The sequence below is a fragment of the Coloeus monedula genome, assembly GCF_965178545.1.
Source record: "Coloeus monedula genome assembly, chromosome: 4".
Taxonomy (NCBI): domain Eukaryota; kingdom Metazoa; phylum Chordata; class Aves; order Passeriformes; family Corvidae; genus Coloeus; species Coloeus monedula.
This window is the reverse complement of record NC_138784.1, coordinates 19,388,374-19,612,180: the sequence shown is the minus strand read 5'-3', so window position 1 is coordinate 19,612,180 and position 223,807 is coordinate 19,388,374. Positions and strand designations below refer to the sequence as shown.

The window sequence follows — 223,807 nt, the reverse complement described above, 5'->3', positions numbered from 1 at the left end:
TTAAATATGTCATCACAGAGGCGTTACCAACCTCTCTAATTGGCCCAGCCTTGGCCAGCAGCATGTCCACCTTCAGAGCCATCAGAGACTGGCTATGCTGGACATGGTGGAAACTTCCAGGAGCTTCTCACAGGAGCCCCCTCTGTGGCCCTCCTGCTACCAAAAACCAGGCCGTGCAAAACCAATACGTTTGCCACAGAAGAAAAACTTCCTAGAAGCTGAGAAGAAAGACAAAACGCACTCCTTAGGGTGAAAGAGATGGTTAAAGATGGCTTTTCTCAGTGTCAGCCTAAAAAGTGTACTAAATCTAAAGCAGGACTGTTCCAAGTAATTCCCGCACAGTCCAGGAGAGAGAGAAACCCCATGCATTGAGGTGTCAGTAGTCAAAAAAGATAGCAAAACTGAACTCTAGTCCAGGATACCTCCCATTATTTCACCAGCTGTTTTAAGAGACTATCTTTTATTACTCATGCTTTTTATGGGGATCCCTTTTTTTTTTTAGAAGCCTTGTTGAGCGCATGTTTGCTTTCAAAATGCTGAAGGCTGTTTTTGAAATGGCTGCTCTAAATTGTCTAAGGCAGAACAGAATATAGCTGCCTTCTGTTGGAGGGGTGAGCAGCTTTAAGAGGCTCATATTTCTCTTAATGCAGCTGGACAGGCTTTCTTTCAGCAGAAACAGACTTTAAAAAGTGTTTGCTGCTATATCATCTCATTTTATACTCAGAGATTGCTTCCCAAAAAGTATAAAGCAGTAGGCTTTATAATCTAGAAGGAAAAGGCTAAAACTCCGGGGTGTAAAAGCATTTAACACCAATACTGAGTGTTTGGGAGGTTTCCCTTTGGCATGCTCAAATGAAAGGATGAGAAGCAATGGGCACAAACTGAAATATAGGAAATTCCAGTGAAACATAAGAAAAAGCTTTTTTACCACAATAGCAGCCAGACACTTGAACAGGATGCCCAGGCTTGTGGAGTCTCCATCCTTGGAGATATTCAAAACCTCACTAGAAATGGCCCTTTGCAGCCTGCTTCAGGACTGGAGACTTCCAGAGGTGCCTTCACACCCCTTGGTGGTCCTGCAGTGCTGGGGTGACAAAGGTCAGCCTGGCCCCAGGCAGCCAGATGTCCCAGACTCACTCTCAGGGAATTTTATGAGGCATTGACAGACATCAGCCTTTTCAGAACATTCCTGTGACAGATGCTAGACAAAGGCTGAAACCAAAGTTAGCCCCAGGACAGCATGCTATGTAACACCTTGTGTAGGTCTTTGATGCAGCTGTTTTGGCTCGTTTAATTCCACCTTCAAGATGAGTCAAAGCTGGAAGTTTGGATGAATTCTAGACTAGGATGTCTCTGAAGACCAAAAGAAAATGCTGAATGCTTTATGATCTCCTTCTGTCAGCCAGTAGAGGGAGGAAAGAGAGAGAAAATGGAAAGTCGTTTTTGATTCTCTGAGGCTGAACAGCAATTCTCTTATCATAGAGGCACCAGGACTTCACAGCCCCAGGGCCACACTTCTTCCGTCAGAGCTACTGTAATGGCTAAAACCACATGGTATTTAGTTATTCTTTTAGATATTGGAACCACACTGAGCATCCTGCGATGCAGCTGATGTCAAGGACTGAATCCAGCTGTAATCTGTCCTGGCAGCTGACTATCACCCTGGAAAACTGGACTCGGCACAGTTTTCTATACACCCAGAGCTGCATTTGTTGTATTGAAGTCTGTGTTTTGTTTAAAGCTTTTTCCCCCTAACAAGAGTGTAAAATGATCAAGTGTGCCCCAGCCATTCACAAGGATTTTCTCTGACACAAAGAGAGAGAAAGCACACTCAGGTGTTTACTTCCAGCAACTACCCCTGGACTGAAAGGGGAGAAGATCAGCCCCTCACCCCAAATTTTCATTGCTTTCAACATTTGATGGCAGAGGGAAGGAATACTGTTCTGAAAGCCCTACCACTCGGCAAAGTGAGGACCTCATGAGTGGTTTGCTCATGTGCGACACTGAAACAACTTAACCTCACAAAAGCTAAGTTTGCAGGGCCTGCTCCAGCATAATGCATCACTTCTAACACCGTTGCATCTGTTTGCTGCTTTTTTTATGTAACAGTGGACTACAGATGATTCATTCAGTGCTGAAAATTATTGATGGACAAATACAGGACATTAAGTTATAGTCCAATCTAAAATTAGATCATCCTTGTCTGTGTCCAGTTTCAAACACAGTTATCCACTTGGCCCTGGCCTGAGTAAGCCCCAAGGTGAACAGGATCCAGGCTGCACTGCTGCTCCAAAGCTGCTGTGTCATGAAAATGGCACAAACTGCACCAGGCATCTCCAATAGTCCCTCCTCCACTCCAGAACTCCATCTTGGTAGTTTTAATAGAGTTCTGCTCAAAATAATATTTCCAGAAGTGCCTAAATGGTGTTGCATCCCAAGTGCAATTTTCAGAGCTGAATGTATGGCACATAAAAGCTACTGCATCAGCCCTCAGTGACACAGAGTCTTCTACAAGTAACTGCCTCAGGAACAGCCCTTTGGAAAAATTTTTCTAAGGCTTGAGCCTGGCTTTTGATTGAGATGCCTGTGGAACTTCTGTCTGAGGTCTGTAACTTGCCGTGCGCACTTAGTTACTTCTACATAACCTTTTCTAGATGTGAAAAAGGTACACCTTCTCCAAGTCTTTCGGTAGAAGAATGGGAAAGAAAAACATGATAGAGGTTCTCTCTCCTTATTTCTTTATTTTAACGTGTTCCCATTGCTGAATTTCATGGCAAAGCAATAAACATGTGCGCAGTTAAGAAACTGCAGCACAATCAAGGATGGAGGGTGTTCTTCTCAGAGTCATACAAATCCTTAAAGGAACACCGGGAGGTGTCCACGTGGTGGCAGCAGAGGAGGAAAATTAGTAAACAGCTACGGGAAGCCCAAAGACAAACATAAATAACCCGAGCTGAACCATTTCGTAGTTAAGGGCACACCTAAAAGCATGCACCTTCAAAATTAGGGCTGTGATCCAATGTGCCGAGCATCTGTGGCTGCCCAAACCCAGCCGGAAGACTGAGGCCTAACACCACTGCAATAAACAAGCACATCTTCACCGGGCACTACTTCGGAGGGAAGCTGCCCTAAAGAAGGAAAGCAGATGCCTAAGTCTGCAGAACACCATGTCACCAGCCATAAAAACACATTTACTGAGAGGGTGGTGAGGCACTGGAACAGGCTGCCCAGGGAAGCTGTGGATGCCCCATCCCTGGAAGCGTTCAAGGCCAGGTTGGATGGGGTTTTGAGCAACCTGGTCTAGTGTGAGAGAAAGGACGCGTGCTGAAGTCTCCACTCACGGTCGGGTGCGGGCAGAGAAATCGCCGTCCCCTCAGGGACTCTGCCTTTTATTCCCCAAGAGGCACCACCCTCTTACACCCCAGGCCCTCCCACCATCCACAGCCCGATTGGCTTGTCAGGATGTCATCTCTAGGGGACAGGTTCTCGTCACTGGGGTGATTCGCTGGTCTCGGTTTTATCAGGAGGTGGTATTTATTCCCTTATGCTAAGGAGACACGACTGGCACAGACCCTCTTCTAGACCTTTTCCTCGTTACCAAGTTGCATACCCCCCCAACATCCTAACACTGATACAGAAAATGCTCCTAACACTACTTCCCCTTAGCAATTGTTAATCAACGAATTTCCTAACAATTAACAATCAGCTGACAAAACCATTAATAACCCATAAGTGGTTAACTAATTAACAATTAACAGGAAACCCTTAACCATTCTCTCAGCTACGAAAACCAACTCAAGTCAGTTCAATTATAACATAGTGGAAGGTGTCCCTGCCCATGGCAGAGGGTGTGGAACAAGATGGAGTTTTAAGGTTCCCTCCCAAACCGTTCTATGACTGATTTTCCTTCCTGTGCCTCACAGATCCTCCCGACACCCAGCAGCACCTGGAAGTGGGGCACAAATTTCAGCTGGAAACTGAGCAGCAAGAGCAGGCAAAGGGCAGCAAGGACTGCCAGGATTTCCTTCTGTACCCAGAGGTGCAGACACAGTGAGATGTGCAGCCTGCCCCATACATTAGCAGTGTGGCATTTGCCCCTAAGGAGTCTCTGCTATTGCTTGTAACTCTGGGAAATAAAAATCTCAACTTTAGGAAAACCTGCAGCTCACTTGCCTTTGGTCAAGTGGGTTGGAAGAGCGGATGGGAAAATAAATGTGCAGGGACCTGCTTGGGTTCACAGCCTTGTGTGGAGACCACAAGACAAGGGTGGTCCAGGTTGAACCCAAACCGTCCAGCATCCTCCACACAACAAGCTGGCACAACAGCTATTCCCCAGCTCCTCACCACATGCATGCACACACTCATCTTCTCTCTCCCAGGAAAACTCTTTCAGCTGTCACAGGTCAGGAATAAAGAAAAATGAGCTTAATAAAAATGGAGGTGGACAAGAAAAACCCTCAAGCAAGTAAATCATGGTTTTCTAGACAGAGAAATATGTGGTATAATTGAGTCTGTTGTATCTTTTAAAAAGTTATCATCCCTGCTTTCCCTCTTGCAAGCTGGGTGAGTGTATTCTTCCTTCTGCTTCACCACTCAGAAAAGCCCCAGCAGACAAACCAGGCCTCCAGCAGTCCCCAGATTTCTAACTGGTGCTGGGCCAGGTGGATATTTCCAGCCAGGTCACCTGCGAGCAGATCTCCCAAGGAGTTACAAGGGAGGAGCAGCATACAGCATATACTTCTGCTAACTTCTTGGGGGAAAAGAATGTACTGAATTCCATCTGAGCTAGAGAAGGGAGTGATAGAGTAAGGAGCTCCTCAGGCTTTTCACAGGAGCTGTATTTCCTGAGCAACTGCTGGGAGAGGAGAGGGACATTTACAAAGGAATTCAGGCTGGGAGCCTGCCATTATGATTTGCTGTGGTGAGCAGACACCTACCCACAACACAGTGATTTCCAGACTCAAACTCAAAGTGCTTAAATCTGGCACAATTCCACCTGGCTGGTCAGAGGCAGCAGCAAGGGTGACCCATCACCCTTGTACATAAGTGGGGGTGATACAGGGTTATAGCATTTCTGTAAGATGCCTTAGGGCAAGGAAATGAAAAGAGCTGGAGCTTCAATCTATCTGTGCTTTGGAACCACCTGGGAGAAGCACAACAAGGCTGGACATAGCTTAGGACAGGATAAGTCCATTAACATCCATATCACTAAGCGCTCTGAATTTTAAAAAGCATTTTGAATGGAAGAGAAGCCTGTTCCTCCCAGCTCTGCTGAAGCCCCAGCTGATTTCTACCTTATATAATCACCCTTTTCAATAGACTGGATGTAAGTTAGTATTTACTAAGCCAGAAACCACTATTGTCTCCAAAACTGCACACTGAAATTATTTATGCTTCCCTTGATATGCATGAATTTCAGGACCTGCTAGTCAGCAATAGATTTTTGCTGGGTTTTTTACAGAAATATAGCATTTAATAGGTCCATTCAGGACTAGCAGCCAAGCAACAGTGAGTTTCTCTTGAGCAGGCAGGCCCAGCTAATTTTGAAATTGATTGCTCTGTGAAGGAAGCATAGCACTTCCCAGATCACAGAAATGGTTTACTGGCCCAAGTCTCATATAAAATAGTCTCTTGGTGAGAAGCTGAACAGTTTTAAAAGGTGTCAGAGAAACCATTAGGTGATAAAAATTCACAGAGCAATTTTGCCAGAGAAAAAGCATAACTAAAAAGGGTATAGTTTCTCTCCCAGACCTTCTCGTGAGTCAGCTGCATTCAAAGAGATGTGCCACAGCTAGAGACGAGCTAAAGGCAATTAAAAAGTTTGGCTGCCTGTGTCAAACCTTCAGCTTGTACTCATGCACTTAAATCAGAAAAGCAGCAATTACATAAACAGTGCCACTAAATTAAAGGAGAGCCAGCAGAGATCAAACCCTGTATGGGTCTTGAGAAGGAAATAGCAACTGATCCTTGTTGGTGTGTGAGTGCATTCATTCTGCATCCAAAAAAAACCATACATACAAAACTGGCTCTTGCAAGGAAATGTAGATGCTAAAACACAGCTTCCAGCCAGCACAGGCTATTCTGCTTCAAGGATATGCTGATATGCTGATCTGCTTTTGAGTTTGTAAGGTTTTAGTTATGCCAAATGTTACAGATTCTTCTTGGAGACCTCTCAGCCCATATACAAATGTGACAGGCTACTTAGAGCGTGAAAAGGAAGAAATCTGAGCCCCAACATTAAGCATAAGCTATTCTGGGGAAAAAAGTAATCAGAATTTTGTGCCACTCAATCCAGCACTAGCTAGAATTTAAAAAAACCCTGCTTATAAAACCAGTAGCTTGTAGTTTCTTGCTAAGCTACTTTGAAGCAAAGAGAAAGAAGGCCACCAAGAGAGAAAAATGAATCAGGAGAACATCTCCACTGCAATTAAGCAGCACATCCCTCATTGTTAGGACAATCAACTTCATGCAGCAACTGCAAAGAGAAGGACATTTCTGGCAGCATCAGGACAGCTATTGAGAAATTATGATGAGAAGTCTATTTGGGATTTCATAGTCCCATTTCTTGTGCCATAAAAAAGTCACATGCAGCATTCAAGCAAATCTAACTGATGCCAGGCAGAAGCCCTTCTTCTCTCTCACAACTTTAGTATACAACCTCCAGAGCCCATGGACCCAGAAAGCCAGATGAGCTTGAACTGCAGCTTGGGCTGGTGCAGGATTTGGGGGTCAGGAGAACCTTCTCCTGATTTTGAATCCCTGTGTTGACACTGCAGTCACATGGCATACAAGAGGTACAGCTGGTGCAGTAAACACAAACACTTCCTGTGCCCTCTTTAAGCCAAAAAACATCAGTGCTGTGGGACTTGTGCGTGAGGGATTTCTGAAGGGATGAATGAGGAATAACACTGGTGTGTGGTAGAGCTGCTGTCCTACAGTGAAGAGCTATTCTAGGGAAAAAAAAAAAGAAAAGAAGAAAAAAAAGGAGTAATGCTGTGTAGATTAATGTATGATCTACCCTTGCTTCAAACAAGTCTAGAACTAGAGAAAAGAGCTCATTAGAGTCCACACTTATGGGAATTACTTGATGGGGATAGGAGAAAGAAGGGTTTCTTTTAAGCAACAAGGACACTAGTATGTGGTACGTCTAATAAATCAAAAGTTACCCACATGATCTCTTAATTATTGCACCAGAGTGACCTGGTGTAAGGGCAGGCTGCAGTTCTTCAGCCATTCAGCAGCAGATGGTTGCCAGTATGCACCTCTCCTTCCCCCCAACATACATACCTCCTTCTTCAGTATTGCAGTGCCTCTTCCTTCAAAAGATGTAAATAATTCTTGGTTCTGCTGTTCCCTTTCCCTCAGGGGTATATTTAGAATATAAGAGCCAGACTCACTTGTTAAAAGGTGGAGAGGGAAAACTGCTCTGCACAAAGTGCTGCACCTCACCCTGGATTGTGTGGGATTCTTCTCTTACCAAATGCCTCTGTATCAAACAGATGGCCCAAAAGGGGACCACGCAACAGATCTTCAGGGACAAAATAAAACAGCAGATACCCTACATGCATTTCAATTCTAGCTCTGCACTGGAAGTCCAAATTATTTGTTGTGATGACACTTTCCTTGTCAGGTCAGTAGTTACACCCCTTGTACCTGGCTGCCCATTTCTAGGTGAGAAAAGAAAAAATGTTCGGAGGAGTACTAATTGCTGTCCTTCAGCTTTGCCAGAAGCTTTCCTAATGCTCTTCCTCCAGTGAAATTTAAGGTATAAAGTCCCCTGTGGATGGCCAGGGGATTCTGTTACCACCACAAGCACGATCAGGAGCCTGGTTTCACCCTGCAGCTCTGTCCATCTCCCAAGGCACGCACAGGACCATGTCTAGGATGAGGCTGTCACTTCACTGGGCAGCACATCCTCTTTCCAGATGTAAGAAGTGGTGACTGGCCCACCAGGAGCCCTGAGAACGGGTTTCCTTCTGCCTAGCTCCTTGCCACCAGGAGCAGGCATGGCAACCCATCCTGCCCCCACTTTCTGGAAGGTTTCAGTCAGGATGTTATTCCCCTAATGCCACACACATTTTCACAACAGGAGCCCTCCCTGGTCTGTGATACAGCACTAAATTACAAACACTAAGCTGCTCTTATTTGCACAGCTGAAGACACACTGGGGAGATCACATCTTTAAGCCAAAACCCCAACACATTTGTTGTCATGATGGCAGAGCAGTTTTTTAAAGTTGGTTATATCACGACAAGTCAGTCATCAGCAACAGCAGCCTGACAAAATACTGCAATTTACAGCCCTGCTGGTTCAGGGGAACTATTATTTTTGTAAGGATTGACTGATGTTTTCTGAATTGTGCTAGAATATGAGGTTTTCTTTCCAAAAGCAGCGTAAGATGGGGATAGGGGAAAGAAGGGTTTCTTTTAAGCAACAAAGACACTAGTATTTGGTACGTCTAATAAATCAGAAGTTACCCACATGATCTCTTAATTATTGCACCAGAGTGCCCTGGTGTAAGGGCAGGCTTCAGTTCTTCAGCCATTCAGCAGCAGATAGTTGCCAGGTTCACTTGGTTACGTGACATCGCATTGCTTCATCACATACACTCCTATGTTTATATTTAAATATTTAAGTGGACTATGATAAGCAGCACAGGGATGGAAAAGAGCTTGCTATCTTCTGTTTAAAGAATGGATGTGTATGTAGTGAAATTGAAACCAAAGGAGATGGTGCAGGCAGAGGTTTCCTGGCTTGCAATTTGTTGACACATGCTGATAGGGCTGGGCATTAAAATCCTTCACAAATACACTTCACTTCCAGGTCTTGCTTTTAGCTACCAGTTCACAGGAATCTTTAAGTCAGACACCACCCTCCCCTAAGAAGGTAAATCTAAACCCTTCCACATAAAACAGAAAAAACAACCTTTTGGCAACTGGAATCATGTCAGTATGGCCTCCCTAATGCGGGAGACAAGACTAAGCGCTTGGCATAGATAAACCTCTCTGAAACCTGAAGGCATATTTACAATGGATAAGCCATCACACCAAGTTCCAGATCACTTCCTTTCCAGCAAGATAACACTGCAGCAGAGCAGTCCATCTTAGCTCCCCATGCTGCTGCAGCAGCTACCTCCCCTCTGGTAAATCAGGTTAGCCCAGAGGAACAGGGCTACCAATTCTGCTTTGACAGATCAGCACCACTTGTGTACAGGACTTGACACTAGCCATGCACCCAGATGCTGAAGGACAGTATTTCCTGGGCACCTTTCAGGAACTGAAGAGATATCAGCACTAAAGCACCACAAGGTTTACTGCAGTAAAAAGATGATCTCTGAAACAGGGTGCTCAAGTCTGGACTTCCAAAGAGGGAGGGTATGGAGGGAAGTGGCCTGATTCACAAACCTTTACCCAGTACTCATGACCACCTCTGTATTAAGGGAAAATGCGCAAAAGCCCCAGACCGCAATACTTGCCATGCCTGTCAAACAAACAGATGTGTGGCCACCAAGAGTCTCCCTGAATAAGGAAAAGAAGGCCAGAGTTTGGCACAGGGGCTGGTCAGACAGGACAGAGACCAGGTCTGTGCCAGCTGCACTCAGACATGTACATCCCACATCTCCTGGCAGAAGGTCAGGGTGGTACAGCTCTCTTCAATTTGCAGATGGAGGGAGAAGTTTCTCCTCCCCAGACACTGAGGTGTCCCAAGGAGACACTGGCACCCTGAGGTATCTGACCATGCTGCTGAGCAGCAGGGGTGGCATGGGCCAGAGGCCCTGGGCATTGAGATATCATGAGAGTGATCTCATCTCCCTTGAGTTCATTGCCCGTTGCGTAGCCTCCACCTTGGCTTTGCCTGTACCAAACTTTCCCAGCTTCCCAACAGAAGAGACAGCCTGGCTCCCAGGTGAAAAACGTTTCACACACTGCAGGCAACATTTAGGGAGCAGGAGAAATCTCTCTTGGCAGTGCTCCCAATGTGATCTGTCACTGACCTCAATCAGTCACAGGTGCTCTTCTGTGTCAGAGCAACCCATACTTACTGCCAGCTCCTGTCTCTCGCCATCCTGTTAAGCATCTCACAGCAATGTTTGCTTCCTCCCCACCACCTGCAAGCAGGTTGTTGCCACAGGATGGCCTATGTTGGAAAGCAAATTCCCTTCAACCCCAGGTACAGCTTTCCTGCTCTTACTTCTGTCAGCCCGCTGCTTTTCTTGCTTCTTAGCTCACTTCCTCATCTCTCCATCCCACCAAATATCCCACATCAACACAGCAGAACAGATGAGACAGAGCTTTAATAATGTATACATTCCCTTGCTGTACTTGCTGGATGCCTGAGAGCACTGTTTTAATGAGTCAGAACAGGCTTTCTCCGAATACCACTGTTTGGGACCACAGCACCGTCAAACTGAACATATTTTGAAGGCTTTTTCGAAGAAGATGAGAGATGAGACCCTCCAAAGAGACATGGATATGGGGACTTGGGGGAAGACACTTTCCTCAGGCAAGTTTGACCCAGGACTTCACCCTTTCGGTGCAGAAGCCTCCTATCAGTGCATGCAGTTAGACAGTTCTTTGAAGAACTGTGGAATTTTCCAGGAGGACATGGTAAAATCCATGTGCTTTACAGCCCCCTTATTCACGTGCTCTGTGCTCATGCACTGGCTCTGTTTAGATCACATTTCCCCACTGCTTAATGTTTGTCTTCAGTTCTCCTTTCCTTCCTCCAAGTCTTGCCCCAAGTTGTGCACAGAAAACTGGAAAGAGTAACTTCTCTCAGCTCTGTCCAACCTTTGCACCATATATATATATGTATATATATTATATGCTGCAGCAAAATATTCCTCTAACAGGAATATCCTGGGGTTTAGACAAAGGGTACGGGCAACTTAAAAGCTTTCTTTTAAATTTCAGCTCCTGCCATCTCAGACATTAATTTACTCCCAGCACGGAGGCGCATATTATGTTAGTGATGTGCATACCAGTCTTTATGGAGAAAAAAAAAAAAAAAAGAACAGCTCTCTTGGGACATGTCTGCTTATTTCTGGCTCATTAACTTTAATGGTCACAGTACAGCTCTGACAGCTTGGGAAGACAGGTATAGGTGATCTTTGCTGCTCTCTAGATCATGTCTAGCCTACACTTGTACCTTAAAGTCACATTCCTAACCCTCACATTGTGTTTTAACCAGATAATAGGAAGCAAGCCTGCCCAAAGGCTTGCTGTTCATTTCACTCAGCATCACACACAAGCACCAGGCCCCTTGTCTGACTGTTATTATGATCATTAACCCTGGCGCAGCTGAATGTGGTGGCACTTCAAATGGTACCTGGTACAATGAGTTTCTGCAGCTTCAGGGGTGCCGGGCCACCTCCAGGAGGAAACCCACCCAAACCAGTGTGTGCACACAGCTTTCACAAGCAGGGGGGTGACATCCTTCACATTTGACAATAAGTACTTTTTTCCCCAGAACTGTTCTGTCTGACACTGGGCAAGGAAGAAGGAAAACAGATACATTTTCTTCTCTCTAAACACCCCCATAATTCAGACAACAGGAAGAGTCAACATTTCACTTTTAACATCTGCTGCCAAACAACACTCATGCTTCAACACTTACAACGTGACATCGCAGGGGCACTTTTGGGAATACCAGTGAGGTCCCAGTGCTCTTTGTGCTGTGCTGACAGAGAGCATTGTGCTTTAAAGTTTTGCTGCTGTTACGATCAGCACAGGAAGTCCTGAGGCAAGTCAGTCACTCACCTTCTCGGGCAGCAGACCCCAGCATAGGTGGAGCCTACATCAAATCTACAGATCCTGATGAAGCATTCTAGACCTATGCCACCACCACTGGGGTATCCCATAAAACACAGATGAAGGGTCAAGAGAAGCATATGCTACCTCAGCCTAATATTATTAACCAGGTACACATCAAAGTTCATACTCCATCTCTGCTGCCACCACTGCCAGCAGCACAGGATGCTACACAGGAAGGTTTAAGCTGCCAGAGGGCAGCTCTGGATGATGTAGGCCTGTGGGAAACAGTAAGCCCATCTGTTTGCCAGGGTTGGCAAGATGGCTTAGAAATGTCCCTTGTCTGGAGGCTAGCAGGATGTGTACAGGCTGGCAACATGTCCTGGGTAAACAGCTCTTCACAGATTCTTCAGGGAGCCACGTTCTGCAGGTAAGAATAACTTCCTGACTCTTTCCAGTCAAAATGGTATTTATAAAGTGTTTCCATTACAATAAATCTTCATTTTCCAAAATTAGTTTGCCAAAGCGTTTCCAACCATCTCAAGTAACAACAGCAAATTAAACAGCACATAAAAATCCTGTATCCCACACCCACCAGCTTTCACTGATCACAAGAGGCACAAGAAAGGAAAGGAACAAAACTGGAAGCGAAGAATGTTTACTCTCCTCAGAAACTAGTAAAGAAGAGGATGAATCTGGGAGGGAAATAAAGTTTAACAAAATAAATCCACTAAAATCTTATCATTGGTAGAGCTGGTTCAGAGAAATATACTGAGAATATTAAGGGCTGAGGTACAACACGTGCCCCTACTTCCCCTCTTTTGGTGGCACTCTGGGTTGTGTCATGGGAACTGACCTTTTTATAATGGGCTCCCTCTACCCCTTCTGTGTGCCCCAGGAAAAGGCACAATCATCTAATAAGCCAAGCTCTCAAGCAAAAGTTAGCACAGATGGCTTAAGCCATTTATTTTTCTGCTTCCCATTTAGAGTGTCAGGTTCCAGACAGTGGTTATTAATTAATCAGAGGTCAGTTCCATGCTGAGACCAATCGTCCCTCCCAATAAGCACCTGTTTTAAACAAACGCAAGCCAACCCCAAAACAACTTTAAATAATCAGTTATTCCTCAGGGATGTTTCTGTACTTGATTTGGTGGCAGTGCAAACTGCAGAGATATGAGGACTACCACCTATGTGGAGTGCCTGGAGTGAGCACTGAATTAACTCGCTGCAGTTTTGGATACATCAGAGCATGGAAGAGTATCTTGAAATTATCTCAGACAGTAGCTTAAGGCAAAGCACAGTCAGCAAACAAACATTTTTATAACAGCAGCACTGCTTTGTGGCTGTCATGGTGTAACCCCAGCTGGCCACCAAGCCCCACACAGACGCTCGCTCACTGCCCCACCAGCAGGATCAGGGACAGAATTGGAGGAGTAAAAGTGAGAAAACTTGTGGGTTGAGATAAAGACAGTTTAATGGGTAAAACAAATGCCATGCACATAGGCAAAGCGAAACAGGGAATTAATTCACCATTTCTCATGGGCAGGCAGGTGTTCAGTTATCCCAGGGCAGCAGGGCTCCATCCTGGGTAACAGCTACTTGGGAAGACAAACATCACCACTTCAAACATTCTCTCCACTTCCTCCTCCTTTCCACAGCTTTATATGCTGAGCATGATGCCATAAGGTATGGGATATCCCTTGGGTCAGTTAGGATCAGCTGTCCTGGCTGTGTCCCCTCACAACTCCTTGTGCTCCTCCAGCCTCCCCACAGGCAGGGAGGTGTGAGAAGCAGAAAAGGCCTTGGCTCTGGGCAAGCCCTGCTCAGCAGTAACAAAACCATCTCTATTACCAACACCCTTTCCAGCACAAATCCAAAACACAGCCCCTTACTAGCTACTGAGAAGAAAATTAACTCCTCCCCAACCAAAAGAAGCACAGTGGCATATGTGAATGGAGAAGGTCCCTCCAAATTTTCAGAGCTAGGAAATGTGCATGTGCACGTGAAAAAGCAAACAGATCTCTGCTGGTAGCGCTGCAAGTCTGATGCATTTTAATAGGAGAAATGTAATTGCTGCACTTTACTTCTGAAGCCCAAAACAGTTGCCCAAGCAGATGTGCTCCTTCACACAGCAGTGAGGAGCACAGGTAAGACAGAAGAAAAGGGGATGGGGGGAGATTAGCCGTGGCTCAAATTGCTAGAAAGGCAAGTTTGCTTCCACAAAACAGAAGAGACAGACTGGACACATCTTTCCAAGCTCCAGCTTTCTCTGAGGGATCAAAGTACTGATTTGCTTAGTAGTGCCAGGGCAGCTCTGCTTTTCACAGAGAAAGCTGTCCACCCGTGTCACCAGCTGTGCCCCTGCCTGGGAAACAGGAGAGTGAGGGAGGTTTCCTTTAGTCTTTAAACTCTGAGCCCAATTAACTGTGTGGGTCCCTGGCTGTGTGGCAGAGGTGGAGGCTGGGGAGGTGAGCAGCAGTAACAGCAGCACCTGGCAGTGTTATTGCCTAACTAGGGGAAGAAACAGAGGTGAGCTTATAGAAGCAATAACAGACTGAGCATGGGGACAGGGGATTCTGGTTTTGTAGAGCAGAATGCAAAGGGGCAGATAGAGAAACAGAGCTAAGACAGTATCTCATTTTTACAGGTTTGTACTGGGAAATGAGTACAGTAATTAGATCACTGCTTATGCATTCAATCATCAACACTCAAGATCTCAAACAGATCTCTTCTATTAATGGCCATTTCTCTTCAGAACAGATGCATTTAATTCTGTAATAGAACAGCCACACTTTAGGCTCTACTTCTCCATCTTCACCCTAAAATTGTAACAGACTTACCAGATGATGTTTTCTGAATAGAACAAGTTGAGAGAAAACCTTTCATGGCTGCTGCAGCCCTGTGAAGGAAGGTCACTGTCACTGCTGAACCTCAAGGTTTTATGGCACAGACAGGAGTGTCACCACAGAAGTTGCCTGCAAAAAAGACCAGAATGGGATGTGAACCTTTTCTCTTGAGGGATGTAAGGCACAGTCTTTCAAAGTGCAGTGTCAGAAAATATTTCCCTCTTTAAAAACCTTTTAACACAAAATCCTTATGTCATTCAGCTTTGAGCTCATGCATTAGGCTGCAGACATGGCCAGAAGAGAACTGGCTGTATTGTTACCAGAAGGGTGGCTTTCCTCAAACAGACAAATAGTTACAGACACCCACTCTAACCACTACAAGTCACTAGTGGCAAATGCCCCCTGCCTGGACTACTCTGGTCAGAAGAAATCCCTGCCCTGACGGGCAGCCCCTCCCTCAGACTCCATTGTGCAAGACACCATGCAATGCTCACAAGACTGCAGGACATCCACATCCTCTGCAGAATAAGTCACTTGGAGCGTCTCACATAACTGAGAACTGGCACTGAAGAACCTTCTATTCATAAGTGCTTTAACAGTTTTAATTCCCAGTCTGTGCTTTTTCTTCTCTGTGTAGAGGATACTTGCACAGCTTCACTTTCCCCACCATATGCTACATCATCAAGCCAACAGTTCTTTAGTCAGGTAGGTACCTCCTCACACTCAGCAGAGCTGTAGGAAAAGCTTCCCCCCTCCCTGGCCCCCTCTCTTTGACATGCTGCCTTGTCTTTGGCACACAGCTTTGGACACACGCTGCAATTTGTCCTCCTGCAAGTTAAAGTCTGGGAAAGAGCATCCTACACACACTCACATAGTTCCAAGACACAGCCATGCCCCGATTAGGACCTTATATCCAACAAGTTTGATTGCAAAAGTATTTCTAGGAAGGGAGGGTATTAGGCTAGCTGACATAACTCCAAGTGTTATCAGAAATCCCTCCCGGAGCATGGAAGTGTGCCATGTAAAAATCCCTTGTCTGTCAGCAAAAACTACTTGGTTAAGCGCCTCCATTCCTCTCGCCCCAGCCTTAATGTGAGATATCTCTCACCTAGTAACTCTTTGGTTAGTCCAAATCCTTTATGCACCATCAGTTGGCCATGACAATTAGACAGATTTCCGTCAGTCCAGAAAGTTCACAACTTCAAGGTGAACAGTGGATTTTAATGGGGCTATAAGTCTCCGGTGGCAGCTGCAGCACAAAGCAAAGAACAAAGTCACAATGCTGCATATTTAACAATTGGTTCTTACTTCCTAGGGATAGCTATCAAAATGTGAGCTAAGGCAAAAAGGATCGTAATGCCCTTTAAAGAGAAAAGAAAAAAAAAAAATCAAAGACGGGATGCTGGTCCAAATCTATTTTGGTCATATTATTCATTATTTCTGAAGTTAACCTTTCATATGGTTTAGAAGTCTATGGTATTGCCACATGAATGAAAATTTATCTCTTACCCTAACTAGGCGCGATAAGGGAGGAAGAAAGGGAAACGGATGAAAGCGGCAGAAGATTTTTAGTGACATAGTTTAGCATTGCTATTGTTAGCCCCTCCGTTCTGCCATGCTCAGGCCTCTGATGTGCTCTGTGGTGAGAGCTTTGCCCAGATGTGCCAGGTTTGTCTGCTGTTTGCTGGGAGCAGCATACTGGCACCCACCAGCTTTCCTAACTCTCTTTGAGGAGCTTGCCCAGTGTTCTAACATGCACTGAAGCACCCATGGGTTCATTAAAAGCCATGCCACAGATGTTTGCAGAGTTTCACAGGGGAGTTACAAGAGCCAGAAGAACTTGAGTGCTCACCTTGTGGCATTTGTGTCTCTCAGGGGTATCCCAGTGGCTGCATGATTCCTTCCCAAGCTGGAAGGATAACATCCATGTCAAGCTCATCTCCTCAGGAATTTTTGGGGCATTGATAGGTTTTGTCCTGGGAAGAATAAGAATGTAAAGCATTAAATTCAGTTTTAATATTAAGTTTCAAAACGACTTTCACCAGGTACTAGAACAATTCCTATATATGACCCTAATGGAATCACACGGATCATTAAGACAGTCTAAAGAGCAAAACCTTAAAATACTCATTTAAAAAGTTCGTCTGGGGGGGAAAAAAAAAAAAAAGTGTTCAATTAGATAGCAAATCAATTAGAAAAATGATCACAATCCTATGCTACCAGGCCAGGCCTTGTTCATTATAATCCTACAAAACTCAAACTCACTTTAGCCTTGTTTCCAGCTTCAGCATTGTGCCATTACTGCATCTCCACTGATAGGTACTTCCCCTGTTATGCACACTAAATTGTTTTCTGGTTACTTTCTGACTCTGAATTTTCCAGGCTCTTTCTACCTTGTCATAACGTCATTCTAAAGTTCTATCTCATTCTGATACTAAAGCCTAATTCTATGTTTTCGTTTCTGGAAAAAGTAATTAAATTTAGAGACAGGCACCCACAAACTTCTGTTATTCACCAGCTCTAGAGAAGGAGGGAGGAAATAAAGGAGAAAACAGGCTGTTTCAATATGTTGGCACATAAATAGACATTGGAATCTAGTTTAATATACTCAGCCTTGAAAAAGTGCCAGCCATAACAAATGCTATTACATAGCAGTGAGTCTGTGTGCTGGAAGATGCTCCAGGGAGCTGTCTGTGAGACTCCTGTTCAGGCAAAACTTTGACTGATGGCCCCATTTCTGATAGTATTTTCCTCTGTACTGCATGTAAATAGTTATGATAGCTAAACTGCTATTCTCAAGCTGTAATAGATATACTTCTAGAGTTTTTTGTGTGCTTTTACAAATAAGCTCTTGGAGGAAGATAGTTGTGTCGTGCTCCAAGAGCTCCTTAGCATATCCTCTATCTTTCCCCTCTCCTGTCCTTTCACTCCCAAATCAGTTAATTGACATGCTAAACTGTAGATTTGGTGGGTGTTTTCTTACTGAAAAAAATATTCCTAGCATGTTCCATTACCCTAATAGTCTTCAGCAGGAAGCATTACTACTGCATTCGGTAACAAAAGAGTGTTCTTGTCCAAGTGTCAGGGAAAAACCAGCTTCTTCCCCTTATCTGAGAGCTACAATGAACACGCACGTAGCCCTCAACTACACCCAGACAGAAGAGCCTCTTCTCTAGAGCAGTAGCCATCAGCACTGCTGATGTTAACAGGATGAGGATCTACACAGAATACTTGCTATCCAAAAACCCTCTCCAGAGGCATCACAGGTTTGAAAGTTTTTGGAGAAACACATACACTAAAATTCACCTGCAGTACTCGCAAAGGCTGGTGGTGGATTTCTCCACCACATTTTGTCTACCAGAAAATCAGCGTGGAGACCTGCAGAGATGAAGTTCTTCTGCATAACATCTGCAAACACAATAAATTAAACCCACACAGAGGAAGAATAAAGAGGGATGAGGGAAGGGAAGGAAAAAAACCCACAGTGAAATGCTGGGAGGAGATGCTGGGAGAAGGAACACCTTCAGCATACCCAAGAAAACCTCTGCAAGATCAAGTTTCTGGAGTTTTTCCCCGCTCTTTTCTTGTTACTTCCCCCTTCCCCATTTACCTTTTGCACCAACAAGTTCCAGTTAATTCCCTTTGTTTCCAGTTGCTGCTTGACACAGCACTTTTTTCCCCTTTCTCCTTTCCCCCTACACTGTGAACAGACTCTTTAAAACAGGAAACAAAAAGCATTTCCTCCACGTATTTTGAAATGGACTTACTTTGATGTGCTCCTGCTCCCTGCCTCACTGCGTTTCCAACAAGATTTTACTTAACTGCACAGCATCCTGTACACATGCAGACAGAGAGGCCCCCAGAAACTTTCACTTTCCAGCAAGCAGCATTCAAGTTCTCACTTTCTTTTTAATTTAGCTTTCTTTTAATCTGTGGATTGCATTTATAGACCACTGTCTCAGTGATGGGATTGCACCTCAGCAGGGTCAAGATGAGGAAAATGCAGCCTTCTGCGTGGTAGTTAGTACATTTTCTGGCATAAAGATTCACACTCAGATCCCTCAGTGCCTCAGAGTCACCCATTCCACCCCCAAGAGGCAAATCATGTACCACCATTGTCTCAGAGGATATGGAAGATGCAGGCTCACCTTTGAAAATGAAGCTGACAATACAGAAAGTCACAAGTCACTTCTACAGACAAGTGTCCCTCAGGGGGTGCCGAGACATCACAGCTTATTTCTCTGTAGTCTCTTTTACTGTTCTCTGAGGCCCTAAGGGGCTCTTCTCCTGCTGGATCAATGCAGCACACTGACACAGGGATTAAGGTCTTCAGCCAAGCTTACAGCCTGGGCTCTGCAGCTTGGCTTAAGGCTGCCAACACATCAGAGCCGTGCAGCTGGGGCTTTCTGAAACTGGCCCGAGTGAAAGGGGGAAATTTCTAGGACTGAGTGTGCTCAGCTGGATCATTTGTTGTTACCTCGATCTTTTCTTCCTTTCTGACTCTCTTCATAAATCCCAAGAAACTCCTCTTGGCAGTTCAGTGATGATGTTATTGATGGATACTTTACAACAGTATTTGCCATGCCCTTCAGAGACAGAGTATCCAAGAGCAGTCTGTGCTTCCCATGTAACGTGATGAGGAAGGAATAGATATAAATCCCTGGGGCTCTTCTAACTCCACTTCTGATGGACATTCTGTGGATAAATGTGCACTGCAGTGATAAAAGCATTAAGACAAGACAGTAAGAGCTTTCCACAGAACCTGGCAGTTCTGCCCATGATTGAAGAGAATCTAGCAGGTCAATAAAGCTGGTGACAAATGGTTTTCCAATATTTAGTTTACTTTTCTTATTTTTTAAACCCATTGCTCCCCTGCCCCAGTATTTACTGGACCTGGTAGAAGCCTGAAGATCCTGATGTCACTAGCAAGAGCACAGTTATTCACTGGAAAGGCCAAAATGGTAAAAAGCTTAACCTACACAGGTCATCTCTCTCTCTATATATATAAATATTTAAAACCTGTTCCCATCAGCTGGATCATTTCTTAGGGTTCAGCGTTCAAGCTGGTACAAGCCTGCAGGAGCTCTCAAAGTGTACATGATCACAAGGCAGCCCTGTTGCTTTAACCTCGGAGACCCAGGCAGAGTCACAGGCTATAAGCACAAAGGGGTGAGCCTTAGAGGAAAGTAGATTTGCTTGAAATTTGCTCTGAGCTGTGCTTTAAATCAATGCCTGGAAAAGAGACAAACAGATACCAAGCTGGTCACATACCTGAGCTAAAAGACCCACCAAACTCAAACACTCACTCACTCACTGAGGGAGAAATGTAATTTTTTTTTTCTAATTGACCTTGTGACCAGCTCTTGAGAAGAGTTATGAAATATTACACTTTTGTCTATGAAGTCCCTGATTCTCCAGAAACACAGGAGAGCAGGCCTAGCCTATAGCTTCATGTACACACAGTGCACTCAGATTCAGCACTCGTTAAATAAGAGACCAAATCAACAGGGAAATATTTGGAAGCATCTGAGTGGTTATAACAGAGCAGGAGGAGAGAAAACAAGATCACTAATGAGAACTGAGTGTCCCTTTAGTACCAAGCATAATAGGGTTGTTTGCCTCCCAAGGCAGCAATTTTTAAAGTCATACCCTCTGCAGAGCAGCTTAAATTCTGTGTAAGTGTGCTCCCCCCCGCACCAAGGTTTTATGAGCTCTCTGCTCAGATGGGATGCTGACACCATGCCGTGTCTCTGTGTACTGCACGGGATACCGAGAGTGCAGGGAGGGAAGGGCTCAGCCCTCCTGCCGGGTAGAAATGCTTCCAGTCCAGAAGGAAGATGAGGAACATTTGCTTCCTGCGGAAGGTGCTGCGGCGTGAACAGCTCTGCACAGCAGCACCTGTGAGAGGGAACACAGGGTACGTGCCTTAACCCTCAGTGGAAGACAGCTCAGCCCGGCTGAGTTACAGGGAGGGTGCCCTTCCTCATGGAGAGTTGCCTTCAAAAGCATCCAGAGCTCTTCCACCACAGTCTAAGTTAAAAGCAATGAGTCAATCACAGTTTTGCACAAGGGCTCCTGCACACACCCAACACTGCTGGAGGACGTGGTCCCTGTGCTGGCATCAGGGGACAGCAGGGAACACCAGTGTAGCGTGGGTGCTGCAGTCTGGAAGATGATACAGCCCAACAGGCTGAGCCACAAGGGCTCATCTCTAGATCCATTTTAAGAGTTGTTTTTGCATTCAGGTTACTGAGCTTGCCATGGCTTTGAGCTCACCCAAAGATGTGCAGATCAGCTGAGAAAAGCCTGCTTCAGGGCAAGCAAGAGCCTTTTGCATGGTTCCAGCCTCTGCTAACCAGCCCTGGAGCTGCTGTGCTAATGATGTCCCCACAGTTGTTGGCTGTGCTGCACTTCCCTGTGGAGAGAAATCATCCCCACCTCCTGTTGCTTACCACTTTGGGGGGCCTATTTTTATCTCAGTGGTGTGGTGTTGTGGAGCACCAGCATGGATGCCAGTGGGAAGAGGAGGAAAGCACACAGTGCCTGCTAAGCAGCTTGGCTACTGCACAAGGCTGTGAGCAGCGCCGGTAGCACATCCCTCCTGAACACATTGCTTTTTCAATTCCTGAGCAACTGCGGTCTCCAATTTGTTGCCAAAGCTCATGTCAGCCAGCAACTCAGGGGTACTTCAGCCTTTTCATCATCCTTCCTCCTACACAGTATTGGATATGGAGAAACATTTAGATGCTTAATAGGCAGGAGGAGGCACGTTAGTAGGACAAGGCTGATTGCTGTGTTTCAGAAGCGGCAGCAAGCTGACAGTGTCTCATCCAAAACCACAGCTCTGTTTAAGCGAAATACGTGCATAAGAGATTAAGTAATTCTCTCTGCTCTGAGAGAGTCAGCCCCAAACATGGAAGATAAAAAAGCAGTACCTTATTTCAAGAATGGTAAGGGGGAGAGAGAGAGAGAAAGAGTGCACTTATTAAGCAACACAACCAAGTGCATTCTGCAAGGGAATTCTGCAGCATCCGTGGTAACAGATCCCTGCTCCTCTACTTCCAGCAACAGGAAGACAATCATATAAAGGTCAGATAAAGGAGCCAAGTACCTGTATACTGCAACTTTGAGTCAGTATCTCACTCAAAGAACCCTCAGGGCTTTGAACCTTTTGTATGAAGGCGTATGTGAGAGCTGTGTGCACTGCCACAGCCTCCCCCTCTGAGGAAGATTTACACTACAGAGCTGAGCAATTCCCTGCATCAGCTGCCTGGCCAGAGAGCCATTCCTGCCTTCAGAGTCAGTGGTCAGCAGCCAGTTGTGTCAGATCCAAGGGGATGTCCAGCCAGCTCCCAGCTTATCTGTGGGGATGGCCTGGCTACCATACAAATGATGACTTGTTGACTGGTTTTAGCTTAGGAGAACGTTCTCCCATAGTCAGCATCTGTACTAACACTGCTGTTAGGTCAGTGTGGGACTAAGGAAGATGCCACAAGGAAGAAAGACAGGCAACTGCAGCACAAAGCAGGAGAGTTCAAGTGCTCATCTGACCTGTGAGAGGATCCACAGCATGCTCTTTTCTTTAATATATACTTTAATTTCCTGCTCCTAACTGCGGCATATTTTATTCAGCATGCAGGGGAAAAAAAGATGAAATTTATTAATATCAGCAGAATATTCCATTTTCTGCTGGCAGCAATAGGATAAAACGTAGGATGGGCAGAAACACAAACACTCAGTCCAGGATTAGGTTTTTCCTGTTAAGATGCAACGTGGGACAATCGCGCCTATTTATTAACATGCTTGGCTGTATGTGTGCACATGCAGGGAAGGAGGAGGGATAAAGCTCTGGAATACAAAGGTTTTGCATCAGCAGTTTCCTAGTGCAACTACTTTGAGCCAAAGTGAAACATTTCTCTAGAATGACAAATTAGTTTCTTTAACATGTAAAACAAGAGACTTGAAGCTATCTAGAACCTTTCTGAAATCTCTCAAATCCCTTCCGATTACCCAAGATGAAGTGGTGGATTTCTCCATTTGCCAATGAAACTATAAAGCCAAATTCACCTTGACCTGAGTAGCCTCAGCAGGAAAGACACTTCTGGGGAAGAAGAGAGTGAGCTGGTGCAGGGAAGCAGTATGACAACGCTGGGTTCACGTGGAGTACTTCAAACAGGTTTTTTGCCCCCATTTCTCTGTATGAGAGTCCTTCAGTTTAAGAACAGGGGCCTCTTCTTTTTGTAAGATGCCATCACTTTCATGCAATCAGTGCTTATTCACTAGCATATCCTACTCTTTCTCTGGCAAAATTTATCCTGCAGACTTCTGAATGTGGTGCTAATTAGATCTAGATACATGAATGCACAAGATCAGTTTAGAGCATTTTCCCAAACTCTCCTGCCCATCAAAGCATGGGGCTGGTAGGTATTTTCACAAGCAGCTGCTTTTTACTGAGAAAAGTATCTGTCCAAAGATTATATTCAATTTCAGAGTCAGAAGTGTAGAACACAAGTCTTATGCTTCTGAAACTCCCATTCTAATTTCCAGTAAGCTTTGTTTAGGGGAAAGGTATGAGGAAAAGGAGGAAGTGGATGCTTGCTGGAGGAAATGACCTGGATTTTTTTTTTTACTTTTGTCTTAAGTTGCCTTAAAAAGTCAAAAAGAAAAAACCCCAATGCACTTGGGATATTTTATACACAGGCATTATATTCCGGACTCATCTCAGATAAAGACAACTCATGTTTCTTTAGCAGTCCCATCCAGTCCAGGAAAATCCTCACCCTTAAACAGACGCCTGATTTCTTTGGGCTGTCATAGCCAACACTGCATCTGACAATGCTATAAAGTGTAAATGGTCCATTTCCCATGTTGCAGACCCAAAGGGCCACCAGAACCATCCTAGCAATTGAGAGAGGACTCACAGTGATCTCATTTGGCCTCTGCACTGCTGCAGGTAAGAAGAGAACTGCTGGGATCAGATTTGCCCAGAAAAGGCCTCCTGCAGGAACTGGGAACAGAGCTAGTGGTGCGACTCAGTGGCAGCCTGCAATGAAGAGACTGATTTAAATGCTGGGTTATCAGTGAGTGAAGACTGAGCACAGGCTGCAGACAAAATATGATTAAAGTGTGCTCTTTAGTACTAGACAATTTATTAGTCCACCGTAAGACTGCAGTATTGAGCAGAACTCACATTTTAGCTTGACAATGCCTCAGTCAGAACTGCTTTGCCTTTTATTTACTCAGCTGCTCTTACCCCCTTGCCTTGTGATTTTGGAGAGACTAGTCAGTTCTTCAACAGTGCTCTGAATACAAGAATTTTATAAAAGCAATACCAGTCATAGTTTATCTTGACAAAAGAGTGCTGTGAAAAAGAGTTCCAAGCAAGCTACAATGGGAAGTGTTTCACTGGGATCATAGATGGGCCTTGGCAAGTGCAAGTTCTCTCCAGTCCCTTTCCCTCAGTGATCCATAGACATCTGTCCATATGCAGACACTTCTAAGAGTGCTCACCTCTAATTTTACTTCACCTGACAAGAGACCTGGCCTCCCACAGAAACAAAGCCAGCACAAAGCATCCTGGCAGGGATCCCTCCAGGGTAACTGAAGTATTAATTTATCTCACAGACTTCATTCTCAAGTACAGGTGCTCATGTCTGCTGCAACTGCCTAGCTCAGCTCCCATCTGGTCGGGAAATAAATTTGAGGTTAGGTCTGGGCAGAAGAAGAAAATACTTCTGACAGAAATGTAATTTCAGCAGCATCAGAGAAATGTTGAAGTCATAGCTCAGCATGCCAAAGGGGGGATGCACTACAGTAGTCTTCACCTGTCTCATCTGTGACTGGGGCAGAGAGGAACAAGCTGCCTTTTAAGTGCAGCCTGAAAGGACACTTGTAAAGGAAGAGGGGAAAACAATCCCACAAATTATGACCAACCTCAAAAGAGGCCATGAAAAGAAATTTTAAAAAGGTGGAAGGACTTTGAAAAACAAATTCCCTACCTCTCCACTCAGTTGAGATTACTGGGACAGATTACATGGACCTCCTGAGACTAAAGTGAAGGCTTCACTGTGCAAATATAAGCCACTAAGGTTTTGCAGAAGCCTAGCGTGAGTCACTTGAGCTTCTTTCCCACATATATTTATTCCTCTGCCCCATTAGGAAGAAGGAGTCAGCAAGGTTTTATAGACAGATATATTGCTTGGCACTAAGGGAGTAAGATGTTGAGGATACACAGTTGTCTCTATTAGATTTTAAGGCTTTTTACTGCCAGTAGTAAGAACCAGGTATAAAACACACTTCCTTACACTGCAAGTTAGCTGAATGAAACCAGAGTGACTGGATTTCATTTCTCGTTCTTCAACCTGTGCTACTTATCAGTCATTTTGCCTTGCTGCCAACACTTTTATCTGTACATATAGATCTGTTTTGAGAAATATTACAGGGTCAAATATGCCAAAGTCAGCATTTTGAATGGTATTGCTTTGGTTTTACCTGTTCTGTTGACTCTTTTAGAACTCTACAATGGTCTCCTGCTGTCACAGCCCAGTGCACGGGTTTATTGGACCTGTATGATAAAAGTAAACATATTGGAGCCAGCCATAGAACTTCCTAATTCAGCAGTCACACACCCCTTCTGGCTCTTCTCTAATTAGTCACTTATTCCCAGGACTGCTGAGCAAGAGCTTCTCACTGTGACAACTGTGTTGCATCAGTTCTGGCTCTGATAGCAGATAGTCCAATTAACTTTAATGGATCTCCTACAAGGAAGACCAAACTGTTCCCGTCTCGAAAATCAGTGCTCGCGGAGGAAGGGCAGAAGAAAGGGCTTGCAGAGGACAAAACAGCGTGAATATAATTTATAGCCGTGCCCCCAGCCTGGAGGAGCAGGGGAGTGCACAGCATGGGGAGAAAGGCTGAGGGGCCTGGGAACATGCTGGTCACACAGACAGCCACACACAGTGAGCAGGTTGGTGACAGCCCTGTCACACTGGCAGTCTCCAAGTAGCTTCCGGGCAGCAGTGAGGACAGCCTCCTCAGCCCCACTAACGTGTCTGAACAGTCACTGTACTAGTTTGAAAACAAACTAGTGGGAGACACCAAGTCAGAATAACAATTTAATAGGGAAATAAAAGGAGGGGGAAAGAAAAACAAAAAAACCCAATAGAAGCGGATAACACTGGGTTAAACTGACAGAGTTAAGATACAACCTGGCACCCTGTTAGTCAGGGTGGTGGTGGTGGTCTGGTAGAATGGTGGCTGCAGTCCTCCCGAAGTGGCAATCCTGTAGGAAAAGGAAGGGTCTGCTCCTCCTCAGAAGGTCCAATGGTGACTGTGTAGCTCCTGTCCTCTGGAAATCCAGTGGAAAGGTCTCCTCTCTGGTTTTCAACCTCAGCTTATATCCACGCTGGGATGCTTGGTTCCTCCCTCTGGGTGGAGCATCTCACAATGGGGTAATGAGTCATAAGGCCAGGTGTTGATTGGGCTCATTAACAGATGATAGTCCAGAGGGAGTTATCTATGAGTCATGCGGCAGGACAATGATGGGCCATTAACAGCAAGATAGTCTGGGGGAAGGAGGCAAGGAAACACTGCCCCACCTGATTTCAACGGCTGATGGGGATGGTAATAGAATACACTGCAACCCAGGACATTATCCACCCCTTATTCTATTACCATCTACATCATCCCAAATCAATACCTTCTTTAAACTCTACACACACATATGTATATATATATATATACACACAATGAAACCCTACGCACCGTTCTCACCTAAGATTAGGTCTCCTTGCGGTACACAATGGGTTTCCCCATCTTTTTGCATTACCCACCAAGTGCAACCAGGTCCTTGAGCAAAGACAATCCCACGGATGGGTTTGCCTTTGCCTGAGGTGGGATTGATCCAAACAGTCTTTCCTAAAATACCCCTCAGGTGTACCGCAGGGACTCTATCTCCATCCACTGTGTGCAAGGGTTCAGACTCGGCGGGACCAGCTCGATTGATGGACCCTCGGGTATTGACCATCCAGGTGGCCTTTGCTAAGTTCACTTCCCAATTTTTGAAGGTCCCCCCACCAAGTGCCTTTAGGGTGGTTTTAAGTAGTCCATTGCAGCGTTCAACTTTTCCGGCAGCTGGTGCATGATAAGGAATATGATATATCCATTCAATACCGTGTTCTCTGGCCCAGGTGTTGATGAGGCTGTTCTTAAAATGAGTCCCGTTGTCCGACTCGATCCTGTCAGGGGTGCCATGTCTCCACAGGACTTGCTTTTCCAGGCCCAGGACGGTGTTCCGGGCTGTAGCATGAGGCACAGGGTAGGTCTCCAGCCATCCAGTTGTCGCTTCAACCATGGTCAACACGTAGCGCTTGCCTTGGCGGGTTTGGGGAAGGGTGATGTAATCAACCTGCCAGGCTTCCCCATACCTGTACTTTGACCATCGTCCACCGTACCACAGAGGCTTCACCCGCTTGGCCTGTTTGATTGCAGCACAGGTCTCACAACTGTGGATGACCTGTGAGATGCTGTCCATGGAAAGGTCCACCCCTCGGTCACGGGCCCATCGGTATGTTGCATCTCTCCCCTGATGACCAGAGGCATCATGGGCCCAACGAGCTAGGAATAATTCTCCCTTGTGCTGCCAGTCCAGATCCACCTGAGATACTTTCACCTTAGCAGCTCGGTCCACCTGCTCGTTGTTGCGATGCTCTTCATTAGCCCGACTCTTGGGTACGTGCGCATCCACGTGTCGAACCTTCACGGTCAGCTTCTCTACTCGGGTGGCGATGTCCTGCCAAATCTCAGCGGCCCAGATGGGTTTCCCTCTGCGCTGCCAGTTGGCCTTTCTCCAGCGATCCAGCCATCCCCACAGAGCATTAGCTACCATCCACGAGTCGGTGTAGAGATAGAGCCTCGGCCACTTCTCTCGTTCAGCAATATCCAAAGCCAGCTGGACGGCTTTAAGCTCTGCAACCTGACTCGATCCACCTTGTCCCTCGGTAGCTTGTGCAACTCGTCGTGTGGGGCTCCATACTGCAGCTTTCCACTTTCGGTTAGCGCCTACAATTCGGCAGGAACCATCAGTGAAGAGGGCATAACGTCTTTCAGTCTCCGGTAGCTCATTATATGGTGGGGCTTCCTCAGCACGAGTCACTTGCTCTTCCTCTTCTTCAGAAGATAATCCAAAAGTCTCACCTTCAGGCCAGTTTGTTATAATTTCTAGAATCCCAGGGCGATTCGGGTTTCCAATACGGGCACGCTGTGTGATGAGGGCGATCCATTTGCTCCATGTGGTGTCGGTGGCGTGATGCGTGGAAGGAACCTTTCCCTTGAACATCCAACCCAGCACCGGTAGTCGGGGTGCCAGAAGCAACTGTGCTTCAGTGCCAATTACCTCAGAGGCAGCTTGGACTCCTTCATAGGCTGCCAAGATTTCCTTCTCTGTGGGAGTGTAGTTGGCTTCAGACCCTCTGTAGCTTCGGCTCCAGAATCCCAGTGGTCGGCCACGAGTCTCACCAGGCACCTTCTGCCAGAGGCTCCAGGACAGACCATTGTTCCCGGCTGCAGAGTAGAGCACGTTCTTCACCTCTGGTCCTGTTCTGACTGGGCCAAGGGCTACCGCATGAGCGATTTCCTGCTTGATCTGGGCGAAGGCTTGCTGCTGTTCAGGGCCCCAGTGGAAATCGTTCTTCTTGCGGGTAACCAGGTAGAGAGGACTCACGATCTGGCTGTACTCGGGAATGTGCATCCTCCAGAAACCTATGGCGCCTAGGAAAGCTTGTGTTTCCTTCTTGTTGGTCGGTGGAGACATCGCTGTGATCTTATTGATGACCTCAGTGGGAATCTGACGCCGTCCATCTTGCCACTTTACTCCCAGGAACTGGATCTCTTGAGCAGGTCCCTTGACTTTGCTCCTTTTGATGGCAAAGCCAGCTTCCAGGAGAATCTGGATGATTTTCTCTCCTTTCTCAAACACTTCCTTTGCTGTGTTTCCCCACACAATGATGTCATCGATGTATTGCAGATGTTCTGGAGCCTCACCCTTTTCCAATGCAGTCTGGATCAGTCCGTGGCAAATGGTGGGACTGTGCTTCCACCCCTGGGGCAGTCGATTCCAGGTGTATTGCACACCCTTCCAGGTAAAAGCAAACTGGGGCCTGCATTCTGCTGCCAAAGGAATGGAGAAGAAGGCATTGGCAATGTCAATAGTAGAGTACCACTTCGCTGCTTTGGACTCCAGCTCGTACTGAAGTTCCAACATGTCCGGCACAGCGGCGCTCAATGGTGGCGTGACCTCATTCAGGCCACGGTAGTCCACCGTCAGCCTCCATTCTCCACTGGACTTACGCACTGGCCATATAGGGCTGTTGAAAGGTGAATGGGCCTTGCTGACCACCCCTTGGCTCTCCAGTTTGCGAATCATCTCATGGATGGGAACCACAGAGTCTCTGTCGGTGCGGTATTGCCGACGGTGCACTGTTGCTGTGGCGATTGGCACCTGTTGTTCTTCAACTCTCAGCAGTCCCACAGCAGAGGGGTCATCTGAGAGGCCAGGCAGTGTACTCAGTTGTCTGATATCTTCTGTCTCCACAGCGGCTATCCCAAAAGCCCAACGATGTCCTTTTGGGTCCTTGAAATACCCATTTCTGAGATAGTCTATGCCAAGAATGCACGGGGCCTCCGGGCCAGTCACGATGGGGTGTTTCTGCCACTCGTTCCCAGTTAAACTCACTTCAGCTTCCAGTACAGTCAGCTGCTGGGATCCTCCTGTCACTCCGGAAATAGAAATGGGTTCTGCTCCCACATACCTTGATGGCATCAGAGTACATTGAGCACCGGTGTCAACCAAAGCCGTGTATTTTTGTGGGTCAGATGTGCCAGGCCATCGGACCCACACAGTCCAAAAGACCCGATTCTCCCTTTCCTCTACCTGGCTAGAGGCAGGGCCCCTCTATTCCTGGTCGTGTTGCATGTTGCTCCCTTCCGGTGAATACGTTCCTGAGGTCCCTTCAAGAGGATCGGTCATATTATCATTCCGGTACCGTCTGGAGTTCTGTGTGCGAGAGACCGGAGCAATATTGACTCTAGATGCGCTTCTTGTGGTAGTTGTCCCTCTTTTTAGTTCACGTACCCGAGCTGCTAAGGAGGAGGTGGGTTTTCCATCCCACTTACTCATGTCTTCTCCATGTTCCTGAAGGAAAAACCAGAGGTTACCTCGTGGGGTGTATCCTCTCTCCCTGGTTGGGGGACGCCGGCTCCTAATGGCAGAGACTCTTGTTGGTTCTGGCGAGATCGGGTAAATCTCTTCCTTAAGTTCCTTTTTCAGTTTCTGATGGCCTTCTTCGATCAAGCTCCGGACTTGCTCAGCCAGCCTTGTTTCCACAGATGAGACATGAGTGCGAAATGGGGCTGTGACGGTGTCCTCGTAAATCCTCAGTTTGTTCACCAAGACGCCCACCCTGTCCTCGCCTTCCCTCCATTGCAGCGTTGCCAGGTAACGGGAGTATATCTCTGGTCCAAGGCGTGCGAACCTCAACCACATCTGTGATGTGCACTGGACACCATCTGGGCTCTTCGGAAATCTCTCATCTTCTGAGAAAATTATCTCCAGCACAGCCAATTCCCTCAGGCACCGGATACCTTGTTCCATTGTGCTCCATTTCCCTTGGTGCACCTGGAGGTCTTCTTTACAAAGGTACCTGTCCCTTACACTTGTAAGCAGTCGCCGCCAGAGGCTGAGAGTTTCTTGGGTTCTCCCGATCCCCTGGTCAATGACCACATCCGGGACAGAGATCCCAGCTGCCTGGCCTCACTTCCGTCCAGAATGGTGTCATTGGCTGCAGCATCCCAGATGCGGAGCAGCCAGGTCAGGATAGACTCGTTTGTCTGGCGGGTGAATTCCCTCCGCAGGTCTCGCAGCTCACCCAGGGATAGCGACCGAGTGATGATCTCTGGCTCTGCCTCTTCTGCTGGGTGCGAAGGTCCTGCTGCATCCTCGTCAGTCACTATGCGGACTGATTTGCTTTTTGATTTCTTCTTCTGAACGGGGGCAACTGCAATCGGTTTAGGCTGTTCTGGTTCAGTAACAGTTTGTGTGGAGATGCTGACAGCGCCTTTGGTTTTTTCCTCCTCTGCGTCAGTCTGCGTGGACATAGACGCTGCAGTCTTGCGTCTGGGTTCTTTCTCCTCTGCATCAGTCTGCGTGGACATGGACGCTGTGGTCTTGTGTCTGGGTTCTTTCTCCTCTGCGTCAGTCTGCGTAGACATGGATGCTGCAGTCTTGCGTCTGGGTTCTTTCTCCTCTGCGTCAGTCTGCGTAGGGATGGATGCTGTCACTATGCTTTTGGTTCCTTTCTTCTTTGCGACAATCTGTGTAGACATTGTGCTTGTTGCTCGGCTCTTTTTTTTCCTCTCATCCTGGGGATGCTGTGCCATAGCTCTGATCCTAAGCATGGTGTACACAGTGCAGGTCATAGAGAAAAAAGAGAAGAGAACTGACAAGAAGATTATGCCATCCTTAACATCCACAGGGAACTCAATATTTTCAAAAACTGCTGTGTCCGGTCTGAAAGGCTGGAAAAAAGCATTCTTTAATCCTCCCCCCAGGGGCTGGGTATGATTGTTGAAGCCCCAGATGTAGCAGCCTAAAGTAGGACAAGCAGATAAAGTTGAGTATATATTCCGAATTATGTTCATTGTCTCGGAGGTTATCATGCAGTAGGCATAATAGACTAATAAAGCAAATTTTATACCATACCCTGGTCTACACAGGAGCATTGCAATCGGCAGATAGCTCCCCATGTGCGGAAAAATATAGAGAGCCAGGTACAAGACCCATGTAAGAATGTTGAACATCATAGTGAGTAGGTGGCTTCTACAATACGAAATTGTAATTCTGACTTTTCTCAGCAGCCAGCCCCACGTTGGGCGCCAAATTATGTACTAGTTTGAAAACAAACTAGTGGGAGACACCAAGTCAGAATAACAATTTAATAGGGAAATAAAAGGAGGGGGAAAGAAAAACAAAAAAACCCAATAGAAGCGGATAACACTGGGTTAAACTGACAGAGTTAAGATACAACCTGGCACCCTGTTAGTCAGGGTGGTGGTGGTGGTCTGGTAGAATGGTGGCTGCAGTCCTCCCGAAGTGGCAATCCTGTAGGAAAAGGAAGGGTCTGCTCCTCCTCAGAAGGTCCAATGGTGACTGTGTAGCTCCTGTCCTCTGGAAATCCAGTGGAAAGGTCTCCTCTCTGGTTTTCAACCTCAGCTTATATCCACGCTGGGATGCTTGGTTCCTCCCTCTGGGTGGAGCATCTCACAATGGGGTAATGAGTCATAAGGCCAGGTGTTGATTGGGCTCATTAACAGATGATAGTCCAGAGGGAGTTATCTATGAGTCATGCGGCAGGACAATGATGGGCCATTAACAGCAAGATAGTCTGGGGGAAGGAGGCAAGGAAACACTGCCCCACCTGATTTCAACGGCTGATGGGGATGGTAATAGAATACACTGCAACCCAGGACAGTCACTGAGGAGCAACTGGGGAAAATACACAGGTGCCTGCAAGAGAGACAGAAAACTCTCTATACTTTCACAGGCAAATTTTTTGTTTTCCTAAAAAACCTCACACCATGGATGCAGCAAGGCCAAAGATGCAGGAGAGAGAAAATTTGTCTGCTCTGTCTGGAGGTAGTGGGGGTAGGAAAAAGCAGTGCATGAAAACTTGAATCCTAAGGAGGAGCTCCTTCAGGCAGGAAGTGAGGCTCGGGTACTGAAAGAGGATCTCTCCCATACTCTACCCCATGTCCTTGCTCCCAGTAGGAAGTGCAGGCAACCGGAATGGAGAGGATGTCCCCCAGGTATGGATAATGAGTGATGGAGCACCTGTGTGTCACTTTTCACCCACACAAGTGCACGAAAGGTGACTTGAGGTCAGAAGGCATCTGTCTCAGTGCATAATCCTCTTATATGTTAAAGGAAAGAGCCTCAGACCAAATCAACTGAGCCGAATTTAATTTCTTTACCTAAGGGGACATCCTTCGGATGCAACATCGGTGCAGTTAATCCTGAACCTTCTCTTCCTGCCTCCTCTGTAAGAGAAAGGAAGTAAGAGTTAGCTCTGACTGGGTCAATAACTCTGGCTTGTCCCCTCAAACCAAGTCCCCATTCTGGAAGGGAAGAGTTGCTCATCTCCTCAAGCAGCAGTGGGCACACACTCACGAAAGTAGAAAGCAACAATAGCAGACTGGTCCCCAGGTTCAAGGCTCTCCTCTGTAGTGGGGTTTTCAAGGGACTATCAGAGTGACAGAATTAACAAGACTGCTTGTTTCAGCTTGCAGATGTTAGTCATCTCATTTCTCAGTGAGAATAAGAAAAGAAGCACTTGATTCACCTCCCTTACTCAGCAAAGGGAGCTCTGCGACAAGTAATTATTCTGTTTTAAAGTTACCTTGACAGAATGCAGCAGGATTAGCCTGAAAAATTAGCTCAGGTATCAAAGAATAGCTGCAGATGATGTGGAAATCGTTAGACACAGCAAGCACCTCTCTACTAACAAATGAATGAAAGCAAGCCAGGCTCTAAACCCTCTGAAGCCTTTCTCCCCATCATTTTGAAAATGTACCAGAATGGTATTCCCTGAATTCAGCACTGGTTTGGGAGCTGAGAATTCACAGAGATTATCTGCAGGAATGAACAAGAAACTGTATTTTTAAGATGAGGAATGTCATCCTGTAAGCACCTGTGGCTTTAGCTAATATAGATTTCTGAAAAAAACCCCAAACCACAGAGACTTGGTGACTTTCTGATTAGAAAGCAAGAGTAGCCAGAATTAATCTACTATAGTTATGCTACTTGTACATAAAAGCAATCCTAATTTTCTTACAGAGGAATTACAAGTAATCTTCAACACACAGTGTGAATGCCGCTCATTGTGCAGAACAGAACTCCAAACCAACAAACCACACTCGAGAATTGAATTTGTCACCATGGCAAGCAAAATCTCTCTAGAAGAGTCTACATGTCCAAGTCAAGGACCTAGAAAGCAGCTGCTAGACTTTTCTTCCTACTGAGAGCATTCAGTTTGCACAACATCTGAAAGCCCCATAATTGCAGCTGGATAGGAAGCTTGCACTTTATTCCAGAGGAGCTTTCCTGTTGGAATCTGAATTTCTGATGGCAAAGCTGTGCTGGAAAGCATCAAGGGAAATGCTCCAGGATGCTGAAAGCTCTCCCATGAAAAATTCCTGATCCAAAATTGTCAGTCTTGTTACCCCAACTTAAATAGTCCTTTCCACTGGAAACCAGATTTGGTTTTGGAACTGTAGTGCTAATAGTCATGCAGCATTTGGTAAACACATGCAACTAAATTACCACCTCAAAATAGCTTCACACAGACCAAATGAAAAATAGAAGGAGGGAAAAATAGAACCCTTTGCCAAAGACCACGTGTCAATGGCAAACTCAAGACAGTTCAAGCCTCTTACCCAGCTTATTTGGTAAAAAGGAAAGAGCACCAGCCCCTGATCACTCTGCTCTGATTTTTGGTTGACATAGAGGTCTGTGAAGAGGTAACCAGAATTCAGTCCAAATATCTTCACTTCTGAGCACAAGATTGCTTTTCACATCAAGAATAAATATCAAGCTCTGCAAAAGTGAGCGTGGTGCCTGGAAGCTGTTTTTTGAAAAAAGACAGGCTATTACAACATGCTTTCTTTTCATCCAAGGAGGAAGAACATCTGGAAATAGAGAAATTGAAAAAAAAAAAAGAAAGTGAAGAACACTTCTTTCACTGAAGATTTTTATATTGATAAAACTGAAGCAGATTTAAAGTGAGGAATTAAAAAATATTTCCTTCTGAAAGTCTGGGAAAGAAAGGCCAGCAGTTTTTCATTAATGAATTTCCAGCAGAATTAGTTCAATTTATTAAGAATCCATTTCAGTAGGATTAAACTCCCATCAACAACCATCCTTTCACTCTGCCTTTCTTTGAACAGTTGTCTATTTCAGTGACACTTAGAGCAAGGTTGTCTCGTTGTCTCCTGGGAGAGAGCGATGCAGAGCTGAGGCCAGATGCAGCAGCACACACTTGTGCACTGCACTGGCTCTGCAGCAGAACATGAGCCATGCTCCCATATGCAGCCCTGCAACAGCAGCAGACTATTTATGGGAAAGCAGGACCTTGGATCAGGATGTGGGATCTCCTCTGCCAATGGCACACTTGGCCATCATGACGGGCAAGACAAAAGGACAAAGCCTCAAGGCTGCTGCAGAAACCGTTCCAGGGGTACAGAGTACCATGTTACCAGACAGCATATTTGGGTGATAAAGCATGCCTGTTTCCACAGGATTTCTAATTTAAGTCTGAAACAATTAGTGCTCACACAGCTGGTTTTCTTCTTCCTCACAACAAACAGTAACTGCATCATAAATGCAGCCCAGGCTAAGTTCCACGGCAAAGTCTTCAAGCTGCAGCTGCAAAGTGGACAAGAAAGAGGGAATTGTCAAGACTGAAACACTTAAACTTCTTAAATGTGGGCTGGGGAAAAGCTAGAGTTTGGAAGAATTTAGGCAAGACTTCCCTTGGTGAGTATGTCACATTTTTCATTGAAACAGTCTGTTGGCAATCTTGGTCTGATTGCTCCTTCCTTGTGCAGGACTGCAGACAGGTCTGCAGGGGATGCAGCTGGCCTAAGCTTTGTCTTAAGGCATTTTAGTTGTCATCTTTACTGCAGCACTCAATGCCTTGTACTTCTGAAAGGTCAATGCCCCGAATGAAGTGCCCTTCCAAGAGCTCTTCCTTCAAGCACAGAAAGTGTGTGATCTCTCATTCGTTGATTTTGGTTTTTCTCCAGACTGCAGGTTCTCACAGCAACAGAGCAGCAGCAAACCAAAGAAAAGGTCTCCATATCCTCAAGCATCCCTTGGTTTAACACCGTGTCACGATTTAACCAAAGTAGGCAATTAAGCACCACACAGCCACTCACATACCACCATCTCTCCCCACCTCTGTTGGGATGGGGGAGGGAATTGGGGAAAAATAAAGGGAAAACCTGTGAGTCTGAAATGAGAACAGTTGAAATAAAAATTTATAATAATAATATTAATAATTGTAATGCAATTGGAGACAGCAAAAAGACAGAGAGAGAGGAATAAACCCCCAGACAGACAAGTGATGCAAAATGCAATTGCTCACCACCACTGACCAATGCTCATCCTGTCCCCCAGCAGTGATCAGCAGCTCCCAGCCAGCTCCCCCCAGTTTATATACTGGGTTGATATTCCATAGTATGGAATATCCCTTTGGCCAGTTCAGGTCAGCTGCCCTGGCCACTCTCCCTCCCAGTTTCTGGTGCCTCTCCTTAGTGACAGAGCATGAGACACTGAAAAGTCCTTGATTCAGAGTTAAGCACTACTTAGCAACAACTAAAACAACAGTGTGTTATCAATGCTATTCTCATTCTAAATCCAAAACACAGAACCGTACTGGGAAGAAAATTAACTCTAGATGAATCCTAGATGAAAACAAGACACAGTTTTCCACCTCTGCTTTCTCCCAGCAGGGGAGGAAAGATGCTCCTGCTTTGCATGATGTAAACGGCAACAGGGCTCACCCCGAGCTTGGTGGGTTGCTTGCTGAACACAGGCTGTACTGCCTGGTGCAACAGACAGTAAGAATTAAGAGATGCTGGTACTAGGAGTGGGAACTAGTATCAGACAGCCCATGCACAGTGAGAAGCAGACACTTTGGTATGCAATAAGGAGGAGTTTGTGGGGGGTTGATACTGCCTTGAGAAAAAGCCTGATTCTATTGTTTGCAACATGCTCTCCCCTTTCCCTTCACCCTCAAACCTGTGCTGGACTTCAAGAAAAAGCTGTCCTGAGATGAGACTGGTGGCTACAGGTTTCAAGCACTTACAACAGTCACAACCCCCCATACAGGAGTTCAAAGGCAATGCCTAATTGACAAAATACGCCCTGCAAAGAATTGTGACCTGGAAACTCTACAATTTACAGTCCTGTGCGTCACAGATGTTTCTGGTAGGATTTTATTGAATTGCTCCCCTGAACAGTTCTTAGCGCAAAGGTTTAAGTGCAGCTTCTCCTTTTATTACCTTTATGACATCCTCTGCTGGACCTTCAATGAGCCAGTGGCACTTCATGTCCCTGGGATACAAGCCAAGCTAATTAGCAGTATCAATCTTCCCCTCTTCCGCTAACACTGCGGCACTGCCACTGGCCGAGCCCTCAACACTCAGACAGCAAGGGACACAATTTAACACATGGTACTTGCAATAAACACAAATCAACAACTTGATTTTTGAGGAAGCCAGGCACACTAAGGAGAGTTGTTATTTTAAGGGGGTCAGGAAGGAGAGGAAGAGAGTTTCTACAGCATCAGCAGGGTCACTTGCTTCAGAGTCCTTATGGATGGCCCTGAAGGTGAGCTACAGCCACAGCCAGCACTGCTTCCGTCAGAAACAAGCTGTGGTCTAGTCTGACTCTGCCGGCAGAGGGGCTGGGAGGACATCCCTGCAAGATTTACCTGCGGGGGACAAGGAGTTAGTGTAAGAGTGGGCTGAACACACATTTATCCAGGCAGATCTCCCAGTGGTTCACCAGGCTAGATCCCATAGGGAAGGTCTTGCCTCAGATCAAGAGGAGAGACTATTTGACTTTTATTACCTGTAAAATATTTAGAGGCGGTACAAAGAAATTGAGGAGATGGGATTTCACCCAAAAGTTCAACCACACGAACAACCAAATATTCCCAGAGGATGAATTGCATGACTAAGGATCAACAATATAACCAACACATCACCGTTACTAAGTTAAAGAGCAGAGGCAGTCAATATGCCCAGGAAATATTTATTACCACTTCAGAGGGACGACAGGCCACATTTCTTTGTCTCATCTGCAGTTACCCAGTAACCTGTATGCTTGTTGTGGCATATGGCCAGTTTTGAACCCAGAGCCAGCCTTTGAGCTGTGTCTCCAGCACATTACTGGCTGTGCTAACACGAGAAGCTGATCTGGACAGACCCCAGCTAAACACTCAGTTTCTTCTGCTACTCTGTAGGAGTAAAACATATACTGGAGACAAAGCAGACAGGGCACATAATCATGCACAGTTGAAAGACATTTTTGAGACACCCATCCCACTGCACTGCATACCAGCACAAATATGAACGTGACCCTCAGTCCCTGCCCTGCTCATTTTGGGTGTTTTCTCCAGCTCTTTAGACTCCTACCGAAAAACACAAAATGCTTTCAAGGGCCAGATAGATTTGCTGTTTTTCATGACAATGAATTACATGAAACTATACCCAGAAACCCTCACACCTCCAAGGCACCCGGACTTACTAATTAGCTCTCTTCCATTCAAATAGAGGGACACGTATTTAGGGTCACATCCAAGCTAGTACTCTACATCTAATTTAGTGAAGAGTCTCGAGGTGATTTTGTCCTCTAGCACTGTTCTGTTCCAGGTGCACAGGCTAGAAGCAAGCAATAGTAAAGGTGTGTTTCTGCATGGCTGAGCCTTGCCCTTGTCAGTCCCACCACGAGTTGGGAATGTCATGCACCAGAAGCTGATAACTGATGTCACTGGCTCCACCTGATAAATTTTATCATCTTCCCCCTTGGCATCAGGTGGCTGGGGAGGGAGCTGCCAGTAGCAGAGGACTGCCATGAATTTGCTCAGCACTAGTGGGGCCTTTATGCTTCCTTACAGTGATAGCTTTGTGCTGTGGCACTGACATACCTCCAGCCCTGTCCTTCTCATTCCCCTGCCTCCTGTAGCTGAAAGCTTCGTTGTGTGAGCTGACACTGATATGTCCAGACCAAAGGATAAAGGGTACAACAGATCTCCAGCCGCAGTGTGGCTTGTACAGAATCTGTATTACAAATAGACTTTGTGTCTTGCTGCCTTCCCACGCAGCATTATCCTGCCCAGCAAGCAGAACGGGGGATCTGCACTGCAGGGAGCACACAGCCACTGTCACCCAGGTGCTGCTGAGAGTGGTGCCTGGTCTGGAAGGGGCTGGGGCTTCTGAGCCCTGGGAAACACTTTGGGGGTGCCATGAGGAAAAATCATTGTTTGGCTACTACAGCCAAACTACAGTCACCTGCTCTGAGGGGCATTATACTCCAAAGCCAGGGGGTACAGAACGAGACCACCTTCTCCAAAGAGCAGGATGCCTTGGGAACCTCACTCTGCTGGTGCAGGGAGAGGGCTTGGCACATAAACCAGGGAGAGAAAAAGGTTATATGGGGTATTGCAGTACAGGCACAACTGGCCAAGGCACAGGCTAAGATACTGCAGCTATTTCAAACACAAACGGCTTATCATGCAGCTGAGAGTCACCTCGGAGGAGAACATGCAATTTCCTTCCCAAAGTCCTACTTAAAAATCCCAAAACTTTCAGGAGTTGTCCCACCAGCTGTCCCACAGTGAGCTCACATTCATTCAGCCTCCTAAGAGCTGACATGGCTACTCCAAGCTCATTTCTAATGAAGCATCACTTTTACATCAAGCTTCCCTTCCTCTCCTATGGGCATTTGGTGTGTGCGGATCCGGATAGCTCTGCTTTGCAAATGGTAACACCCACTTTGGAGCCACGTGGCTTCTGCTCCTTTATTGCTCCCAATTAAGAGGCACCTTCCTGGCTGCAGATAGTGCCCCTTTGAAAGCATAATCATTAAGGACTCCTAGGAAAGCCATAATAGGTTAGGTATTAGTTAATACCAACACCTCAGCTTTGATGGCTATGACAGAAATAACACCATCTCTTTAATAACTTGCATCAGCCCTGTAATTATCTGTGCAGACAAATACATGTGGCCAGTGGGGAGTCGCTAAACCTGTGCCCAGCTATAAAAGGCACTTCCAATAAGCCACGAGAGCTGCAGCACTTAATATCATGCCCCTCTTCCCTTTCATGTTCAAAGTTGTATTTGATGAGGAGATAACCCCTGATCAATCCTGCACGCTGCTTCAGGAGCACAACAGCAGTTCAGATTTCTAGCTGGCAAGTGTTCAAAGCAGACTTTTAATAGAGCAGGGCTGATATGCAGCACTCAAGGGGCACCTCACCAAACTGGAAGGGCTGCATTCAGCCAGAAGAAGGGCAGCTTGAGGGGACTTCTGCTTCTCCTTCAGGGGATGCAAGGGTCAGATTTGCTATTACAGCATGGTTTCTGAAGGGGGACTTACGTGCTTAAACCTTTGGTTTTGCCATCCCAGATTAAAGATACTACACCTGCTGCTGTTTCAGGGTCTGGAAATTGAACAGAACTGCTGTGGGTGGAAAGGAGGGAGGCAGCAATAGCAGGGCAATTTGGATCCCTATAGTCTAAACAGTGGAAAAAACCTCCCAGTACTCATACCTGCCCTGGGCAAGGAAGTCATGAATGCAGCCACATGTGAGAAGATGCCTGGTGAGCTCCAGGCCACGGTGCTTCTCACAGGAGCATCCCATCCCCTGGCACAACTGACCCCCACGACACCACACCAGTGTTCAGGTGCCACCAGTCCTCTGACACACAAAGGGGCCTCCAGAGTCACCCTGTCCAAATTCCATTAGGCAGGAAAGGTGACATTTATTCCTGCTCCCAACCTTTAATGCTCTTCCATGACACGCCAGCTTTTCTGCCAACACAACCTTGCTTGCTTGCTTCTCCCTGTCACGGGAACCTGGCACCAGCCCTGCTCATTCAGCTGTTACCATTTAACCTAAATCCCACAAATCTAAGTCCTGTTGTTACATTCCCCTGATCTGACTTGTAGTTTGGCAGCCTGCCCTTTCCCATACACAAGCCCCTCTTTTTCCATGAAGAATGTAAAAATGAAAGCCATTTTGCTAACATCAGCTGCAGCACTGATTTGAAAATATTCATTCAAGGTGTGACAGGGAGCAGGGAGCTACCCAAGCTATTGCTTGGTTGAAAAAAAGAAACATTCATGCAAGTACAAGTGACAAGGAGACAAGTGACATCCTGACCAGCAGCCTGCCCTAGGGCAGGGCAAGTCTGGCTCTGTTCATGTTGTTAGGACCACCAGAGAAGAGTTTGGCACTCAGCAAACTCCTTTGCTGCAGCCCATTGCCCTGTGGGACTGTCTGAGAGCAGGTATCAAAAGGCTTGAGTGTCTGCAAGGGGACATCAAGGAGGAGGTGGGAACTGCCTTCTTTCCAGCCTCCTGGCAGCACTGCCCATGCCAGGGTCCCTTGCCCACTGCCTGAAGTCTGACCACTGAAGGTCCTCCCGGGTTTCAGCAAAGGTGGTGGCACCTGCAGAGATGGAGGTGCTGCTGTTGGAAATGCCCAGGGCAGGTCTGGGGAAGAGCCAACCACGCGTCAGTCTCCTGGTCACATCCACACTCCCACCTGTGAAAGACAGCTCCTGTTTGCGTTATCCCGAAGCTCCTTGTAAAGCCCTTGCTCAGCAAAGTGCTGGCAGCACTCTCAGTGCTGTTGCTTCCCTCTCTCCCCAGGAGAGGAGGAGGCTTGCAGGTGGACAGGATAAAGCTGCTGTCCAGAGGAGCCAGGGCAGGCGAGCTGTCACCTTGCACACCACACACAGCACGGAGCCCCGCACCGGGGCAGGTCCTTGCCACTCAGATCTGGCTGGCGATGAGGGGCAGCTCCACCTCCTGCAGGACAGGAGCAGTGCCCCCACCCTGTGGGGATGGCTCCGCTCATGACAGGCGCCAATACGCGCACATGAATATGCACAGCGGCAAAGCGCAACCTTCCCTAGCGTGCTCCAAGGTCCCGTGCTGCAGCAAAATGCTGATCTGCACATCCCTACAGGGGCTGCTCCTCTGACAAGCAGAGGAGACCTGATGAGCAAAGGGGTGTTTGAATATTCCATCTGGCAGGAGTCACCTTCTCTTGCATTTCTGTTTGTGAAAGTCTCCTTTCCTGTATCCATTACTCTCTTCCTGTAGCTGTGGCCAGGACACCCTGCCATTTGACTCACCCTCGGACACCTTGTCCCAGCCACTGGCCACACACAGTGTGCCAGCCTAGAAGTTTCCATCCCTGTGGGGAAGGCAGATGGGCTGAACCCCATCCCCTGCAGAGGAAAGGGTGCACAAATGAGTGCATGAACAATATGCTTCCAGCGACATATCTGATTTACAGGCACAAACTTCCTTCAAGTCATACTGTTCCAATAATTCCCTTCCCAAAACATCACAGTCACACGTGGGCTTTTATAAAATGAGAATACAAATTGAAGTTAGTCACATGCAGGTTAATGTATATGTGCCAAATTGAGAGGCAGAGATCAGGAAGACTGAATGTTAATGTAAGCAGGAGGATACTTGGGAAGAGGACAAAAGAGGTGGAAGAACCTAGCAGAGACAAGGACACTGGACTGCCTCTATCACTCTCCTTGGAATGGCTTGGTGCTTGTGAGAAACTCTTCACATGTTTGTCCCCAAAGACCTGGACTGATCAGATCAAAGGAGTTGTGTAGATCATGCAAAACTCAAGATTCAGCTCGGTTCAATCCAGAGTCATATTGGTTTGCTTTTCCTCGATATCAGGAGAAAAATGGATCACAGTTCTCCTTGGAAGCTTTGATGGCACCCTGGCAGTGCCCAGCCTTCAGGGGAGCAAAGCAGGGATCCCTGTAGCTTCCACAGATGCTGTCAAGCCTAGTCCATGCCTAGCGACACCTCTATTTAGCCACAGAGCACAGGCACACAGGCAGCCCCTCAGGCAGCCTTCCTCACACTGCCTAGCAGGATGTCTGAGCCCTGAAGTGAACATTTCTCTGGTCTTACTTCCCTTGCTCCTCCCATTATGGCCAAACTGTTAGGCCATCACCATCTCAGCCAGTGTTTTGGGACATGACAGTGACAGATTGTTACTTGATGTTGCCTGATCTGCCATCTCATGGCCACAGGCAGTCATGGCCGGTTGGCTGCAACCCATCTTATCTCTCTATATGATACAGGGGATGCCTTTGAAAAGATTAGGAAGTTAGAGACTTGTGCCACATCCAATGCTGAAACCCTGAAGTTGCTTCCTTAGGCTCTTCCTTTGCCTGCAGAAGTACTGGAAGCAGGAGTTAATCCAGTTTGCTCCTTGGTGGGCAACACCCTTGCAGCCCATAGCTAGCTAATAGCCCAGGGCTATGGCCACAGGGAAGCCAGGGGCTTTCCAGCAGCTACCTGAGGAGGAAACAGCACCCTTGTATGAGGGGAACACAAGGACATGCAGGAATCTCACAAAGCAAGCACAGGTGGAGCCAGAGCACAGACACTGAGGGATAAACTTCTGGGACAATTAATCAAAACCTAGGACAGGAATTAACCCAACTGTGCTATTAAATAAGAACTGAGGCATAACTGAGGAAACACTGAGTCTGCAACCCTTCAGTGTGGTCCTGCCCTGGATCTGGGGCTGGTTTTCAGTACCAGGACTTTCAGCCAGGCTGGTTTCACATTAGCAACGCAGAGGATTCCCTGACCTCCAGCTGCAAAGACTGGATGTTCTCATCTGCTATCCATCAAGCCACTGTTCATACCTGGGAAGCACAGAGCTGCCAGGAGATGTGCCAGCAAATTTCATTGCTGCCAGCTCCGTAGAGGGAAAAGGATAGTTTATCCTTCACCTTGGGCCTCACAGAGCCTCCATGCCATTTTGGACCTTGAAACATCAAGCTCAGCTTTGGTTACCTGCAGTCTGGGATCCTAAAAGACATGTGAGAAGCTTTAAAAGCAATGGGAACTGATTGCCAGATATTTTTGGCCCCGTAAATCCTCCTAATTTTGTTATCGGTGCATTTAAGGAGATAAGCAGAGGCCTACATCCAAGATCTTTATGATTATTTTAGGCAGCTACATGGAGCTTAAATTAACACTAGGCAAGTGTATGCCCATTAGGGTTTTTCTGCATATTTTATAAGCAATATAATGTCACAGTTAAACTCAGTGCAATCAGCTCCAGCAGAGTTTCCATTCAGCATTTCTTTTAGCAATTTAGTAGATAGACCCACTATCAGGGCAGTTACCCAATAAACAGATGAACAGTAGATCCCATCTTCAGCAGACCAGATCTTTAGTGAAGGTGTTTACCCTCCTCTAGGGATGCAGCAAGTGCTCTACTGCAGGGTGGGACAAAAAAAGTCCAGCTGCTGAATTACTGTTTAATTATTGAATTACCACCACTCTATTTCACCCATGCAGCCTCTGGAGATGGCAAGTCCAGGCAGCCTGGCAGGCACACACTTTGCTGTGGCTGCCTGCCCCTGAAGCGTGGCCTCAAGCATTTTGAATCAAGGTATCCAGGGTTCACCATGAGCCTTTGCCTCAGTGCTTTCGAGTAAATTAAGATTTATTTTTTTTCCAGCTCAGGGAAAACCTTACTTTCATTTTCTAATCACTTCCAGCCATAAGTAACAGACCCAGTAATGGCACAGCTCAGCCTTAATCCCAGGAGGCTATTTACTGGAAATGGAAAGTTCCCATGCTTCCCAGCAAAGTCTGACACCAGGATTGCCCGGCAATGCAAATGCTGCAGTAATGGGAACACAGGGACAGCACTGACATGACAGTGGAGAGTAAAAGCACTGACTGGTTTTGCCTGGAATGAAGAAACGAGGAGGTGCCTCATTGCGAAGGTTAATCTTGCACATTTAAATTTTTATACCACAGCAACTTTCTCATTATTCAGCATTAGTCCTCAAAAAGGATCCTCAAGTTGGGCAAGAAACAGATGTGAAGATGACTGGTCTGCAATTAAAATATAATGGATTATAAAAGGGGCCCCTTATATCATTGTCCCTGCCCATTAAGAAGTCTTTAGCAAGGCCTGTGAAGCTGGTCTTGCATTTAAAGTAGAGAAGCCAACATGACTACTAAGAATGATGGGACAGTTGCCAGGAATCACCAGTGCTTCTCCTCCTGCCTCAGAAATGCTCCTCTGGATGCCTGCTTAAGTGAGCAGGGTCTTTTAAAGACAAAACCATTTCTAATTAGTGGCTGAGACACTTAAAAGAACCACGGTAGCATGGAGATTTCCACACCCTGGACCAGACTTGGAAAGCTGTGCAAAAAGGACTTTCCTCTCCTGAGTGACCAGCATTCAGTGATTTGAGGATGAAAAAGAGATGTGGTCTGCCTCTCCTCCCCTTTGCCAGAGAGGAGGGCAGCACACTGCAACACAGACCTGCCAGGGCTGCCCTCCAGGCTCCAACTGTCTGCCAACAATTAATCTCAGCTGCAGAGCCTCCTCTGGGCTCTCCGGGTCAGTGGGACAAACACTTCAGGCTACATCGGAGACACGAGAAAAGAATGTTTTTCAGTGAGACAAGACCCCACATGCTCAAATGCATTACCTCAGGCTCTTCTGGCAGGTAGGGAATTAATGAGACAAATCCCAGGTGCCACAGCTTTCCTGACTCCATTCTGAGCTCCAAGCTGAAGGCAATTATATGGAGATAAATGAAAACGCAGAGAAATTGCAATTCTTTATAAGAAGCTGATGTGTGCAAAGCTGAGGTCTCCTGTGAGGTACTTTCATGATGTGTGTGCACAGCCATAAAAAAAACAAATTTAGATTTCATGCAGTAGCCTAATTATTCTTAATGAAATGCTACTGGGACTTACAAAATTAAGTTAAGAAGTGCAACAGGTTGTAATGACCTCACCAGACTACTCAAAGTTTCCTTTTAAAAGCTTCCATGCCTTAAGTGCCCTGAGGTACTTAACCTGTGCCAGTAAAGTCATCATGAAAGATGTTGTCTCTGAACTGAGCTGGCCCAGCCCCCAGTCTTGGCTTTGGTCTGAAACACACCCCAAGGAGACACAGCTTTCTTACATCGCTTTTGGCACCAGCCGTGCCTTAGTAATATGGACAGTGAGCATGGGGACAGTTTGACTTGGGGACAGCTGGCTCTGATTAAGGCTTAGATGCTTCACTGAACTGCAGTTTGAGATAAATCCGTGGCAATGCCCAATTTACGTTTTCTAGGGAAAATGCCTCCAGTCCTCACCCAGCAGGGACTGATGGGCACAGTGACAGGCCTGGCAGACCCCACACAGGGTGGGGGAGCAAGGGGAGTGCTGCTCTCCTGGGCCAGCCCAGAACTCAACCATCACAGCCAGGATCACACAGAAAAAAGTGATCTCAAATACCTGGGACACAACGAAAAAAGACAAGAACTGCGACTTCTCCTACCAGCCAGAGGTTTGCTTCTCCAGGCTGGGGGCTCTGGGACAGGGGTTGTATCAGGCCTCTGGCTGTTTTGCTGAGAAGAGGACAGCAGCTCTTCCTCCTTTCCTTTCAGCTGGCCTGTATCTGCACCAGCTAAAAATCGCTGTGTTAATCACTGCTGTCTGATGTATTCCTCATGCCAATAGCAGGGGTCCCCTGCCTCTCCCAAGCCAAGGCTGGGATAAGATCTCAGTTCCCAGCCGTGCAAACATAAGCAATACAATGCTCACGGTTTAGGAGGTACTCACACTGTGTTTGCTCTGGTGAGAGCCTGGAATAATTCACTTGAGTCACCACAAGACTGAATCCAAAATGACACCACTCCAGCCCTCCTTAACTTTGGAGCTCATACCCTTTGTGTAGGTTTGAAGGTGATGCTATTTGATTAAGGTTGACAGGCAATAGAAAGCTCACCAGTTTCTCACACCACCATATCAGAGTGCCAGTGCACCGAGGAGCCCACATCATCCTCCTCTACCCAGACCACCAAGCACTCCATGACCTCAGCAGTAACCAGTGGGACTCACCCCACAAGGTTGTGGGGAACCTTGCACAACTCCTCCAACACTCCAGGCTCAGGGGCTCAGCTGCCCTGTTCAGACCAACCTCTCAAAGCACTTGACCACTGCAAAACTCAGGCACAATTTTCTAAGCCACTGACCTGGACCAAACTCTCCCTATATCCCTTGGTGCTGACTGGCTTTTCCAGTAAGAGACTGTGGTGATTATTGCTATGGCAGCAAGTCCACTAGTGAAGCAGAAAATAAACAGACTTTATCAAGGTGGTAAATGATGGAGAAAACACCGTTCCCTTAGGTGGTGAGAGAAATGACATTAGCAGCAGCAGAAGGACCAGCATCATACTGGAGCAGGGTGGGAGGAATGGCAGCTAGCTGGTTACCCCATCTCTTGACTCAGCAGGACAGATGTTTCGAGCTCCTTATTCATTACCAGAGCAAATTACTCTGAACATAATCATTCTCCTGCCTGGCTTGAACCACTTCACAACCTGTCTAGTGCTTATTTCCCTCTCTTGCCTAAAAGCATCCCTAGGACATACATTTTCACATGGGTGTAGGAACAGGCCAGACAGGGAGTTATGAATACATTAGCCACTGCAGCAGGATGTACAAGAAGGGTTTGATCTGGTGCCCTAGGGAGAACAGTTATCAAATCAGCAGGACCAAGCTGTTTGTCTTTCTTGAACAGCCAGGGGATGACTGGGCAGCCTGCACAGGGAATGGGTCACTTGCCACAGCAGCCGAGGAGGGCTGTGGTGAGCAGCACCCACACAGAGAAGGTATAAAAGGCTTCCAGTCCCAGCACAGCTACAGCAAGGGCAGCCTAAAAATCACTCACCAGGGCAAGCACACCAAGCCCTGGCACAATCTGTGGTAACTGACTGGCTACTTTCACTTGTTTGGTACCTCAGGAGAGCAGATGACCGCGATGCTCGCTGCTGTAGCCCCCACAGACCACGCACAGGACTCACCACACAGATGAAGAAGGGCCACAAGCAGAGAGAAGGCCTGCTCCCACCACAGCCTGGGAAAAGTAACCACTGCTGGAGCCCAGACTATACTCTGCATCTCACAGGAGGAACAACTTACCTCCCACCTAACCAGCCCCCTTAATCAGCCCCAATCAGTTTCAGGAGCTGAGGCTGCAGAGCTGCAACACAGGAGGGCTTGGAGACTCCAATCATGTCTCACTGGGAGTTCCTGCCTCCCTGGGCTCTCTTGTTTGTAGTTTGCTGCCTGTTTTCATGGTCAAGCAGCAGGATCTAATGTCCCCCCTCATCACTGCCAGCGGACCTGAGGTGCCTCAGGCCTTGCAGGGACCTAGGTGGGCACTGGGTAGAAGATTCATTGTTGGGATCTGGGAGAACGTCAGGGTGTACAGCCTGACTTCAGAGTGTGCAATTCCCCTTCATGCTACAGAGCCTTTTGCACACACCAGGATGGCAGCAAACACCATGGCATGTGTTCAGGGCTTTTGATTCTCTTTCAGGTCCATTTTCAACAGAGGTGTTTATCACCATCACTGTCCCCTGAGTGAACTCAAACCCTAGAAACATGCAGGAGCGTCTAGGAATGTGTGTCAGGAAGAAGGGATTTACAACAAAATTAGTTTCTTTTTAACCTCTATTTTTTTCTCTTTGCACTCTGTGGACTTGTTTGATGCATTCCTGACAAGAGGCATAAAGCCTGACAGGAAGAGCTTATGTCAGTTTAATATGTCCAGTCATCAAGACTGTATGAGCACCACATCACCAGCCCACATCTTTTCTCATGCTCAGGCTCCAAAAAATGCCTGTTTGAATATTTTTATATGTCCAGACTCAAGCACATATGCTGCATAGTTGCTCCTACATGACCAATAACCTGGACTTCAGGGGAAGTAAAATAAAATGTAAGTCAAGTGGAGTAAGAAACTTTGGCCCTTCCACCTCCAGAAGAACTTGTTCATGGCTGGTCCTAAAGGAAGAGAACAAAACCAGGCACAGCACTTACTTTTCTTACTTTTTATATAAAATAGACATTTACATACATTTTCTTCTGCAAAGATTTCGAGCATAACTCCTTTATGTGAAATCTAGCCATAAATCCCACAGTGAAAAAAGCAAAGACTTTGCAAACTCCTTCATCACTGACATACATCCAGCTGCTGCTAAGAATGAATTTATTTTTAAAATATTTCTAATCCACGGGCTGTTTCCTCGTGGGTTTGTTTTTGTTTGGTTTTTTTCTTTTTTAAAAAGATATGCACAGCAAATTTTAAAAAAGTAGGTACAGAAATAAGAACTATGTGAACAACAGGCAATGCAAACAACTCCTGCATGAGAGGAACAAGCAGCGTGACATCCACTTCAGGCAGAAATTTCTACTGTAATACAGCTGTAGAAACCATAACTTTTACAGAGGATACCACTGGGGGTATTTTCTAGAAGAAAAAATTTTCAGCAAGTCAGTACAAACATGGCAATGAACTTTTGCACAAAGTTATCAAGGTTACCTGAAGCAACTTTGCCACATTAAAACACCAGTGAATGCCAAGCGCTGTTTTTTTTCTTTTTCTTGTCTTTTCTTTTTTTTTTTTCTTTTTCTTTTGCTGCTGGGTTTAAATGTACATGAAAGCAAAATGGTGCATTTTGAAATTGCTTCAAGAGACTGAAGCTTGGGCAAAAAGCCTTCTAAGGGCTAATTTTTTCAAAATCTTGTGCATAATTGCATATATGAAAGATAGAAATTGAGCACTTGGTCAACTTAATCACATAAAGATTGAAGAGACTTAAGCATACACCAGCTTCAGTTTCACTGAGCTGGAGGACAGGTGGGGCAAAAGACCATATAAGGTTATTCTAAATTGCTGAATTAATAAATTAGACTGACAATTATCTTCTTTCACCAAATATTGTACACCATATCTGGCCAGATACATACACAGTTTATTTAACTATGGAGAAGTTTTCATAGTTTTTAGATCATTTTAGGGGTGTCCAGCCTCCCCTGCAAGTTAGGCTCTTTCTTTTGGATTTTTTTTACTTACATTTCTTTCTACCCACATGCATGCATGGACAGCCCCCTGTCCTCCTCAAGATCTCTGGAATGAAGGCCATTTGCACTGCTGCATTCAATTCCTGTTTGGCCAAAACAAATTGCCTGCACATTTGTAGGAAAATCTAGTCCAAGGAGTCCGTGAGAGAAAGAAAATGTCCCCCACTGCATCATTTATCCTGGGGGGTAGAAAAGGGATGGAAGCAAAGAATGCTGGGATTTAAATAAGCAACAAAATAAAATCCATCAGCTGCAAATATTATTCATGGGGAAAGGAGAAAGCAGCACAATTATTATGTTTCTCATTTAGGATTAAAATGCACAGTGATTACATGAGAGTCCTAACCAGCTTTCCATTAATTCTCTGCTTTAATATTAGTGAGCACTGAGGTTGAGCCAATGCAACTTGCAGAGAGCATGAACTCTCCCCCACCAAACGGATCTTCAGCCATTTATTAATTTGCAATCTCTGCTAACCATGCTGAGCACTGGAGTTGGCAGAAAACAATGTATTTATAACTCATTATTTTAGAAGCTGCGCAATGCTAGAGGAAGAGAACATTTCCTATGATTAATTAAGATAATATAAAGTTATCCCAAGGTAAGTTGCTCGATTTATCTTTCACAATAGCATTTCATTTTGGTGGAGGTAACCCATTTCACATCACACTCCATTCTATTTTGCCTGCAGTAAACCTTTGACATGATTTATGCCCTGAACAAACACAGGGTTTCAGCATGGGTGCCAACAGAACAGGGAGTCAGCTCAGAACTTCACAAGGGTTTAACTGCCTTGGTAGCCCATGGTCTGAGCCATACTCCAAATCTGCTGCCAGTTTGCAGACTGTCATCCTGCATAGATGGGGTATAAAGTGCTGGTTCAGGAATGTGGGGCTCATTATTGAGCTCTCCTCTCTCCAAAACTACCATAAACCCAGCTCTAAAATGTGGAGAGCTGGCCTTTTAGCCTAGAAATGTAAACTGGTTCAACTGGCATTAAAATCCCTGGATATGCTGTCTGCCCAATTCAGGCAAGTGGATATGCCTTGCCTTCCAACCAAACCCCCTCCCTTACTGGGAGCATGGTCTCATCTTCCTCCATTTTCTGCAAGTGAGACAGTGTTGCACAAATGGTAATCAGTCCTTCTCCAGGATCTGGGAGGGAGGCATCCAAAGCTGTATTATACTTCTACACATACACCAATTTTAGGAGGTCAAGATGGCTTTGATCAGGTTTTAGGACAAGGAGGAGACAATAATTTCTACCAGGTCTCTCAGGAAAGACGAACTAAGATTTAAGCTGAAGTTAAAAAACATAAAACTAAGTCTTCCCCCTCATGAAGCATTGCTATAAAAAATACAACTTCTGTATTTGAAAAAATAGGTTCCATTGGCCACAATTTTAAGCCACACACTGCAGTGAGGCCTGTAGAATATATAGTATTTATTTAATATATCTTTATGAGGCAGTTTATCGTTGATACACATTTTTAAAGGAGGCATATCTCTCCCCACACTACTCCCCAAGCTTCAGCTGGCTGTTAGAGCACTCTGCAGATGCCTCCTCCCTGGGGGGCTTTGCACGGTACCACTGTCAGGGCTGGCTGCACCAAACTCTGCTCTGCCAGCCCCCAAATGCACTGCACCACAGCCAGCCTGGGCACATGGGGCTTTGGAGAAGCTGCCCCAAAGGGAGGCTCACCTTGGGGACAGGCAGAGAGCTTTCTGGCCCAGGTACCTCTGAACATCCCAGTAAGGAACCATCTATAACCTTGCAGTGCATGACAGGGAACTGACTGCTGTCAGAGGCCATTGCAACTTTGGTTTCCCCATCCCATGGGACTGTGCTGGTATGATCCCACCTCCATCTCCTGGCCAGCCCAGAGCCCTGCAAAGCTACTCTGTGCATGGTGTCCAGCAGAGCACCTGCACTGGAGACCTGCAGAAATGTCAGTTCAGCCAGTCCACAGCCACAACAGTCGTGTGGAAAAAAAAGAGAGGGTTGCTGACCAGCCCCAGGAGCTCAAACCTGCCCCCAGCCCCGTAAAGTAAAGTAAGCTGCTTGGGCTGGGGGCAGAAAATTCACCAGCAAAACTTGCTTATTCTGATCCCAGTGCTCCCCTGGGAAGCTGGATTGGAGGGAGAGAGCTCAAACACCTGTGGTGCCACCTCTTCCCCCCCCAGCAGTCTCTCCCTCCCACCTCTGCCCAGCTGTAGGCACTGGCCGGTGTCCTTGACCAGTGGGGACCAGTCCTGTCTGGTCTCAGTGGGTGCACAGCCATGGCTCTGGCATTAGCCCTGGCAGGGCAACGACTGCACCTGCACTCCAAACACAGCTGGAGTCACATCAATAATTCCTCAGCAATTTGACCACCACCAGCAGCAAGACACCAGGCTTTTCAAACGAAACCAGCAATCCACCAGAACATGGCTGAACCATCCCACTGAGAGAACCTGGAGTGTGCTGAGGTGCCATGGCCAGCTAAATCTGGGCAGCACAGGGGTGCCTGCCACACAGGCTTTTCCTGACAGATGTGTTTTAAGGCATTGCACACCTAACCTAAACTGTCCTTTACTAATAATGCCAAACCCTGGGATGCTCTTCTGCAGGGTCTGACCACACTCAAGCTCAAACAAAAGAACTTTTCCAGCAGTTTACTGCTGCAGGAGGAAGAAACTGATGACCTACCCTGATGTCCAAACCCAAAGGCACGAAGCAGGATCCCAGTAACGCTCCCTGTGAACTGGTGCAAACCCCAGTGGAAGCAGCAGAAGTGCTGCTATTGCATGGCCAGTGTGGCCCCATGTGCTCTGCAGCCACTTGCCTTAGAATCACTAGAGGGAATTATTCCAGCACGCCTTGTTGGTACTCCCTTTTTCTAACTTCAGACAATATGAGTCACAACGCCCAGCCATGTGGCCAGCTGTGAAGGATACTGCCCAATTCATATAAAACAGAGAAAATATATTAATTATTTGATTATTATAAGTTAAATAAATAAAGTTCAAAAATAAAAGCCCCAGTTCTGAAGAGAATTTGTTTTCCCACCTCAGTATTTAAAAATATAGATTTATGACTGATCAGGTATAGGTCATTTTCTGTATCTCTTAGGGGAGTGGTGAGAACACTTAGACCAAGTATTTTGTCAGTGTTATCACCATGATAAATGGGCTTTGTCCCTGCACACCCATAAAAGAGCCTCCTTCATACCTTTCCAGGCTAGGAAATGTTCCCTAATCTGTCTGTGGCTTTACTTTACCTCCTATATTGATTAAATAGGTTGTTTGTTTTCCATACTGGGGGCTGAGCTGGAGGACAAGTAATCCTAGAGCTTCCCATTGCCTTTGGATGCTTCAACTTTTTTCAGAGTAATAATTATTTGGCCTGGAGGGAGAGGGCAAAGGGTAAACCCATATGATATTTGACAAAAGTGACATCATGAACCTGAATTACTACAAAATTACTGTCTAATGAGTAAAACATTCAGGCTAGGTTTTCCCTCAAAGGATCATCTGTCCTACTTGTAGAATCATCCTTCCAGGGTGATATTTAAATAGTTTCCCCTTTCTTTAGAATAACTTTCAAGTCACATTTAGAGCTGTAAAAGTGGCCACCATTTCCTCAGCATCAACCCCTTGGAACCTTTTTTATGTGACCATTATGACCATCTTTCCTGTCTGCAGCACTTGCAATGAAGCCCATCAGTGGTGCTCTACATGGATGAGGTCAGCCTGTGTGGAGTAACAGGAGGTGCTACTTCACCCCTGCTGCAATGGATGAGTGCTTTGCCTCCATGTTTTCCCTGGTGACAACCAAGATATTGAAGGTACATGTCCCACCCACACTCCCGGTGTGACTAAAATGGGTTGAGCCTAGACATAAATCTTGATTAAAGGAAGGTTTTCATTCATGCTCCAGCATGTCCCACAGGAGCCGAGCGTCTCCTGTAACTTTGGTCGAACCTAAGCACGCATTCAAAGTTTGCCTTCCATAATTCTGAATCCTATCAAAGTTCTTTCAGCATCAGTTTGAGCAACAGGCTTCCACCACACTCTTCTCCAAGGGGCATGAGTGTCTTTCCGCTGGTGACTGATTGCTATGTCTGGTCTTTCTCCTGGGCTTCTTGGAACCGTTTCTCCAAGCGATCCAGTTTGGCCAGATTCTCCTTCAGCAGCTTGCTGTTTGGAACCAGTTGTAAGGCTTTCTCATAGTAGTCACGGGCAGTGATGTAGCTCCCCTACAAAGTAAATGAATGGTAGATCTCATTCACATTCCACACACAAAGTCCATTCTGAGGGTAAGGTGAGAAGCATAATACAGGGGAAACAGAGTTTAAAAAACTTGACATTGTTGGCTTACAAAAGTAATACTTCTTTATTAAATAGATCACCAAGTGCTGTTAGCCTAAATTTGATGAAACTCACACGGCAAGAAATAGATTTACATTTTTCTGTTATGTTGCAGCAGAAGAGTTAATTACTCGGCAGCAGGATAGCTTAAGGACATCACACAATGTGACTCCTTAAGACCCAAATCGTAATGATATGCTAAAGTATTCAAAAGAATAAGCAACCACAGGGTAGGCTGTCTATTTCCATAATTTCATGCCAGTATTCTGCATTAGACATCTTTATTAAATTAATTAGGTAGAGAAGAACCTTAAAAGTCGACTCACGGTGACATTTTTCTAAGGTAGGTCAACAACTGAAGCAGAAAAGCTTTAGAGAGGAGCAGGTTGTTCCTTGCAGCCTGCACTCTTAAAATATGAGATTTGCTTTACCAAGCAACCTGGTTAGGAATTCTAGCTGGGGTGGAGAGACTTCCCTCCTTTTTGGATAAAATATGTCAAGGGCACTTGCTGTTCACAAACATGCAGCTCTTGGCAATCTGAAACCAATTTAGCTTTTTGTCCTGAGTAGTAGGCTCTGCACCTGGCTGCTTAGGAAAACCAAACCTGTCGTACCTTGATGTGCTCGATGCCTCCCATATTCATCCAGGCCTGTGCTTGGTCTGGGTTGAGCTCCACTGCCCGTTTATAGCTCTACAGAAACATGACACATTTCTAGGTTAAGAGTCTGACTCTTCAAACAAAACCAATGCTGGAGGGGAAAGAGAAACGCAGTTTCCTCTCCTGAAGCCATTCAGAATGTAATTCAAATTCCTCTTACATACAATGCACAAAGTGAATTTCAGTTTCTCTGCAGCAGAGGCATATAATGTACTGCTTCACGGCTCAGTTCATCTCCCAGCTTTTCCCTGCCAATGTGTGTTTTTCCTGTACGCGAAAGGAGCCACACCTGCAACCCTGTCCCTGCCCCCTGCACCACTGGGGTCTCCTGCACATCAGGGTCATTTCCTTAGGCAGTGCCAAACACAGTGCCTGCCAACTACAAGCCACGTGGTTGCTCTTTATCTGCAAGGCTTTAATTTGGAGCTGGCGACAGACTGTGGTAGAGCCACTTGTGTGGAGGTTTCACAAGGACCTGAGGGCAGTGCTTTCCCTCCCCACTGACACTGAGTGTGTGAGAAGAAGCAATAAGGACCTTCTGGGCTCTGCCAAACAGCACTTTTTTTACATTGTCACAACAGGAAAGGATTTTCAAATCAGGATTAAACATCTCTAGGGACATTGAGAATATTCAGAGCAGCCAAAATAATATTTTCTGAATCAGAGAATAATGGAATGGTTTGGGTTGGGAGGGACTTTAAAGATTATCTAGTTCCAGCTCCTCTCCTATAGGCAGTGACACCTTCCACTAGACCAGGTTGCTTCTGTACTATTATTAATACTAACAAAATTTCTGAGCTATCAAGCATCCTGCTCCACAGGACAAGCCAACCTCTCAGTTATTGGCTTCCGAGGCGAGATATAACAACATGGTGAGCCCTCACAGGTCCCCAAGCTTCCAGCTGAGCCACCTGGAGCTGGTCACTGACAGCAAGAGTGGCTGGGGCTGGATGGAGCAAAGGTCAATCCCACCACAATTCTGTACTTAACTTCTCAGAGCAGGGAGCGGTATTTCCATACAGGAATGAGGAGAAAAGTTGCAATTAGGTCTGGTAAAGTTAGCTGCCTCATAGCTTTTTCTGTACCAGTGATGCACTCTGAGCTCCTAAGGCCAACAGCCAGGGTGTATGCACCAGGGACTTTCACACACAATGAGCAAACTCGATCTTTTAGCCTATAAAACCACTGGTAGGTCTTAGAGCAATCATACCTCGAAAGCCTTGTCAAGGAGATTCTGTTCTCGTAGCTGGTTTCCTTTAGTGAAAAAGAGCTCTGATATGACTTTTGGATCCTTTGGTTTTAGCTGAAGCGCTTTTTCTATAGCTTCAAGTGCCTGTGAAAAAGCAAGAGGACATTATGTGCCTTCCATTCAGTACCTTCCCAGTTCTCATTCTTTCCTCACCACTATGGACTCTCAGCATAAGAGTTGTCTTCCTCCTTCCCTTGTTTGCCCCACGTTATTAACACACAGGGAAATGAGAGTTTTAAATGCCTGGGGCTGACAGGCAGTGGGCCTGACAGCAGCAGGAGGTGTAAGTGATAAGAAAACCGCACTGCTTCTCTTCAGTCTTAGTATGTAGATAAACTGAAGGTTTTAGTGAAGAAATAATCTACTGGATGTGCACTGAGGCACGTGACATGTCCCCAGAGAGATGGACTGTAAAATTCAACCTGACCTCTGTGTGTGAGCCCTTGGGACAAGGGTATCCCATGCCATGGTACCTTGGCATAGAGCTCCTGCTTGCTGTAGATGGCTGACAGAAGGCGGTAGCACTCCAGACACTCTGCATCCTCATTAAGGATGTGGTTCGTCATCTTTTCGGCTTCCTTCGTCCGCCCCATCATCGCCAAAACCTGAGCCTGGAACAGAGCCACGTAATAAAGAGTTATGATCTTGAAAAGCTCAGCCCTCTGTCATACACTGGGCTGCACCCAGTGGCTGCTGCTCCTGTGTCGTGGCCCTGCCCTGGCCCCAGGCTCACCAGTGCCAGTCGGATGTCCTTGTTGGAAGGCTGCAGCGCTGCCGCTTCCCGGTAAACCTGCAGCGCTTCTTCGTATCGCCCCGTGTTGTAATACAGAGCCCCCAGTGGGGACAGGATCTCAGCCTTCCGGGATACCTTCAGAGCCCTGGAGTTTGGGAAAAAGGGATGCTTCAAGGTGGTGAACAAAGTGGAAGAGCGAGGTGGGCTTGTCCTGGGATGGAGAACCAAAGCTCTGCACCATCCCAACCCGGGAAGCATGAATTTCAAGTCCTGGGGAGGGATGAGTGTGCCCACAGCAGCAATCCTTCCGGCCACCTGACCTGAGAAAGGGGAAGAGACACCTCCAAAGTGCTCATAAACCTGCAGCAGGCATGGGGATAGTTGACAGTGATGAAACCTGGGGAGTGTGAGCACAAATCTATATGCCAAAAAGAAGGCAAAAGTACCCCCACCCAGTCCATCCTGCTGCGTACCAAGAGTCAGGGCCTGCCTGTTGGCACATTGCTGGGAAGGGCCAGAGTTCCTAATGGTGCCAAGGCTTTGGTGCTGAGCTGTGCAGCAGTTATGGCTGTTACTGGTGCAGCAACCACAGAGCAGCTTCAGGCGGGGTAGGAGTTGTGGTAATACAACCTGCCCATGCTACCAAGAAACCTCTGACTATCTTCAGAGCACTCCCCAGCCAAAAGCAGCTGTGTCCATCCTGGGGGCTTGGGAATAGTCCAGGGAAATCAACACTGCCTGAGCTCATGCTGCCTTTCCAAGCATTCCCCAAAAATAGCCAAATCTAGTTTCAAACAGATGAAGAATGAAGGGAGGAAACCCCATGCATTCAGTGACACATCCGTGTATCAGAAGCTCTTTAGCAGAGACAAGCCATACAGGGGTAGGAGAAAACCCTCTGTCTCCCACCCCAAATCCTCACCTCTTGTACCACACTTCAGCCTCTTTGTTCTGCCCCAGAGAGCGGTGAAGCCTGCCCAGGTTCACCATGGCCACGTGGTGAGCGGGGCTCAGGAGGATGGCCTGTCTGTAGTGGGACATGGCTTGCTCGGGAGACCCTGGAGAGGAGAACAGCCATTAAACTGGTGCATCAGAAAAGCCCTGTCTCAAACTCAGCATCCAGTAACGTTCTGGTTTTCTTTCACCTACTGCTGTATGCATGGGAAACATTTTGAGAAAGAAATCCTGACTCAGCCTTTTGAATGTAAGCGTAAGAGAAACTGCTGTCCAAACTAAGATTTAGGCCTCAATATTCAGACAATCCTGAGAAATAGATTTTCTAGGGGTGGGTTTTTGCAAGTTGAGGATACAGTCACAAGAAGATGACTCCTGACTGAAAGCACCCTCTGATCTTGCAGCAGTGGGGACAAAACCCCTGTGCTAAGGACAGAGCCCACCTCAGAGAAGGGGCTGGGGCACATGTGCCATCTCCTGGTGGAGCATCCTTTCACCCTGGCCCACTGGAGAAATGGACAATGAAGAATGGAGAACAAGCCACCCAGTATTCCCCACACCACCACCAGAACCGCAAATAGTTTCAGCTCTCTCCAAACAGAGACTACTCTCTCCTCCTCTGCTGTGTTGCTCTGAGCTCCAGCTCAGTCTCTGTGTATTGCTCAACAGGACTGGGAGTAGCTGCCAGGGACCAGCTAATTCCCACTCAGGGCAATAAATCCCAGAGCAGAGGTGTGCAGATGGTGCACGTAGGCACCATCTCTGTGCTGCACAGGAGCCATTGGGTGGCACTGCTTCGCTGTGTGAAAATGTGCAAGGTCCTGCAGCCCATGACATCACCAAGCACCACAACAAAATACAAGCAAAAAGAGAGGTGCAAGATCACCACCCCAATGCCTAAAGTTCCACTTTCAATACCATATTTTTATTTAGCTAAATAATGGTAAAAGTATAAAGTTCCAGCATTTCAGCAGTGCAAATATTGCGGTTTTAATCCCAGGGCTCGTTTAATTGGTTTGCAAACTCCAGACCAGATAATCTCCTGATGAAAACCAATATTCAAACAGCTTTGTCCACCAACAAAGCTTTTCAGTGTTGGCATTTTTTAAACCGATTCGCTTCACAATGTATTTAATTCCATTTTGAGCTGGAAAACAGATCTCGAAAACAGATCTCGAAAACAGCCAGTGCATGTTGGGGGGGCATTGAACATGCTGCTGTGGGAATTTTCTTTCCACAGTTTTTCAGATCTAGTTCACTTTTTCTGAGACCATCTATGCAACTTAAAAGTTACACGGACACATCTCAGCGTGTCCATTACAGGAGAGAAGAGGAACATCTGTGGAGAGATTTAGAAGTGTTTAAGATTCACCCAAAGCTGAGGACATGTTGTTCAAGGTACAACTTTTTCAAAACATCCAGCAGCAGCCTCGATCTTTCCCCACCACTGAGCAGGCAGATGTTTTTCAAAATTGTATCTACAAAACACCCTGGGAAGCAGCTGGGCACACACCTCAGTCCCTCAGCCAGCCGCGCTTCCCCTGCTCAGCACACAGGGGTAATGTGCATCGTTAAGGGTGACACAGAGTGTCTGTGACCACTGCAGAGCTGTCTGGAGTTGTGGCTCCCCAGAGCCAACACTTGCTGGAGGCTTGTTGCACAAAACCCTGCAAGTTAATTGGCGTGGTGCTTCACAGCATCTCCCTGTGCCACCGGCAAAGAGCGCAGCCTGTGACAGGCTCACCACCAGCCGCTTCCTCCACGCCTTGTCATGTCTCTAGGAGGGTTATTGACACATCATGCCCCAAGTATCAAAAGTCAGTGGGTATTTTCCAGTTGTTTGTGTGTAGGGAAGCATTCCCTAGGTAAGCCAGGAAACGATAGTTTTGACTTTGGCAGGGTACACAAGTGCAAAAACCAGAAAGTGCTCTGCACTACATTTGAACCACAAATTTTGGCAGGAATAGGACAGTTTATCTGGGTTGGCAAGCAAAGATGAGTACAACATCAGAGGGAAATTACGCAGGAATTTTTATTATTTGCAAGCTTGAATTTTGCCAGGGCACAAATTCAGAACCTCAACCTCTTTTGCTAATGCCATGACACCTCTTTTGACTATGAATACTGATTTTGGTTTTGTATTTGTTTCACACTGGTACTACAGGAGAGTGATGGCCAAGTGTCAGCTCAGAGGCAGAACAGCCAGTTGCAGACTGACAGACACCATCATCCCTTCCTCCCAAGCACCACTGGGGCTGGGCACACGTGATAGGGAAAGAATGGGTGGCAAGCACACACTTTAAGCCTACGCTATTTCATCACTGAGTCTCGGCTCTGATCTGTAGGGACAACAGTGAGACAACCAACAGTCATTTGTCAAACTGAGCCTTGCTCATAAAGCTGTCAATAAAAGGTGGCAATTAAAGTGACGTTTCTGTTGTTATGTGAATGCCAGAAAGCGCCAAGGAAGTTGGATGGGAACCAGGAGCCCAGAAAATAAAGGATGCCATTACAGAGCTCCTGAAAAATCAATTCACCCCACAGTGTATAAGGTTTTGCTTTCACAGATGATTGTGGTTTAAAAGCCATGTTCCTTTCTATAGTGGTGGCACTTAACCCTTACAGTCAAAGAGCTGCTTTGTCACAAAGTAGGGCTGCACATGCTCCAGAGACCATAACGATCCATTTGTGTGCCTGTGATTTGGTTTGATGTTGCCATGCCTTGCTGGAAAAAAGGCAGTACTGTCAGGGTGCTGCCCAGCTCACACTGAAGAGGGCAACTGTCTGTGTGAAGATGGTGAGAAACACTGAAGGGAACAGCAGGGCTGAACGCTCCTGCTGCACAGTGCCTGCACTGATTACGAATTCCAGTGCGCTGTGCCCCCTCAGCAGCATGGGGATATTTATTTCCAAGCTACCGTGGAGGAACATCTATTGCCTTGGAAGCTTTTGACACCCTTTTAGATGTGTACTGCTGAATAAAATAAATCAAAGCAAAGAAGGCAGAGAGGGAAAACTCCCTTGGTCCTCTCACTTACCAGTATCAACCAAGAAAACGCCGTAGTTGTTATGCAGATCGGAGCTCTCTGGACAATTCTCTATGCCAGCCTTATAGACCTCCTCAGCCTCCTGAAGCCGTTCCTTAAAAGAGAAGGAGATTTCTTAGCAATGGCAGGAAGGTTGTCAGCACCATTTGCTGCACACCTGCATTCTGTGACAGCTCCCTCGCTGCACAGGGAGCTCAGGGCACCTGCAGCCACCCCACCTTCCAGGCCAAAATTTTACCCCAGGGCATGGATGTAATATAGCTGCCAGCTAGTGTCCCAGAACAATTCAGACAGCTTTCCCCCGTGCCTTTCCAAAGGTAGCTACCTGTGAAACACCTGGAAAAGGTGGTGCCTGTGCAATACCAGTGAGACCCCAGCTGGGCACACGCCCAGCCAGGAAAAACACAGCAATAGGGATTGTGTGGGTTCTGTTGAGAAATATCTATCTTCTGGGAGCTGATATATTCTAATTTATTTGTTTAATGAGCATCTCACTGGCTAACATTCCCCCTCTGGAGCTGTGCTGTTCATTCCCTAAGCAGTGAGGAAAATACAAGAATGAAAGCTTGCTGTGTGCGATGGCTAGGGAGCAAGTGCAGGGGGATAAAGGAAGCTGGAGAAAGATGGAGGGTGGTGAAAGAGTGGGGGAAATCGGAAAAGATTCAGATTAAAGCCAGGTGTTGTCAATGTGTGAGGTGTAGTTCACTGGGATTGATGGGACACGCCATCATGCTGATTCTCCAGCTGCACTGAGCCCTCATTTTGCATAGATTTCAAGGAGGTTTGTTGATGCTGAACATTTCTAGAAAATACAGATCTTTTCTTTGGGAACACCCTGCATACAGAAAGCATCTGACTGGCTGGGTTCTGTCTAGCCTGAGCTACGGGCAGCCCAGTCCTGAAACAATGACCACGTTTCTCTTTTGGATCAAAGAGCAACTTAGAAAGGTTTCCACTTCCCTCAGTCAGACCATGTGTGTCCACTGCCTGCATGCTCACCAGCATGGGTTCCTTCCTTCCCCCCACTCTCAGAGCTCGGCTGTCAGGTGTGTTTGTGGAAGGAGGCTGTGAACAGAACAGACAGGCACGGTGCAGAGGGGTGGTAGGCAAGCCTCCAGCACCAAAGATGCTTTCCTCAATTCTTCCCCTTCCACTGAGCAGCACAGCCCTACAGCGACAAACTCCACAGCCTCCCGACGATGCTCCCAAGCAAAATCAGCCAACAGACTCTTCACTGAGGAGGGCCTGAAGCTCCCAGGGCAGATCCATGCTCGGGAATGAATCCACACTGAAATAAAAGGTTGGTCCACTCCCTGCTGTGGACTCTCCTCAAGGCCTGCAAATGGCAGAACTCCCTGGGCTTGCCCTGGATTTAAAATCTGTACCTGACAGCAGCTTTTGCTCCACAGTTGCACAATGTGAGGACTCTTTTCTCACTTCCTATTTCAGAACTGGAGAGCTGAAATGAACTGCACTGAAAGAGTATGACATGATCACACAATCACACGGTTTGCCACTGTTAAGTCCCTTCACATTTACATGATAAAGGTCAGCCAGCAAAAAGGATAAGTGTGCAATGAAGCACAGAAACACGTTTTTAAAAAGTGCTTAACTTTGGAAATTTTGGATAATTTGATGTGAATTTGACAACATTATCCTGCAGAGTCAGGAAAACTGTAGTGATCATCAGAACTGACTAAAATGAAAAGCAATTTTTCGTGCATATTTTCCAAGATTCATGTATTATTTTCTTTTCCTCTGCTTTTAATTTTCAGCCAATGAATGCAGCTTTGTATGCACGTATGTCAGCTTATTTTATTTACTGATCACAAACCTGATTTTTAAAGCAAGGAAGAGCTGTGTTAAACTGGATTAGTGTTCCATACTGGATTAGAGTGTTCAAAACATTTACCAATATTGAGCACTTTTAGCACTTTTATCGTGGTTGCATTGTTTTTTTGGCACCTAACATCCTGACCCTGCATGCCTCAGGCTCATTGCCCAATCTAACAAAGTGTTTGCATTAAGCACGGTCAGAAAGTGGCAAGGGTGGAACCTGCTATTCCTGCCAGAGCTTTCTCTCCTCACAGCCTCTCCTCTTCTTAGCAGAAATAGAGCTCTAACTTCATCAAGGCTTGCTTCTCATTAACACTTAATAATGCCACTCCCAGGTCTTCATGAAACATTCATCAACCTCACAAAACTCAGAAGACTGGCTTAAAAAATGTATGAGATTTTTATGATATTAAAAAAATTATGCATATGAGTATCTTTCAGTTGAACTCCAGGCTTTTAAGTCTGTTTTTCATAAGGCTCGGTTTTCCAGTTTGGTTATGACTGAGTAGGCTCTCCTCTGCAGCAAGGGGGGTTAAATAGTTTTGTTTTCTAAGGAACACACATACAAAACCAGTTGAAACTAGGGCCTGAAAAGAGCCACCAAGTAGCACACAATGATGGATGAAACTGAAGCTGGGAAGAAAGGAAACTGTGGGGAATTGGTGTTAGAATGTTGTGAAAACAGGCAGCGAAAATGTTTGATTTCTGTTACCAGTGATCATGGAAATCAAGGAAAACTGCAGTACAGTGCAACTGAGTTACAATTGCAAGCAGAAAGAGCACTCAGAAAGGCAAGCATTTATAAAAGGCACAAACAAGCCAAACTGTTCTGTACAATGCAGCAGTGGTGTTTCCCATGTCAGCTCTGGCTTCAGAATCAGCTGTCAAGGAGAGAAAAGGGCAATTACATCAAGTTATGGGTTAATTCCCTGGCACCTGAGACATTCCTCTTAGCAGCACTTTTTCCAGGCGTAGAAGGGAAGGAACCATAAGGCCTGTTTCAGATTCATCCCCTTTAATACAGGGGGAACATGCCATGCAGGACTGACCAAAGCAATCCTGGCACTATTTCACTGTGTCCACACGTTTCCCTTTCAGCCTTAGAGCAAAGCTGGAGAAGCAGAAGTTGTCATGGGCACGGTCACCTCATGCAAGTTATTTTAACCTGGCACTTCAGCCCCTTTCTATCACATCCCAGCGAGAGGGACCCGATGGTCCCTTCCCCAAAGCTCCACAGTGATGCCATCCTGCCTGGCCTCACAGATACCCCTACAGCTGTGACACAGCTCCAGGCCACAACGAGACAAAAAACCAATTTTTGTAACTTTTAGTCGTTTTCAACACTATTGCTCAGACAAAGAGGAAAACCCAAAACTGAAAAAATGGGCTCCTGTCATCATCCTTTGGGCTGAAGATGCCAAAACTTCTGCCTGTACCCCTGGAGGGTGTGACTGTGCAGCTCCCAGCCATGGGCAGCAGCAGGTATTGCAGGACAGACCCTACTGGGGTCACTAGGATGGGTGTGTGAGGCAGGAGGTGCACAATCAAGTAGTCATACTGTGGCTGAACATGAGAAAGTGTTAAAAGTCTGCAGAAAAATCACTGTTTTCTGAGAAAATTGTACTAACTATCTTTTTTCCCTACCACTTACTCAAGTCACAAGAGGATGAACAATCCATATGTAAGAGAGATGAATTATTGCTGGATTTACTAATGGCATTTGCTTTGGGCAGAAGGTCTCGGGACTCCATAATGGTTTTACTGCTCTGCTGACCTTGCAATCGATTGTTCTAATTAATAATTTCAATTAATATTAAAACCAGGTATTACTGCAGAGAAGTCACTTCCTGTACTTGCAGGAGACTCTTCATTGATGGGCTTATTCAAAGCAGAGTTCCCATTCAACAAGGCTCGTCTTTAAATTCATACACTATATTTTGAGATCCCTGCAGATAATATTGATAATATTTTAAATACTCTTAAAAAGGAAAATAAAATAGAACATCTTTCAGTAATTCACATACATCATAGGTGAGTTTTGCAGAGTGCCTACATCATTAAAGAAGATTAAACAAGACCTCTGCCTATATTTTTGCTGAAATGTATCCCCTTCCCTTACAGAGAGAAGATTTCACTAACCAGAATAATGGAGAACAGCAAATGATACCATTTTGATTTGTCTGTATTTATATTCAGCAACCTTTAAAGAAAGCTTCAGCACCCCATCCTATGGAACATTTAGATCTGAAAACTGAAGGAGAAAAAAAATCAGTTTTCAAAAGGTTTGCAGAGGTGTGCTGGAGCTGTGCAGTTACAGGGACCTTATCATCCACCCCCACAGCCCCAGAGAGGGACCACAGCACAAAGCACAGCATCCCTCATCTGCTGCTGCAGGTGTGGAGGAAAGGAGGGCTTGGTGGTCTCAGTGTGGGCACTCACACCTCATGGCTCCTTCTGAACTCAAGGATTTTGTGCCTCAAGTTCTCTTTTCCTCTGTGGGGACGATATTTCACCTCACAGTGATGTTGTAGAAATAAATTACCTAACTACAGAGAGTAGGGAGAGCCTGAGTAATGAGCATGGGGAACAGGCCTGAGAGGAAATGAGTCATCCTGCCTCCAGAGCACAGCCTGGGCCACGCACAGTAAATAAGGCCTGGAGGCACATGAACAATGAGGTTAAACAAAATATTGAACAGCCACTCATTAAGAGCAACATAAAGCCAGGGAGCCTTCTCAGTCCCTGCTCGTGGTCATCTACCACGGTAATCAGGGGCTGTATCCCTGTGTGTGCATGCAAGAGGCAGGATCTGGCTGCAGAGGACACCTGGCTTCTGACAATTCCTACTTTTGGGATGATTTATAATGCAATCTCAAGGTTATCTGTGTAGGCGTGTGTGTGTGTGTGTGTGTGTGTGTGAGGGGAAGCACTCACCTCTCCTGCTGTCACAACATTCAAGGTGCAATGGATTAAGACTTCTCCATAGATGCAGGGAGCCGCAGAGAGGGGATTTACTCACAACTTCAGCAGTAATTTAATTCAGAGCCACACCATGTGGGTGTAATTACTCACTGTGAATGAGTTGCCTCCCATCCTGGAAAAGCCATCTGTAGAGCAGCCTGAGAGCTCTGTGCAGACAGCGTGGACCCACGCCTGCCGCCACGTGTGAGCGAGGCGAGGGTGGGAGGTGCAGGAGGTGCTGTGGCTGTGGCAGCAGTGCATGCACACGAAGGCAGAGGACCCCAGCCATCCCCGTTACCTGTTCAGCCAACAGTGAGGCCAGGCTTGAGTAAGCATCTGCAAACTCTGGGCCGTACTTAATGGAGTCCCGCAGCAAGATTACAGCTTCCTCCTTCTTCCCTTGGGACCTGCAGGGAGGAGGGAAAAAAACCAGAAAGAAATATTCCTGTAAGTACATGTTTAGGTTATTCCACTGATTAACTACTTTAAAGAGACGTGGAAGTCCCCGGCTTGACCTTTTCAACAAAGACTAAATGATTCATTCACGCCTCCTCTCCACACTGTGAGCACCCAGCATTTCCTCAGCCCATCGCTGTCTCCAGCAGCTGGGAGGATAGAGGCTTTAATGACTCTATGCAGTTAGGTATCTGAAAGGAGGGTGCTGAGAGGATGGAGGCACTGTGATCTGGGAACAGGGCATTCACTTTCACTTCAGTAGGCTGGAGGCACTGTAACACTTCATTTCCTCTACTAAAACCTTGAGGAGTCTCTGCATGTTCCTAGACAAGTGCTCTTACAGATCTACTTGGAACTCCATTATTTTGAAATGAAAATATCTGCCTAGGATTGCTAAATAATTCCTTAGCATGTCGATCATTAGGCTGGAGGAGTTCTGTTCTTCAGATCCTAAGGATTATGAACAGAGATAGCTGAGAGGTGGCTATGCTGATGAACTAGTTTTTTTCCCCAGCATTGCTCTGTGTTAATGGCTATGGAAAATGGAAAAGGTTTCCTAACAAAAATCTTGGGATGTTTATTTATTTGAGCTACAGTTTCTCCAGTATCGCTCTGTATTTCTCTCCTTTGAAAAATGAGAAGGTTTCCTGAACAAATATCTAAGGATGTTTAGCTGGGCTGAAACAACATTTTCCTTGTGCTGGGTGTACAAAGAATATGAATAGTGGGGCTTAGAAAAAGAAACAAAGGGCTCTGAGGAAACAGAAAGTACGTGAACACCTTGCTGCTTTGGCCTTAGATTCCATCTGAGTGGCATGGTCAAGTAACCAGATCTTGTTTATAAGGTGCAAATTTCAGCTGATAATATATGTGGCTTTGCAGATTTTTTCCCTTTCTAGTTGTGTAACTGGAAGAATATTTTGCCTGTGCATTAAGCTAAGTAAAACCAGTTGTGCTGGTCTTTTACTTCTTCCAGTGGTGTTCCATATAAATTACACAAATGAAGCAAAAACAAATAAAGAACCACTTTTCCCCTACACTAATTAAAGTCTAGCTAGCTCGTCAATTTATGAAACTTTGGGATCCCTTGGCTGGAGTTTCACGACACATTTTTATAAATCAAAACCAGATGACGGCTTTATAAAGGTATTGATGTTTGGCAAAAAATGTAGGAAATGCCCGCTACAGAAATAAAAGGATTAAGTGATCCACTCAGCAGCAGTAAAAGTTCCCATTAACCACAAGCATTCCCTCTGAAAATGGGGCAGCCCTCTTAATCACACTTTTATTCCAAAATGGCCTCTTTTTTTCTCCATTTGATCCAAGAACAATGTTTGTCTCCTGAAAGTGGGGGTAAAGAGGGAAAGATTATGGCATCGTTTTATGTGACAGACTGAATTACATTAAAAAAAGCAGATCCAGTAGTTTCTCAGAGGCCTTAGGCCTGCAAGATACCAAGTGCTCTGGCCAAGCACTTAAATGTGTACTTAACTTTTATGTATGCAAGTTGAAAATTAATTACTGGTTGAAGTGCTTTCCTGGCTCAAGGCCAACACTTTGCAGGATCAAGGCCATCTCTTACATAAATCTCCTACAATTTGGGAGAGCACAAAGCATTGAAAGAACAGTCCAATACGCTAATTTACCATAAACTGGGGATCTGGAGCAGGAATAGTTAGGTAATGTGTATCTTCACTGTGACAGAGAGAAGAACAAATTCAACTGACATGAGCAATCTGTGACCACTTACTCCAATTTTTACCCAAATTACCCTGTTTTATAATAGCCTCTCTTGACTCCCTCTCCCACCTGAGCTCACAGCCTTGCCTCTACAATCAGCATGCTCAAGCTGAAAGCAAGGAACAGCTCTTTCCACCGAGAGCATCTCTTACATATTTTTGCAAGTGCCCCGCAGTTGGAGAAGCACCAGGTTAAACCACCCTGCCAAAGTCTGGTGATGCACAGGGCTGTTTGCACTGGAGCCAATTTCACGTGCAACAGAGAGCAGCCTAGGAATTAGTGCTCTAAAGGACTTTGTAACTTTCAGATTTTATTTTGTGAAGTTATTTAGACTGTATTAAAGCCAGAAACACAGAACTCGACAAAGGCTCCACAACTCTTCTGAACAAATTTTTACAAGGATACAGAGAAGCCAGAGCCAAACTCTTCTCAGAGGTGCACAGTGACAGGACAAGAGGCAACAGATGCCAGAGTAGGAACGCTGGACATCCTGATCAGATATAAGGAAAAATATTTTTGATTAGATATAAGGAAAAATATTTTTCGCCGCAAAGGTGGTCAAACACTGGAACAGGTCGCACGGAGAGATTGTGGCATCTCTGTCTTTGGAGGCGTCCAAGATTCAGCTGGACACAGCCCTAAGCAATCTGATCCAATCAGGCTTGCTCTGAGCAGCTGGCTTGATCTCCAGATGATCTCCAGAGACCCTAAGTTATAACAGGAACCTAAGTTATCTTTTCAATCTGCTGCAAAAATTAGACTGCCAGAGTTTGGGGGAGGTGTTTAACCACAGTCTCCAATGTGTATGTGATACTGAGGGACACCTACAGCCCTTCATGAGGCACAGAGTATCCTGCAGAGACCATTCAGAAAGCCAGATGCAGTATCACTGAACGTCGCCACTCAGTTTGCTTCTGAATGAAAGGAGGGAACGTTTCACTAGCTAAAAGGTCTTAAATCTCCACACATGGAATCTCTAGCTGATGTTCTTCAGCATCTCCAGGCAGTTCCACAAGCCTGTGTCAGCACACTCACATACATGCAGAAGCCTGTATCAGAGAGGGCAGACAGGCCTTCCTCTTCTGAATAGATGGGTTTCCTAAATAGATGGGACTAAACCACAACAACAAACACTCGGGCCATGTTGTATGTTGCTCTACATCTAGAAGAGAATCAGTCCTTTGAGTGAACTCAAGATTCAGGGGAGATAGTTTCTAGGCATTTCACTTTCCCCTTGAAAACGAAGCTGTGACACCCTCAAAGCACAGGAGAGTTCTGAGGTTTTTCTTCATAAGGAGCAGTGCACTGAATATTGCAGTGCTTTAGGTGTGGATTGATACAGCACCACAAAAAAGAAGTTCTTATCCATTCTTCCTGCAACAGAAAGCTGAGATTGATATTTATTTCAAACGTTCACAATATTTTATTTCTTGTCTCTTTACAGAACAACCCACAGGCTATAAATTTGTGAGGTATTCTGAATGATATTTATCTGTATCTCAGTGAACCTGAATTTATACAGAGGCAACAAATACTCAAAACACAAGAAAGCAGCATCAGGCTGCTCTGTGTCACTGATCACAGACCATGAAAGCAGAGAGATTTCTCACTTTCAGGTAGGCCATCTTTTGGGTCTATTTTAAGTAAGAAATCTGTTGGCATTGTTTAATTATCTACTCTCCAATATTTATATTAGGCACAAAAATGATGACATACAACTTTATTTTAGGATATGTAAACAAAACCAGAGGCTTATGCAGCCATTACCCTGCAATACTTCCTGAGAACATTCATCTTCTGGCACATAGCTGTCTTCTTTATGTGCAAACAGAAAATAGAAACATCATTTTTCATCTATGGCTTCCACAGAAAACAACTTAAAAATTCCAGCCTGTGTCCTCAAAACAGTTTTTTACTCAAGTTTAAATCACATGCAATGGACACTTAAATAGCTTATTTGCATGGAATAGCAAAAGGCAGATTCCCACATGGGAATGCCAGACCCATCCTTCCAAAATCCTGGACTTCCCTTTTCTCAGTACTCCAGAGGAGATGAAATCTAATATCCACCATCAGATTTGCACACTATGAGCAGGGATGGGTACAACGAAATCAGCAGAATTCAACTGGGAATTCCCCATGCCAGACAATTTCATTACATGTCCCAGTACAAGCAGTGCTGTTACTGGACATGCCTGAAGTGTTGCAGGTCTGTCTCTTCCTGATCTGCACCATGCTCTGAAGCCTTTATAAAGAGGACAGAAAATGCATTTATTGCTTGACCATTTATCTTCTCTCTGACATATGTTTAAAAATCAAAACACTCTTCATAATGTCTCACAACACAGCCAGAAAGTAGTATCTGCCTGTAATGTTCTGCAAATTTCCATTTTATTTCATTTATTACCCATATTACACTAGCATTTAGTGTCTGCAGAATACTGGCTGCCATATATACACATTTATATATCTATATGAAAGGATAATTTGGAGACATGGGTAGAAAATATAAATAAAGACATTATTTATATTTTGCTAAGCTGCTGGATCATCCAGGAAAGGTGCTGGCCAAAGGGTTTGGGATACCATTTTAGGGGAGACATTCATCTAGGATCTGCCCATGCAGCATCTGCTCTGTGTATGTGCTAATTCCTCCACCGTGAACTCCACCTATTTTTTACCAGGTTTTTTAAAGCTGAACAGGGAGATGAGGGCACCCAGATTCCAATACATCTGGATAATACTACTGCTGTGTCCAGATGCGCTACACTGTTTTGGAAGCCCAAAGAAAGTTTAGAAAATGGGAGCGAATGGATGTGGGAAAAGGGCAGGTGGATCCTGAGTGCTTCCTTTTGACAAGTTTAGCACAAGCATGACACAAATTTAACATACTGCAAAATGTGGCACCACAGAAGGATGCAGAGCACTTACAATCCAACAGGACACACACTATCTTAAGTATCACATTGTGAAAAACATGACATATTGCACAGAAAACAAACAGCAGTTCTACGAAATTTTCCCCACATGTCTCCTTTGTGCTTTTCCAGTGCAACAAATCCAGTTTTTATCCATCTGCTGGGTCATAAGAGCCCACTGACAGGCCAGATTTAAGCATAATTGACGTGGGATGTCCTGGTGCTCCTTCTGACTTACATCCTTTCATATTAATATTTTATATTAAGAAAGGAAAAAACAAAACATAGCAGAGAATAATAACTAAGGCACACATTATGGATTTAAAAGGCAATATGTATTTTTAAACACCATTGCCACCTAAAATAATTTTCAATCAACCAAATTTGATTAATAATACAAAGATCTTTCATTTCTCTTGCAATAAGACTGTACCATTTTCCTACCTTGTGAGTATATCCAGTAAAGCACTTACCTACTTTCTATTTAAGATTACTCATTTCCCATATTCTAACCTCAAATTACAAGTAAACCTCAAGGTTTACTTGTAATATTATTCTGATAATTTCTCCGCTATTGAGCGGACCAGGTAGAACTTTGGCAGCGCACTTAATATCCTTTATACAAATCCACACTCAAAGTTACATTTCAGGACCAGAAAGATCAAGTTTTAATGACCCAGTGCCACTTTAAAACCAGTCCCACACTAAGGCTGTCATGGTATAACCAGCACAAAGCCCAGTCTGCTCTAAAAGATTTACTGAGACCCATTATCAGCAAAACAAGGGCAGTTCATATCAGCAAAAATGTACTTTCACTGCTGTAGTTTATGCAGTTCTGTCAGCAAATACCACAATATCCTCACAAAAACAAGGACCTTTCTGCTGGTGCTAAATGGAGATTTTTTTTTTTTTTTTTTTTTTTAATTGAACCCTTTGCAGATCTTATCATACTGGCTTCTTGTACAGATCTAAGTTTAGTCTTTAGATGTGGTTAGTCAAATTAATTTGCATGATTATGATTGTCTGCTATTCTCCTTGCTAAAGGCTGACACTAAATAACAATGAGTGAAATAATGAGCTCATCAACTTGTTTTTAACCATACAGGGATGTGAACCAGCCTTTCCCTCAAATCCAGACCTACCTGCTCTGCAAGGGAATGAACCCTCTGCTGCTCTGAGCATCTCAGCATAAGGTGCTTATGCCTAAACTACACAACAACTTTCCATACAGCTAATGAGGAGAAGTGGGAACTTGCAGAGAGGGAATTTTTTGATTATCTGATGCCCGCCTTTGAACAATACATCTTCCTCCCCTAGAAAGGTTTACACATCTCCAAGATCTCAGGTGACTATCTGGGTTTAGGCAACTCATTTCTGATGCCTGTTTTGGAACAAGTAAATTTCCTACAACTGAAACACACTTGCAAACAGCACCTGGAGTGATGTGGCAGACAGCACAAGGATATCCAAACTAAGCCTCACCTTTGTGCCGGCACTTTTGGATAGCACTAAGAAATAACACCATTTCTTCACCAGCTGGCAGAAAAAAAACACTTTGGTGATGTATGTACAGGCAATGTGAATTTTCTTGGTGCCAGACCTGCATTCAACTTACTTGAGCAGGTTGCCAAGGTTGAAGAGAGCTCGGTTGTGCTGAGGGTTGAGCTGAAGGGCCCGTCTGTAGTAGTCCTTTGCCTCCACCACGTCTTTGGTCAACGTCCCCAAGTTGTTGAGAGCACTTGCGTGACGAGGGTACAGCCTGGGAAAAATGAAATACCAACTTACAGATGCTCATTAATTGACAAATAAAGCTGAATTGAGTAAAAGTATCCAAAGCTGACTGCCACCAACGCTGTTTGGCCCTCAATAAAGGGATGAATGTCAACTAAAAAACCCTGTTTTCCCTTCATTTGCTGCAGGTCAGATGCAATCCTGAAGACCCTTTTCAACTCCCAAACAGATTGCAAATCAAATCTTCTCCTATGGTTCCTATATACCTCCAGGGCAAAGTGGAACACTGAATAGCTTTGAAAACCTATCTTACCCTTCAAGCAACAGGCATAGTGACTAAAGCAGCCTGACTGTTTTTATTCACAATGCTTTTGCAACAAGCAAGAACTACCTTGTCAAAATATGTTTCCAAGGGAAATATGCTTTGATATATAGAGAATCCAACACTACATCATTTAAAATTATTTGTTGGGGTTTTAAAATCTTTTTTTTTTCACAATAAAAGTGATAATAAAGTGCAAAAGGAAACCTGAAATCAGCTGTTGAACAACGCTTTCAGGACCAAGCAAAATGATATAAGAATCTGAAACCAGACTGCTTAACAGTATGAATTCTCTAAGCTTCTTGTAGCATTTGGTTCAGTACAGTTCTCCTTTTATCTGACCCGTTGATCTTTATATCTGCCTGTTTCAGTTACCAGATTACATATTCAGCCCAGTGCATCTCTGTTAAAATTCTCCACGAATTAAGCAGCAGGTCATAGTCCATTCAGCAGTTTAAATTCTCAAAGTTGTGCTCCTACATTAATATTTTAGTTTGTAGGTTATCCTGGGTTGCAGTGTATTCTATTACCATCCTCATGAGCTGCTGAGATCAGGTGGGGCAGTGTTTCCTTGCCTCCTCCCCCCAGACTATCTTGCTGTTAATGGCCCATCATTGTCCTGCCACCTGACTCATAGATAACTCCCTCTGGACTATCATCTGTTAATGAGCCCAATCAACACCTGGCCTCATGACTCATTACCCCATTGTGAGATGCTCCACCCAGAGGGAGGAACCAAGCATCCCATCCTGGATATAATCTGAAGATTCTGAACACCAGAGACAACCTTTCCAATAGATTTCCAGAGGACAGGAACTACACAGCCACCACTGGACCTTCTGAGGAAGAGCAGATCCTTTCCACTGGATCACTGCTTCGACAGAACCACATCCACCATTTTATCGGACTACTGCCGCCACCCTGACTAACAGGGTGTCAGGTTATATCCTGACTCTGTCAGTTTAACCCAGTGTTTTCTGCCTTTTTTTAAAAATTTCCCTATTAAATTGTTACTCTGACTTGGTGCCTCCCACTGGTTTGTTTTCAAACTAGTACATAGGTCCTTCACCAGAAAACTCCAGACGTGGAAGCGATCCAGGACAAGATTCAAGTATCCAGGACCCTTTGTGCGGTAAGTAGGTGAGAACTGAGGGTCATTATGATAAGGAAATAAATTTCTGACAGACGCCCACAGAGGTCCCTGGTGACCAGCTGTGTGAGAAGTTCTGATGCTCTGAGGACAAGTCATCTGACAGTTCTTTGCCTTAGGTCCCTGATCATGGGAAAGTGATGTGGATAATGACATTAAAAGTAGTTGGCTATGAAAGCACAGGGTACAGCATGGGAAGGGGCATTTAAAGGAAGAAGGGATTAAGACTCTATAGTATAGCCTGACTAAAGTTTGCAACTGTTTATAATCCAAGACTTTCCATGGTGGGTTTTTTTTTTTTTCTTTGCCTGGAGTTTTTTACCATGTCAGTTCAGCCCTGGGATTTTCTGTGCTTAAGTACCATGAATAATTTAGCATTTTATACACTGCTGCAACATTTGTATCAGTCACATTTTCACTCCACAGCTCATAAATGATTTTGGCAAGGTCTTATTTGGGGGTGAAGCTGGAAACAGTCAAGGGAACTCTGGGAGAAATGGGTGTGCACCACTAACAAAACCAGGATGTTTCTTACCATTAAGTAAGAGAAAAGCCCCAAGTCCTTTTTCCACCTAGCAAACAACCACTGCAAAGCCACATATTTGAGGAGAAATTGTTCAGGGATGCAGCCATGTGTGTTTTTAAAAAAGTGGCCTGTTATAATAGCAAAAGATGTATGTAGTGACCATCATTCATAGCAAATAAAGACTACAGAGTGCCAGCATCCCTCCCACACAGATGAACATCCCATCTCGCAGAGGTCACCACTTCTGCTGCAAGCCCTCAGGTGCACTGCCCAGTGTCCACACTCACCCTTGCCACCTGTATTCGCTGCTCAAGTGACTTAGGAAGAGACCCCTACCTGAACTTGTCACAGAGTAGCAAAAAGTAGGAAATCTGTAGTGAGAACTGAGTTGACATAGAAATAGCACCACTTTCCATCACTGAACCTCCCCAGTGAGCCTGATGCATTTTGGGATGTGAGAGGCTTCCTGTGCTTGGAGAAGTACCAGCAAAAGACAAGATGATGATGAGGGTGTAGTGTGGAGTCTTGACCTTGGCCCTCAAATCCATCTGTCATCTAGTCTAAGTCTTTCCAGGGTGGGAGAAATGTGTTCCAGAGCAACAGCAGGGGAGGAAAGAAAAGGGCCAAGCTTGCTTGTTCTTCAGCACTTGGAATGCAGCTCTGTGTAACACCTTGACCAGACTCTTGAGCAAAGAACATCTCACAGCAAATGACCAAGGGCTCGGTCTTGTTTCCCATTTTCTCCATGGGATTTTGACATCGTTTTGGACCAAGAAAAAGCTCTGGCAGTTGCATTTTTTGAGCTTTTTTTACCAGAAAGCTATGATAAAAGCATGAGCTACTTCTGTCAGTACTCACACATAAACCAGCTCTAATATTTGACATGAAGTCACTTGAGTTATGAGCCGGCAAAAGGATTTCAGACAATTCTTGGGCAAGTCAGAAACAGATTAACATTTTACAGCCCTAAACCTGATGGTTTTTCTCTCAAATTTTCAGAAATTAATTCTGTTCTTGGCCTTTAGTGCTCCTATGGCATTTTAGGCCCAGGAGATTTGCTTGCACCAATTTGGAGTGAATGAAAACTCAAGATTAAAGAAGGGAACTGATTTCACCTTTAAAGTGCACAGTTCTGACCAGCAGCTCCATAAATACACTTCCGAGCTCAGTGCTAAAACCTCTCAACAGCAAATCACAGCAAGTCTCCCTTGTATCCTGGGCTCTATTTCTTGTCTTTTACATTTATTCATTACATCTTGTTGCCCTTTCCAAGAAATGTAAGTGAAAACCCAGAACCTCAGCAAGCACAAATTGTCTGCTTAAACCCACTTAGCATCTGGCCTGAAGAACTTAGGCCATCTGCAATTTTACATATCTGAACAAAAGTTAAGAGAAATTCTGACCCCAGCGAGCTAAGGCAGTGGCTTTGGGCTTTGCCGCTAGGGTTCAGCGCTTTTATTTCTCTCCAAGTATTTCATTTGGAATATTGCTTTATTATGGTGGTAGAGCAGGCTGCCACTCAACTGAGTTCAGCAGAACAACCAAGTCTAAGAGAGAATCACCTCTGGTAAAGTAACCAGAGCCAGAGTCTGAGCCCATAACCATCCATGCCATTACAGAATCACTGAATGACAGAATGTTTTGGGATGTAAAGGACCTTAAAGACCATCTTTTCCAATGCCCATCCACTATGGGCAGGGGCACCTTCCACTAGACCAGGTTTTTCAAAGCCCCATCCAACCTGGCCTTGGACACTTCCAGGAATGGGGCATCCACAGCTTCTATGAACAATGTGTTCCAGTGCCTCAACATTCTCACAGTAAATAATTTCTTCCTAATATCCCATCCAAACTTGCCCTCTTTCAGTTTATGCTGCTTTCACACCACCCTCAAATCGTTCCCAAGAATGGTCCAGGCCTGAGCCCACATCAGAGTTTGGTCCCAAAAGCCAAGGTGGACTTGGCCACTGTCTCTCAGAGATACAAACATTTACTGAATACTTCCACATCAATTTATGCCAGTTGACCTCCAGGCTAGAGAATGTGGACCAGATCATTTTTTTATTCATTAACATGGATGTTGAATAAAGGACTAGCAGCCCTATTTAAACTACCCTCTGTTCAGGCACACCCACTGCTGTCAATAACAGCTCCCTGGGAATAAAAACAGAGCACAACAAAGTCTTGTGGCAGGATTTATGCAAGAGCATAAACCTTGACCACAAGTTACCAACTGAACCAACTCAAGAACTTGCTTTTGCTGTAGGTGGCTTGTTGTAATGGAGGGAGACACATGTACTTCTCCCATTTTGAAGTTATCAGGAGGTTTGTGATGTTTATCAAGACTTCTGGAATTGGTCTCAATGAATCCTAATATTCAGCATTAGCTTATTTTGATCATAAGCTCTCTAATGCAAACATTGTCTCTTCTCCATTCTTCATTGATACGAAGAATGTGTTTATTTCTTAGAAGGGTTAGAAACACATTACCAGGACAAGGAGGTCTCCAGTTAACCTGGAGTCTCTTCATGCCACAATAACGACAATACTCAGAATCCAGACTTTGTTTTATAAACCATCACTCTGAGGACACTGAGATGCAGGAGATCAATTATTAGAACATATCTAGCTTGTTTTGCAGCTTCTCTTATGAAACAAAGCTTTCTACGTGGACATATATAGAGCTGTATTTTCCTTGCCACCACCACTGATAATGGTAACAGTCTGCAGGCAATACCCTTCTCGCTATGCATCTGATTAGGCAGAAATTCCTCTAGGCTTCACCTAATCAAATGCAAGTGCTGCATTATTTATGAAACAAAGCTGAATTTCATTAAACTTATTCTACAAGTAGCAGTTCATGTAAAAAATCAGTTTATCCTTTCCTTTAGAAATCAGAATAATTTTCTTTAAAATCTACATTCAAGGATAATTATAATAGAAGTCTTGGAATAGCAAAATTATGGGAAAGCAACCCATGAAAGTACATTTTAAAACAGACTGAGATTTCATTTCTTAAGAGAAGACAAGTGGGATGTTTCCTTGTTGCAGAATGAATAATTCAAATGGTTCCTCCAATGCTGTATCTGCAATTGTCAGAATAAATTTCAGCAGCCTTCCCTTTAACTATTACAGGTATAGACTGCACAAGAACTCCTGTTAGTAATTATCCCCACTTCTTTTAGGTTAGCAAAATTCCCTCTAATTCCACTGAACAAAAGCCCTATTGACTTGCACAGTCAAGAGATTTCCAGTTTCCCAAGACGATGCCAGGTATAAAACAGATACAGTCATCAAAACGCTGATGACCATTTATTCTGCTTTTTCATTTAATGCCACTATTATCTGAAATGGTAGGGGTATTTAAAAAAAATTTGAAGGGCTTTGTTTGGCTCCTATCTGAATTACAAGACAATTACAGAAAGAAGAGAAAGGGAGGAAATTTGTTGTCATGACTGCAACCTATGATCCTCTAAGAATTTTAATTCTTTTAATTCAGATCGAGAGAGACCACTTAAACAACTGGCAAGCTCTGCTCACAGTCCTGCCTTTAAACATCCCCTGGTTTGGTGCCAGGGATATTCAGGGGAGGAAGGCATTAGTGCGACAACTACCCAGCGTTATGTGGGTTTTGCACAGGCATTGCTGTGTGGGTAGCAAGCAGCAGGGGATGGGGCCAGACCAACATGCAAGTAGCCTGGAAAACTACCATGGACAGCATGGAAAAGGCTGTAATGTCATATTTCAGGGGTCTGGGCAGCCCCCCACAGGCACTGCATGATAGAAGAGGTTACTGAAAGCAGCCCAGAGACACTTCTCAGAACTGGGACAGTCCTGAGATGTCACATGAGGGTGACTCTTCCTGATGCTCCAGCCCAGTGACCAGCCCTTCACCACTCTCCAAGGGCTGACAAAAAGCCTGTTGAAAGCACGCTCCCAGTGACTTATGAGTTCTTATAACCATTATAAAACTCGTAAGCAACCCCGATCATCATTAACCCAGCAGCCATGACATGGCAGCAGCAGAAAGAAAAATCTGCCTGCATCATCTCCATAATATTCAAAGGAGCTCCAAGCATACTATTTTCTTCTATAAATAAATAATAAAATAATAAATGAAAAATAATTTAAAAATAAGTGATTCAGTTGGGGAGATCTAGTGTGCCTGTTTTTTGTTAATGCATCTTTTGATTAAATAATGCATTTAAACTCAGCACTCACAGGGACCCCACCACCTTTGAGGCAGCTGCGATAACTCAGCCCCCTGTGCTGCCCTGACAAAACAGGCTGTGTCACCCCCCTGTGGCAAGAGGAGAGCTTGAAGAGCCCTGGGTCAGACCTCTCACCACTCCTCCATACAACAGGACACTTCCCTGACAGCTACTCTTGGCTCTCCTGATGCCTGTCCAACCCTACCACAAAGCTCAGCATCCATGGGGCTCCCTGCAGCCACATCAGGCACATGGACTCCGGCCTTAATTACCCAGGCCCAATTACTTGCTGGCAGGATGGCAACTTGCTTTTAAGGCATGTTTGCCCCATTCCAATATATACTGTAATTAGTGGCATTGTTTTGCCAACGAAAGTAAGAATGTTATATGAATAATGTCTCCATCTGTGCCAAGTTTTAATACTGCCCATTTTGTATTTACTCCAGTATACCATTTCAAGCCAATTTTCCAATTTTAATATTACATCACACTCATTTTCATGTATTTATGTGAGTTCTCAATAAAGCTCTATGTCAGGCTGAATTAAAGCACGATTTGATGTAATTCCGAGACCAGTCATCCTTTGGGGAACAAACCTGCACTGGCAACAATTCAGGTCATGGCCTCATGACAGTGTGGCACCTTGTTCCAAGAGCGGCTCTACATGATGTGTAGGTCATGAAGGCAGATCCTATGTCTTCCTCAAAAAGGTTTTCAACTTGCAACATTTGAATTTCTTTCATAGAAGGAGAGGTGATCCTGCAATATCAAGCAGCAGCTGGCTGTCTCTTGAAGAGTTCTAGTAGTTGCATCAATATTTCCTCAAAGGTAACACCCTTCAGCTTGGCAGAAGGTTGCAGCAGGCTGGGGTTTTTGTATTTAAAAAAGCACCTAGAAATCCTGCTGAAAGTTGGGCAAGTGAGAGATCTAATGCTTTTAGGTTCCTTTGAAAGCTTCAGGCATAATCTTCTTCGGTGAAAGCGTGACAAAGCAGCAAGATTCCTGGCTGTACACAGCACAGCCTGGAGCTGGGTATTACATCACACCCTTTTCCATGCACTCAGCTGCAAGGGGGTCCTGACACAACACCAGGAGTAAGACAGGGAGTGATCCCATCCCAGTCTGATTCTTGGGGCTCAAAGAGCATCCCTGAGCAGCACTGTGGGTCCCATGAGGATCCTCATTGCTGTTACATGGGCCAGCTCAGATCCTGAGGGAGGTCCTGCTCACAAGTCAGCGCGGGGTCATGCCTGATCAGCAGCATCTAGAGCAGGATCTTGATCTAACCTGGGATCTCCAGAGGCTGACTGGGTATAAATAGCAAGTGCTGAATCACAGCCAGGGATCAGTGGAAGGAAGTAAGGTCCTGGTTTTATGGCTTCTCCCCCTGCCCATCAGCCCAGCAGGCAGGAACAGCAGCCCACAGGCGCCCTGCCACCAGCAAACCCTCTCAGCAGGGTGAGCCTCCAAGGCTGAAGGGCAGAGCACCCTGATATTGAGGGAAACCTCTCCAGGACAGAAATGCCAAAAAAAACCCCAAAAAACAAAAACAAAAACAAGAAAAAAAAACACCAAACAAAAAAAAAAAACCAAAAAAAAAAAAAAACCCAAAAAAAACCAAACCAGAGACTCTCAGTAGATTTAATCTGTAAATTGACAAAAACCTCGTTAATTCTTTGAGCTTGACATCCATTAAGGAAAAATACCCCCAACCCACAACAATATCTGAAAGCATGCCATTCAAATAACCAATCTGTAGCACACTAAACAATATTACAATTTATAAATTTTCATTACATTTTCAAACTTGGGCAGGCATAGAAGCCTGAGAGTTAGAGCTGAGTCAAACAAAGTTTAAGTCAAACAATATCACAGCTAAATATAAATAAATAAAATCCTTCCTGCTAAACTTGCATGTTCCCTGAAGTGTGGAAGGCAACATGAGGTTATCAAATGGGGCTGTCTGCTTATTCTCTCACATAAAGAATTTATGCAGGATCCACGCAAGTCTTGAAAATCCCAGAAACCTCAACACTCCTGAAGCCCAGCAAAGGACTAATAATTCACAACATGCCTGACTTGTAGACAGTGTGAACAATGCAGGCACCTCCACAGAGCCCAAAGAATCTTGAGGGACCCCACAGCAAACGAGACCATCAGGTGAGCCCTTCAATCAAATGTGACATGAGGGGATAAAATACCAACATACTCTCACCGAAGCAGATGGGGGTGAAATCACGCCTGCCATCTCCCGAGGCTCCCAGGTGCCAGGGGAAGCTGTACAGCCCCATACTGTACAGTTTTCATAAAAACAAGGACAGCAGGCTAAGAAAAAAGCAGTGGCTGTGGGAATGAGTAACTAACCCTTGCATTTGAGGTTATCACTAGCCAAAAGTGAAAGGTAGACTTAAACATGTGCAAAATAGAGCCGTAAGTTTCTCTCTGCATAACCCACATAAAAATCAAAATAGATGCCTTGTCCTAATAAGAAAACACCTTTCCATCAGAAAAGCATTTTTCTTTCCCCATATTATCAGTCTCCAATACATAAGTAGGCAGAGCTTTGATGCAGTATCTGAGAAAGGCTATGGAGTTGTCATCCTCAGAGCTGATGGGGGCTTTTCCCTAAGAAGATGTATTTGAAAAGCCAGCAAGTCCCTGAAGGGCAGCATTGAAGGACCTGTACCCACAACAGACACCATGGTATAGGAAGGGACCCCACCTGTAACCACCAGTGTCCAGGGCTGAGTTACACATCCATCTGTCCATCCCAGCAGGCACACCCAGCTTCTACAGCTCTAAATGCACACATACTGTCTCTGCATTGGGGCTCATGGTTGCACTTAATACCAGTTCAGTTTTTAAGTAAATAAAAGCCTGTGCCTTGATTGATTGTTATTTTATCACTAAAAAGCAGAAAAACTGAGCAGAGGGGTAACAGCCCTCAAAACAGGCAGGGATTAGAACTTTATATAGAGAACAGGTTCAAAAATAAATCACACTGGCTGAAGTAATTTGGCCACCATCCCATGCAATGTGTTGTAAAGGCCATGAAGTCTCTGATTCGAATTATCAAGCAGCCCTTTCAGCCATCAATTACCATTAAAATACTCAACAATTCTATCCAGCTTCAGGACAGCCACCACACACCTACACAATACTCCTTAAGCCTATTGTCAAAGCTCAAATCAGACCACCACACAAAGTTGCTCCCAACCACTTGGACATGATCCACCTCCAGCCCGTAACATCCACTAACGCAGAGTATTACATGAAATCTCTATGAAGATGTTCCAGGCTTGATCCAAGGGCCTGATCTAAGTAATATCAGAATGTCAGAAGGGCACTCACGGTTCCGGGAGCAAATGCAGCCACGGCAGCCACAGCAAAGCAGCACTGCACATTTTTTACTCACTAAAAACAGGCTAACAAATGGTGCTCATATTTTAATTCTTCCCAGAAATAAATCACAGATGGTATCCAAGGCCACCTGCAGTCCATGCTGAGAGGCATTTTCAAGGCAAATACACTGACACACACACATAAAGGGCTGGAAGAATACAATTTTTTTACTGCATGGAGAGTGCAATTTAACTGAATTTAAACAACCCCAGATACCGATGATTTAAGATATATAAAACCCCAGCAGGAAGGTGTGTGAGAAAGCTTAAGAAGAAACCCGAGCCTCCCTTACAGCATTAGGGCTTTATTTCTAAAATGTAGTGAGTTGAAAGAACAGCCTTGCTTTTTTTCTTTCCTACCCATTTTCATGATGCTATGAACCAATTTTGTTCCCTCAAATGAGGGATACGGACAAGCTACTTACACTGTTTTCCCTTCTCCATCTAGCCTGTGTTTGAGTACTAAGGATACATAACCACGATTTCATGACCCTTACTGATGCCCCAAACCAGCATTCCCAGTTCCCACGCTGTAAGCAATGCCCTAAGATGTATTATTTGCAAGCTCCTCTGCAAGAGCTAGACCACACAAATTACAGCACCACGTGTTTTCATACTGGTTTCTCTGCCTCCTGGCCCACTCTCTCCTCTCTCTGAAGGCTGAACAGCAGAACAGCTCCCTGAACTGCAAAGAAAAGCAGGCCAAGAGTTCTTACTTGCTGTCCAGAGGCTCCCTCCTCCAGAAGATGCCACAAGCGGGAATGAAGGTTTCTGCGTGGCAGGCTGGTCCCCTTCCCGCTCTGTTTGGTCAGCAGCATTTGGCAGGGAAAGCCTAAGGGGAGTTTGTGGCTAGGAACCTGCTGATGGACATGTACACACACAGAGGTAACGCTGCAGAAATGTGTGCATTCTCAGGTACACACACCAGTGCATTTATGTACATAAATTCACAGGATCACACTACACGAGGTGGATGCCTCCTGCAGGACTCTGTGCTGTCAGGTATGTTTTAACATCCAGAAGGCAAACATGAATTTTTAGATGATGACCTTTTTTCAGACACAGAAATGTTGCTTGGATAGCCCAGAACTATTATTAGTGTGTTTGTCCACCCAAGGATTTATTTAGTGTGTTTATCCAGCCAGGAACCCAGCAACCTCCTTCAGCCCCACCCACTGATGCTCACATCGATCTGCCCTCCATGGGAAACACTGCCCTGGCAACAAACATGGAGAGGGATGGTAAGACAGAACTGCTTTGGGAATTAAAACGTTGAATGAGTGCAATTGTAGGAGGGAAGACAAATTATTTTTCTTCCCTCCACTGTTAAAAGGAGATTGATTTAATTGATAACAAATGTTCACCGAATGGGTTTTAAGGCTCAGGCGTTTTTCTCTCTCTGCACGTCAGCCCATGTGCTTTCCTGAGGAGCAATAAAACAGTCTCAACAGTAACATCAAGCACACAAGGCTGGGGAGAAGCAGGACGAAAGCTTGGTAACTATCAACAACAGCAAAAACATCTTCATTAGTACATCAGAGTTGTTCTTCATATTGGAGTGAGGTTGCACCACCTCATATTCTCACTCACAAATGGGAGACAAGTGGTGAGATACATTTCAGGTAAGATCAGCACTGTTTGATCTCCAGGAGCAGAGGTTCTCCAGAATTCCTAACAACAGCCACAAACCTGCAGCAGAAGCAGGAAGAATGTTAAGGCCATCTTTCAGAATAGTCGTGGTCAATTCACATCTCAGTTGGAGTATTTCCAGCCTTTACTTTCTGCAGGAAAAAACCCCAAAAAACCCCCAGGATCTCCTGGGGTCACTACCATATGTCAGGTAAACCAGTGAAGCAGTCTAATCCAGCGGTGTGTTTTTCTTGTTTTACTGCAGGTAAGATGAAAGGTTTATAACCCACTCGACAATTGCTGAATGCCAGCTGTTTGTCGGGCCTGTTTTATGGGTAACTCATCTGGCATCTCTGAAGGGCTCCATTTCCATTCCCCTTTTACAAACTACATATAGGAAGAGCTTTTCCTACATACAAAGAATTTTTGTTCTTTTCATTCTCTCCATCTCCAATTCCAGCGTCATCCTCCATTTGTGCACTTCATTTCAGTTTTCACTTCTTGGAGAGCATAATTAGATTGCACTGATTACCCAAGCCTGGCTAGGTCAGGGTGTTGTGTCACTGGCCTCTGGGCTGGGCTGAGGAACGAGTTATCTGATGGGCCACCTGCAATGGCACCAACAGGTGGTTGTTGGGACTGATTGCCAAGTTTGCCTTGGAAACCTCCCCTGCAGTTTCACTGTCAGAGAAAACGCATTATGCTCCTCCACCACTTTTCTGCCCTGAAGCTAACAGAGGTGAGCCAACATTTGCCAGCAGGGAATCCCACCTGTGTCTGAAAGCAGGAAAGGGAGCAGTTAAAGCATTGGGGATCACTTTTCCAGGATTTAGTACCAATTGCTAGGATTTCACTAGGTGACTTGTGTGCACTTCAACATCTTTTCCCACAGCTACAACTTCACAGGAGCAATGTGTTGCTTTGCCAAGCAGAGCCATGGCAGCCAGCACTTCTGGCAGAGCAGGAGTGCATGGAAGCACATCCTTACATTGGTGGAGTTGGTGGAACGGCAATTGCTCGCAGTTCAAGCAGCACAGTGCAGACTGACAACATCACTTTTGTTTACTGAACAATTAAACTCATTCACCAGAGATCAAGCAGACCTGCACTGTCATTTGGCACAAAGCTGTAATAGTGGATGAGCCATCACACACTGAGGCACTGCAGCTCTCCCTTTCCTGTCTCCCAGGAGCTCCCAGGCAGCAAGCCGTGTCCTTATCGACTCCATTTCCTTATTAATTCCCTATTGATCTGCTCACTGAGCACTAGGCAGAAATAATATTTTTATCTTCTGTACTCTTGGCTGTGCTGCCATTGGATTGTGAAGCCTCCTGAGTACCTTGGGTTTTCTGTAACATGGGGAGGGATGGATCCACCCACACTTGCTGGGAGATCAGGCACTCAGTGAGGGGTACCTGTGGGAAATCATGAAAGCTTGTTGTGTGAATACCTCAGCTGCTGGTCTGCCTACTCCCTGTTATGGAAATCTACAGAGTGGTAATTCATCTTTCCAGGTCAAGCCAGTGGCCAAAAATATCCTGAACCATCAAAATCTGCTCAGGATATTACAGCTACTACCTCCTTCTCTCTAATTGTGGAGATTGGTCTACAATCAGAGCAGTCTGTGAGGAGCTGGTGTCTGTAAGGATGGATAAACAGCTGTTTTTTGTGATACCTGTGTAGGGTCTGCCACTGTATCTGCCTGAGGCTGCCTGTCCCACACCCAGCAGCTTCTCCACTGCTTCAACACAGCCATCAAATGTAGGCACTCAGCAGCTGCTGCAGGGCTCACACACAGCCCCTGGCACTGCAGAAAGGGTCTGTCTGTCTGTCTGAGGGGAAAACACAGACATTACAGAATGTACTCCTCAACAAGAGAACACACTACACTTTTTACTTACACTGTTCTATTGCTTATTACACATACCCCAAATAATTTCCTTGTGACAGAGGTGGGAAGAAGTAAAAATAAGGAAAATATAAGCGCAGAGAATACAATGTGACGGGAACAAGTAGTGCAGCTTCCCAGTGATGGAGACTTCCAACTCCTGGCCTGCACCTTTGGGTCAGAAAGAGAATGTGCAAGGCGAGTTTCACTTTTCCAAACTGCCAGTTAATCCTGAAATTACTGAAGCAAGTGGGCACTAGTACCAGTGCCACGAGACACCAAGCACCTAGAGAAGAGCACAGTTGGTTCTGTGGGGCTCCAAGCCCCAGCAAGGCTTCAGATGCTCTATAAACAACACCATCAGTATAAACAGTGCTATGTAATACAGCTGAGAAAATGTTTGCAACCAGTTCTTAAAACAGACTCTTTATAATTGAAATACTGCAGAGCAGAAAACAGCATTATAATTACAATAAATGCGTGCTGCTGAGTTAGAGAAGATCTTTTGTCTGCAAATCCCATTTACACAAGCAGAGGCAATGCTGGTAGGAGCAGTTACATTACTCTGTGCACTCCACCTCAGGGCTTGGATAATTTTTGTCAGTCCCTCTTCTTTTTAACTTGCAATGGGCTTTTCTAGTAAATTGGAGAAATTTCAGAGACTAGATACAGGAACAACTGGAGGACTGCAAAACCTTGTAATGCTGAAAAAACCAGCACCTATCAAGCAGCAGGTTAAGGCAGGAGTTGATCACTCTATGGAAAATGGACTTTTGGTTATGGGATCTTCAGTGTGGCATTAAAAGGTGTAAACAAATTCAATGACTGGAAGCTGGTGTTAAACAAATCAGTCTAAAAATAAGGGAGGACATTTTCAGCAGCCAATGTAATTAACCTTCAGTACAGTTTACTGGTGGTTGTGCTAGATTTTCCATTGCTGGAAACATAGGAGGTTTTTCTAAATGACTTCCTAAATGCCCAGCATGGTCAAACAGAACAGGATGTTGCTCAAAAAAGCTAAAAATCACCTTCACCCAGGTTCAGTCCCTCCTCAGTGACAATGAACTCCTGTCCTCACAGGTCAACCTGGGTGTGTTAGGAGCCCTTGGAGAGCTTTTATCATAACCCTTCAGCTGGCCAAAAGACAAAACATACATGTAATTTCTGGAGTTTTCTGTCACAACACATGTCAGGAAAGAACATTTCTTCCACCTCCTGACATGCCCTATGGAGCTGAGCTCTGCACTTGCTGTCCATCAGAGCCACTCTTCACCTTGTCTGTCCTTCCCAAACATGCTTCTACTCCTGAAAACACTATCTGCACACTCTGTGCTTGCTTTCCCTTGCCACCATGCCATCCCCCCAGCCCTGTTCCTTGCATTCATTTCCCAGAGGGGCTTTCTTCCAAGTCCCAAGGACCAGAGGGGAGAGGTTTGGGGAACTGGGGTGACCTGTTTGGTGCACTGAGCACTGCCTGGGGAGCAGCTGAGCTGCGTGAACAGCACTGGCAGGAGCAGCAAGTGGAGGAAGCTGCTCACAGGGAGTGACCCCATCTGTGTGTGAAGGAAGGGTCTTTCACACATACCACAGGACATGTCCTGTATCACAGCCCAGCCCTGGGGCCTGGTTTACTGTTCATCTATAGGCAAGGCAATTCATCCTCCTGCTTCGGCTTCCCCCTGTACAGAACCTCAGCAATGATATTTGCCCTGCTACTGCAAAGGAGCATTTTCAGGATCAATTAATTTAGCATTCATGCAAAGCTCTGTGGACAGAAGCCTCAATACAAGCAGTAAGTACCATTATTGTTACTGCACTTCAGATGGCTACCGCACTGACATTTTCCAGGCATGCACCATTAACAATTTACTAAGATAAATGGCCCAGGAACCTGAAAACGCATTTAGGACAACTACCTCCTGCTTACCAGCATACATTCAGCTGTGTAAATGACACCTCATCGCTCAACGTGTAGCTATGGCAACATTTCTATCTCATATACTGAAGTGCACACACACACACACACACATGTGGAACTGGAGGGAAGCCAGGCTACCTCTTTTCATGACACACAAACACGGAGCCAGGGAACTTTCCCAGGCTCTGAAAGCCAAGCTGCTCCCAGGAGCCAGGGATGAGGAGCAGCCAACTTGCCCCATGCCTGTCAGGAAGGAGATGGGTTAACAGCATGAGCCCCACCAGGTCCCCAAGGGACTTACTTGAGAGCAGTTTTGTAGTGGTAGATTGCTTCAATGTTACGGCCCTGGTCTTTCAGAAAATTGGCATAGTTGTAGTGCACCTTGGCGTTGTGGGGCAGGGTCTTCACTCCTGAGCTGTAAAGAGGAACAGAAGCAGGACACAATTAGCAGCCAGGTTACCCCATCTTCCCCTAGGTCCACCTTCTTCTCGCACTCCCTTCTCCTGAAAAGCTTGCTCGTAATTTGAGCACCTTGTCACCTCCTGTGCATTTGTGCCAACACAACTCATGTTCTAACTCCGAGCTTGTCCCATGTGCCAAGTGCCCCGGGCAGACATAAATGTGTGGCAGCAATTCAACTCATCCTGGTCACTGCCACCGCAGGCACTTCCAGCACCAACACTGCAACACTCCTGGTGGCCAGATGCTATTGTATTTTAGAATCTGAATTACTAAATTGAAAGACCAAAACAAAAATGGCTAATATTTAGAGGGAAAGCATGTAGTACTTTCTAAAAACCGAGTCCTGCTTAAACTTGAGTGTCATGAAGCACCTTATGAAAATCTTGATTTAAGCCTGGCACTGCAGATACCACAAAGAGGGTATCTTTTCCATGTGCATCAGCACTAGATGGGATGCCTGGCATACTCCAAGTACCAGCACATGTGCACTGCTTAAGGCTGAGCAGAGTATGGCCAGGATGTGAGGGCTAATGGGACTCTAACCCTTAGGTGGCAAAATAACGCTCTGGCATTATAAAACATGACTGAGGATATCTGGCTGCACAGCCACCCCATCCCTCCCCTTCGTCTCCCCTGCTATGTGTAGACTGAACTCAACATTTGGAATTAATAATGAGGGCACAAAGCAAGCATATGCCTATTTGCTTAATTGAGAGCACAGAAAGCAAGGTACACCTTGCACAGCCAGAAGAAATGCTGTTTCAAGGTTAAAGAGAGAAAGAAATCACAGGAGCACGTACACCATGGAAACATTTCCCTGCAAGGATCCAGAGAAGTCAGCATTCTGTTTAATGGGGAAATTCTTTCCAGCACATAAATAGGGGCTCTCTGAGGTAACGGGAAAAAAGGATGGATGAATCTGTTCACGGAAAAGCAGACAAAGTCCTGTTTCTTGCTCACAAGCAGATTCCTGCCAGCTGCTCTCTTTTCTACTCCCAGCATCTCTAACCCTGCTACCTCAGGTAGGAAAACCAAGGATTAGAGAATTCCCAAGTCTTGTTGCTTTGCCTTGTCTGTCTCTCCTGCTTAACTTTGGTGAGCATGGAAGTTAATCATAATGAGACAGGCTCACACACAGCCCCTGCAGTGGGGTGCACATTCTCTTGCATGGGAAGAATGCACCCAGAGCTGCAAAAACCCTTTGAGGGGGATTTCATTGCAAAACAGCACTGAGGAATTGCAGCGGCAAATGTGGTATCCTTTTGGTTATCTGCAGCCAGTGGCATCCAGCATCGCTGACACCTACTTGTGAGAGCTTCCAAAGCTTCACCCACAACTGCCTTGCACAGTTCAGCTCAACAGAGCCACGGTTTGCCTACTAAAATTAAAAGTACACCTTGCATTTGGCTTCCTAATCATCAGGTATTTCCAAATTACTTACTGGGAGCACTACAGGAATAAGACATTTTGTGACTAATCGCTGAATTAAATCAGTTAATTGATGCTATTCTTAAGAGAATGATTTTCTGTATTAGTTTTCACGAAGATATACTGCACCAGCAGCAAGTAATGTGTGACTGCTATGGCTGTGTTAATTTCCATTGGCCTTGGGAGCTATTAACTACACACTTACAACCTCTGGGCATTACTGGAATATTAATTCTTATACAGAGAGGGTTTCATTACATCAGCATCAGTGTTACAGGCAGAGACAAGGCACTCAAAACTGCTGCTCTCCCAGAGCTATGTGCGAGGAGCTGCTCTGCTACAGCCTCTGCTGAAACAGAGCAGACTGAGCTAACAGTGAGGAGTACATTACACATGCACAAGCACTTCAGTTCCAATGAGATACAGTCTTAATAGCAAGATGCATATGTTTAAATACTTTAATTCTGAACTGTTTTCCTTTAAGTAGAATTTATCACTAAATCTGCTGGTCCCATTTATTAAAACATCACTAATAAAGCTTCTTGCATCTGTGTGCTTCTGCTGGTGGCGGGGGTGACGCAGGAAAGGCAGAAATGGGTCTGGATTCTTAAGATGCTCTCTTCTGCATCACACTGTTCACACTGACCTATTTATTCTCCTCACACGGGCGGGGAGGGGGATGTTTCATTTTGTAAATGCACATAGCAGTGACTGAGGCTGCTTGGAGCCTCTGCGCTGGGAGAGGCAGCAGCAAACACAGCACTGGATGCAGAGGAGAATTTTTGGGAGTGTTTAGGCAAACACTCCTGGCTAACTGATCCTTGACCAGTCGAGAACGCTGTTTGCTCGTTGACAGAGGAAACAATGATGTCCACAGTGAAAGCCAAGAAGGAAAGGGTGGAGTATAAATAACAAAGCAGAACACAATGTTTTTCCATTTGTGCTTCCCACAAGCTCCCAGTCTCTCACAATTTCAATATAACTTTCCAATATGCTTTTCCAAACTCTCCCATTTCCCTATTCCCCAGCCCAGCAGACACGCACTCTTCTGAAAACCTACAGCACCGATCTGGCTCCAGTCAGAAATTAGCCCACTGACCCTGGATGTCACTTCTCCAAAGGACTTCCTTCCCTTCTAACCTCTACGACAGCAGTAAGCAACATAAATGGAAAACAAACAATAGGTAAACCTTTTGATGTAACACTTCCTCCCTGTGGAAAAACAAAAAGCCTATTCGCCATAAATCAGAGAAATAAAATACCGCTGGTATTTTCCAACCTCAAATACCAGCATCATCCAAATTCCACTTCAGCTGGGAAAAATGCCCTGTGATACCCCCTCTTGTTTTCCCAAGTGCATGTTCTGCTCTACAGGGTGACTGGGTGCAGGGCTGAGGCTTCACTGATTTTCTGTGATATCTGTATGAAAAGTGCTCAGTTCAGAAGAATGAGACCAGTCCTGCCTCAGCAGGAACCCTGGGAAACTGATGCTGTCTCCTCTGCTTTGGGAATCATTATCATCAACAAAGGTTCTCTACAGCAAATTATTCTCTGGATGACACAAACAACCACCTCCCTTGGCCTCCTCCCCTCATACTGATTTCACAGATATCTGTGTTGGGCCATATTAAACTGTCCTATAGAACATGCCTGAAATGCAATGGGACTTGCTCTCCTCAGCTGAGCCAGCTTTTAGAATTAACAAAATAACACAGCAGTACGTGCCACACATTTGGGGCTGAAGCAGTTTTTGCAAATTCCTGAAGTCAGCAGACCTGGCTTGGGAAGGAGAGCTGCTAAGAGGGCATCATTTTTGTACAGTTCCTTTTCTGGTTACTGCTGCGTTTCCAGGCACTGTCACAAATGTGGGCAGCGCGTGCGGACGCTTTCCAGGAGCAACAGGAAACGTGGCAGCTTGACAAGCCTTGGAAAGGTCAGTACAGCGGATGCAGAGGTCAGCCCACAGCTCTCCCCTCCCTCTCCCTGGCTTTGGACATTAACACTGACCGCAGTTCAAATCTGACCTTCTGGCCTGTGCATTCACTCCAGAGGGCAGTTCCTTAAATAATTAACAAGTCAGTCCTCCCTGATCACCTGCCAACACAGTAAGACAAACTGCTTGGGGCTTCTAGAGATGTCTTGGAATAATATGCCACAAATATCTCTCTACGTATTTGGCCATGTCTTATACTTGTGGTTTATTTGCTTCTCATTTAGTCCTTGCACACATGCTTGTGCATCTGCCTGGAGATGCCTCATTTCCTCAGAGAGCAGCATCCTCCCTGACACTGCTGGTTCAGCCAGGACCTGGCAGGATTTCTGCATCCAGAAAACTTGGCCCCTGGGCTGAAGACTGAGTGGCAACAGTGACCCAGAGATGGCAACGGTGCTGCCACACAACATCAAAATAGGGTAAGTCTTGAGAAAGGGACAGAATGGGGCACAAGCACAAAACTAGGAACACTCTGAGTATACAAACATCTCCTGGACCAGCATAGAAAAATCGTATTTGACAGACTAAGCCTCAGCCACGGGAATCAAGAAAGATCAACCCTGCAGAAACACATCCAAGCAAAGGATGGAACAAAAAGTAGAGGTGAAAGGAAAAAAAAAAAAAAAAAACTAAGAGGAGGGAAGAAGCAGTAATTAATTAAAGCAGCAACTGGAGAAAGAGGAATGAACTAGGATTGTGAGTAAAGATTCTCCCAGCATATACTTCTTGAAGAAAATTCAACACACACAGAGACTACCAAGCAGGTTGATTTATGTCTCCTTTCCCTCATCTATAGATTTGCTCTGTATCCTCCTCCCATTCTGTCCATTAAAATTTATTGGTTTTTTCACATACCTCCGTCCACTTCTTCCTCCTCTCCTCATCAGCATCCTCCTGCCCCAAAGAGGAGATCTCTCCTTCCTGGGATGACTTTATCTTCTTGCTATACTACTCTTTTGCATTTTCTTCCCATCAACAAGAAGGGTCCTACCACGTTACAGACTTGTGAGAGATGTGTAACACCTATCAAAGAAGATCTTAAAAGGACAACAAAAAGGCCAATAAGGGTAAACAGCACAGTGAAGACAGCTATGAGAAATGAAAGCCACTCTAAAAAGGAACAGCTACAGAAGGAAAAAAGAAAAGAGCATAAACGTCAGCCAGTTAAACATAAACCATAATTAGGCAGACCAAAAGAGATTTAAAGAAAAACTTGCTAAAGCTATCAAAGCTAATAATGGAATACATCAGACAGAGGAAACCTGCCAAAGATCCCCTAAGGCAAATAGATGATGGAGGTCTAAAAGTAGTGCTTGAAGAAGAAAAGACCACAGCAGAAAAGCTAAATGGATTCTCTACACCAGTGCTCACTGCAGGGAAACTGAAGGAGTTGCCACACAGGAGCTTTTCCTCACAGGGGCAAGACTGAAGCACTGTCTCTGACTGAAATGGCAGTAACAGAGGCTTTAAAACAAATCAGCACCCAGAACAGTTATGAATCCATTGGGCTTGGTAGAATACATCCAAAGGAAGCCAAACATACAGCTATTAGCTGCGGTAGGTAGCCTATAATTTAAATGAGACTGGCACTACGGGAATGGAAGTTGATGAACATGACCTCATATGGCTCCAGGGAAGGGATCTTGAGGGGGAAACAGACCAGGAAGTCTGATTTTCACTTCAGGTAATTTTGGGAAAACCATAATAAAGCCTCATTCCAGCACACTTCTAGATAACTACAGTCCAACAAAGAATTTGCCTTGTATATTGCAGAAAGAAGTTATTTGGGAAGCTCTGTTGTGTTTTTATAGATTCAACAGGTCTATACATGTTACAATACATGTTATTGAAACTATGGAAAGCTTTTACAAATATCCAAATATAGCCCAGGCAACCAAAATCACATACACCAATGTTGAGCACTTAAATGTCCAAAGGGATTTTTTTTGATAAAATCCCTCACTGAAGACTTCCAATTTCTTCAAGGTGTCATGGAGTAAGAGGGGAAAATCCTCTCATGAATCAGTACTCAGTTGAAAGACAGCAAGCAAAGAGCATTAATATTTGAACAGTTTTTACAGCTGGAGAAGAGTGCAAGCAGGGTTCCCAGGAGACATGCAATGGCACCTGAGCTACTTCAGGTGTTCACAAAGGATCTTGAAAGGGGAGCAAACGGGGAGGGGACACGTTTGCTGATGTGTTCACCAATGTGAATCACACTGCAGGAATTAAAGCTGAGTACACTTTGTTGCAGAAGGATCTCACAGTATTGAAGACTGGGCAAGAAGATGGCACAACAAATGCAGTGTTGGTACAGACACAAGCAACAGAGAGTGTGTACACACACTCCCTAAATCTGCATAAATCGCCACACAGATTGATGTCTAAAACCCAGTTATTTCCAATCACAGTAGGTGTCTTGTAATTTGCATTGGGAGTGCTGTGAAATTATCACTCACTGCTTAGGAGAGGTCGGTCATAAAAGGCAAGCAGAAGATTAGGAATTAGTAGGAGAAGAGAAGCAAATCCAGAAAGCAGTCCTATGTTACCGTGCTGCACATACCTCTTGAAAGGTAATTCTGGCCTCTTTCTCAAAAGGATGGATTAGAGTATGAAAGTATCCAGAGAAGACTGACTAGAGGAATCAGAAATGCAGAACAGCTTCCATCTGAGTGGAGTACAAAACCAGCTGACTTCAGTGGGGAAAAAGAGACAGCCTTAGGTGAAGGCATGGGGGTTCAAGGCATGGAAGTGCCTTTATTCTAAGTGGCAAGCTGATGGTTACTCACTACTCATTCAGCACACCAGAAGTAGGGGACACCAAACCAGATAATCAGGCAGAAGGCTCAGAGCACACAGAGGGAAATCTTAGTGTGCATGCTCTGTAATTTAACCATGGAGCCCAGCACACAGGATGCTGTTGAAGCCAAAACTATAAATAGGTTTGAAAAAGCAGAGACATTATGGAAGAAAAGTCCATCAGTGACTGTTAAAAGCAAAAATAGCAAGTAACTCCTGACTCAGGAAGTCTTTAAACTGCAGATTACTGCAAGCTGGGAAAGAACTGGAGAGAAGCATTATTGTTGCTGGCCCTGTTCTTACAGTGCTTTTTTCAGCAGCTGCTGCTGATTGCTCTCAGGGGCAGGACACAATATGAGGTGACCCAGCAGGAACACAGAGTTCTGCCATCCCCTCAAAAGCCTGGGGCAGACCTCTCTCCTGGTACTGTCCCCAAAACTCCTGAGCTGAAGAGGGAAACAGCTCAGCCCAAGGCACTGAGCCCTGAGTACTGCCCTGAGCTACTCCACTTCCCTCCCTTGAGGTAAAGGTGTATTAGCTCCAGCTGACAGCTGCACTGCAGCAGTGCCACGGCCTCAGAACTGGAGCTGGCAGTAAATAGTCACCCTGCTTTGAATGGAGGCTGGAAGGACAGAACTCCATTTGTATCCAACTAAGCAGACATAACCTTATCTCTCTCTTCTGCAAGAGACCCCATAGCAGTCCATATTGTCCCAAGAATGCTCCTTAGTAGAAGGAAATGTCCTCCTGTCATTTGCTACAGTTTGACTTCATGGTTTTTAAACATGGGTAACCACAGCTGTGCACAACACAACACCGTATGAATGCCTGAAACTCTGCAAATGGAATTGTCCTATTGCCACCTCCCCCTTCAGTAAGAGAGTTGTCCAACTTGGGAATCCTCCTACTTTCCTCCAAGTGGCCAGGTTTGGACTGGAGGAAGTGGATTGTTGTGTGAGTCCAGGCCAGTCACCGTGGCTGCTGTTGTTTGAACAGCAAACAGTGTTTGAGGGAGACAGGCAGAGAACTGAGATTGGCTCAGGTGGTCAGAGCTGAGTTCAAAGAGTGCCAAGGCTGTGGGTTTGATCCCCATCCCTGTTTGGGCCATTCACTTAAGAGCTGGATGCGATGATCCTTGTGGGTCCCTTCCAACTCAGAATATTCCATGAATCATGCAGGGGGAAGAAACCCCAATTCCAGATTTTTTTAAAAAACAGCCCCACTAAGAGAGCTCCAACCACTGCAGTAGTGTTTCCTGAAGACCAAAGGGTGCACATAAAAAACAATTTCATACTTTTAGTGCTGCATAAATTAAACTTTGCTCTGGCCAATAAGTTAGGAAATAAAGATCAACCCATGTGCAGATCACCTGCGTTTCTGCAATTACTTCACAATTAGACAACTGCTGAAAGCAGCTGGAGGCAAATGCAATACATTTTCTAGCAAAACACAAAATGAAACAGACTGTTTCAATGCAAGAAAATACATAAATGAGGTTGTTAAGAGAGCTGTTTGGCAAAGAGTAATCAAATAAAATGAAATATGGTACATTAAGTTTGGCACTTCGTGGCATTTTATTTTTGTCATTAGAACATTGCTGAAGAAATTTCAATATATTCAGTAGCGTTACTATGGCATTCTGGAGTGTTGCAAAAAATTTTTGCTATGTCTTTAGAAGCAAAAGCATTACACTATCATTAGATCTACAGAATCGAAGTTATTTAAAAACAGCATGTCTTAAAAATGTGCTTGTCAGAGCCCAAGTTTGTACATAAGCATATAAAGTGCTGACACCAGTTTTTGCCCAGGTATCAGACAACAGAAAGTAAGTGTTATTTTATGATAATAAAAATGTTAATTAGATCAATGCATCAATAGCACAACTTTTTCTAAAGAAAACTATTCCATGTAACAAACTTATTTTCAACAACATAAAAATGCAAGTATTCTCTTGTGGTCACTCCTACCTGAACAGGGATTCTCGTGACAGCCAGATTTCATTCTGTTTCACGGTCTTCCAAGAGAAGAGCAGCAGCAGCAAAGCAAAGAGGGTCAGAACAGTAATTCTCCATTTATTTAGCCACGTAGACAGCTTTTTTAGACCATGGACAAAAAGGATGCAGTACCCCATGCTGGGGGGAAAAAAAAAAGGAAAGGGAAAATGTACCAAAAGTTATATTTCAAGTGTCTGGTTTATATGCAAAACCATCCAGTATTGCATTTATTACACAATTACTGGGGGTTTTGGACTAATTATATTTTCTGGGCTAACAAACTTTAATTCAACAGCAGTTTTCCTCAAGTCACTACACAATTTCCAAATTAATCTAAATGATAGACCCGGATGCCAAAAGTACAGTCGCATACATAATACCACCCAGCATAATGGTAGCTTCCACCAGCCACAGAAGGCAGCTGCTTTTCTGAACAGCAAGCTAAGAAAGCACCATGTAATAACAGTAATACTGAGCACTACTGGAGCAGTGTGGAAATGAAAGGCATTTTAACAGGGGGAAGTCTCTAAACAATCCCAGTGGTGGCTGCTATTAATTCTGGTTTACAAATTGTGAAGCTGAGGCAGGAGAGTGACTGCAGGAGCAGGTGATGGAGACCACCAAAAAGCAGGAGAACCTGTCTGGGTCTTGCACTTCTACATCAGGGCCAGCCTGTCCCTTCTAGTGGCCAGCCCAGAATAGCTGAGATGTGCTGTCAGATCTTCCTTGCTGCCCTTCCATGAACTGACACACGGTCATCTCCAGCCCCCAGCCCTTCTACGGCTCACCATTAATAATTACTGTGGCATTTGCACAAGCCAATTTGGACTGAAGTCTTACACCTGAATAAATTTAAGTCAATTCAGTAATTATTTACCTTAATTCAAGGGTTGTGTTATTTCCTCCAATGATGTCCCTCTGAGCTGGAAATTCAGTGCTTTCAGCTGCTGTACTTAATAGTTGCTTATTCTACTTGTAATTTTTAGAAGGAATTTAAATTTCTATTGCTCAACAAATTTTATTAGCTTATCTAAAACTCTTCAGGTTACTTAGCACCTGATTTAGTGTTAGACTTAAAACCTATCTTAGTCCAGGCAGCTCTCCCTAATGAAAACAGGGAGCAGAAGGCTCTCGAATAACACTTGAGGATGATCAATAAACCGAGCCAGAAGCACAGCCCTTCCCTAACACTGGCAGACCTTGAACCCCAGCTGAATCCCACACTTAAAAGCAGGCAGGCTGGAGGTATAGAGATCATTGCACCTGCCCACACTCTGGCCAGAGATTTAGAGGCTTTCCTGGTCTGTACAGAGAGGTTCAACCAACTTCCCAGTGAGAATGCTATGAGTTAAGAAAAACTAAGAACAAAATCCCACTGTCAGAGGTGACCTTGCAGGCAAACATGCAATATGGTGGAAGTCAATGTGGAAATCAGAAAAAGGAAAATGTTCCACATTCGAGGAGCTCTGTGTGTGCTTCTTGGCATGGTTTCTCTGCCCTCTTGGAGGGCTGGACGCATTGCTATTGCTTAGGCTTCCTAAGGTTGGAGAGAGACAAGAATTCTTCCTTTCACTGAGGAAAAAACCTGCCTCTGTTGTATGCACTGATTAGCACCACGGTGTTGTCTCTGGCACAGTACAGGGGCCTTACAGAACACTGAGAGAAGTACAGAAGTATGGGGCAAACCCAGAGACAACATCAGATCTGGTGATCATTCAGAACCCCTTCATGGTTGTTTTTGAGTTCTCCCATTTTTCAGAAGTGGTTACCTATATATTTAAATCACTCAGTTATGCTTGCACTTTCCTGTAACACATTTCTTGTTGTACATGCACTGGTTTTTTCCATTAACTATTTTGCACATAAATATTTGTTGCACCTACATTAACTGCAAGCAGACATTTAGAACTACAGAGATGCTGGTGCCAAACAATCCAGCCTTTACAGTTATTGAACCCTACTTTAAAACCTCTGAAAAGCTAATCTTAATAATAATCCCTCCCTTTCCATCAAGAAATGCCTCAAAAGTCTGCAGACAGTTTTTACTTTGTTATTTTGCCTTTCCTCAATTTTATCCTTCCCTTGGAATTAATTATTTGATGTATATATTACTTAATTGCTTTAGCACGAGGCCACTTTCAAAGTAATTTCCCTACACCTTCATGTATTCAAGAACAGACCCTTTCTACAGAATCATGAACGGGTCCAGAAAACAAAAAATGCAAACATCAATGTCTTGGCATTTATATCAAATCCTGTCCCAGCGGTTGGGAATTTCTGCCTCATCAGCAGTCCTCAGTCTGAGGCACAGTCAGCATCACATTACACCTTCACAGCCACTGGGAAAGGTGCTGCTTCCAGGGGTTGTTCTCCAGCACCTGCAGTGCACCACCACCATAGTTTCAGAGAGATGCTGGGTGCCACAGAGAAGCAGGAGCTCAGCCCAGATGGCAGCTCCCATCCCAGCCACACGGGCAATGGCACCGTGCAGGTACACAGCAGCACCCAGCTCCACAAGGCACTTCCCACCTGGGGGCTCCTAAAGCACTTTGTAAGGGAGGTCTGCTGCAGTCTTCCTCTTACAGGAACCTGAAACATGGCCATCAAGTGATTTTTTTCTGCTAACAGGGGACTGTAAACACAGCAGTGAAGCCGCAGTCCAGGACTCTACCCGCAACACGGGGAGTATGCAATGGAAACCAAGATACCTTTCTCAATAGCACACAGGACTGCCCAAGAGATAAACTGGGAAATAACCCAAAAGCGGGGTCCACACTCAGCAAGGTAATGAGACTATAGGATTCAGCAGCAAGTCCGAATACAGATAGGAATGGGTTCCCAAACAGTTGCTGGATGGGCCTTGAGTAGCTCATGAGGTACCAGCATCCCAAACTGCAAAGCTGCCAAGGGTGAGGTTAAATAAAGGGCAGGATTGAAGCATGACTTACAATTTAGTAAGATGGAGAAAACTTTGACAATATTAGGACTGAGTTGTAGTTGTACCACATTAGAGTCTAACTAGCCTACAGTCGATGTACCTGCACTGCAAAGTGCACGGGAACCCAAAAGAAAGGAGAAGAAGGGAAAGGATCAGATAGCATGAAGTAGGTGAATACTTTTATTTTCAGAACCTGGTGAGCTTGGCTTACAAATTCAGACTATTTCCTGCCACAGAACATCGAGGAAAGGGTGGGGACAGCAAACCTGTAGTAGGACCTTTCAGTGCAGTGTCACGTGGAGCCCTATCTTTTTGCATGGCTATTTTTATTACATGGTCATTTTGAGCCCATCCCTTGGCTGAGGACAGCTATTACATTCCTGGCTGCAGGTCTTTTGCAGGCCAGGGAGTTCCAGAAGCACAGAAAGCACTCACATGTTGTTTACTGCCAGGAAAGCATGTGTGTTTGTGATTCCATGCCACAACTAGTTTGCAAAATAATTCCTTGCAACATCCCCAAAGCTATTATCCTTAGTAATTTTTGCATCTCTCTTCACATTTCTGCCTTAAGGCCAAATAACTGTGGTGAAATCAGGGCAAATCCAGACCCCTCCTCCAGATCCCGTGATCTGCTCTAAACAAAACAGAATGTCCGCACCAATGTATTAAAGCATCCATCAAAAAAACATAATTATGTTACTATTGTTACTATTGTTTCCTAGTTCCAAAACCACATAATCTGTCATACCTTACTTCACTTGTTTCACACTAGAGCCAACAGTCCCAGTACAGAAATATCCTTCATCACAGAGACCGTAACGTTTCGAACCAGTGAAGCACCGAGCTTGCAAAGATGGAGCTGCTGCAGCAGCAACCTGCCCTGACAGCCACTGGACCTGGTGAGCCCCCCCACCCTGCCACAGTTCAACCCCCAGATGCAAGTTCATCCCATTTCCCTTGATCCTGACCTCACCAGGCTTCACAGGAGCCCTTTGAAGCAGCTCTGAGTTTTATCAAGCCAACAGCAGCCCAAGCAGTGGTACCCTGGTAGAAAGGGCCCATACAGGTGAGGCTGCACTCAGATGATAAAGGTAACTTGCCAGCTAATGCTTCCTATGTGGTTAATTCTGCTGTGACCCTGCCACCACCTACAAACACAGAGAACATTTCAAATTGATTTGCTTTTCTTCTCAGAGTGATGGGGGACTTGACTCCATATCAAACCTTACCACTGGCTTGCCAGGAAATCAGGTTTTATTCACACACACAGGAAAAAAAAAGAAAATTGTCTCAAAAGGACCTTTCATCAAAGATTTGTTTGCCACTTGAAAACCTTACCCTTAAGTACTACATTCCAGACATCTCCATAGCTATCTGCATATGTAGTGAGGCTGCAGGGCTGTGGGTTTGGGGGTTATTTGGTTTTTTAGTTAACTCTAGCATTTCCTAGGGAGGCAAGCATTTCTCCACAAGCACTTTTCTGAAATACTTTGTAGCAAAACCAAAACAATGGGAAACAAGCAAAATCCCCAACCCACTTTTCTAAGTCCATTTTCCACGGGATTATTGTAAAACTGCTCAGATTTTTTTTGGCTTCTGTAGGATAAGCAACAGCCTGCTACAGCAGTGAAAAGTCCATGACAGCTTGGTCCCCAGGGTCCTGAGAAACAGCCCACCCAGGTAACATGGCAGTAGATTTCATGTGGGCTCACAATGAGCATGCATTAAAGGAGAACCTGTAACTTCAGTAATTCCATGATGCAACAGAAAAGCAAAAATGGACCAACAGGCCAACAGTTTTACAATTCCTCAGGGTTTCAGACTCCTGCAGTACTAAAGTGGTACCTTAGGCAGGCCCTGAATTGCAGCGAGGGCCGAGGGCCAGGCAGCCCGGCAGGGAAACCCTCTGTGCTACTGCCATGTGATTCTGGAAGACTGCACACAGGGAGCTGGGTAATGACAGATTTTTGTCTATAATTCCTGTGGGTTGTTAATACTGTTCCACCTGTAAGGAAGCAAAGTGATAGGAGGCACAAGCAGATGGGAATGTGGTGGCATATAGACCTTATTTCCCATGGTGCTCTATATGTATTGCCCTATTAAAGCTAGAGCCAAAACAGCATATACTTAATATTTGCAAACACATCTTGGGTAATTAGATTGCAAATTCAACCTTTCCTTTGGCCATTAGGGCTCCTTTCCCAAGGCGAGGCTGTTACTGACGATGCTTGCACACACCTCTCTATGGATCAGGTTTTTCACTTTTTAGTAAAAGTCAGGAATGGTTTCACTGCATTTAACTCTTGTGGTGATGGCACCTAATCAAAGCCACATGTGCCACAGCCCAGGATTAACAGGATGCTCTGCTACAGCAATCTGCCTGCATCAGAAACCATCTTACCTCCTCCAGAAATTGTCTGGAGACCTACTGGTGTGGAAAGCTCCTGAAGAACAAGACATGTTCTAGTCATGCATTCTACTGCATTTTACAAGTTGTGACTTTGCACAGAGCTCAGTCAGAGCAGGCTGAGAGCTGAAGCTCTGAGAGAACCAAGCCTGGACACCAGCAGTTGCAGTCCCAGCCTCTTCTAACTCACCCAGGCAGGGCAGTAAAAAGGAGTTAAAAAAGGGTGGGAGAAACTATGCAAAAAAGATGCTTTCCTCATGCTTTTTAATGGTAATTTTGTGGATGTCGAATCTTGTGAAGTAGTTGTTCAGGGTTTTCTAAAAACTGATTTAATCTCAACTACACTAACGTAAATTTGGAGTAAATCCACTGATTTCATCAAAGCAGTTACTCCAGATTTCATAGCTCAGCCTAGATAAGAACCCAGATGCATACATGCACTCATATCAGTTTGGGAAAGAGTTGCCTGTAAGCAGCCTGTGGAAACATGGAAGAAACACAGCCGTATTCAGGGGCTGCTAATGCAACAAAAGGGATTACATCAAAAGTGTACTGAGACCAGAAAATGCACTTGGCTTCAGCATTTCACCCGGGAGGCTCCTTCTAGGCTGCAAAACTCATTCTTGATTTCCAGCACTTATTTAAGATGACTCCCTTTCCCTCCATAAAAATCAACCCTCGCTTTTACGCTGCTCTGAAGCCAGTTTAACCCTTGTGTTCATGACTAAATGCATGCTCTGCTGCTGCCCTTCAGAGAGCAGCAAGCACAGCCCTTCAGAAAGACTGCTGCCAGGTCTAAATGCTGAACACAAACATTTGGATTCCCTCTGTTTTACAGTTCCCCACAAGCTTCTTAGCCTCAGTACCACACATATATTACGTGGCAAGACACGCTTTACATGCTCCTAGTCCTAGCTACTCCAGCTCTGCAGCCTGAGCAGAGGAAAGGCACTTAAGAGGAAAAGCCAAAGCAGCTGAAATGCAGCTTGCAGGCAGGGCTGTTGCTGCAGGGGAAAAGGCAGTTCATCCCTGTTAAACTCATCGGCTCTGCTCACGCTTCTCTAATGGAGAGTAATTGATTGCAAAAAGCACGCTCCGCATGCCCTGTGGGCTGCTCCTGCCTCACTACAGCAGTAGATGTGGAAAGGAGCGCTGGCAAAAAAAAGCATAGCCAGGGTGGTTCTTTCTGCCCCAAAAAGCACTCTCAGACATGCAGCTCCAGTGATGAGCTGCGCTGGCAGAGTAGCAAAGATGCTGTTTTTTGAAAAATGTCAAGTTTTTCAAGGCTGGAGCTGTTTGGGCCAGAATGAAATCTGGCCTTTGAAAAAGAATGTTTCCATCTGGAAATAGAGTGTATTTGTATGTGCATGCTAGGTTGCACTTGGGTCATAAAACCATAGAAACATTTAGGTTGGAAAAGACCTTCAAGATCAAGCCCAACCTTCGACCAAAAAAAACCCCTTTCCTCAGTCACCCAAAAGAGCCAGAAACTCAGAAGCTGGGGCACTTCCTGCAAACTGGATCACCTGGATTGAAACCACTGTGCCAGGTCAGGCTCAGACCTGGGGGTGCAGTGGGTGCACATGTAGAGTTTAGAGTCCCCAAAATTCCCCAGCCGTGAAAGCCCATGTGCTGATCTGGAATAACCACACTGCACCGGCTCAGCTTTTCCAGAAATTTTGAGAAGTTTACCTTGCACTGCCAAGTTTACTGCTGGATTGAGACTTTGCCTCGCAGCTGGTACAAGGATAGCCTAAATTCAGCAAGTTACAGGCTAGGTAATTTAACAAAAGTGTAAGCATGGGCCTAGATCAGGTCCAGATCAAACTGCCACCACCGAGTGCTCCAGCAGGGTATAAATCAGGACTAATTATCCTGAAAAGATGCTAGTGTGGGGCAGATAAACCTTAATGTCCCAACTCCCAGATGAGCATCCCCTTCTAAAGGAGCAGTTCTGGCTGCTCTTCCCAACTGTCCTTTCTGTTGTCCATCTCCTTTTGACTGTAAACTTCATCTTGGCTTGGAGAAGTCTTTTGTTTCTAACCTTTTTGTCTAAAGTTCAACTACAGTCAGCACACCTTGGCAAAAAGTTTTGGGTTAACTAAAACTTGGTATTTTTCATAGGAAGATGTTGTACCAAAGCTTTCTCAACCAGATGGTACCACAAGGGAAAAACCTGTTGTAACAGTCATGTTTGGGAATAAATGTCCCAAGGCAAGGAGGATGTGGGATGTGTCTCTGTCCCACAGAATCAGCCAACACCATTCACTGGTACTGAGTTGCAGGACAATGGCAAAAGTGTTGTTTAAACTCCCTGTCTCTTAGTAAGGATGATATGGGATTTATATACTTTTTCTTGATTACTAGAGGTTTTAAAAGACTTCAGGAAGACCATCAAGACACAGTATTTAACATACAAAAGAAATCCCACTGGAAAAGGACAATCCTGACAGCTCAGAAGTATCAGTGTGACAACCAAGAACTTAACCTGCTACTGAGTCTGCTGCAAAAAATGTCAAATTTGCACTGGAATTAAGCAGGCTTTTCCGAGGATAAAGTCTGCAGGTCATAACACAAAGACATAGCAAACTATAAACACTGGAAGAATATATCTAACTTGAAAAAGTACCTTCTGAGTTAGTGCTAAGACTTTGTCACTGGCTCTAAATTAAAAGCTATGTAGGCCTGAATTAAAGATACTTAGACATGATCAGCTAAGTAATCAAAATGATTTACCTCCACTAGCAATGTGATCCTCTAGGCAGAACGTGATGTAATTAGAGAAAATGCAGGAACTTTTCGTTATTAGAGAGAAAATACGGACTAGAAATGAATTATTTCACTAACCCTTGAATGGCTGTTCAACATTTGGACACATTTCCCCCTCCTTCCAAAAAGCCATGTGATAAACAAACCCCCTTCATTAGAGTCTTTGAGTCCAAGATTTCACATCCAACAGATTTCTATCTGAAATATTTACAGGTAACACAGAAACCTTTCAGGTTTTTGATGACTGTATGAATTATGGAAAGAAAACATTTTATAAATGAAAAATCCGATATAATTCCATTGGGATTCCACAGAAATTTCCCTAGATCTTATATACCTCAGTAGGGATGGGTCTGTATGCTACAGTTTCAATTTAAGTACTGTCATAACACCTGGAATTCTGTAGTATGAAATAATTTCCCATTCAGTTCCATCACAAGTCTCCAAAAACTCCACGTAAGACTATTATCTATTAAATTTCACAAGGCATCTTCTTAAGGCCAATGTATTACCTTGTAAATAAGAATTCTGCTTTTAATCAACATGACCAAGTAGATTACTTCCGCGAGATGACATTAACTTATTATTTTTAAAGCCAATATCTTTACCTATCTCTCATTTTCAAGAGCAGAATAAATGCATTTGAAGGTTTTCCCTTAGGTTAATCTACCACAACAAAACCAGAAATCTTTCCAGTATAGACATTAATGCCCATAACTCCACAAAATTTTAGCTTTTTCCTGGACATGCCCAAAACACATTTCTCAAAAGCATGTTTTAAATTTAGTTAAAGTAACACAATACTGCAGTCTAGACCAAACACGCCATGAGCTCATCTTGTTCAGCTTTGCAGAATCATTTCAGTTTTTATTCCTATGTCTTTACTGCCTTCTGTCAAAATATATGGCACTGGCATCTCAGCATTTTTTGCCTGCATTAACAGAAGATGGCTGCTTCGATTTCTCCTTGAAGTGTTTAATAGGACAGGGCAAGCCTGCAAAGGTAGGAGCTTAAGTTTGGAAATGCTTCTATAAGGTAGCTGCTCTCAGCATTTAGCCCTCCTACAAGCCTTCTCATTCATTAATGAGAACTCTCTCTGGTCCCTTCTGAAGGGCAGAGTGGGGTTATTATCCCTACTTCGCAGGTGGGGAAGCAGAACTGGGGTCACTTGCCTCAGCGGAAGTCCCAACCACCTCGCCTCCAGCCACGAGCCAGTTTTGCAGACTGCTGCTCAAACTGACACCCTGAAGCAGGGACAGGCATCCCTCACAGAAAAGAGGGACTCAGCTGGGGCTGGGGTCTGGCCTATTGCCATCACATAATGCTCTCCCATTTCTCTCCCAGTGCCCTCAGGTCTGCACCTGAATTACAGGGAATATAATCCAGTTCAGTTCATTTGAACTTTGGCAGCCCCATGGCCCCCGCGAGAACGGCAGCAACAGAATACGCAATGAAATCATGTCTGTTTCGAGTAAATGGAACAGGTGTAATTTGGATTCCATATACAAAGCCCAAATGACTTGTGGACTCAACTTGAAAACTGGCAAAATGCTTAATTGTGTTGTTGAATTGAGATCAGGGAGAAGATAAACCGGCTCCACGGAGCCAACAGGACTTTCACTGCTGACTTCGCTGGGTCAGTGTTTGACTCCACATGAAAAGAGAAGCTTCTTCTGTAAATCAGATGATCCTTTACAGGATCTGATCTCATACTGAAAGAATTCTGAAAGGCAAACAGAAATTCAGCTCCCTGTGAACTTGTAGCTTCAAATAACGATGAAGAAAGGAGTGGCATAAGAAACTGAAACCCCATTGCACAACTGCTCTTTAAGAAAATGAAGGTAACATGGAGTACATAACACACTCCCAGAAAAGAGAAGCACCCAGTAAGTCCTGTCCTCAAGTGGCTGCCTTCTAAGCAATGGGCACTTCTGCTCAGAAATTATCAGGTTCACAAAAGTTACAGATGATTCCACCACCTACTAGGTTCTTTTCTTTGCCCTCCAATTACAAAAGTTAATAATGTTTGGGATTACACTAGTTGGAACAAATGCATTAGCACAAAGAATTAAAAACATGCTCTATGCAAAGGCAAAAATTCATATGGTCCTTGCTTTGCATGAGGAAAACTTTACCATGATGTGTTAATTTCTTGAAAAATACAAATGTGCTTTTTTCTGGATTTTAAGATAGATGGTGAAGCAAATGCCATCCTGTATATAGCAGTGATCTTCTCTCCTAGTATTGTCAATTAGGGTTGCAACATCAACTCTTGATATAGTGAGGAGCTGGCGAAAAAATCCTGACAGCAACCTGTAATTGCCTGTGCTGGGAAAGAGTAAGTATCCATCCTGCAACCCACTCACTGCAATCTCCACCACGAATGAGTTGCCATAAAAATGGGGCAGGTACCACAGGATTGCCTATTGCTCTCAGCAAATTGGAAAGAACCCACGGAGCGATGTTTTGGTTGATTTGTAGGCTCATATGAGGCTGTGAAAACAGCTTAAGTTGTCCAGCTACAACACGGCAGCTCAGCCAGGAGCCAGGGCTACCAAGGTAGCAGTGAAAGATGAGGAAAACACTGAAATTGCTCTGGTAGGAAAGGTCTGGTCCAATGAGGTGAGGGGAACCCCAGCTCTGCTGCAGTGTCAGTAGGGCAGGGAGCTCCTGGACAGCCCCAGAGTTGGCACTGCTGCTCCTGTTTCTGCACGGTGAAGGGCTACACAGAGGAAGAGCTGCTGCTCCTGTGTAAGCACAGATAAATTGCTCACAACTCAGAACAACTGCCTGCACTCAGCTGTTCTGCATTTTCAAACAATTACACTGTCTGTGGGGTTCTGAGCAGTGTTAGCATCAACACTTTGAAGAGGGGAAAAAACTGTAATTTAAGCCTTTCACTGATTCAGCTATTTAAGTGATGCCACTTTGAAAAACTGGCCTAGAGAGCTGTATCCTATCCAGCACTCCCTAGGTAAGTATTTCACACCATTTGACCTCCTGAAAACAAGTTTTCCCCTCTTATGGACAGGAAAAAAAGAGCAAAAAAAACCCAAAAAAACCCCAAACTAACAAAAAAATTACAAGTTAAAAGATAATAAATTGTTTTCCAATGAAATTTTTCAAGCTGAAGTAATACATTATTAAAAATTCCTAATTTAAACAAGTAAGTTCTTGTAACCTTCAAATGAAAAATAAATACAAGAAATATTTTCTCCAAATATTTCTGTTTAGCTGAACACAATTAAAGAAAATATTCCACCATTTTGACATAGTTTGTATGCTTCTCCCCCGAGGCAGACTGCAGACAGAAGAGAAATTGTTCCAAATACCCATCAATCCCCAGAAGGCAAGGCCCAGCCATATAATTAGACATTGAGCAAAAGGCTTATTTCTTTCTTCTTTCTATTTTTAATATCTTTTACATAAATCCTTGAGTCCTTACTTAACTTCTATTGAAAAGAAAATGCTTGACATTTTCCCCAGGTACCTACTGAGCAACGCTGAATTAGGACTTCAGGCTGTGACACACATACACCACTGTCCCATCCATAAATATGCACGTGTCACATGCATAAATACCAATAAAAGGCTATTGCTTGAAACAGAGATAGAAAAGTGCCTTCCAGCATAAGCCCAAAACCATAGATCACTGAATCCTCTCCACCACTTTGAGGACTTTTGTCTAAATAAATCTGCACAGCAACCTCTGACTTGCTAACTGAGTTTTAGAGCCGGAACAGCAAAGGATAGGAAAGCCCCTTTTCAAGATGTAACATGAGAAAACTGCTAAAGGCTGTTCTAAATAAGAACACGAGTGCTTCCTAAAGCCATCGTTACTAAACTGCCTTTTACCTCCCAAGGGAAAGAACAAAACAAAACAAAATCACATTATTTCTGGGCTGCCATCGTCATGAATGTTTGCCAAAGTTCCCCTCACCACCCCTGCAATTTTGGACCTAGAGGATGCAAGAGATGCTCAGCTCTCTCCAGATGATTCGGCATGAAAGTGCCCACCTTTCCCATGCACTGCCAGGGCTTGCCTTCCCTTTTCATGCCAGCTACCTGCCAGCATGGGCTAGGAGCAAAAACTAAATGTCACAAAGCAGGACAGAAGTGATTGAGTGAAGTATCAGATCCAGGGACTCTGACACAGACTTACTCCAGAGTAATCATTTAATCCTTCTGCCTCAGTCTTTCTAACTGAAAGAAAAAAAAAAAGTAGCAACTATCAATTACCTACTTCGTAGGTCATATTTGCAAAGCCCTCAGGGAGATGAAAAGCATTATACAAACTATATGCACACATGTTAACGCTGATTAATTTTCTCTGTGCAAACATACCCTTTTTTCTTCTTCATTGCCCCTCCTCTCATTATATCAGCAGTCTCATCTGGAGGAGAACGAGGAACTGCTGACAGCTGAAGTATTTTCCGCAGTTGTTCTTTTGAGATTCAGAAATGCAACCACCCAACACAGCCCTGCGTTCAGCTGACTGTTTCCTTAATAGTTTTGCTCTTTCATGTGTTTCCTCATTTTCTGTTACATGAATTTAAAGCAATCTGATTTCCAAGTTAATTTGAAATGATGCAGGATCCATTAGTTGAGGGTAGCATTTGCAAAATAACTCTGAGAGACAACTTCCACTCACTATACTTTCAGGTACACCCTCCTCAAACAAAGGCAGGGCTAGTGATGTGAATAAAGTCAGCAGAATTTGACCTAAAAAGCTTGTCGGTATACAGAGGCACACGGATACAGCCTAACTGCATAAGAGCCTTGTGACACATGCAATAGCTCCTCCACAGCCTGAGGTTTACACCAATGAGCAGCCTTTTTGTGACAGTGCTTACACCCATGCCAATCAGAATATGTACAGCTTTTCAAAATACTATCTGTAAGCATTTTTCTTAGGATGTTTGGATGCACAGTTTCTGAAGAATACAGTCTAAATGTTTTGTGGAATAAAACTTCTGTTTCAGTTGTCACAAACTAACCCAGGGTGAAACTGAGGACTTCTGCTTTGTCAGCAGCTCAGCAGTTCCTATTAGATATAACCGAGGCTGGCCCTCTGCACCCAAGGGTAGAATTGGGATTTCTGACTTGCAGCATCCAAGATGCAGGATCCACTTATGCTCATGCATGGAACAAACTGCACTGGCATAAGTTTCCCAGAGATGCTGTGGAATCTCCCTCTTTGGACATATTCAAAAGCTGTTTGTACCTAGCCCCAGGCAACTGGCTCTGCTTGCGCAGGGAATTTGGACCAGATCACCTCCCAAGGTCCTTTCCAGCCTCAAGCAGCCTGTGTTTCCCTGAAACAGGCAATGCTCTGGTGCATCTTGGATGAATGGCCTCTGACTGCCAGTGCAGCCTCTGCTCTGGATACTGTGGAGATGTCACAAGTAACGCCTCAAAGTTGTCCATGCGTAAATGCAATGGGAAGCACCCAGACTGCTGAAGTGACAATTGTTAGAGGCTGGAAGCTGAGGGGAATTTCAGGGCATTGGCTGAGGGATGGAGAAGTGACTGGATTTTCCTCCTCCTGTTCAACAACTGCAAATCTCCACTCTTAGATGTGCATGCAATCAGTAGTTCACAGGCAGGAGCCCATGCACATATTCCACAACTGAAGCCAGGAGCCTCTTGAGACAGCAAAAGTCTCCTTTGTATTCACTGACCACCTAATGGAGTGGGAAAGCTGAACAAGAACCCAATAAAAACATGACAGGCTAACTTCCTAGCTGCTATCCTTAAGATAAAATCATTGAGGAACTGAATTTGGTACTGCTACCAAGAAAGAGTCTTGGAGGACAATCCTCAGGAAACAACACCTCACCTCTGTATTGAGCTGTGTCAAGCACACCAAAAAATCTGTGTTTAAAAAAAAAGCAAGGATTTTGAGTAGCTTTGCTCCTGCCAAGCAATCTGCTCTCAGCTGACTATAAAATCTCTCATGCTATAACACCAAAACTCCCAGGCAGAGAACACACTGACTAGCAATATAATGTTTGAAGTACTTAAAAGGGAAGAAGCAATCATGCCTGCTTTCAGAAAAGGAGATGGTGGTCTCATTAGCAAAAAAATTCAATTGCAATAGTTACCTCGGCATGTAAAGGACTCGCTCTGCCACCACAAATCCCACCCTGAAGAAGAGGTTGCTGGCTGGGATGAATGGGAAAACCAGGAACAACAAGCCAACCAAAACTTCTTTGTGTTCCAGTTTCTGTAATAATACAAAATTAAACAAGTATCAACTAAAAAAATCCAACTTAATTCACCTCTAACTTTCCCCTTTCCTTTGAGGGTCTTAAAAAAAGCAACTCAGATCAACATTTGGTATGTTTTTGCATTTAAAAGAAATTTTTGCAAGACACTAATCTTTGATATTTATGCTGGTGCATCTAATATACCCAGAAAGTGCACAAACACTACCCACTGTGTCTATTATTACCCTTGGAATCTTTTCCAAGGTCAGCTCTACCATATGCATGGCACAGCTATCACCTAAGCTATAACTCATGTTGGTAATATGTAAGTATAGAGTAGTGTGAATGTATACATTAGCATGTCTACGACTGTGTGACTGTATGTAAATACACAAATGCATATCACATACACACAGACTGCTGTGTTCAGCCCTAAATGTTTGTAACAGAGAAAAAACTGTTCAATCAGTCATATTTTGTGTAAAGAAAACTAGCCCCAAGTGACACATTAATGCAGTCATTTTATCCCTTTCAGGGAAAATATCTACACTTGAAATGATACTTTTGCACACAAGGTCTCCATATTCATACAAAGTCAGAAATTTGAGACATGCTGTATGCTGAAATTAATGATTTTCACTTGAGCTCAGTTAATGTCCTTCACTTGCACTCACTTTAATGTCAGCTTGCTCTTTGAGGAGAAATGGAATTACCACATGCAATTCAAACCAACTGTGACCCGTGGAGCCAACACAGGCGTCTGGGGATGCTGTGACCAGCAGTGGCCACTCATCCTGCCGTGGACAGACCCAAGTGGCCTGAGCAAGCTGAGTTTCAGGTTTCGCTCCATCCCAAGAGGGTAAATCAGCTCTTGCTTCTCAAAGAATGACACCAGGATAGAAATGTAGCTTTAGGTGTGTTCAATCACCCAGACAGACAGCTGTGCTTTCCCGCCCCAGATACTGCTCCTCACTGGCTGCAGACATCGTGAGAAGCTTTGTCATGCTTAGAAACAGATGCAACCAGAATCACTTAATGGTTGAAACACTTTCTAATTGTTGTGGGCAATTTCTCAGTTTTGGAGAGCAAATTGAATTCTCTTTGCCGGAGGGAGCTACATTTAGAAACGTTGAACAAGATTTTTGAGTAGAGAAATGGAGCCCAATCAATGATGCGGGGCCAAGCAGTACAAGCTGTCTTGCTTTTGCACAGCTGCAGACTGCAACAGCAGTTACCCCTGGTCTAGACAGTGGCTGAAATTCAGAAGTCCTCCTACTAAAATATATTCATCCTATTCTATGGGAAAGACAACAAGCATTTCCTATGGGTACCAAAAGCAAGGGTACAAGTCAGGAGGCTCTGATGTCACTTTAGAGGAGCTGAACCACAGGATGACAAAAAAGTGCACTGATTTCTCCTGGCTCAGAGAGGAATCATGAGGCAGAGAGAGGAGTAGAATTCACGTCTCCAGATTTCTTTATTAATATATGTTTTAAATAGCACCACAGTTATCTATGGTGCTTCTATCATCCACTTTCTCTGTATCCTGGATTCACAGTCACTAGTGCCTACATATAGTCACAACAGCATCTAAAGTACATTATTCTCAGAGCTGAAGGAGACATCAATCCATAAAGATGATGAGCAGAGGTGCCTGGTAATTACAGCAGAAAATTGAATAGGAAAAAAAAACTATTAAAAATTTCTTCTCAACTCTGAATTAAAATTACCAGTTCTAGCTTGACTTCAGCTTCCCTCCCCACCCAGAGCTGGAAATATACTCCATTTTTCTCTTGCGATTTGACTCTCCTTTCCCACCTTGTCTGACCTAATTTTGGTGCTCATCTTCTGCCACCACTCTACCCCAGGGCTTTGACACTAAAGACCTGGAGGCACAAGAAGGTATGTTGGCCCAAAGGGAGTGCACTGCTGGCACATAAAATGTTCTCTGTCCCCAAGATACACACTTGCTCTCAAACAAACCAGCTATCAAATATTTCTCCAGTTGTCGATCATTAAATCAATAATTGGGAAAACAACCTCTAGTTAAACATCTCCAGGAAGGACACGGTGTTATTCAAGGCTGCAGCACTGCAGATAAGCAAAGGAAACTGAATGCTAGAGAAAGACAAATAAAACTTGTACATCGAATGGGAAAGAGGAAAATGTGGGAATTAGCTCAGCTGAAGGATCAAATGATTCTGCATGCCCTTTTTCTCCCCAGAACAAGTCAAAACTTCATGCTAGTGCCATTGAGGGCTGCCAGCTCAGTCCCTTGGGCAGGGCTCAGAGACAGGAGTCCAGCAGGCACAAACCAGCTTCACGGAGCAGCAGAACCCTCCACAGTGCTCCTTATATCTGGAAAAAAAACTACCTGGCAGTGCCCTTTTTAAAGCATTCCATGAAGGCAGAGGCTTTTGGGGAGAGCTGGCCCCTAAAGGCCAGGCTTCAGCTGGTTTTGTGCTATGCACAGTCATGCCTGTGAGCCAGTCGTAGGGCTGCAGGAACAGTGGGCAGCTGGATCTCCCCTTCAACACAAGCCATAGGAAATTCCCTCCACGTGTTTTTCTAAATAAAACAAACCCAACCTATACGTAGCCTGTTACATCTTCCAGGCAAAGAAATAAAAGAAATATTAGGGCCATTTATTTGGTTTAGCCACTTTGGTCATATGATCCCACTTCAGATAGCTGAGCTAAGGGTGTCAGAATCAGCATCTTCCAGGTGCCCAGAGCAGTAGTAAAAGCTTTTAGAGAGTAATAGGCAATTTTGTTTGTCTTCCTTTCTCCTTAAAATAAAATAGCTAGGACTAGAAATTATAGATCACTACATTCTTTTTCCAGAGAGACAATTCCTTTCCTCTTAAAGACAGTGCTTTCTTTTGGAAATACAAAGCTTGTCTTTCTGTCACAGAAGTCTCTGCTGGGGGAGAAACAACAAACATGTTTGAATTAACCTTAAAATGATTTCTCTTGTCAAAGACAAGCTGATTTCAAATCAAAATAGCATTTATTATAGTAAATAGCTTGGCGGGAGGGATTTTTCAAATTCACATGAGCCCTTCATTATGTTGTAACAAAAAAAACCCATCAATAAAACAACAAACCAAACCAAAAACCAATTAAAAGAAAAAACTTTTTAACTTACTTTTCATAGACTTATCAAAGAACCTAAGAAAACTATTTCTCCCAGGGGCAATACAAAAAGTGTCCCACTGTCTCAAACAAAATATCAAAGAATCACTCCAAGGTCAAACATGATCAATACAGCAATAAACCTCAAAAATTGCTTCCTTGGCACTTTGAGGGGAAAGGAAGAAACTCTAGAATTTCCAACTGAAAGAGGTCTTTCCGTGTTACATATAAGCCATATTCCTGAGCCATAAATATTTGCTGACTACCACTAAAGCACAAGTCTTCAACAAGGCAGAGCCCTCAAAGTGTGAGTGGAGGAGGTGCACAGATTACTTCAGCACATCTGTCATAACTATGGACTTGCACAAACCCAGCACAAATTCCTTATTTTTCCCCATGAGAAAGCATGGTCTGAGGTGCCAGATCCATGAAGCCCACACTGTGCTGACAGGACTGATGCTCACATCGCCTGGCACCTCCAAGGGCCGAGGTGTTGGAAAGCAGAGCTGTGAGGACAGCACTCCTCCTGGCTGGACTAAGCTGCACCTCAGGGAAGACAGCAGCTGGGCAAACAAATTCAAGCTGATTCCATTCTGTTCTACCTCTGGATGTTTCCAAAGGTGTTTATACGTGCTTGTCTGTTTGATGGGAAGGTGGCAATCAAATGGGTTTAATTCCCTCCTCTAACAATTTATTTTGAGAATGAGGGAAGTGTCACCTCTCCACCATTCACAGCTCCATGGAGGAAAGACCTCATTCCTAGCAAAGGCATCAAACTCTCTGACAGTGAGCTCTGGATGGCCCATTGCAGCCAGTGAGATGCTATGCTTGGAACACCTGACTGCATGTGCAGAAAAGCTGCATCCAGGAAAGTTGGTAGTGCATGGCTGTATAAAAGCAATGATTGCTATTACACATTTCCAAACATTTGCAGGCCTAGGATTTAAGTGCATTATCCATCATAAGAGACAAAGAGACTGAGAGAAGCTGCATGACTCTCTGCAGAACACAGAGGATGACGCTTCTTCAGTATATTCCTAAGATCCATTTGTACAAACCCTTAGTGAAGACTGCACACAACCCTACTCCATCTATTCCTGCTGTACCACTCTCTCATGAAGCCACAAGTAGCTCAGCAATGTGACTCCTCACCAGCCTGCATCAAAGCACTGGCAGCATCTCACCTGGCAAGAGGTCAGCCTCTGCAAACACCCACTCTTGCACTTTCCACATATGCAGCAATCAAGATAAAAGGGATGGTGTAGAAGCATGTCAAATTCACTCTCCATTCATGCATAAGGTGATAAAAAGAAAGCATTAAGCTAATCAGGAATTAACCCTAGGGACTGATTCCTTCAAAGAAAAAAAGTCTCTGTGGTTGTAAAGCTCACGGAAGCACTGGGTGTTCCCAAGTCCCACCTCACTGGTGGGCATGCACAGATGGGCCGTGGCAGAGCTGTATCGTGCTCCATGTACCATCAGCATGGTCTCCTTTAGGTCACCACAGAAATCTGGATGGGACACACACATCTTTATCTACCGTGACCAAACAGGAGGGCACCGCGGAGCTGTGGTTATTTCACTCTGCTGCCTGTGCAACTGCTTCCAAGAAAATGATGCCAAAAGTCGGGTGCTAACAGATGGTCCAAAAAACTCAAGCATTTGGTAAGCAAAAGGTAACTTCCCCACTTCAAAACTGGCTCAGACACCTGTCTTAATCAGCCGGCTCCTAGAAAAAGAGCCACAAATTCTGTAATCACTATACTTCATTAGGAGTTTTATTTTTTCATCTCATTAAAAAAAAAAAAAATTAAAAATCAGCATCTTCGGTAGCACCAGCTACTTGAATGCCAGGCTTAGTAACTTGCTCATTTCCTAAAATAACTAAGTTTTTCTTGGTGATCATCTAGTTTTGATAGGAATAGTCATGGATTTCTAATGCTATTTTGATAACCACTGCTGACTGCTTATTTACTACACGACACACTGATACTATTCCAAGTATTTGGCAACAACAGAAATTACTTTCCAGTTCACCAGCAGCAGCACCTATTCAGGAACTGGTGCACAGGCAAACATACACCAGTCAGAATGTGAAATCAAAACCCTTGAAAGGAGCACCGGCTTCCTAACCCAGGGTTATCTGAAGAGAGATCCTTGGCACACATCTCAGACCACACTAATAAGATAATTCCCTCTCTGTTTCCAGAGGGAATAAAGTCCTGGTCTGTGCCACCAGGTAAAACAGCACGTTTTTCAGAAATGCTGAAAATGCCTAAAAGCTTTACATGCATGAGAACTGTGGATGCTCAACAGCTCTGGAAATCAGGCTTTTAATTATGGAATAAAAGCAGAAAGTAGTCCTTTTCCATTCCCATAATAGGGCACAGAAATATATCCTATAATATTTCACTTTTTATATTAGTATCCTAAAGTAAAATTTTGGTATCTACTATTTTCTTTTTCCCTGCAGAAGTCAGCTATCTATCCATTCAGCTGTGTGTTTATGGTCTTTCTCACCCAGCTTTCTAAAATTCCCTTAAGATATAAGCTCATTTTCCCAATCCTTAATCTCTGCAACCTCTAATTCCACTTGACAAGCCAATGTGAGTAGGAGCACACAAATCTTTGAAAGAGAAGTGGAACATTCCAAAAGGAAATAGGAAATCAACAAATTGCTCCAGGAATTAGAACAATCCTTTTGACCTTGTGGCTGCTTTTCCCTCTTCCCTTTCATTCTGCGACTGCAGGCTGCTTGACTAGGTGGGGAAAACAAAACAAAACAGGTAAAATTCAGTGCATACATTTGCAGTACATGAAAGCATGATCTTTGGAAAAGCAACTCAGTTCACGGTGAGTTTGCTCTTGAGAAGGTAACACGGAACAAGAGGAGCCTAACAAAAAACAAAACCCCCACAATAGCTTGGCATCACAATATTTAACTAAGGCCAAGAAGCCATGATGAACAATTATTACCTCCCCCAGCTGTAAATTTCTTGCTCCTCATTTCACCTACACTCTCCTGCTCACCCCTACAACTGTGCCATTTCAAAACCTTTCAGCTCTGAGTAAGCTTTGAAATACTAACTCAAATCAGAAGAAGAAAATTGCAGAATAAAAAGAGTAATTCAACGTTAATATGCTGAAAATGGCAGAACTACCTACCCCCACGATAATTACCTCCACCACGCTGCAGGCAGTAAGAGCCCATTTGGTGAGATGCTGAATATATTCATGGTGAGCCAAATCAGAACTACTTCAGCTCTGGTTATATTTACTCAGAGTACCACGCTCCAAACCTGTTATTTTAAACCAAGCAAAAGAAAATCTGATGCAAAAGGTACTTTGACAGTTCTTGTGTTTGCTTTTTAAATCCAGAACAGCAGTCACATACAGACTAAGGCAGCTTTTCCCTTAGCTTGAGTCTGTCAGCTGGCACAGTGAGCTGCCTGGGAAGGCTTCCCTGCTCCTTCCAGCCCCACCAGGGACCCGCACGCAGCTGATCCGGTTGCAGCACTTGACAGAGCAGAAACGCGGCCGGCGAGCTCGGGGTGCCTGCAAGGGGCTCCCCCCCTTCCTCCAGATTTCACTAAACAGAGTCTTTCTGGCTTATTACTCTCTCCCTGCAGCAAATATTAACAACAGAAGCAGCATAGAAAAAACTCACTGCTAAGGATTAAGAACAACAGTCCTGACCTTCTCTCTATGTGGAAGGAATTCAAGTGGCCCTCAGGAAAATGAAAGCAGGATTTATTTTAAATGGACCTTTTATGGAAATGACTGTGGTTTCCAGCTTGTCAGATAGACTCCATCAATAAATAGCCTTATTCACCTTGCTGTGCCTTTGAAGCAGGTATTGTTCTGGAAGTGTTGTGGAATATAAATTTTGCTAGGCATACTTCCTAACTATGCTGGTACTACTGTAGAATATTATAAAAGGCAATTGTTCCCCAGAAAGGTCCATAAGCTGTGATTTATTAATGAAATGCCAAACCTGGGAAATGAGGCAAAGGTCTCAGGAGTGCAGGGTAAAGTAAATAGCATGACAGAATACACATAGTGAGTGCTAGCAAAAACAACAGAAACATGCACACAAAGAGAAGATGCAAATGCATTCCTCTCCTGGATGGTATTGAACGTTGTCAGCTAAGAAATTTAGTCTGAAAGTTGCTGAAGAATATGCTCACATGATATCCATACATATAATTTACCAGATAAATGGCATTATGATGCCAATTACAGCACGAATTAAAGCCATCACAATATGGTATAAAATGCCTTGTCTTGGCTAAGAAGCACCATGCAGGGAAATTTAAAGAAGCAGCATCACCTTTAAAATTAGATCTGAAATAAAAAACCACCAACTGTAGCATATGAAAGATCAGGATAATACATATGTCAGTCACATGCAGTGAATATAACCTGAAAGTCATCACACACAGAATGTAGCCACATCACACGGAACAGCCAAGCACATTCTTTAAGAAAGTTCTATCCTAGAGCACACTAGATGTATTTTTTTAATTGATGTAAAATGTTCATAGCATTCCCTCCTCGGACATGGGCAAACTGGAACACATCATTATGTGCTCCTGCTGAACAAGTAGGACCAGTGTAGGTGTGAACCACCATTAGGCAGGTCCACAGTGCTGGTCACGAGTACAAATGAGTGAGGGCCATCAGTACGAGGTGCAATGCACTCCCCCAGCCTGGCCATCCGCAAAAATCACTGTTTCAAGTTAGTTTCCCAGATCACCCGGCTGAATTAGCCCACCACACACACAAGTTTTCCCTCTATCAGCCCTCCATATATCAGGTACCATAGAGAGAGTGGAATGCTATCCATCATGTGCTCTGTACGCATACATTCGCAGCTACAACTACAGGACAAGCTGCATTTTAATCGCGCTGCATTTTAATTAAGCAGCGACCTAAAAATGCCATGCAGAGTGGTGCTTCAAACATCTGAAGGGTCTTCCTTTCATGCTCATTGAATTATTATGACATGTCAAAGAAATAACAGTCGTCCTGATGATAATGCCAAGAATTGTCCTCCCTCCAGTCCGCCAGGTGCTCCCCATATCTTCCAGCAAAGAAAGGCAGTGCCATGGGCCCTTGGTTACCCCAGTGGCCATCTGAAGCACCAGATTATTTTTCTTACCTTGTGACTGGAATGCTTGATGAAGAATGAGAATTCCCAGTGAGAGAATACCTCATCCATTTCCTGGTACCTCTGTAATCCACCAGGAAGTCACACTACATCCACTCCTTGTAGCCAAGGCTGTCTTTGAAAATGAACAATAAATAAATGCCATCCTCTTTTCCCAACTATTAAAATTTCACTGGAATGCAGGCATTTTCAATAGCACCCCCAGCCTTTGTCACATCCCCAGCACACTGCCTGTGGGAGGATGTTCACTGCAAAGAGTTGAGCAGAACCAGAGGATTCTGAGACACGCCAGTGACTCCTGGTGCCTTGGCCAAAACAGCTCCAGAGAGGCTAATTTCCAGAGTATGCTGGGCATCCGAATGGTGAAAAATCAAGTCCCAAAATGTTTCAGAGAGATGCTTAATGGACTGCAACTTTGTTGCATTAGTTACTATGGAAAAATCTTGGCCAGAGACAGCAGCAAGGTCCTTTTCCTCCTGAGTGGGAGATGCAACAAGGAGCTTGCCTTTTCTTTACTCCTCTCAGACCTCCTGAAAACAGGCATTAATTGTGACATGTGATAGATAGGGATGGCTACAGCAAGACACAAGGGTAGCTGTGCACCTCAGCACTATGCAGAGAAACAAGTCTTACTTGGGAAGCTGTTCACAGGGAGCTCTCCAGCTGATAAGCAACAGGGATTCGCACTACGCAGAAGAAACAACCCAGGGAATGGAAGTTATACACAGGGAATTAACAAAGCAACTTTTCCAATGACCTCCTCATTAAGTAAAGAGGAGGACAACAGTGAAGGTGCCCGAGCAGGATGAGAAGGGAGGCTTCTCACTCCAAACAAACTGGAGAGCTGCTTTCAGCAGTTTTCAGCATTAAATCCCCATCTAGTAACAGACGTGTTCCAAGGAAAGCACCCATGGGTAGAAATCTTCCAGTGTTTCTTCTCTTCCTGAGGTATAACAACGTCCACAAAATGAAACAAGAAAGCTTTGTGCCTTAGATGTCCTTTATCAGCACCACACATACATGCCCAACAGAGTTATTACCCTAATCACAAACGTCAACAAATTAGCCCTGCTTAAAATTCAACGACAACAAAGGCAGAAATCCAACCCATGCATTCTCTAATTACAGTCCACACAAAATATTCTGTGAGTCTCCTGTGAGTTTGTGCTGCAGATGCACACACATCACCTCTCGCCACTGAAAATCAGCTCAATGTTCACTGGACCAATGTCTTCACTGCTGCCAAAACAATTCCTAGCATTTCCATTCTCCATGCTGCAGAAAGGAAAGCAATGGTGCCACTGAGAAGGAATATGAGGCTTTGTTCTCTCTTACCCCTGCACACCTACACTCTAAAGAGAAAGGCACAGACATTGCATGCTTGTTCATCTACAATCATCCCTTAGTAAATTGCAAGCTGTCTCTTCCAGGTTAGACCTTGCAACGAAAAAGGAGAGAAAAATGGCTGCTAAGACTGCTCTGTGTGTTTGCATCAAAAAGAAAGCAGAACATCTTACACTTTATGAAATGTGAGAAATCAACTGATATATCTCGTGCTGCCTCTAAGCTGTAAAACACAGAGAAACAGCTTGGCTGGGACTTGACTGAAGGATGGTCCTTCTTGGGGGGAGCAATGCCCTATAAAAAGCCACCCCTGTTGCATTTAGAAATATGCTTTCTTAGGACCTAATGCAACCAATTGTGCCTGCAGTCCATGTGCCCCGAACTTTCCTCTCCGTGTTATAAAAGGGACCGTTTGAAGTCAAATGGCATAATGTATTTCCAGGAAAAGTACTGCTTCCTGTTTGCTTTCCTCGATAATTCATACTGCTCGGCCCAACATGATCATCTTGATACCACTGAATGGCAGTACCACGATTTGGAGATTGTGTGAGTTGGTAAAAATAAAATAGAAAATACCTTCAGAAATGTAGAACTTCCTGAAAAGCAATATATTTCCAATTATACCTCTAATGACATACATACATATGCTCCATCCCTTACAGTGTTCAAGGCCAGATTGGAAGGGGTTCTGAGCAACCTGGTTTAGTGAAAGGTGTCCCTGCCCATGGCAGGGAGGTTGGAACTGGATGATCTTTAAGGTCCCTTCCAACCAAACCCTTCTGTGATTCTATACCTAGGGCTGAGGGAAGCATGTCCAAACTGATCCCCAGGAACTGTCACCAGTTCCATGTTCACAGTGGGTTTGCTGGAGGATCCAAGTGCCCATGAGAGCATTTGGTCAAGATGGTTCTAGTTTTACTGGATTAGATACAAAAGCAGGTCACTTCAGATCCAATTTATTCAGTGTTTGGGGTGTTTCAAGGATAAACACAAAGGAATCTTTAAGATAAATTTCAAAGCACCTGGTAAGTAAATGCCCAAAGAGTAAAATTCATTTTGTTTAACATTAACAGTGGTCAAAGAGCAAAAACTGAATTTCTCACAAAAAAACTACAACTTGCAGTTTCAAACCAAACAGTGGTATTTGTAAATCCAGAGTAAATTGTTTTATTTTTTATGAAAAAGAAGAAATAAAAATATAAAGTAAAATCTTTTTCAAGCAAACTAACAGTATTAATCCAACACATAGTTGAAATTCTGACAGCGGGAGAAGAAATAAAAAGCAAACAAAACTTCAAAGAACATAGAATAAGATTTTTTCAGAAGTCTTCAGTACTGGGCTAATGAGAATTTTATCATTAACTTTCCTGAGAACAGGATTAGGTCTAATACAAACACTTCTGAATATCCTTAGCAGTGAGTAATGGAAGCAGGAGGAATATGAGATGATATACAACCTGCAGGTAGAACTGGTGAATACCTAATAGGGTGTTTTCCCATATTTCCCATACAGCATCTGTCAATGTATTATCTAAATTAATGAGTCTGCAGTCTCAAACTGTTTGGTTCATTTTCTGTCTCTTATCAGGAGCACAGGGAAGACTGCCAGGGTAGACTGAAAATGTACATGACCTGCACATTTTAGCATAACACAGGTATTAAAAACCTGACACTCTTCAACTATGCTTTTCAGTGATACATACATTTAAGGAAGAGAAACTTTTGTACTATTTCCAGAGTGACTACCCACACCTTTCCTAAAGAAGCTTCCACAAAACAACTGAAAGAGGAACAGCCTGTAACTCCCTATGATCCACAAAAAAAACCCATTCCATGGAAGTGCATATCTGACTTGCGACAAGGCTTGCACAACCTCACTTTGATTTCTGCAATATGATTAATGGTACCTCTGAAATGCTGAATTGGGAAGTATGGCTTACCAACAGCATTATTTACGCCAAAGAACAATTTCCAGATCATTTCCGATTTCCCACATTCCATTACTCTGCTGACAAAAAAAACCTTCTCATCAAGATGTATCCAATGTTTAGGTTTTAGAAGCATAGCAAAAGTGCAAGTAGAGGAATAGATTTTATTTTCAAAGAGCCCTGCAGATGACAATTCCCAGTCCTGTTTGAAGTAAGTGACAAACAGCCTAATGACTATGGGAGAGGCAGAGATGCTTAACAACTTCAGTGGGGTTGGGATCATTAACAGTAATTGAATGTGGGAGTCCAGGCCAAGTTCTGCCCTCAAATCAGACCAATTAGACACTGAGACATTCAACTAGAGAGACATTTTCATCAGTTGAGCTTGCCTGCATTAGTTATTACTGGTATGGTTTTTCACCTCACTCCAGTGCATTCCAGAGGAAAACATGCGCTTACCAACCATTTCAGCTGAAGATTAGGAGACAAAAGATTTTCTTTTCTTTTTATGTTGTATTGCACGGCTTTTGGGGTTACCTTGAATGCAGCAATGCAGTGTAGGCTGAGTAATGTCATCACCAGCACCAGGAACACCGTGGCTAAGTTCCTCACATCCCAGATGGACTCGACCAAAGGAATGCTGCCGACCTGCCAGTCGTAGCACAGGGTGATTGGTGCCAGCAGGAGCCACGCATTGAAGGCCAGAAGGTAGGAATAAGTTAAAAACCTGCAAATGAGAACAGGTAATGTAATACATGGAATGACTGCCAGCACAGGAAACATTTTCCTCTGGCATTTACCACATACTACACAGGAGGAGGAAACAACAAAAAAAAAACTGATCAACAACACTGCACACACAGGCAGCACCACACCTCTCTGTCAAGAAAGAGATGCTACCGTAGGTGAGGGGCACTTCAACAGGTCATTTGAAGAAATAACATAAGATCAGTAATATTTACATGGTTTCTATGCACCAGCCTTTGGAAAACTTACAGAACTTCAACTCCCATTTAAATGTTACACTTTTGAAGTGACTTTCTGCTGGCTTAAACAATAAATGAATAACTAAGCAGGTACATACATATACACTGAACTTTTTCACAGTTCACTGCATCACTGCTGCAATACAAAATATCCCTCTAGCTGGGTTAAACTTACAATTTAGGATTTCTTCTATCTGGACAACATGGAGCAATTAAAGTCAGACCCTTCTCTCTTTTCTCTTTGCAAACCAAAGCACAAGGAGAAAATACAGAAGAAAGGAGGGAGGGGGTGACTCTTAGCTGATCACATCGCAGCTTATTAGGGCTGGGGCCAGATTGCATGAGATGTGCCACAGAAGTGATGAGGAAGTAGGGGGCCTTTCAAATTGTTGTAATCTTCAATAATTGTTATTCTCAATAGAGAGGAAATTAATGGGGAATGGAATTGGGGAGCCTGCTGCCCTCTGGGAAGTATGCAGGGCTTTCAAAGGACTGAAAAAGAACAGCATGTGTCCAACTGGCTTAAAGAAAACAAGAAAAAAGTCAAATCAAACCAACATCCCTCTCTGCCTCAGGCTTTTGCTTCTTGGCATGCATTTGCCAAAAAGTGCATCTAAAGTTGAAATACTTTTAAGTGCAAGAGACTGCAGATTATTCCAGCAATCATGAAGTCAACCAAGTAAAATTGTGACAAGGCTTCAAACAGACAAAACCCTCCTTGGCTTGCAAATGGAAAAATTCACATTGAACACAGCACCAAAAATGGCAAATACTCAAAAAAAGGAAAAAATTACATTCTATCCTGCATAGGATTTCTTCCATCTGAGCCTGCTTTGGCAGCTGTTATCACACCCAGTTGCCATGGTACCTTGGCAGGTTTATTAAAATGGTAACAAAGGACGGCAGAAATGTCAAGCCATATAAACAGAGGACTGTCTCACTTGCCACTTAGAAACATACCCCTTTGTGGTCAAAATGCAGCCCCTTACAACATTATATTTGTGGCAGAATGGTAAGACACCAAAGCTAAGTGTGACTCCCGGCAGGAAGTTCCCAGATGGGTGTTGGGCCCTAAATTTCTGTGAAAACATACTTGAATAACTACAAAGTTAGGATATCAGTTTCTTTTCTCATCCAAAAAACAAACATCTCCAGCAGCACAGTGACCCAAAACAAGGAGGCTTACTGAGCTGGAATGTTTCAATGTAAACAGTCACAGAGGCTCATTCTCATTTTCCCACATATCTTTCTAAGTTCTCAAATCTGGAAATTGGAATATTCTCACATTTTTAAGGTTTTCAGTCATTTGGTACACTTCTCTTCCATATCTCCCATTTTCCTCACCTTCCCCACCCTAAGGTACTAAACAAAAGGGAAAGAGACAAAATCCATCTTCTCTTAACAGAGACAGCGATTAAAAAGCCAGTTCCTATTTAAGAGAGCATCCCTCAAAAACATAACCTTATTTTGCTCAAACGATTCTTAATTTTGATTGTTCTCTCTTTCTAAAGAAACAAATGTATCTTCTAGTCACCAACCCAATCTCTTCTGGCCCACATTACAGAGAAACATAGCAACACAAACTCTGGTGGGACTTAATCACACCAAGGCACTCACTCGTGACATTATGTGTGGCCTGACCTACCTCTGCTCAGCCACAATAAAACAGACTTCTCCATCAGCCTCAACACATCAGCTCAGAAAAGGCTGCCAGCATTTATTTACAGCTACTTACTTCAAAGCCAAACTGAGATCCATTTCTAGCTTTATTGTCAAAACAAAAGCACGTCCATTTAGATGAATCTGAATAATGTCACGGCATATGGTATTGTTACTACAATTGTGTATATCAGACAGGATTTCCAGAAGCACTGAGTTGGTTTTGCCCTTGATCCTTTAGGAGAGCCCCGTTTTTGGAGGGAGTGTCCTTTTATGCCCTGGCATATTAATATTTTCAATAAGCATGACAATATTCATGAAAGTTTGTATGCAAACCACAACACACACCAGAAAACCCTCCCCCTGTTTACTCAGGCTGTTGGGTAGGAAGGAACAAGATGACATTTGGGATCTTGGCAAACTGCAGCATTGCAGCTAAGGACAGACTAGTTGCTTTTCTGCATCTTCACTGATAAGGCAGGAGCTGATATGTCCCTACACAGCACAGAATAAATAAACACAGTCTGCTGCCATAACAAATTGAGTCAGCTGAATAACATAAGTAGAGGTATTCAGAGTAGCCAGATCAGTGTGAGTTAATGCACTTCTGTTGGAAAGGTAGGACAAGCTCCTGTTGAAGATGGGAAGACAACTCCAGGACACTCACTGATCAGGAATGGTTTGTAAACATGTGCCTATTTCCAAGTGCTTGTGAGGCTTCAGTCTTCCTTGGGAGCCATGTGCAACTTGCTGCCAGAGGCGGGTCCCAAAGGAGATGGACAATCGCTCCATTCCACTATGGCAGTAATTAGTCTTTAAATACCCTGTTCCAACAGCAGTGAAATATTTTACAGCCTGTGACAGTCATTACCACTGTAAGTGTACAGTTAATTGGTTGGCCTCTGCAGACACCCTACTGGAGAACCCTTGGCCTCATCTCCTGGGTGATCTCCCAAGTACCCTCACTGAACGTGCATGTCCCATTAGCAGGCACGCTACCAAGATCCATGAAGGCACTGCCTGACTTTTGGAGGCATTTGCAAGCTGCAAGAAAGCCTTGAGCGGGCTCTGAGTCAAGTAGAAGTTTGGATATGCTTTCAGCATTGGTAAGCTGTCCTTGAACACGATGGATGGCTGCATAAAACAAAGCACTATAAACTATCGCTATTCTAGGTTCTAGGAAAAAATAACGGGATGCTAATAATAGTTACTGACAATCCAGTGCTGCTTTTTATTTCTGGCTCTCGAAAGCACATGATAATTCCTTCACGTCTATGTGGCTCTCGTACCACAAGCCTAAGGGGAAAGCTAAACACAGGAGAAAGTTTGGAAGAAACCTCTGACCAAAGCTGACACCTCAAGGAACTAATTTGCAAATTTTGAAAAGACTTGAAGATTCTGAAATCACTCCAGGAGCTAATTACATTTCAGCAACCTACCTGCAAATGGCAACAAGAGTATTTTCTTTTAATTAGTTGACTAAGTGAATGACATTTTAAATTAATGATCTTCTCTGTATTGCTTCTGGTGTCTACTGGAATTCCAAAGGAGAAAAATCCCTGCCTGTAGCATCTCCCACTCTCCCAGTTAATCCCATGAAAATCAGAGTATTACTGGTGAGGTGACTGGAAGATTTTGCCTCTTAACTGGTAAACAGTTTTCCCCCAGGCCAGGTAACAGCATTTGCATTGCAGTAAATTTTTTATTTGCAAATTGAACATGCAAATCCAAGTTTCAGCAGGTATCAAGTGTTCTTTTCACTTCTCGTCATCGCTGGCATGCTCAGAAAAACACAGTTCCTCCTGTTGGTAACCAGTGTTGCCATGGCAATCCAGTTTGTTTAGTTTCAAATTTTTTTAGTTTCAGTGTTCTGTTGCATGCTTTGAGATAAATACAGGATGACTCACATCTAGAACTTGTTGCAGAAAACAACTATCAGAACTGATTGTTTCTGCTGCAAAAATGAACACAAAGGGTACTACTCAAAGCCATAAACAATATGACAGGAAAATACTTGCGGAATTGTCTGTTACCCTTTGCTGTAACAGAGACCAACAAGCTTGGAAAAGCTCTCATCTCAGCTCTGCCAAACCCAGGCAATCAGAGAGCAAAAGGAATGTGAAACTAGGTTAAAAAATTACAAGATTTATAGACATTTATGAGGCATTTCCTTTCTCTTCTGATTTTGGAGCAGTTTAAGCTTTCTCCCCACAGCAGCCAGGGACTGAGATTATAGATTTCTTTCTAAAACTGTGCTACAAGAGTGATCACAAAGCTCTGACCGTGTCCCACCAAACCTACATGGAGAAGTGGGGGCCAGTGATCCTATTTTTTCTAAGTGCATATTGTGCTGCAACCTACCAGCCACCCAGTTCTGGGACAAGCCAGACAGACAACCCTACCCACAAAGAGCCAGCAGGGTACCCACCTGCAAGTGAAACATCTCCCAACTGGGGATTTTAGCAAAGCAAAGGCAAACCATTCTCCTGGTTGGGAAAAAATGGACCTATCTAGAAGACAGGTGATAAGTGCACTTAACTAGTACTTGGGGAAAAAAGAAGGGCAGTTATGAAGCAGGTAGGGATCTGAAACAGAAGCAGGAATACAGTTTTTGCCCTTTCAGAAGTCACAGACCCTGGCTATGCTCTTCTGACACAACCTCCACACTGCTAGGCACTCAGGAAGGTTTCAGTTCACGACAAGGGTAAGAAGAGCTTTTTTATTAGAGAAAAGAGCTTCTCATTTGTATTAACAGGTGAACTGATTTTGGCTCAAGGCTCTCTTCATCCTCTTACAAAGCACTAAACCCAAGTGAGTTTGACAAGTCACTTCAGAGTAATGTCCTCCTAGGACACACGTGGCTGCGATTATAACCAGGTAGTGGTATCTAGGATATTGTCTTCAAATTGTATATATTTGCACTTTTCCTGGGGACTCCCAGCCCAGTCATACCTTCCCACACGAGTTTATTTTCCTGCTCTGTATATTGTCAGCCCAAACATTTTCTTTTCAGAGCCTTAGAAGAAAAAAATTCCCACTCTGTCTATCCAGCTCATTCAGGGATAGTGGAGTAAACGACACAAACAAGCAGCAGACAGACTAATTCCATTTAACACCCAAATGTGAGTATAAGTTAGACAGAAAATACTTGTAACTGGAAAAGTACCTGTGTATTCCCTTTCATCAAACCTTCTGCATTTAGGGAAAAGAGCTGCCAATCAGTAGAGGACAGGAGTAGGAAAGACAAAGATGGGGATCAACAGAGAGTTGCAGTGTGATGAATTACAAGGTAACTCCTCTGGAAGGTGGGCTTGTGTGCAGCATGGACACGGGGGGAAAAGCGGACTGTGTTGTCCTCTATAGCTACACAGCCTGAAGAGCTTTAATCTGGTGAATAGGCTCTTTCTCAGTTGTTTAAACTCTGTGGCTAAGAATCTGAAAAATACTGAATTCTTGAAGAGTAAAGACTTTCAAAGAGCCTGTGAATTTCCAGTGAAACCCAAGCCTGCTGTCAGAACCTCAGTGCTGGAAAGCCTGGGATTAATCTCGCACTGCAAACCTCCATGTGCTGTGGGTTAGGACATGCCTTGTGATCACACCTGATCTTCAACTCCTCACCAACAGCAGCACATTCCAGAGCCATGCAGCCCAAATTCCCCAGCAGTGCCCAGCAGTGGGCAACTGCTTCAGAAGAGGCTCATTGAGGCAGCAGCAGATGGAGGGTTCTGTGGACAGCCACTGAGATCCTCAAGAAATTAAAAACCAGACCACGTTTCTGGAAATGGCCTGTTGTATCCCAGAGCATTACTCACCCCATGCTGGTGGGAGCCAAAGGGATGTTCTGGGCACATCTGTGTGGAAGTATTTTGGAAAGCAAAACGCATGGCCTGTAGCAGTCAATGGTGTCTGCTTTGGCTGCAGCCTCTCTACTCCATATGCAGGCTCTGGCAGGAAAGGCTTGTTGCGTAACAAGCACTTGCAGCAAGCACCACAACCCATTAAAATGCCTACCAAATCCCGGAGCAGCACTACCAGGGTCTATTCATCACACCAAGAACACCTGAATGAGAGAGATGCTGAAATCTTTCATGTGGCTCTGAGAGTGCCACCTTCCCTGCAGGGTGGGCTTTGCTTTGGAGCAGCATCTTCCAGCCAGACCTTAACCCAATTCCCAACATCCCTTGAAATAAAGACTACTCTTTACACTTAATGTATGGACTGTCTGGCCCCTGGGTAGGCATGAGAGCAATTTTTACCAACATTGTTGTTCTCCCTTCTCTTAGAGTGTTAGAAGTGTTGGAAATGATCCCTGAATGGGATCCCTGAAAGTGATCCCCTGCAGGGATTACATGCAGGGCCAAACTTAAGCACCTCTAGGCACACAATAGAAAGCACTGACAAGCCTGGCAGAACTTCACCACTCAGGGAACATGTGCAAGCCTGGCTGATTAAGAGTTGACATGTCACAGGGGTCTATTTTAATGCTAGTTTCTAGCCTAAGGTCCATGAAAACTCCATACCAAAGTAGTTGCTACACTTGACTTCTACTTCCTTGGCAGAACTGGCTGGCACAGGGACCCATTTTCCCAGCACAGGTCTCTGGTTTGCCTCTTGGTAGTTCATTCCCTTTGAAGTTACAACTGGGATGATTAAATGCATTGCTCAGAAAACAGTCATAAATCTCTGTGAAAAGGATTATGTGCCAGTTTTTATGTATAAGCACTTCTTCAGCTTTCTGCAGCACTGAATTCTCATTTACCTGATTGAAACAGCAAAGGAATACAGAAAGCCAGCTTACAGAGAGAGCAGTTCAACCATAGGACAATGTTATCTCAAGGCAGTCCAAGTAGAAATGCATTAACTATTTAAGGAAGCACCACAAATAACCTGCTTCATGCCCAGAGTGATCAGCCACCAGAGATCACAAGGCAAGTGCCAGAAGAAATTAATATGACTTGACTCCCAAAGACATCGTTTTTTTAAAAACCAGACTTTTAGTTACAAATTACAGGTAAGATTTAATCTGTTTCACACAGTTTGAGACATGCTGCACAATGGATTTTTCCCTTGTCTTGCCACAGTGTTGGTATATCCAGAGGCCTCCTAATTCTTTCCCCTCAAGAATGGAAGAAGAAAGAAGCATTGTGCAACATGTCTGGAGCATGTCAGCCCTCCACTCAACACCCCCCTAACTCCGGAGCTGCACTTTCGGTACACTGCTTACACAAAGCTGCATAGCCCTCAAAACCTTTCTAATTGCATTCTCCCTCAAATTCTGCCTAATACAAGCAAGAATGCTTGAACAGAGGTTTGGGATTGGGTTTTCTATCTCAAATATCGCTTACCCGTAGCAGATTTTGAGATCAAAGTCTGTGTTCTTTAAGGTAAGGCCACAGGAGACAGTACATCCCTCCTGCAGTGCACAACAGCCTGATGGACAGGCTTTCATGGCAGGGCTTAGGAATAGCAGGATTCCAAACACCTTCATTTCTGCCTCCACTGGGAAAGGGAATGATGGACACATCTCATCTTCTCAGACCACCTTTGCCAAGCAACACAATGAAGGGCAATGAAATGTAACTTTCATTTATGTCACTAAGCTTTGAAGTATTTGGGAATATGGCTTCTCATTTTAACAACAGTAATTTAGTGAGCATGCTGAACAGATGACTGTTTTTAAAGACTTAAAAACTGTCATTATTTCAGCATATTTAGCCTTTCAATTGTTAAATAAATCATTATCTGTCTACTTTAATTTGTGTTGTCCAAGAATGGAGACAGGTTACACAGAACATACAGGCATTTTCTAAGGCCAAACTGAGCCACATCAAAGGTCTATCCAGCAATGACCAAAAGTCAGTGCCAAGTAAAGCATGTAAGATGATAATTTTTCCCCAGTTCCTAGCTGGGGAGTTGGATGAGTTGGAGTTTCTGAGTTGGATGTGCTTTCTGCATATTTAGTAGCCTGGATTTCTTATTTCAACTTGGCAAATCTCTCTTGGAGCCTGCATAAACATCCAGCACACTCCTGGTATCTTGCAGGAAGAAGCTCTCCAGCTCAACTACCTGCTGCAAGCCACTTCCTTGCCTTGCTTGGAACCTGTCTCCTCTCAGATTCATTTGATACACCCCAAGTTCTACGTGCCCCCCTCCTCCACACAATCATGGATGCACAGACCTCTCACACCCCCAGTCTTGTAATTTACACCGTATCAGCTCTAAGGGATGACAAATTCTGACCTCATGAGTCACTACTTTTTCAACCCCCTAACTTACACCTGCCCCTAATGTTGGCCCCAATAAACCCTGAAAAAGTTACAACGCTCCATTGGGTTCATCCCGTGTCAGCTGAGACCCCAGCTTCACATCTAACTTCATGAATTTCACAAAGACTGCCACACATCTCCAAACGACTGTTTTTCTTTTTTATTCCACTGTTATCAGCCTTCCTTCTAGTCCCACAGAGCTGGCCAAGTCTTACAATAAGTTTCAACTTTGTTGAAAACCATAACATTTACCCTGGCGAGACGTGCACAAAAACCACATTTCCAGCTCAAATAAGGACAACTCTTTGAAAACAGAAACTCCCATTTGTGACCTAAATGATCTTCAGAGTTACAAAACAACTTGCCCACTGCCTGAGACTAACCCTTGCTTCAACCACAGTGACAGTGTTAGCAATCACTTCAAGAACACTACCCAAAACTGATCTTCCTTTTAATTTCTCGTCTTGACAGCAAACTTGGCTCTTCCGCTGCCTTCTTCCCAACTCAACCCAAATTGCAATTAACATCTTAGCTTCAGTGCTGTATCCTAATTCCTGTCTTCAAAACCTTGTTGAAAACTTCCCACACCAGCTCTTCACATGCTGCTGCACTGTAGCTGTCCACAGTTGAGGAACATACACTGCTTAGGAGCTTCTCTGAGGCTGGACCATACACACAAGCACTCCTGCGGCCCTCCTCAGGACTCACTCCAACAGGTCCATATATTTCCTGTGCCAAGGACCACAGAGCTGGATCCAGTGTGCCAGGAGAGGTCTCACAAGAGCAGAATCACCTTCCTCGACCTTCCTGGAAACCACACCTGTGCCACTTCAACCTTGCTATCTCCAGCTGACATCCCAGTCCTGCACTTGGGATGACTGGCACAATGCCAGTTCAGCAGCAATAGCTTCAGCTCTGACCAGGGCAAGATAAAGTCTCAGGTTACAGTTATAGCCTGAGTCTGAAAGGGGAGGAAGTTTTGGAAAGATTGTTGCCAAGATAAGAGCTGTGGTCAGAGGGTGCATCATGGGCTGTCAGTTCAGAGACAGTCACTGGGTCTTTGTACCTGCAGGACTGACACTGAGACCTGCTGAAGGGTTGGGTTTCCTGAATGGAAGATAAAGGTTTCTGGGTAAATTGACTAAAATGAGGATTAAGATCAAGCTCAGCAGAAGTGGAAGAACTGGGATAAATAAAGGGTTTTAGAATCCCTTCATAACAGTAACACTGCTTTTTACTGCGGTGGATTTCCTTAATTACATTTGGAGTGGGTAGGCGTTGCTGGACTGCAGGTGAAGCTGGGGCTGCTGCTGGGCCCAAGGGAGGACCTCAGCCAGCAGCACTCTGGCTTCTTTTTCCTAAGCCTGCTAATAAAATCCACAGTGCCAGTGGTAAAAATAGTCACTGTTTCATACTCTGAGAATGACTCAGATTTTGGGTTTAGAAAACCCTCCCCTGTCATTAGAATAGGCAAAGAGACAAACACACAAAAGAACATGCACAGAAGAGGTAACTGAAATTAGGCCAGGATCATTTGTGACTTGGTGACCCCCATCTCAGGATAAACATCTCAAAAAGGGACAGCAGCAAATCCTTCACGCTGTGCTGCACCGAGTCTGGCATTAATAACTCCACCGGAAACAATCACATCAGAGCTTTCCAAACAAGACAATGTGCTTCCTGGAAGCACTTTTAGCCTTGATGGTAATAGGAGCTGTTGCCACATTATCATAAAGGTTCCCCAAATGAGATCCAGTCCAGTTCTGCAGCAGATGTTGGATAAGGATTGCTTGATCGTAACCTGTGTCTCAGCTGCAATTCCACTGTTGGAATGAGGAGCCAGCAAGGCCAGAACATGACACACAGGAAGACTCCTCCCATTTTCATTTGAGACATCGGGAAATTCCTGCAGAAGCCTCAAAATTGTCTTTCAGTAGCTAAACAGACCAAACACTCGTGCACATGGCCCCTCCACCTTCACTGCTCAGTCACTGATACTACACCAAGAGGCATGGTGTAGTATATTTTTATACAAACTTCAGCTGAAGCCAGAACTCTGAATGCTTCCACCACCCCACATCTCAGGAGCAGCCAGTTTTAAGATTTAGAATTATGCCTCAGTTACTGGGCTTTCCAGTCCTGCGCTCAGGCAACTAAACCTTATTCTTTGGGCTTTGCATAAAAATAAGCACACATTTTTCAGTAAGAAAACACCTGTAATACAACCCTACAGGACCTGCAATGTGCTTTGGAGTTCAAATAATTCTGGTTGCTTTCTATTCTAGACAGAGCAACACAGAGAAGTAATTAAGTTAAGACAACAAAACACGTTTTTTTCATTCTCATCTGCAAACCATTTTAGTGTAGGAAAATGTAACATCAAGACCACGCTTTTGAAAACTTTTGTTTGACTGCTGTCATCGTACCTCGTCAGTAAATACGGTGAGAATGAGGCTGGATTGTCCTGCTCTGAAAACATCGGCATGGAACCTCCCATTATCCAGAGGCGGAAATACAACACGAGGATCACCTTCAAAGAGAAACATCTCCGTTAGCAATGCACTTCTACGAAGAACTAAGTCCTCCAGCAAATGCCTTGTTGTGATAGCTCTCCGTGCTGTGCAAAGCCAGTCAGCTCAGCAGCTTAGGCACAATTCAAGTTGGCCACCTTACACAGGGTGACAAACCTGCCAGCCCCCAGCACAGACAGCACACTGTGGCACTGTGTGTCCCTCTGCCGTGCCTGCATTACTGACAGCAACTGGCACATCTCAGTACCCACCACAAAGGCAGCATTCTGAAGGACAAATCCATCACTCTGCTGCAGTGTAGACTGCAGAATTTTGCTACTGACTGCTACCTAAATGCAGAGGGAAAAATCACGGCTGATGTTTTAAAAGTTCTTATCATTTATCCATGCTGGCACAGGTGTAAGGACAAGCTCCATCGGTGCTTCTCATGCTGTGCAATCCTAATTCCTGGAAGAATTTCTGCAAGCTGCCACTCCTTCACCTTTCTGGTAACCACTTGTCAGGGGACAAGCAAGGGAATCTGGCTCCTGGAGCAGCACACCCAGAACATTCCCATGGAAGTGCTTGTTTTCTCCTCTGCAACATGTTGAGTCTTGCTTGGAGTGCATCAAGCAGCAGTTTTTCTTATGACTTACTGAGCCCTGCATTGGCATTAACAGCATGTCACTGACCAAGCAGCCCAGTGCCACCGAGTGCCCTGTATTTAGGGCAGGAAATACCTGCAGATGATTACACAGTTGCAAGGGCAACCACTGTAAATCTAAAGGTTTGAGCTGAAAATACAGTAATATTCTTGTTTCTGCCCAGCTGAAACTTTCTAGACTAATTTTCAAGCCTAACTTTGTATTAAGATCTCCCATCTGAGCTTTCAGAGTCTTTTGGGATACTACTATGCATTGCTCATTCTCATCAAATACACAGAAATACATGGTCAAGTCCATTCCTACTTACGTAGCTTATCACCAAAGCAGCTCTCTTCAAAAAAGGCCTTGCAGTATACAAGAAATTCTGGTTGTTATTTGCAGTCAGGTAGCTGAAATATAAGGAAACAAATGTTTGTTGAAGTACTTTGGAACACTAACTCATTTTTCAAATGGAGAAAAATGGGTACATTGATTTAACCACCCTAAATGCAGTAGTAATGACATCACTCCCACTCTTCAAAGATCTTTCCACGTAAGTAAAATACTGAGACTAGTTCAAGTAATACACACTGTAATACATTGCAGTTTTGCCATCAAAATATGGTTTTGGTGTGTTTGTTAGTTTGTTGGGTTTTTTTTTTAATCTTCAATTAACTCCTTAATCCTCAGAAAAATCCCATGTGGGTCTCAGTGAGATTGCTGTCTTCAGACTCCCAGATGACTACACGGAGACACATTTTTAAAAGGTCACCCAAACAGAGCAATTCAATTTTAGACCGTGATTAAAATGCAAAAACTCCTTGTTCCCAGCTCTCTGCTCAGTCTCTAGAGAGAAGAACAACTATCTAGCAGAACTGACTCTAAGCATTTATTTTGGAGCGCATTTTGCACGTTTAAGTTTCATCACAAGTCTGCTGACAAAGTGCTGTGACAATTAATTGCACAGACACAAACACACAGGTGGCTTACTGTTGTAGGAATGTTCATAAAACCCTTCCTGTTTCTCAATGAGTAAAATTAAACTGTACTGGGAGCCAAAACTATGCATTTATTTTAATACAGAGTAGAAGCACTTGCCAAAGCCTAAGGAACTTTCTTAATATAACAAATAGTGCCATATCCATGATATTAATTTCATGATAATTCCATTTCTATTGAACCTTACAGATGCTCCATCATTGTAATAAAGAAATGACAAAAAGAAATACAGAAGAGACAACAGGAATACTTTAAGCATATAGGAGGTAAAACTACTGAAAAAAGACAACTTATTTTAAGAAGTTATATATATCAAGGAAACAAAATAAATTCAGAAGGAAAACATTTGCAGGTTCTTCTGTGTAACATACAATCAGTATCAGGATACTCTATTTAAATGATTTACAAAACCTGCAGTTTGTATTACAACACCTTCAAGCAAGTTACCTTTCCAAGCATGAAATCCTCATATGTTTCTCCTGTGAACATCGAGCATATAAAACACATCTTATTTCCTCTCCAAATTCCTTAAGACATACTATCGCCTGATTGCTTCCACCCTTCAAGTCTTTGAAAAAACAAGACTGAAGCACTTCCTAATGCAGCCAAGAGTCTTTAATATCTGGGGTTTTGTTCAAATTTTCTATAGTAGGAAGTTCGCAAGCCTGGTCACCATGGCGAGATGAAGAAAAGATTATACTGCAGAAAAAAGCACCAGGGCAAAGCCAGCAAGAAACAGAGGCAGCATTTACCAAGATGAAAGAAGTACATCTGGATGTTCTGTACAAAAGAACTGCTCTTCAGAAAACTTTCCCTAAGTGCCATGCCTAAAACTAGGGAACTAAACCACACAGTGTAAAGCAAGCCAGATGACTTTCAGTCTTTGGTGTCTACTTATTGTCAAATGTTGACATTTAAGCACCAAACCTGACTTAAATGTCAGACTAGTCTTCAAGGGCTGAACGCCTCAAAGTGCAAAGTTTCTTGAGTTCCCACTGATTTTAATCAGGCTCCAGCAAGTACAAGAGAGATGAAACTAAGCCTTCAGCTTTTTCTCCCCATGAAAGGTCAGGTTGGCCTTCAAGGGCTCACCATGGCCTGGCTCCAAAGCCCACCGGAACCAAAGGGAAAGCCTCTCACTGACTTTAACAGCATTTGGACCAAACCCCAGGCTTTTGTCCCCTACTGGAGCCCTTTATGAAACTCAATCCCCTCGTGATTTGCAGCAGGAAGTGTTTGGTTGCACTTTGTTTACATTTTTATGTGTGGAGAGAGGAGAGCCCTCTATTCATCACACTGTCTGACTCTTTTCAAGAACTTGTTTTCACTTCCTTTTAACTCTCTGCAACACTTTAGACAGGAATTTTCCATTACAAGTATTTGCTTTAGGTGGAATTATTCTGGGAAAAGATGAACTAGAACAGTTCAGCTCTTTCTCCAAGGCTTCAGCTACAGACAGAAGAGCACTTTTATCAGCGTCAAGAAGTCTGCCAACTTCATCCTTGAGAAACAGCATCGCCTTGCATCAGTGTCCTAAAACTTGTGGGGTGGCCATCATCTCCAGGCCGTGCGTTTGCTCTCTACCCATGGTGAGGCAATGAATAGTTCAATTAAGAAGTGAAACTTTTCCATTTTGAGAAAGCTGCTGTCCTGAAGTCTGTGTGGAAACCGCAAAAGATACCATGGTTCATTGCTCAGCAATCCTGCTCTCCACCCATCAGATCAACCTGTGGGAGTGGTATAAATGGACAGGTCACACTCAATGCCTCAAAGATTTACAAGAACCACGTGGTTTTACAGAACACCTCACTGGGCTACCACCTGTGCCAGGGAAGGCAACTAGTAAAACATCTCCCATCTAGTGCAGGTGAAAGAACAACACACAGTTTGTGTATCAAAACCAAATGAACTTCAAGCAGGACCTGGATGAGGAAATTGGATACATGTCAGTGACAGACAGCACATAAAATGCAGTAGCTTTTTCCATGTAAAATCTCAGCTTGCAAACACATCTAAGGTTACACTGAACTTTGCTCAGGCAACCTTAAGATCAGCCAAAGCTCTTAATTTTTCTTTAACCAGAAGAAGCAAAGAAATTACTATTTTAACAGTTAAACTGTTTTATACCCCTTTTTAACAGCTGTCTTGTAAAAAGTCATTTACAGGTCAGATTTCCCTGCATTTGCCAACCTCTCCAGGCTGCCAAACATCCCTCTATTCATGGGAACCACTCCCTATCACCTGCTCCACCCCAACCAGCACAATTGTGGTGCCAAGAACATGTCAAAACACACACACACATTCGCTCCCACATGAGACCGGGCGTGGGACGTAGTTAGGCAAAGTGTGTTGATGGTAGCACCACACAGCAATACGCTACCTCCGGAGTATGTGAACATTTCAAGGTGTGGATCTTCCAGATTTTCCTAAGAAAATTATAAAATTAGAGGAGAAAATCCAGATCATCAGGTTCACTAAACAAGTGCGAAAAGAGCCCATTTGGGCAGGGGTTCCACTTCTGCTTCATGCCAGCTTTCCCACAAAGCAACCCAGCATGTAATTACCTGCTTGCTATCTTTTAAAAGCCTTTCAGGAATACTTCCCAAAGCAACCAGAATCACAACAAATAATAAATCCAAGAAAAGCTTAATAATGCAGGGACTTCTCTCACACAGTTCAAGCAGAGGCCAAGACAGATATTTGGCAGTCTCAGCTTCCTGAAAAGCATCCTGGAATCAGTTACATCATCAGGGCACTCCGAGGTTCTATAATTGAGCAGGGTAGGTGGCCCAGTAAAATTCAGTATGGTGCAGTTTACAGGAACATACACTTCACTGGTACCAGATGGACTCTGGGTTAATCAAAACAAACTTCTCTAAGAAGCAGGCAGCTTTTTTAATTTGCCTGTGCCATTGGAGGCACCTCGAGCTTACAGAACAGTGTGGGGCAGCTCCTTGGCTGCTGGCCATTGCCACAGCTCTGTGAGCTATTGGACCACAATTGGAAAGAGGTTTACCCCACACTGCAGCTGACTCAGCTTTGGCATTAAACATGAGCTTGCTCTGTGCTGTCTTTGAAGGCTTTCTCAAGGGAAGCAAATAAACAACTGAGATCTATGATGGACTCTCCACCAGGAATGTCTCAAAGACCAAGGTAAGTATGGATAAGTGTTGCTATATCAAGAGATTGTTTTGGCCAGGTCCCTTCACTCTGCGAGGATCATTGCTCTCATTTATATTCTTCTTAGGAAGCAGGTCCAACTCCCAGCAACCACCAGAGTTTTGAACTGGCACTTTCAAACTCCTAACACTACAGGAAGCTATTGGGAAGATGAATATAAAAGCAAGGCTGTTCCCTTATTCTTAATTATTGGTAACAGTAAGACACCTCTAATCAAGAACCTTTTTAAACTTAGAAGGGGCTATTTTAAGTGCATGCCAAAGCTTTAGGTCATTGATAGATGCACAAACTAATTCCAAACCAGCTTGACAGAGTCCCCTGCTGAGAATAAGCAAGTTTTACAGGAGCCATATTCTGTCTGTAGAGACCACCTTACCTTTCCTACTTAAAGAGGACTTCCTTATCATCTGTCCAGGCAGCTGCATCTTATACTGGAGAAGTATCTTTTTTAAAAATCCAGTATATCTAGACACATCTGGGTATTTAACTTGCTTAAAGTACTTGTCTATTCAGGGAAACAAAATACCAGTCATAGCTGCAGGTTTTGCAAGGGAGAAGAAAAGCCCTCCTGCTTCCTTCTTTATGAGTAGTCTTGACCTTCCCCACAGCATGTGTGTGGCATCCTTGCTCCTTATCTCCCTGGAGAGCCTTAAACCCCAGCTACCACTCCCCATGCAGACCTAGATGCATAAACACACACAAGCAGGAGCAGTTTTACAGACTCTTTTGGGAGCCATGGAGAGGTTTTATGAAAGTCACAACTGCCTTAACTCATTTTCACTGATAATATCATGTATACTTTGTGTACATTTTCAGTTGTGACCGTATTTGGAATTTTTGCTGTTTACTGGATTTTTGGGGAAAGCAGGGGCAGGGCATACACAGCAGAGAAGGTGATCCCACTCAGGGCTTTTCCTTATTCTCTTAGGCAATCCATACTTCATTCTGTGTGGGATGAAAGTAGAGGAAGAAAACTGGGAGGAACAGGGAGAGGAGGAGAGAGAGGCACAGTAAGGGATCAGGAAGAGAAAGAGAAAAAAGGAAAGTAGCAAAATGCACTTAACAGATCAAAGATGTGACCGAGAACATGAAAAAGGGTTTCTCTTCATACCAGACATTCCACCGGTGCAAGGAGGAGACAAAGTGGAGGAGGGCTAACAGGAAAAATAAGACCTCATCAAAGTATGGCCACCAGATCCGCCAGGTCTCGGGAAACCAGAACACCATGCCTGCAGTTTAAAGCTTCCCTCGATTTCAGCCATTTTATTTCTTCTGCATCACACACACCTGAGGCATAAGCTCATTTTTCCCTGTCCTAGTCCAGTGAAAGGCTCCTATGGAGGTAATTTCAAGCAACTGCACTATAAGCAGCACTGATAGCAGCTTTGGCTGCTCCCCACATTCAGCTACAAATCCCTTTTTACAGCTGCTTGTGCTTTTAACAAGCTTTATTCATCCGGACTGAAAATTTTCTCTTCCAGGAGTTTATGTTAAGCTGAAACTGTTTTCTTCCTTGAAAGTGTCAGGTAAAACAGTTCAGCTTTTCCTGAAAAAGCAATTAGAGAGACCTGCCCATGCTGATGAAGTTCTGAAACCACTTCACTGGGAAAACTCCGTGGTTCCATAGTTTGGAGTGGGGATTTGTTGTTTAGTAGAGGGACTGCAGAGATGCTGCTGGCTTTGATTTCAGTGACAACTGACTGTTTCTGGGCATGTGACAAGCCACTGGGAAAATATCTCTATTTGCAATGCTCACTAGAGATCTGTAACAATTCCCCAAGGTCTCCAGCCCTACCAAACACCTTCTAGAAGGAACAGCATCAGACTTCCCTCGCATTGCTCGTGCAGAGCCATTGAGATAGGAGATTCTCTCTCCTGCAATGCCTGTATCCAGCCTGGAGACCATTTGCTTGGACTGCAGAGGGCTGAAAACGTGTGTCTGAAGGAAAGGCTATGTGAGTATGTGTTACAAGGAAGAGAAGGGATAAAGGGAGAAGAAAGGAAGGCAGGCACAAAGAGGAAAGGGGGAAAAAAGATGAGCCAGGAAAACATACATGGCAATATTCAGACCTCTGCTGCTGTCAGAGATCCAGTGGCAGTATCCAAAAAAACTGCTGCCACTGGAGCTCCATTCACTGGTGTTCCCAGTGAGCACTCAGGAGCTGGACTGCAGCACAGGAAGCAGGAAAACCCTTGCTTTCCCCTGAGCAGCTGCACTTGCAAAAGCAGCTGTGCTTTCTGTGAACCAGCCTAGCAGGAGCAGATGAACCCAAAACCACACAGGACTCCTACAGGCTGACTGCTGCCTTTGTGGCTGCACAGGGAAGATGTGGCAGAGCTGGAATACAGCCATCCACAAGGTACAGCACCACATCCATGGAGCACACTCACTCTGCATGGCCAGGCTTGGCAAGGGGGCTGCTTGCACAGGCAGGGAGCATGAGGTCTGCACGGTATCTAAAACTCTTCCTAATCACAAAAAACTATCTTACTTGACAGCTTTTATGTGAAGAAAGGAGGAGGTTATCCTCCTCTCATGCACAAGGCTCTGTTACCCTGAGTGTAAATTATTGAGGTGCCCCTGGGAATCAAGTGTCCCAGTAAAAATTTACAAACAAGCCATAAAAAACGTGGATGCCTGCTGCCTTGCTTTGATGCTCTCTGTAAAGAGTTTCATGTCACTAAACACACACTAGTCCAGCTAGGCTGTTAATTTACAGAAGGAACCATGGTAGCTTTAACATTATATACATGCAATTAGGGAATTAAGGATCTAACTTTTTGCTGTTGTCTTTGACAAGGATGCCAATAAGTGAACTTTAAAAGAAAAACAACCAACAAACAAACAAACAAAGAAAAATGCAGAGAAAGGGCACAGAAATCAATGTCTGTGAGACTGTCACCGGTTTTGGTGATCCTCCTTTATACTCCATGCATCATCCCTAAAAATGGGATAGGCACTGATGAGAAGCATAGGGGTAGGTAAGAGTCAGCTGGTCCCAATCCCAAACCTGAAACAGCTTTTTAAGGAATTAAAACTATGTTATTGGTACAGAGTTTGGCTTGAGGAAGGAGAGAAGAAAGAAAACTTTTATAGGCAAAGATGCTCTCAATCAGGGCAAATGCTCAGTTGTGGGTTGTTTGGTTTTTTCCTTAAATATATTTGCTCAACTGAATTATATTTTATAAGTCATGATTTGGAGTCAGGTCATCCCCAAAAAAACCTTTTGGAAATGCTTGGAGAGGCACATAATGGTTTAGCTGTGAGCATTTCTGGTAAATCAAGCAGAAGTGGTAAGCAAAAGTCTGGTTTCAGAAGGAAATATGGGCACAATTTGCAAGGAAATGCAGGGAGACCACCTGAACCACTGGGAAAGGCAGCCTGAAGAGCACTGCTTTATTTCAAAGCCTAGATGTTTGGAAGGTTTTTTTATTCTGAAACTACTTGTAAAATTCAATTTAAATCCACATTTTGCACTTAATTGAGGGGGGGGGGGGGGGAAATTAGGCATCCACAATTCGAATCCTTGACTTTGCAAAAACAGGATGAAAAGAGGAGCAGTCATCACACTGCTTTGATGGGGGAGAGGGACTGTGGACCTTCAGGACAGTAAACCAGAACATGTATTGGGAGATTGGTCCCTTTTCCAAAAACTATTCCCATCCTTCAGCTACTTAAAACACAGCTTACTGCAGGTCAGTACTAAATACTTCAGGAAGAAGGTACTTCCTTTCTGGAAAACTCTTAATCTGACATTTTATCTACCCTGTCCCTTTGCTTCTGTCAGATTAAATAAAGCAATCCATAAATATGCCAAAGCCATCTCTAAATACAAAATAAATGGTAAAAAACTCCAACCTTCCTCACTTTTTTCTCTTAGGAAAAAGTCTGTTATTTTTAACATCCTCAAAAATAGCTTGTTCTTTTTAAATATGAATTACATGAGTCTGTTAGCGATATAGTGAAGAATCAAAATAATATTCTTCAGAGCTGATATCCCTTCAGAGAAGCTTTTTGATGTTTGCAATCAAATGCAACTCAATGCCAAAGTTATACTGCAACACATAGAGAATCTGGAAGAAAACAATTCAAAAATTGGCAGCCAATTACTTCTTTTGTCAGCAGCCCTGTAAGTAAATTGTGCCTGTGCTATTACTGTTGGCATGAAATACCAAACACTATACTTCCAACAACTTTTATCTCTGTTGCTTTTTCATACAAACATCTACAAATCCTTAAATTCTTCAAATTAAAAATGGACTGGTTCTTTCATCACATACATTTGTGGTTCAGTTATGATAGGGTTCATCTGTGAAAAATAAAAATTAAAATCTGCAATAGCTGGTAAAGATTAGTGGCTTACTTTAAATGGATTTCCTCTGCAAAGCTATTCTTTATACCTCATCTAAACAGATAATAAATGGTAAAAGCCAAGAAGCACATCAATAAAAAAATAATCCTGAAACTTGGCAGAATTATAAAAAATAATTACATTTTATCCTATTTTGACCACAATTCAGTCTCATCTATTGCCAGAAAAATAAAACCACAAATGTTCCAGTCTTCTTTAAGTCACTAAGATATATTCACTTTGAACTGCATTGGCAACTTCCAAAAAATAAGCAGTAGCAAGAAAACAACACTATTTTGTAGTCTCCATCTCCACAGAAGTGGGCTTAAATTCTGAAATTTAAAAGCCTGGCAAGCATGAAAGATCCTCTACAGTTTCTCATGGAAGTTTATGGAATATTGCACTCAGCCAAAAATCCAAGCAGCTTCTGCCTTGGGGATTTTGCCACAGCCTGTAACACACCCCCAACCTTTTACAGGATGGGGCTGGAGCTGACAGTGAATAACCACACCTTCCCACCTGACTGAGAGCCTCTGCCCAGGCACCCCATGCTAGAAGCACATCACCCACCTGGCTAGAGAGAAAACACATGGGGAAGTTTGTTCCAGACTTGTTACCCTCTGATGCTGCAACAAAACCAATCCAGAGACTCTTGCTTGGTTTACTTACAGGAAACAGGTATTTGTATTAAACTAAGAGAGTCTTTTTCTTTTCTTGTTCTCCTTTAGTATTTGCACTGCATATGTTTGAGCCTACCATTAAACACAAAAAATAGCCCTTGTTGAAAACCTAAGAGAAAAATACCAGCCAGCATGAGTGATACTGCCAACCAAGAAAGACAGAGAGCTGCTGTTATTTCTGTATTTGAGTTATTGATTAAATGTAACATCCCTAAAGCAGCCATCAGAATTGCTATTCTACAAACATTCCTAGAGAAATAAAGACTTATTCCAAGTGCCAATCACATACACTCCTGTGGTTAAAATGCAATTAAACAAGCAAAGCATCCAATATACCTACAAGCCAAACAAAAACAAGTCATGGGAAGCTGAACTGGGGAGTAAAAACAAATGTAAGATTTTTAAAACATAACTAAAAAATGGGAAGTGTCAATACAGACTGTTCTTTGTAAGTCATTGAAAAAACTTTCAGGTTACAGGTACATGTATTATTTATACTCAGGCAAAAAGGCCCTTTTCCAAAGTATGTCTCAGGGCAGGATGTTGCTGCAGTGTTTTCTCAGGAACAGAGAAGCAGTGGAGTGGAGTTTACCTAAGTGGCTGCTGCCTGTCAAAGCTTCCTCCAGAAAGCACCACCTCACCCAAGTGCACTTTACTTGAGCAGGGCTGTTTTGTCTGCTTCGGTTTTGATTCCTCGAATTGATAGCTCAGGGCTATGATGGAGAAGACACAAAAGGGCACTTTTCACAAGGGCCAGAAAGAAACAGATTTTACAAGATGGATGGAATGAAAAAAGGCAAAGCCTTGATGAACATATTGTGCTTCAGGCAACTTAATAAAACTCACATTACAAAAATCACTATAAATCATCTGCATGAGTTTAAACTCTTGCCCAAACCATACGTGCTGCATTACCCCATGGGCTGCTCACCTCAGGGACAAGTAACAACTCTGACCAACTCTCCAGTACCTATTACAGAACAATAAACCCCTGCTCCCTTTTTTTGGTTATTGAGGGGTTTTTAACTCTAACAAGCTTGTTTTAGAGCCCAGAGCAGATCCAGGAGTCCCTCCCTTTGCAAACAGCCACCTGACAGCACACCAGAGCAGCTGTCTCCAGAATTAGGACAGAGACATCGAAACACACAGAGGCAAATTGATCCCATCGATCTTTCAGAGAGTTGAGAAGCACACAGTCCTCAGAGACCTTTATTATTCCACTCTGCAATGAAAGGGCCTGGCAGTAAATTAGAAAGAGCCAGTTTTATAAGCTGGGAGGGAAATGATTATAGAACATTATAGAACTGTAGCAGTTCAGGGATCTTCCAGCTGGTTTAAATGATTTGGCTTCCTTACAAACATATTGAAAGGCAAAAAAAGGGAAAACTTCTAAAGGTCAGCCATGAGTGCTGTAGGTACCCCATGAAGCAGAGTTACCAATTTATTCTCAAGCATTTAATGTAGAGACGGGAATGGGGAGGAAGGAGGAATACAGAGGGAGAAAGGAGGTTACTGCATCCATTTGCAAACATGGAACAAGGAATACCTTACACAAATGAGCAAAATAAAGAGGGACCAGAGAGCAACACAGCTCCACTCACCACAGCAGGCAAACGCTCAGGTATAAATTCATATTTCCCCAGGAAATTGCTGAACTGACCCCGCTCTGCCCCAGCTCAAAAGGTGGCTTGTGCTGCTGAGTGAACTGCCTGCAATTCTCAGAAATTCCCAAAGAGAACAGGAGCTGATTCTTTGCCTCCTTCTTTTTGTTTTATTACACAAGCTTAGCTATTATCTGTGCCATACTGATAGTTTCGCAGGGAAGCAGTAACATTTCTAAAATGCCTGGAGAGGAAAGAAGTGTTTGTTTCAGTTGAAACTTTTTGGTTATTTCAAGCCAGATTTGCAAATAGCTTTGCCAGCCCCAAACTGCACTTTGGTAAGCTCCACAAGAAAAATTCATGGAGTTGCATTGACCAGCCTTCAGCAGCCCAGGCTGGTGGGAACAAGAAGGAACATCTAAATCACTTCCTTTTTCTATTCCGCCCCTGGGAGAAGTGTGACTGTTACTGAATCTAGCTCTTTTTCTACATTTCTTATTTAGACAGTGTCCAAAATAGAAACAAAACATGTTGTTTACTGAAAAATGCTTTCTTTTCCTTTTCATTTTGGGGGGGAGAGGGGTTTGCAGATGGTTAGGGCTAATAAAAAACAGTGTCATTTAAGCAAAGCCTTCAAGGATGTCTAAGTGTTTGGGGTTTTTTCATTGGGATGAATCTAATAAATTAATTTTCACCCTGCTGGGAGTCAGCAGGAGCTTGCTTGTGTTCCCTCCTTCCTCCAAGGTCAGCAGGCCACCCTCTGCTTTGGTTCCTTGCCCTCTGTGCCCTGCGCCTGTCCCTGGGCACAGAGCGAGGCTGATGGCCAGCTGTGGGGTTGGAGCTGATGCAGACATCTGATCAGGATCCTGTGTCTGCCCCTCCAGTAACATCTGCAGAATAGGGACTCTGTTGTACCGTATCACACCCCTTGCCTCAGCCAACCATCTCCCAGTTGCACACAAGCTCAGTTTAAAAATCAAACGTGCCAGACACCTCATTTATTTCAATTTCTCTTTCTCTCTTGCTGATCTGTCTTCCTGACTCTGCAAGGCCAGATCTGATAAAAATAATGTCAGCATCCAGCAAGTTATGGTAAAGGAAGTCAAAACCCTACAGACCCCATTCCACTCTCACTTCTGTCAACAGCTGGCTCTTGCTGACTTCGCAGCAGGAACCATAACTTCTTTCCCCTTCTTTATGATTATTTTTTAGAACAACTCTTGGTAGAGAGCCAGAACTTGATGAAGAATGAGACAATCCCACCGGGTGCCATCCATCAGTGTCCTGCCAGCATTCCTGATGCTGACCAACCCAGCATTCAGGATTTACAATGCTCATGTGAGCACATCACTGGCCTGGATCATCACCCCCACCCAGGAGGGGATGCTCCCTCTCTTGCCCTCTCTGCTCTGCCTCAGACAGTGCTCAATGGGAATCTGACAGATCAAACTCACGAAACAAAGCACCCCAAGGCACACACTAAGATCCTGGTGAAAGCTGTTAGAAACCCCTGCAAGAACAGTGGCAGCAGAGGGGTATTCAGAAAGGTTGGCTTTTGTCAAGGGAAATGAGCACCCCATGCACCCTTTTAGATCAGCAGTAAATGGGGAGGATGCAGAGCCATCCTCTGCTCTGAGCCATCATCTGGGGACCCTCTTTCTCTCTCCCTCAGCAACAGAGAGCTCATCTCCTGTGAACTCAGCTCCCTCAAACCCCACACTGTCCAGATGCAGCTCAGGCTTGACAAAAATAATTAGAGTGACTACTGAAGAAAAACACCTTTTAGATCTGGTATTTCTTGTGCGCAAGAGTGCAAGATGCTTTCACCTTTTTGGCAAACCTGCCTTTGAGCTCACAGCAACTGATGCCAGCTTTGATGGAAAAACATGTTGCTGAGCCTCAAAAAGCACAGGGCTAGCTTTCCCTTTGCTGCTCTGTGGGTCAGTCAAAGAGACAGATTCATAAAAGGAAAAGTTTCTGCCATCTCACAATACCAGCATACAGGCTGCCTTTTGACAGGGAAAAAAATAAGATGACTACAAATAACGTTGATATGGTAACACATGCTTAAAATCAATAATGAGAAGGCCAGAGGAGAGCTTATCCAGAATCCCAAGTGCCAGCCAGTCTTACAGCACTTTGGCAGAGGCAGCTCTGGAAAAACAGGGTGGAGATACTTGCTTTATTGCTTACAGCTTGTCTGTCAATGCAGTCACACCTCAGCCATCTGCTTCAGCCAAACCCCAGGGACCAAACAGTTCCCAAGATGCTGAATTTGGGCAGGCTCTTTGGGACCACAAACCTCGGGTCTGAGGGGGAGCACCTGGCTGCCCCACAGCTGCTGAATCCCACCAGAGCGTGCACACCTCAATCACTGCTGCGTTCAGCATGAGCTGCACTGCTGGGCTTCTCCTCAGACACACATATTTTGGTAACTATCACCTCTGTTTCTGTGTATGTAGGCAAGCTGTCCACCCTACAGTCTACCACACTACCTGTCCACAGGGTCTCCAGGAATGTATAAGACCATGGTCACACTTCCCCTCAGAAGTTTCACGGATTTCACCTCCAGAATAGCAGAGTGGATTAAATCAAACAATCCACAGCAGTGCCTAGCACAAAAAACATGGCAACATCACCACCACTGGAGATTAAATGGGAGGACATAGGACACAAAGTTCCTTGTGCTCGCAAAAGAAGGAACTAGTGTGTGCGCGTGGCACACTGTACCTTCACCAGCAGCAAGTAAACACTTTGTAACAAGCAGCTTTGAATCCCAAATGGCTTCCCTGCAATTTCCAGAAGCACCAGTTATCCAGCCTCCCAGATGTCCTCAAGCTGCTTCATGGACACTTTTAAAAGCAAGTGTGTAGAAAATGCAGAACTGTTCCCATAAGGAAGCTAACCGTCTTAGAGGAACCACAGGTGTGACTCCTAACATTCCTAACACAGGTTTCCATAAGTGTTATTTTGTAAGCAAGGCAACCATGCCAAAAAAATCCCCAAGCACTGCAAACACCTTTCTTAAGCTTGGGTTAACACTGAGAAGTGGGTGACGTCTTCACCAGTTTTGTCCTGCTGCCGATTTACATCTCAGCACTGTGGTATCAGCCTGAAACAGAGACCTGCTTCAAAGCATTCATAATGGAGACTGGGAAAAAGGGCTTTCCCAGTCAGACTGAGCTGGCATAGTTTATATAGGACACACTCAGGATCTTTACCCTACTGTGGACTGAAAGTGATCCAGAAGTTTTGTGGTTTCCATTCCCTTAACAGCTTAAAAAAAAAGGATGTGCTCTATCATTTAAGAGAACAGCTGACACATTTCAAAGTTTCCTTTTAATTTCTATCATCAGTATAGAGAATGGGAAGGCTGTGTAAGGAAATACTGCTTTGGAAATAAACTAGTGCAATATGAACATTGTTCCTAAGAGTTCAATAGGGATGACTCCCACCTTCAGGAAGAAAGACACCAGACTCCATTTACTTTAAAAAAAAAAAAAAAAAAAAAAAAAAAAAAAAAAAAGCTTTTATGAGACTAAAGTTTCAGGTTACATGAGTTAAAGAAAAGCAGGGTTTTTTTAACCCACCAAGTTTGGACTTTTTACCTGTCAATTTCTAAACCTAAAAACCTGTTCAGTTTTTTTTTTCCTAAACTCTAAGGCATATGCTTTTCTCCAGGAGACTGAACCACTGCCAAAACCACACTGCTATTCAAGGATCTTAACATGCTTTGCAAAAACATTAATTAAAACTCACACAGCAAGAAGAAGGGAGCAAGGCAGGATCTTCTATTTCACAGCAAGGAAAGCTTCACTACAAAAAAAAAGGACAAAAAGATTTGACAACAGACCAACCATCTGCAGAGAACAGCAGAGGGGATGCTGGGAGGGCAGAGAGGTGCAGAAGAAAGAGTAAAACCCAGCATTTTATCTCTTGGCAGTGCTTTTGCTAGAATGTGCTCTTATTACGCCATATTAAGTTGGTTGAGATTGAAAATGGTGATTCAAGAGTCAGTTTCCTTACTCCTGGCCCTCCTATACTTTCTCACCACACCTACACAATTGCTGCATCCAAATACACCACTGGCACCATCCCGAACAAAGCAGTTGCTAATTGTCGTCTCTTGTTACAAGGACGCCTCATCTGTGCTCCTTTTGAGATTTATCACGCCACCATTACTCCTCTCTGCAGCATTCATTTCCCACTCAAGTGTGGCAAAATAAGGCAATAGCTACTTAAATGCAATTTGCAACATGGTTTGCATTAATTTCTTAGTGTCTTCTTAGAAGATAGTACCTAATCCTTAAATAGACATCCATTTGCTTTACAAATATTTGGACCAAAAAAAGTAGAGCTAAAGGGACAATTTGATTTCTACTGGATTTTACACACTCATTACTTCATAAAACACCAACACCATACCACCAAAGTGAACTAAGGTTAGCAAAGCCCATAATAATACATCCTTATCACCATGGCAGGGCTAGAAAGGAAAATAAAGGGGCTTGTTCACATCAGACATCATTTGCTGCTTTTGCAATTGTCATTTCCCTTAAAAAAAAAAAACCAAAAGCAGGTTCTTGGTGACTGGTGACTGTTCAGTACTCCTGCAGGCAAAAAAGACAACCAAAGAGCTGTGAGTTCAGCAGAAAAACAATGCTTTCCTGAAGGCAGCAGGTCAGGGAACATTGTGACTCTCTATCCAGGAGGCTGGCACACATCCTAAGCAAAGGTTCTATCCACTTGAGCCACCCAGAGCAAGCACAGCATGTAGGCAGGAAGAAGGAACAAAGCAGGTGAAAGTGGGGAGCCGAGCTGCTTGGCTGTTTCTTAACATAAATAGCTCCATATAATAGATTTTACTGAACCAGAACTTTACCAGAAGAGTAGAAAAGAAATCCGTAACCCCTCACACTTGTACATGTTCAGCTCTTTGGACCTCAGTACACAGCTGCCACCGCGGCTGCTACTCAGAGCAGATAGTGTGGCATCCATGCATGAAGTCGTCTACTGCCTGACACCAAAGGCTCCTCCTTGCCACAGAAATGTTCAGTCTTCACATCAGGTCGAGACACTGTATCACAAAGTCTATTTTTGTTACAGAAAAGAATGTTTTCAGATCAAATCTGTTTCCAAAACAAAGGAATTCACCTCCACAAGCCTGCCAGGGAGAGGGGAGGACAACATTCCTTCCTCTGCTCTCAGGAAATTACTTACCCAACTGCTAGGAGGTGTTAAGACGGCTGAGTCTCTTCCTGATGCCAATATTGAAAGGTGTCAAATGCCTTCATATCACACTGCTGTCAGAGCATGGTGAGGGAGCCGAGCACCACACATCCAAGCTCATGCAGAAAGTTTATTTTGTCTCGTCTGATCCAGAAACACTTCAGACCACTTATATATGCAGCTCCAAGATATTTCCTCTCTGGCTTTTTTTCCTTTAGCTAAAAAGGAGTTGGTACCATTGCTGAGTGATGGGTGCTTCTTAGAGCTGGAAAGCAAGTCGCCTGAAGCTGATGCTTGGCAGCTGATGGACAAACTACTCTGCCCACAGAGGACTTCCCCCACCCTGCAGCAACCTGAGCTACAGCCCATCCACCAGCCGCTGCTGTATTGTCTCACATGTCCACGGAGGCCAGCTGCAGCCAAGAAAAGAGCCCAGCTTCACCTCATGGCTGAAGAAAAGTCAGTCAGCCCTGGAGCTGGGCCAAGCATGGGGATGATTGTATCTACACATCTTCCAAGGGGGACAGATGAAAGAAGCACACACCCTTCCCCTGGAGATTTAGCATCCCTTTCAGACTGTCCAGACAAACAGGAGCAAATCACTCTTATCCAGTAAAAGGCAATCTTTCTATGGGACTTCATAGATAGAAATCCATGGCAAAGACAGAAAAAAAGCCAGATGTCTCTCTGGGAAGACAATCCTCTGGGAAGCAGAAGTACACTACCAGGAAAGGAAAGACAATCATCCTTTTCTTAAACTATGATTTATGTTATCTCTGCTTACAGGCTAAATCATTTTCACAGTCACTCGGACTCTGACATAACAGGCAAGCAGCACCCCATCAGCATGGCAAAGGAAGCCTATCTAACACACTCATGGAAAGGGAGCTGGGGTCTCCAAAAGGCCTGATAGAATGAGAACTAAAGCCTCTGGGAGTCCAGAAGAAAACAAGAAGCAGCAAGTTTCTTTGCTAACATGTGGGGAAAGTGTTGATATTTATATTTTTGGTCCAGTTTTAAGTTTCAGTTCTCATCTCACTTAGACATGTTTTGCACTAGTGTACAACAAGGCATAAGCACAAGCCACGGTACAAAATAGTTCAACTTCATTTTTCCTGCATGCCAGTTACCAAGATGAAGCAGGAGGCTCTCTAGTGCTTCACTCACCTATAAAATGACCTTAAATGTATCTGGTGGGGATCCTGGTGGTGTTTTTTTAATCCCTTACATTTGCACTTGCTGATGTATTTTGTTCTGTGCTTTCTCAAAATGGTTGCAAGTCAGAATGAAAAGCTTAAGTTTCTGAAACTGCTGATATTCTCATGGCACTTGACCAAAGGACATAAATAAAAATGAAAACAAGCACTCCAAACATACACTTCTCTTTGGCAAAAGCAAAGGCAGCTTCTCTGGAGAGTCTCAGCCATTGTCACAGCACAAAACCTGCCCAGACGAAGCCAGTAAGAAGGTTACTATGTTATTTAGTAACAAGAAATAGCAATCCTCTGTGTCCCCTCCCAAGAAACACTTAGGAAATAAAGAGTTGCGCTGGATTCTCAGACTTTAACTCCAGTTTTGTAGCTCACTTGACAGTCTCTCTAGTTCTGTGTGCCCACACATTAACACACAGGCAGGAAAGGGAAGGAGGATAAAAGAGATGCACAAACACAAGGATTAAGTGGGCAAAAATTGGCTATCAAGGCCTTTAGGCAAGGAAAAGAAAGCTTTCCAGGCAAGCTTGTCAGACAAATAGCCTTCCAAGGGGAGCCTTGGAGACAATCCAACTGGACACACGCAGCACTGAGCTAGTCTGTGAAAGGAATTACATAACTGGCTGTGCATGATAAGAGGTTCTATGTCTGATGAGCCAAATAGTCCCTTACCACCTGCTGTTCATTTGACAGAAGTGACCATCTGCAGATTATCTTCTGGATTGTATTGGTTTCCTTAGGTTTGGGGCTTTTTTCTTTTACTGAATCAGAGAGTATATCTCCCTTCTTACTAAAGCCACAGCAAGTCCCATCAGAGAAGCAGACCAAGAAAATTAGCATTAACATATTGGAAAAGGCCTTTAAAATCAATGATCTAAAATTCACCAAGCCTAGTTTAAGAAGGTGAGAAGACTCTCAAGAGGCAGGTTTAGTGAGCTGGTGAGATCTGCACTGAAATCCCATTCCCTAAGCCTGCAGCCTTATCATGAGGATACTGGAGATGTGGAAACCTCCTCTGTGCTGAACAGGAACAGAACTACAGCAATCAGCGCCAGCTGTTCTGCTGCAATGACCCAGTAATCATCATGATTATGTGTCCCACTTACTGGGGGACTCTGCTAGAGGGATTAGCAGATAGTGATCGTCACACTAAGCTCTACTCAAAAAAACATTAAACGTAAGGACCTGAACGTTCAAAATAATTTCCTGCTTAAGTACCTCAGTGTTTGGGGTGCCCAAGAGAAGACAATTCCTAACTGGCAGAGAGCATTACCCTGCAGGTGATAGCACAGGGAATCCCACATCTCAAAAGCAGGCCCTGGGAGCACCATCTGGACTCGCTCAAGAGCCCTTCAACGTTATCCAGTTGAAAAGACTTTCCTAAATCCTTTGACACCGTCTCCCAAGAGCATTTCTCTGGAGAAACTGGCAGCCCGTGGTTTGGACAGGTGCACTGCTTGTGGGGTAAAAAACTGGCCGAGGGCCAGGCCCAGAGAGTGGTGGTGAATGGAGTTATATCGAGCTGGGGACCACTCAGTGGTGGTGATCCCAGGGCTCTGTTTAATACCTTTATCAATGATCTGGACAATGGGATTGAGTGCTCCCTTGTGGGAGCTTGGGGGGTTCGGCAATCACGTTGGGCGCCAGACTGTAGGTGCAGGGTGTTCAGTCTGGACCGGGCGTAGATGGATGGAGACGGTGACGAGAGATCTCTGTAGTCAGATCTTGGAACATGCGGTTTATTGCAAAGAGCGTGGGTACAGGGGCACTGCTTAGAGCTGCAGCTGGCAGCTCTGAGCAGGCCCAAGAGAGCAAGAGAGTAAACGGGTAAGTAAAGAGAGAGAGGGGGAGAGAGAGGAATGAGGGTGAAGAAGTAGTGAGAGAGAATGTGTGTAGAGTATAGTAAGAGTGTGTATTAAGAGTGTGTATAGTAAGAGTGTGTATTAAGAGAGTGTATAGTAAGAGTGTCTGAAGTCCTGGTTACAATACAATAAATCATCTTCTGTACTGAATATTCTAATTGTCACTAACCAATCTAATACAAGATACAAATCCTATAGCATTTACATACAGCCTATAAGAGTTCTTATATTACCATAGAGTGTTACATCTTAACTTCTAAAAACTACTCTTTGGACCCCTTCTGCTGAGCTAGTAGGGTCTGCTCTGACCCTTGGACCTGCCTGCAAGCAGAGGGTATTGTTCAATCAAGAGGGGATTACCTTCAGTTGGCCATACCATTGTTTTCCAGTTGTTCAGTAACTAAGACTTGGTATCTCAAAGGTGGCTTTCATTTCGATGTCGCTTATAGTTTTCATATTCCCAAAATCTTTTGTCAGGCAATCATATTTATAAGGCTTTCCTGTTTCATCTTCCCCAACACTCCCTCTATCAGTTTACCAACAACACCAAGCTAGGAGAGAGTGTTGATCTGCGAGGGCAGGAAGGCTCTGCAGAGGGATCTGGACAGGCTGGATCAATGGGCCGAGGCCAACTGTGTGAGATTCAACAAGTCCAAGTGCTGTGTCCTGCTCTTGGGTCACAACAACCCCTGCAGTGCTGAGAGGAGGTTGTACTGACCTGGGGGTCGGTGTCTTCTCCCAGGTAACAAGTGATAAGACAACAGGAAATGCCCTCAAGTTGTGCCAGGGAAGGTTTAGATTGAGTATCAGGAAAAATTTCTTCACTCAAAGTGTGGTCAGGCATTGGAACAGGCTGCCCAGGAAAGTGAAAGAATCACCAAACCTGGAAGTGTTCAAAAGACACTTTGGGGCTATAGTTCAGTGGTGAACACAGTGGTGCTAGATTAATAATGGTTGGACTCCGTGATCTTGAGGGTCCTTCTCAACCTTAATGATTCTATGAAAACTAAAGTCTTCTCCAAACATAACTTGGGGGATGACCACGTGTCATCAGTTAGCAAGCATAGTCCCAGAAGAGATGTCCTTGCAAAGGGGTGCTTACAGCTTCCTCAGTGACCTGACAGAACCTATCAGATGGCCAGTTTGAATATGGACAATTCTTTAAACCACTCAAAGTTGTGACCGCCTCTGTGATCCACACTTAAGAATAGACAAACTCCCCACATCTCTCTGTCTCGTTCCCGGCGCTGGCACAGGTGGCTGCAGGCCCTGGGCGGGGGCCAGCGGGCCCGGCCCAGGCCCTGCTCGGGCCAGGCCATGGCCATCCTAGAGCCGATGGGCCCTGTTCCAGCCGTGGAACCCCCCCACAGCCCTGCTGGGAGCAGCTGGAGCAGCTCGGCTCCCCCCGCCTCCACTGCAATGAGCCACATTCCAGCTGCAAGGCCAAGGTGAGATTAACCCTTTTAGTGCTGTGAAGAGCTGAAAACCTGAGGGAGGAGAAAGAGGAGATGCTTAAAGCTGAAAGCTGTTGTGAAGCTGTGATATATCAGAGTATCCTGTTGTAATTTCATGAAGGCATGGGGGGTGGAGTGTTCAACTCGTAAGCAAAAGCACCTGCGCTGAGATAGGCAGATGCTGACACAGCTGTAATTTCATGAGAAGTTTGGACAGGGAGAGATGGAAACAATGAGGACTTTTGCTCCAAATGGGAAAGGAGAAACCTCAGTTCCTAGAGATGCTCCTAGAGATGAAGATGAGGAGGACCCTTTGCTCCCAGGGAAGGAGAAGGGCCTCTGTTCTTAGAGATGAAATGCTCCCAGAGACGGATGAAGAGAACTTTTGTTCCTGAATGGCTCAACCTTAAAATTCTACCCCAGTAATTCAAGAGTGGACCCTCGAAAGCAGTTGTGGGAAAAGCTGCAAGTCGGGGGAAGGGACTCACATGCGAGCAGAGAACCAACCCGGGTGGCTGTCTCGTTTGTGATAGTGTTTTCATAGCATGGGCAAGAGAGACTCCTCTTCCTAAATGGACTGAACAAGGTTATTATGGAAGTGGTAAACAGAGTGAACATCTCAAGGGTTGTCTTTTTACATTGTCAGTGGGAGAAGGGAGGAGAAGTGTTCTGAAGGTGTGGTATGATTCTCCCCCCCCCCCTTCTTTTAGGTCTGTTAATAAATTTCTTTATATTCTTTCAAGTTTGGTGCCTGCTTTGCGTTTCTCCTAATTCTTATCCCACAGAAGATAAACAGTAATGAGTATTTTGGACCAAACCACTACACTAAATTGGTGTTTCTGCCCAGTTACAAACCTAACCCGCTACACCACGCCATACTGAATTCCCAGGACTCCTGCCTTCCCTGAAGCTTCCTTCATGTCCTTACAGAATTACCAGGGGGACAAGAACACACTGAATCACCACACTAAATCAACATCAGTAATCACAAACTCTGGTGTCCTCCCATGGCAGGGAGACATCTTTTGTCAAAGCCTCTGCCTTGAGTTTGATATGGAAACAGCTCCCTTTTTCAGGCTCTCACATATGTTTTTTCTTCCTTAGTATCTTTTTAAGGAAGATACTGCACATAAAATCTGCCACCTATTAAAATACAAGCTTTGAAGGCAGAAAACACTTCCAGAAATTATCTTAAGAATCGTACTGAACTTTATCAAATCTTGAGTCATCGTTCTTTTCATTCAAGTGTGCACTTCATTAGTTGGTAATGGAACAATAATTGCTCTTAAGTTATGCAAGATGCACCTCTTATTTGTAAGGGGTTTCTGGAGAGGTAATGACAGATGCTTAAAAAAATCAAATATGAGAATATGAAAAGTCATGTAAAAGATAATGGTAAGCACAGAGTAGCCTGACAGCTGGGTCATAGCCTCATCTGGTGTAAAGGCATAATGCAGAAATTCTGTCTTATGCATTGTTAAACACTGAACCTGAAGCCAAATTAATCGTACTACTTTGCACTTTAGTCTAACTGAATCTCACAAATGAAGCATCATCCACGTAGGTCAAGACCTGACATCCCTGCTTTCCTGACAGCTTCCTACACACTCCAGGTAAGGCTGCCAGCAATTCAGCAGAAGGCATTTTTCCCCTCTGAAATTATGCTTCCTGATTATCAAACATATTGGGTGTGAAATAAAGATACCAATCTATGTATTTTCTGGTTTCTAAAAGTAAACTCAGTGTAAAATCTGCTAGGACCTATACTGTGAGGGACAATCTTGTGTTAAAAGGGACAATCACTCCAAATTTTCTCCACTCCCTTTTCTCCAACTTTACCAGTGTGAGCAGGGGCTCAGCACAGCATTTCAAAGACCATGTGTTCACTCACAGCCCTTCCAGACAAAATGTCAACTCCAGACTTGGAGCACTTGCGTTTGCTGATGCGTGGCAGCGCTCCTAAGATCAGGAGCAGCACACCATCCAAATGTCATCTGGGCGTGCAGATGCAAGATCAAGTGCACCTCCTCATACAACTAATTTTCCAATTAAGATTGAAACACTGTTGTGCTAAAAACACAACAAGCACATGGGAAGAGCTTGTTCTTGCTCCATAGGGATTTGTTATCAAAGATACGCTAATTTTACTCTAATCAGTTTGGTTTTACTCACTGACTTCCACAATATGTTAATTTTGCGCTGCAAAACATAGCTGTATTTTACTGCTTTCAAACAGTTTAGTATGACACCCAAAGGAAAAAATTTTTTAAAAACAACAACAAAACAAAGAAAGATTGGCAAATGCTCAGAAAGCTTGCTTCACCCACTCTGATCTCCATGCCAGTGCAGACATATTATTAACAGGACCCAACTATCTAATCTGAGATTTGTTCCAATCCAAATACATAAACTACATCACAACAGCAGCTGCTGAGTAGATGTACCCAGAAGAAGCCCAGCCTTTAGTCTGTCTGGAAAAACGATAAAACAACAATCACAGACTGAAAAACTTTCAGCAAGGAGAGCCCTGTTTAATCTGCTGGAAAAAGACATAATGAGATGCAGTGCTTGGCAGCTGAAATTAGATAGATCAGACTAGAAACAGGCACATTTTTAACAGCGAGAATAGCCTACTGCTGCAACCATCCACCTAAGGATTATTTCAAATACTCCATCGCATCAAGTCTTTAAATCAAGGCTGCTGACAGATGTGTGACACAGCTCACAGAGAAATGCAGGCTTCATGCAGTAATTCTTACATGGAGCTCTGTCTCCTGCACCATGCTCTAGATCAGATTAGATGATCATAAATGGTCCCTCTTGACCTTAAAAATCTACAGTGATGCTCAAGTAATGGTAAAAATTATTTCAGGGAGTTGCAGCTCTGCACAACGCAGAGAGATCACAAACTGTGTGACAGTTCTGCACCAATAGCCTGTGTCATTTCCCTCCCATACAAACTGGTTGAGGGCCACAGACAGAGCTGGGCTGGACAGCTGGCAGTCAGGAATCAAATTTAGTCCCTTGCTCTTGGGTTAGCAAAAGCTGAAAGAACTGTAAAAAAACTGCCAGGTACCTTGAAGAAGCACTTCCCCCCTAAAACATCAGCTGCCTGAAGTGTCAAGGACTTTGAAAAGAAAGAAAGAAAAACTGGTCTAATTCACATTTCCCAGCAGAGGGTTGCTACAGTGTGGCCTTTATAAAAATGGCACAGGAAGAACGAAAAAAAATTCTCTCTTCCTCAAATAACTGAGCAAATCTAAAATAGTTAATCCTGGAAACAGCCTCAAAAGATTAGCCATGGCTCAACTAACTTTAACGATGATAATTTTTAATTTAATTTAAAGTTGAATATCCTTGCGCAATAATGGCGGAGATGAAGGACTATTAGGGAATAATCTTGTTTATGGATCAGTGAACCCAGGAAAATTGCCAAGGCACTGTGAAACATATTCCTTATTCACACCTCATAATTAACTGAGTGTTCTGCTGCAATATTAAAGTCATCTTCGTTATGAGAAAGCTGCTCATTTGGGCAGGTATGCCACTGAGGGGTCTCATTCAGTTCTGGCATTTCCAAACTCCCAGGAAAAAGCACATTCAATCCATAAAAACAGCAGACTCCCAAAGTGTAAGGGAAGGCAGAGAAAGCCTTTGGTCCATGACAAAAGCACGGCTTGTGCAGAGAAAAAAACCACTTCTCTCCTTCCCTAATGCCACCTGGGAGCATTTATTTCTCTTTTAAAGGCAACTGAAAGAAGAAAATGCAGTTCTCGTAATTAATTCACATTGAAAGGCGCTTTTGATGGAGTCAAGAGGCCAAATCAGATCAAAATAAATAATGCAACAAATAGTGACATGAAAGCCCTGGGACAGCAGCTATCACTGCTTGCACTGTCTAGATCTTTGTGCTCAAAAGCAACAAATGCTGAAGCTTTCAGCTTCCAGGAAAGCAGAGGAGGATAGAGGGGCTCCATCCTTTCAGCAAATTTTAAGAAAGAAATTGTCCATTTACTGGGAGGAAGATTTTGTTGAGGTACATCTGCTTAAGATTTGGGAAATCCTAGATTAAGTCTCTGCTTTATGTCAGATTTTATGTGTGTGAATTAGGGCAAATGTTCAAACTTTCTGCCCTTTGGTTTAGAGAGGTAACGCTTCCCCCTGAGCACAGACATGAGGGGATTCTGCCCTTCTACTCAGCCCACAAGCTTTGCCCAAGCCAAGGTTGCTTTAAGATAGTACTGATCTCCAAACAGCAGTTAAGAAGGGAAGGATATAGTGTAAACCCCCATCTGGGCAACTGAGACCCAGATACAGCAGCTGCAGACTTCACTGGTGTCATCTCTGGCCCCAAAACCAGCCAGGCTTAGCTTAGTTCAGCATCTTGCTCCAGCCTTTCCCATGTACTGGGGAACAGGCCAGGCAGATGCACCCAAAGCCACTACACACAACAGAAAACACAGTAATAAAAAATACTCAGATTTTTCCATTCAGATTTTTACTGCACATATTACCTAAACAGACTCCAGTCAAAAGAAAAGAATAAACAATAAAGAAAAAAGTGATGCCATAAATCAGCACCAAAAAAAAAAAAAAAATTGCAGCTTGTGAAAAACAGAAGTAATAATACAACGAATAAAAATCCAAGTCCCAGCATCTGGAGTACTGCATGTTATTCTGAGACCTTCCCTTCCTCTGCCCACTTCCCAAAGCATCTAACAGAGATCAAAGAGGTAATAAGGTTCATCAGACACATGGAATGGTGTCTGAATGACGAGAGAGGAGAGAGAACAGGGCTCTCCACCCTGGGAAGGGAGTACACAGAGATACTATAAAAATGAAGGGCCTGGGGAAGGGAACCAGCAAAATTATTTTCTACTTCTTATCACACAAAGTCAAAGGGCTCCCAATGAAATTATCAGGTTTCAAGCAAACAAAAAGATTCCTTTATATGGTGTGTAATTAAAATCACAGAACTCACTGCAACAAGAGGCCCTCAAAGTCGGAGGAGAGAAGGGTTCTAAAAAGGAAATTAGGCAACTCCACAGAGGACAGGTCCACAGAGAGCCTTAAACACAGTGCTCTAGATACAGCATCCAGATCCATGGACTCTAAATCAATGCCTGGCACACGTTCAGCAGCCACAGTAAGGAAAGATAACCCTGTCCTGGCCCCATTCCCATTCTTCTCTTCTCTGTAAGCATCCAGTAATGACTGCAGCCAGAACACAGACCTAGATGGATTGCTGGTTTGATATGGTGTCCCCACAAATTTCTGCTATTATGTTAAATATACTGATAGGAGTCCAACAGACAAATCCTAACTTAAAAGGAATTCTTTGTTTGTGTGTTTGTTTTCCTTGAAGAAATATCATGCAAAAATTCTTGTATTTATATTAATGCATGTCAGTAGACCAAATGTATGAACAAATGCCTTCTGGGTGGAAAGCTATCCATCATCTCCAAAAGCTTGTATGGGCAACGAATGAAGGAATTTCATTTTCCATACTGAGTAATTTCATGATGGAGATACCATTCAGGACCATAGGCAGGGTCATGACAGTGAATCCACAGTACGCCAGCCAAGATCAGCAAAGGAATGCTGATCATAACAGATTGATTAGAAAGACCAGCATTAGCAGCCATTTAGACCACAGACCAGGTGACAGCTTTCTAAAATGAAAATTCCTGATGCTTCTACCAAAAACATTTGTATTCTAAGCAATTCATCTGCTGAAATGAATGCATGATATAATTATGGAAGAGAACAGGGGAGAAGAGGGAGAACAACAACAACAAATTAATTGAGTTTACTACCAGAAAACAAAAGAAACATCTCTGCTTCGAACATTTACAGATAACTCACAGGTGCAGTGATACAAACTGCTGTCACGAGATTAGGCAGAGATTACGGTAAATTCAATTAAATCAGCTAATGCCAAAATATTCCAAGAGAACCCAAGGCCATCATTTTACACCAGCTTGACTCTACAGAAATTCCTAACGTGGTCTTGTACGAAGTGTATGTGTAACAGTGGTCTATGAGAGGATAAAGCTGAGTTTTATGGGAAGGATATAAAGGTAATGTTCCATCTCCCTTCCACCTCTAACTGATAATTACTCTTTCCCTGAATTTTCTTTTGAACAATCAGTGGAAGACTTTCTTCTCAAGCTTTTCCTGCTAATTTTCCTCTTTGGAAGAACAGCCAGAGGGTTTGTTGGCATCTTTCACAGATTAAATGGAACTGTACTTTATTCCATATTTTTTATATTAGCACAACCAATGTGCAACCATAGTTAGTTTCAAAGTACTAATTTTATGTTTATTATTTCCTTACTCTAGAGCTGATTTGCAAAACCAAGGGATTTCACAGGTCAAAAAAGGAGAGATTTGAGCAGACTTCAGCCCCCAGCCTGAGCAGAGGATCTACAGGAAAAATGCTGCCAATCAAAGCTTTAAACAGAGGGAACAACTGCATTATCCACACGGCAAAAGAATGACATTTTCTTAAGACAACCAAACCTAACTTTTAGAAAGGAGGTTAAAAAAAAAAAAAAAAAAAAATCAAAACAACCACCACAGCATATTCCAGTGGAAGACTATCATTTAAACCACTCCACGATCAGCTGTGGCAGGCAATGAGAATTCATAAGGCAAAGCAGGGTGTCGCCAGATGCTGCGAGACCTGTCGGACCTGGAAAGCAAACACTCAACAGCAACATTCCAACAACCCAAGCACAAACCTGGCCTTTCACAGCTTACTTTGGCCAATATCTGAATTTCAGCATGGATGTTTGAGAATGTGGAATGCATTTACAAGAGTCCCTTCTGCACTGCAGTTTCCTGGATATTCACATTCTGGAAACTGCTAAAAAGAATAGAAACAAAAAATCTGCATTTCAAAGATCAAGAGAGAAAAGTGTGTTCCAGCATTTCCAAGCCAAGTAGAAGATTAAGGTTTCTAATGCACTCGTTGGAAAAGAATATTGGGATAACTGCATTAGAAATGTGAAAGAGGATTTAATACTCTACTTTAGATTAACTTGAAGATTAAGTTTCTAGTCAGGGAAGAATCTGTTCATCTTGGAAAGCATACAGGGAGGATGGGAGAAGCATTACACATGCTAGCAGGTTGGGTTTTTTTAGACTTTTTAAATCAAATATTAAGTCTCAACAGCTACTTCATATTAAAAAAAAAAAATCAAAGTAACACTTATCACACAACTGAAATCATCCACCTAAAGTCGCCCTTGATGAGATTGGTGTCCTCGTGGTTTCAAGCAAATGATTGCTTGTATCAGCCAGTGAACACTTAAAGCCAAGTAACTTAGTCCTGAGAGTCTGCTGTCCTTCCCTTAATACATGCTGTGATTAGCAGGTTCACAGAGGAGACATGGACCAGCTTGAAAAGCATCAGTCATTAATGAGGTAGGTGGTTACAGCTGATCCCTTCACTCCTGAGAACAGCCTAAAAGTTTCCACTAGATGTCCAAAAATGTGCCTGACAGCCAAAGCGTAAGAGAAATTGTTCAATTAGATTTGCTATCCAGGGAAATACCTGCAATAATCTGGGTATCATCCATCTTCAGGTGTTGTGGTTGGGGTTTTTTTTTTTTGTTTCCTGGGTGACTGAAATACTGTTGTGTGCCAAACTAACCCAGATTTGCTGCAAGGAAATGACCTGGCAAGCCATTAGGGTTTGTTCTTGTTTCTCAGCTGCTGTTAATTCTTTGACACTGGTTTACAGGGCTTTCAGAGAAAGCCAGTGAACACGGGCATGCTGCTGTTTCAAACACTGTTTTAATGAGACTGCCATGAACTGTGAATAGAAAGGCAGTCCTGTGAAGTAAAGGGAATGAACAGAGGCTCCTGTGAGTCAGCTCTGGGACACACAGGCTGCACCTACAAATTGGGGATTTCCAATTAGCAGCACAGGGAACAGAAGAGGCTGATGTACAATGAAGTGACTGCAACTGCAGGGCTTAAAAGCAACTCCCATTAATGAGAGAAAAAAACCCTCTCCCTCTGCACACAAATGAATAAGCGATCAGCATCTTTCAGAAGACAGGGAAAAAAGAAACCCAAAACCACCAAAACCAGTCATTAACTTATCCTCCTGACTCTGTTCTGCACAGCACCGTTCTTTGTCCCAGGCACAGTTTCCACAAAAATGGATTTTAATGAACTAAATGAAAGTCTAAAAGATCTTTAAAGTTTAAATAATCTTCTCTAAAAAGAAGAAAAAAAAAAGCTAGAACGTGTTAAGTCATCATCAGCTAAGAAAAATAACATCAGACTCAGTCTTGTCCCTTTTTTCTGACATTCAATGTACATGAAGGCAAACTACTTCAGTTTATTCACTGCTTACTGAAATAAACAGGGCCCTCTTGGTACTGTCACATATAAATAGTCCAGGAGAAATTATTTACTTTCCACTTCCTTCTAGGAAGTATTTAAAAAGAGGGAGAGAGGTGTTTTTCTGTACTGCAAGAAAAGTGCTATCCAGAACAGTGGCTGAAACACAGATCCAACAAAGGGTGTCAAATTTAAAACTAACCTTCTTCTATTCAAACAAGTGCATGCACAAGTGCCTACTTTCCAGCCACAAGGAAGCAAAGAGTGAGATCAGCTGTGGCTCCACGCCACCCCAAGCACCAGAGCAGAGCAGGCTCCTGGCTTCTGCCTGGCCCTCCACTCTCCCTCCTCCTCAAACCCAGGCAGGAAGCAACGGGAAAACTCACAATTTAGCTATAGGCAGAGGAGAGCTGAACCCCCAAAGCTGGAGAAATGAGGTCAAAAAGAAACTGGGGTTTGCAGCTTGTGGAGCAGAAACCTATGCAGAGCGAAGGAGGAGATAAGCAAAGACAATGAGTGCTGACAGCTCAAAGAATCCAGCGGGACCTTGCTCCCATGCTGGGCAAAGCTCCCACAGCAGAAAATTGAACCAGAGAGATGGGAGAAGTGAGGAGCACATGGAGGATGCAATAGGCAGTACAAGGACACAGATCAGGGCCCTCGAATTGGCTGGGCAAGGACTTAGGGGACAGGAGTACAGGAGGGACCGTGGGAGTGAGACTGACACAGTAGCTCTTGAGGAAAGCAGCAAGATCCAAAAGGCAAAGCCTGAGGAGCAAAGACTGGAAACAATTAAATGACTAAGGAAAAGCAAACAAGAAAAGATATGAGGACAGGCTGCAGTAGATGAGGCAGGACAACAAACTGGGGAGAGAGGAAGGAAAGGGCTGCCGGAAGAAGCTGCACATGCTGGGCCAGGTTCACTCCTCTCCGAGTCTGGAAGTTCACTCCTCTCCGAGTCGTATCATTGTGTCTCCTCTGTCTGAAAACACCTAAAGGAAAAGGTCCCTCATCTCTCAATCCTGACTCCTAAAGGGCACAGTCTACTGCTGGCACCAGCTAGTCTGCTTGCCCAACCAGTAGATGTCCATGAAGTAAATACAAAGGTGAATCAAATTCTTAACATCCATGTGGTTCCCCATTACAAAATTTCTGGCTATTCACTTTACTTGTTCCGAATAGTCAGGAAGTTACACATCCAGAAACTATGCCAAAAGTACCTTAAAAGGTTACAGACTAAAGTAACAAACTGCAAGGAAATACCAGCACTTGGTAGTCTGTACACAGAGGAATTATTGAGAAGCTGTAAATCTGTCTCAGAGCAGGACTTGAATAATATGAAGTAAATAGGGCACGGGGCAATGCTCTGGACCAGGAAGAAACAAAATATTGAATAGCTACTCATTAAGTGAGCACCATCCATTCTGGACAATGAATTGAGCAGGGATTGTGCAAAAAAGAAAAAGCTATGTGTTAGTGTAATTAAAGACTGTCACAATATAAACACACAACGAGGCCAAAATTAAATCAGGTCTTTCTCACCTGGTGAGTGCATAATTTTGCAGCACAATGAGGTCTAAACAAGTCTTCTTCTGCATGCATGCAGCCTTAGTCATCACCGTACCAAAGCAGTGCTGTTCTTAACTAAACTTCAGTCTGCAAGCAGTGAGTTCAGTTACTTGTACAGAAACAGCACTCAAAGATTTCAAAAATGAAGGCACATAATGGCACACACATGCCTAAGAGAGAGCCCTTGGATTTGTTTCTTTTTTTGGAGGGGAACAGAAACCTTAAAACAACAAGCACATCACACAAATGGAGGTGGAAAAGCAGCATGCATTACTGTGCCTCATCTTCCAGCACGTGCCATGGGAAGAGAGAGATGTAATTATTTTCCCAAGATTACACAAGGGTTCTCTGGAAGACAGTTACAGGCCAGAGCATGTAAACCCTTGGCTGAATCTAAGGCTGTGAGCATAGGGGCACCCACATCTCCAATGTTTCTAGACTCTAGCAGAGCCTTCTGGTGGCCTCAGGTACCATCTGTGCATGACAATAAATATATTCACTGACTGCAGGGAAAAAGATTCACTCGACATTTCCTACACAGACTGTACAGACACAGCAGTAGAGAGAGCTATTGCTCAGACTCACAATGGAAAAACAATCTTAAGAACCGAGTTCAGAAAAGAGTAAACCACAGGCCAAATCCACCTCTGCAACACACCTCCCCAGAGGCAGCCAAACTTCATTCATAACTTAAGCTTACTAAATAGCAAGAACGGCAGAGCCTTAGCAAACCTGCTAGAATTAAAAAAACTTCCAACACCACAGAAGCAGCATCCCACGGATCCCAGGATAGCAAGGACACTTACCTAATCTGCCATCTTTCAGCACACACTGTGCTTCCTCAGGCCTTGGGACTCAGGGCCCTACCTGCCTTCTGGAGCTAACTTGCATTGTCCTATTCTCAGTTCAGTTTCAATTATCAATTAGGGAAAAAAAGAAATCAGCCTATAGCCTGTGACAATGCAGCACTTCCCTTTCTCTGCTTTCCCACAGAGGCAATCCAAGACCAACCTTTGCTCTGAGTATCACAGAGTAGGAGCTTGAGCCTTTATTTGCAAAATCTCACAACCCTGAGGACTTCACCAGTGAGAGAGGAAAGGAAAAGCCTAGGCTGGCTCTATTGCTTCATGCTCCAGATTACTCATTTTGCTTTCCTAGAGAAGAAAAGCATTTTGACTGCTAGGCTCCCAGACCTTTCTCACCATAGACTGAATCTCAAACTGTCCTGGAATTTCTCCACCAGCTTTTGCTGTGGTGTTTGCAAAGCCCTTTAACACTTCCTTGCTATTTTGCTGTTGCACAGCAAGGAACTTTCAGGTCAGAGTCAAGTATCCAGGTTTTTCTTCTGCCTTATTTTGGTCAGGGGCACACATACAACATAAATAATGGTTACCTTACTGCTTTCTCAGAGGCACACATTGCTTTTTCTTGCTGCGCTTTGCGTATGAACACAACCACCACTGACCTCCAGGGTGTGTAAGTGCAACTAAGAACAACTTACCAAAATTTAAGAAAGTTGTACCACATCTAACAAAAAGTGTCTTCCTCGCACTTTTATAACCCAGGCAGTTTCATACCCACACCTTCCTATCAAACACCCTCTAACAAATACAAGAAAAGGGGAAGTTTGCACACATGATAGCCCACATCTGGGAAACTGGTCCCACTATTCTGTCTGTATCAGTTACAAATCTAGAATGTAGCATTGCACTGTGTGGCCAGGGGAAATTCAGCTGAGACGACTTCTTTTTGAACACTAACTTACTGTTTTAAGCATACTATCATATTCATTAAAAAAGAAAAAAAAAAATAAAAGCATCATTGCTACACAAAGATTGGAAATAGAAGCAGCCAGTGAGGAAAAGCCAAGCAATTGCTATGTAGCCACACATTGTGTGTGCCAGCGCTTTCCCCCCACCTCTCCCTCTGCTCTTCCTTCATACTGCATCTGTTTCAGCTCAAACCCTGACCACGCACACTGCACAGGGACTCAGGGAAGATGTGTTATGACCTCAACATATTTTTCCTCATAGTTTATCAAACTTAGGGCCAGTGCAGACATCTCTGGAATGCACCACATACTGCAGAGCATTTCCATCTTCTTTCTCTTGCTATTGTAAGAGGAAACAACAGTGCCACCAGATCAGTTTAGTCATCAGATCACATTTATCCCTGCTATAGCCTTTAGGAGATAATTGAATTTTGGATCAATGGGGTTTTGGGCCTAGATCCCACAATGCTAATGACTAGTGCATTCCCACACTCTCTTTTACACATACAGCACAGATTTAAAGTGATGCTGTTGGGCACAGCTCCAGGTGCACCTGCTTCTTCTGTAACCTGGCAAAAAAAAATTAAAATAAAATACATAAATAAAAATAACTGTCATGGGTTAGCAAAGCATAGTCCTGGAAGTGATGTTCTTGCAAAGGGGTGCTTACAGCTTCCTCTGTGACCTGACAGAACCTATCAGCTGGCCAGTTTGAATATGGACAATTCTTTGAGCCACTTAAAGTTATGACCACCTCTGTGATCCACACTTAAGAATAGACAAACCCCGGGCAGAGCCCTCTCTCGTTTCCGGTGCTGGGACAGGTGGCTGCGGGCTCCGTGTGGGGACCACGGCCATCCTGGAGCCGATGGGCCCTGTTCCAGCCGTGGAACCCCCCCCACAGCCCTGCTGGGAGCAGCTGGAGCAGCCCGGCTCCCCCTCTCCAGTGCGGCCAAGATTCAGCCGAAAGCTGCCCTGCTGTCTGGCAAAAGATTGTGTGACCAACAGTGATAAGCAACATTCCAGCTGCAAGGCCTAGGTGAGATTAACCCTTTTAGTGCTGTGAAGAGCTGAAAACCTGAGGGAAAGAGGAGATGCTTAAAGCTGAAATTCTGTTGTGAAGTTATGATGTATCAGAGTATCCCGTTGTAATTTCATGAAGATATGGGGGGTGGAGTGTTCAACTCGTAAGCAAAAGCACCTGCACTGAGATAGGCAGATGCTGACGCAGCTGTAATTTCATGAGAAGTTTGAACAGGGAGAGATGGAAACAATGAGGACTTTTGCTCCAAATGGGAAAGGAGAAAACCTCAGTTCCTAGAGATGCTCCCAGAGATAGTCCTAAAGATGAAGATGAGGAGGACCCTTTGCTCTCAGGGAAGGAGAAGGGCCTCTGTTCTTAGAGATGAAATGCTCCCAGAGATGGGTGAAGAAAACTTTGATTCTGAATGGCTCAACCTTAAAATTCTACCCCAGTAATTCAAGAGTGGACCCTCGAAAGCAGTTGTGGGAAAAGCTGCAAGTCGGGGGAAGGGACTCACATGATGCGAGCAGAGAACCAACCCAGGCAGCTGTCTCATTGTGATAATGTTTCTCCATAGCATGAGCAAGAGAGACTCCTCTTCCTAAATGGACTGAACAAGGTTATTATGGAAGTGGTAAACAGACTGAACATCTCAAGGGTTGTCTTTTTACATTGTCAGTGGGAGAAGGGAGGAAGGTGGGGGGAGGAGAGGAGTTTTGAAGGTGTGGTATGGTTTTTTTTTTTCCTCCTTTTAGGTCTGTTAATAAACTTCTTTATATTCTTTCAAGTTTGGTGCCTGCTCTGCTTTTCTCGTAATTTTTATCCCACAGAAAGTAAACAGTAATAAGTATTTTGGACCAAACCACTACACTAAATTGGTGTTTCCGCCCAGTTCAAACCAAACCTGCTACAATAACCCACAAAAAAACCTCATGCAACAGTTCATATACATGGAAAACAGCAGCATTAATTCCAGTCTATTGTCCACTCCAAGGGAAGAGTCTCACCACCAGCAGACACAATAAAAATGAGCTTCTAGGACACCAAAGAGAAACAGAGATTTCAGTTTCAACAGTATGCAAGCTATTGTGGAGTGTTGTTTTTCAAGAAGCTTAGACTGCAGTTCTCAGCTCATTTACACAGCTCAAAACCATCAGAGTGATTAGGTGGCATGCAGGTGTTCATGGGCTGGACCACACAGCAACACAGAGTGCGAGGCACAACCAAAGCCAATTAAAAAAAAGAAAAAAGGTAAAAAAATAGATTCCAGTTTTCAGCGGCCTCAACAAATCATGAAAAAGAGAATGAGTGACGATGGCCATGGACACTGATTTTCAACAGGACACTTACCCCAAACAGAAGTACAAGCCTGACATGAAAGCTCCTGTCTGTCCTTCCCTATTTTTATCATATGCAAAGGCACACACACTCACAAGCCTCTTTCAGGTTTTAAAACTCAAGGAGATGGATCCAACCCACAAGAGATTCTAGTTACCTCATTTCAGCAGCATACGCCAGCATTACTCAAAATTGCAATAAATTGTGGTGATAAAACCTACAATTTCATCCAGACTAACTCATTCCTTACTCCTGAAGGCAACTGGGACTGCAACCCACATATTCACTGGATAGCTGAAGATAAGAGCAAGTGACAATAAAGAACAAAAATATCTCTGCACCAAGAATTTACATAACTAGCTCCAGTTACTGCTAATTAGACCAATTCCCTTAATTCCTCCATTACATCTTCCTGCATTTTTCAGTTAGCTCTAGAAAGAAGATGTATAATAAATTATTATTAAACAGAAACCTACTTGATCACATTACAAGTACTTAAAAGTATAGATCATTGCACTACTACTTTATTCTAACTGAAACCTTCCAGTTAGTAATCTGGTGCACTAAATAAGATACCTAAAGCCAAACCAGAACACTGTACCAAACCTGTCCACAAATTTTGGAGCTTCTGAAATATTTAAAGCTTTGTCTCCCCCTCCCCCTTCTGCCATGGAAGAAGACCTACACAAGCCAATGTGAATTATAAGGAAAAATTGCACAATTAATCTTAGATTTGACAGCAACTTCATTTTTTCCTTCTCTTTTCTTCTATAGCAAGGATTTCCTTTTTTTTTTTTTAATGCAGAATATATTTTAATAGAGAAATTGTCTTGAGTTCTTCCTATTTCATATCATATAATATGTCAACAGCACAGCTCTCACAGGCATGCTTCCCTCTCAGCCACTGGGACCAAGCCAGCTCCACTTTGGGCATCCCACGGCTAACCCTCACACAGCAAGTTGTTGCAAGTGTGTTGTACACAGTCAGTCACTTGAGAAGAGAGCAGCTGAGCAGCTTACACCACCAGAGAGCCCCTTTTCAAACAGAAAGTAGCTATGTATATGCAGGGCTTGATTTGCCATGTGCAGAATTCCTTCACAACACTTGAAGAGGCAGCTGCCAAGAAGCAAATGCCAATTGGCAGCGTGGAGGAGCTCACTCTGAAGCCATCCCACGTGCATGGGCTCTCCAACACAACTTCTGCAGCCTCTCCTGAAGAGGCTGGCAAACTAGAGGCTTTCCCCTTGTGTAAGAAAGGGATGTTCCCAAAAGCGGGGGCAAGAGGGAGGGTGTCTGGAAAAAGCACAAAGCAAAGGAGGGGAGAAAGGAGCAGTAGGAGGAAAGGAAGAAACATGAGTAGAAGAAACAAGGAACAAGATCATGAAGCAAGACAGGAGATATTTTTTTATATTGATAACCTCCTGCCCCCTGTTGTGGGCATCAGTCTATTCTCCCAAGTAACAAGCAATAGGATAAGAGGAAATGGCCTCAAGTTGTGCCAGGGAAGTCTTAAATTGGATATTAGGAACATTTTCTTCACTGAAAGGGTTGTCAACAACAGACTGCCCAGGGAAGCAGTGGAGTCACCATCACTGAAAGGTTTAAAAGACGTGTAGATGCAGCACTTAGGGACACAGTTTAGTGGTGGGCTTGGCAGTGCTGGGGTAATGGTTGGAATTGATAATCTTAGAGGCCTTTTCTAGAGAATTCTGTGATACTATCCATTAGGGAAAACAGAGACAAATACAAGTATCAAAGAACAAAAACACTGACAAGTCCTCAGATATTCTCCTCCTTTTTCCCTTAACCCTCCTTCCACCTCCTCCTGTCTTCCCTCTCCAGCAGCACAAGAAAAATCGCAGCAATTTCAGGATAAAAATGGCTAAAACAAAGTGAGCGAGTCGACATCTTAAGGCAGCTGCAAAGTACACTGGAATGGAGCGGGAGTAGGCAGCAGTACCTCCGAATGGCCCACATGGCTCTGCTGGGCACGGCCAGGCCCCCGCTCGGCTGCTCCTCGGGCGATGCCGGGTGGCAGGAGCTCCAGGCGCCCCGCTGAGCAAAGCGCTGCTTCCCGTTCTCCCGGCCCGACAGGGGCACCTGCGGAGAGCCACACCGAGAGGCCACGGGGGGCCAGGCAGGCCTCTGGGGAATGGCCCCGTTTCTCCTGAGAAAAGGGAGAAAAAGAAGGGAAAGGGGAAAGAAAAGCATTTAAGGATTTTTAGTTTGTTGCACTTTCACTTATCAAAAGGTTGAACATTATGGAATCGGCACAACGTGGTATCAAACTACAACAGACAACATTTCTTTAATCCAAAACAAAGTCTTTGTGTGCTGAGAGGACAGTATTTATTAGTTCCTAATTAGATCTAGAGGAAGAGACTTGACAGCAACAGAAGATGAGCACTCCTGTATCAAACTGTTCTCTGGACCTCTGTTAAGATGGGAAGCACTGTGCTGTCATTCCTAATTTTTTGCTCCAAAAAACAAATGATGTCCCACCACTTTTAAACAGAAAACAAATCTGTACAGGTTGGAAGAAGGAGCAGGTAAGTTTTCAGCAACACGTAGTAGACTGTTTGTTTTCTCCTGCCCCTTAAATTCAAATACACTCATAAAATCTTGAGCATCACAAACAGAGAGATAAATGCACAATACGAGCAACAAGAGAAGATATGAGAATACAGCACATCTGGGCTGAAAAGCTTCAGTTCTACAAGCTAAATAGTGCCACATCTGGGCAACTGGCCACCACTAAAACAAAAAAATAGCTTGAAGAAGTCAAGCTTTTATTTATGTGGGCCTGTGGGAAGGGGGAGACTGAGGAAAGGAGGGAGGAGGAAGGCACAGATTTTCTTCCAGTTAATTAACAGTTGTGTTCCCTTTAGCCAGGCAGCTCCTAAAACAGGCCTGTCAGGCTGTAAATGCAAGTGTTAACCGGCAAGCTGGCTGTCAGTCCCCAGAAATCTCCCTGGCTACTTGCCCACCAGTCACACCATTAAGAACTACTTATCCAGTGAAAAGAGGAGGAATCCCCTGCCGATCCATTGTACCTGCCCGCTGATTGCTGTTGCTGCCAGAGGGCATGGTCTATCCCCATTAGGGGCTAGAGAAAGGGCCACAAAGGGAGGGAAGCCAGGATGCTCCTGGGAGTCCCCTTTCTCCTCCCTGCAGTTGCTGCTCTTGCCTTGTGCCAGCTCTGTTCACTTAATTCACTGCTGAAACACAAATTCAGTGTCCTTTTTATAACCCAGATACACACGAGCTCATGCAGGGTGTGACAGGTTCCAGAGTTGGTGGGGCAGCACCAGTGGAAACACAATAAATGATATGAGGAGTGAGACTTCCCATTCCCAGTAGCAGTGAGCTCTTATGTTCACTCACAGATCTGCACCAGGGATGTTTTGGGAGAGAAATTGATAAAAAACAGCTTCTAATAAAACAAGACTTCTGACTTTGAAAGGAGATGGAAAATGGCAGTTATTTGTGACATAGTGGGTGAGGGATACAAACTTCAAAGTATTTAATTTTTCTCCAGTAACTGCTGAGAGCTGTTAGTTATTCCAACCAGAATTGGATGGGTATTTTCCCCCTTTTTCCATTCTGAAAGGACAGAAAAAATATCAAACCTGGTTTCACTACTAAACATCATACAATACTTCTAAACCCATGGCATTGGAACTGAATAATCAAGCAGACACTGTGAACGGAAAGAGTTAAGCCAGGGAAATTTTAAGATGTTGATGCTTCAGTCAGAACTCCCACACTAAAAATAAATGTTAGTCTTGCTTGGGTGAATTCAGAATTTTAGGGATCAGTTCTTCACATCTGGTCTATTTACCTAACAGAAGTTATCAGGTAGCAAGAGAGCAACAAAAAAATTTTAAAACAATAAAACAAAACACAAAAACCCAAAACCACAGAATGAAATTGTGGTGCCCTCCAAATTTGTGGACCATCTAATTCAGCAGGGCAAGTCCAGCTCCCCCCGTGGTGTATATCATAATCATACATATTTTAGACTCAACAGGTGAAAACACTTGAAAAGCACATAACACTTAACGTGAGCATAACAAGTTACTTACAGTTTGAGTCCATTGTAGGAGAGGGAAAAGAAGTCATAAACCAAGCACACACCAAACACAGTGACTCCAGTTTCTTTCACCAGCATTGCACACGTCCCAAGGAATAAACTAAGCAGCAAAAAGAATGGGGAGGCAGTGGGAGGGAAATGTTCCCCAACATAAAGCTGATCCACACTCCTGAAAAACAGAATTGACATAAAATATCTTAACTGCTCTGTTTTTCATGTTTACTACAGTCACACAAATACTGAGACACTTTTCCTTAATGCCTTAAGATGGCTGACACAAGTTAAGACATGAACAACCTAAGATGATTTAAGGCTTAGACACAGGACAGGAAGGAAAGACACAAATATGGGGAGCTGCTCAAATTCTTGGTGCACAAGAGGGGGAAAAAAGAGAAGCAGAAAAATAAAGTAGACTTGAAACAGTCAGAGGAAAGCAGAGTAAGTACAGAGAAGGCAGAAAAAACACCTGCTTTCTGTCATGTGGAACACACATGCTTAATTCTCCTTATGGGACCAAAAGCACTATGCAAGCAAAAATTCCTTCATCCCACCCACACTCTCCTGAGTCAGAGATGTGTCCTAATCATTAACAGACTGGGCAGCAAGCCTCTGTCACAGGGGAGAAGGTAGGAAAGAACCAAAACCAAACAGGCAGGTTCCTACGGGGTCACTACCAGTTTCACACCTTCGAAACCTTCTGAAGAAAACAGCATTGTGGGTTTGTAGCACACAGCCCCCGAGGGATATAAGCAGTTTTTCCCCATGGCTGTGATGACATGGTGCTATTTCTGACTGCAAGCAATGTTATTTCTAACTGCAAATAAATGCAAAAGGTGCAGAAATCCCATCCAAGTCAGCTATTTCTGTACCTATACTTGTTCAGTTACAGTTTTAGAACACAGAGCAGCAAGCAGTGCCAAGTTTTCATCTGAAAAGGATGACTAATGGTCTAGACACACTCCTTAACTCTCCCAGACCAGGTGCTCCAGAGTCCCACAGCCACAGCAAGCATTTGAAAGGCAGGCATGTGTCTGTCTGTTCTTCACTCTGCATACAGACAATTTGCCTTCCATTGAAAGCATTTCTTTACAAGTTTTACAAGCCCTCTTCTGATGTGTGGTCAGCTGCAATGTCAATGGAAGAGGGATTGTCAATGTTGACTTCTGGTTTTATGTTTTTTTGTTCTCACAAGCATCACCATGGCTGCAAGCAGGGGCCAGGACGCTTCCACACAGCAGTGCTGTGGGAAGGACCTCTGCCAACAACCATCAAACACTGACAGGTTTGCCTTTGCTCCCCTCCTCAGATGAGAGAATCTCACAGTGTTATCACATACCTATTATAGGAGAGAAAAGCCAACAGAAAGAGTAGACAGGCAAGGACATCTGCTCTGCCTACTATACCTGTTACCTGAAACAAAAAGAGACACACAGGTGTAAAAACACATCTAAAAATGTTAAAACACTCAGTGACTGCCTCCACAATCCATGCTCACTGCTACTATTTTAAGCTTTTGACCTTTCAGTGTTATCCTCCCTCAGCACAGCAAAATGTTACTTGGATAGTGTAGGATACACTCAGTTTTGTCTGCTGCATTTCTTTGCATACTTGGCAAAACAAATGAGTAAGCCAATAGTAAAGTCATTCTTTACGCAATAAAATATTAATACAATTACACAGAAAATGCCAATTTTAGGGATCTGCTTTAATTTTGTATAATAAGGCTTAGATGAGAAAGGTATCCAACTCCCAGTACTGAAATTTGTTAAAGACGTATAATAAGTAACATTTGAATGAACTTTATCACCAAAAAGGGATAGTGTTATAGAACTTATTGCTCCTGAACAATCTGAGTTTGTGAGAGTTTTTTCTACATATTAATTAACAAAATCTTATTATAAAAAAGGGAATACTGAGGAAGAATGGATAAACACTCTTTTTTACAGTTATTTCAATGTCCTATTTCATACAGATCTAAAAATCACCCATAAAGCAAATAAAAGACCCTTTGAAATTTCACCCCTTTTGAGATTCCATAATTAAGTTATATTCCGAGCTCTGGCATTTATTTTAACCTTTTAAAGTTCTAACCCAGACAAAAATAAATTCCAAGAGTGCCTCTTCTAAAACCTCCCTTAAAATATAAAGCTGTATTATCAAAGGGAGCCTAGCTGATTAGTTCACACACACAGCACAGGGAGCAACTCCAAAGCTTGCGGCTTTTTGTTATTAAGGTAATCTCTCCTCAAAAGTTCTGAGCCACAGGAGCTGTTTCCCTCCCCTCATTTACAAAGGCTTGGAATGAGAGTAGTGGGATGTCAGTGGTATCTCAGCTAATAAGTGTACTTCTATTTTACAGTGTGGAGAACTGGACATTGCCTCTCTTTCTCAAAGGCAGCAAGACTCCTTGTAGCTACAGAAGTGTCTCCTCGTGCTAACAGACTGCAGCTTTGGAATGACTATGTCTTTAAATGTTTCCTTATAATGAAGGGAAAGATGCCCAATATGAGCTGTTGTTCTGTAAACTTATGCTGGTGTTCGTTAACAACTTTTTTTCTGAAGATGATTCTCCGAGCTTTTAATTGAAATAAATATAAATTAATCCATGGGTCACATCACCTCTGTCTGAGAGAGCTCCTCCAGAATACACACTAATGCTCCCTTCACTTTTTCTCCCTAAAATTGATGGCTATAGGAGACGACTGAAGGCATGCAACAATACCCCAGCAGGAGAGCACAGCCTCACTGAGGTCTCTGGATTCAGAAGACTCACGACTGTCCATTTATTCCCAGCATGGCTGATTAGGACCATCATTTGGAATTCAGTGCCAGAGCACAAAGACCGCAAGTATTAATACACTTTTTTCCTAATGACCCCTGCAAATTATTTTAAATAGAGTACATTCTCACCTTTGCTACCCCTCAGCAAAAAATCACAAGTACAACATTCTGCATGACTCAGAGATTTCCTTAAAAAAACCCCTAAAATTTTGAAGAATGAGTTTATTTTTAGCTTTGGTGGCACATACTTACAGCCTCGGTGTGAATGGGATGCACAGCGAAAAACAGCGCCGTGACAAAGGCAAGTCGACAGTCCTTGAACACAGCTTTGTCACAAGTATACATCAGCACAAGAGTCACCAGACAGTGTAAAATTACATTCACTGCGTGGAAATAGAAGGGGTTCATGCCAGCCAGCAATATGTTCAACCTATAAGGAAACAAAACAAAACCATTACTAGATTTGAGAGGTCTTACAATAGCAAGACATCTTTCAAATACTCTAAATTATGCCTTTTGCCCCATTTGCAGCCATCTAATGTTAGTGCTATTAAACTAATTACTGAAAATCACTCTAAACTTCTGGTTTATCTGATTAAAGAGAAACTATTTCCCCAACTTTTATATTATGTGGTTGTGTTTGGCAACCTTTTTGACAGAGATGGGAGAGTCCTGTGCCCTCCCAGCGCAGTTTACTGCAGTGAGACCATGCCTGTGCTTCCTTAGCAGCAAATCACCCTGGCCAACACCACGACACTTGTCCTATTTCCCTGTTGGCACCTTCTGTGGTTCTGTTGGCCATGTGGCAGCTATACAATGTGGGTAGTAATTTTCTGCTCTAGAATAGATGTTTTTGCCCAGGAGCAGCCAAGACAAGGACTTGGTAAAGCACTGGAGCATCTGCTTGGCATAACAGGAGAGTTTATTCCCATTTAACTTTCAAAATAGTGCCACACACTGAAGGTTAAGCCTGTATTTAAATGCCTTACTGGCATAAAGAAGCTTGTCTAATAGTTTGCATCATTTTTGTAAGGACATTGATAGCAAAGATAAGTTAGCTAACATCACCCTAGACTCAGTGAGACAATTAGGGTTTATTATTTGTGTTGATCATTAAAATAAAATAAAATGTAACAAGCTGTTATGACATTTGTTTGACAGCGTGTATTAACACATTCTTCTGGTCACTGTTTTTTACAGCCAGCTTGCTTAACAGATGCTGACAAGCTTTGCCTTACATGCAGTTGAAGATAATTCTCTTTAGTGTTAACATCTGTACAGATGGACAGATATATATATATGTAGATATACACTCACACAAATATACACACATACACATGGTGTCTATCTAGGGAAGACTCCATATATGAGCAAAGAATCTGGAAAAATGTCCTTTAACTAATGTTGAAGGGCTTTTTTTTTTTTTTTACACAAACGACAAGATAACCAGTGAAAAGAAGACTCAATCCAAATATTTTACATGCAGTTGTAAATATGCTATAGGGTCAATAATCCTTCCTGTTGTTATTAAGAGACTCCAGGTCTCCCATGACAAGCACGATGCAACAGCAAGGCCACTGAGCTGTTGCTACTATAAAAAAACACCTTAGGTATTTTTTGTGAGACAGAGGAGGTGTGAAGAGGTCTGTGAGAGCCAGACAGCTTTTTTTTTTTATAAATAACTCCCTATATTTCTTATTCATAAGCAAGGAAGTGCTAGCTGTCCTGGGTTGAATTTTCCAGGTCAGTCTAACTTTACCAGACCAACAGTTTTACTTGTGCATTCCTGCTGTGCTCCCACTGGAGTGTTTGTGGAGGTAACAGATGAAACCCAGAGAGTTTGCAGAATGTGAGATTTTGGCATGACTTGACCTTTCACTTTGAAGTATGGGTTGATGCAGTTACATTTTGACAAGACATCAGTCTGCGTGATTCAAGAATACATGAAGAGTCGGAGGTTTTTTCTTTTTTTATCCCATTTCTCCTGCAAGCCACTTCAGGGCACCAACATCCATCACTTTCCCTTATTTCTACCAGCACTGAATGACAAACCACAACAAATGGCAGTAACAGATACCCAGCCAGAGTTTCAGCTGCAAATACGCTGCAGCAGTGGGAACCCCCAGGCCTGAATCTTGTTTTCAGCATGCTGAGGGGAGCAAGGGGCAGCACAGGGCCACCCTGCCCTAAAGGAGCCACAGTTCACTCCAAGACACCTGCAGATGTACACAATGACAGGGACCCTCTGCAGGACACATTCTTTATACAAATGAATAATTTCTGGCTGCAAATAAGCACAATCCACTGCTCCCCCTCAAATGCCAAAGTTGTGATCTGGCAACCTGATTTCTGGAGAAAGCAGATGAAGGCAGGTGAGGGCAAGTGCTCAGGATATCAGGTAATATGAACTCATACACCAAAATGGGAGAGATTGGCCAAGTTGTGAGAACCAATCACCAAACCCATGATACCTGACAATATTCTTGAAAAAGCTATTATTAATTTCCATAGATCACATCTGACCGCTTCCCATCCTGCAAAACAGGTCTGCTGGCAGGAGAGGCAGAACTTTGTAGGCAAGGGATCTTCGTGCCCCCATCAGGTCCCCTATCCCAAAGGCAGGGTGTGCTCTTCAGGCCCCTTCTTAGGGTGAACATCAAGTCAATGAGGCTTGTAAGCTGTGAGTTACCTGATGCAAATTATTAAAAACAGCTCTGTAAAAGCATCAGCCTCGCAGCTTGGCTGTTGCCCCGTGCATTCTTTAAATAAATAAAAAACAGCAGAACAAAACACAAACATAATACCACATTATTCAGGTAACTCTTTCATTAAACAGCAAAATCAGACTGCAAGTATGTTTTAAATACCATCTTTGGTGGTCCATGAACACTAAACGTGAGTGTGTGCAGGTGCTATATTCACACCAGTGCTTTTTGCTGCTAAAGCTCTTTGTCATAAGAAATTAGGCCACATGGCAATGAAGGAAACATTCTTTTGTCCTGAAACAATCCCAGCAGAATGATGTTGAAACATTAGCAGTGGTTAAATTTATTGTATGTCAAACGGGTGAGCAAGTCTGGGTCTTCAAACAGCTCTAATCCAAGTCACAAGACCTTTGCAAAGCTCCCCAGCTCACACACCCGTGGGGGAAAAAAGGCAGCCTACCATGGAATGCCGAATTTGCTCCACCACAGAGGAACTGTGGAGGAACTCCTGGGCAAGGGAGCAGAAGGGGATGGGTAAATAAAATATTACTTCTCCCCTCTTAATCTTTAATACCCTAACAGAGAGAGTCAGTCTTGTTTACTGGAAGCAGCATGCAGCAATTATACACAGCAGACTGTTCAGTAAACAGTGGAAGTAAAACAGAGATAGGAATCTCAAACTTAAGGAAGAAGTGGTCTTTCTCCAACATAATGTTCATAAACAGAAGTTTTGGCAAGCCAAAACTGTACTCCACTGGAGGGAGGTGAGGGTGGTGTTGTCCTCGTATTTCCATACTTTTACTGCCCCACAAATGGGGAAAATTGTATCAAGTGGGCTGGAAGACCTTAGCCATTTCTTCATGAAGATCATAGCTTCTGTCTGAGCTAAAGCACAACTTGTCAGATATATCTTACAGCCTTGGTAGAGCACACCAAGAGGAGAGGAGATACTGTGGGCCGGCCAGGCTGCTTGAACAGGCTGCTCCTCAAAACAGAGATGTGCTTGCAAACTGCATCCTAAAGATCTGGGGCTGAACACAGCAAGTGATGTCACTCCTAGGAATGGAGACCCTTGAAAGAGGAGATACAACCATCTCAGACGTGGAGGTCTTACCTCAGAGGAACCACCCATGAAACACTTGGAGAAGAGTTTTTATCGCTTTAACATCTCTGCTGGACGAGTCCCTGGAAGCAGAGTTCTGCTAAACCTCAGGCAAAATGGCAAATGGCAGTTCAAATGCAAAGGCCCTCAGAAGACCCAGGGGAAAGAAGGAGAAGAGCATGTACACCAAAGAGAAGTCTCTCAGTACTAGGTGACATTGACAGGTATCTTCTAATAGAGTTGACTAGCATCCCCCCGCCACCACCAAAATAAGAACTGACTACAGAAATCTCAGCACTGATCACATGTCCCATCAGGACAGAGAGGCTGTGCTGAAACACAGATTCAAGCCAAGACTCAACACTTTTTGGGCCCCAGTGTTGCAGCATGTGTGGCTCAGCATGTCACACCCAAGGCAGAGCACTGCCCAAACTACATGCCCATGCAGGAGGTACACCAAAATTAAGAAATCCCTTGATTTTTTAAGGCTAATGGATGTTTTCCAGGAACAGTGGAATAGTATAGCTTGCCTTGCCACCTGCAGTAGTTTTTCTACCATTCTTCCACCATCCACTCTAGGAAAAGGAATTACACAGCTTCATTCTCAGAAAGAGAGACTTCCACAGGCACCAGCTGCTGAAGGTTCACTGAGTAGAGCCTGTACAACAGCTCTCAAAAAGAAAGGAAATCATTCTATCTCTTAAAAGTAACCTCTGTCAGCATGCCCAGGTAACCCTTTGCCCTCTAGAGAAGCTATCAGACAGGGACACATCCATTCTGGGTAAGCAATTCCCCATAAAGAGGGCCTGGAAATGGAGTGGGACTCAGTGACTTCATCCTCACAGACGCAGAACCAGAGGAGTCTATGCTGCAAGAGCACATGCTCACAGACAAATCCCATACATATCCAGTTACAGTATATAATCACCAGCACCCCACCCCCAGGCTCTAAAATAGTGCTTTTCATTCACTTGTACACATGAAGACTCATTCAACCTTTTTTAAGGCCTCTTATGATTTATTAATATTGTAAACCATAATTGGAGAGTTTCTCTTTTTTTAGACTTTGTTATTATCCCTAGGCAGCTCTTGTTTAGTTTAATCTGTTTTATTATTTTCAAAAGACTAACAATGAAACACAACATGTTATGAAATAGAAATGCATAGGATAATAATGGTAATTTGTTATAGCAAGTAACACTTAATGGAAAGTCTCAGAGCATCCCACACCTCATAAACCCCCCCCAGTTTTTATAAAGGAAGGCTCATATGCAGATTTATATAAATTAATCTAATATATAAGGATGGATTAAGTTTCCTGTGATGATCTTTTCCTCTTCAAATTGTGTGTTAAATACGGCAAACTTTATGCAAAGTAATACCCGCTTTCAGCGCATGGTGGAATCTCCTGATAAACTCCACAGATGCATGTACTGCGTGCCAGGAAAATGAGCATTTGCACTCCAAAAGAGGTGCAGCTGCAGCAGTGGCAATAATGGTTAAAGCTGTATGTGGAAACAACTCAAAGACTAATGAAAAACCTGCAGCAGTAAACAGAAAATAAGCCCCTTTGCAGTGGTGTTCGTGCAATGGCCAGTTTCCACCACAAAGTGCAACAGCACTTCGTGCTGATTTGTGCTGATAATCTTTCCATAGTACAGTACAATGCCTAAGAATTATATGGACAATAAGGCTTAAATGGTTTGGTCCTTGAGTTGCTATAATGGCAAAGGGTGAGAAGACAGAGGCCGTATCAATTCCCAAGCTACAGCAATTCCCTCAGAGAACAGAAGTCATCACTTACAAGAGCACTAGTTAAGTGCAGGCATTCAAAGCAGGTTATTGCTTTCCAGCACGGGTAGGAAAAGAACACAGAAGACACAATTAGACTGGGAAGAAGCAGCACCTTGAAAGTGGCAAATGTGCCACGGCAGAATTTTCTAGTGAAACCCCAGAAAGTGTGATTTGATGATCATTCCTGTGTTATGAATAACAAGAGCACCACTCACACTTTGCCTCCACAAGCAGCCTTGGAAAACTAGAGAAGAAAAAAACCCAGCTGATGGCAAGCAAACTGACAAACCAGGTGTCATTTCATCTAGATAGTGAACAAAATGCAGTTTGTCTTATAAATTATTCTTAAGTAGCATCTCAGCAAGAGCTGAGGAGACAAACATCTCATGAAACTCTTCAGCAGCCATACATCAGAGTGTGGAGAAAGAAAGGGATAAGATGTGATCAAAAACCAAGCTCAGGACAGTCACTTATCACGAAGAGAAAGCAATAGTAACCAAAATCTAGTATAAAGTTATTAGTCCTAAAGACAGTATTTCAAACTGAATGTAACAGTTCTTCACCAAATTTGAAGTAAGTTTGAAATAAGCTGAAGACCATGAAGGAAATGCCATTCTAACTTATAAAGAAGCAAAGAAAAAAGAAAAAAAAAAAAAAAAAAAAAAAGGTATAGCGAATGAAAAGAGAACAGCCTTTTTTTCTTTTCCCTTTCTTTCTTCAAGTCTGTGAGACAATAAAGAGAAAGTCCAGGAAAGCAGTCAGAAACAGAGTGAGGAAATGCAGAGAAATGCCTTTAGCTAACCAGCAGCAGCCAGAGCACTTTATTTTCACGGACTCTAAAGAGTATTGACAAGGATGCTCCTGTGGGTAAGAAAGCTGGTCGAAAGCTGAGCCTCTTAGGTAAAAGATGGCCAAAGAAAATTAAGGGTGACATTGGTGCAAGAGGAACAGAATGCCCGATGAGAGAAAATCCCCAGGAACTGGTAGGTGTTAAATAGACACAAGACACCACTAAAGCAAGCAACAAAGATAAGCATGACTGCATTCACCTCAGCCAAGTCATTCAGGAGAATTAGAGAACTCTTTCCCTCATAAAAGGCTTTTCATTCAAGAGACAGGCAAATTTTATTCAGGACTGAGAAAATGTGAAGGCAGAATCCTACATGCTTTATACACACCTCTCCTACTGGGCAAATCCTCATCTCTGGGCTTGGCTTCAAGCAGCACGACAGCATGAGCCGCCAGCCAGGTCTGCACTCCCCATCCCTAGGCAGGGAGCTTCCCCTAACCCTCCATGGGAGTCCTATCCTCTTTCCAGGGAGTGCAAGCAACCCTAGAGAAACACAGCCCAAACTTAATGACCATAAACATCAGACACCTGCTACAAAAGTTCCATTTGTGAGAGAGACTTCTTGTGCACTTGGAACTGGGGAAAAAAACCCAAGCTTCGAGGCACCAAGCTTTGGAAAAAACCTACATGGCAGCAAGGCATTCTGCTCTGAGTCAGAAGAAAAGCTTATGGGCTTAAAGATGTGTCTGTATATTTTAGCTCTAACACAACCAGTCTTACAAGAGCATCTGCTTTTCTTCACAAAGTCCACCTCATCCAGTGTGGCTACACCAGCACTACATCAATTTCATGGCAGGTATCACAGTAGCAGTGTGGAGAGTGACTGCCACAGCGTGGGTAGAAATAGTAGACTAAGCTGTACAAGAGAAATACTGACACAATCTTAAACATTGTGATGTACAGAGTGAAGAAAATACTTGTGCACTGTGTATTTAACCTGACACATTATAGCTCCACTATATTACCCTGCAATGTCAAGCTGTAATATAGCATTAAATCAGTAACAAAGAAAATGTAAGGTCTTTTTTCCTTCCCCAGGTTGTTTTGGTTTTCTTCAGCTCCCTGTCCTTGAAACTTATGCCACTGATACAGCTGAAAAAACAGAAGGATCAGCTGTAAACAACTAGACAGATCAGAACGCTGACAGTGAGTTATAGAATCAGTTCTCTCTTTGGCTGTGTATTTACATCTAACCCAAGCTCACATCCACTTAAGGCTTTGATCCAAAGCCACCGGTAGCCTCACATGAGGCTCTCAGTGCCAATCCAGAATACTGAGCTGCTGCTGAAGGTCTCCATTTACTTCCCAGGCAGGTACATACCCAAGCCATCACTGGCTAGCAGCCTTGGTGGGCAGACCTGGAAGGTTATCCATTGTGCATGTGCACCTGAGCACAGACCAGATTTTTTAATTTTCTTCCCCCTTTTTTTTTTTTTCCAGCTAGAGTACTAGTAGGATGGCTCTCTGCACAAATTGTGTGTCTTCGTCTTTTCTGGCGGGAGAGCTGCCTTCCCTTTTGCAGCTTATTCCCCCTTCAGCTCCTCTCCTCCTAGGCCACCAGCAGCAGCTGGAGTGGACACTCTTACACCCTTCCCACGGAGACAAGCACATTCCCACGGAACAGTCACTCCCACCTCCTTCGAGGAAGATCAGGTGTCTGCTGTGCTTCCCTGCCATGCCATCTTCCCAAGTCTTTGTCATGGCCACATGGCCTTTTCCTTTCATCCCTTGTGAGCTGTTACTCAAGGCACCTCCCTCACCAGCATCTGCCTCAGCACCACCAAGGAGGCTGAGCACACAGGGCCTTCACTTCTCAGCCACCTGCAAACCAAGTGGCTCATATCTGGTTAGAAGTCTTTAAATCTTGGCATGCAGGGGATTTGAAAGTCTTTGTTCTCACCATTTTCTACCACTGCACACCTTCACTGTGCTGCTGACTACACCAAATCTTCATCACCTGTTTGTTTCTGGGTTGGAGAATCTATCTAAATGGGGATTTGGCAGACAGAAAGAGAAAGAGGGAGGGAGACAGCACTGAGGATTGCACCTTCTGCTTCAGCAGCTGAGAAACATTTCTGCAAAACCACTGGAAACAAGGAGTAACTTAAGTGCTACTGAGGGAATAAATGATTCAGTGAACTTCTGTTAGTGGAGGCAAGGTGTAAGACAGAAAGCAGTTTAAATATAAAATCCTGAGCGAATTACAGAACTGGCAGGGTTTTTTTTTCTACCTTTCATCTTAACATTTTGTAAGGAAGATACCAAAAAAATAGTATCTTCTGAGTCCAAAAAGTTGCCTTCTTTAGAAAGAAGTATATTGAATCACTTCTTAGAGAAGAAATTACCTGCAGGTAAACACCTCTGACAGCAGCTGGAGAAGGGAGCATGAAGTTCTTCTGAAGGACTAAGCAAAACCACTACCTACCATCTCAATTCCTGTGCTAGACCTGTCACCTAACAGTTACCCCTGTGTAATAGGAATGCTTCTGAACCAACTCAACCTACATTCCTTTATTTTATAGAAGTCAAGAGAAAAGGTAAGTAAAGTCCAAAGACACAAAGCAAACATTATTTAATTCAACAGTCCATATGAAGGCTTTTTTCCACTTCCAGTGTTAACCCACACAAAAGAGTGCAGCAATTCTGTGAATATTTTAAGTTTTGCTTAATGGTTCCAGTAACATGGGCCACTCTTCTTTTCCTCTGATCATTCATACTGTCAGATCCAGTGTGAATAATGTCAAATACTTGAGCTCTTTTCACTGTTTGGCTCCAGAGCATTAGTCTAGTGGAATGAGGACTGTCACTTATGATTTCCAATTCATCAGGGACACTGAACTACTGTTGCAAAATTTCAGCAATGTCTGCTTCAGATTTTTCTGAGAGACGGGTGATAAATTTTTTTAATTGAGGTCATTTCAGGAATATGTAGCTTATATGTAGGATATGTTCAGCCTAATGAGAAGTCCACAGGGCATCTTGAGTCCTGCCTCTTACTCTCATACTCACAGGCACAAAAGAGACAAAGTATCTGTAGATTGATGAATCTGTAGATATAAATTTCAGCCCACCCTTCACATCTGTTCTGTACATGCAGTTTGGAGATCTTCCAGATTCTTTAATCTTAGTACAGCAAGACACGAAACAAGCCTTTACAGAAGAAAGTTTCATGCAAGAGAAGCAGAGCCACTAGGCTGATATAAAGATTCATGCTGCTATTAAAATGCCTTAGATTTGACCAAATTAGCACAACAAGATAAATTAAACAAAACGAGCACATCTAAAAAACAAAGATACCAGAATACTTTGGTCCTCTCTTCCCTCCTTCCTGCACACATCACACAATTTTCTCGAGTATTCCGAGTGGGTGGAGTAAATTCTAACAAAAGTATTAGCAACATTCATTTCCATTCTGTTAGATATCAGTTGCTGCTGAGCTTTTTACAAGAATCAGGGTAAATTCTTTTTTCCTTCTGCAGGAAGGCAGAGAGCAACCAGCAACCTCCTGCTGAGCAAGGCAGGGGTGGATGGCTCAGGCAGGCAAAACACGGCTCAGCCGCAGGTTCAGTGCCGCTTGGCAAAATCTGCCCGAGGCTTCTTTGGAAGCACTGGGTTTGGAGGATTCACTCCACCCAGTTCTTAACATCTTCCTCTGACACCCTACTGGTAGAAATGAAATGGGAAGAATGTGGAAACTGGAAAGCTGGAAGGATAATTGGGACGCAGTGGAAATAATCTCCCTCTGCAGCCAGGGAAGATAAACGATTCCTTCCCTATTCCAAATGCAATGCCAAGTGGTGAACAAATGACTCTGCCTTTGACCCAATGTCTTGGCTGTACGGTTATTATAAGCATAGAGGATGAAATCTTGTCCACAAAATTAGTCTCACTTCCCTTCCAAAAAGGACTAGGCAGAGACAGCACTTCATCCTTTTTCGACACACACGCCCCTTTAAATAGCAAAGGCAAAACCAGTTCAAATACATACAAATGGGAGCTAGAACATTTAGTTTCCATTTTGTTATTAAAGTTTAAGTTTCTTTTGCTCATTAGCATCACAATCTCAATCCTGCAACCTGATCTAGGAGGCCAAGTCCAGCACTCCAGCCCTGATAGATAATTGTATGCAACGGGATCAGTGGTGATACACACAGGTTCACTCCCCTCTCCAATTACCCCCAGCTGTGTTGCTGAAGAAATGGATTAATTACACGGATCCCCCCAACTACAAGAGTTTGGCTGGACACACAATGGAGAAGGCGCTCTGTGTGCACCAGCTCTGCCTGTCACTACCTACTCCCCCTTCGTTCTTCACAGAAATGTGCTGAGACCCCCTTCAAGGAGAAGGTACAAAATGTGTTCTGAAGGATCCAGTTTACAAGGATCTATTCAGTTTTCCTTTATCAGAAGCATGCCAGCCTTACCCAGCCAGCCCTGCTTCCCCAGACAGCCAATACAGACAGCTTTTGGCTCCAAATCCACCTTTAAAACCAAAGAGCAGCAAGTGCTCTGTGGGAGTGCCAAAGGGTTGTTCCATTTCCCAAAACTGCTCTGGCTTCACAGAAACACTCAGTTTCCACATATTCGTGAAATTCTATTCATATATCCAGTGTGCTAATGAGTTACTCAATCAGCAGAGTGAGCCAGGAACCGGTAACACATCCCCCTGGCAGACTTGCCAGTGTCCATACCCTTTAATCCCAATTCCTGCCGGTTTGTAATGAGCATCTACCGATCCCAGAGCATCAGCTCTTCAGCACCGCTCTCTGCAAACACATGTATCATTTCTAAATGCTAAAACGTGCTAAATATCACCATCATTAATGTTGCATCAGAATAAATTAAAAAGACAACAAGCTAATGGAAAGAATGACAAACTGTATGGATTGTAACTGAGCTGATTTGCCACAAATTCTTCTCGGGGAGAGAGGGCGGCGAGAGTTTTCTTTCTAGGATTAGCGAAGGTAGCTGTCACTTTGTTGCTGCTCAACTTCTCTTTATTCCAGTAAAACCGAAACTGCTCCTCAACAACTCTGCCCGGTACACAGGGGAAAGAACATCTGAAACAGGGAGGCTGCAACTCCGTGACTCACACGGGAGGCTGGCAGCTGCCAGGAGAGATGCACGGAACGGCGCGGTACCCGCGGGGATGAGCCCTCCACTTAGCGCTAAGAATAAAGGTGGGGATGACTATGGGTCTGCTTCAAAACGCAACGCGGGAAGTTTCTGGCACGATCGCTTAACCGCGGAGAAAAAGTACTCGAGATAAAGCACAGGAGGAACTCACGGGGAAATCATGTGAGCACCTTCCCCAGTCGAAAGCGCTTTCCGAAACGCTCCGTTTTCCCTTTTATCCCGCCGGCAGCCCGGGGAAGAGGCGCCACCTGCTCCCAAACAGCCGGGAAAGCGGGGGACTTGCCGGGAGAGCGGCGGTCTCCCCCGGAGCGGCGCCTCATCCCTCCTCTTCTCTAGCAAACTTGCCCCGGGCTGGGCCGCGGGACCCCGCCGGCGGCTGAGCCCCCGTTCGCCCCCGGGCGCCCCCCGTCCCGCACAGCTCCGGGCAGAAATGCTGAATCACGAAGCCGAGGGTGCGGGACCGGGGCCGCGGGGCTCCCCCTGACCCCCACCCGGGGCCGGCCGCCCCCCGCGCCCGGGCACGGAGCACGGAGCCGGGAGAGGGTCCGTGCGGAGGAGGAGCCGCCCGCCCGCCCCGCCGCGGTGCCGGACACTCACTTGAAGGTGAGGACGCAGAGGGGCCGGTAGGACTTGTGGCTGGTGTTCTCGGCCATGCGCTTGCCCCAGAAGTCGTTGGCGAAGGCGGCGGACACCGGGGCGGCCGCCCGCACGTCGGGGTTGTTCACGATGGCCCAGACGTCGTCGTGCACGAACTCGCCCCGCAGGGAGTTGCCGTAGCAGAGGGCGCACAGCCCCGCCAGCAGCACCGCCGCCGCCGCCCCGCCGCGCCGCCCGTCCGCCGACGGGCAGGGGGCCGGCGCGGCTCGGTCCCGGCTGCGGGAGCCCCGCGCCGAGCCCGTCACCATGGCGCGGGGCGCCGCGCTGGCTGCCCCGGCTCCGCCGCCGCCGCGGCGCGGGGAGGCAGCGGCGCCCGCATGGTGCGGGGCGGGCAGCGGGACCGCCGCCGGCCACTCGCGCTCTGCCGAGGCGCAGCCCGCCCGGCTGCAAATAAACAGCGGCCGCCTCCCCGCGCCATCCCTCCTCCTCCTCTTCCTCCTCCTCCTCCTCCCCCCCCCGCGCCCCTTCCCGCACGCATGCTCCTTGCCGCGCTGTCACACCGCCGCCACCTCCTCAGCCCGTCGGCGGGGTGGGCTCTGCCCGCGGTGGCCCCGCCGCACACCGGGGAGGGGGACGCGCCCCGGCACGGCAGCAGCCAGGCGAGGCCGTGCCGCCCGCGGGCGGGGAGCGCTGCGGGGCGGAGAGCGCAGTCCCGCTGCAGCGGGCGGGTCGCCTCTGTCGCTGCTCTCCCGGGAGACGGGCGCAGGGCTGTCCTGGCGCCAGCGCCTCCTCCGACCCCCGCGGGCAGCCCCCTCCGCGGCTCCCCTGTGACCGTGCTCACCTGAGCAGCGGCAGCATCCCAGCTGGCTCCACGGCACCCACGCCGCTCCACAGCATCCACAGCGTGCATGCTGATCCGGTATCGATGCTGCTGCACCGCATCCACGCTGCTCCACGGCATCAGTGCTGGCCCACGTCCTCCACGCTGCAGCGTCGGCTGTGCCAAACAGCCCCCCACTGTGTCCTGCTGGAGGAAAAGGCGTTTTGGTGCTACAGAACTTGTTTCCTTTACTCTGGTACATTGCCTGTCCCTCTTCCAAAATCATTTGAGAGCTGCGATGTGTCCATACCCTCCCACAGATGACTTTTCTTGTGCTAGTGACAAGCCTCAATAACTTCAGGAAAGGCTACGGTCAGATCATCTATTCACCCATGTATGAAAACTATGTAATCATAGTTTTTTTCAAAAACCAGAAAAACAAGGACTCCATTAATGGGGTTTTACCCTTTAAAGAAAACCTGCTTATAACCAAACAAAGCAATAACACCACTTGGCAAAGAGGCTTTGATTCAATAGGTGAATGAACATAGTGGACATACTTTGAATTTGTTCTTGAGAAAAGCTACGCTGAGCAGGGCTCACCAGCAGCCTGTGCAGCTCCAAGCTGCTCCCTGTGTGTGCGTGTGAGCGTGCCTGCTTGCGTGTGGGGAAAAGAGGGGAGCGGAAGCCTTGGAAAGTTCATGCAGGCTGTCCAGGGCAAGCCCGCTCCAGGAATGCTTTTTCCCCCAGCATATTTGGCACTTCTAGTGATCTGGTATTTTCCAAGTGCAACAGAACAGGCTTTTCAGATGCACTTTTGTTGTAGCTAAAAATAACAGTTAACTCTGACTAGGACAGTGTGTTTATATCCGGGACAGAAGGAAACTCCACCAGAATCAGAGCCATTAATTCAAACTTTGTCTTTAAGCAGCTGATGACATTTAAGCAGTTAGCTGCACGGAGCTTTCATCAGCAATGGGAGACCACTCGTGATAATGTGTTGGTCTTCATTTTCACCAGAGTTTCAAAGCCTAGGCATGCAAAGCCAGACTCTAAAGTCAATGCATTGGCACAGGAAGAGAAACAGCCTGGTACCCAGAGGCTCTGAAGTACCAGAGCCCACAAGGACCCAGCAGCTCTGGAAACAACCTCACTATTGCACACGTGCCTAAGAGGCAGAATCAGAACTTTTGGTTGACATAAATTAAAATATTGGTGGAGGGGAGGGGGTGGGGTGGTGATAGAGCAGAATGGACTGTAGTGTTGATGAAAGCAAAAACAGTGTGTAAGACTTAACAGTTGAAATTGCCTTACAGTAGACTGCAGGTAATATTTGAAATTCTAAGCTACCCAGCTGAACAAAATCTGCAGTCCCCTAGTCCAGCTGGGCCTCAGCAGGCTGTCCCTCCCAACAAGACTCCCATACCTCTGGTCCTTCACCTCCAGGGATCAGAGTCCACACAGCCTTTCTCATCAATGTCTTGCAGCCTTCTGTTTTTCTCCATCGTCACAGGTTGGGGGCAGCCCACTGACAGCCTGCTCCTGCCACAAGACTGGGCCCAGGGCTGCCATCAGGCAACTTGGCACAGGGGCAGGGACAAGTCTCTCCATTTGTCATGCAGGACTGTAGTACATGTCCCTGCTGTGTCACAAGCCCTGCTGTCCACTCCTTGAGCTTAACTAGTTCTTTACAAAAAGCTCACAAAAAATGCAGAGTTCTAAACCAGTAAATGATGAAGAGGTGATAGAAAATAGTTTTCCCATTAAGGAATTTCCTGACAATATCTTCTGACAGTATCATACACAGCCATCTAACATCACATAGTACAACAGGCACACTCTATGGAATAAATAACATTGCTTCTCATACAGATCTACAATATCCTGCTCTCTTCCATAACCCACCATGCTCAATTAACACCAAAAAGAGAGAGATGGCAGTCTTGACCCACTCAAGACTCCTTCCCCTCACACTCTTTAGGAGGGCACCTACACTGACCATTGGCTTTCATCTGGCACAGAGACCTAGACTTTGCAATGGAGAAAAACCCTATTTATTTTTAAACTGTTTTCTTAAGTGCTTATTGAAATGTTATGCATAACGTGTAGTTAACACTGATTTGCCAAGTCCTTATATGACAAGAAAATCTATTCTCACTTCTCCAAGACAGACCAGTTCTTCCCTTTCTTCCCTCAAACCAACATCTGAAAGAGACAAAGAAATGCTCTAGCCAGCCATTGAGGTAGACCTCCTGTTCTTCACACCAAGACCTGCTGAAATACAAACACATCATCTTCTACTTTTTCCACAAAGGGAAACACTACATCGTCATGCAGCAGTCACTATCACAGATTGAATTCTAGATGTTGTCTGTTGCTAGAAGTCCTGTCCACACATAAAAACACTAACAGCAGAAAGAATTCAGAGAGCAGAAGAACAAATACTGAACACGGCTGTATTCTGGATGTCAGATCTGTACATATATATGCAGGCGTAGACACAGAGGAAGAGGAAAGAGAGAGAGAGAGAAAGAAGAGAATACAGTGATGGAATGATTTTCTCTGAAGTTGCTTTGCCACTTCCAAAAATATGTTATCTAATAAGAAGTATTTCCTCCTTCTGCAAGCCTTAGTTCTTTCTCTACCTAAAGTAACCATGTCATCGCTTCTGAAATGTGAAGCCAAATTGCTTCTCAGAAAAGCCAAGCTGAGTTCTGCGATTGTGTGTAGTTGAAGTACTCCAGATATTTGCCTGCTTCGTTGTATTTGAATCCCAAGTTTTGTGCCAGCTATATAAAGAAGATTAACAAATAGCTGTTAAAACTAGAGACCTTGAAACTAATTATGTGCGATGCTCAAAAAATCCTTGCTCTGCTAATTGAGCAGAGCTCGTTACTTCTAAAGCAGGAAAGTTTAGCCTCCACTTGGAGTAAAACATACGGCAGCCTGTACAAGGCAGGAGACACATCTGAGCAGATACACTTCAAAGGGTTGAGCACTGATTGATCTGTTATTATCTGACAATTGCAACTGCTCAAAGGCAGAGAGAAACTGCAAATGTTTTGAGTCTCAACCTTAAACAGAGAGTTCTGAAGAGTTTAGCTCTGCATTGACTGATTAAAGTATAAAAATGCAGTAAATACAATTTAAAAGTTAAATTACCATATGGTCATAGCTAGAGGTAAATTTCAAAAGTAGCACATGTAAATAGTTTCTTGCTGTCTGAGCAAATAATTTTACATTTAAACTAAGTCATTTGGTAACTGGTCCAATTGATTTCTGCTTGTAGTCAGTTACTGCAATTCATTTCAGCTGCTCCAGGATGAAATTCTGTATCTGCCATACATGGAATCTTCAGTGGATACAGATTATGCTCCTATGGTTAAAAACAAACCGAGTTTGGCATCTTAAATCCAGTGTGCTGCCTGTCCTGGAAGAGCTTTGGAGAGACAGAGAGCAATCCATGTGGGCCTGAACCCTTCCAAGGAGTTCAGTGCAGGCATAATTCTGTTTAGTCAAGTAGAATTTGCACTTTGGAGTTACTGGGAGCACTACAACGGTGAAAGGCTGTACTGAGATTAGCTGGAAAATTCCTAATTATGATCCTTTTTCCATGTTACCAAATTGCTTCTAGATCTATGCAGGTGACAGAGAGTTTCTCTTTGGTGAATTCTTCCTAAAGCCCAGTGAAAGTTCCTTTGTTTGCTTTCACTTCCAGCTGTGGCCAAGAGCCAGAACAAGCAGGAGAGGAAAATTTAGTACCTTGGTCCTGTGATCCTTAGGAGACAAAGAAATCCAATATCCTCAGGATGACCTCTCCTATTCAAAGAGGATATAGTATTTCAAGTTCAGCCCACAACCCCCTAATAAGCCTTCTCGTCATGGCAGTCACAGACTGTGCTAAATATTAGTCCTGAAAATTCAAACCAGTCAGTATTTACAAAGTGATATCAACAAGAAGGTACCACATGGTAAGCACTGCTTGGTGAATCCTCATGGATGCTCATTTCCCACCCCTGACACAGATAGCAAGTAACACAGAATGCTCTGTGACCCACTTTCACATCCATTTGTCACCTGTTTCATATGCTTGTGTAAAATGAGAGATTTCAAGCTCAGAAAAAGCTTGCCATAGTTGTTACTGGATTAGAGAGAATCTCTTTTTCAGCTTATACAACAAATGCATTTTCTGCCTTTGAAGAGACCTGAGTTAAGCATTAGTCTATGGGCAGGACTGGACAGAGTCTTTGAACCCCCACAGTGGACGGAACATCCATGATTTGACACTCTACCAGCAAATGGTAGAGTGACTTGGGTTATGTAATCTCAGTTTAAAGGTCAGGGACATTACAAAGGTGGGACAAGCCCCAGTAATGAGAATAACTGGATTCTTCATCTACTGAGAGGAGGCAGACTATGGTATAGGCAGATGAGATTGCCCACTCCAGCAGGTTCACTCATCAGCTAAGGAGATCAGTACTTTCCATTTTTGTGTGCATGATTTGGGTGTTCAGAACCCCATGATGAAATGGGGAGTGGAGAAGCAAAAGCATTTTTCTTTCCTTACTGAGCATGGATCTGCACTTTTCCTCTGCTGGAAGCATTGCAGAAATCTCCCAAAGCCAAAGAAAGTCCTCAGCCTTGCCCTTGCCTGACAGATCTTTTTTATTGCAGCAGAGCAAGGGAAAAGTGTAGGCAGTAGGGCTTGAGTCATAAGAGTTATCACTTGTAACAGTCATCTGTTTATTGCTGATTAACTACAAGACAGTTTAAGCTGAATATCTTTATGCACTTCATAGAAATCAGTTAATGGCTCAGAACCACAAAATTTGAAAAGGGAAAACCCAACCCAAGATAGGCCCACTTCTGGATAAGCAAGTGAGGGATTCTTAAATGACCCAACATTTTTTCACTTACATTGCATAGCCCTGGATGACATTTTCACTTTTCCTGGAACATTGTTTCTGAGTACAAGCAGAGTGTGCGTGAGGCTGTTTAAAGAAAATCCAGCTGGAGAGAAGTTGTTTAAAGAGGATAGCTTTCCTGAGAAATGGACATTAGTAGCTCAGACACCATACGCTTCCCACGAGGCTGTGCAAGGACACATGTGTACTGTCATGTGGCTGTGAAGTTGGATGCTGAGCTGCCGAGGTCAAATGCAGGGTAAGAAACTCCGATCAATATTTAGTGGTTGGGATTCATATTGCTCCTGTAGGGAGACAGTGGAATTGGAAGATGAATCTGATTTTGGTGAGATAAAGGAGGCATTTTCAACTTGGACTGTACTGGAACAGTTAGTTTGACCCTATACTCAGGCTTCAGAGTTGGCTGTAGGTTCCCCATTGCACTTGTCTCTTGAAAGTCCGTATGTCAAAATAAAAACAGAGGTTAATGACCCCAAGTCTGTTCCCTATTCAGATTTAGTTGGTTTTGTTTTCTCTGAATCTCTGAGCCAGAATGCAGCAGCCTAAAAGTAACTGATTTATACAAAAGATCTTCTGGCATCCCTACATTTGACTGAATTGCATTCACTGCAAAAGGTCTGATAGAATCAGACTGTTGGATAAAATCAGGAAATCTCTCCATTTGTTCTCTGATTACCGGGCAAGCTCAATTTCATCGTGGTGAAGTAGAAGCCAGTAGTTGCAATTACCTTTCTTTCTTTTCATCCATTTTTTAATATTTGGGTTCAGGATGGAAAAATTACAAATTAATAAATCTGCACCAAGCCCAGTCAAGACTCTCTGTAATAATATTATTCATATCTCTATTATTAGCAACAGCTGGAATAAATTTTACCACAAATATTAAAATCTATGTTGTAGAATAAGCCACATGGAGTCACTGTAATTTGAGGAGGGTGAAAGTTTCCATAAAAGCTACTGCAAAAGGAATATGACATCTTTTTTCAGGTTACTTCTTTGGATTTTACTTTTGCAAGCAGCTACAGTTTTATTTTACAATAAAATAACTTCAAATCAGGTTAACTATCTAGTGTTTATGTTGAACAAATACTCCAGATAAAACAATGCATCAGTCATTCACTCTGGGCTCTGCTTCTGCTCACTGGTTCTCTCACACTGAGGTGTACTGAGGAGCTCTGACTATATTAAAGCACAGGTAAGTCCTCAAGCACAGTCACAACAACCTAAACCAGCTGTGCTGGCTGGGGAGCTATCCCACCAGTCAGCTTTTGATGGTTCTGTCCCTGCTGTTTTCCCAAGGCATTTGAGAAATTAACAGCCAGCCAATAGATCAGTTAAAACTCAAAGCAGTAAAACCCTGTACAGCTTCTCAGAGGAAGCAATTTGAAAGCCTGATTGAGAGGGGCAGCATCAGGAGGAAGCAGGATGGAGAAGGAGGCAGCTGGGAATGATTGGAGTAGCTTTTCTGTGTTCCCTTTTTCCTCTCCATTGTTTCCACAGACCATGCATCTCAGCGACCCTCAGACTGGTGGTAGGATAAAAGGATCTCTCCCCAGTGATCCCTGCTCTTCAGCAGTCACCTGCGCTCCTGTGAGTCTGCTGCAGACAGGTAAAATACGTTGTAATACTCGAGGAATTTTTAATAAAAATATGAAGCCCATTCTGAATGGAAGTGATTATCTAGATGTGGAAGCACCAGAAGGAGCAGCAGAAGTGCTGTGAAGATACAGAGAAGGCAGGTGCGGATGACACCTGGGGCATCAAGATGCCAGCACATCTATGTACAGCTTATCAGGACCCCCCTAAACTGCAAACAGAGTGAAACAGAGGACAGACTATAGACCAAAGCCCTAAAGAAGTGGTGACAGGCAGAAAAGAACAGGCTTAGAGCCATCAAACACCCAGACAAGGAGAGAAAAATAAATCGTAATCCACGGATGGAACGGGATGAAGAACACATGAGGGTGTGAGAGCATGTGCAAATCCTGTTTTGTTTGGGCTAAAATCACCTTTCCCTCTTCCATTAGCTCACGTTGAGATTTGTTACATTGTTACTGCAGAGTTCTGGGGCTGCAAATATGGCAATGAAAAGAATTATGAGCCATGTGCTCTAATAATATTTACACACATTTTATCCAAGTGAAAGCGAACTCTTGGCTCTCCTGACATGCTCTAGGGAGACATACATGTGACTTTCCCCAGTTTCCCCTATGACAAGTGCACACTTAGGAGCTCAGGGTTTCCAGCTCCTCCTGCTGATGGGGACTGCAGAACTCCCTCCTTTCAGAGTCTCTCTCACTCTCTTCATGTGTTTCAGATAATTTCTCCTGCCTGATTCCACTCCAGCTTTCTTCTCAGTCAGTAGAACTTCTAGCCTCTAAAGAGTTTAAAAAACAAGGTACTGAGCTTTGCCAGTTTAGAGCTTACAAAACTTGCCATGACTTCAGCCCAAAGCCCAAAGCCATTTGCAGTTCAGCTGAAACGCTCCTAGGATCCCTCAACAGAAGTCTGGAAGCTTTCTGGACGGCATTTGGAGCCTGGAACACACAGAAACCAAAACAAGTCACAATTTGGGAGCAAATCTAGCAAACTCAGTGTTACTGAACCTGCTTGGCAACACCTCTCTGCACGGTTTTCTGTCACCTCTAGCAGACCACTCCTAGCACATTACAGCTGCCCCTTTCTTCCATCCCTGGGACATCACATCAAATTCAGGGGCCTGTCTCAGGTTCATCTGACCTCCCTGACACATCCTAGGTCCTTCTTAGTTTTTTCTGTGTGCTGTCCAGAGGCTTCCAGAGATGCTCCATGGCCCAGCACATCTTTACTACTGCCAAGTTCATGCCACAGCTCTGTCCTCAGGCGCAAGGCAACCTTTTCTTTTGCAGAATAGAGGTCACGTACACTGAGACAGAGCTTCCCTGGAAGCTGCTTCAAGAATAATGAGTGATTCTCTGCAAGACCTAAGGATTTTTGTGACCCTCATCAATATCACCTTCTCAGGGCAAAAAGGCCAACACTCTCCAGTATAAACAAAAAAGATAATACTAGCAAACACAGCATTCTACCAAACCACAGTTCACCTCTGTACTCTTAGTCCTTCCTTGGGAAAAGACAGAGAGAAAGAAATTCATTACCTGAGAGCAAATTTCATTTGTATCACTGCTGCTTAAACAAACCTACTGGTGAAGAGGGTAAAAACACATGAAAATGAATACTTTCATAAGGGAAAGGACTGGAGAGGAGCCCAAAGGAAAACTCAGGTACAGCCCAACTTCAAAGAACTGCTGCAGAGATCCACGCTTTGTAATTTGAGCCTGTTTCTTGTTATCTCTGTACTTACATAGACTGACAATTGTGAAGAAGAGAAAAATCATAAAGATGGGGGTTAGTCTTTTTTTTGGCATGAGGCTGGTGTCTGCCATGGGAAATGAATCCATGCTAAGCTGCAGTAAGCTGAGCTGCTGAGTTTGAATTCATGTCACTGAGACTGCTTATACTCATCATTGGTCTATAAACTCTTATTAGTCAGACCTGACAGTGGGTGACATCTTGATGAAAGGAATAGCCTGTGGATCACCATCCATTCAATAACAGTTTACAGCAATGATTTTAAATGAGCCATTTTCCCAAAGACCACATACCAAAATATTTTGGGGAGATAAATAAAGTGATACTGGAGGATTTTTTTTTTTTTTTTTTGACAAGGAGATTAGAAGGTCCCAGAGTTCTTTGTCACTGAAATAACCACATGTGTCAGGTAAATTGGCAGAGCTATTATATTTAGATTCTAGAAAGGGTTCCTTAGATGTTGAGGTCTTGGATACCTCCCAAAAGACTTGCTCTCTGGACAGTTGAAGCAAAATAAAATTAGAGGGGAAAAGTAGATCATAGCCACCACTAGTGTTTTCACTTTTTCTGAATATCACATGGTACAAGATGTTGATGAGAAAAGACGGACTTATGAGGGGTGACTTGACAGGAATCACATTTTCATTTCCTTCATAAAATTTTGCAAGATTTTCTCTCTCTCTCCAGTGGCCACCTTGATGTTTTGCCTTTTGGAGGCCAATATGATCCTCCCTATGAGAAAAAGATATCCCAAGGCATTTCCTTTTTTCTTTTGCAAGATGCAGACAGAGGATTCCATTAAATTTTTTAATTTGTTTAACTGGCTTCTAATTTTCCAGACTCCTGTCAAGCCATAAAACTGACTGATGAATGACAGGGCCCTGCTAGGTTTAGCTGGGGTGTAATGTGAGCTCCCAGGGATGGAAACAATAAAACACAATTTTCTGAGGAATGGGGTTTTGCAAGAGACTGCAAGCTCTGACTTCACCACACCCTTTCATTTTGTTAGCTCCAGTTCAGCAAGTTGCTGCTGATTGATTTTGTTACATTTTCTATCATTATGAGCTGTCTGTTCACAAAAGTAGGAGAGAATCCTCCAGGTAGCTCCAGGTCATTTAGGAAGATAGCTGATGGGTGCTGTGCTGGGGACTTGCTGTGCATGTATGGGAGCCACGGGCCTGTGGAACGACACGGCCCAGGCTCACCCAGCGCAGCTCCTAAGAGAGGAATCAAAAGGCAGCTCATCTCACCTCCCACACGGTCCTTCTTTGGAGCTGCCCTACACTGAAAATCCTCTTTCTTTCCAGTCATCTGTACATTTTCAGAGGACAGTGGGTGGAAAAGAAGAAAGAAGCAAGCAGTAGAGCTTGTTTTCAGCGACCATTGTCACATGCTGGTTTTGGAAACCAAGTGACAAGATGTTCACGATACAATTCAGCTCACTGTCACTAACACGGTCAAGTTGTGCTGGAAGGGAAGCTTCCTCAGAACTCAATACTGATTCCTTGGCTTTCTACATCAACCCAATCAGATCTGACTCATTCCTGCAGAATATCCTCCTCAACATCCAGGCACAGACAGTAATAACTATTTTTGCCCTGTCAGACTGCCTGCAAGTAATCTAATCGGATCTGGAACATTTTAATTCATAATGAATTGGTCCATCTAGCTGCAAGTGTCACTAAGCAACTGCAACAGTAAGCCTCCAACTTTGGGCACCACCCTGCCAGCTGTGCCAGCCTGGTCTCCCAGCTGTGCCACCAGCAGCGCCACCAGCAGCACAGACACCGACCTCTCAACAGGACTCTTGTTACAGGTCCCAGGAGTGCTAGCTGTTTCTCTGTCCTGGCCAAGCACAACTACAGTGCACGGCAGAGGCTGGAACAAGGCTTTCCCCAGCCTTTCAGCAGTTTTCATAACAGACTTTTTCAGTCTTTGCCTTCCAGGATTTTGAGACGGGAGTGAGACAGGACTTGCTTGGGAGGCAAAATCCTGAACCATTCCCACTAAAATCCTGTGCCCTCCTGCTGCTGACCTCAGGACAAGATTAACTGCCAATCAACCCTAGAGCAAAATCCCTATGGGAATACAATAGGGCTGTGACTTCTCTACAGCATCTTGCAGCAGCCTGCGCTTGTGTCAGAGGCTGCAAAGCAGGAATGCATCTGCCCTTACAGTGACAGCATAGGGAATTTTGTTTTGGTTTTGAATAAAAGATTGATAGGGTAAAGGCAACTGTGGGGGACAGGTCAAACACAGCTAATGAAAAAAGCAGACCCAGTCTTCATCCTGTTTTATTGCTTGCTAATAGAGTAGTGTTTAGCAATAGCTTGTGTGTTGTAAGGCTTAAGGTTATCAGCAGACTGACTGCAGAGAGCTAGTTAGAATTCAGCCTGCATCTGGGACTGTAATCTGGCAATTTAAACAAAAACATGTATTCTGCATAGGTGCATGACATAGACTATTGCTATCATTAATACAGCAATAGTCATAATAAATCACATATTGAGTGTGTTTGTTATTGCAAGGAAAACTTAATTATCATTTCCAAGCTGGCAGCATTTGATTTACTTTTTGCTATCTGTATAATTAGTTTCCAAGTTGCAACTGCAAAATCTCTGTCTTGGTGGGGGTAGGAGGTGTGGAGTTACAGCTGCAGCCATCGCTCTGGCAAAGACAGCTTTCCCTTGAGAATATTAATTTTTAGCACAAAAATAATACTCAATTAAAATTCCCCTAGAAGGGGGGGCACTGCTTGGAAGGCGCCTCTCAGGGAGCCTCCCCTCGCCCTGCGGAGCTGTTTTTGGTACAAGGAGCTCTCTAGTGTCCAGCTGTAATAGTGCAGCTCGGGAAGAGGATGCTGTGAGCACACAACGTGATCCAACACGTGTGCCAGTGGAAGGCCTGGGTCTCTTCAGGTCCCCAGCGCTACCGCGCAATGTGGAAAGTGCTACTTAATATCGCTATCGTCGAAAAATAGTACTCAAAAGTTTTAAGGCGCAGCACAGAGGTCTCCTTCATTGCCACCAATTTCTCTGCCTGTTCCTTAAAGGAACTTCTGCTGCACTGATGAAGTGGCTCCTGCTCAGTCTGTGGGGAGAGGATGTGTGTAGATGTCTGTCCGCATTCAGGCCATGGAAAAAAAGGTTTACACTTTCCCTGTGTTCCTCTCCAGGGACAGCAAAGGGCCTGCCATTCATGGGTCTAAGGCCACGTGCTCATACTGGCTAGAGGCAGTCTATTTGGTATGAGTGAATGCCTAATTGCAACCCCTGACTTTTCATTTATGCACCTGATTATGTGAAATTGTCTCAAGCCAGACAAAGCATGCCCATGATCACTAACCCTAGAAAGAAAATTCCAAAATATGTGTGGATGGTGGTGTCCAAAGACAGATCACTCCTCTGTGTTTCTAAAGTGAAAATCTGGACATTTTAGTTTGCAGTTGTACAAGTTTGAGCACATGCTAGAATAACAATATATTGTCTTCACACTGCTTTTAATGCTTGCATTTGTTTTTTTCAACACATTAGTGATGAACTCACTAATGTTGATAAAAATGGATTAAAAATATATTTGGTTATCACTGGGTATCACAGATGGAGAATAATGACTTGATGAATTGGCAAACTGAGATTATCTGGAAATATTATGAGAGGTGCTTGAAGCTCTTATAAAATACACCATCATTTTTAACATCATTTTGCTATTATGGCACCTCCCTTGTGGATTCTGTGGTTTAACACTGTGAAAAAGGATGCCAGAGCTGAAGCTTTGCTGCTGAAAGGCACCATCTTGTGCTTCCTATGCTCTGCTGCCCACAGCAAGGTTTATTCCACAGTAGAAAATAAATTAAGATGTAATAATTAACTAAGTGCATTTCAAAGGCAAGAAATCCCAGAGAGGGCTAAGATGCTCACCTTTAATCACTGCAAACAAAATGATGGTGGCTTTCCTGCAAGTCACTGTGAGCCAGAGGTTCCAACCTTTTGCCTTCAGATGGGTTTGCAGCAGGTTTTTCTTTTCCTGCTATTGACCTACCTTGTCTGAGCTCAGCTTCCTTAGTCCTAGAAGCTGGAAAACAATTTCAACAACATAAGCCACAAGCAACAAAGAATCCTGCCAGGTTCAGGTCAGTCACGACAATAATAGTTTTTTATCCACTTAGCATTTTAGCTCAGTATTAGGGTGATCATTCTTGATAAATGCAAAACCTATCATTACATTATTATGTCCAAGCAGCCTGTGGAATATCTGGGATATGGCAGCCCATTTTCCCTTAATTTTTGCAAACCTGCAGGCATGGTGGCAATGGTTTTACCGTTTTCAAGGCACCCCTTTTTTTTTTTTTTTTTTTTTAAGAAAACAAAACAAAACAAAATCCTGCTGATATTTTCAGACCAAATAATTAAAGGAGGGGTTTGCCTCCTCATAAAACTTTTTGTAAAAACATCCTCTGATGGTTAATCTCAAAAATGTGGGTTCCTTTTTCCTCAAGAATTAGGTTAAAAGTGACTGTTAAGACCTTCTTATCCAAACTCCTCCATAATGCAGGGTCTCTGCAAAGTCCATGACTAATTTCAGTTTTATTTGCAGTGTTGCAGCACACAGAGCCCTCACTCCCTGCTGATTGAATTCAGTCTCCCTCAATTGAATTCAATTGCTATTGAATTCAGGAGAATTGGCCCAGAGCCTTAGAAAAAAAGAGCAGTTCCTGGAGTCCCAGCACTGTTTGTCAGGTAGGACTTGGTGTTTTACACTCTGTCACGTTTGAAAATGATAAACTAGAAGATGTGTCAGATGTGTTTTAACAAGAAGAATAAAATCTGTAATTCAAGACAGCACAGAAAGCACCTGGTTTTAGGCTTTGTTTCCATTTTAAAAAATAGAAGAGGCTCAGAGAAGCATCTGCTGAGCTTCTGAATGGGTTTGGATCAGCTGCAAGTGCCCGTCTGCCAAAGGCAAGTCCAACTCAGACATGAAACCAGGCAAATCTCAGTGAGGCTGGGTCAGTTTCACATTTACATCCCAAACCCATAGTAAATCTGGATTGGTGGCAAATGGATCTGACCAAACAAAAAAAAAAAAAATCAGAAGTTTGCATGTCCTTCACAAAATGAAATTCCTAAATATCAGACAGTTGCAGAAAGCACTTAACCATTTGGGGTTACATTTCTCTCTTTCTCTGTTTTTATGGATGCAAAATTATGGAAATCTCCATCTGATAAAATTTTCAAGTGGAGAAGAATATTATTTTTCCATGAATAGGTCCAATCATCTAAGGTAAGTATGTAGCTAATGTAAAACTTCAGACTCTGGGGTACCCACAGCCCTTACCTGAGCTCACTGAGCTACAACCTGAGGGCACAACAATTTCACTGGAAACTCCAAGAGCAAATCAGAATTTTTGGACTGCCACTGATTGTATAGGAGAAATGTCTTAATTTGGTTGATATAGGGGGGCTTTCTGAAAAAAAAGTTACTCATAGTAAAGAAATAATAAGTGTTCACCTTGTTCTCAGCTAAGCTGTGAGATTTTACTCTCCCTGGCAGGGAGCAGTGGCAAACTGATGAAGTAACAGATGTGGTAGGTCTGGAATCACTTCTGATCTGCCACAACCAGCCATGGATCAGCTTGGCAAAAAACAAGCTATGTATCATTGCCCAGGGAATAATAAGTAGACATCCACCTGTAGCACCCATAGACACCAGCAGAGTCTAGGCAGAGTCCCAGGACCCAAATCTGAAGGGAACCACTGCAAGCAAAACCATCATGAGGAGCAAGAGTCTTGTGGGCTTGGGTTGACATTGCTAAATGCAGCTCCTGCTGCCCCTGAACTCACCATCCCACCTCACCACAGCTGCTTAGTGAAGGCACTGAATGGTGCAACCACGTCTTCAGAGCTGGCTTGGTCTCTACTGCTGAGACAGAGCTGTCTTGCAAGCCTTGCAAGGTGTGTCTGCCCAACACTTCCCACGGCTTCTCTTCCCAGGGTGACAAACCTCTGCAGATCTCTAACAACTGCCTTTGCCCTAAGTGACAGTGATGGTTTCAAAACAGGCTCTAAGCTCTTTTTACACTCTCATCCCAATACTGAGCTGTGCACATAACACGTGAACAACATTAGCAAATCCTAAAACAAGTGCAGATGCTTTATCTTCTTTAACAGCTAGGAAGCCACTTCGTAGAGCAAGATAAACGTGAGTTGGTCTGCTCAGACCAGAAGTTTGGAAAAGAAGTTCACAGGTTTAAAAAAATAATTTCTACTTAAAAGCCAAATAACAATAATAATTTATAAAAGGAAAAAAAAGATAATCCAACCAGCTAGTTGACAAGTTCTCTGAAGAATTGTGAAGGCTTTCCTTTGCCAACAAGCTAGATACAACAGCACACCCTTTAAAGCTTCTGCCCATCACCTTGCAAGCTTGCTTAGATTTTCCTGTGCTCTCACTGGGAGTTGGTAGGATTAGTGTGGGTATCACATCTGAATCCTTGGCAAACCTCCTCCAGCCATCAGCACTGTGGTGGCAGGGTAGGTGTCCAGGGTGGGAGATGCCAAAAGGCAAAGGATCTGGCCTTGTTGCCAGTGTTGGTGTTGCCAGTGCGCCATTCAGCTGCTTCTGCTGAAAATTAGTCTCTCTCCAATTCTGATGAATATTGATGAACTTCACAGCATCAAAAGAAGCAAAGGCAGGACAGCTGTTTGAAGGGACAAACACTTCAGTTCTGGATTGGAAGAAAAAGAGAGAGAGACAGCAGAGTTGTTGTGATGAGCCAGGCCTTCTCCCTCACTTGTCAAAATGTGATTTACAGACACACTTCCATTCACCCTGTGGGTGCCAGTTCCCACATCCTGTGTCCACAAATCTCTCTTGTTAATTGGATAGGCAATATGTGGGCTGCCTCCTCTATAAAAAGCTTCTTTAAACTGGGACGCTTCCCAGCTCATTTTAATAAATCATGACTATAATTACATTCTTTTGCTGCATATTTCTGCAATAGAATCTGTATCATTCACTTACTGGCCTTCTTTACTGTCCAGCTCTCATTTCGTCTTGCTTCTGAAGCTGCTTTTCTTGACTGGTCATTCAAAGAATGCCATTTGCTTTGAACTCCTAATCTAACTCAGCTGCTTTTTCCTTATCTTCAAAGCCTCTCCTCATTCTGTCCATCCCAACCATCCCACTTGTGGCTCCAGCTGCTCTTTGCCATCAGTGACCACTTCAACTCACTCCTGATAGTTCTGCTCACTAAGGCTGTCCCACTGCCTCAAGAGTCACTTCCACCAGCATGCCAAGTGCATCTGAGGCTGCCTCTTCCCAGTGGTCACCTGGCAAAAGCACTCATTTACATAACAAAACCCCTTTGTTAATGGAATTTGCTCCTCTTCTTTTGGGGAAGTGTCTGTTCTCCCTTAAGGACTTTAACACACCATCAGCATTACTGCGAAGCCAACAGAGTAACCACCACCCCCATCCAAGTGGAAGAACTTTGCCAGACTCTCTACAAGAAAGCGCAGTCTGGAACTGCATTGCCCTCGGGGCTGCAGAGGGAGGGGAGACAGAGCCGCTGAAACACTTGTGCTGGCTGCTATGAGAAAGAAGTCAAGAGGTTCAGTTCGCTGAAGTTCCTCATAGCTCTAATTCCCCTTTTACATGGCCAGAACAGGGGGAGGATGCCCTGAGCCAAATACTCATGCTCCTTTTGGCTTTGGGGTGCAGTCTGCAGAAGGAGCCAGGAGTCCCAACCCTCAGCTTTAAATCCCACTCAATCAACAAAAAGCTTCTCTTGGTTTTCATTTTCCTAAATGTCCTGTCAGTTCTAATGTCTAGAGGTGACAGGACTGATCTTAGGAGCCATGTTTTGGAAAAAGATGCAAAAAAAATCACAAAGAAAAAAAAAAGAACTGAGAATCTGGATGGGATGTGGGTCAGATGAAGGAGTCTAAACATTCAGTCGTTGCTTGGAAATAACCAGAGTTTTAGACGTGAATGTGTGAGGCACCGTCTTGTCCTATGGCTCTTAAAAGAACTTACCAATTTCTTTCTTTAAGACAGAGTAATTTTTTTAAGTGAAAACTTTGTCATTCACTACCTCAAAAGAACAATGTAAAAGGTTTTACTGTGTACAGTTATAATGTGGGGTTGGTTTTATACTGACAGTTGGTTAGTTTCAGATTCAAAACAGATCGAGAATGCCTCTTTTTTGCATAACTCCAAGCTCAGCTTCAAACACGTAAGTGGGAAAATTAACATTAAAATGAATCCTTAAACTGCAATTACTTGGAAGATGCAGAGCATGAAGCATTCAAATGGCTCTCACTCAGTGACCCAGTTAAAATATACAGATCAGTACTGCAATTTGGTTGCAAACATTTCAGAAACTTGAGGATGTGGAGGCTCTATCCTCCTCCCAGCTTTATTCTCCTCTTGGTGCTCTAATGCAGCCCAAAGAAACAAATACATGTCCAAAACATTTTTGCCTTGAATGCATTTCCATTAGGTTGAGATCTCCTCAGGCTTTATGAGGGAACATCGAAATACTCAAGAGAGCAGGTAAGCTTTAGGGATGTGTCATACAATCATTGGTAATATGAGGCAGGAACTATTTACACTGGCACTGAAAATTCAACTTCTGTGCCACATTACTGTGAAGTAAAAATGTATCATATCAGATAAATAAAATCAAAGAAATAAAATCTCAGTATTTGCTATTACATAAGAATGGCTTTGTTGAAGGAGGCACTGGTCGAAGCATCATGTAGATTCTGAGAAGAGGGAAAATTAATTTCTTATTTTTTCCCCATTTATTAGAAGAGGCATGTTTGAGATACACCAAGAAATGGAGTGAGGTACAATAGTGCTGTTAGTGTGAAAACAGAGTGTCCTTCCCCTGCAAAAGGGTAGCAGAACACATAATCAGTGTGAAGGACCTCATAAAACTTTGCCCTCAAAAACCCCAAGTTGCTTGACTTCCTCCTAAAAAATTCTCACACCATTGCCAAGTAAGCAGAAGTGACCAAGCTGACACCTTTGTCCCCCTCTCTTTCATCTCCTTGTGACTAGTCTTGCTGTTTTTAAGGGAAAATGCAAGTGAGGGAAGCTTACAGCCACTGTAACACCCCTGGCAACACAAGGTAATACAAGCAAGAAGGGACTCCAGGAACTCCAGCCCCGACTTCTCAGTGGGAACCAAAGGAATAACCTCACCAGCTGACAGCAACAGCAAAGGCTTGTTTTCCCTAGGGTTTATCTGCTAGTGGAAAAGGAGCAGGATGTATTTGGCAAACATTGCATTCTCAGTGCATTAACACGCTGTGGCTGCATTTCCCTTCGTTCCAAGGCTGGCTTCGGGTTTCGTTTCTTTTTTTTTGCTTCTATATCCACTCACAGCAGCTGGGCAGGGTCTGAAGGAAGCGTAATGCAGCAGTGAGGAGTGTGACCTTTCCCGTAGCTCAGCAAGGATGGGCTGCAAATGAGATAAGCAGCCTGATGTTCTCCAGGCACCTCCGTGCAGCTCTCCCACTGACATCATTCGGGGACTGATGCCAGCACCTCCGACAGCTCCTGGTCACATTCGTCTCACAGAGCCTGCACTCTCCTCCCTCTGTTCAGCTGAGCAGGCTCTGGTGGTGCACTTCTTAATTGCCTTTGCAAATGACAGATTGTCTGATACAGAGGAGAGCGGTGGAACAGTAACCTGCCTGCTGATGCACAGGGGAGAACGATTCCATCAGCTTCTCCTTTCATGGTAGTCTGAAGGTGTTCCCACCTCTCCTCCAGCCATCTACACCAGCCCTCTTTGCCCTTTCACTTGTACCAGGGCCAGACAAGGGAATAATCTGATGTTTGGGGTGGGTGAGGAGGTGAGAGGGTTCTTCAGGAGGGCAGGGGCACACTGTGGGCCATGGGGGGCTCACGGGGAACTGGCCAGAGAAGTTCCACAGCCCCACTCCTTTCCAGCTACATGTGATCTTCCCAGTAGACCTGTACCACAGTCCTGTCTAGTGTTCCTGGGCCTGGGGACAAGTAAAGGAGTGGGAACCATTAGTGAGGGAACTGGAACTGTAACAATGGTATTTTTTTCCCGAAATCCATTTTGGGAATCAAATGGTAATTATAATTACAAGGCAAAATTAACACACCTCCTATGAAATAGGTATTTAAGAAGCAGCCATTCAATATAAAGCAAGAGCTCATGTCTGAAATCACTCATTTCTGTAACGATTTAACTTTTTAATCTGTAAGAAAGCCCGAATGACATCAATTAAATACAAATATTAAGAGTGATAGAACCTCTCTGAAGCCACTGAACATGGCACTTGCATTCAGTGAGAGCAGGGTGAGACACACAATGCAGCACCAAGACATACCCAGCTGTTCACAGGCTTAGGTTTGTATCTACGTTGCAAGAGTTGCAGGCAACGCGTATTTCCTTTGTAAGAGACCACGAACAGCTGTAACTTGAATATCTAAACAGTCTGATAGAGAAATCTCATGAACTAGGAGAAGATATGATACAGGGGCACTAAATAAAAGAGCAACATAGAATGATAGGGAGAACAGTTAGTCCAGCCATTCCATTCAAAGCAGGACTACCTTCAACATTTTCTCATGCTCTTGCAGAGTCAAGTTTTGGTAATCAGGGCCTCCAGCCTCTCTGAGTACCTCTTCAGCTCTGCATCTCTCTTCGGGTGAAACCCTTTTTCCTCAGGCACAGTAGGAATTTCCCCTGGTATAAGGTGTGCCTGGTGCCTTTTGTCATTTCTCTCTGGGCACCTCTCAACAGCTCTGCAATCCCCATTATGTAGTTCAAGGTAACCATAAGGTCCCACCTGAGTCTTCTCTTCTCAAAGCTGAACAAACCCATCTCCATCAGCCTTCCTTGAACATTGAACTCCTGCCTACTGACCATGTTAGTGGCCACTCACTAACATTGCTCCAATTTATCAATGCTTTTATCAGTGCTTTCTAAGAGCCAGAACCAGATGCATTACACCAGATGTGGTTTCACAAGTGCTGGATAGAGGAGAACAATCCCTGCCCTGACCTGCCAGCTGTGCTGGTATTACTGCACCTCATGCCTGGTGTGCTAGGCTCTCCTTGTAGAAATAGCACATTTTTGACTCATGTTCAGCTTCATGTCCATCAAAACCTCCAAGTCCTTTTAGTTTAAGCTGATTGCCAGCCAACCATTCCCCAGCTTGTACTGCTGCATGGGGTTATTATCTCCCAGCTGTGGGACTTTGCCTTCTTAAATTTCATGCTTCTGCCATCCAATTTCTCCAGCTTGTTCATGTCCCCCCTGAATGACAGCAGCCTTGCCCTCCTGCATATACTACTCCCAATATACAAAATAACTGGAAGCAACATTATGGAAGAGATGATAGTCAGCTTAATGGTACTGTATAAACTCAGAGAGGAGCAGAACTGACAGCTCTGTTATACTCATCCTTCTGCGGAAAAACAGCCTGTGCTGCTGTCCTTCATGGGGTAGTTGATGCCCTTACTTTTCAAGATGAAACTAAAGGATGATGCAGTTTACAGAGGAAGCTTATAGAATTCCTCTGAGAAGCTTTAGGAAGGACTAGTAGAATTAAGGTGCCTTTTTATCTCTACCTTCTGTCCCAGAAATCAAAATTATTAGCATAGCCCAAAGCATGAAGCACATCATGCAATCTGGGAAAAAAGATGCACTTTCCTGTGACCTTAACTCAGTCACATAGGTCAGGCAGCAAAAACGAGCTGCTTAAAATAACATCTAAGCAGAGCTTCCCTGCATTTGTCCACAGGGGACAAAAAAAAAAAAAAAAAGGAAAACACCAAACAGCTATATTTCCTCTTCAGAGGTGCTTATTCATTCAAATAAAAAGACAACAGCTAAGTAGCAACAAGCAAGAATTAAGGAGAAGATAATGCTGCATTCTTAGTCATGCAAAACCTAAACACCTATTGCTGAGGGCAAAGGAGAAAGTGGCTCCTCTCCATGAGCTGTACTGATAGCACTATCTACACCTTTCCCTTGCACACACAGCAGTGGTTTTGACTCAGCCCATTTGGATTGTCTCTCACATTATGTTGAAACACCATGCAGGAAATCAATGAAAATCAATTATTAAATCCATTAGAAAGAGTCAAGCGCATGCTTAGAAAAATCCAAAGAAAATTAAGAGGAAACTTACCAGCTCAAAGGGAAACATGGTGCACCTTCCAGTGTTGAGCCCTGGAAGGCAGGAAGAGCAATTGTGAGGACTCAGCCGTCTGAAGGAGCAGGTTGACAGCTTTATTGAGCTGCTTGAGGGGCAGCAGCTCTGGATCACCCTCCTCTCTCCCCCGGCCTGGCCTTCATGCTCTCCCAGCTGTTGAGCTGAATAGATCAGGAAAATCCCACCACTTTCAAAGCAAGATCACAGTTTTTCCTGAGGTCAAAATAGAGTAGAAACTTTGGGTCCAGGGTCTTGCTGCTGTGAGAGAACTGGCAGCACTGCCTCAGCTCCACTGGGTACCTTGCCTCCACAAACGGCAGCGACAACCCACTGTGGCGCTTAGGAATCTGGGATACCCTGCAAACTATGTGTCAGAAGACCTTTGCACCCTCCCAAGGTAGATCTCATCTCTGCAAGAAACAGATTCCTGACATCTGTCTCCCACCAGTTTCAGAATCCAGCAGATTCCTGTCTCCCATGGCATCTCTCTGCTCTGAGGAGAAGCTGCTTTTGGCTGTCTGCTCCTGAAAGTATTCCCTGCTGCGTCTGCAGCCACAGCCCCTCTCCAAGGCTCCTCATGCCAGAAGCACTGTACAATGCAGGGTAGGATGTAATGAATAATTTTGCTAATAAAAAAGCAATTTCAATTTCCTTGAAACCCCAGGATGCCTGCAAGCAGTTTTCTCCAAGGAAAAAACTTGACCATAAATTCCATCTTCATCAAAACAAACTTTTTCCTTTAGAGGACCTCCACTTGTAACAGCCCTTGCCTGCCTAAAGAAAAAAGATGCTGCCACAGACCACTTCAGTGACCAAGTTTTTGGCAGTCAGCTGGGATATGAGAAATCCCCTTCCCTAAATTCGGGCTGGACTGACTGACTCCAATGCCCTTGCAGTACTGTGTCAGGTAAATGGAGAGGCTCCCTATTTTGTGGGATAGGAGAATGGCTGCTGTCACAAAGCCCTATGAACTCCTGTCCTAAGATTTAATAAGCAGGAGTGGAAGGTTTCTGCTACCTTTGAGGGTCTTTACTATTCAGCTGCAGGGAGTCATTCCTAGAGTAGAAAACAGGCCTTCTGTTGGAGTCAGGATCAAGTGATTTTGCTCCACTAGTTACCCTATAGTGTTTCATCAGAATAATCCTTTAGCACATGGCAATTTCCTTGCAGTTCCTGCTTCCTTGTCTGTTCCTTGTTTGCATACAATCAGAGCATCTACCTTGCTTTCCAAAGAGCATCTCTCACTCTCCAGAGAGCAAGCTAACCTTCTCATTTCTTCATTTTCACTCAGTGAGCCATCAAACCCAGGGAACAGAGTCTGTATAGTGGAAACTCGCTTAAGTGCTGGCAGCTAGACCTGCCAGAAGGATTTTTTTGTCCTAGTTAACTGCTGGGCCCACTTTACTCTTTGGATCAAAAGTACACCATGCAAGTGCTGTTGGCTTGTTGTTCCTGGGACAGAAAAATAATCAGCCTGACCACAGAGAAATGACATAAACTGGCTTGTAAGGAATTTCCTCTCCTCAACTCCACATCTCCTTTTGTTAAAAAAAAAAAAAAAAAAAAAAAAAAAAAAAAAAAAAAAAAAGGAATGCCAAAACGGGAAAGCAAGCCCTTGTTCATCTTTCATGCACAGTGAACCTGAGTTCACTTACCTGCCAAATCTGTAAGGATACCCATGTGTTGTTCACTCCAGAGTGCAAAGCCACTGACTTTTCTTGGTCTCTGCTCAGCAGCCACCCAGAAGGATCCAGAGCAAGAGGCAGAGGCTCAATAAAATAGATGTTGTGCTTCACTCTGAAACAGATATGGCAAGTTGAGCTGGCGAGGAAGAAAAAGCCAATTTGTCTCCGGCCCCTGTAAAATCCCAGACTGTGTTCTCAGTAATATGATCAGATTTGGGGCTAGATGATCAGATTTGGCAGTTCTAATAGAGTCCATCTGCCAGCACTGTAATTGTAAACACAACCAACATCTGAATATAATAATAATAATAATGATAAAAAGTAATGTTACCATGGCCCACACCCACTGGGACATCTCATTTTTGCTTTGGCTTTAGGATAAAGGATGATGAGGATGTTTGGACCAACAGCTTCATTTCAGCCAGTGTTTCTGATAAGACTGTCACCACATTTGTCTCTGGAAAATATTAAGCATAACATAGGGCTCATTCCTAGATGATATACAAGCAGCTTGTTTTTCTCATTTCACCACAAGCCTTATTGATATATACAATGCAAATAGATTGATACCACACACAGAGCACATCCATAGAGCCTGATTTCCCAATGTTATATGAGGTTTGTGGTCTTGTAATTCCATAGACTTAAATGAGTTTTACCAGAATAAAGCTGGTTCCTAAAGAGAAAGGATATATTATGGACTTGCACATATTACTTATGCATCCAACCAGAAATGTTAGTACAGGCAGACACCTGGCACAGATGAAATAGTTAAATTTGCCTCCTACTCCCTGTCACAAGACCCTGATTTCAGTTGCTTGCAACTGTCAAACATTCGGTGTTCAGGCAAAAATTTCCCCTCTAATATGCTTGCCTCAGGCTAAATATTTTTCAGAGAGTTCCAGCAAAATTAGCCCAGCCATTTGGAGGATGAATTTAGGGAAAACCACAGTGTTTCACTAATATTAAATAAGGCAGGCTCTGCCTGCCTTATTTAGAAGTTCTGAAGCTTTGAAGCAAGGCTTTCAAACACTGAAAGGAAGCAGTGTGCTGTATCCCAGGAGTGGATACTGGGAATGCTGCTGCTTTGGAAATCTGTCCACAATCCAAAGGAGACGTGCCCAAACCCAGCAGTTCACACTCGGCTGTTTCTGTGCACCAGGCCCTCAGTTGCCCATGTGTGGAGAGATCTCTGTGCTCACACAAGGCATCATCACACAGCAAACCCCCAGTGGGTGTTTACAGCACCATTTAGTAGGAGTGATCAATGCTGGAAGTGTTCTGGGACACAAGCACATCATGTTTGCTCTGCAGGCTGCAGTGAGCAGAAGCTGGTGAGTTCAGAAGGCCAGAGCCGGCGGCTGGGCAATATGGACAACCAGCAGACTTTGGAGAAGGAAAGAAGAGGGGAGTGACAAAACTGCCCTAAGTTAAAGTTGTGTGGTTTTGTGGTTTTTGTTTGCTTGGGGGGTTTTTTGTTTGGTTTGGGGTTTGTTGTTCTGGTTTTTTCATAAACAACTACCAGCAATGCCCTGGTGAGCACTGCCAAAAAACCCCTTCTATTGTCTTTGCTTAGGCAGAGCTACATTAATTTCAGCTGCTCATCTCTAAGGAAATACAGAAAATACCGCAGAATTATGTATTTGGTACATGAGCAATATTTAGACAACAAAGAAACAGTAAAATTTAGGCTGGATCAGGCCTCTCAAGTTAAAAGGTCTAACAGCCCACCACCAATTTAAAACAGGACCAAGGACCAAGCAGGAATTTCAGTAATTCTCTGCTGCTGGGGATCACTGTGGTGTAAGACAAACCAGCAGCATGCACAGATGGTACCTCTCTCTTGGTGACAGCACCTAGATAGTACGGGTAGAGGGAGGTGACCACCTCCACAAGAAAGAGAGTGTGGCAGGAGCTGAGACAGGAGGGATGTCTGTGCATCCACTCTTTCACAGCAACTGGAGCCAAAGCTCAGGTTCTCCAGAAGAGCTCTGGAGGACAGATCTGAAGAAATCCCTAGCAAAGAATGTGACCCACCTTCTTCTGTGAGTTGGCCACAAAGACCAGCAGTTCCAAAACCTTGCAGCCTAGTGGTTCACAGTAAACCCACAGCACATCCTCTGTTCTTCAAACAGCATATTCCACCTTTAACTTACACTTAATTTGATGTTTAATACATCCCTTGCAGATGAGCTGCTGCCCCCTCACTACAGCCACTGACAGACATGGGCTGCAGACCACCCTGCCAGAGAAAACAACTTTTCAGTGCTCTGGCTGCACACTCTTAACTCAAGTGGAGGTCTCTGCTAGATAGTCTAAATAGCTCAGCCATTTTGCTGGCCCCTGTGAGGGTACATATGGTTCCATATGCTGGGAAAGCTGGTTTTTTTCAATTTTTTCCTAAAACTAAGTGTATGAATTTATACACAAACCAATGTTAAAAAAATATTAAGGTTGCAGAATCAAGCAGTTAAAATTCAGGAACTGGCTGACAATGTCTTGGTCACAGAAAAGAGAGATCTAAATAAATGTGTTTTGATAGCCAAAAAATGCTCTCTGGAAGACAGGCTAGATAAATAGAAATAAAAGAACGAGGTCACTTTGTTTGAGAACAGCTTCTTAAATCATGATCATCTTTCCAGACCATTTCATTCTCTCCTCCCTAAACTTCTGCCAAATTGCAGCTAGGTTTAACATGACGATTTCACAAAAGGTTAATCTTGGCATTTGAGAAGTAAGCAAAGTTTGAGCTTCAGAGGTGTTTTTCTTAGATCATTTTGAAGAGCTATAATGGTGTAAATTGAGTACCTTAAATTTACCACACTGAAAAGCTGCAGCACTACATCATTCTTCCTGCAATTTTTCTTCCTCTGTAAAGATGACATAAATCCCTGCGGTGGGTCTGCTACAGTGTTAGACTTATCAAGGTGAAATCTGATTTCAGCAGAAGGAGGAAAAAAGATTTCAGAAGGAATGTGTTAAGGGTTCTGCAAACAACCCCATGTCCCACTTCTGCCCCCTCTCCTCTATCATCAGACACACCCCAAATAAGCAGGAGATACCTCTAGAGGCACTGCTGAGAACCCACCAGAGCCCAGCATACAGGAGGCACCAGTCGAAAGGCTTTGAAACTTGGGAGGTTAAAAAAAAAAAACACGAAAAACCCAAAAAACCCCAACCCTAAGCACCTCCCACCCCCCCCAAATTTTAAAAATGTGGTAAAACAAACAAGTAATTCATATGAAAGCAAAACAAATTCAAACCCCTTTCCCTGAGAACTCCTACAAGCCCTGCAGCAGCCTGTCTCCAGCAGGCTTCACAGAGGCTTATCTGCAGGTCAGAATGGGCCACGGAAGGAAACAGCCTTGAAATCTGGTGGCCCTGCTCACACAGATCCTCCTGGGGGGGTGAGCAGGATTTCCAAATCCCAACCTGGTTGGAAACTTGTTGAGGAAATGAGTACAGGAGCAGCACAAGCTGCCAAAGGCTAAAACTAAAAGGACCAAACTGTAGGACAGCCACAGCTTGAGGCAGGGGTGGGAGTAGAAAGGAGAGGGTGATTAGTAAAGGAAGGCCCATTTAAAATGGGAACAAGTCTCAGTCCTACCTGTCAAGTTCTGTCTTTCAGCAATAAAGGCTGTGGGTTTTTTTCCACAGGAGCGTTTTCACTAGACCCCCAAAACTGCAGACATCAGTGCAGGCAAGATGATAGCTCTGGAGAAGGGCCAGCAGAGTTCAAAGCCCCTAGCTGGAAACCTAAGCAACACTGACAAGCATTGAGGGAAAATTTATGAGGTCCTGATTGCTAAAAGCATATGCTTGGGATCTAAAAAAGTAACAATTATGCCACCCACACTGCTTATTCTTTTCTTGTCTGAAGAGTTTTGGGCTAACATGTTGAAATGTACAACAACCTGAGCACATTTTAGATAGGATTTATGGCATTCCCAGACTGACATTTAGTATCGTGGCTTGCAGTTGAGCAACTATTCAACAAGCCACTTGCCTCTATAAATGCCACTATTTGGGCTCAAACTTGGTTTTCATATAACTCAGAGCAACTCCAGTTCTTTCAATTCCTGCCTGTTTATAGGGATGTTTCATGGTATACAGCACTGAAAAAGACAACGTGTAGAAAATAAAGGTTAAAGTCTTGTGCGATTTATCTTATTTGAAAGCAGTGGAAAGGGGCATGTGAAACCTGCATCCCAGTCAAGATGCAGGACTGCCCCCGAATTAATTGGTGCTGGCTTGTGCAACCAGCAACCCTGTGAGGAACACAGGGGAAAACCCAGTCATAGTGAAGAGCAATGGATCACCGGGTGGGGTGACAGGCAGCCTTAGCTTGTCATACCTGGAGATTCCTGAGCCTCTCACAAACACCACGGGTGCCCAACGGGGCTCTGGCTGGCTGCATGGATTCTTCTTCAGTGCAAGTCCTGCAGAAAAGCAGGCATCCAGCTACATCCATGGGAGCAAGCAGTGAACTAAGCATGGGATGCAGGAAGGCAGAGGCATGTCAGGACTGCAATGTGCTGGAGTGTTCAGGCTGCACAATCCCTGCACACCACACCACAGCCCCCAAAACTGTATCTCTTGAGTGCCTCCATGCTCCTCATGAGAAATGAAGGCAGCACTTGGAGACAAACTTCTGCCCAAGGGCAACTGCAGCACCAATGGCTCCAGCACTGCTTGTACAAAGCACCTTTGATTCTGGCTACATGCTCAGGCAGCTTTATAGGAACCATGGAATAATTTAGGACTGAAAGGAAACTCTGCAGGTCAGCCAGGCCAATGTCCTGCTCCCAGCAGGGCCGACTACACTAGGTAGGTCTTGCCCTTATGCATTAGGATAAGCAGACTGCCACAGCTAATCCTTTGTCTCTAAAGATCACAGAGGCATTACCTAGAAGTGTTCTCCAAAACCAGAACATTTGCCACACAGCCTTAGGGTGGGAATTCTGTTGGGCAGCAGAAGCCATTGGCAAATTTAGTGCATAACTGTGTATCACAGTGAAGCACAGAGAGAGGTCTCCATCAAACTCTGTATTCCTTTGATAATGCAAAATTGGCAATTTCCTGCTTTGCAGGGAAGAAAAAGCACATAAGATGTTTCCCTGGGGTCTAGTCACACCAGAGACCAGTGAAATTAGGTGGTGAATAGCTCTGGAAAAGGAGTGATATGTTGAGACCATTCACAGAGCAACAGAGGGTGCTCCATGTCTCTCTCTAAAACTTCCATATGAAAAATCAGGTCAGAACACTAGTATTTCATAACAGAGACATAACAGACATTGCTCTGCTTTAACAAAGCACTCTTCCACTTCACAGAATATGCTTGCCAGACAATCATATGTTATTTCATTGAAATATTTTAGTGTCTGAAAGTATCAGTTATCTTCCTGCAACCACCATCAACAAGGCTTTGAATACTGCAAAGAAGAGGGAAACTAAACCTGCGCCTATCACCTCATGCAATCAAATCTAGTAAAAAATTTAGCCTTTTCGGAATGACAAATTGGTGACATACAGAATGAAAATCATCTTGATGGCTAGCTGAGATCTGCCCGACCTGATCTTCCTAACATGATCACTATTTTTTAAAAAATAAAATCATGTGTACATCATTCTTGAAGATCATAGGATGAAAAACTATACATTAGGCATCCTTGGGCACAACTTCTAATGGGAAACACGTTTTACATTTTGTCACAGGTTTATAAATGGTTGTTCTCCACTCTCATAGCTTTTCCTCTATGGTTGACTCTCCCTATGCAGAACAGAGTCCTGCAGGCAAAGACTGGGTGATGGCACATCGATTGCTGAAATGAGTTCTTGCTTGACACAAGCAAGATGGGTAGGCCCCTTTGTACAGCCATTACTTGAACATGCGGGGAAAATGAAGCAGAGATTTCTAGAATCACATGAAACCTAATATATAACACAAAAATGCCCCATGCTAACAATACTCCTGAGGATAAGCCCTTATGTTGAAAGTAAGATTGCTGTAGATGAAACATCACCTCCTTCATGCAAGTGCAAGGAACAACACATATAGAAATAAAGCTGTTATATATCAAAGGCTGCAAATCAACATTGTGACTCTTACAGCCAAGGCTTTGCCATTCTGAATAAAGGCATTCTGTCATTCCCTGAATTAAACTGAAATAGGACCCAATGCAAGATAAACATAGGAACAGGAGGAAAAAGTGTCCTAGACTACTAACAAAGGCTTTTCAGAATGCTGCCAGAAGGGATGATGGACAGAAGATACAGCATCAGAAAGCATGTGTTTAAGAGACCTAGGATCTCCTTTCACATGCTCCTTCCTTGGATGCTCAGCTGGCCTAGGGAATTGAGGTGGTGGTGGGTGTTGAGATTGTGAGCCTGACTGCCATACATACTCTGTCAGAAGGCCAAAAGCACCTTCAAGTGAAAAATAAATCTATCTTATTCTAAAGAGGTTGAATCTCTAAATGCTAGTCACCTACAGAATGGTACGGCTGAGCCCAGCATGGAGCAAAACACCATGACACACGTATGTAACAAAACCTATAGAACTGTCTTTTGCTATCAGCTTTCCTAGGAACTGCTGGACTCAAAGCAGCACTTCAACACCATCAGAGAGATTGCACCAATTTAAATAATCACACCTCACAAAGAACTTTTAGTACTACAGAACTTTGAGCCATAAACCAATTTAACATGTTAGCTAAGTAATAAGGGAGACTCTTCCTTTCAATGTCACTCCTGACTGTCTCTCTTCTGCTTTCTGGCTCCTGTAGCAAGTCAGGCACATGGTGAAAAAAATACTTCAAGCCAGTGGGTGGCACTCAGTACTATACGCTGGATGTGTTGCTGATAGTTTGAATATATCAGATATTTTTAGGTACTGTAAGCAGTTCTAGGCAATCAAGTATTGTAATGAAGAGCACACAGAAGCTCAGCTACATCAGTTCAGTCAGGATTTTAAGGATTAAGGTTTTGCAGCTCTGTCGTTGATGTGCTGGGATGGTACAAAAGGAGATTCTCCTTGCTTTGGTGTAGCCATTTTCAGCAGAATTTCACAGGCATTTTCAGAAGAATCATCTTCCTGAGAACTCCCCACTGTGCTCAGCTTAGCAGACAGTTATTTCCATAATAGCAGCTTTCTGCGAGGAAATAGGAAACGTGGCTCTAGGTGAAGATATTCAGAGTTACCCGCCACAGTGAAAATCCCTGGGTTCCAGTGGGCCGCACCATTTGTGAAATGACACAGAGATGTTATAGGCAGGAAGATTACAGAGCAGCCCATCTTTTTCAGTGGAGGCAGGAAGCCAACCGAGGCAGCCCCGGCGGGCGCGCTCAGCACCGCGGACAGCGGCGCGGCCGCTCCCGGCCTGTCCACGCGTGTCCGGCACTCGCCTTCCCTCTCTCCCTCCGTCCCTCCCTCCGTCCCTCCCTGCCGCACAGCAGGATGTCAGCAGGATGACTGACACACCGCCACAGCCCAGGGCAGGCTTTCCACGCTGCCCCACGCGTGTCCCTTGGCTGGACCCGCACGTGGGAGGCTTCAGCTTTGTGGTGGAGATCTCGTTTTGGTACCTGAGGGAAAGCGTTTCCCCCACACATGACAGCAAAGATCTAGGAGTTACAGATGTGCTCTAAACTGGAGAAGGCACGGGCTCCATAGCTGTATTCAACAGCTTTCCAACTTCTCCCTAAACTTGCCTGTACCTGTGTATCCTCTCTTCCTCAATGCCACATGGTTATCTAGACCCTCCCACAACCTGGCCTCTCCTATCTGGCTTTTCTGTACATCCATAAAGAGACAATACATTGTACAATGTTTCAATTTAATTCAGGGAATGACAGAACGCCTTTATTCAGAATGTATTATATCATATATATATATATTCTGTATGTATCTGCACCTCTCATGAAGGGGTCACTGCAAAGAAGTAAAGTCTGATAGCAAAACTAAAGACTGGAAGACACAGTTGTGCTGCCTGCGCATCTCTGTGTTATGTTTTGAGCAGTTTCAGGGGCAGTAATGTGCCAATACTTTCCTTGACAGTAACACAAAGTAAATGCCTGCAGGTGCCTTTCACAGCCCTCAAAAGCCAGTATTTCCCTGTCTAGCATTTCTCCTTCACCAATAGGCTTTGTCTTCTTGGAAAACAACATGGGGGTCACAACCCATCTCCTCGAAACCTCCAGAGGTCCCTCCATTCATCTGGCTCTCCCAAGCTTAGATCTTTTGTCAGAAAGATACTTCTTTTCTCTTGTGAATAATAAGCCACCCACTTCTCTCAGCAAGCAGAACATACCAGACGCCTGCTGACACTTTGCAGCGCAAACAGCCACTGGTTTCTCCTGTGGGTTCTCCCTTTACACTTTCCCTTCCCCCACAGCTCTATAGTTCATGATGCCACAGAACTCTACAGTTCATGCTTCAGCTTTTGGCCTGCTCTGAGGAAGTGACATACCCTTGCAACTGAAGCCAACGCTCCTTGAAGCAAGCTGTAGTTTCCAGAGTTAGAAACTGCATAGCAGTGGGATTCATGCCTAATGCTTATTGCTTTTCCTGCTCATTTCCTTTCAAATGTGAAGGCTAATTATCCTCTGCTTGAAGCACAGCTACTTCATTCAAGATTATTGCCATTATCACATTTTGAACAAGTCAAGCACCTGCCCTCCTAATGATCTCTGCCCACACAGGCCAACCAAGCTATTCTGCTACCCTCGAAATCCCCCTGCCCATGATTACAGAAAGAGCAGAAAGACTGGCTGGATAAAATTCTGAGCCATCTTGTCTGATCTCCGAGCTGACCATGGTTTGGGCAGCAGGTTGACTAGGAACCTGTGGATACAATATTGCTGCTAGCAAGAATTTTCTTGCTTCTTTCTAAGCCCGTGGGATACTATTCTCTCTCATGAAGAGATTAGCAGAAGTTCTATGAACACCTGTGACCTTTCAGAACTATGTTTATGGTACAGTAGAAAAATATTTTGACAATGGATGTTTAGGAGTTCTAGCCAATCCACCCAGGGGGTGGCTGATCCTTTGTCCAATTATGAAGAAAAAAGTCTATGAAAGAGTTTGTAAAATAATTAAATAAATCAATCTTGCTGCACAATTCCTGCCTGTTGGATCTTCTCTCCTCTCCTCCCTACGGCTGCAGGATGCAGCAATAGGAACCTCCTAAGCTCCCTTCCAACCTGAATTAAGTTCTGGTTCTAAGTCTTCAAGGAGGGATAGTAATAGAAATTGACAGAAAACCCAGCTCTGTAACATACTCCTTTCAAGGGCTATGTTTCCTTTCTTTAGGGCTTTCCTGTAATTCTAACAGACAGATCTGCACACTGGACATGCAGGGGCTCAACAGTAACTCCAAATCAGAACCTTACCTACGTTTAGGTGCTTCTGTTGTGCAGATTTCCAAGCTCTTCCTGCCAATGGTCTTTTTTCAAGGTCCTACAACTTTGGTGTTCACAGGTTATCTTGCAAAGCGTTGATGAAGTGCTGACTTGAATTCCTCCCAAGTTTCCTGAATGCCATAGTATCATTTACTTGGGTTAGAGAATCCACAGTAAAAAGCAAAATTAAAAAGCACCAAAAAGTCGTGATAAATGGTGCAATTAAGGCAACGTAACACACTTTAAATCAGAAGAAGAGCTACAGCTCAGCTCCTGGGCTAGGAAAGGTTATAATTTACCATGGCAAGACAAAGCATATGCATCAAATTAGTCATGTTTCAGAATCTCTCTTATGCACAAAACATCAGCAAAACTGACCATCCACTTGCACACCATCAGCAAACAAGAAGTGGAGACTTTTCTTCTCTAATTACTTTAGGTTATAATCCTTCTGAGTGTTTCTCTTTCCCCTCAAAATAAAACCACCAGGGGTGCACTTACATTAGCAGAGCTCCCCACCCAACATGGATGGTTCATTTCCCTGAGCTTGCTTTATGAGAATGAAGCAGGCTTTGCCAGAGGATGACTTCGAGCATCTGATGCTTCAGAAGCACAACTCTGGCTATCGCTCACCCTCCCACAAAAACCTAACAAGATAAGCCTCCTCTTCTAAATTAGGTGCCTAAAACCAGGCAGTGCGCTTATTTTTTCCCTTATTTCCATTAGCATTCCATATCCTAGTGCTCATCTGTGTATCTTCAAAGGCCCACGGTTGCTGATATTTGCCCTCTATTTCTTCTTTAACCAAAGGGGGGATATTTTTTTAAAAGTAAGAAAATGTTATTGCACAAAGTTATGTTGTGAAACAGAAACCATTCAGAGAAGGATGAAATGTTTCCCCGTGCTTTAATATAGCTTCAAAAATTCTTTAGATTATGAACTGTTAGTGTACTGTTAGGCAACCTCCTGCAGCAGAATAAATCTTGGACTCAGGTGTCCCATAACACAAGTGACCTTGGATGAAAGCCACAAAAATGGCAACAAAATAAACTAGCACACATCCTTTGACATTAAGTAGCTGGTGCTATATTTTCCTGCAGCAATACTGTCATAAAGTAAAACCCAGAGTTGAGTCAACCACAGCTCCATATCAATAAAAAGTAGAAGCAAATTATATCTTCCCCTGCCCAAAACTGGAACAGAGCAAAAATATGAAGAGATAAACTAAGTATTTACAGTTTATAAACAAAGCAATACTGTCCTTGTCATAATTAATCCTGGATGTGTTTGCCTCATGTTTTCTGTATCTTCCCCAACCTGCAGTACAGTTACAGAATTTCATCATATAAGGATTTAGGTCTTGATTCAGTAATTTGGCCCTGAAATGCTGAAAAAAAATTGCTAAAAATCTATTTGAAAACATTTTACACAAAACTGTATCTAAAGAAAGAAACAGAACAGTAAGAGAATCTCATGATCCATGCTTTGTGGGAGTATCTACCGAGAGAAAAATCTAGCACCACTCCACAGTTCTTCCTAATTCAGCAGATCACAGCCCCAAACGCCCAAGAGGTGCACGTGTGAGAGGAAGACAGAGGAATCCAGAATCACAATTAAGTGAGAAGATTTCTGTGTTTACCAAAAGCAGAAGCTGAAGATCGAAGACAAGATCCTGATGCCCTGGAAGATCAGAACATTGTGAAGCTACAGAGCAGACAGCAAAGTGAGAGGGTAACAAAGCCTAATCAGAGCAGACAGAAACAAACACAAACACTCCTCTGTGACAGGCAGCAAGGCATGATTTGCAGCCACAGAGCGCTGCTACTTCAGCCACACAGTGGCAGTGGTTTGTGTATTTTACTAGAAGAATATCAATCACCAGTAGCAAATCCCATTAAACAAAAAATCAAATGAGCCTTCACAAGACTTAGGAAAAAGCAACCACAATAACTGAGGCAGCCTGAGACTGTGCAGAATTCTCTCTGACAGAACAACCTTTGGCAGCCAGGAAAAGTTCCTTTAGAGCCTCTAGCTTGGTGGCTCAGACAGTCCTGGGTTCCAAAGTACTCGCAGATCAGAGGAGCACAATGGGAAAGTATTTGCAACCTCTGTACCGTAGTCCTACCTTTAAGTCATCAGTAAACCTTTTGTCTAACAATGCATTAGGGTAAATATTCTGTAACTGAACATCTGGAGTAGTCACTCTTCTTTGCAGGGATTTCCATGCTTGCTGTTCCAGTGAAATCAATGTTTAGAGTATTTCTTGTGCATGGATTCTCTCTTGGCCAGGCTGGCTTTTTGTTTTCCTTCCATCACAATGGTGCAGACAGGTCCTGTCAGTTTTTCTTCAAAACAGTAATGGAAATTGAGCTAATCACGCTGTTCACCCTAACTGAGTTGATTCTTGTTTGGCAGAATTATGATCCTTGTCACACTGAGGAACTAGACTCCATGTCTCTGTTTAATCTCACCTCACGCTGACACATTTCTGAGTGGTCTATACATAGCAAAGGACGGTGATAACCGGTTCAGCTCAGTGCACAGTCAAGATGCACTGCAGTGTTCTCCAATTACTCTCGTTGCAGTTTTGTTTAACCCCCTGCATCCTCCAGGAAGATCCTTATAGCAGCAGGAACATGAGACACAGGGTGTGCTCTCCCTGTGAGGACACAGCTCTTGCAGAGCACAGCCACAACTGCTGCTGAGGGTGGAGTGCCAGCCCCGTGGCTGTGCTCAAATCCCTACACAGAGGTGCAGACATGTGGCCCCATTCCCACACTTTGCACAACAACCTCTCAGGGCAGGCAGGTGCAAGGCAAGGTACGTTGTATAAAAAGGACAGTATGGAGTATTTATATGTAATAGAAACTGTGTGAGGCACCCTTATTTATTGTAGTTGCACATTCTGCTCTACAAGGTGCTGACAGATAAAAGCCCAATATATTTAATAAAAAAGGAAAAATTCCATTATTCATATACTGATATGACCTTTCCATACTCTGTATTTTGCTCAGAATCTCATTTAAATGACAATGGAGAGTTTTCCCAATGTGCACACAATACCATGTAGCTTAAGCTCTGCCAGAAAAAAAAAAAATCAGCAGGAAACTGCATGACATTGGTTAAATTCCAGTAATTTAATCAAACAGGTAATTAAATTATTTAAATTATTCATTTAACGTACCTGGCAACAAGAGAAAACCAACACTGATCCTGTTTCACCCTTGCTGGGGACCAAATGAAACAAATTACTATTTTAAGAGACTGGGAGTTAGAATTCAGGTTAAGAATGTGATTCTAGTTTAAAAAAGATCAACACTGTTAGAGGGCAGAAGGCAGCATAGGAGCCAAATATTTACTTTGGTAACAAATACACCCTTTAGAGCCTGTTAGGAGTGGCAATCACAACCTACAACTTCACAACCAATCCAGGATGTTGGTTAATACCACAGAGGGGCTTCCCAACCTGTACCCTCACACATGGCACAGATGATACCGCCAGTCATCTGTAGTCCTGCTTCCAATCCATCAGGTTCACTCCAAAGCCTCAAGGGGAATTAGCAATCGGGATGTCATTCATCATCTCGCTGAGAAACATCTTTTCTCCAGAAGAGCTTGTCATACCAAGCAACCCACACAAAATACAATTAAAGAATGTCACTGCTAGACAGATTAGAACTGCAGTTCAAGAGTGGAACTCGCTGTTGATGAATTTCATAAATTAAGTATGTTCTGGCAGAGCTTCTGCGGAAGGTATTAGCAATGATCCAAACATCAGGACCTAGCAAATTGCATGGGTAAAATCCTAGCTGCATTAGAGCCAATAGCAAAACTCCCAGGCACTTATACAGAGCCAGAATTTTAATTTCTCATGCCAGGTGCAACACATTGCTATGGCTTTGGGCAAACTACACTAATTCAGCCTCCCTAGTTAAAAAACGTGGACCACTAACCACTGCTTTTGGAGAGAGAGACTGTGGAGGATACTCAGAAGTGACCCCTACAGTAAAGGGCAAGCATTATCAATCAACGCAATTTA

At 44.2% G+C, this 223,807-nt stretch overlaps 1 protein-coding gene across 4 annotated transcripts; it reads right to left on the bottom strand.

The window, feature by feature from the left end:
- Positions 1–48,379: 48,379 nt before the first annotated feature.
- Positions 48,380–200,534, bottom strand: TMTC1 (transmembrane O-mannosyltransferase targeting cadherins 1; the record flags this gene model as incomplete). 4 transcript variants are annotated; one of them, XM_082280324.1, is made up of 21 exons in its annotated part: positions 48,380–53,618; positions 54,345–54,422; positions 55,600–55,722; positions 56,112–56,249; positions 56,372–56,516; positions 57,294–57,429; positions 60,364–60,466; positions 65,468–65,576; positions 71,899–72,042; positions 87,360–87,473; positions 95,708–95,872; positions 109,953–110,074; positions 122,171–122,360; positions 132,971–133,074; positions 134,027–134,108; positions 170,285–170,491; positions 172,410–172,586; positions 173,754–173,827; positions 175,451–175,628; positions 188,224–188,406; positions 200,399–200,534. In XM_082280324.1, the coding sequence occupies 20 exons, from the start codon at positions 188,322–188,324 to the stop codon at positions 53,478–53,480; spliced, it is 2,631 nt and encodes an 876-aa protein (XP_082136450.1). In that variant the 3' UTR covers positions 48,380–53,477. The 4 variants fall into 4 exon arrangements, with proteins under 4 accessions (XP_082136450.1, XP_082136449.1, XP_082136448.1 ...); XM_082280323.1 differs by having other exon boundaries at positions 188,224–188,409; positions 200,399–200,482; XM_082280322.1 differs by lacking the exon at positions 200,399–200,534 and having other exon boundaries at positions 188,224–188,527.
- Positions 200,535–223,807: the final 23,273 nt, after the last annotated feature.